At 46.9% G+C, this 288358-nt stretch overlaps 1 protein-coding gene across 1 annotated transcript; it reads left to right on the top strand.

Moving 5' to 3' along the window:
* The first annotated feature begins 57720 nt into the window (after positions 1-57720).
* On the top strand, positions 57721-281138 carry LOC119961822 (collagen alpha-1(II) chain-like). Its single transcript, XM_038789189.1, has 50 exons — positions 57721-57913; positions 105072-105271; positions 110962-111003; positions 139230-139313; positions 139432-139476; positions 144505-144558; positions 148506-148559; positions 163206-163259; positions 170140-170193; positions 171690-171743; positions 171893-171937; positions 179239-179292; positions 183673-183717; positions 183846-183899; positions 186022-186120; positions 186237-186281; positions 186692-186790; positions 189386-189439; positions 190600-190707; positions 202564-202617; positions 202737-202835; positions 202948-203001; positions 204599-204697; positions 205174-205227; positions 205329-205382; positions 207421-207474; positions 210517-210570; positions 211679-211723; positions 211811-211909; positions 212024-212131; positions 213239-213292; positions 213389-213442; positions 214902-214955; positions 219237-219290; positions 232420-232527; positions 232662-232715; positions 234611-234664; positions 239687-239848; positions 240494-240601; positions 243002-243109; positions 243571-243624; positions 243751-243858; positions 244628-244681; positions 244809-244916; positions 252197-252250; positions 256457-256564; positions 261113-261404; positions 273152-273342; positions 274057-274299; positions 280017-281138. The coding sequence occupies exons 1-50, from the start codon at positions 57838-57840 to the stop codon at positions 280161-280163; spliced, it is 4263 nt and encodes a 1420-aa protein (XP_038645117.1). The 5' UTR covers positions 57721-57837; the 3' UTR covers positions 280164-281138.
* The last annotated feature ends 7220 nt before the right edge of the window (positions 281139-288358 follow it).

The raw sequence follows: 288358 nt of genomic DNA, 5'->3' as shown, positions 1-288358 counted from the left end.
GGTAAAAATTGGTCCCCGGGAAAAAAAAGTTTGAAGAACACTGTTCTATGGAGATGTTATTCATTGTGCACTCAAAGTCTGACAAATTAGCTTTGCAAAGTTAAACCATGGCCCCGAATCCAAAAGAATGGGGAGATTATGCTTAAGCCTGAAAAGGGGGGAGGTAGGTGTGTAGCCAAGAAATCTGGGAACACAGAGATCCAAATGATGATGATGGAAGGGCATCTTTTATATAAATGCTATTGGAATTCCAGTCTAACACGGCCAAATCCACCACTTGCCTGTTGGACAGACACAGAGATTTGGTGATAATAATAATCTTTTATTGTCACAAGTATGAAGTTACTGTGAAAAGCCTCTCGTCGCCACATTACGGCGCCTGTTCAGGTAAGCCGGTACGGGAATTGGACGCGCGCTGCTGGCCTTGTTCTGCATTACAAACCAACTTTCTTAGCCCACTGAGCTAAACTAATCTGCAGCCAGGATCTCATTGGAACAGGTTCCTGTAGATACTGGGAGGCGGAGTCCGGAAGCGGTGAGATGAGAGGTCAAGAACTCTTTTGCCCAGACTGGGGGAACTGTTTTGCTTCCCGTGCTACAAGGAGTTCTGACAAATGTGGGGATGGATTCTCCGCCGGCGGGACGTTCCATTTTGCCTGCAACCCGGGGGTTTCCTGATGGCGTGGGGCTGCCCCACAATGGCAAACCCCTTTGACTAGCCGGCGTAATGAAGCATCCCGCCGGCAGGGTAAAACAGAAATGTGGCTCGGTGGGGCGGAGAATCCAGCCCGTGATCTTTCTGACACCTTAACATGGCTTCTTCTACTGAGTCAGTATCTCCCACCATGACTTGGCTGTCAGCCTCTGATAGTGTCAGACCACTTTAAGTGTAAAATTAAACTCCATTGTGTCTTTAGCTGGAGCCTTGGCCTATTTGGAAGTTAGCAAAGATGAAATGGCTCAAGAATTGATCTCGGTCTCAGCCTAACCTTCATTCGTCCCAAGCACTAGTCTCCCTGGTTCAGGTGGGTTAAAATTAAGGCTGCATTTCAAAAGGTTTTGTCGCTGTGGTAACATGCCTCTATATAATATTGTGTTTGACCTCCCACCAGCAGGTGGCGTCACATATAAGTAAGGGCATATCCAGCTATCCTCAGAATGTTGTAAGATGTACGTGAGTTCAGTCAAGCATAGAGGTGGTTCGAGGGGAGTCTAAAGAAACTGTAATAACTTCTCTGTATCTGCTAGTTACCTTACCACGTGTGCATTAATAAAAATCCTGGTTTGGACAAGGCAAAAGCAGTTCTGTGGATTCCTTGCTAGACAGCGAACACCAAACACCAAGCCCACAAGGATGCCCAGGCAGCGGAGTTCGCCACCATCGAGGGGATGCCCTGAGTCCAGGGAGTGATCAATGGGATGCATGTCCCCCCATGAACACCAGCAGATGACAGGCCGCTCTACACAAACCGATAGGGGTTCCACTCGATGAACATAAAGCTGATATGTCACCATCAGCTTTGCATCATACACATCTGCGCCCAATATCCGGGCAGTGTGTGTGACGCCTTCATCCTGGCATACTCGACGCTTCCTCACATGTTCGAGACGCTCCCCCGGCTGAGGGGTCGGCTCCTGAGTGACAGGAATTATTCACTGCAGGCATGGCTGATAACACCTACCCAGAGGCTACTGAACAACACAGAGACCCGCTGCAACAATGCCCATACAGCAAACAGGAGCATGATCGAGTGGTGCTTCAGCCTCCTGAAGATGCGGTTCAGCTGCCTGGACCGCTCTGGAGGGGCCCTCCAGTATGACACTGAGAGGGTCGCTGCATCGTGGCGGCCTGCTGCATCCTTCACAACATTGTGCTGCAGAGGAGTGATGCGCAAGAGGAGGGGGATGTGGGGGAGGGTGGGGATCGGCAAGATATGGGCCCCAGGCAAGCATAGGAGACCGCACAACGTATGCGTCAGGGCCAACGTGCTCGGGACGCTCTGATCGCCTCCAAGTTCACTGACTGAAGAATTGTGGGGAAAACCCGGTAGTGTGCAATCTGGTTTACCATGTCCGCTATGCAGGGGAGGGGTACGCATCGAGTTGCCTGTAACGGTTTATGGTCTGGCTGTAGTCTACAACCATCCGGTTCTTTTCCCCAGAACTGACGACCAACACTTGGGCTCTCCAGGGGATATTACTGGCCTCGATAATCTCCTCCCTCAAGAGCCGCTGGACCTCCGACGATAAAAATCCTGTCCTGGGCAATGTAACGCCTGCTCCTGGTGGCGACAGGTTTACAGTCGGAGCTGAGGTTCGCAAAGAGCGAGGGAGAGGCGACCTTAAGGGTCGTAAGGCTACATATGGTGAGAGGGGTCCACTGAACTTCAGGGTCAGGCTTCGGAGGTTGCACTGGAAGTCCAGTCCTAACAGGAGAGGAGCGCAGAGGTGGGGGAGGACAACGAGTTTAAAATCGGCATTTTTCGGCGCCCTGTATCGCGAGATTAGTGACACTGTACCCCTAGATCTGCACTGAATGTGATCCGGAGGGAAGGGATGTGGGGGAAATCTGGAGGGAGCAGCGCCTTACCATGTCTGGATGTATGAAGCTCTCCGTGCTCCCAGAGTCAAACAGACAGGGCGTTTCGTGCCGAGTCAGGATCTATTCAGCCCAGTGGAGGAGATAAAGAGAGACCTACAAAGATGGGACTCGCTCCTGCTCCCACTGGCGGGAAGGCTACAGGCAATCAATATGAACGTGCTGCCCAGGTTCCTCTTCACATTTAGATCGCTCCTGATCTTCATCTACAAATCCTTCATCATCAGGGTTAATAAGCTAATCATGGCCTTTGTCTGGCGGGGGCTGGGGGGGTGGGCGGATAGGGGCGAGGAACTGGGTGTGGAGCTGGGGGAAGGACCCTGGATCGAGGCACAACACAGGGTCAGCTCCATTTCTTCATGTGCAGGGAGTCTGATGCAGCTCAAAGTTGCGCACAGAACACACATAACCAGGTCACACATGAGTGGATTCTTCCTGGAAGTGGAGGACATAGGTGAGTGGTGTCAGGGGGGCTCAGCCAACCATGCCCACATTATCTGACTCAACGGTTCTGGACAACCTCCTTCGAGGCCGTGTCCAGGGTTGTGGGAGTTAAGCTGGAGCCATGCCCATATGTAGCAGCCTTCGGGGTGTCAGAGCATCCAGAGCTTTTCACAGGGACGTGGGCAGGCGCCGTGGCCTTCACCTGACAGATACTACAGCTGGGGTGGAAGTCGGTAACACCTCCCAGAGCCTCAGAGTTGCTCTCAGAACCGGCTGAAATTCCTAAAGCTTGAAAAGATTAAATTCTCAATAAGGGGGTCCAATTAGAGATTCCACGGCACGTGGAGAAAGCTTGCCAAACACTTTGGGGAGGGAAGGGAGGCCATGGAGAGGTGGGAGGGTGCAGAGCCGCTGAGAAAAAGGAGAGTATGCACTCAACATGTGTGGGTGGGGGAATGTAATGGGGTGGGGTCCCCAGGCAGGGAGGGACACAGGTCCCTCTTGCATGTAAGAAACCAGGGAAGCCATACTGCTTACCCACCCTCGAAAACGAAAGGTTCATTATGACTCTCCCCATCTCTATAAATGTAAATACAACGTTCTTTGTACGTATACCATTGTAAACAAGGAACTGCAACCTTGGGAACTAGGATCACAGACGTTGTGACACCTGTAAATAATATGCTATTTCAATTGCTGTTTTTTTCATTCTTTTCTCTACTTGCTCTGCCTTGTGTTAAGTTTGATATTGTGTTAAAACACCGATAAAAATACTTTTTAGTAAAATGAGGGGGTATCAACACCGCTCCTCCGCCAACAACCCCCCACCAGACGCCCATATCAGAGACATTCCAGTCAGAGACCCCCAATAATAGAGAACCCCCCATATCAGAGAACCTGCCAAATCAGAACTCCCCATAATAGTGACCCCCCTCCCCCCTTATAATAGAACCCCTCATCAGTCACCTCTGCCTGGAAGGTAAAGAGCAGTCCAGGCAGAAACAGTGAAAAAATTCAGTTTTTTTCTTCACTCAACTGTCCCTTAAACCTGCTGCCTCAGACAGCTGTCTAGAAAGCAACAATGTTTATAAACATCTAGCTGTGATTGACAGCTCCTGAACACATCCAAAGCAATTAAGGGCTTTCTGCTGAGAAAATAATCTCTAAGATGTTTATTAACAATGTGTTTAGGTTCAGAGCAGGCTACTTGTGATGCACCCAAGTGTGAAAGGAAATGAAATAAACAGTCCAGATATCATGCTACCTGGAAGCTGTCAATTACAGCCTACTAAAAGCTATTTTTCTTTGAAGTGAATAGAAGCCTTGCAGTTCAAAGGATATGAGAGGGTTTAAAGTTTTGTGATGTGGTTTTGGTTTTCTATGAAGTAACAGCTGCTGCTTTGTAGCTATCTGTCTGATGTAAGGGATAGATGAATGCAAAACCAGTGATTTGTTTCACTGTTTCAGCCTGGATTGCCTTTTATCTTCCAGGCAGGTGTTACTGATGAGGGGGATCTTTATTATGGGGGGGGGGGACTCTCTGTTATCATGGTATCTGTTATGAGGGTTCTCTATTATGGGGGTCTCTGATAAGAGGATCTCTGATATGGGGAGTCTCTGATGGGGGGGTGCCTTTTGAGGTTCTCTAATATGGGAAGATCTGGTGGGTGGGGGGCGGAACCAAGTGACTCCAGATCCTGAGCCTCTCTGAATGAAAAAAATAAGTTTGCGCGGTTTCCACAGGGTGAGACCTGATAAACCCGGCAAGGCCGGCTCCACAGAGATCAGGGTGCCATCTTTAAAGGGCGCACTGATCAGACTGAAAATCAACCCACCCCATCCCTCCCCACCCCCCACCACAGAGATATCACTGACATTTCCACATCCTTGCACAATCATTGGGGAATTTCCCCACTCCCCTCCTCGATCACCGACCTTTACCCGACATTTCCCCTCCCTTCACTGTCCGCTCCTGCACCCCATGTTTGCAAGATCTCCCCTCACTGCCTGCTATCCCTGCCATGCCTGTAAACTCCCGTCTCAATGGCCTTAGTGTTTTACTCCTTACCACCCATTTTAAAAAAAATTTAGAGTACCCAATTCTTTTTTCCCAATTAAGAGGCAATTTAACGTGGTCAATTCACCTAGCCTGCAAACCTTTGGGTTATGGAGGTGAAACCCATGCAAACACGGGGAGAATGTGCAAACTCCACATGGACAGTGACCCAGAGCCAAGATCAAACCTGGGACCTCGGCGCCGTGAGGCAGCAATGTTAACCACTGCACCACCATGCCCCCTTACCATATATAATGGGAATCCCAGTGGGTCTGTCCATGACACGGTCCACTGGCACTGTCCCTGGGCACAAGTTGGCACTGATAGGTTGGCACTGTTCCTTTCCCCCTGGGGGCAAAAATTCAGTGAACCGGGAATCATGTGGCATGGGGGCTGGCTAATTACATTGAAATACATTCATAAACATTAAAATGAGGTTCTCGCCCATTGTGGGTGTGAACCTCGTGACCTCACTGCAAGGGGCGTGGAAAATCAGGAAGCATGATCTCTCTGGACAGAATCATGTTTCCAGATTCTCTCTGGATTTTCCACCCATGTGGGCAATCCCATAGACCTCTAATACTGACTCAAAATCACACCAGGCAACTATGTTTCTCTGCACAGATGCTGCCAGACCTGCTGAGTAATCCAGCATTTTCTGTTTCCACTTTGGGACTTGATGGCCATAGAAAGTGCATTTGTAATGTAACCAAACAGGTTGATTATCAGGCGAGTTTCCTGGACAGCCATACTGCAGAAGGTAATGGCAAATCAATGGCATTTGCCAAACATAATCATGGACAAATCCAATGGACGTCCATGGTCGTCAACAGACTCTGAGTCAGAAACTCCTGATCCAGGACTTGATGGCCAAGGCAGGTGCATTTAAAACGTGGCAAAACAGTTTTGAGCATCAAATCATGGGGATGGTTTAGCACAGTGGGCTAAACAGCTGGTTTGTAATGCAGAACAAGGCAGCAGGATTCAATCCCCATCATGCCGGGATTGGATTCAGGATGAGCCGCCTTGTCCTGCTCATGATAGAGATCGCAGCGCTGCATGTCAGACATGCCTTCAGGCAGAGAATGGATGAAGAAGAAGACACTTGAACTCATGACCTCTAGGTATAAAGTTCAGCACGACTACACTATAAGACATGACAGTGGCATCTGTTAGTTTTTATATTGTAGGTTGTATTTTAATCATTTTATAGAAGAAATGTTGAATTGATTGGTCAAGCCAAGACAACTATTTCAATGTTGCAATCTGACAACCTCAAAATAGAAAGAGCTAAGCTTGTCTATTGAATGGGTAGAACATGTGGACAAGGCAACATTTTGTTTTTAGCTTCCTGACTGTTTTGTTTACTTAAAAGAGATACAGTAGCCTGGATTTTCATTCTCAAGGCAAGTAGGAGAAGTTGGGAAAATGCCTGGCTTGGCCCACCCAACCTGGGAGTCCCTGAAGGTGGGATCTTCAACTGGCGGGTGTGGGCTGGAGTTGGATCAGCTGACCCGGGAAGAATTGCTGAGGCAGCCCCAGGTGGGCTGCAAAGTGTCAAGATAAGCTGTTTGAAAGGCCTCTCTTGCTGTCATAGGACTTTGTCCTAGCTAAAATAAAAATAAAAAATCCCTCACCCTTCACCATCCTCACACTCCCTGTGCCTCATCAATGCCACCTTATGCCGCCATGGTCCCTCACGCCCCCATGCCCCTCTACTCACCACCATGTCTCCTCATAGCTCCTCATTCCCCTCGACCCACAATCCACATCCCCTCATACCACCTTGCCACGTCTTCCCTTCCACTCACCCCCATGTTCCCTCATTCCCTACTGCCAAGCTCCGCCTTTCCACTCATCCTCTACGGTCTCTCGTGTCCCATGTCCAAATCTCTACCCTTCCATTATCTGTTGTTTGTTTTCAGAGCAGCTGAAATTTCTAGTCCCTAAATTTAGCTATGGGGAATTATTTTTCACTGGAACATTTGGGAGTTTATCTATCTATTAATCTTTTAGTCTCATCATTTTTTTTTACTTGACATTCCCTGTCTCTCCCAAAAGGCTGCTCTTGACTTTGATGCCAGAATTTTCTGGAACAATGAAACTTCAATATTTTGCTGTTTTGTGCACTGACCCAGCTAATGTATTCCCAAATGCCCTGGTTTCCTAACTAGAGTTTACCATAGTGACCATAGTGAGTCAGAAGCAGTGTAAACAATGGCTGTTGTTTGCTACAATCAGCGACACGCATTTATTGTGACTAGAGATTTTAATTGTAAACAAATGCGGGAGCAGGACTTAGCGTGTTCAATTGAACCAATATCTGTTGCAGTATAGAAAAAAGGTTGGCATTCACAATGAATAAGAAACTGATTCTCACCAAGAAAAATTGACATCCACTGTTAAAACAACATTATAGCTTAAAAGTCTTGATAATACACATTTCAAAGCTGGCTAACAACGTGCTTCGACTCGTTAATTGAATTTTTCATTCAGAATGCACTAAGTCATTGTTGATAGAAATACTCGGGAATATATTTAAAAGGTGGAACAAATCTTTTTTTCCCAACTGCAAAAAGATGTGCGGTATCTAAGACTTTACAGTACCAGACATTGGTTCCGTTGGAAATCCCCAGTAATGTCTAATTGCAATTGGGGGCAGCTGCTGTGTCTGTTTGTATGATGGGAAAAGTTATGCCTGACAATGTGGGTAGTTTGATCAAAAGACATAACTGGAGTGTAAAGAAATCTGCAATCCAATGGTATTAAGGAGCATTAAAACCTCATGAAATTGTATCTCACTTCATTTCAAAATTTATCCCTACTGCATTTATTTGCAACTGTAATGCAAGGGATTTAATTGGAGATCTTCCTTTTCAGTGAAGTTGAGCATTTTGGGTGGCTGCACATCCATGTGTGAAATAAAAATAAACTGACAAGTGATGCTGTCCAAGTTTTGACAGCACTTCGGGTTGGGGGCAGGGTCAAGGGAAATGCCGATTCGGAGGAACCATAGATTTGAGCCAGGGAAGTGGGATGGACACTAAAAGATTTGTTTCTTGGGGTCGTTTTCCAGGATTGAAGGGTCTGGGAGCGAAGTATGGGCTGGAGCAGGAGAAAATATTTAGATACATGCAGTTTCAAGACTTTGTCAGAAAGGAGATACAGAGCTTCCCAGTAGAGCCGGTTTCCACATTGCTGGAGGAGATGCTAATGACAGGGGGACTGGAGAAGGGGGTAGTGTCGGCGGTTTACGGGACTATTTTGGAGGAGGAGAAGGCGCCGCTAGAAGGCATCAGGGCAAAGTGGGAGGAAGAGTTGGGAGAGGGCATGGAGGGGGGGTTTCTGGTGTGAGGTGCTCTGGAGGGTGCTCTCTCGTGTGCGAGGTTGGGGCTGATACGGCTGAAGGTGGTGCATAGAGTGCACCTTACAAGGGTGAGGATGCGCTGACACTTTGAGGGGTTAGAAGATGTGTGTGAACGTTGCGGGTGGGGGGGGGGGGGGGCGCCCCCGCAAACCACGTTCATTTGTTTTGGTCCTGTCCAAAACTGGAGGATTACTGGAAGGAGGTGTTCAGGATAATCTCGAAAGTGGTGCACATGAAACTGGACCCGGGCCTTCGGGAGGCTATATTCGGGATGTCGGACCATCCAGGGTTGGAAATTGGCCTGGAGAGAGATGTTGTAGCCTTCACCTCGTTGATGGCCCGAAGGTGGATCCTGTTAGGGTGGAGATCAACCTCTCCACCCTGTGCCCTGGCGTGGCGGGGGGATCTGCTGGAATTCCTGATGCTTGAAAAGGTCAAATTTGAACTGAGGGGAAGGATGGAGGGTTTCTACAATTCATGGGCGTTATTCATTGTGCACTTTCGAGAATTGGATCACATCGAACATTCGGGGGGTTGCGGGTTGGGAGGGTTGGGGGAGAGGGATTGTATGCGTTAATGGTGACTGTGGGTGATTCCTGAACCTTTTTGTCATTTGTTAATGTTAACATGCGGGCTAATGTCTGGGCTTTGGTGGGAGGATGGGATCGTTGTTATTGATATGAGGATTGACATTACATTCGTTACTGATTATTGTTTATTGTTGGCTGTAAATTTGGGAGAAAATGTGAAAAAGGAGGAGAATAAAAAATATTTTAAAATAAAAGTGATACTATTCAGTCGATCTTGGGGAGAAAAGTAAATTCATTGTCTACATTGGTACATTTTACCATTACCAGTATGTCCCTATGCCATGTCTTCCCTTCCACTCATCCCAGGTTCCCCCATAACCTAATGCCAGGCTCTGCATTGTAAAAACGTTATGAAAGTGAAACATTTCTCCTAGTATAACAGTCTATGACATGGATAGCTGTATCAGTGGGAGCTGTGTGTCACTCTTCTGGGAATCCCAGCTCCCAGCTCTAGCCATTGAGAGCCTCAGATTGCCATTCTCAGATTAGCAGCTGTCAAGAGTCAGCCTAGTCTAGACATTGGGAAACCACACAAGCCAAATTTGTTTTGATTCAGCTCAGGGAGATTGCTCAGTTTGTTTGCAACATGGTTAGGGCCTTCTCCCGCAAGCCTGCCCTGCCTCTCCTTACCTCATTTCTGCCCTCCACTGCACATACACAATCGTACTGATGACACTAAGAAACAAAACACGGGCATGTAAACTGAACTGCTGATGGATTATTTAAATCACATCACTGACCCGCCTCCAGCACCGTGAAGTGGGAGCGGTGAGAAAATAGACATTAATTAAAGAAATAAACTGCCACTGATTTTAATGAGGAAAGACCTCATTCCCACCAAGAAATATTGGCATCCGCTGATAAAACAATCGCAATGCTTAAATTCTCGCTGTTTTCTTAAGGTATGGTGTAAACATTGCAGGAACGTAGCGTGAGCTACTTACGTCATAATTTCCTGGAACCTCTGTTCTTGAATAATAATGCAGTCAAGCAGATATCTTCACTGAATCTTAGGCTAATAATTTGTCAAGAACTGTGACTTGGTACTTAGTAAGGTTTTCCTCTGGAGTCTTCCACTCGAGAGTTTTCACAGGAGGTATACAACGCATGCAGTTGATAGTCGCATTCGTTTTAAAAATGTTCAACAGATTATCCTGAAATGAGCCCATGAGCCCTTTAGAGGGAATGGAGGGCATTGTGGGAGGTTTCTGAAGTCTTTAATTGTTCTTGGTCAAAATTAGTTGGCCAAAGGAGTTAGCATCAGGCTGCATAGAGTTGGAGCTGTTGGGTGTGAACCCTCCACAATCTCCATTCACCTTTTGGGCTTGATGTACTTCATATAAGTATTTAATTGTCCTTTCAAAATTTTATAGAGGAATGTCAACCTGTGTGCCTTTCTTCAGTTCTACAGGCAGTGTCAGACGAGCAATGTGACCAACTGGGAGACGCTGGTACCTGGTGAGTAATTACTTATTGTAGTGATCTGTACATCTGTACATACATCTGCACATACACCAGGGACTACAGACAGATGTAACAGCCGTAGCATCACTAGAGGGCAGCATCAGAGACGGGTATAAAGGGTCCAGCCCAAGGCAGGATCCGCCTCTTTCAGAAGCACAGGGCTAGTGAGCGGCAGCAGACAGAGACAGCTCAGCATAGGCAGTTAACCTTAGCTTCACTGGTCATACCTCTTGACTGTATTACATCTAGTTAAGCTCTGGAAACAGAACAAACCCATTGAATAAAGTATTTGTCTTAACTGGAAGTCTACAATCTTTATTCAGACTTTGAGAATAACATACTTATAACAAAGCAAACTCTCCGGTATTGAACTTCCTCAAGGAGGGTAATGTTTTTCTGATGTTTTTAATGTATTGTGATGATTGTAGATCTGAGTAGATGCAATACAACTGAGCAAGCACTAGAGAGAGCACGGGAGAGCTATAAATACAGAGGGACAGGAAGTGAGGACACACTTCACAGAAGGGGGACTTGACAGCAGGATAGGTAGGCAGGACAGGCAGGCAGGCAGGGCAGGGCAGGGCAGGGCAGGGCAGGGCAGGGCAGGGCAGGGCAGGGCAGGCAGGGCAGGGCAGGCAGGGCGGGCAGGCAGGCAGGGCGGGCAGCATTGAGGTAGCTATAAGTTAAGCTCTGAAGACAGAACAAATTCACAATAAAGCATCTTCTCCAACTTTGAGACTACGAGCTTTATTAAGACACAAGGAACAACACATGGGTCTCAAGCGGCTACGCTGTACCTAAGGTATGGCCTGACCAGTGTTTGATACAGCATTTCCTTCACTTTGACTGAAGAGTGGAGGAAGTTCTGTTTCCCCAATCCAAACACCTTGGATGCTTTGATAGATGTTTTTTGATTTTATACATTCAGCTTTAAATCAGTTTGGATGTGGAGTCTGAGGTAACGGCATTCTTACTTCAAGGGATAGAAATCATATATTGTGTAATTGGATACTGGTAATACATGAGGGGAGTTTGTGCCATCTAAGTACATACGATTTATGGAATTCCTCAGGCTGCATAAATACTGCTTAGTCAATTAAACGGCCGCAATATTTTTCTTTAAATCCGATGACTTTTGTGACGTTATTTTACCACATTATTTGAAGAAATATTAGTGCACAAATGCCAAAGCGTTTATTCAGGTACTGTTTATTTTGCCTGTTTTTGTTAGAGGGGCTGGTGAGGATTTCATGGGGTCCCAGGAAGCATGCTGGGATATTGCAGTCATTGAAACAAGTTTAATTGGGTATGTTTTAGCACTGGGTGCCATGTGAAATGAAAATGAAATGAAATGAAAATCGCGTATTGTCATGAGTAAGCTTCAATGAAGTTACTGTGAAAAGCCCCTAGTCGCCACATTCCGGCGCCTGTCCAGGGAGGCTGGTACGGGATGTTCATTGCTTTCCCACATTTTGCATCTTGTTAGTGGTGGTCTATGCTCCCGGTGGCTGGGAATGAACAGTGCTGACCCTCTGGCTGGCAGCTGTTGCAAGCGTGGGATTTCCTACCTTAAAGGGTGGAAGCCGACCAATGAAAAATTCAGATGGGTCTTCTATGACCAGATGAGGTGGTAATTCCCGTGGTCTTTCGGATGCTGGAATGTGTGTGTCTGTGTGAACGAGAAAGAGATGAAAAGAGATGCCATTGCTTACACACCTGATGATTTGTTTTGTATTTGATAAACTTCAGAAAGCTAGGAGAGGGTAGATTTTAAACCTGCTGACCCAGCAGATCAATGCCGTTGTTTCGACTATCTGATTTTCATTCTCAAATCCACAATAAGGAATGCTTTTAGTTTTTTTTTAAAGTTAAATTTTGCCACAAAAAGCCTCTAGTTATTTTACCGGTGTTTGGTCAGCAGTTAGAAAATGTGAACACCTTTGGCAGGTTTGACATGTCCTAGCTCAATTCACGATTCTCTTAAGGTTAACATGCAGGTTCAATCAGCATTTAGGAAGGCAAATCCAATGTTAGCATTCATGTCGAGAGGGCTAGAATTCAAAAGCAGGGATGTGCTGTTGAGGCTCCACAAGGCTCTGGTCAGACCTCATTTGGAGAAGTTTTGGGCACATATCTAAGGAAGGATGTGCTGGCCTGGCAAAGGGTCCAGAGGAGGTTCACAAGAATGATCCCTGGAATGAAGGGCTTGTCGTACGAGGAACAGTTGAGGTCTGTACTCGTTGGAGTTTAGAAGGATGAGGGGGGATCTTATTGAAACTTACAGAATACTGAGTGGCCTGGATAGAGTGGATGAGGAGAGGATGTTTCCACTTGAAGGAAAAATTAGAAGCAGAGGACACAATCTCAGACTAAAGGGACGATCCTTTAAGACAGAGATGAGGAGGAATTTCTTCAGCCAGAGGGTGGTGAATCTCTGGAATTCTTTGCTGGAGAAGGCTGTGGAGGCCGAATTACTGAGTATCTTTGAGACAGATAGATAGATTGTTGATTGATAATGGGATCAGGGTTTATGGGAAGAAGGCAGGAGAATGGGGATGAGAAAAATATCAGCCACGATTGAATAGCGGACCAGACTCGATGGGCCGAGTGGCCGAATTCTGCTCCAAATTGTATGGTGTTATGGGGAGCACTAAACCAGGGGGAGAGTGATTGCTGGGGACCTTGCTAGCTTCCCACCTCCACCCTGATTAAGTCTGTGGTATGAAAGCCCATGAACGGGCTTCCTGTCCTACTGACATTTGAACCTACTTAAGGCCCTCATCGTGCTGCCAGTGGGAATATTGGGGGGGAGGGGGGAGGGGGGTGGGGGGGGGGGAGGAGTATGTCAAGCAAACCCTTGCAGAATTGCTTGTGGACTTCAGGATTGTGCGGGCTGGATGGAGTGGGGTGGGGTGGGGGTGGTCTGGTGGAACCTGATCAAGGTAACCAATGCTGGTAAGGTAGGTGGTCATTGAAAGCTTCACACTTCCTTCCCCTGTAAATCTTCCTACTCCTGTGACCCTCTTCCCACCATCAGTCACATATGCCTGGCTCCCTCCTTCATTCAAGGCCTTGGGTGGGTGTAGTACTGGCAGAAGTCAGCCGCTTCCCAGTGGCGCTGCTGAGCACAAAACAGCTGCCCACTCTCTGATTGGCTGGCAGCATTTGGTGAGTGTAACATTTGCCCCCAGGGTCCTTGTTCCCAAGAAAAGGGTCACCACTGAGCTGTGAAGTGCCTGTGTGGCACAAGATGCTGAGGTGATATGGGGGTCTTGCCGACTCTCCAGCTGGCAGCCAAGACCCCATCTTCTTCGGCGATTCCGCTTTTTATTTCTCACATCGTAATCAAAATAGTGATATTCTTTGAAAACATGAGACAGAATTTTGAAAGCATAGACAGCCACTTTGCAATAAAAGGATAATGGGTAGTGTGGTATTATCACACATGAAGGTAATGCAGGGGTTAATGAACTGTATACAAACAGCCACAAGAGAACGTTGTCCTTTGTGTATATAAGGGATGACACCTGAGCCTTGTGGGACAGAAGGTTGGAGAAGGTGGTAGCAGAAGGACTGAGGAGTTAGCTAGACAGACTGAAGATGGTGAGAGAGAGGAGATAGTAGTTTAAACTGGTAGTGTGTTTAGATGTAGATGAGAGTAGTTTATGTGTTATTTATCAACTGTATGTTTCTTAGGAATAAGTGAGGAGGGTTAAATAAAGTAGTTTTGTTTGTTGACAAAGCTTGTTGTTCTTTAATCAAAAGCATCAAAGCTATCTGGGTAAAATAAAGCAGAGAACAACACATGGTACCAGGTGTTTATCCCGAAATGCTTAGATACAGGTCGATTAGGAAAGACAGCATAAACGGAAACGAAGATTGAAGGAAGCAATCGAGCCTCTACAACTGAAGAAAATCCGAGAAGCAAGGCCAATTGCAAGATGGTATGTCTGCAGAAACTGGATCATCTCAGAATCCATGATAAACTATTCAAAAACAGGGCTGTCTTTAAGCAGCAGTTTGATTTTTTTTTCTTTCTGCCTTGAAAATTCCTCAAACCAAAGGAAACTAGCACTGCTGTTAAATTTGGTTGGACCACTGGCTGCAAAGCTGTATCACTTATTCTATTATAAGAATGAGGATGAAAAAACTCAGTTCAATGTGGTCATGAAAAAATTTGATGACTATTGTGGGGTTCCAACAAAGGAGAAGCCAAGTAAACAATGACAAAAGAAGCAAACAGTGATAATGGAGGTTCTTCTAAAGTGTCCCATGCAAGTAGGGCACGTGAAAATGAATGTTCTCAAATTATGAATCGGGAAAGCGGCCCAAAGGTTTGTGAGTCTGGACAGATTGGGGCACCATTTGTAAAGGTGGGATGTACGGTGTGGGGAGCTTCAAATAGTGTGCCTTGGCAGTGGTACCATGCCTATCACCTCACCACTCCTGTCCACCCTAGTGGGTGGTTCATCTGCAGTGTGAGAGATGTTTGGAGGCTCATTTCTCCCATGGGTCAATTGAAGCTCTTAAGTGGCCAATTAATGGCCTCTGTACATGACCACAGGGGTCTGTGGCAAGGTAGGTCTAAGTCAAATGATCTGGACACCAGGTGAAAGGTTTGGTTTGCGACCAGGTCAGGATAGGTGCCTCCTATTTGAGCACCCTATTCTCACTAGAACTCCATACATCACTAAGGACCTCCCCCAAACTTCCTGTTACCCCCCTCCCTGTCGACACTGGCCAGCCTGGCCACGGCGAAACCTCACATTTACCTTGATTCTGGGCTCCATTTACATCTCCTCTTCTGGGACTCATTGTAATTCCAGTGGTGGCTACCGCTCCCAGACAAGCTCCCTCGGAGAAGAGAGCTGCTGGCCAGCTGAATGACCAGCAGCTCGCTGAGGAGGATATTCCACTCTGATGGGGTGGAATTCCCACCTCAATCCAATTGGCTGTAACATTTATTCTGAGATTACAGCCACTTGAAAGGAAAGACAGGACCTCAGTTTAACATCTCATTCAAAGAAATGCACCTCCAACAGTGCAGCAGCCTCCCAGTACCACACTGAATTATTAGTCTAGACCACATACTCAATTGTTTAAAATAAGTCTGAGTCCCCCTCCTTCTCTCTTCGAGAAATACGACCAGACCTAGTGTGGTGGTATGATTTGCATAGCTGTCTGCCATTGGTGCAGGACACTGGCTTACCATTGGCCCTGGTCGGTCATGTGCCTCTCGACCGATTGGTTGAGACCAGTCATGTGACGGCTCTCTGATTGGTCGAGAGGCTGAGTTAACCCCGCCTCCAGAGCGAGGTATAAATACCCAGAATGCCCGGTGGTCGTCCATTTACTGTAGTCGACTGCAGGTCTTACATCTAGCTTATTAAAACCTAACTTTTGTACAGCAACTCGTCTTGCGTTCGATTGATGGTTCATCACCTAGAAGGAAAAGAACATATTAAATAATAAATGGGATGCTGAGAGTAAAGGTCACACTGTTGGCTCATATTCATCCAGTGCCTTCATTTTTTCTTTATACTTTGACAAATTTTGGGCACATCTGAAGATTTATAACATAGTCTAAATATCAAAAGAGACTTGGATCACAGCAAAGTTAGGTAGATATCTTGGCCTACCCCGTATTTTTCATGTAGTACTGTACATTTATGGGAAGATCAAATTTTGATTAGCTTTATATTTAAAAAGTTATATTTAAAACAAGTTTCAACAGGTGCTGAAAGTCTGAAATGTTTTCATTTTGATTATATAAGCTAACTAGAAAGAATGTGCAGCCTCAGGGCGGAATGTTGAGCCAGAGCAGATGGCCAGTAGGTACTGCAGATACACAGTCAGAAGGCAAATAGTCACGGAGATCAATGTTAGGAATCAGGCCACGAGGACCTCGAAGCAGAGCCACCAGATATGATCTCCTGTAAGCAGACAAAGGTCATACCCCACCAACTGTCCCACATCACTCACCTATCGACAATCTCTATTCATCAGACCGAATATACCTAACATTCATATGCTCCATTTCACCCTCATATTCTCAGCACTACTGCCCACCTTACACCCATATCTCACAGATAACACACAGGGCGGGATTCTCTCAGCCCGGGGCCGTGCCGGAGAATCCCTGCGACAAGCGGGAATCGCACCACACCGCCCTGACGCTGGCATGCGAATCCTCGCAGAGCGGAGAATCGGTGCCATTGGCACCAGCGTGGTTGGTGCGGCGCCGGTCAGGGGCCGCTCTACGCAGCTGGCCCGCCAATCCTCGGCCTGGGATGGACCGAGCGGCCGTCGTAAAAACGGCGAGTCCCGTCGGCGCCATCCGCACCTGCTCTCAGCCAGCGTAAACTTGCCGTGGAAGGGTGGGGGGGAACGGCCTGTGGGGGAGAAGGGAGGGTCGGACCATGGGGGGTGCCTCTGATGTGGCCTGGCCCACGATCGGGAACCATTGTCAGCAGGCTGGCCTGTCTGGCTGGGGGCCTCATTTGTTTTGCGCCGGCCCCTGTAGTCCTGCGCCATGTTGCGTCGAGGCCGGCGCGTTGAAGGAAGCCAGTGTGCATGCACGCGATGGCGCCGATGCCACTGCACATGTGCGCGTTGGTGCCACTGTGCATGCGCGGATCCTGCGGCCCCCATTTGATGCTGGGATCAGCAGCTGGAACGGCATAAACCACTCCAGTGCCGTGCTGGCCCCCTGTAGGGGCCAGAATTGCTGATCCTGAGGCTGTTTCTGACGGCGTCAACACTTAGCCTCAGGACCACAGAATCCCGCCCACAATGTCAGCCTTTCAAATGTGCCAGCTCCACTACCCAAACAGATTTTGCGACATTCACAGACGCACTTGGTTCTCGCTTGCAGGACAAAGCAGCACATGACCGGCAGCAACATTAGCAGACTGAAGGATGTCAGGCAAGTCTATATTAAACCCCATGGAGGTGACGGTGCTATTGGAACGGCCATTTATGAGGATGTGGCCAGTGATAGGACTGAAACTAGCGAAGATGACAATATCCTCAAATGTAATTCTCCTCACATCTCACTTCCTTCTCACCCCACACTCTATACTTTCGGGAAGGAAACATGTACAGACTGTAAAACAGTGAGCTGGGGAGAATGGATTATTTATGTTATTGTATTATTTGGATTTGTTTGGAATAAAATACATTAAAAAAAAAAGAAATGGCTCAGCAAGCTGCTCAGTTGAAGGGCAACTAGGGACGGTCAATAAGTGTTAGCCCAGCCAGCGACATCCACATCCCATGAATGAATAAAAAGAAAAACCTGCCCATCATTCCCATTCTCCTTCTACTCAACCAATTTCATAACCAGGTGAATAATTTGCCTTCAGTTAGAGAGGCTTTAATGCTGATTAGCCATCTCTTAGGAAGAACATTTAGAATGCCTTCTGTAAATTCATATAAATAACATCCACGTAAATTCCTCTTTTCAGTACTTTGGTCACCTCTTCAGAAAATTCAATTTTATTCGTAAGGCCAGGTTTACCCAAACCTTTTGAGCTGTGGAACTCTTAGTTTCCTCCCAAGAGCATCAGGAACCCCAAACATTCTCATAATGTCGATGCCCCTTTTTTGCCACAAAATAGGTGCGAATGCAGGAATCAAATGTAAACTTGTTTTTTCTAGCTATATCTATGCATATATTAATCTGGTAATAATATAAAAGTTCTCAGATTAAAAATATACAACCCTTAGTCATTTTTAATAGGAGGAATGATGCCATAAATCTGATTTTAATATCGAATACACAGATCTCTCTGTCCCTTATATACCCACAAACACACTCAGGTCTCTGTCTCATACTCACGCACATACGCAGGTCTCTGCCTCTCTCACATTCACATACACACGTCTCACCCTCACGTCCCTCTCTCACATTCATACACACTCATCCTCACACCCTCACATATGCACATACATTCACCCTTATACCTTTACACACACTCATCCTCATAACCTCACACATGCACAGTCATTCACCCTTATACCTTTACACACGCTCATCCTCACACACAACCACATGCTCATATTTTCAAACACACTCACATCCTCACATATTGACATCCTCATGCACACACCTCTGCTCGAGGCCCAAACACCACTTCCCTCACTCCTTTCCGAGGCCCAAGCACCCCCACTCCGCTCATTTCACAAGGCCTGAACTCCTCCTACCCAGCTCACTCCATCCCCAAAGCCTAAAAACTCCACTCCTTTCCCGATCTCCGGCCGCCAATGGTTTTTTCAAAACCAATGACATAAAGGAATATGGGAATAATGTGGGGGAAAGTTTGAAGTGGATGATCGTATTGAATGGCAAAGCAAGGATGAAAGGCTGAATGGCCCACTCCTACTCTTATCTTCCTAAGAATAAGGGCATTCAAGAGAGATGTTTTTGCTTAGGGAGTTCAAACCAAATTAGTTTAAAAGCATTCAGTAAATAAACTGTGTTATAAAACTCAGTTACTTCATCAAATAAAAGAACAAATCATGAGTAAGAGATAATCTAGAGGTTAGCTTGAGGACAGCCCAGAACAGGCTCTATTATTATGGAGATGGATGAGGTTTAGCGAAATACTCTGGTTTCAAGTTATCTGTATGTTTACTGATATAGTTAGTTGTAGTTTGGACCTTGAGTGGTTTGCAGCTCATGGAGGAAGATACCCAAATTTAATGACAGTTAAATAGACCTGCATTGTAAGCGGAGTAAAACATTAACTTCATCATTAACCATGTGGGTGAGACCTATCTCTGTTTGAATGTTGTGCCGAGTTTGAAACTAGTGGAAGGATCTACAATGGTCCTGACAGAGTCTTGTGGCAAATAAAGCAACACACAGATTAACTTGAAAGTATTGGAAAGTGATCAGCTCAAGGGATTGGAGCATCCATAGTCAAGAGATGGTAAATTAAAGTTGCGCCTCTGGGAATAGCTGCAGCTGAGGAGAATTCTCCAGAGGGATTATGACATACATATGGATGTTTCCTACAGACATGAATAATTTTCAGCTTTATGTGTTTTTTAAGAGAATTTTTGAGGGAAGTAAGAAGTAAACCCTAGTGCATAACATGTAGTTATAACCTAGAGCATTAACTTAATCATACTTGTTTTCTTTAATTCTTTCATATACAATAAAGTTTATTTTGTTTGAAAAATGTGAAATCTTGTGAAGTACTTCTATTGGATAAAATTAAGTGTTTGGATTTCTTTTTAATTGTTAATGGTGCCTTACTGGATCATAACACTATTATTGAGGTTCTTGGATGAAATCGACAAGAAAGATGATTCGATAAATTTCTCTGAGGCATAGCTAGAATTTGACAGATATCAAAAAACAGATGGTCACTCCACAGAAGAATATGTCATCGACTTCCCCAGATCGTGTGAGAGATTAATAAAATTCAATTTGGGTTCCCCACCCAGACCGGACTAGAATTTAAATTCATGGATATGTTATGATGTCTCATATGGCAATGTAGTGGATTAAACCACCTACCTTACCGGCGGGAGCAGGCGGCGCGGGTGGGCACCGGGGTCCTGGGGGGGGGCGCGGGGCAATCTGGCCCCGGGGGTGCCCCCACGGTGGCCTGGCCCGCGATCGGGGCCCACCGATCGGAGGGCGGGCCTGTGCCGTGGGGGGCACTCTTTTTTTTTCCGCCTTCACCATGGTCTTCACCATGGTGGAGGCAGAAGAGACCCCCTCCCCTGCGCATGCGTCGCGATGATGTCAGCAGCTGCTGACGCTCCGGCGCATGCGCGGACGTATGCCGGCCGGCGAAGTCCTTTCGGCCCCAGCTGGCGTGGCGCCAAAGGCCTTTCACGCCAGCCGGTGGAGCGGGAACCACTCCGGCGCGGGCCTAGCCCCTCAATGTGAGGGCTTGGCCCCTAAAGGTGTGGAGACGTCCGTACCTTTGGGGCGGCCCGAAGCCGGAGTGGTTCACGCCACTCCAACACACCGTGACCCCCCGCCCCACCGGGTAGGGGAGAATCCCAGCCCTGATGTCTACTGCCTTAAGAAAAATCCTAGGGAAGCAGTCATTACTTTCAGCCTTCATGGAACAAATGAATCAATCTTGGGGTTATGAAATGAACAGAACACTCAATGTTTTCTAGATTTTGAAATAGTCAGGATACTGCAGGCAGGCATCAATAGAATGGAAAAATTAAAATCAGGCAGAAAGAGGGTTGAAAACACCTTTAGTATGTTTGGTTATTACAGCAGAAGACAAAACTAAAGCAATAATAATGGTCAATACATCCCAGGAATGAGGAAGGAACAGTTACTCGGTGGCTCAGATATGATACAAGGTACCATTATGTGCTTAAGTTCCCAAAGTGAAGAGTCAGAGGGAAATTCCACCAAGGGTTCTTGAAATGGCACAGACAAAGGGAAATTTGATCATCAATTTTATAATAAATCAGAACATAATATACTGGTCACAGGAGTTCAATTCTGTAATGAATATATTAGTTGTAAACATTAACTTTGAAGTAACAGATAGTGCATGTGCTTTGGCAGTATTTGGGACAGATTGGGTAAGATCTTGATTTACTGTGTAGTTTGTATGCAAAATCAAGGAATATAAAGGGACTAAATACTTTAGATGATGGTTCTGGAGTAAAAGATTAATGGCTATGTTTAATAAATAATGATGATGTAAGCACAATGTCAGGATCAGATGTACAAGAGACTCCAAGAGGACAAGACATGGCATAGTCTGTTTCCAGAGAACAATGTACTTACCATGATGCCTTACATATAAATTGTGTAAGTACATAGTTTGAAAAATAAATAAATACTGACTATCTCCAAGTCAGTCAGAGGGTAACAAAAACCTAATTGAGCTGGAAGACAAAACAAATAAAGGGCTATAAGCCAAACCATTGACAACACATTGAGTCACCAAAGAGAGTTAAATTCCATGTAAAATAGCTGGAATAAGCCATTTTACAAGTACTGATGTCACCTGCAGTGACATCTCTATATTGTTAAGTACACCTTTCATGAAAAACGTTCAAGTGAAACTCAACATGCTTGACTAATCTAATCGAATATTTTGATGAGGGAACAGAGAAGGTTGATGATCGCGTCTCTCCTCCATGGCATCCAACATTCTTGTGAGAACCCCCTTGGTGAATTGTGGAGCTGGTCTCTTGGCTGCCATCCTCCTGGCTTGACTGCAAGCAAGTGCTGGTTAAATTAAATTAGATACTTCACACCTCAGGCATAGCTTTTTCATACAGGGAATAAAAACATTTCAAAGTGCCTAAAGATTGCAATCCAGATTGCACCCTGGGGCCAGCAGGACTCGCACTGATTTTCTCACTGAGAATGCCACTTTGCCATTTTGGGAGGGAAATTCCACTGACATTACTTTCCCTTCATCAACCTTCTCTGTTTCCTCATCAAAAAATTCAATTTGATTAGTCAAACATGGTCTGCCATGGGGAATCCATGCAGGGAACCCTGAACTCAAACCCCACCAATTGCCTGTTGACTTTTTAGAAACTGATTATCGTTTTTAGGATCTTACCCACAAGTGTACTGTAGTTCCAGAACAGTCCACGCGCCCTTGCTAAGAATAACTTTTTAATTTTGTTTTATTTCATTCACACTGTAGTGGGATTTGAACTAACATCTCTGGATTGTCAGTACAGGCCTCTCAATTATTCATCCAGCAAAGAAAAAAAAACACCATGCTGGTGTACTCAGAGAGAATAGAGTGTGCAAGCTGAGGCATTACCAAGTCAGAAGCATATGCCAATGTTGGAAAGATATTTGATAGTGCCTCGACAATGTGGGCTGGATAGAAAACATTTGTTGCTGTCAGATTTATCCTTGGAATGACACCAGCATTACCTCATATTGTTTGTTTATTTTTTCTTCTTGTTCTAAGCAGATCTTTCCAGGAAGAATCTGAGTGGCTTTTGCCTCAATAATTAGGCAACAATTCACCACTGCATAAAAAAAATAGGCTGGTGCTCATTTCAGGTGGACTAAATACTTATTTTTTTCCAGTGGGACTAAAGGGAAAAAGAGAAATAAAGACGCTACAAATTGGCAGACTATCCACAAGTGCAAAGAATAAGTGAAAGATTGCATGTGATGCAATGTGCTCCTTATGGCAACTCCTTCAATTTCATGAATCGGACAGGCTTTCACCCAGGTTGTGTGCAACAAGTGTGAATCTCTTTATGCTGAATTCAAGCTTCTTCTTCAGTTTTCTGCCTGAAATCAGGCCCGGCCAACAGCTCTGCGATCACCCCCATGGACCGAGGAGGCAGTTCCCAAATCCAACCCAGCCAGAATGGGGATCTAATCCCATGTTATAGGTACCAATTTGATCCACAGCGACTGTCCTGCCAACTGAATCAACCAACCCACCAAAACGATAACAAATGATTAAATACACTATTGATTGAACATTATTTTCTTTTTGTAGGCAATTTATACTTGAAAATATAGAGAGGACTGTTTCTTTTTTTATCTCTGTCAAAAATTGCACTCGCCACAGAATTAAAACAGCAAGCAATCCATAGTGTCTCCCAGTTTACAATGAGTTATATTATCCTCCTTTTACTGAGTGACCATATCCAAATAATTTTCTCAGTTTTCAGAGAGCTTCTTAAATCTACCATCAGCAGGAAAGCCCATTTTGCTGTTCTTCCTCATCCCCAGGGACAATTTTTTAGATATGCCAGTCAGGAGAATGCCCTTGCTCTTCTTTGAAATAGCATCATGGGATTTTGTATACCCACTTTAAAGGCGAGATGGATCTTGGTTTAATGTTGCATCCTAAAAATGGTAGTCTCAAAGATAATGGCCTAGATTCTCTGCCGACATGCCGCCGGTATCAGGGTTCCTGATGCTTGAGAGATGGAAATGCTCTTAGTGATTGCAATGCACTTACCTCTCTTTGATGTCGAGACATTTGTAAACATTGGCGTTTCAGCACTTAGTGTTACTCATTCATGAAGGGAGATGAATTAATCAAGGCTGCAGCTGTTTTGTGGAAGCTGTCAATCACAGCCCACTATAAAGCAGTAAGAAGTCTTACAACACCAGGTTAATGTCCAACAGGTTTGTTTCAAATCACTAGCTTATTTACATTCACCCCCCACCATCTAGCCTAGGCTTGAAAAATCCTGCCAACCATCCTGGTTTGAGGCAATTCAGACCTCTTTAACCTAGGATTATCCCTCTCTCTGGATTTGTAAAGACTTAATTACCTGCAAATGCTTGCATTCAAAGTATTGTCTTGCATCTTTGATTTTGTCTCTATATATGTCCCTGGAACCTATCTCTTCACTCACCTGAGGAAGGCGCAGTGCTCCGAAAGCGAGTGATTTGAAACAAACATGTTGGACTTTAACCTGGTGTTGTAAGACTTCTTACTGTGCTCACCCCAGTCCAACGCCGGCATCTCCACATCATGACTACAAGACAAGAATGAATGGGTTGCCGCAAATGGATCTGAGGGGCTTAATCACAGGTCACAGCTATTCTCCTTCCAGGAATGGACACGTGGAGCTTCCAGGTAAGTGTTACTGCTGTATTTTGTTCACTGCCCCTGTCTGGACTTCTCTCTAGACTTGAGACAGGGGCCTCTTTCCTTGGGGTGGGGGCATCTGCGGGGATGGAGGTGGGTCTGTGGGAGTGGGTCGCTGTAATCAGGGGTTCTCTGTGAGGGGTTCCTTTAGTTAAGGGGTCTCTGTGGGGGTCCCTCATATTCCTCGTCATGCATAAATGTGCACAGCAAAGGATACTGAATTGTTTCCTGATTTGTGCTCTCAGGGCGAACCTGATGCCTGAAATGAAAATCAATTTGATATCAGCCATAATATAATAGAGATAATGGAAACCTGAGCAATGGAAGTTTTGTTAGCATTTTGATTGATGGATGATGTAGCGGTATTGTCACTGGAATGGTAATCCAGAGGTCCAGGCTCATGCTTTGGGGACATAGGTTCAAATCCTACCATGGAAACAGTTGGAATTTGAATTTTCGACACATGGGATTAGAATATTTAGTTGGTTGTTTTTGACCAGTGCAGCCGTGACGGGCCAAAGGGCCTTTTCTGTGCTGTAGACCTCTATGACTCTACTTCATATTAGCTACCTAAATATGTCTACCAGCCACATGGAGCATGCTCATTTTATCTATGAAAGGCTGTGATAATATGCCATAGGAAACATCCTAGGTGTTTGCCTCTGGCAGGGTTAACTGACAATGAAGATTGTGAGCTCATACTCAGTATCTACGTGAAATATGCCAACTGGTGAGTAGAAGTTTAAAGTTGATAGGGGTATGCAATTATTATTCCCTCGGTTCATTCATTTGAGAATGACAGCTTACTGAGGTAGCACGAGATAATTTTCAATTGGCCTGCAAAAATTGCATGCATGTGTCTATTCAGCACGACCAACAAGTTTAAAGAAAACACTCCCTTAACCTATCATGTCACCCTCAGACTCGTGTTTTCTTTAATCTTTTGTGATCTTCCCTTTTGAGGCACTTTTGAACCAGGTGACAGGGTTTTACGGAACTGAAAAACTCTCATTGTGAGGCGGATGACTTCATATGTAGATTGTTGCCCTCAATTGCTCTACTGTTTTTCTAAGTGTTTGACTAATACTTGAACTTGTGCAGATGTTCTCATTCCTTCAAAGTTTAAACCAATGCTTGCGAAACTTTGTTCTATTGTTTCAGCTGCTTCAGGTCCAATCCTGTAAATTATTTCCAACTCTCAAGCCATGGCATCATTTTGTGCCTTAGTTGTAAAGCGTGGAAAGTTTGACAAAAAAATGGCAATGATTTGTTTCTGCAGAATCATGAGTTGCAAAACACCAAACCACACTAGATCATTGGGAGAAAATGTCACAAGTAGCTATTTTACAATGTATCCTGGGAGGACCAATTTAACTGGAAACATTTAACACAGGTAAGCCAAAATAAGGCAAGTTGTTTTCCTGGTATTTGTTACATAATTGTAATGTTCCCAACTGGATTCCCACACAGTGCATCTGCATAAGCTGCAGGATATTTGAATAAAACTCTGGAGAAATTGTTGAAATGTGGCAGTGATTAGAATAAATCCTTTGTAATCATTTTGGTAAATGAATTTTTTTTAAAAATAATCTTTATTGCCACAAGTAGGCTTACATTAACACTGCAATGACGTTACTGTGAAAATCCCCTAGTCACCACAATCCGGGCTCCTGTTCGGGTACACAGAGGGAGAATTCAGAATGTCCAAATTACCGAACAGCACGTCTTTCGGGACTAGTGGGAGGAAACCGGAGCACCCGGAAGAAACCCACGCAGACACGGGGAGAACTTGCAGATTCCTCACAGACAGTGACCTAAGCCAGGAATCGAACCTGGGACCCTGGCGGTGTGAAGCAACAGTGCTACCGGGCTGCCCCTTGTCACACATTGTCATACGCCTGTAAATATGCAAATACTACTTTATATATCCAAGCCTGTTAAATATCTCCTGATGTAATTAAGTGATTGGAGAACCAAAAAAAGAAGACTTGGTCCGTTGGTGTTTGTGATCTAATTATAAATGCATTCTACATGCCTACAATTGTGCTGTACACAAATCCTCACGGCTTGAAAAATCTGTACACTTATGACAGGTGTTGAATGCTGTTTGACGCAAACAATTATCATGTGTAACATCTTAGTTTGATATCCATGGACAGGGGGCATGATTCTCCCAGCCCGGCGCCGGGCCGGAGAAACCCCACGACTGCCGTAAATCGCGCCACGCTGGCCCGGCGCCGGCACGTGATTCTCCGCTATGCGGAGAATCGGCGCCACAGGCGCTGGCATAGTTGGCATAGCGCCAGCCAGGGGCCGCTCTTTGCGGCCGGCCTGGGATGGACCGAGCGGCCGTCATAAAAATACCGAGTCCCGCAGGCGCCGTCCACACCTGCTGTCAGCCGGCGGCAACTCGGCGTGGAAGGGTCGGGGGAGCGGCTTGTGGGGTGGGAGGGTGGGTTGACCCCAGGGGGGGCCTCCGATGTGGCCTGGCCCGCAATCGGGGCCCACCAATTGGCGGGCCGGCCTCTCTGGCTGGGGGCCTCCTTTTTTCCGCGCCGGCCCCTGTAGTCCTGCGCCATGTTGCGTCGGGGCGGTGCGTTGAAGGAAGCCTGTGCATGCGCATGTTGGCACCGCTCCAGTGCCATGCTGGCCCCCTGCAGGGGCTAGAATTGCAGATCCTGAGGCTAAGTTGACGCCATCGGGAAACGTGACGCCATTTCTGATGGCATCAACACTTAGCCTTAGGATCACAGAATCCCGCCCAGGATCTTTGGGCTGGTTTGTTGATCACAGGCACAAATACCCAAATTGCCGCTAAATCTCACAGAATTTGAGCTGGCGAGATCTCAGTTTGAGACCTTCCCTGGCCCCTGCCAATGATATGATTCATACCACCTGGCTGGTGCACATTGAAGGCAACTATTTGTCCAGGTGCTTGAAGCGCCTCTTGAGCCAGATAATTGCTTCTGACTGGAAAGTACTTTCTTCAACCTCCTTACATAGTTCATCATTATGTCACAGAACCGAAGTGCCCTTCCAGAACTCAACCTCACATCATCAGTCCATCAGAGCAGTCTCTGTTTTAAAAGGAGCATTCACACTTTGAAAACTGAGCAGTGATCCCAAGGATATTCCATCCTCCAATAGAGCAGGCTGCCTGTCAACATGATGATTCCATGATCAACTGACCAATTACATTCAACTGAGCCAACCTTTTTTTTAAAATTTAGAGTACCCAATCATTTTTTTTTCCAATTAAGGGGCAATTTAGTGTGTTCGATCCACCTACCTTGCACATAAAACATAGAACATAGAACAGTACAGCACAGAACAGGCCCTTCGGCCCTCGATGTTGTGCTGAGCCATGATCACCCCACTCAAACCCACGTATCCACCCCATACCCGCAACCCAACAACCTTACTTTTTAGGACACTACGGGCAATTTAGCATGGCCAATCCACCTAACCCGCACATCTTTGGACTGTGGGAAGAAACCGGAGCACCCGGAGGAAACCTACGCACACACGGGGAGGACGTGCAGACTCCGCACAGACAGTGACCCAGCCGGGAATCGAACCTGGGACCCTGGAGCTGTGAAGCATTTATGCTAACCACCATGCTAACGTGCTGCCCAAAGAACATCTTTGGGTTCTGGGGGTGAAACCCACGCAAACACCGGGAGAATGTGCAAACTCCACACGGGCAGTGACCCAGGGCCGGGATCAAATCTGTGATCTCGGCGCCGTGAGGCAACAGGGCTAACCCACTGCGCCACCGTGGTGCCCTAACTGAGCCAACCTGAAGTATATGTGAAGGTAAATTTTCTCTTCATATAATAGATGCTTATCATTATTCTTCTTCTTTCTCTTTTTATTTTGGGTACAATTTTACGGCCATGTCTCGCTCAAGGTACTTGTTTGACTGCTAAATTAACCAGAGTCAAACATCCTGTTGGGGTATATGTTTCTTTTTCCTCTCAGGGCTTGAATGGCTGTGCATGGCATCTATGAATTTAAGTGATCAGGGTTGGGATTTTTTTGGGCTGTTCCTGCCGGCAAGATCTTCCAGTTCTCCGGTGGCAGAGGGTGCAAAAAACGGGGAAATCCCTTTGACAACGATGAGACTTGAAGATCCTACCACAGGCCAAAGGTGGGCCACTCGCTGCCGCAACACATACCATGGGGGGATTGGGGAGGTGGTGGCGTAGTGGTTCTGTCACTGGACTAGTAAATCAGAGACCCAGAGTAATGCTCTGGGGACCCAGGTTCAAATCCCACCATTGCAGATGGAGAAATATGAATTCAATAATAACTCTGGAATAAAAAGTCTAGTGATGGCCATAAAACCATTGTCAAGTGTCGTAAAAACCCATGTGGTTCACTAATGTCCCATAGGGAAGGAAATCTGCCATCCTTACCCGGTCTGGCTTACATGTGATTCCAGACCCACAGCAATGTGGTTGACTCTTAACTGCCTCTCAAGGGAAATTAGGGACGGGCAATGAATGCTGGCATAGCCAGCGATGCCCATGTCACATGAACGAATAAAAAAAATTGAATTGATATAGATCTGCCATTTTGAGTTTAATATTCGGTTAATTACCAACCATCTGTGATATAAATAATGATAGGTTTTGGCATGTATTGGTTTTAGAAGCCTGTTGATCACAGAATGAAGAGAAGCTCAAGGGGAATGAGAGAGTTTGAATTAGAAAATTTGACTGGTGTGAGCGCAGCCCCTCCCCCTTCCCCTGCCTTCCTTCCTCACCCCATCCCCCCTACCCCACCAGAGCTTTTAATAATCATTGTGGTTTATATTTAGAAAACAATTATTTGCGGTAATGCATTAAAAATTCTGTTGTGCCTTTCTTTCAGATTCTTTTATGAAGTGATGACAGTATTCTCAAGTTGCTGTGGCAACATGCATTTTTACAAGCATGTTGCAGTCTAGAGCTCTGGGTAGTGATGGTAGAAACTCCAATTTTCTGACCAAGAATGCCTCCTTCTCTCACAATGTGCTGGAAGGATTTGGAGGTTGATAATCAATCTGTTTGGATACTTTATGAACACATATTTCTCAGCTATCAAGTTCTGGTGGGACTCGAATCCAGAGCTCCTGGCTCAGAGGCAGGAACGCAACCCACTGCACCACAGGACATTGGGCTGAATTCTCCACCATCGGGATGCTCCATTTTTGCTGGCACCCTGGGATTTCCCAGGAAGCGTGGGGCTGCCCCACAATGGGAAACACCATTGACAAGCCGGCGAAACGGAGAAGGCGTGCTGAACCATAAATCTGGCGTGATGGGACGGAAAAACCCGCCCCTTCTGTTCACAAGAGTAAATCAATAAATAATGATAGGTTTCGGCATGTATTGGTTTGAGAAGCCTGATGATCACAGAATGAAGAGAAGCTCAAAGGAAATGAGAGTGTTCGAATTAGAAAATTTGACTGGCGTGAGCGCAGCCCCTCCCCCTTCCCCTTCCTTCCTCCCCCATCCCCCCCACCCCACCAGAGCTTTTAATAATAATTTATTAATCTTTATTGTCGTAAGTAGGCTTACATTAATGCTGCAATGAAGTTACTGTGAAAAGCCCCGAGTCGCCACATTCAGCCGCCTGTTCGGGGACACTGAGGGTGAATTCAGAATGTCCAAATTACCGATCAGCACGTCTTTCAGGACTTGTTGGAGGAAACCAAAGTAACGGGAGGAAACCCACGCAGACACAAGGAGAACATGCAGCCTCCGCACAGACAGTGACCCAAGCTAGGAATCGAACTTGGGACCTGGTGCTATGAAGCAACAGTGCTAACCATTGAGCTACCATGCCACCCTGTAAGCTTTACATGGCATTTCTGGATGAATGCTTTTGACTTCCCTTCGTTAATGACGCTGGAAGTATTGGGCATGACTCTCTGGCCTCATTGCGCTTAAGCGAGAGAGCAACAAGGCCGGTGAATAGTGGGAGTGGCCAAAAATGAGGACCGCACTGGGTGCCAAATTGTTTGTGATGCAACCAGGTTGGTTTAGCACAGTAGGCTGAACAGATGGCTAGTAATGCAGAATAAGGCCAGCAGCACGGGTTCAATTGCCGTATTGGCCTCCCCGAACAGGCGCCGGAATGTGACAACTAGGGGCTTTTCACAGTAGCTTCATTGAAGCCTACTTGTGACAATAGCGATTATTATTATTATTATTATTACCGTATATGCTCACGTATCCTGCGATCTCGCGTATCATGCGACCCCTAAATTTTCGTCCCCAAAACATGATTTTATCATATCTTATGTATCATGCGAGTCACTTTTTTGAGATACCAGATGACACTAGGCTGGGCTTTCCGCCGTAAACAACCGAATGAGAAACAGCTGTTTTGCTGTTTCTAATCACGATAATAAACAGTTACCTAACACATAACAAGTACCGCAACACATAACAACAATCGAATACATTCTACCCTTAGCCACTATGGAGAAAAGATCTGCGAAGAAATATACTGCCAAATTGAAGCTGCAAGTTGTTGCCGAAGCGGAACAAAGCAGCAACTTTAAAGCTGCAAAGCTGTTTGGTGTCGGAGAAAGCTGTGTCCGAAACTGGAGAAAACAAAAAGAAAAATTGAAGGAAACTCCTTCCTATAAATGCGCAAATCGCGGGTCGAAATGTCATTGGCCGCAGTTAGAAGATAAAGTATCAAAGTGGCTGTCCGAAAATCGAGAAAATGGTTATATTATAACCGGATGGTGTACGCGGTTCATGAAAAGACATGACTTTGTGTTAAGAAGAAAAATAGAAATTGCACAGAAACTCCCAAAAGAATAATGTTTACAAATATATAAGACAAAAAAGAGTGGCTAAGGTAAATATTGGTCCTTTAGAGGATGAGAAGGGAGTTTTAATAATGGGAAATGAGGAAATGGCTGAGGAACTGAACAGGTTTTTTGGGTCGGTCTTCACAGTGGAAGACACAAATAACATGCCAGCGACTGATAGAAATGAGGCTATGACAGGTGAGGACCTTGAGAGGATTGTTATCACTAAGGAGGGAGTGATGGGCAAGCTAATGGGGCTAAAGGTAGACAAGTCTCCTGGCCCTGCTGGAATGCATCCCAGAGTGCTAAAAGAGATGGCTAGGGAAATTACAGATGCACTAGTGATAATTTACCGAAATTCACTAGACTCTGGGGTGGTCCCGGTGGATTGGAAATTAGCAAACGTGACACCACTGTTTAAAAAAGGAGGTAGGCAGAAAGCAGGAAATTATAGGCCAGTGAGTTTAACTTCGGTAATAGGGAAGATGCTGGAATCTATCATCAAGGAAGAAATTGCGAGGCATCTGGATAGAAATTGTCCCATTGGGCAGACGCAGCATGGGTTCGTAAAAGGCAGGTCATGCCTAACTAATTTAGTGGAATTTTTTGAGGACATTACCAGTGCAGTAGATAACGGGGAGCCGATGGATGTGGTATATCTGGATTTCCAGAAAGCCTTTGACAAGGTGCCACACAAAAGGTTGCTGCATAAGATAAAGATGCATGGCATTAAGGGTAAAGTAGTAGCATGGATAGAGGATTGGTTAATTAATAGAAAGCAAAGAGTTGGGATAAATGGGTGTTTCTCTGGTTGGCAATCAGTAGCTAGTGGTGTCCCTCAGGGATCCGTGTTGGGCCCACAATTGTTCACAATTTACATTGATGATTTGGAGTTGGGGACCAAGGGCAATGTGTCCAAGTTTGCAGATGACACTAAGATGAGTGGTAAAGCGAAAAGTGCAGAGGATACTGGAAGTCTGCAGAGGGATTTGGATAGGTTAAGTGAATGGGCTCGGGTCTGGCAGATGGAATACAATGTTGACAAATGTGAGGTTATCCATTTTGGTAGGAATAACAGCAAACGTGATTATTATTTAAACGATAAAATATTAAAGCATGCCGCTGTTCAGAGAGACTTGGGTGTGCTCGTGCATGAGTCACAGAAGGTTGGTTGACAAGTGCAACAGGTGATTAAGAAGGCAAATGGAATTTTGTCCTTCATTGCTAGAGGGATGGAGTTTAAGACTAGGGAGGTTATGTTGCAATTGTATAAGGTGTTAGTGCGGCCAAACCTGGAGTATTGTGTTCAGTTTTGGTCTCCTTACTTGAGAAAGGACGTACTAGCGCTGGAGGGTGTGCAGAGGAGATTCACTAGGTTAATCCCAGAGCTGAAGGGGTTGGATTATGAGGAGAGGTTGAGTAGACTGGGACTGTACTCGTTGGAATTTAGAAGGATGAGGGGGGATCTTATAGAAACATTTAAAATTATGAAGGGAATAGATAGGATAGATGCGGGCAAGTTGTTTCCACTGGCGGGTGACAGCAGAACTAGGGGGCATAGCCTCAAAATAAGGGGAAGTAGATTTAGGACTGAGTTTAGGAGGAACTTCTTCACCCAAAGGGTTGTGAATCTATGGAATTCCTTGCCCAGTGAAGCAGTTGAGGCTCCTTCATTACATGTTTTTAAGGTAAAGATAGATAGTTTTTTGAAGAATAAAGGGATTAAGGGTTATGGTGTTCGGGCCGGAAAGTGGAGCTGAGTCCACAAAAGATCAGCCATGATCTAATTGAATGGCGGAGCAGGCTCGAGGGGCCAGATGGCCTACTCCTGCTCCTAGTTCTTATGTTCTTATGTTCTTATTTTATTAAATGTTAATTAACCTACATATGTATTCCTGTTGTATATTTCATTATGTCCAAAAATAAATATAATAGTTTCATTAACTACTGGGTACTATTTGACTTACCGTAAATGGATACGGTCTGCTTAACAGCCTAACAGCCTAATCTTGGCCAGCACTTCACACCCGCAAATTTTGTATCTCGCGTATCATGCGACCCCCCAAATTTAGGTTACAATTTAGGTTTTCAAAAGTCGCATGATACGCGAGTATATACGGTATTATTATTCTGTAGATGAAATTGGGATCAATTTATGGAGGTATAATTGACATCAAAGGAACCTGCCTCCCATCCATTGACTCCATCTACACCTCCCGCTGCCTGGGGAAAGCGGGCAGCATAATCAAAGACCCCTCTCACCTGGCTTACTCACTCTTCCAACTTCTCCCATCAGGCAGGAAATACAAAACTCTGAGAACACGCACAAACAGACTCAAAAACAGCTTCTTCCCCGCTTTTACCAGGCTCCTAAATGACCCTCTTATGGACTGACCTCATTAACACTACACCCCTGTATGCTTCATCCGATGCCGGTGTTATGTAATTACATTGTGTACCTTGTGTTGCCCTTTTATGTATTTGCTTTTATTCCCTTTTCTTTTCATGTACTTAATTACCTGTTGAGCTGCTCGCAGAAAATTACTTTTCACTGTACCTCGGTACACGTGACAATAAACAAAATCTAATCCATCTCTTCCAGCCTTGAAGATAGCCATACCAGATGACCCATGCGGTCAAACACAATGGAAAAAGTAACAACATCTTTCTTTTCAGCAGTCAAATGTAACTTTCCAGAATCAAACAAAATGCCAAAAAGGACCCAGATTAGCCAACAACTTGAAATGTTATAATAATAATCTTTATTAGTGTCACAAGTAGGCTTACATTAAGACTGCAATGAAGTTGCTGTGAACATATCTCGTCACCACACTCCGGCGCCTGTTCGGGTACACTGAGGGACAATTCAGAATGTTTAATTCACCTAACAAGCACGGGTTTCTGGACTTGTGGGAGGAAACCGGAGCACCAGGAGGAAGCCCACACAGACATGAGGAGAAAGTGCAGATGCCGCACCGACAGTGACCCAAGCCGGGAATCAACCCGAGTCGCTGGCACTGTGAAACAACAGTGCTAACCACTGTGCTACCATGCCACCCATATTAAACTAACCACAAACATAAGTACTTATAAGCTAAGTACTTTCTCAGGCACTCATTTTGACCGTGGGTTTCTATATACACGTCTTATTGTTAACAAGGAGTTAAACATTAAAGCATTGTCTTGTCAAGTTTGTCCTTGGAGCATTCCAAATAAGAAGTTACTCTTTAATTCTGGTCATCTTATATTTATAGGATGGCTTAAGGAAGATTTGATGGGCCAGAGGTCAGGTACTATGAGTCAGCAAGGATTAGGTTGTGAAGGCTGACTGGTCTGGGAACAAATAATATGACTCAGAAGAGGCCTCCGGGACCATAGACTGTTACAGACAGGAGGGGGATTCATTTAAACAGCCCTGATTTCTCAATCTGTACATAAACAGAAAGGTGTTTTTAAGTTTTGATTTCCCCCCTGTACCTTTCAGTTTGGAGTATTCCAATCCTCTGTGATTAACACCCATAGAGAACCTGACATAAGATAAAATAAGAGGGTTGGTTTATTTTACAAAGACATAAACGGTGGGAAAGGGATTTCACAACATAAACCCTCTTTTCACTCGTACAATAAAAGTGGAATAAGGAAAAGCAACAGGTTCAAAGACTATGCTAAAAATACGAGTTATGGTTTCACATGAGGCCATAGTTCAGAACAAAAAGCCCAATGGTGATTCCTTCAGAGGGTAGCAGGCTGACTGTTACGGGGTGACCCGTCTTTCCAGGAGCAAGGACTTTGATGATGGGAGAAAGCATATAGAGATGAATTTGTTTTGAAGACACAGTTACAGAAGTATCAATGTTCCATTAGTTCACAGTGTAGGTTAGAGCCAGGCAACTCTAAACCCTGACATGGGCTCTTTCTGCTGCTACCTGTGAGATGGTAAATGATAGAGAGACAGGATACTGACCTGGAGTCTAACTTCTCTTCTGAGGTCAAACAGTGACTGCCTGTGTTCCCAGTGCTAACCACTGCGCCACTATGCTGCCCTCATCTGTGAAAAAGCTTGATCAAATATGGTTAATGCACCCATTTAGCTCCTAAAGGAGATGGAGGTTCTCTCGGTCATGTCCACTGGGTACTTATTTTATCATTCAAAAACTGCTTCAATTATATCTCCTGAAATATATCTTTGTTTTTGTCATAACATAGTAAAAAAGGTGGTCTGTTAGCTGCGGGTGCAAATGCCATCATTGCCTCTAAAACTAACATGGGGCCAAAAATGGGATTTGCGCCGGCCAGACTTCAAAAAGCGATCTTCACAACTCCCCCTCTGATGACACGATGATGTCAATCTATGGATCAGCTGTCCAGGAGGTTAAGTATAGAGGGATGACAGCAATGAGATCTCTGAATTATGCAGCCTGGACTATTAGCTCTGCCTCTCCCTGAGGGAGAAAGCAACTGTGACTTGGTGCGTTCCATTATTTGGCCAACAAGAGTCCATTAGCAAAGTCTACTCTCCAGAGTCTCAAAGTCAAGGAATGGTATTAAGCCTCAGGTTTAAGACCTTTAAGTTTGGTGGTACGGGATCAAGAAAGGTCGCATCTCTGCTAAGTCCCCAGCACCTGCCACTCAGGATTCATCTGCAAACCCCCTGTAAGGCAGCCATACCCATCCAGTTGATTTTGACTAGTCAGGAAGCGCAAGCATATTACCCTCTTGAAAGAACCTCCAGGGGTAATGAATTTAATGGAGGGACTGGCCAGACTGAAAGCTAGCGGTGAGTCTAAATGGGAAAGGGCATATACAAGGGGCAGTCCTGTCTGGAAGTGGGAGAACACCTGAGCTGTGACCATGTGATCGCTGCCGGCGAAACTCAGGGAATGACTGTTTCCACGTCAGGAAGGCCAATTTTCCAGGGGAGATAGTCATGCTGAGCAGCTGCAACACCAACAGGACTCTCTGGCCGGGATTCTCCGACCCGGCGGCAGATCGGAAAATCCCCCCCGGGGGGGGGGGGGGGGGGATGCGGGGGGGCGGGCGTGAGAATCGCGCCCCGATATCAGCTTCCCCATTCTCCGGCGCCGTTTTTTGGACGCCTGTGGGATTGCCGCCACGCCGGTCGGGGGTCGTTGACTGTGGCCCCCCACCCACCCCGGCGATTCACCGAGCCCCAACGGGCCGAGTGGCGGATGGGTTTGGCTTGGGTTACTCAGGACCCACACGGCGGGACCTGGAAGGTGAATGTGCAGGGGACATCCTGGAAGGGGGAGTGGGTTGTCCAACCTCGGCGGGGGGAAGTCCCCATGGTGGCCTGGCCCGCGATCGGGGCCTACCAATCGGCGGGCGGGCTGGTTCCGTGGGGGCCTACTTTACTCCGCGCCGGGCCCCTGTACGGCTCCACCATACTGCCCGGGGGTCGGCGCAGAGAAGGGAACCCCCGTGCATGTGCAGAAATACACTGGCCCTTCCACGCATTCACAGAAATACGCCGGCCTTCCACATATGTGCGAACCGTTCCGCAACGGCTGGAGCTGCGGGGACCACTCCGGCACTAACCTAGCCCTCTAGGAAGGGGAGAATTCCTCACTTTCAGGGGCCGTTGACACCGGAGTCGTTGGCGCCAATTTTCACGCCGGTGTGGGGACATTGCCCCATTTTTACGCCGGCGTGGGGACATAGCCTCACTCTCTCATCTCTCGCAGAATTCTGACAGAAATAGGGTTGGAGCCAATGGAGCTGGCCATCTCACGTATCTCGGCGCTGAAGGAGTACAGACTTCAGCAGCAACATGTGGTGGCTCCAAGGGGAGACCTTGTAGAACAAGACCAAAGGTCTGCAGGGCAGGGTCAAGGGCCAGAGGCTGCACCAGCCATTCTGGAAGCATGAAGGCGCCGAAGAAAATCAACGGTCTACCAGACTCGTGTGTACTTCCTGGATCTGTCCAACACTATGTGCCGATGAAGACTCTGCCTAACTAAGGAGATGGTGCAGCATCCATGCCATGTTCTTGCTGACTTGGCACCACATGGCGGTAAAGGATGCTTGCTCCCTGTGGCCATCAAGATCACGGTAGACCTGAACTTCTTTGCCACGGGGTCCTTGCATGGCTCCACTGGGGACCTTCTGGTTTCTCACAGGCATCCGCCATAAGTGCAGCCATGAGGTGAGGAATGCATTGTATGCAATGGCTGTCGATTACATCCACATTGACCTGGACCAGGCCCTGTAGGATGTGATTTAGCCCTGTACAGGATTTGGGCAGATAGCTGGTCTGCCACAGTTGCAGAGGGCAATAGACTGCACCCATGTCACCCTCGGTGCTTAGTGGCACCAGGGCGGCCCTTCATCACCTGGAAGCGGTTCCACTCCCTCAATATCCACATAGTGTGTGACCACCAAATGTGGGTCATGTTTATGTGTGCTAGTGTTCCAGGGAGCGTGCATGACAGCTTCAACCTCAGCCAGTCACAGATCCCTGGAGTCATCGAGGAACTGTCCTACAGAACTGGCTCCTTGGGAACCAGGGATATCCCCTCAGGTTGTGGTTAATACCAGTGCGGAGGCCACTGACTGCTGCAGAAGCCAGGTACGCTGAGGCTCACAGGGCAAACTGATCAGTTATTGAGTGGTGCATCGGCCTGTTAAAGATACGGTTTCACTGCCTTGACGGGTCCAGTGGGGCCCTTCAACACATCCCCCAGGTGACCTGCTGCATTGTTGTGGTCAGCTGTGCCATGCCGAACCTGGGTTTTCGTCAGGATGAAGAGTTTCCTGAAAATGACCTTGAGGAGCAATAGGTCTCCTTGGATGAGGAGAATGAAGCTGAGGGCATCGAGGAAGAGCCCACTGAGCAGTCTGAGGATGGAGAGCAGGTGGGGACCAGGGTGCACCTGTGCATGAGGGCTAGAGATGCCCTTATTGCCTCCTGCTTCATGGATGAAGACTGACTCGCTGACTTACAGCGTGACCTCTCCACCCCCCCTCCATCCCCTCCCGCCCCCCGCCACCTCAGGTTGCTGTACGCCCTCTGTAACTAGGGGGATGAAGGTGGCCAAGATGTCAATCATCAGGGTGTTTTGTCCTGGGGAGTTATTGAGTGCCTGCTGCCCGGTCAATGCAGGAGGGTGTTGATGACTCGCAGCGAGGGAAGGTCAGTGATTCTCCTCAGCTACTGCTGACTGCTGTCTGTCTGCTTAGGCTGACTCCCCAGTTCATGCCTGAGTGAGGTTCTGTGCTACATTCCTCTGTGCTTTTGTTCTAGAGGGGGATTAGGGGCGAGGGTCATGTCATGTCTGAGTCCTATCAATGCAAAGGAAACATTTACACTGAGAGGCCCTAACCATCTGGAGAGCATGGTGGCCCAGTGAAAATAGTGGTATTCCGATGGAGAGAAGCACCATGCCACTGAGAGGTGGGATACAGATCCTGAGTGGTTAAATTGGTGAGCAACAATATTATTTAATTTAGTGAGATTTCAAAAATTTACAATTGACAATGTCCCCCAGCTACTGCTGCCTAAATTCACCCGTGCCCACGCTGTGCCCCGACAATTACATAGCCTTCCGAACCCTCCCACTACGTCTCGATGTATCCATAGGATGCACATCAGAGTTGGATGGAGTCTGCTGCCCTCCACGCCCTGTTCCCTGAGGTGCCTTTGGCGGAAATTGTCTTTCTTTGCTAATAAATTGAAGAGACCACATCTGCTGCCAAGTTAAAAGCCTTTGGGAAGATCGATGAAGGCAGCATAGAGGGGCATTCATTGTTCACGCTGTTTCTCCTGAAATGGGCAAAGGGAGAACAGCACATCAATAGTGGATCTCTGCATGAAAGCCACACTGCCTCAGGGCAGACACAATCAGCGAGCTTCTAAAGTCTGTTGACAATGACGCCGGCGAAGATTTTCCCTCCTGTGCTGAACAGGGAGATTTTACAGTAGTTGTTGCAGTCACGGCGGTCACCCTTGTTCTTATAGAGGGTGTGATGTTGGCATTGCACATGTCCTGTGGTACTGCCTCCTCACTCCAGCATTACCAAATCAGTTTGTGAGATTTTGAGAGTTGTATAGCATAAAGATTAGGATCGCTGAAACGATTGGTTGTTTAAAGTTGAAAATGGACCCAAAGTCTTGTTGAATGCTTGACATTAAAATATTTAATTATGGCCTGCTTTTGGACACGGGATCACATTTTGCAATCAGATCACAGCCACTGAGGCAGTCAGCATGCAAACTCTGTGTTGCCTCCCCGTTTACTTAATTGTCACCATGGGCTGAGTATTATTATTCAATGCTGGCCAAGTGCTCAGCCGGAGGACCAGCAGTGTGAGCAATAACACAAGATGCAGCCAGGCTGCTCCTCTTAAAGGTAACCTGTCTCTCTCTAAGGGGTTTTGTGGCAATCTTCATAATCAATGTGAATTTTTGATAGTTTTAAAGAACATGTGAGTTGGGTTCTCAACCTTGCCCCTCGCCTGAGGTGTTGTGACCCTCAGGTTAAATCATCACCAGTCAGTGCTCCCCCTCAAATAAATATTTCTCCCTCAAAGGGGAAAGCAGTCATCTGGACTATGGCGACTTTACATTACTTACTTACTTTAGTAGTAAGGACAGCAGTAGTAGGAGAGGATAGCAGATAGCAATAACAGCCAAAGCAGACAAGAGACGCAAAAGCCAACAACATGGCAGCACTTCACAGCATAGAGCTCTCAGAGAATAAGTTTAGCCAGGGAATTGGATGGACTAAAACAGTACAACTGGGCTAAAGGACGGCAAGAACAGAAGCAGCAGTTTTTCAGAATAGCAATTCAAGAGTTAACAGCATGGCCGCAGATCAGATGTTACAGGGATGGTGTTTGTGAACATTATACTGATTTAACTTTTTTTTTTAAAAAGAGCAGGGCATTGACGTTTGTAAGTTCATTTTGAAGTGATGGTTTAAACTTGAAATTGGAACAGGATGCTGCTGTTTGCAGGTCTATCAATATTACAGTAAACTATTAAAAATAATGGTGTGAGCATTGACCATTTTCTCCACCCAGGCAGGGTCAGGGTGAACCTTAGGGGTAGGATTCATACAGGGGAGGTTTAGGTTGACCCACCTACAGAGGAGGAAGGTTATGGGCGAGATGTTCCACACGATCTATGGCATATTTCACAGCAGTGGAGGTGGTCAGCCATTGGCCTACAGCAAGGCCCACTGGCCTCACCATTGTTCAAGGGGCTTTCCTTTGTATGCACCCCTTGCTGCAGGGAAACCGGGGATTCACCGTCAGTGGGATCAGAAGATTCCGCAGGCAGGAACAAGCAGACAATTCTAGCTTATGTTTTCCGTTATGACACCCTGGACTAGGGCACAGTCAATTCCAACCCCCCTTGACCCAGAATCACAACACAACTGAATTAACCAATAATTCTTAGAAAAACACCTGAAGACTTTGGTAAATGGCTACTCAATAATTACAGTCACAAGGTTTGTAAATTTAAACACAATTATTTTTTATTTATAAGATAAACTACATTGAAATATGCAGCAAAACAACTACTTAACAATCACAAATTACTAATCCACTGTAGAAGTCAATATTTAACTTTAACTTGCCTGCACTTTCTACACCCATACAGACACAGACCTCTGGTCGAGGTCTCCATTTTTAGTCTGTAATAATTTTTGCGTATATCCATTCCTTCAGGTTCTCTGCAAGTTCAGAAATACAACTTCTCACAGCATTTCTGGAGAGAGAGAGAATACGGTCTTTTGGCCAATTCATTGGCCACCAGCCAATTGAACTGAGTCCCACCCCATCTCTCGGGTGCCACAAAGTCTGAGTTCTGCTGCTTGAAAACTAGCACCATATACTATGTGACAACTTTTTGAATTCCTCATTCTCTCTGCTGTTCGACTTAAAGATACATGTCCATTAAGCATCCATGGATCAAAATGACAATGGCAAAAAGGCAAAAAGGGGAAATAAGTGAATCAACAGAAAGGATGCTTACAGTTCCAAGTGACTCCCCAAAATTACTCTTCAAAAGGGAATGGCCAGGGATGTCAATACCCAGATTCTGGACCTGAGGACCTCTTAACACTTCTGAAGAGGTTGAATTACCTTATATGAATTTCCAAATCAAGAAATCTTCACATGACATCACTGCTGCTGGGTTAAGTAGAGGTAGAAGCAGCACCCTCTCAAAAACCATGTTGGGAATGATCTCCCATGTGGAGTTTCTTCCTTTTTTGCAAGGCTTCCCCCTCCACAGTATTTATTTAAAAAAATATATTTTTATTAAAGATTTTACATTTTATACACTGGCCATTCCTCTGTTGCCCAGACCCCCAACCTCCCTTCCTTCATCTTTTCAGGGTCCATTATTTAGGCTGGGCTGTGACTAATGGTGTTCTGCAGGGATCAGTGCTGGGACCTTTGCTGTTCATAGTATATATAAATGATTTGAAGGAAAATGTAACTGGTCTGATTAGTAAGTTTTCAAACGACACAAAGGTTGGTGGAATTGCGGATAGCGATGAGGACTGTCAGCAGGATTTAGATCGTTTGGAGACTTGGGCAGAGAGATGGCAGATGGAGTTTAATCCGGACAAATGTGAGGTAATACATTTTGGAAGGTCTAATGCAGGTAGGGAATATACAGTGAATTGTAGAACCCTCAAGAGTATTGACAGTCAGAGAGATCTAGGTGTACAGGTCCACAGGTCACTGAAAGGGGCAACACAGGTGGAGAAGGTAGTCAAGAAGGCATACGGCATGCTTGCCTTCATTGGCCGGGTCATTGAGTATAAGAATTGCCAAGTCATGTTGCAGTTGTATAGAACCTTAGTTAGGCCACACTTTGAGTATCATGTTCAATTCTGGTCTCCACACTACCAGAAGGATGTGGAGGCTTTAGAGAGGGTGCAGAAGAGATTTACCAGGATGTTGCCTGGTATGGAGGGCATTAGCTATGAGGAGAGGTTGAATAAACTCGGTTTGTTCTCACTGGAACGATGGAGGTTGAGGGGCGACCTGATAGAGGTCTACAAAATTATGAGGGGCATAGACAGGGTGAATAGTCAGAGAGTATCTAGGGGGCATAGGTTTAAGGTGCGAGGGGCAAGGTTTAGAGGAGATGTACGAGGCAAGTTTTTTACACAGAGGGTAGTGGGTGCCTGGAACTCGCTGCCGGAGGAGGTGGTGGAAGCAGGGACGAAAGTGACGTTTAAGGGGCATCTTGACAAATACATGAATAGGATGGGAATAGAGGGATACGGAGCCCGGAAGTGTGTAAGATTTTAGTTCAGACGGGCAGCATGGGTCGGCACAGGCTTGGAGGGCTGAAGTGCCTGTTCCTGTGCTGTACTTTTCTTTTTCTTTGTTCTTTCCTTGACCCTTTACTGTTTGTAGTGTTTATGTGTGGACAGTGACCTCCTTCTACCCTTCCCCCCCTTTCTGTTGCTTGGGTCCCTCTCTTCTTCTCCCCTCTCCATATCCTGTTGGTGGTATGCCTTGAAGGGTTCTCTTTCTTGTGGCTTTGTGTTCGAACCCCTGGGCTCGTGTCGGCCGCTTTCTGGCCTCCTCCTTGTTGTTTCCTCTGGTCTCCCCCCATCCCCACCATTTCCTCCCCTCCCATTTCTGTCTGTTCACGGTAGTCCCATTGGCTTCTCTGCGCCCCCGCACCCCCCCCCCCCCCCCCCCCACCCCCCACCCCGCCTCCCTCCTCCAGTCTATTTGTTGTTAGTGTTATGATATGCAAACATGCAACCAATGAACACTCAGAATAGGACACAACCAATGGGCAGTCAGGACACTCTGAGGTGGCATCAACACAAAGGGGCATGACATAAACACTATAAAAGGGATAGTCTCTTTCCACAGACAGATCCAGAGAGTTAGACAGGGTGGATCAGCAGCATCACACCCCAGCACGTGGCTCAGAGCAAGCTGGTACAGTTAGACTGAGTTACTACAGTTAGATTAGCAGAGAGTCAAACTCATTTGAGAACTGTGTTAATAGTTCAATAAACACGTTGAACTCACTTCAGAGTCTGAAGCATCCTTTAGTTAAGACTGCATCAAGTAGCAGCCTGTGTTATCCGAAGCAGCATAACACAACATGATACCAGGAGTGACTGTTCAATCTATTTAGTTCAACTCAGCAACATCCGTGACAACCAGCTACTGAATACAGGCACAATGGACAAGATTCAGGCTCCTCATCAGCTCAGGACCACCGGTAATCTTAGTGCCAACTGGCAATCATTCAAGCAGAAATTTTAGCTATGCGTGAAAGCATCTGACCTCAATGGCGCGACCGATGCTCAGGGGATAGCTCTTCTACTCACTATTGTGGGTGACCATGCGATAGAGATCTTCAACTCCTTTCACTTTTCCGAAGGGCAGGACAAAACTAAGTACCAAACCATCCTGGACAAATTTGACAGCCACTGCGATGTGGACACCAACAAAATCTTCAAGCGCTACATCTTCAAGCAGAGGATGCAAGGTAAAGACGAATCCTTCAACTCCTGTCTAACTAATCTCAGACTGCTAGCGCAATCCTACAACTTCGGTGACGTCACTGACTCCATGTTCGGAGACCAACTTATTTTTGGAATCCACTCTGATCCTCTGCAAGAGCAATTGTTGAAAATCAAGCACATGACCCTGCCAGTCGCAATTGAAATGTGTACTGTGCATGAGCACTCTAAAAATCGCTATTCACAGTACAAAATGGCAGAAAGTGAAAACCAAGCTTCCCATGAGGTAGAGAGTGTTCAGGCCATCTCCCAGGTGCAGCGCCTCCACATTGACGAAAGCGACCATTTTGCGCGCTCTTCCTGGGGCCCAATGCATGCGCAATGTGATCGGGAACACAAAGCGGTCGAAAACCGCACTGCGCAGGTGCAGACGTCCGAGAACCGCACCACGCATGCGCAACAACGCACTGAGCATCATGATGTGACGTGTGCGAACTGTGGCACTGCCCATTAAAAAAGAAAACTGCCCTGCTAGAGGTAAACACTGTTTAATCTGTGGGGAACCAAACCGCTATGCAGCCCTGTGCAGATCTGCACCACCAGTCAGGAGCCAGCGCTCCTAATTCCGACAGCGGCACATCAGAAATTCCTTGGCAAGTTCATCCCGTATTTGGCCACCCACACCACGGCCCTACGCAACCTGGTGATAAAATCAACCACCTTTGAGTGGAAGGCGGAGCACTGAAGCGTGGCTGGAGCTGAAAGCCAAGCTCACCGCTGCACCCGTCCTTGCATTCTTTGACCCAGACCGAGAGACCAATATATCCACAGATGCGAGTCAGGATGGCATTGGAGCGGTGTTGCTTCAAATAGACGACACGTCATCCTGGGTACCAGTAGCATATGCGTCACGGGCAATGACACCCACTGAGACCAGATATGCACAGATTGAGAAGGAGTGTTTAGGTCTTCTCACCACCATCCTCAAATTATATGATTATGTCTACGGCTTGTCAACATTTACTGCTGAGACGGATCATCGGCCTCTGGTCCACATCATCCAAACGGACCTGAACAACATGAAGCCTCGTTTGCAGAGAATTCTGCTCAAATTTCGGAGGTATGATTTCAATTTGGTGCACACACCTGGCAAGGATCTCATCATTGCCGGTGCATTGTTCTGCTCCATCAACTCACCCAGTGAACCACTGGAGATCATCCAGCACATTGAATTGCAGGTACAACTGTGTGCAAGCAGTCTCCCAGCAACAGATGAGAAGATTGTTTTCATCCGAGAAGAGACGGCCAAAGACCCCCTGTTGCAGCGAGTCATCCACAACCTCAGCAATGTCTGGCAGAAAGGGCATTGCCCTCAATTCTACAACATCAAGGACGACCTGACGCTGATCGACGGCATCCCGCTCAAGCTGGACAGGATAGTCATCCTGCTACGTCTCCAGAGCATGGTGCTACGGCAGATTCATGAGGGACACCTGGGCATAGAAAAGTGCAGATGCAGGGCCCAGCAAGCTGTCTACCGGCCCGGCATCAACCAGGACATCACGGACATGGTCCTGAACTGCGAAACCTGTCAGAGGTTCCAACCAGTGCAGAGCAAGCAGACGCTTCAACCACATGACTTAGAGACCTCTCCGTGATCCAAGGTTGGCATTGACCTACTCCACACGAATGGTCGCGACTATATCTTACTCATCGAATACTTTTCGAACTATCCTGAGGTGCTGAAGCTGCCAGTCGTCACTTCACGGACCGTCATCAAAGCGTGTAAACAGACATTCTCAGGACATGGCATCCCGAACACCGTCATGAGCAACAATGGCCCCTATGTAGTTGGGTTTGATGCCCTGAAAACTGCCACACTTGGGCATGGCTCCACCCTCACCCCCACAACCTTGGACATTGCTTTGAAGAAGGCTGCTAAGAACTGACAACTCTGGGGCATGCCCAGAACATGTGGGTGTGGTTGGTCGGGCCTCCCTGGCACAGCTCACATTTGTCCTCCAGCCGGGAAGAACCTGCTGATTCGGGTTCCTGTCAGGTGTGCTCTGTGTGCCACTTTGAGCTGCATGAGGCTTATCTTTCACAGGAGGAGGTGCAGTTGGCTCTGCTCAGTGCTTCGCTCAGGAGTCCCCACCAGATTTCCGTGCCTAGTTCCTCCTCCTATTTTTCGCTTGTTTCATAAAGTGGGGAGCGTGTCCTTCCTAAAAGTCATCTATACAGGTCCATGCAGTTCCCCTTCTCCAGACTGTCTGCGTCCAGTAACTCCTCTAAAATTTGTCGCTCGGGGCTTTTGGGTATCTTGTCGTCTCCCTGTGGAGAAAGTTTTTGACCTGCAGATGTCGGAGTTCATTCCCATTCGATAGTTCCAGTCTCTCTGTCAGCTGCTCTAAGGTTGCTAGTCTATCTCCAGTGTAAAATTCCCTAACCGTCAGTGACCCCGTCCCCCCGTCCTGTCTCCACACTTTAAAGGTGGTGTCTGTGTTGTTCCTCGTGTCTGAATAAAGCTCGTAGCCTTAAAGTTGAAGTAGATGCTTTATTATGAGTTTGTTCTCTCTTCAATGCTTAACTTAAAGTTACATCTATGCTCCTAGTCTGTCTTGCTACCAGCTCCCATTCCTGTGAAATGTGTCCTGACTTCCTGTTCGTGTGTATTTATATCTCTCCCATGCTCCCTCTAGTGCTTGCTTAGTTGTATTGCATCTACTTAATATAAAATTACCACATCTCCCCTTTTTTCTTTACATATTTTCTGCACATTGTTAAAGAAAATTGTACAAAACAGTTAGATTACTTATGATATGTGTATCTATACAAGTGATGATGATATTTGACATTTTACAAAGCCAGTTAATATTTATAAGTCCAATCTTAATAAAAACATTTATGAGTCCAAATTTGATGAATTTGTTCGTTGAGTTTTTTCTTTTTCGTTGTTGACGTGGTGATATTGATATCGCAACTCCGTAGTGAATGTTTTTTCTTGGGTTTTTTAAGTAATCAATACGTCATCCCGAGGTGTTTGAATGGTCAAACCACTGATGTTGACTGACATGGACTTTTTTCTGTGCTTGTAGTATCGATTTAGTGTGTCATCTGCCTTGAAAGCTGGTGTGCTTGCTTGTCCTGGAGCAGATGTGAATTTGTGAGATTTGTTATCATGCCATGGCATGTTTGTAGTCTTGTCATTGTTTTGCAGTGTGCTGTGGCATTGTCCTTCATGTGCAGCATTGTACCATTTTGTACAGGTCGTTGTTTCATTGTTGTTGTTTCTGTCGTTTCTGTCTTTGTTGTTTTCGTTGTCGTTCTTGTTGCTGATTTTGTCGTTTCTGTCTTTGTTGTTTTCATTGTCGTTCTTGTTATTTTTGTCGTTTATGTCTTTGTTGTTTTCGTTGTCGTTCTTGTTGCTTCTGTTTTTGTTATTTTCGTCGTTGTTCTTGTTGTGCTTGTTGTCTTTGTTATGCTTCTGTTGCTTTTGTTGTTCTTCTTGTAGTTTTTGTTGTTGTGCTTGTAGTTTTTGTTGTTGCTGGTGTTGCTCTTGTTTCTGCAATGCTTCTTGCGATTTTTGTTGTTCTTATTGCGCTTCATGTTGCTTTTGTTCTTGCTGTTGTTCTTGTTTCTGCTGTGCTTCTTGTGGTTTTTGTTTTTCTTGTTGCGCTCAATGAGTGTCCCATGTGGATAATGTGAGTCATTATCACAGTTATTGGTGCGAGTGTCCTTTGTTGTATCTGTTACATCGAACATTTTGTCTAGAAAATAGTGAGAATGATCTGATGTTGCATTGATGTTGGTGACATCAGTCATTTGTGGTGGATTTGATTCCTCTTCTTTGCTTCCTTTGTACTCCTCTTCTGGAGTCATTTGTGATGGATTTGATTCCTCTTCTTTGCTTTCTTGGTGCTCCTCTTCTGGAGTCAAAATCTTCAAGATTTCAATTGACGTAGTCTCTCTGGACTCATGAGTGGCCCTACTCTGTGCTTGTGTACAGACGAGCTGAGATCTGTCAGTCTCACTGTGACCCTGTACCTCCTGTATATCGAGTGTGATCACATTGTCACTGTTTTCGCATGCAGTGGGTAGATTTACATTGTCTTCTTCTTGATTATGGGAGCTTGGTAGACTTTCATAGTCTGCTTGTGGTTGCTCAGATACAGTGAGTTGACCTTCATGGTTTTGTACATGCATGGTGTTCACTATGGAGTGTTTGCTTGCTTCCATTTTGGAGTCTTTCAACGAGCTGTCTGTGGAGGCTTGCATCACTCTCTTTGTGGAGGCTTGCGTCGCTCTCTTTGTGGAGTCTTTCATCGCTCGCTCTGTGGAGTCCTTCATCGCTCGCTCTGTGGAGCCTGTCATCGCTCTCTCTGTGGAGTCTTTCTGTGCTCTCTGTGTGGCGTCATCTTCGTTTTGGGTATTGCCGTCATCCAATGTATCGACACTCTGCCATGGCACCATGGTTTTGGATTCATCTACCATAAGTAGAGTCGTGTTGAGCTTTGCGACCCTGTTGCTGATGCTGTGATCAGCATATCCGAATAACTCAACCAACTCAGCCATGTCTGAGTAGTATTGTTCGAAAAACAAATCATCTTTTTTTGTTTTGGATTTGGTATCAATTTCTTCATTTTTTTTGTTTTGGAATTATTACTGTTCTCTTCACTTTGGGTGGTGCAGACTGCTTGTTCCAGGGTGTTGTGGGAGTTATTTTCAACTGCTGGTGTAAGTTCAGGTGTTGTTCTGTCTTTTGAGGGAAGAAAAATTGGGTTTTACAGCTTTAAGTTTCTTGTTTTCAATTTTCGGGCATTCCCTTTTAAGTGGGCGTGGTCCTTGTCCTCTGAAATCATGATGCTCGTGACGTCATGCGTAGAAATCAATTGCACATGAGCAAATCAATCTTCCTTTACTGTGTGTTTTTTTGTCCACTGCGCATGCGCAACTTGCGCATGCGCAGAACCATCTTCGAATGGTGCGATCTTTCCTTTCAACTGGGCATGCGCGGCTTGCACATGCGCAGAACGCAAAACGGCTGATTTTTAACTGCACATGCGCGGCTTATGTTTCCTGAGCATGCGTAGACGCAGATTTTCGTCTTTTGTTCCCTGGAGACTGTAAAATGTGCTCAGACGCCATTTACAGTGGATTTCAGCGTTTTTTCTTTGTAAAAATTTCAAGTTACTTTTTTCTTTCGCTCTGGACTGGATTTCAGCGTTTATTCTTTGTGAAAAGTTCAAGTTACTTTTTCCTTTTGATCTGGACTTTTCACTCGCAATTTCTAGACTGAACCCTTTCTGTTCTGATAGTGATTGTTTCAGTTTTGTATCACTCAGTCCCTGTGCAGTTTGGTCTCTGAGCATACAGTACTGTTCAATTTCTTTTTGTATTACTTCTAATTTGGTTCTGTCTTCACCTTTCAAGTATTTAAAGCAATTATATATTTCTCTAGCTTCATGTCCTGTGATGAGCAGTGGTATTTTCATTTCTTCTGAGGCTGCTTTTAAATCATTAGCTATGATATATATATCGAATATTTGTTTAAATATTTTCCATTCGTTACTTAAATTACCGGTTGTGTTCAACTGAGGCGGGGTTCCAATCAATCTCATCGAATTAGCGAAGTCTTCCCACGTCGAATGTCCGGTAGGAGTTTTCCTTGCCATTTTGGTCTTTCTGTGTCTGCAACTTGTGTAATCTTATAGTAAGCGTTCTGACCCTACTCCTGGTACCATGTGTTGTTCCTTGTGTCTTAATAAAGCTCGTAGTCTTAAAGTTGAAGTAGATGCTTTATTGTGAGTTTGTTCTCTCTTCAGTGCTTAACTTAAAGTTACATCTATACTGCTAGTCTGTCTTGCTACCAGCTCCCGTTCCTGTGAAGTGTGTCCTGACTTCCTGTTCATGTGTAGTTATATCTCTCCCGTGCTACCTCTAGTGCTTGCTCAGTTGTATTGCATCTACACAGATAAAGAATCACCACAGTGTCGAGCACGGCCGATGGAAACCTGTGGTTGCGACAGATGTGGGCCATAGTGGATCCCTTGGTCAGGCTGGAGTGCTGCCCACAGAGGCAAGAGGCAAGGATGCCCGCTGTCACCGCTCCTGTTTTCCCTGGAAATTGAGCTGCTGGTGATCACCCTGCGAGAAAATGACCTGGAGCAAATTCCGCTACCTGGGATCCAGACAGCCCACAACTGGATATGGATCTACAAGTAGAACTTAACCAGACCGGAGGAGGATGTGAAAAAAAAACCTGTTGAGATGGGATGCACTCCCGCTTTCCCTGGTGCGGAGGGTGCTGAACATCAAGATGAACATACTGTTAGGTTCCACCCCCTGTTCAGATTCATACCGATCTTCATACCCTAGGCCTTTTTCCAGACAATAGTCAAAATGACTATAGCATTTGTGTGTGTGTGTGTATGTGTGTGGAGGGGGGAAAGAATCCAAGAATCCCCAAAACAGTACTACCTAAAAGAGAAGAAGCATGGGGGGGCCTGCCCCTTCCAAGCTTGCAGTACTACCACTGGACAGCCACGGACGAAAGAGTGAGGGGATGGGTGAAGGAACCAAACACGGAATGGATGAGGATGGAGGAGTTCTCATGTACAGTGATGACCCTCCAGGCCCTCGCCACGGCAGCATTCCCATCCCCGCCAACAAAGCACTCAACAAGCCCAGTGGAAGTAGCAAGCCTGAGAACCTCTGCTGCATTTATTGATCATGTTACAAACCCAGAGGCAATGGACCCATAGCCTCCAAACCTTTTGCATGCTTCTGTCACCTGATCCTCTGTCCTCTCTGTATGTAGATGGTGGCTCGCCACAAAACCTCCAAAAAAAACCAAACCGCAACATTTTCACTAACTTTGCCGCAATAGACGTAAGTCAAAAGCACTTCACCTGTACGTTTGGTGCTTGGGGTAGTTAGGGATCCCTCTGAACAAGCATCCAATGGCGGCTCGAATATCACAGGGGATCAGTGGCAATGCCCAGAGCAAGTTTGTAAAATGTGCATCAATTTAACTGAGACAGCAGATTAATGTCACAATCAGACATCAGGTCAAGCTGGCAGCACCCACACACACACCACGCCTGCCCTAATGCCCTGCCTAATATAGGGCACTGCTTGGGATATGATGAAGGAGTGCAGCAATAGTGTCACTTTATGTCTTTGGGCTGGTGCCAGCATAACAGAGCTTGTGGTCTTGGTGCCTATTTTCAAATGATCCTCTTTCAATTCTATCGGTTGTGGTTGTTCCATTGCAGTGCTGAAAGCAAGTCTGGACAATGAAAATTAATGTTTGTTTTGCTTTCTGGAATTTACATCACCTTGTGTTTATATCCTCAGGCAATGAATTCTGTTCTCATATTGTCAAATCTCATATTACAAACCTTCAGGATTACAAGGATACTGGTCAGTTTTTAGGAATGAAATTTTAGAATCAACCTCTTATCTAGATTGGTCCAATTCCTTCAGGTCCCATGACCATGGACTTGTATTAATAAAAGCAAATTACTACAGATGCTGGAATCTGAAACAAAAACAGAAAATACTGGACAATCTCAGCTGATCTGAGTGTCTGTGGAAAGAAAAGGGAACTGCCATTTCAAGTCTGGATGACTCTTTCTCAAAGCTTTGACAAAGGGTGAGATTCTCCGGAAAGATTTTTATTGTGGTTGCGAACAGGAACTGCCGCACACTTCCTGGCAATCAGCCTGCAAGACCAGCAAAGCTTATAATTGGCCCAGTTAATGAGGCCCCACAGCTTTCTCGCCAGAAATGTAGGCTCGTCAGCTGATTCGCCAGCACCGCCCTCACCAGCCCCCTGCTAACAAGGTTGAACAGCACTTAAACAGCTCTTACACAGCCAACCCCAGCCAGCTCGCAACAATGGTACCCAGGAGACCGGCCCCAAGATTCGGGGATGCAGATCTGGCCAGGCTCCTAGACGCAGTGGAGGACAGGAAGGATGTCCTGTTCCCTGGAGGTACAGGAGGGTTAGCCATAGGGCAGCCAGTGCCGCTTGGAACGAGGTAATGAGGTGGCGGCAACCATAAGCTCAGGGGAGTGTGACCAGGAGACCTGGCCTCCAGTGCTGGAAAAAGGTCAACGACCTATACAGGGCAACACGAGTGAGTGGACACCAAGGCATCCCCCCACCACCGGAGTCCTTTCTACCCCCACGTGAGCATCCAGCCCTCCAACTCTCCATGTGACCACCAACAATCCCTCCACCCTCTTCTCCCCTCACCCCCCTCCCACCACTGTGAACCACGCGTGTGGCTAACGATGCCCTCTCTGTGTCTCCTCAGGAACAGCTCTCCCACAGCCATTGGGAAAGGGCCCAGACTGGCGATGGGATGCCGGACATAAGAATACTCACCTCCTTTCAGGAGTGGGCCCTGGGCCCTCAGGTGGCCGAGGACAGAGCAGTCACCAACGCAGAGGCTGGCGGATGCTGCAGAGGTGAGGGACCACCCAGAGGACCTGTCCAACGTGAGTTGTTATTGCCTTACTGACTGACTCATCCCTCCCACTGACCACATGTCCATTCTCCCACAGGTTCTCCAGCCGCCAGTGCTGGCCCAGCCTTGGTGGTCCCCCCTCCAACCTCCCAGGAGAACACCTCAGAAGGAACCTCTGAGGAAAACATGATCGAGACGTCACAGCTGTCATCCCCACCCTCCACCAGCGCAGATACACATACCTCGGTGGGAAATGTTAGTGGTCAGGCTTCTGGGGCACAATCTGGTGAACACCACACAGCTGCTGATGTACATCAGGTGGAGGCAGGATCCCCCGGGCAAGACAAAAGTTGGGAGGTCTGCTGGATTCAGGCCCCAGCTGGGTCCCAGCCTGATGCTGAGCCTGTGGAACAGGGTTACCCAGAGCTGATGGAGGTGATAGAGACCGGGGACCGGTCTGGTCATTCAGAGGGAGATGTCAGCAACACTCCAGCAGATCCATGGCCAATTGGAGGAGTCTCAGAGACGACGGGCAATGTCGCCGACAATGTGTGGCTCCAGCTCAACACTGCTAGGGTGGTGACCAAGTGGCGATTCTGGTGCAAGATAGTGGCACCATTAGTGAAGGAGTCCAAAGCTTTGTGCAGTAGGTGAAGCCATGGCTGAGGATCTCGGCAGAATGTCTGCCTCACTAGGGGATGTCAACCAGTACTAGGCTGACCTTGATGAGGTATTGCGAGACATGTCCCACTCTCAGATGGCAATGGCTGAGATGCTGCGGAGCTTGTCCCAGTCGCAGGTGGGCATTGGCGAGACACTGCAGAGCAGGTCACAGTCACTGAAGAGCATGACCTAAGGCATCGACACAATGGTGCGGACAATAGGGAATTGCCAGGGCTGGCAGAGCCAATGATGCAGGGGCAGCCATCGCTTCAACAAGCTGCCCACCGCCCCCCCCCCCCCCCCCCCCCGTCCCATGGGTACTGAGCGGGAGGAGGGTACTGATTGCCAACCCAGACCCAACCAATGGAGTGGCAATAGGGGCCATCAGCTTTCTGAGTTGCACCCTCTGATGAGGCCGCTCTCGTAGCCAGCTTTCGGACAGGGTGGCATGGCTGTGCATATGCAGCCAACAGGTGAGTTCTGGCCACAGAAATGTCAGGCAATGACCATCTCTGACAAGAGAACTAACCATTGCCTACTGTCATTCAATGACAGTACCATCACTGAATCACCTACTATCAACATCCTTGGTGTTACAAACCAAAAGCTGAACTGGACTAGCCAAATAAAACTGTGGCTTCAAAGCTGGTAAGATACTGGCAATCCAGCAGCAGGTAACTCACTTCCTCATACACCAGAGCCTACAGGGCACAAAGCAAGAGTGTGATGGAATACTCTCCGCTTGACTGGATAAGTGCAACTCCAACAACATTCAAGAAGCTCAGCACCATCCAGGACAAAGCAGCCCACTTGATTGGCATTCCATCCACAAACATTCAAACCCTCCCCTACCAATGCACATTAACAGCAGTGTGTATCATCTACAAGATACATGACAGGAATTCACCAAAGCTCCTGAGACAACATCTTGCAAACCCACAACTGCTACCATCTAGAAAGACAAGGGCTGCTGATCTATAGAACGCCACCACATGGAAGTTCCCTCCAAGCCACGCACCACCTTGGTTTGGAAATACTTTTGCCGTTCCTTCCCTGTTGCTGAGTCTAAATCCTGGACCTCCCTCTCGAACAACACTGTGGGTGTATCCATGCCACAGGGGTAACTGTTCGAGAAGGCAGCTCACCACCACCTTCAGAATGGCAATAAGGGATGGGCAATAAATGTTGGTTTAGCCAGTGCCAACCATATCCTATGAAGTAGTTTTTTAAAAAGTGTCGAAGAAATTATTTTGGAAATCCTGTTCACATTGGCAGGAGGTATCTGGATAGTAAGACAATGTTTAGAGATACATATGAAAAACTTTTATTTTATCAGCCAAGGCATTGAATGTGAGCAGGGAGCTCATGATTAAGCACATGTTAGGCACATCAAGGGTACTGTGTACAGCTCTGATCACTGTGTTACAAGAAGGATATGATGGCACTTCGCATGGATACAAAGTAGATTTATGAGGTTGCTGCCAGGACCGGAGAATATTCACTGTGAGGAAAGATTAGATAGGCTGAATTGTTCTCTTCAGATCAGAACAGGCTCAGGGTAGATTTAATTAAGGTGTACGAAATTACGAGAGCTTTAGATAGATTTTTTATTCATTCCTGGGAAGTGAGCATCGGGACAAGGCAAACATTTATTGCCCATCCTCTATTGTCCTTGAGCAGCTGGTGGTGCGAGTGAATATCAGGGGCGGGATTCTCCGATCCAGGGGCGAAGTGTTGAAGCCGTCGTAAATGCCGGAGCGTTTTACAACGGCGTCAACAGGCCCCTAGGATCAGCGATCCTGCGGCGCACAGGGGGCCAGCACGGTACTGGAGTGACTCACGCAGCTCCAGCTGCCGATACGGGCATCAGGACGGCACCACGGCTCTGCGCATGCGCGCCACGGCCGGCGGGATTTCGAGCATGCGCCCCATGATGTGACCACCAATTCACTCGAGACACGATAGGAAGTAAACTGTGGCTTTAATAGACTTACAACTGAGCCTGCCTGCGACCAGAAGAACTGAGGGCAGACTCACAAGGCTGCAGCACTTTATACTTCTGGTAGTTGGAGGGGCCATGGGCGGAGCCATGGGCGGAGCCAAGGGTGGAGCCCTGTAGAAGCTCCTCATCTCCCCCTGTGGGCAGAGCCATGCAACGGCTCACAGACAGAGCCCACAAGGACACAATGCTATACAGTGTGAATTAAGCAATGTACATTCACCACATTCACCCCCTGTAAAAAAATCAACTCCAGCGGGGGTGATGGGTCTACAGGTCGAGCCTGTCCAGTGGCCAAGTCGTCCGTTGGGATCGATGCAGCACTGGGGTTGCAGCCTCTTCAGATGGCTGTGTGATGACGGGCGGTGTGGATCTGAGGGTGGACTCCGGGGGCGGTTCATTCAGAGCTTCGTTCCTGACCGGTGCAACGGGTGAAGGGGGGGCGCAGGAACCCTGTAGGCGTGGGGGCACAGGGCGTGCGGGGTCGGGAGGGGTGCAGTGTAAGGGGTGCCTCGGCGGTTGTGGATCCTGCAGGCGCCAGGTTCCGGAGGGAAACGGTGTCCTAACAGCCGTCGGGGTGTTCTATAAAGGTGTAGTGTGGGTTTGAGTGTAGCAGTAGTACCCTTTCTACTAGTGGGTGCGTTTTATGTGTCCGGACGTGCTTCCGGAGGAGAACCAGGCCCGGTGTCCTCAACTTTTCCTCAACCTCCTTCTCTTTCAATTTGACAGCCCCATGTATCTCCTTAGACACCCATGGTAGATTACCTCTGTTCTTACAATTCTTCCTTCTCACTGGAATATACTTTTGTTGAGCACTAAGAAAGATTTCTTTGAAAGTGACTCCAGTGCTCCTCAACTGTCCTACCATAAAATATTTGTTTCCAGTCTATTTTAGCGAGGTCCTACCTCATTCTATCGTAGTCCCCTTTGTTCAAGCATAGGACCCTGGCATTGGATTCTTTCATCACACTCTCCATCTGTATACTAAATTCAACCATGCTGTGATCACTCCTCCCAAGAGGATGCCTAACGATTAGGTCATTAATTATTCCTGCCTCATTACACAGGACCAGATCTAGGATAGCTTGCTCGCTCGTCGGTTCCATTACATATTGTTCCAGAAAACTATCCCGGATACATTCAACGACCTCCTCTTCAAGGCTCCCCTGACTGAGCTGATTTGACCAATCTATATGCAGATTAAAATCTCCCATGATAACTGCTGTACCCTTTTCACAGGCATTAGTTATCTTTTCATTTACTGCCCGCCCCAGTATGATGCTATTATTTGGTGGCCTATAGACTGCGCCTATCAGTGTCTTTTTCTTCTTAGAATTTATAATTTCTACCCAAATGGATTCAACCTCATTCTCCATAGAACCTATATCATCCCTCAATGCCACCCTGATGTCGTCCTTGATTATTAGTGCTACTCCACCTCCCTTACATACCTGTCTATCCTTCAAAAATGTCTGCTACCCTGGATATTTAACTCCCAGTCGTGACCATTCTGCAACCATGTCTCCGTAATGGCTATCAAGTCATATTCATTCGCGATGATTTGTGCCGTTAATTCATCAACTTTGTTACGAATGCTACGAGCATTCAGGTAAAGTGCCTTAATGCTGACTTTCTTATCATTATTAGAGAAATTGGGCATCATGAGATGTCCTAAGTTATCCTTCCTTTTTGCTTCATTCCTATTCTGCCTTGAACTTAAACCCACCTGCACACATGCTAACCTGTTGCCTGTTCTTCCATTTAACTCCCTACTCCCTGTTGCTTTCCCTTTCCCTCCCCCCCCCACTCAGAAGTTTAAAGTCCTTTTGCTCTTTTGCTCTTTATGTGTTTATAAAACAGCTTTGATGAAACAAGATTCTCTTTTTTTGCCCTATCCTACCCTGCATTTTCCTCATAAGAATTGAAGAACTGTCACCCAAAAATTTAAAATTAAGTTGGTTAAGCAGAGGCAAACTCTCCCTCAGAGTTTACCCAGGGGTGCAGGAAACATGCCTGCAGTGTCCAATCCAACCTGATAATTCCAATGCTCTGTTGTCCTCCCATCTTCCACTGTGTATAAACTTTTGTTCACCAAAAAAATCTACTGCATCTATCCTAATTTGCGCCAAACCATGTTCATTCATCCCCATTGTATTCATTAGCTTACATTGGCTCTTGAATTGATTCTCCTCTCAAGTTTCCAAATGCCTGAATGTTCTTGCCCCTGCCTATCTCAATTAACTCCTTTCTGCCCCACAATCCTCTGGGATTTCTGCATTTCTGTTGAACCCCAATTCCCTTCGCTGCACCATTGACGGCCGTGTCTTCTGCACCCAGATCCTAAGATCTGCAAATCCCCTGCCTGCAAACCTCTCCACTTCTCTGTCCCCTTGCTCCTTAAAACTTTCACCTGACCAAGATTTTGGTCACCTGTCCTAATATTATGTGGAGTTAAATTTTGATCAATAATGCTGGTATGAAGCGCCGTCAGACACTTTACCGCAAAAAAGGCGCTACATGAATGCAACTGCCTTTGATGAAAAGGAGGGCTAATAACAGAAAATTCTGGAAATGCCCAACAGGTCAGCCAGCATCTGTGGGAGAACAGCATTCACAATATTTTGCTTTGGTATGGATGCAAATCAGGAACCTATTATCGCCTGCTTGTTTTCTTCTTCTCTGACTTTGCACCGAAAAAAGAGGAGAGGAATTAAAGCCGTTAATTCTCCGAAAGACAATGGAGAGGAATTTCTGTAGCGCTTCTTCCAATTATTTAACCTAACCAGCGGAAAACGGATGCAGTTTGGTGGGAATATAGAGCCGACCCTCCATCCCGCTTTACTGCCCGATAGCCATTCCAAGTAAAAGCTTCAAATGGATGAGTTTTTATTTTCTTTGAAGATTTAACATTGTAAGTCCCGTCACAATCTGTTTTGGAGATCAGACTGCTTTTATTTTAAATGGAACTTGTTGCTGTTTCTTTCTTTGGACTTGTTTGTAGTAAACTTTCAGAAGGAAACCGACCTAGCTTGAATCATTACACATGTTTATTATACCAATATGTCCGTGGTTTATTAAACACATGTCAATCGAAGACAAAACGGAAAACGAGAGGCCCATTTAAGTATCAGATTTCAGGGAGAGGCAGGGCAAGGAGTGTTGCCAAAGTTTTCTATTTAAAGCTTTAGGAGGAGAGGAGAAATCGTTGCTTGAACCGAAACTAGTGCTGAAGGAGCAAGAGCACATTGGCTTGATGCTACCACATTGCGAATTGTCCCCCAGTTTGTTTTCATGAGGAGTCGGATGCTTAATATTTAGACATGCAAAGCATTGTCCATGTGTGTTTTTTCCTACTTCAGGTGATAACACAGGTGTCATTCACATCAGCTCAACAGGGTAAGTGTCATTCTGGATTTATTTTCTTTCAGATATACCCCAGAGGCAGAAGTTATTGTTAATCAGTATGGCAATTATGTAAAAGAACTTTATTATTTTAAAGTGTATGTCTGAAAAAAAATCTAAATTATATTTCATTCCGTTTGTTGTGCTGTTTTTATTTATATGGCTCAATTTTCTCCCTCTCAAAATATTCCTATTTTACTACCTTTTCCCAACGCTTGGGAAAGGTGTAGCGGTAATTCAGGATATGTTGCTTCCCCCGCTTTTTCAACTAAGGTCACTTCTTTCACCTCGATATTGATCTGGCTGCTGCTCATCGAAACTGCTTCCCTCCGCATCTCTGTTGACATACTTTCATTAAGGATAGTGATCACAAATAACACCCTGGAGGATCTGGGTTTGATTTAACAGTCTCTCTGTCTCTCAAGCCTTAAAATCCCAATTCTTTGAATAAGGTTAATTCATCTGCCCTAAGATCTCTTCACATGGCTCAGCGTTAAGTTGATTCTACAATGTGACTTGGGACATTTTTACTGTGTTAAATGTGCAACATAAGTGTTATTTTTGTTGTACTTTTGGCCAATTATGAACAGCTAACAGAGCAGACCAGAGACCGAGCTTGGAATGTTTTTTGATTTGTTTGTCTTTGTACGATACAATTGGGAATTCTTCATTTTTGAGACAAATTGCCGTGTCGGGTGGCTCCTGCAGTGCATTTTCTGCTGGCCAGAATGGCAGGAACATGTAATTGGAAGCTCATTAATTATGCACAGGCAAGTTCCCCATGGAATTTCCTGGAGGGCCAGCAGCTTATTCGCCTGCCCGCTGTCACCTGGCAGGTTCAAAGGTCCTGGCACCATATTTAAACACCAGTCCAGCACACACTTTCCATCCCACCTGTCTTCAACAGTCCTTGCAGGATGTCTGCAACCCAAAGGGGAAAGTCTAGCCCCTCAAGAACAAGTCAAAAGCATTTAGGTTCGCTCACAACTTTTCCTCTGCAGAAATCACTTTACTGCTTTTGATGTGGTCCAAGAAATGTTATTCATAGCTAGATGTTCATAAACGTTGCAGTGAGTTTCACAGCTGGGTACTTGAGATCCATTCAAGCATGAAGGGAAATTAAATTTAAAAATCCAGCGGGCTGGCTGTCTGTGGGCTGTCAAGCACAGCCTAGTACAAGTTCACACCACATTGATGTGAATGAAAGCCTTGCAGATCAAAGATCTGAGGTGGTTTAAAACCAGGTGATGTGGCTTTCACTTTCTCGGAATTTACAACTGCCACCTTCTCTGCCTGAGGCAGGAGGTTTAGGACACAGTAAGCTGTAATGCAGTGATTTCTCACTGTCTCTGTTGTACCGCTCTTTAGCTTCCAGATAAGGATCACTGTAATAGAGGTCTTTGGTGGGGGTATCTGTAATGGTGGCTTCTTTGGTGGGGGAGCTCTCTCATGGGAAGTCTCTGGTGGGGTTCTCTGTAATGGGCATTTCTGGCAGTGGTCTCTGTAACGGGGTCTCTTGTGGGAGTCTCTTGTGAAGTCTCTGGTGGGTGTATCTGTAATGGGGGTCTCAGGTGGAGCTCTCTTATGGGGGTCTCTGTAATAGGGGTTTTTCTTGTGCAGTTCTCTTCAATCAGGGCACCCCTGGTTGGGGTCTTGGTAATGAGGGTCTCGGGTGGGGGTCTCTCTTATGGCGGGATCCCTAGTGGGAGGCTCTCTTATGGGGGGGTTTCTGGTGGGAGTCGAGTCATCCTCGTACTGTGGGGGGCAGGGTGATCCAGCAAATCCCATTTGCCAGTGGCAGAATTACATTGTGGTGGGAGGGGGCCAGCTGCCGGATCTTGCTGCCCACTCAAAATGGTAAACTGATAGCAAGATTAATGAGGGAATCCCTCACAATCTCTGCCATGCATACATTTGCATGTTAAGGGATGGTGAATCACTTCTGGGTTCCCTCTCCCAGCATAAGTGCAAAACAGAGGCGATTCATCTCCGGCGGGAGAACATAGTCTCCCAAACGGATTGGATTTTTGTTTATTGTCACGTGTACCGAGGTACAGTGAAAAGTATTTTTCTGAGAGCAGCTCAACAGATCATTAAGTACATGAAAATAAAATGAAAGGAAAATATAATAGGGCAACAGAAGGTACACATTGTAACTACATAAACATACAGGGGTGTAGTGTTAATCAGGTCAGTCCATAAGAGGGTTGTTTAGGAGTCTGTTAACAGTGGGGAAGAGGCTGTTTTTGAGTCTGTTCATGCGTGTTCGCTGACTTTTATATCTCCTGCCTGATGGAAAAAGTTGGAAGAGTGAGTAAGCCGGGTGGGAGGGGTCTTTGGTTATTCTGCCTGCTTTCTCAAGGGAGCGGGAGGCGTCATAGGGGTCAATGGATGGGAGGTGGGTTTGTGTGGTGGAGTGGGCTGTGTTCACGACTCTCTGAAGTTTCTTATGGCCTTGGGCCGAGCAGTTGCCATACCAGACTGTGATGCAGCCAGATAGGAAGCTTTCTATGGTGCATCTGGAAAAGTTGGTATGAGTTAATGTGGACATGTCAAATTTCCTTAGTTTCCTGAGGAAGTATAGGTGCTGTTGTGCTTTCTTGGTGGTAGCATCGACGTTGGTGGGCCAGGACAGATTTTTGGAGATGGGTACCCCGAGGAATGTGTACCCCTAGAAATGGAGAATCCAGCCTGTGATTAAATCAGCACCTTTGATATCCATACCAGTGTTTGAAGAACCATTTGGTCGGTTATTGGAAGATTGTGTCAGATCATTGTCTAAAACAAAGGCAGGACATCATTCTTACGGTCATGGATACGACCACCCAGTTTCTGGAAGCCATAACTTTAAGAAGAATTACAGCAAAGGTAATGGTAGAAAAATTGATGCAGTTCTTCACATGCTATGGCGTACCCTATGGGGCAGCATGGTAGCATAGTGGTTAGCAGAGTTCCTTCACAGCTCCAGGGTCCCAGGTTCGATTCCTGGCTGAGTCACTGACTTGCGGAGTCTGCACGTTCTCCCCGTGTCTGGGAGGGTTTCCTCCAGGTGCTCTGGTTTCCTCCCACAGTCCAAAGATGTGCGGGTTAGGTGGATTGGCTATGCTCAATTGCCCTTAGTGTCCAAAAAATGTTAAGTGGGGTTACTGGGTTACGGGGATAGGGTACATACGTGGGCTTCAGTAGGGTGCTCTTTGAACGGGCTGGTGCAGACTCAATGGGCCAAATAGCCTCCTTCTGCACTGTAAATGCTACGATATCTACCCTCAGAGGTAAAATCTGACCGGGGTCTAACTTTATGTCAAAAATTTTCCAGGCACAATTCATAGTTTAGGCATCAAGCAACTAAAGTTGACCGCCTATCACCAACAAATTTAGGGAGTTTTGGAGAGATATCATCAGAGTTTGTTTCAAGATTGTTGCCACCAATATCCAAGAGATTGGGACAAGGGATTGGATTTTTTACTATTTGTCATCAGGAATTCTCCGAATGAATCTACTAGATTTAGCAAATAATATAGGCAAGACTAGGAAAGAGAACCTGTCTGGGGATTATCAGGAACTAAGAACACAATTACAGAACAGATCATCAAGGGGTATAATCTCTGGATTACTACCCGAGCCACATCAAATTGGCATAGGGATGAGAAAATTAGGGAAGTAAACAGGTGGTTAAAAGAGTGGTGTGGGAAGGAGGGGTTCCATTTCATGGGGTCCTGGCCTCAGTATTGGGACAGGATGGATGTGTACCGTTGGGACAGTCTCCACCTGAACCAATCTGAGACCAGTGTTCTAGCGGAAAGGATAAATAGGGTGGTCACAAAGACTTTAAATTAGCCAATGCGGGGAAAGGGAAGAGTACAACTACAAGAAGTATAATGGTTAATGGGAAACAAAGCAGGTCAGCATGTGAGAAGAAGATGGAGGTTAGTAGGATGAGCAGGCAGGGCCAGTCTAATGACTATGGAGAGGAATGGAAATGTAAAAAAATCAAAATGTAAGGAGACTGTTGGAGTGAAAGTTGGGGATGAGGCTGAGTGCTCTCAGAGATTAGGTGAGAGGGTGGAGAACATATTTAAAAACCTTTGTACCTAAATGCACGCAGTATTGAGAATAAGGTCAATAAGCTGACAGCACAAATAGAGACAAATGGTATGATTTGGTAGGGATTACTAAAATATGGTTTCAGGGGGACTGGGACTGGGACTGGGAGCTGAATGTGCAAGGGTACTCAGTATTCCGAAAGGACAGACAGAATGGACCAGGAGATTGGTTAAAGGTGACATTAAGGCTGTATTAAGAAATTATATTGTCACTAAGGGCCAAAATATTGAATCAATCTGGGTGGAACTGAAAAACAAGGGGAAAAAATCCTTGGTAGGAGTAATTTACAGGCTCCCGAGAAATACTTCCAAAGTGGGGCATAGTATAAACCAATAAATAATGAGGGTTTGTTACAAGGGCACAGTGGTAACCATGGGTGATTTTAGTATGCAAATTGACTGGATTAATCAAATTGGCAAGAGTAGCCTCGAGGGAGATTTCATAGAGTGCATGGGGGATTGTTTCTGAGAGCAATATGTTATGGTGCCAACCAGAGAGCAGGCTATTTTAGATTTAGTATTATGTAACAAAGAGGGTTGATAAATAGCCTTGTCACTAAGTCCTCTTGGAAGGAGTGATCACAACATGCTAGAATTTCAAATTCAGATTGAACGAGAGAAGAAACCTTACTAGAGTTTTAGCGTTGGGCAGAGGTAATTATACAGGCCTGGGGGAAGAATTGGCCGAAGTAGACTGGGCACAGATAATTGAGGGTAGGAAAGCTGAGGAACAATGGCGGATGTTCAGGGAGATATTAAATACCTCTCATATAAAGTATATTCCAGAGTGGAAGAGGAATTGTAAATGGGAGAAAAATGTTTCATGGCTAAACAAGAAAGTCAAAGCAGTCATGAAAGCAAAAACTAGGGCATGCCATACTGCAAAAGCTGGTGGTATGGATTGGGAGAACTTTAAGGTTCTGCAAAAAACTACTAAAAATTAAATCAAAAGAGTTAAGATTAACTACGAAAGGAAACATAAACAGTGATACCCAAAAGCTTCAATAAGTATATAAAGAGGAAGAGAATAACTAAAATCAATGTTGGCCCTTTAGAGGATGATACTGGTGAGGTAATAATGGGGAACACAAAGATAGCGGAGGCACTGGACCAATATTTTTCCTCTGTCTTCACAGTAGAAGATAATAAAAAAATTTCAAAAGCTATAGTTAATGCAGAGGAACATGGTGCAATAAACATCACAGGGGAGACGGTATTAAATAAACTAGTGGGATTAAGGACAGATAAGTCTCTGGGACCTGATGGCATGCATCCTGGGGTAGTAAGGGAGGTGGCATCGGAGATAGTGGATGCATTATTTATGATATTTCAGAATTCCCTGGCTTCTGGAAAAATCCCGGATGATTGGAAACATGTTCATGTAACTCCTCTGTTCAAAAAGTGAGAGAGGCAAAAAGTAGGAAACTATAGACTGGTTAGCTTGACCTCTGTAGTGGGGAAGTTGACGGAATAAATCATTTAAGGAGGAGGTGAGTGAACATTCTGAAAGACACAGCTCAATCCACCATTGTCAGCATGGTTTTGTGAAGGGTAAGTCATGCTTGACAAACATGCTTAAGCTCTTTGGGGGCATAACCAGCAAGATGGATAATGGGGAGCCTGGGATGTGATATATCTGGACTTCCACAAGGCGTTTGACAAGGTGCAGTCTAAAAGACTGATCCAGGAGGTGAGATCCCAAGGGTTTTGGGGGTAGAGTACTAGTTTGGATTGAGGTTTGCCTGACTGTCAGAAGCAGAAGGTTGTGATAAATGGGCCCTTCTCTGACTGATGAACTGTAACTAGTAGGGTGCCACAGAGGTCAGTCCTCGGAACTCAACTGTTTACAATCTATATAATTGCAAGCAGGGACAGAGGGTAACATAGCAAAATTTGTGGATGACACTAAAATAGGTGGGAAAGTAGGCAGTGAGGAGGAGATAAAACATTTAAGTTGGACATAGGCAGGGTGGTTGATTGGGCCAAAATTTGGCAGATAGAATTTAATGTAGTTTTAAAAAAAATTTAGAGCAGCCAATTATTCTTTTTTCCCAATTAAGGAGCAATTTAGCGTGTCCAATCCACCTAACCTGCACATCTTTGTGTTGTGGGTGTGAAACCCATGCAGACACAGGGAGAATGTACAAACTCCACACAGACAGTGACCCAGGGCCGGGATTTGAACCCGGGTCCTCAACGCGCAAGCAGCAATGCTAACCATTGCGCCATGTGCTGCCTCCGAGTTTAAAGTAATTAAGTATGAAGTTATCCATTTTGGCCAAAAAGATAGAAAAGCAAGTTATTATCTAAATGGAAAACAGATTCAATATATATCCGGGGAGAGGGATCCGGATGTCTTTGTTCATGAATTGCAGAAAGTCAGTATGCAGGTACAGCATGCAATTAAAAAGGTAAATGAAATGTCAGTATTTATTGCAAAAGGACTGGAGTATAAAAGTAGAGAAGTGTTGCAATTGTACAGGGTGATGGTTAGAACACATCTGGAGTATTGTGTCCAGTTTTGGTCTCCTTATTTGCGGGAGGATGTGGTGGCATTGGAGGCAGTTCAGAGGAGGTTCACCGGGATGAAAGGGTTGACACTGGAGTTTAGAAGGATGAGAGGTGATCTGATCAAGGTATATAAAATACGAAACGGGACCGCTAAAGTAAATGTAGACCAAATGTTCCCCCTTGTGGGGCAATCTAGAATGAGAGGCCACAGATATAGGTTGAGAGGCGGGAGATTTAGAACTGAGATGAGGAGGAATTACTTCTCGCAGAGGGTGGTGAATTTGTGCAACCCCATGCCCATAGTGCAGTGGAATTGGAGTCATTAAATGGTTTCAAGAAGGAGATAGACACATTTTTGATTTAAAAAAAAACAAGTTTAAGAGATTTGGGGAACAGTGGTAGGTGGATTTAAGACCAGGAAGGGACCAACCATGATCTGATTGAATGGCGGAGCAGGCTTGAAGGGCTGAATTACCTAATTCTGCTCCTAATTCCTATGTTCCTATGTCCCATGTTCCTATGTTAACTCAGTTGAACTGGTCTATGGCCATGAAGTACAATGTTCATTAAAGCTGATGAAAAAGAAGTTTCGAAAACAAAAATGTGAATCCTCAATGTTAAATTACGTGTCCACATTTCTGGAAAGACTCACAGGCTCTTGTCAGGTTTCCCAAGAGCGTTTAAAGGTTTTGGGAGCAAGAATGAAAATGTGGGCAGACAAACATGCCAGATGCAGAACATTCCAAGCTGGCTATGAAGTACTGGTGTTGTTGCCATTGCAGGGCAAACCTCTGAAAGCAAAATTCAGTGGCCCCTTTGAGGTATTTAGGAAGCTGAGTAAGGTGACTTACCGAATAGATACTCCCCACCATAAGAAGAAGGACCTATTATGCTACATCGGGTTGAAGGGCCTGCCTTCGTGCTGCCGATTCTGTGATTCTATTTAGCTTAAATGGGCTTTTGGTTGGCATGGACAAGCTTGAGCCGAAGGGTCTGTCTTCATGCCGTAGATTCTATGATTCTACGAAATATGTTGAAAAATTTAAATTGTAGGGAAGAAGATAGGAAGGAACCAATGTGTTAGGTGGTAGAAGTAGTAGAAGAGGACCGAGAAGGGCGGCATAGTAGCACAGTGGTTAGCATTGTTGCTCCACAGATCCAGAGTCCCAGGTTCAATTCCCGGTTTGGGTCACTGTCTGTGTGGAGTCTGCACGTTCTCCCTGTTTCTGCGTGGGTTTCGTCCGGGTGCTCCGGTTTCCTTCCACAAGTCCCGAAAGTTTGGTGACTGAGGGAGTGCTGAATTTGGGTGCATTTGAGTGCTATAGTGAGAGTTTGGTGACTGAGGGAGTTAGGTGAGGAGGGAGCAAGGTGCTCCTTTCATTTCATTTCCTCAAAGAGCGAGAAGGGAGCCAGGAGTTTACAGAGAGTGCAGCTGACTGGGAGCAGAGTCGGAGGGCGGAGTTCCAGTTGGTCCACAGGGCAGCTACATTCTGTAAGGTAAGAGTTGTTTGTTTTGGGGTTTTTGAATTTGGTTTTTTTTAAATTTTGTTTTTTTTTTGAATTTTACTTTTTGTGTTTTTTTGGGGGGGGGGGGGGCAGCAAGCTACCATTCTTTCATTTTGCAAAATCACCAATTTTCGAGGGTTCACTTTGGAGAGATCAACAGTATAAGGGCCTAACGAACGTTTAACCTTTCTTTTTTCCCCCTTTAAATCTCTTTCTGAATTCAGACCAGAGGGGATGGAGGCTAGGGCAGTGGCATACTCCTCCTGTAGGATATGAATGGTGAGGGATACGACCGGTATCCCTGCTGACTATGCTTGCAGGAAGTGCACTCAATTCCATCTCCTCAGAGACCGCATTAGGGAACTGGAGCTGGAGCTGGATGAACTTTGCATCATCCAGGCGGCAGAGGGGGTGATAGAGAAGAGTTACAGGGAGGTAGCCACATCCAAGGTACAGGACAAGAGTAGCTGGGTTACAGTCAGGGGAAGGAAAATGAACGGGCAGACAGTCCAGGGATCCTTCGTGGCCATTCCCCTTCAAAACAAGTATACCCACACACACTCACCCCAGCCAACAAGGTGGCACTGTTGTGCTGTAGCGTGCCCATACAACTGATTGGTCTGCTGGAGCCAGAGGGCACCTAGGGGAGTGGCCTGGGGGACACTTATACGACCCATGGCCCTAAGTTCACAGTGGGCTATTAGCGGTATGTGCAGCTGCATGGTTGCCTTCATGGCTGCGACAATGGTGTTCCGAACCCACAGCCCACCTCCTGGCCATCCCCTCGCTACTACCCCGTGGCCCTGGCAGAAGCCCCTCCAGCCAGTGGCACTACTGGCAGCAAACTATGGTGATTTTGGACATATTCCGTACCCCTCTCTCTCCCTCAGCAGGCATGACGCGTTTCACGGTTTTTAAAGCACAAGTCAGGAACTCGGGGCGCGATTCTCCACGTCCGGCGCGGGAGTGAAACCCGGAGTGTTTCACTCCAGCGTCGGAGGCTGCACCTCGCCCCCTATTCTCTCCCCCCCCCCGGGGGGCACGGCGTTGCGAGAAACTCGGCCTCCGGGCCTTGACGCTTGCGTCAAGGCGACGCGCCAAGAATGACGCGGCCGGCGGCGCCTAAGTGATGTCAGCCGCGCATGTGCTAGTTGGCCGGCTCCCACCCATGCATGCGCGGTTGCCGTCTTCCCTTCCGCTGCCCCGCAAGACGTGGCGGCTTGACCTTGCACGGCGGCAGAGGGGAAAGAGTGCGTCTCTTAGCGACGTCGGCCCGACGATTGGTGGGCACCGATCGCGGGCCAGTCCCCTCACGAGCACGCCCGTGATGCTCGATCTTATCTCCGCCCCCCATAGACCCCACACTTACCTGTCGCATGCTGTTCACGCCGGCAGCGACCAGGTGTGGTTAACGTCGGCGTGAACAGGTCGGGGGCGACAGGCCGCTCGGCCCATCCGGGTCAGAAAATCGCCGGTCGCCGTGAAAAACGGCGAGCGGCGATTCTCCGAGCGGTGTGTCGCAAAACGTGACACGCCATTTTGGGGGGGGTGGGAGAATCGTGGGGGGTGCCAGAGTGGCCCTCCCGCGATTCTCCCACCCGGCCTGGGGAGCAGAGAATCGCGCCCCCAGTCTATCGGAGGAAGAGCATTATGGAGAACCCAGAGAATGCTGGGTCAGGCCTGTATGCAAACAGTGTTTACTCTATGTGCGGTCCGGACTGCTTTGACGCTGGCAAGGTGACAGAGAATTGTACTTTGTCATCAAATCGTTGCCCGCCGCGATTTTAGCATTGAAACATATTTTCCATCCAATCACGTTTCGCCATTTCGCGTCAGCAAGTGGAGAAACCCACCCATTATTTTTATATTTAACTGTCAATAATCAACATGATTTTTATTCAGAACAAGTTGTGTATGTATATTCCTCAAGTTATTGGGCGTGATTCTCCGCAAATGCGGAGAGTCGTAAAGGCTGCCGTGAAACTGGCCGTGTTTCACGGCAGCCTCCGCGCCCCCTCCCGGGACCCGATTCTCCCCCCCCCCCGGGTGGGGCTAGCAGTGCGGCCCCGTGAAGTACGGCATTGCGGGCTTAGCGACTGTCGCTAAGCCCGCGCGCCAAGCGTCACGGCGGCTGACGCGCACGATGACGTCAGCCACGCATGCGCGGGTTGGACGGCTCCAACCCGCGCATGCGCGGATGACGTCATCACGCAGATGCGTCAAACCGCGCATGCGCGTGCCGTCATGCCCCTCAGCCGCCCCGCGGACTGATCCTGCGGGGCGGCGGAGGAACAAAGAGTGCGCGGGTATCGGACCCGCTGCCCGCGATCGGTGCCCACCGATCGCAGGCCCTTGCCACCCTTGGCACGGCCATGGTGCAGCCGTGCCAATCGGTGCCATGGTTGTCCGGGACGGCACTTTGCGGCCATTTTCACGAATGGTGAGAGCAGGTGTGTTTGCGTTCGTGAAAACGGCCGTAAAGGCCTGGGAACTCGGCCCATCGGCCTGGGGAGAATTGCAGTTCGCCGTAAAAAACGGCGAGCAGAGATTCGTGTCGTGGGGCGGCCGTGGGGCCGTGGGGAGAATAGCGGGAGGTCGGGAAAAATGTCGGGAAGGCCCTCCCGCTATTCTCCGACCCGTCGTGGGCAGCAGAGAATCGCGCCCATTATATTTTTGTTATATTCTTAATGAATGGTGCAGTTCAGTAAATTGTACTGGATTAAACTCTGGTTTCCATCACTCAGTCTGACAATAATCCATTGCAGAAGTAAGTGCCTTGTTCCTAACCTGGCTTCATATTCTGTCCAAACTGGAGTTTAAATCACTGTGTTTTCTTAAAAGTGGGAAGTCTTTATTAACAGTGAAGTGTTGGCTAGTGCAGGCTTGAGAGATGAACAGAGACTTCCAACACTGATGAAGGTTCAACCCAATTTTATTAACTAACTTCTAACTGACTAACACACGATGACTGTGGGTCTAAATGATGCTAACTTAAACTAGAGACCGAAGCCTTGTCCGAACCAGTTGATTCTCTCAGCACGTGGTGTGTCTGTGCTGGGCTGGATGAGTTCTTTTGAGAATAGTTTGGGGTCGGCCATCTCGGACGTGAGCTCCTCACTTTTCGGAATCGGGTAACGACGCCGATTTGGAACGGGACCTGTGGGTCATCGCAGGCACAGTCAGAAGCAAGGTCTGGAGTAACTTCATTGATGGCAGGCTGGATAGCCCTGATGTCTCTGTGGGGATGGGTGGACCTCCTATGACAGCAGGCAGGGAAGATCTGCACATTGTAGCGTAGTGGGCTCGTTTGCCACACTGCAGGCAGCATCTGGACTTTGCGGGACATTGCCGCTTTAAGTGGGCAGAGCCGCAGTTGCTGCACGCCGGAGCGTCGGAACGTTCGTCGCACCACCGCGCATGCGCAGGACGATCCAGCGTGGCGCGCACCTGCACAAAGAGGTCCGTGACATCAGCACGCTCTCTGCGTGTAAGTGTGGGACTCCACAAAAAGCGCGCAAAATGGCCGCCATCGTTCAGATCCAGAGCCTGAAAAGATTTAATCATTTGGACCCGTTTTTCCTCGTAAGGGGCTTGCTGCGCTGTTTCAGCGGCCTGGATGCAGGAGCAGCACGTGGAGGCATGTTCATGAAGTACACAGGTCTCAATGGCCATAGAGAGAGTGAGCTGCTTTACTTTTAGTAGCTGCTGGCACAGGGCTCGGATTGAACACTAAAAACAATCTGGTCACGGAGTCAGAGGTGGACCTGTAATTGCAGGACTGCACAAGGACGTGGACGTGGTTAATAAAGGACTGGAAAGGCTCATCCTTGCCCTGAATTCACTGCTGAAACATGTATCTGTCGAAGCTCTCGTTGACCTCGACGGCGCAGTGGCTGTTGAACTTCAGAATTACGGTTTTGAACTTCGATTTGTCCTCCCCCTCAGCGAAGGTGAGCGAGTTGACAATGTGCAGAGCGTGGTCCCCGGCCATGAAGAGGAAGAGAGCAATCTGCCATGCGTCTGAGGCAGCTTCCAGGGTCCCTGGCCTCAAGGTATAGCTGGAAGCGCTGTTTGAAAAGTTTCCAGTTCGAGCCCAGATTCCCAGCAATGCGGAGAGGCGGCGGCGGGCGAATGGAATCCATTCTGTAGGATAGAACGAGATTGGTGGAAGGCAGATCACTGAAAGGTAGGTCTCAGAAGTGCTAGCATCCCTCAACTTCTGGTACCATGAAGTGTTGGCTAGTGTAGGCTTGAGAGATGAACAGACACTTCCAACACTGATGAAGGTTCAACTCAATTTTATTAACTATATCTAACTAACTAACACACGATGACTGTGGGTCTAAATTATGCTAACTTAAACTAGAGACCTAAGCCTTGTCCGAACCAGTTGATTCTCTCAGCACGTGTTGTACGTCTGTGCTGGGCTGGATGAGTTCTTGTTACACTCAGAGGTAGCACCCAGAATGAGCGGGAACCGTGGTGCCCTCTGCCTTAAGAGTGTGTGTATTCTAACTGGTGATTGGCTGTGGTGTTTGTACATGTTGATTGGTCCCTGTGTGTGTCCATCAGTGTGTGTCTGCACCATGATATACTGGTGTATATTATGACAAACAGATAATTATATTTACACCTGATTGACAATTCCCATTGTTCAATCTAGTTGCACAATGCAGCATGGCATTTTAATACTTTACATGTTGAAACTGAATATAGTTCAAACTGATCTAAACACAATACAATAGGGGCAATCGTCTATTTTTTACTAATCAATTAAAGTACAGGTTTTTTGCAACAATGCAAACTCTGTTTAAGGAGAAAATCTCGCAGTCTAGCTGTCTGAGACTGTTGGTTACAAATGCTAGTTCTTATTGGGATCATATTTTCATGTGCTAATGTGTTCTCTTGGCATAGTACTCAGCACAAGTTCAGCCAAACGCAGCTCTTTAATTGTAATGGAAAATGTAAATAAGTTAACAATGAAAAGTTACAGAAACTGGGCTGATAATGTTCTGAAGTGAGAATTACGTTGAAAAAGTTTCCATCGTGTTTTGAGAAAGATAATAATTTTCTCAGAGATTTACACGAAGAAGGACTGTAGCACCAGTACCACTCTCATGCTAATATGCCCTTGCTGTAAAAGCTAAATAATACTTAGGTTTTCTCAGGAAATATGCAGGCAGCACATGCCGAATGTTTGAGATAAATAAACTGGTTACAATGGAGATAATTGCTATTAAAGATTTGAAAATCACAGCCCAGTGTGACTAAATAATAGCAAGGAGATATAAAAACTCTCCAACTCTCCACAGTCTCTTCATTTGTTCATTTATTTTAAGAGACAGAATCACGGTACCTGATAGCTGAAGAAGTGCCATGGCTACTAAAGCAGGTCAGAGGCTGCATAATCTACAGTCAGTTCATCTCCTGACTCCAAAAGTGTCTCTACCATCAACAAGGCACAAGTCAGGAGTGTGATGGAACACTTTCCACTTGCCTGCATTCATTAAGCCATCCAGAATAAAGCAATCCTCTTTGTTGCCCCCAAATTCACCACCTTACACAGGCACTCCTTTCACCACCTGATTACAGTACCAGCAGTGTCTACTACTGACAAGTTGATGTACCGTCAATTACCACGAGACGAGAAATAATCGAGGCTTTATTGCACAAGATGTTGTGCCTCCTGCAGCTGGAACCAGAATGGGAGCAGTGCAGGAGAGCATACACTTTTATACGTCGCCTGCTGGGATTTACTGTGGTACCTGTAATACAGTGGCAGTACCGTAATACATGTAGTCTGTTGCCAGTGGTGTTTACCACATTCACCCCTTGTTTAAAAAAAAGGCCGGCGGGGGTGAAGAACAACATTACAGATTGAGTCTGTCGGGGGCTTTGACCCTCCGCTGCAATTGCCTCAGTCTTGGTGGTGGTGTGGACGCCAATGTGGTCACCTGCGACTCTGGGAGCGTGCTGTCCTCTCCTTCGTCACCCCTTAGTGGATCCAGTGAGGGGGCGCTTACAGCTGGTGTGGGGGCTGCGGTGAGCTTCGCTGGTGGGAGAGTGGGTGGCGCAGGTGTTAACGAGGCAACCCGGGGGGGGGGGGAGGAGCAGTATCAGGTCGGGGGTTGTGGGTGGGGACCCAGCAGGTGCCAGGTCCCAGAGGGAGACTGTGTCCTGTCGCTATGTAGGCATACTGTGGGTTCACATGGGGAGGTGGACTTTCTCAACCAAGGGGTCCGATTTATGGCTCCGCACATGCTTCCGGAGGACAGGTCCAGGAACTGTCAGCCATGTTGGGAGCAAGACTCGGAGGTGGACTTCCTAGGGAAGGCAAACACACGTTCGTGAGGGGTCTCATTAGTAGCGGTGCACAAGAGCGACCGGATAGAGTGGAGCGCGTCGGGAAGGATCTCCTGCCAGCTGGAGACCGGGAGATGTCTAGACCGAAGCGCCAGCAGGACGGCCTTCCAGACCGTCCCTTTCTCCCTCTTCACCTACCTGTTTCCCCAGGGGTTGTAGCTGGTCGTCCTGCTCAAGGCGATGCCCTTGCTGAGCAGGAACTGACGCAGCTCCTCACTCATGAAGGAGGATCCCCAATCGCTGTGTATGTAGGTGGGGATACTTGGCCTTGATGACCGTGGCAGAAGTCATGTCGGGGCATGGGATGGCGAAAGGAAAACGAGAGTACTCGTTAATTACATTGAGGAAGTACGTGTTGCGGTCGATGGAGGGAAGGGGCCCTTTGAAGTCCATGCTGAGGCGCTCAAAAGGGCGAGAGGCCTTTACCAGGGGCACTCTATCTGGCCGGGAGAAGTGCGGCTTGCACTCTGCGCAGACCTGGCAGTCTCTGGTCACAGTAGGGCAGGTTGCGGGCTTTGACAAAATGGAAGAACTGGGTGACCCCCGGATGGCAGAGTTCATTGTGGAGAGATTGGAGGCGGTCCACTTGTGCGCTGGCTTCCACTGGATAGGGCATCTGGGGGCTCGTTGAGCTTCCCTGGGTGATACTAGATCTCATAGTTATAGGTGAAGAGTTCGATCCTCCACCTCAAGATCTTGTCATTTTTGATCTTTCCCCGCTGCGTATTATTAAACATGTAGGCAACCGACCGTTGATCAATGAGGGGGTGGCGAGGACGGTGTCAAGGGTGGTGGGATCCAGGGTCAAGCCAGGATGGGGACTCGCGATCTTTGGGGTTGGGGTAGAGCCGGGAGTGCAGGAGGCGAAAGAGGCCGGTGTGCTGGCCTTTGCGTCCCTAGTAGCCCGGCGAAGGATTTTGCTACAGTGGAAGGACGCGAGGCCCCCAAGCGTGGAGACCTGGATCAATGACATGGCGGGCTTCATTAAGCTTGAGAAGGTTAAATTCGCCCTGAGAGGATCGGTGCAAGGGTTCTTTAAACGGTGGCAACCTTTCCTCGACTTTCTGGCTCAACGATAGGGTACTGGGACAGTAGCAGCAGCAACCCGGGGGGGGTGGGGGGGGGAACGTTGATTATGTTAGCTTATTTTATTTAAATTTGATTTATCTAATTTTAATTTATGGTTAAGTTCTCTTGTTTGGGGGGGGGGGGGGTGGGGGAATGTGATACATGTGATGTTACGGTATGGGGGGAATTGTGGGTGTTATGGGGCTGTTAGTTGCATATTACTGCTTTTTGCTATACTTTTTGTTATATTTTCTGTAAAAAATTCCAATAAAAATTATTTTAAAAAAAAATTTAAAAAAATGAGGAGAGTGAATCTCCTGCCGGCCAGGTAATGCCACAAATGTCGCACAGCTTCCACAATGGCTTGGTACTCCTTTTTGACAGAGGAGTGCTGAATTTCGGAGGAATGGAGGGTGCGGGAAAAGAAAGCCACGGGTCTGACCGCCTGGTTGAGGGTGGCGGCCAGAGCTACGTCCGATGCATCGTTCCCCACCTGAAAGTGGAGGGTCTCGTTGACTTGGCGATGGCCGCCTTGATGTGGTTGAAGGCCCGCCGGGCCTCAGCCATCAGGGGAAAAACTGTGGACTTGATGAGTGGGCGGGCCTTGTGCCCATAAATAGGGACCCACTGGGCGTAATATGAGAAAAACCCCAGGCATCGTTACCAGTGATGCTTACCACACAAGTTTCACTGCAACAATTCATCAAGGCTTTCCCCACAGCATCTTCCAAACCCGGGAGCTCTACCACCTTGAAGGACAAGGGTATCAGGTGCCAGCCACCACATCCAAAATCACTGTGGGTATTAGACCCAGGCTATTAGAGTAGATGGCATTGAGGTGCGTAGGGAAGAAGTGTTGGCAATTCTGGACAAGGTGAAAATAGATAAGTCCCCGGGGCCGGATGGGATTTATCCTAGGATTCTCTGGGAAGCCAGGGAAGAGATTGCTGAGCCTTTGGCTTTGATTTTTAGGTCATCATTGGCTACAGGAATAGTGCCAGAGGACTGGAGGATAGCAAATGTGGTCCCTTTGTTCAAGAAGGGGAGTAGAGATAACCCCGGTAACTATAGGCCGGTGAGCCTAACGTCTGTGGTGGGTAAAGTCTTGGAGAGGATTATAAAAGATACGATTTATAATCATCTAGATAGGAATAATATGATTAGGGACAGTCAGCATGGTTTTGTGAAGGGTAGGTCATGCCTCACAAACCTTATCGAGTTCTTTGAGAAGGTGACTGAACAGGTAGACGAGGGTAGAGCAGTTGATGTGGTGTATATGGATTTCAGTAAAGCGTTTGATAAGGTTCCCCACGGTCGGCTATTGCAAAAAATACGAAGGCTGGGGATTGAGGGTGATTTAGAGATGTGGATCAGAAATTGGCTAGTTGAAAGAAGACAGAGAGTGGTAGTTGATGGGAAATGTTCAGAATGGAGTTCAGTTACGAGTGGCGTACCACAAGGATCTGTTCTGGGGCCGTTGCTGTTTGTCATTTTTATAAATGACCTAGAGGAGGGCGCAGAAGGATGGGTGAGTAAATTTGCAGACGACACTAAAGTCGGTGGAGTTGTAGACAGTGCGGAAGGATGTTGCAGGTTACAGAGGGACATAGATAAGCTGCAGAGCTGGGCTGAGAGGTGGCAAATGGAGTTTAATGTGGAGAAGTGTGAGGTGATTCACTTTGGAAAGAATAACAGAAATGTGGAATATTTGGCGAATGGTAAAATTCTTGGCAGTGTGGATGAGCAGAGGGATCTCGGTGTCCATGTACATAGATCCCTGAAAGTTGCCACCCAGGTTGATAGGGTTGTGAAGAAGGCCTATGGTGTGTTGGCTTTTATTGGTAGAGGGATTGAGTTCCGGAGCCATGAGGTCATGTTGCAGTTGTACAAAACTCTAGTATGGCCGCATTTGGAGTATTGCGTACAGTTCTGGTCGCCTCATTATAGGAAGGACGTGGAAGCTTTGGAACGGGTGCAGAGGAGATTTACCAGGATGTTGCCTGGTATGGAGGGAAAATCTTATGAGGAAAGGCTGATGGACTTGAGGTTGTTTTCGTTAGAGAGAAGAAGGTTAAGAGGTGACTTAATAGAGGCATACAAAATGATCAGAGGGTTAGATAGGGTGGACAGCGAGAGCCTTCTCCCGCGGATGGAGGTGGCGAGCACGAGGGGACATAGCCTTAAATTGAGGGGTAATAGATATAGGACAGAGGTCAGAGGTGGGTTTTTTACGCAAAGAGTGGTGAGGCCGTGGAATGCCCTACCTGCAACAGTAGTGAACTCGCCAACATTGAGGGCATTTAAAAATTTATTGGATAAGCATATGGATGATAAGGGCATAGTGTAGGTTAGATGGCCTTTAGATTTTTTTTCCATGTCGGTGCAACATCGAGGGCCGAAGGGCCTGTACTGCGCTGTATCGTTCTATGTTCTATGTATACCTACACCACATGGATTGCAATAGTTCAGGAAGAAGGTTCACCATCCTCTTCTTAACGGCAACTATCCACAATTAATAAAAGCCACTCTTGTCAGCAATGCACATTCCCCAAGAATTATAAAAATACTGGGCAGGATTCTCTGTTTGGGAGACAATAATAATAATCTTTATTGTCACAAGTAGCTTTAAATTAACACTGCAATGAAGTTACTGTAAAAATCCCCTAGTCCCAACACTCTGGCACCTGGTCGGGCACATTGAGGGAGAAGTCAGAATGTCCAATTCACCGACCAACACTTTTTTCGGGACTTGTGGGAGGAAACCGGAGCACCTGGAAGAAACCCATGTAGACACAGGGAGAACGTGCAGACTCCGCGTAGACAGTGACCCAAGCCGGGAATCGAACCTAGGTATTGCCGCCAGGATTGAACAGTGTGTGATTCGCATTTCAGTTGTGGGGGGGGGGGGGGGGGGGGGGGGCTATTCGGTAGGTGAGTCAGGACATGCTGATGGGCCAGCACTCTGCAGGAACGAATTGAGAACAATTCCCGGCCCAGTAGGCAGCGGCGTGCAGAGGTCTGGTGATGCCCGGGGCAAATCTTGATTATATGCCCCCAAAGACTCAAGTATAAGGCCTAATATACTGAGAAATATTATGAGAAAGGAAAACATTTTGAATATATAAACACAGATGAAACATGAAATAAACGCTTTAAACATAGAACAGTACAGCACAGAACAGGCCCTTCGGCCCTCAATGTTGTGCTGAGCCATGATCACCCTACTCAAACCCACGTATCCACCCTATACCCGTAACCCAACAACCCCCCCCCTTAACCTTACTTTTATTAGGACACTACGGGCAATTTAGCATGGCCAATCCACCTAACCCGCACATCTTTGGACTGTGGGAGGAAACCGGAGCACCCGGAGGAAACCCACGCACACAGGGGGAGGACGTGCAGACTCCACACAGACAGTGACCCAGCCGGGAATCGAACCTGGGACCCTGGAGCTGTGAAGCATTTATGCTAACCACCATGCTACCCTGATTTATTCGATTTTAATATTAATCAATCAAATTTATTAAGTTCTTTTCCCCAAATGATACCTCCTGTCACAAAACACCTGAACTACTTCACTTTTTACATCAGCTGTGAGAAATTCTTTTTCAATGCTTATTAAAGCCAGGTTGGTCAGTCGCTCCTGTGACATAGAAGACCTCAGATATGTTTTTATTAATTTCAGTTTTGAAAATGACCTTTCACAGCTTGCGACTGAAAATGCAATTGTAAGCAGTAATCTGTATGAAACACACAGCGTCGGAAAGACATCCCTCCCATACTGCAGTAAAGACTCCAGAGCATCTTTAGGATCAGGGGGAACTCTAGTCCCTCCAGCTCGAAGGAGCATCACAAAATCAATAATTTCGTCATATAACTGAATTGCAACCACATCATTGTCATAATAATTTGCAAAGTCTGAACATTCCTTTTTTAATTTCTCTCTTTCTTGTTCATCTCCACTGATAATTTTGTGCAATTTATATCATAGACTTGCAAATTAGTGGTATCTGTATTCAAATATTAGCATGTTAAGGAATAAATGTCTCCTATTCCGAGATTAAATGCCATAGCAGTCCTCTGATCATCCAGGCTTCACTCTTACTACATCCCACGTAAATATTTCATTAAATATCACCAAAAAACCTATAAAAAACGTAGTTGCACCCGTTCTAGAGCTATTCACTGACCTCTTTATCTTTGCCATCTCTAAGGTATAGGACGGCTGCCTGAGGTTAAATTGCGCTGTAAGTTAGTCAATTTCCCCTTAGCGCTGGAATTCTAGGGATATTGTTCTCTTCTTCAGTCATTTTGCTTTGCAACACGGTAGCATAGTGGTTAGCATCAATGCTTCACAGCTCCAGGGTCCCAGGTTTGGTTCCCAGCTGGGTCACTGTCTGTGCGGAGTCTGCACGTCCTCCTCGTGTGTGCGTGGGTTTCCTCCGGGTGCTCCGGTTTCCTCCCACAGTCCAAAGATGTGCGAGTTAGGTGGATTGGCCATACTAAATTGCCCGTAGTGTCCTAAAAAGTAAGGTTAAGGGGGAGTTGTTGGGTTACGGGTATAGGGTGGATACGTGAGTTTGAGTAGGGTGATCATTGCTCGGCACAACATCGAGGGCCGAAGGGCCTGCTCTGTGCTGTACTGTTCTAAATCTAAATCAATGGGTGAGATGTTATGTCTCAAAAGTTGCGCCTCCCTCCTCTGCAACCCCCATGGAGAAGGATATGAGCAGAACGTCATGGAAATACTGTTATGACCCTTGTGGAAACAACTACAAACAACCCAACTAAGACCAATATACAAGACTTCACTTTTATATTAGCAATCACACCAAAATCAACGTAAATTAAACATGAATTAACAGGAAAATTGCAATAATATGACCGATAAATTACACATAGCAGATACAAAGACATATCTCACACATTTCGGTCAGCTCATTCAGCACGTATCGCTTTCATTTCAGCCACAATATCCTTCAAAACGTTGAACTTCTTCAAATCAAATTCCATCTTCATTTCTCTAAAGCTTTAGCACCAAGTCTCATCAAACTACTTCACCCAATTTCCACAAATATAATTTTCACAGTCAACACATTTCCAGATCCCTTCTTCTTCACAAAACCCTGGTCATGTGGGGCCTGTTTGTGCACTATGCCAGTGCATAAAGGGTCCCCAAATCCAGATATAAAAGCTCTGTTCAAGATCCGAGCTCCAGCAGCTTGCAGTCAAGTCTCTGAGAATCTCCCCTGCACCCTGCTGACCCTGGGCTTTAAGTATAAAGGGTAAGAGGGCAAAAGTTAAGAGGCCATGATGAATTTTTATAAAATACTGGTTCTGTCCCAAATGGGTGCCCCTGGCCCAAATGTCAAATTCTGGGCACGACAGTTTAAAAGTTGACAGCTACAGAGAGGGTGCAGAGAAGAGTTTTAAAATAGATCAAATAAATAAAATAAATAAATGAATAAATAAAACTCACCCATGGTGGCAATGCCGTCCATTCTGGAAAATTCGCGCCCTTTCTGCTCCCTCTCCAGCCTCTGCAGTGCGCAGGCGCGCTCGGGCCGACCGCGGTGCGCAGGCGCGCTCGGGCCGACCGCGGTGCGCAGGCGCGCTAGGGCCTACCGCGGACCGCGGTGCGCAGGCGCGCTAGGGCCGACCGCGGTGCGCAGGCGCGCTCGGGCCGACCGCGGCGACCGCGGTGCGCAGGCGCGCTCGGGCCGACCGCGGTGCGCAGGCGCGCTCGGGCCGACCGCGGTGCTGCCCCATCCAGTCGCTGCCCGGGGCCAGCGCCCCGTCGGCCCCCCCCCTCTGCACGCCGCTGCCAGTAGGCACTATAAACGCTAGGGCCGGAGTTAGAGCTAAAGAGCCTGGCAGCTGGAGCTGTTTTTAAGCGCTCCACACACTCACTGCAGCCATAAAGATGGCTCAGAGTAGATCTTCCACTCCAGAGGTCGGGTGTCCGAGGTGGGACCCACATCTCCATATGCCAGCGAGAAGAGGAGGAAAAGCCTCTTACCCAGAGTGGACCGCAGACTCAAGCCTGCCCTCCTGAACAGCTCCTGGGAGGTGGTGGCAGAGGCAGTCAGCACTGCCACCTCACCAAGAGGATATAGCTGGTGATCCTGAGGGGTGGGGGTCCCTGGTGACGCCTCTGCCCTGAGAGCAGCTCAGAACCAGGGACGGTTCAAAAGGCCAGGGTGCAGGTGTCCTTTGGTTTGGGTGAGCTCTGGTGATCCCTTGCTTCCTCTGCAGTGGAGCAGCATTGAGGAGTGCCAACACCCAGTGGGCCACTGGTTGAGCCTAACCATACCCATCCCCTTGATGATACAGCTGGGGTCTGATGGCGTCCAGAGGGGCAGCCTGGGTAGGCTCCCAGATGACCAGAGGCTCACTGAGAATTCACAGGACTCAGTGAGCAGTCAGCAGTGTGAGCAGCCAGGAGCCTGTAGGTAGTACCAGTGGGGTGCATTTAAATCACATACTGCAGCAATGGTGGTCTGAGCCAGGCCATCTCGATCCTTAGGGGGTGATGTATCATCAATTGGACGCGAGACACGATGAAGATCCAAACTGTGGCTTTAATCAGCTAGTTGTTAGCCCGGTGGTCGACTACAGAGAAAGGCCGACCGCCGGGAACCCTGGGTACTTATACCCCACCTCGGAGGCGGGGTCTACTTGCCTCTCGACCAATTGGTGAGCAGTACATGACTAGTCCCAGCCAATCAGACAAGAGGCACATGACCAGCCAGAGCCAATGGGAAACCAATGCCCTGCACCAATGGCAGTGCTCCCACTCATATCACCACAGGGGGCACCCAGGGTTCACGGACTTGGCACCAAGACATTCCCCGCTACTGCCCCTGGTCCAGGCAGCCACCCTCCAGCAAGCCGAACATATTTTGAGGCTTTTTCAGAGTTATTTTAGCCTCCTGCTCCCCCTCAGCAGCCGCTTGTAAATATTTACACTGATTCGTGCCCATGAGACCTGCGCCTAAGAGGAGCGGAGTGGGGGGGGGGGGGGGGGGGGGGGGGAGGTGGTGGAGCATGAAGTGTCCAAGCCACAAATTATATTTAAACCTATGTCAATGATGGTTTTGCATGTACCTGCCGACACTAACTTTCATATCACCGCTGGCGAGGGATCATAGCATGGCTTTCGAATCAACGCTGGCCGCGAATTGGATTGTTTTCTATTTCACGCGATTCTCTGCCCAATCATGATTCTCACTTTTGGTGTCGTGAAGCGAAGAATTGACTATTTCAGCTACATTGCGCAGTAGGGTAGCTCTTCAAACTCAAGATTAAGTAATAAAGTGAAATCACTTCTTTTAGAATGCTGGTGCTCTAATATTGAGCAATTTGAAATGGTCAGAAGTTGATTGTACATTTGGTCTCTCAATCTTACAAGGTTCCACTAACTAAGCCATCTGTGAAATACTGACTGGAACTGCAGTATTTTCCGAGAGGAAATCGGAAGCTAAGTCAATGCTTAATGGCCAGTTATAACCTAGCACTGACCGATATTTGAGAGCTTCTAGGCTGGCAAATGGAGTGTGATACGATGTTTGTCTAATTGTGAATAAATATTGTCAGCCTACAAACAATATTCATAAACTACTTCATTCTTCTGAGGAAACTTATTCAATAAACAAATGTTTCGGTGACAATCCTTATTGAAGTTGCTATATTTATCTGTTTAAATGCATCGATTTTAGAAAAGCTTCATTTAAAAAAAAATTAAACATCAACCAAATCATCCCTGGAATGATTTTGGTTAAATACTATTACTTGTTGGAAATGTGCTGGGGGGGAATAAAAAGATAAAGAGAGATATCGGTGAGGTCTTGAAGGGATTTAAATATGAGGATGAAAATTTTAATTTCAGCTATTTGGAGACAATAAGCGAATGTAGACCAGTGAGTACAATAGCGATAGGAGACTGAGGGTTAGTATTGGATAAGATATAGGCAACAGAGTTTTGGAAGAACTGAACAACCACAGTGGGAATCATTTTGGAGCTGCTAAAAGCACTGATGAGGATTTCAAAGACAGACAGCCAAGTAGATGGACATTGATGAAGAGTCGAAAGTATGTGGTTTTGTGGTGCAGACGATATTTGGTTTGAAAGTCATAGAATCATAAAATTACAGAATAGTTACAGTGCAGAGGGAGGCCAGTTGGCCCATTGTACCTGCACCAGCTCTCCAAATGAGCAATTTGCTTTGTGCCATTCCATCCGTGTCATTTTCCTACAAGATGATGTGAGACAAAGTGTGTATATACTGATAGCCCAGGATCAAATTGGATGTCAAGTTTACATACATTTTGATTCTGCTTGACACAGTGGCTCAGGAGGGAAGATGGAACCAATGGGAAGGATAGGGAGTTTGTGGCTGGGGCTGAAGACCTCAATGCTCAGCTGGAGAATATTGCGGTTTGTTCAAGACTGGTTGTGGAGAGAATTTTAAGGGAGAGTGTGTCAATGAGGAACAGGCAGGGATAAATCCTGTGAGATCATCAGATGTAAGGTAGAGGGAGAGATGACATTGTCAAAGATGCTTGGTTGGATAAGTAAGAGCGCAACCAGATGAGTGTAACCCCAACAAGCTGGAGAGGCAGCGAAGGAGGATGATGTGGTTTTCCATAGAGGGCTGTATTGTTCGGGTGGTGGTGGGTAGTGGAGGGGGTTGTTTGTAACCGTGGTTACCATGTAATAATTTTCACTCTTGTTACAAGACAATGTGTTCTATTCTGGTTGATTTCTGTATTAGATGGTGGAAACCTTTCCTGTTTTATTAAGGATCTGTAAAGAATTTCAGAACAGGGATTAGTATGTTTTCAGTCAGCGCATTGTCATAATTGGTTTAATCCACCAGGACCTCAATTTTAAGCATTTATACATTGTGAATGTTCCCAGTGAAAACAAGAGCTGGTACCTTTTGAAGTCGCCAGCTGTTTAGACTCTGGCTTGCAGTTGAAAAGTTTAAAATGTTATTTTCAGTGATTTTAACAGCTGGAAGTAAAACGTTTTATTTATTTGATATATACAAACTTTTACAGTATTTAAAATTTCCATTTCAATCATAAGGAAGAATGGAACCATTTATCGAACATAGAACATAGATCTTCTAGTCTTTTGCTTTAGAGTCCAAAAACATTGTGGGTTGCTGTAAAAATATAAAGATTTTGCTTGTTACTAGATTGATCAATCTTATTCTTATATACATCACATGAAAGAGGTTACGCAATAAAAAAACAAATAAAATTCACCACTTCTTGCTTTAACCAGGCAGCATGTGGCTATCTGCTTCATCTCCATCGCAGCCAAAGGAGGAACCCATGTCACCTTATGCACATGTTGCCGAATCTGCATTCCATTTAATTCCGTCCTTTTTCTTTACCTGGTTTTGCATTCAAATCCACCTGAACTGACTTTATATCCACTGTTGTTTAGTATTAGCATAATGACAACCTCATTTCACACCACTCGCACTGAACCGCTCTGGCACAGAATTCCTGTTATACACAAGGCTAGATTAGGGGAATGAAAATAGTGCAACAGTCTTTATGCTGAAACTAGTCATAAACTGCAAGTCTACCTGAGCAAATAGGCATACTATCTTGTGGATCAAACCCAGCCAGTAAACAATAAACACACAAAATTTAACAATAAGGACAAGTCTGTTAAGAGCTAAACAGTTACCTAAAACCTTTAGTGGCTTGGATTTGAACCAGTGTGTTTTTGTGCTTTTTGAAATGAAGGATAATAGTGCCTGAAGAGTGGAAAATGTTTGACTTCAATCAATTGTTCAACCTCTGGTAATAAAGTGCCTTAAACAAAGGTTATGCTTTGATTATTCTGATTTTGATACAGATTTTATATTTTAAAAACACTCTTTGCGATCATTGCCATATAAAGTAAAACAACTTGCTTAACACTGTCATATCCTTTTTTGTATCTGAGTTATTCAAATTGGCAAATGTTTAGATTGGTCATACTCTTTGGAATGCAAATGCAGTTTACTGAATCTTTCTGCTGGACTCTACAGTTTACTGTTCTTAAAGTTTGTGTTTGTATTAAATACAGTCCACTTATCTTTGTCCATGTAACGAGCTGCATTTTCCAGATATTTTCATTTATTTGTTGCATCCCTCACAGAAATGAATTGTGTATTTAGTCTCAAATTTGTGGCTAGCTGGTCGCTAAGTTACGATATCTTGTATAAACTATTAAGAAAAATCATGGAATGTGGCCGTCACTGGCAAGGCCAGCTTTTATTTGCCATCATTAACTGCCTTTTAGAAGGTGGGGGTGAGTAACCTTCTTGGACCACTACAGTCCATGTCGTGAAGGTGCTCCCACAGTGCTGGAGTTCCAGGATTTTGACCTAGCGATGGATGAAGAAACAGATATATTTTAAAGTCAGGGTAGTGGCTGACTTGGAGGGGAACTTCTAGATGATGGTGTTTTTAAAAAATTAATTTTGCAGGGTAGGGGCTTCGCTGGTTAGGCCAGCATTTATTGCCCATCCCTAGTTACCCTTCAGAAGGTGCTGGTGAGTTGCCTTCTTGAACTGCTGCAGCCCTTGAGGTGCAGGTACACCCACTGTGCTATAAGGGAGGGAGTTCCAGGATTTTTCCCCAGCGTGCTGAGTGACTTGGAGGGGAACCTCCAGGTGGTGGTTCCCAGGTATTTGCTGCTCGTGTCCTTCTAGATGGTAGTGGTCATGGGTTTGGAAGATGCCGTCTAAGCAACTTTGGTGCGTTACTGCAGTGCATCTTGTAGATGGTACAGACGGCTGCCGTTGTTCATCGGTGGGGGAGGGTTTGAATGTTTGAGGAAGGAGGAGTAATCAAGTGGGCTGCTTTGTCCTGGATGGCGCCAAGCTTCTTGAATATTGTTGGAGCTGCACTCATCCAGGCAAGTGGAGAGTATTCCATTACACTCCTGACTTGTGCCTTGCAGATGGTGGACAGGCTTTGGGGGGGTTAGGAGGTGAGTTACTTGCCATAGGAGTCCGAGGCTTTGACCTGCCCTGGGAGCCACAGTTCAGTTTCTGATCAATGGTAACGCCCAGGATGTTGGTTGTGAGGTATTCAGCGTTGGTAATGCCATTGAATGTCAAGGGGCGATGGTTGGATCTTCTCTTGTAGAAGATGGTCATTGCCTGGTACTTGTGTGGCACAAATGTAACTTGCCATTTGTCAGCTCAAGCCTGGATATTGTCCAGGTATTGTTGCATTGGGACATGGACTGCTTCATTATCTGAAGAGTCGGGAATGGACTGAACATTGTGCAGTCATTCGCAAACATCCTCACTTCTGACCTTACGATGGAAGGCGATCATTGATGGAGCAGCTGAAGATGGTTGGGCCGATGGCACTATCCTGAGGAACTCCTGTAGTGATGTTCTGGAGCTGAGATAATTGACGTCCAACCACCACAACCATCTTCCTTTGTGTCAGGTATGCCTCCAACCAACAGAGAGTTTTTCCGCTGATTCCCATTAACTCCAGTTTAGCTAGGGCTTGTTGATGCCATATTCAGTCAAATGCTGCCTTGATGGCAAGGGCAGTCACTCTCACCTCATCTCTGGCATTCAGCTATTTTGTCCATGTTTGAACCAAGACTATAATCATAGAATTTACAGTGTAGAAGGAGGCCAATCAGCCCATTGAGTCTGCACCGCCCCCTGGAAAGAGTACCCCACCTAAGCCCACACCTCCACCCCACCCCCATAACCCAATAATACTACCTCACCTTTTTGGACACTGAGGGCAATTTATCATGGCCAGTCCACCTAACCTGCACATCTTTGGACTGTGGGAGGAAACCGGAGCACCCGGGAGAAACCCACGCAGACACAGGGAGAACGTGCAGACATAGCACAGCCAGTGACCCAAGCTGGGAATCGAACCTGAGACCCTGGTGCTGTGAAGCAACTGTGCTAACCACTGTGCTACAGTGCCACCTAATGAGGTCAGGAGCTGAGTAACCCTGGCAGATTCCAAACTGAGCGTCCATGAGCAGGTTATTGCCGAGCGAGTGCCGATTGATAGCACTGTTGATGTATCCTTCCATCACTTTGCTGATGAAGAGTAGACTGATCGGGCAGTAATTGGCTTCGTTGCATTTGTCCTGTTTCTTGTGTACAGGACACACCTGGCAATTGTTCACATTGCCAGGTAGATCCCTGTGTTGTAATGAAAATCGCTTATTGTCACAAGTAGGCTTCAAATGAAGTTACTGTGAAAAGCCCCTAGTCGCCACATTCCGGTGCCTGTTCGGGGAGGCTTGTACAGGAAGCTGTACTGGAATAGCTTGGCTAGGGGTGCAGCAAGTTGTGGAGCACAAGTCTTCAGTACTATTGGCAGAATAGTGTCAGGGCCCATAGCTTTTGCAACATCCAGTGCCTTGGATATCAAGTCTTGATATCATGTGGAGTGAATTGCATTGGCTGAAGTCTGACATCTGTGACGCTGAGGACCTCCGAAGAAGACCGAGACAGATCAGCCACTCGGCATTTCTGGCTGAAGATTGTTGCAAATGTCTCAGCCTTGTCTTTTGCACTAATGTGCTGGGCTCCTCCATCATTGAGGATGAGGATATTTGTGGAGCCTCCTCCTTGAGTGAGTTGTTTAGTTGTTGACCACCATTCGTGGCTGGATGTGGGCAGGACCACAGATCACCTGCCACAAACCTTCACCTCCAATTCATGCACTTCCTGCCCTGTCCTCCTCGACAGTAGAAGTAGTGGGTTTGGGAATTGCTGTTGAGGCAGCCATGGTGAGTTGTTACAGTGCATCTTGTGGATTAGTACACAACGCAAACACAATCGGCGGGATTCACCGTTTCTGAGACTAAGTGGTGATGCCGATGCAGAATTCATGGATTTTCACAACCGCAAAACTGACGCCGAACCTGGATCAGTTCAGCAACTGTGGAGGGGCTCGCACCGGCTACACATGGAACACAATTGATTCCAATGAAAAATGATGCAGGATTTGTTAATCCGTAATTAACACTTGGGAGGCTGACAAGCTGCAGCCGCATATACATATTACAATCCCCAGACACACTCATCCCAGCCAACAAGATGGCACTGGTTCTGCTGGAACTGCATACAACTGATGCATCAGCTGGAGCCAAAGGGCACCGAGGGGGTTGGTCTGCGAAGACACCTATATGACCCGAGGCCCTAAATTGACAGTGGGCAGTTAGCGGCATGCACAGCTGAATGGCTGCCTTGCCGGCTGCGGAAATGGTGTTCCCTGCCTGTCCATCCAGACCCCACAGCCCACCTCCTGCCAACCCCCCGCTACCCTCCTCCCCAGACCTGGCCCGGCCAGCGGCACAATTGTCAGAAAACTATGGCGATGTTGGACACTTTCCGTATCCCCTTTTTCTCCCTCAGCAGCCATGACATCGGTTTCACGATTTTTAAAAGCACAAGTGAACGGTACCAATGGGAACTCAGCCCATTGAGCATCGCAAAGGCCCCAGAGAATACCGGGTCGGGCCCGCTAATGACAGGCAAACGGTGTTTACTGTACGTGTGTTCCGGACCGCATTGACGCCTCTGTCGAGGTGACGGAGAATTGCAATTTGGCATCAAATCAGTGTCCACCGCGATTTTGGCGTCGGAACCTATTCTCTGCCCAATTGCACATCACGATATCGGCGTCAGCCAATGGAGAATCCCGACCAGTATGTCGGTGTTGGAGGGAGTTAATGATTAAGGCTGGTATGCTAATTAAATTGGTGCTTCGGCCTGAATGGTTGAACTTCATGAGTGTTGCTAGAGCTGCACCCATGTAAGCAGCTGCTTCTGAACTGAACCTTGTAAATGGTGGAAAGATTGAGGTTAAATCCATTTTGCAGTGATGCAGTGAAAGCGGTATAATGGCATCCTGGAATTCTTGGAATCTAGGTTTAAGAAAATAGCAAAAGAGTTTGACTGTCAGGGTCTTGTTATGTCATTCAGATCTCAAAGGACACTAAGTGTTCCGTTACAATTCTCTGACCAGCCTTAAACCTTTTGAAATCCCCAAAACAATACATGTAGGAACTGATTGAAATACTCACCCTGGTTATGGGTCTGCAGCAGAATTATCCAATCTTGGCAATTTTCACCAGGGCCAAGTGTTCTCAGAGCCTGTAGCAGCTGGAGGTTTTGGTTTGCATTTATAAAATCAATTTTAATGTAAATTTAATTAATTAAACTGGATTGCATGTAAATCTCCCAGTTGAAGATGGATTGATTTTCTTCTCTTGTTCCACTTTCAGTTTTCCTGTATGTAATGATGAACTTTCACAGACTTCATTAGAAATACAGAAGGTATTTATTAATAAGAAGAACTGTACAGCAGTAAGCAGCCACATGGCTGCCTGTAGTCCCCTCCATGTCTCCTGCCTAAGAGAGAACTCCAGACCCTTGGGGTGATTCCACACTCTGCATCCCAATCAGTTATCCAAGCCTGGTGACACTTACTCTGCTGTATTGCCCTTAAAGGGACAATCACCACAAATCATCACATCCCTCCCCCTTTAACCCCTTTATAAAATCTTCAATAACTAAGGTGTGCTGCCCTAAATTCTAAATAAACATTAAACACATGATTTGGACAATTATAAATTGAGTCTTTGAGGGGTTTTCTGTTCCTTGTGGAGCAGTGTAATTCTGTCATCTGAGATGCTTCCACAGGATTGACTTTAACAGAAACTACAATAACGGCATAGGCAGTTCATTACTATTTGTTTCCACGGAGACATCAGTTATGTCTATAACAGGTCGATCAGGAACTTTGGTGCTTACGGTTTCGAAAACATTTTGTGATGGCAACACTGACTGCTTGAGTGCCTCTCTACTCATCAAGTGATCCCCATGTTTGAGAACGATCTTTCCCTTCATATCTACTGGGTATGTCAGGAGTCTGGTCTCAGACAATAATTCCAGGGATCCAACTTGCTCCACATTCAAAGTTTCATATCATGAGACCATGTCATATATGTATTTAAAATAATTTTTTATTGTTGCAGTGGTGACGGCTCATTGATATGATCTTGAGGCTTTTATGTTTAACTATGTACAGTTCCAAATATAGGGCAAAATTCTCCGACCCCATGCAGGGTCGGAGAATCGGCCGGCGGCGGCGTTATTCCCGCTCCCGCCAGGTTTTGAATTTTCCGAACGGCCATAAACCGGCGTTGTGCAAATCCCGCCGGCAGCCTCGGAGAACAGCTGGCGCCGGCGGGATGTCATTTAATTTTTACTGTCAAGAAATCTCCGGCCCGGATGGGCCGAAGTCCCGCCGACGTGGCCACGGGTCACGTCGGCGAAAATCACAGTAGGTTTATAACGGCATCAACCATTGATGATGGTTGACGCTGTTCAGTAACCTACATCGAGTGCGGCGGGGGGGGGGGGGGGGGGGTGGGGGGGTGGGGGGGGAGAGTACCGGCGTTTGTGGGGGGGAGGAGGAGAGTACCGGCATTTGTGTGGTGTGTGGGGGGTGGGGGGGAGAGGAGAGTACCAGCGTTTGTGTGGGGGGAGGGGTGGGTGTGGGGGTGGGGGGGGTGGGGGGTAGGGGGCAGCGGTGTGCAGAGGGGGGGGCGACGGTGCGTTGGCCCCGGGCATCCATTGGATGGGGGAATCAGCAGATCTTCCTCAAGGCGCCCCTTCCTCCCAGCTGCCTTGTCTTTGTTTGAGAGAGAGAGAGAGTGACAGAGAGAGGGAGTCCCGTCCGTTCTCTGGCTGAGAGCAGCCAGTACTCTCCTCCCCACCCCCACCACACAAACGCCGGTACTCTCCTCCTCCTCCCCCCCCCCACCACACAAACGGCGGTACTCTCCTCCTCCCTCCCACCCCCCCCCCACAAACGCCGGTACTCTCCTCCTCCCCCCCCCCACACACAAACGCCGGTACTCTCCTCTCTCCCCCCCACCACACAAACGCCGGTACTCCCCCCCCCCAAACGCCGGGCACCGTTGATGATGTCTCCCGACGCGCCACTTCCGCAGCGCGTGAAAATGACGCGTAGCGCGTCAGTCCGCTGCTGGCCCTTTCGGAAACGGAGATTAACGGCTTAAAAGAAGACCCCGACGACGGAGTCATCCGCACCACTTTTGCCCGCCGGTAATGGGCGTCGCGCAGGTCTTCGGAGAATTTCGCCCATAGTCTCTCATGGAGCTCTTCAATGCAAGCTTGCTGCTTACTGAGTTCTGTCCTTGACTATTTTCTGGCCATGTGACTACATACATCACCCTGTGGGCTATGATGCTCTCCAGCCCCAAACTGACTCTTGCTCTGCTAAGCAGCTTACACTATAATGCATGCAAGCACATATCATCACATTACAAAAATGTCTGATGTCTTGACAGTTCTTTTACAATCTTGGTCTGTCACATGTGATGGAATGATCATGATACAAAAACAAAATAGTGGGCAATCTCAGCAGGTCTGACAGCATCTATGGAGAGAGAAGAGAGCTAACATTTTGAGTCTGGATGACTCTGTCAAAGCTGGAGAAAACTGGAAATAGGGTCAAATTTATGCTGTAGTGGGAAGGGCATGGAGTGGTGGGGCTGGATAGGGGGCCAGTGATAGGTGAAGATTGACAAAGATGTTGTGGACAGAGAGACAAAGGGAATGTAAATGGGAGTTATTAATGATGTGGAGATGCTGATGTTGGACAGGGGTGAGCACAGTAAGACATTTTACAACACCAGGTTAAAATCCAACAGGTTTGTTTCGAATCACTAGCTTTCGGAGCACTGCTCCTTCCTCAGGTGAAGGAAGGAGCAGTGCTTCCTCACCTGAGGAAGGAGCAGTGCTCCAAAAGCTAGTGATTCAAAACAAAGCTTTTGGACTTTAACCTGGTGTTGTAAGACTTCTTACGGGAGTTATTAAGGCTAAGAAGGGTGCTGATAGTGGCACATGAAGAGATTAGAATGTGTGAATGGCAGAACAAAGGTAAGAAGCGTCTCAAAGGGCAACTAGGAACAAGGAACAGATGCCCTAAGTGGGGTGGGGAGAGGGGGGACAATGGTGAGGGAAAAACAGAAATGAAAATAAATTGATTGAAATGAAAATGGGGTGAAGGTGGAGGAGGGAGTTCACAGCCTGAAGTTGTTGAATTCAATGTTAAGTGCGGAATGCTGTTACAAACCTATTCAGAAGATGCTGTTCTTCCAGTTTGTGCTGGGCTTCACTGGAACATTGCAGCCGGCCAAGGACGGCCATGTGGACAGGAGAGGAGGATGGTGAGTTGAAATGGCAAGCAACAGGAAGGTTTCAATCCTGATTGCGGACGGACCAAATGTGTTCTGCAAAGCGGTCACCCAGTTTGCGTTTAGTCTATCCAAATGCAAGAAACCAGATTGAAGGAGGTGCATGAAAAGCACTGCCTCACTTGAAAAGAGTGTTTAGGCATTTTGATGGTGAGCTATGTAGAGGTACAAGGGCAGGTGTTACACCTTCTGTGATTGCATGGGATGGCATCATGGGACGAAGGTGAGGTGTTGGGGGTGTTGGGGGTGTTGGGGGAGTAGACTCGGGTATCCCGATGGGAACAGTCCCTGTGAAATGCTGACGCGGAATGAGGGGGAGATGAGTTCGGTGGTGGCATCATGCTGGAGTTGGCAGAACTGGTGGAGGATGATTCTTTGAATGCGGAGGCTGGTGGGATGAGGACAAGGAGGATCCTATCCTGATTCTGGGATGGAAGAGAAAGAGTGAGAGCAGAGGTGCGTGAGATGAGTCAGACATGTACTTGGATCATGTGATAAAGTTTCTTTATCTGGTCTATAATTCCCTGTTTTCTCTCTACCTACATTTTTAAGCAGTGGGATTACATTATCTATCCCCCAATCTGTAGGGACTGTTCCAAATCTTGGAAGATGACCACCAATGCAAATATTATTTCTAGGGCCACTTCCTTAAGTACTCTGGGATGTAGATTATCAGGTCCTGGGGATTTATCAGCCAAGGACCCCACCAGTTTCCCCAACACCATTTGTCGACCAATGCTGATTTCCTTCAGCTCCTCCCTTTCACTAAACACTGTGTTCTCCAACATTTCTGCTTGGTTATTTCTGTCCTCTTTTGTGAAGATAGAACCAAATAATGTATTTAGTTGGTCAGCCATTTATAAATTCTTTTGTTTCTGACTGTATGGGACCTACATTTGTCTTCACCAATCTTTTTTCACATCACTATAGAAGTTTTTAACGGTTGGTTTATGCTCTCCGCAAGCTTACTCTCGTCTATTATCCCCTTCTAAATTGATCTATTTTTCCTCCATTACTGAATTCTAAACTGCTCCGAAACCTTGGCTCAGCTGTTTTTTCTAGCCAATTTGTATGTTTCTTCCTTGGATCTAATACGATCTCCAATTTTCCCTTGTAAGCCATGATTTGCCCACCTTTCATATTTTATTTCTGTGCCAGATAGGAATGAATGATTGTTGCAGTTCACCCATGCAGTCGTTGAATGTTTCCCAATCTATCATAGCCAATTTGCGCCTCATACCATTGTAGTTTCCTTATTGTAGATTCAGGAGCCTCGTCTCAGAATCAACTTGATGAAAAATTCTATCATATTATGGCCACTCATCCCCAAGGGGTCTCGCACAAACTAGATTGCCAATAATTTATTTCTCATTACACGATACCATCTTGGATGGTCTGCCCTCTAGTTGGCCCCTCAAAGTATTGGTCCAGAAAACTATCCTGTATACTCCAGGAATTCCTCCTCTACAGTATTGTTGCTAATTTGATTTGTCCATTCTATATGCAGATTAAAGTCGCTCATAATTACAGATGTTCCTTTATCGCATTCATCTCTAATTTCCTGTTTAAGGCCATTCCGAACATCACGGCTAGAGTTCGGAAGTCTGTATACAACCCTCAGTAGCGCTTTTTTCCCCTTGGTCTGTCTCAGCTCTACCCATACAGATTCCACATTGTCAGAGCTCATAACCTTCCTCACTATTGTGCTAGTTTTCGCTTTAACCAGCAATGCGACCCCATGGCCTTTTCCTTTTTGTCTGTCGTTCCTAGATACTGAATACCCTGGACGTTCAGTTCACATCCCTGGACACGCTGCAGCAACGTCTCCGTAATCCTGACTATATCGTACCCGTTTACATCTATTAACACGATTAATTTATCCATATTGTTGCAAATACGCCGCACATTAAGGCAAAAAGCCTTAAGGCTTGGCTTTTTAACATTCCTTGTTTTGTTCCCATTACTTTTGTACAGTTTTAAAAATAAAGACTGGGATTTTATGCTCCCATTTTCGTTGTGCGAGCCAGCGGGGGCAGAAAATTCAATGGGAGTCCTGTTAGTGGGATTTCCTGTTCCGATTGTCTGCTCCTCCCCGCCAATGACATGATGGGGTTTCCATAAAAAGTCAGGACCCCTTTTACCATACATTTTACTTTTATTAGTGGTCTTCCCCACTCTATTATTTCCCTATGTTAGGATTCCCACCCTTCACCAGATGTGACCGCATGTCGACGGGGTTTACAACAGCTTTTGACAAATGAGGGACTGGTGAATAGAACCGACTAGGGTGCAGATTTAAGCACAGTTCTCTGGTGGGAGAGGGTTATGCCAGGGCAGTACCATGGGCAGCACGTCCCTTGCTCTGTTCCTCTAGAGAAAGGGGGTTTCTGATGACGTTACATTCCTTTAAAAAGGGTACCACGATCTCCTGAATTCTGAGGTTGCTTTCAGGATGCATAGGTATATACAACCCCACCGGGGGGTGGGGGGGGGAGGAGGGTCATACCCGGGCAGCCCCCTGGCACTGCCCATTGGCACTATCCCAATGTGAGAATGGACCTCCGATGGGGTGGTGAATATGGGGGGAGAGCTCCCAATGTACTTTGGGGGAGGGGGGTGACTGTTTCCTGGGTGGGGACTTAATCTTGTTTTTCTATTTCGTTTCGCTAGTTTTTTCTGACTACTTGGGAAAAGTGATGTACTGCCTTCAAGGGTGGTAGGAACAGATTCAATCCTAACATGCAAAAGAGAAATGTATTTTCTTGAAAAGGGAAAATCTGTATGACGACGGGAAAAGAGCAGGGGAGTGGGACTAATTGGATTGATCTTTAAAATTGGTGGCACAGGCAACATGGGCTCACTGGTTTCCTTCTGTGCTGTATGATTTCATGATTTTATATTGATAATGAACAAAAAGGAACAAAATTATAGACGATGCAAATCTGATAGAAAACAGAAAATGCTGTGAAGGTTCAGAAAGCCAGTCAGCATCAGTGGACAGTGCAGAGGAATTAATGCTTTGATTGTAAATCTTCGGCAGTTTAATGAGGAATCTTCAGCCAACTTGTTGACGGCCGTTTTTCTTCTTAGACGCTGACTGACCTCCCAAGTGTGGATATCATCAGTATTCCTCTCCCCATTTTCCTTCTTATGGTATATGCTTAGTGTACAATATTAAAACGTTCAATAACATGCATGGATATTTTAAAAACAATTGAGTTAATTGTTGGAATCAAATTCAGCCTCCAATTTTCTCCTCTTTTCCTTTCAGCAAGGCTTTGACATCCGCTGGTGAATTATTCCATTTTCATCAGGGAACTATTTGAGTGAAGGAGCAATATAACTTATCCTGGTCCTGTCTCACTCATGCACAGACAAAATCGCTTTCCAGTTGATGTTACCAAGCAGTGATTGGATGTGGAAATACTATAAGACCATAAGACATAGAAGCAGAATTAAGCCACTTGGCCCATCAAGTCTGCTCTGCCATTCAATCATGGTTGATATTTGTTATCATCACCATTCTCCTGCCTTCTCCCCATAACCCCTGATCCCCTTATTAATGAAGAACCTATCTATCTCTATCTTAAAGACACTCAGTGATTTGGCCTCCACAGCCTTCTGTGGCAAAGAGTTCCAAAGATTCACCACTCTCTGGCCGAAGAAATTCCTCATCATCTGTTTTAAAGGATAGTCCCTTTAGTTTGAGATTGATTCCTCTACAAGTGGAAACATCCTCTCCACGTTCACTCTATCCTGTAAGTTTCAATAAGATCCCCCCTCAGCCTCCTAAACTCCAATGAGTACAGATCCAGAGTCCTTGATCGTTCCTCATACGGCAAGCTGTTCATTCCAGGGATCATTCTTATGAACCTCCTCTGGACCCTTTCCAAGGACAGCACATCTTTCCTTGGATACGGGGCCCAAAACTGCTCACAATACTCCAAATGGTGTCTGAACCGAACATTAAACAGCCTCAGAAGTATATCGCTGGTCTTGTATTCTAGCCCTCTTGACATTAATGATAACATTGTATTTGCCTTCCTAACTGCCAACTGAACCTGCACGTTAACCTTAAGAGAATCGTGAACAACTTTATGCTTCTGATTTCCTCAGCATTTTCCCATTTAGAAAATAGTCTATGCCTAAATTCCTCCTTCCAAAGTGCATAACCTCACACCTTTCCACATTATATTCCATCTGGCACTTCTTTGCCCACTCTCCTAGCCTGTCCAAATCCTTCTGCAGCCCCCTGGCTTCCTCAATACCACCTGTCCCTCGACAGATCTTTGTATCATCTGCAAACTTAGCAACAGTGCCTTCAGTTCCATCTTCCAGATCATTAATGTATATTGTGAAAAGTTGTGGTCCCAGCCCAGACCATTGAGGCACGCCACTAGTCACTGGCTGCCGTCGTGAAAAAGACGCCTTTATCTACACTGTCTGCCTACTGTCAGTCAGCCAATCCTCTATCCATGCCAGGATCTTACCCTTAACACCATGGGCTCTTAGCTTATTTAACACTCTCCTATGTGGCTCCTTGTCAAAGGTCTTCTGGAAATCTAAATAAATCACGTCCACTGGTTCACCTTTGTCTAACTTCCTTGTTACCTCCTCAAAGAACTCTAACAGATTTGTCAGACATGACCTCCTTTTGACAAGGCCGTGCTGACTCAGTCGTATTTTATCATGCACTTCCAAGTACTGATTTATTTTTCTTCTCCTTACTACTGGCCAGCACGTTAGCACAATGGTTAGCACCGTTGCTTCACAGTGCCTCGTATCCGGATTCGATTCCTGGCTTGCATCACTGTTTGTGTGGAGTCTGCATGGGTGTGACCTGGTGTGACCGAGGTGGGAGGGGAAGAAGCCCCTTCTTGTCAGCGGGGCTGGATTGATTTGCATTGTGGAGGGAAGGGGTGCCCACCACCGGCCCTCCATGTTGATCTGCCCGCTTAAAATGGTGGCCCGATATCAGGATTTCGACGGAATCCAGTGAGCTCTCCTCAAAGCATAAATCAGCATGGTAAAAGAGGAAGACTCACACCTGGGCACTGCTCCTAGCGCCAACAGAGACCCGCGGTGATTACCGTGACAGGAGCAGCTAGACTCTGGAACAGAGAATCCAGACCCACATCTTTCCTGTAATGTGGTGAACAGAACTGGATGAGTACTTAAGTTGTAGTCTAATTGGATACAGTTCTAGCAGAACCTCCCTGTTCTTCTGTTATGGGTGTGGGGTTATGAACACAAGTTTGTTTTGATAAGAGACTAGGGGCGCGATTCTTTGCTCACCGATCATCGGGCCGGCGTCTCCAAGAGACGCACTCTTTCCCCTCCGCCGCCCCGCAAGATCAAGCCGCCACGTCTTGCGGGGCAGCGGAGGGGAAGACGGCAACCGCACATGCGTGGGTTGGAGCCGGCCAACCTGCACATGCGCGCCTGACATCACTTAGGCACCGCCGTCGCGCCATTCTCGGCGCGCCGCTTTGACGCAAGCGTCAAGGCCCGGTGGCCGAGCTTCTCGAAACGCCGCTCCTAGCCCCCCGGGGGAAAGGGGGAGAATCGCGCCCTAAGTGCTTATGTTCTGTCCAAAAAATGATTCCTCCCTGTTAATACCTGCATGGAACTCATCCAGCTGTGGATGATTGTTCCCTGGTGCCGATTGGGTTATGAGTTAACCAGCACTGGTATAACAGGTCAGCTGCTATAGCAGCTGGCAGCAAGGAGTGAGGACCCTGAGATGTGTAAGTGGGTCCTGTGTAAATACTGCTGTTATGCTGAATAAACATCTTTCTTATGGACTCCTCAGACTCCCCCTTTTCTGTTTACTTCATTGGCGACAAGGATGAATTAGAGTTGTTGGCTGCCTTCCCCGAAATTTCTTTTAAGAGTGTGGATTAAATCATGGACTTGTTGTTGCTGTGAGACCCTTTTTCAGAATCTGTACTGAAATGGCAGGTGAGCACCAGGTAAAGAATGATGCCAGCTTGTGGAGCACGTGTGCTGTGAGAGGTCCAGGGTCTGATGTATCCGGCAGTACCAGAACCGATGACTTCAGATCTTCTGGTGACCGTTGCGCAACGTTTTTGTCTGTTTCCGTTTGCGGCCCGTTCGCAATGCTGACTTGCTGTGGCTGAATGGTTTATTGGGGAGTCCTTTTGGAGTTGGCCGGAACCCTTTGTATTGGATTTGTTTATTGTCACGTGTACTGAGGTACAGTGAAAGGTATTTTTCTGCGAGCGGCTCAAACAGATAATTTAGTACATGAAAACAAAATAAAATAAAACACATAATAGAGCAACACAAGGTACACAATGTAAATAAATAAACACTGGCTACCATTGGACTGCAAGGGTTTGTGATTGCAGTGTTGATTTTGAAAGACTGTTCCATGATGATTGGGACTACAAGATGGGCTGCAGCAGTATTTTATATGGGTACTGACGTTGTCGCATGGCTGCAAGTTTTGTGCCTCCAGACACTGTTGGGCTGTGTGGACCCTGTGTTTTTTTATGTGATATGCCTGACTGAATCGGTACTGTATAAATTCTGGGCTGACTGCTCCCTAAGCGTTTGTTGGGCATGGTCAATTCTTCTTCTTTTGTGTACATTGACGCTATGGTGAACATTATTGGGGTATAATTAGTGTAGTGTTGGGCGTTGTCTCATGATCGCCCCCCCCCCCAACCCGGTTTCCTTGTGGCTGACAGTTACGCAGTGCCAGTAAGGCCTTGGGTCGATAGGTCAGGTGCTGTGGTGTGCACCGTCCCAAGGCTTGCTGTTAGCGGCTTCACCCTTTGTGTGGTTGGTGGTGGGCCGGACTTAATTTTTGGCATGGTGTATGCCAGTCCATCCTGTTGCCCCAATTTTCTGGCAACGGAAAATGACAGTGTTCGGCCGTCCGATGACGCATGCAGCCCAGGAAGTGGGTAGCTGTTGGTAGCCTCAGTGGCTAGGGCACTCGACCGTTGTGACTGGTATTGGTGCCGGCATGTGACGCAGGATAGCAGTCCGGCCGCTCTCCGGGTGGGGTGGGGTCGGGTCATTGGTGTGTGGGACTCGGGTCAGCACCAGGGGCACGGTGTTGCCTACTCATCCTGGCCATTCTGAGGAGGTCGTTCAGTGTTTAGCAGTACTGCTGGCCAGTCTGGATGGCGCTTCTCACGGCGCTGGTGGCCTCTGCCACCTGCACTCAGGCACGGTGAATGGATGCGGCAGCCTCCTTCCTGGGCCATGGTACTGATGCACTATCAATTACGACGAGACGAGAGTAGAATGTAATCGAGGCTTTATTACGCAGAGATGTGTGACCTCCTACAGCAGCTGACAAAATGGCTGCAGCTCAGTGAGCACACAAATCTATACTCCGCCTACTGGGCGGAGCCAGCAGGCAGGGATCTACCCCGTTCCTGTAGTACAGGAGCCCTTTGAAGTCCATGCTGAGGCATTCAAAGGGACGGGAGGCCTTCACCAGATGCACTCGGTCCAGCCAGTAGGCGTGAGGCTTGCATTCCGCGCAGACCTGGCAGTCTCTGGTGACAGCCCTGACCTCTGCAATGGAGTAGGGCAAGTTCCAGGCCTTTATGAAGTGAAAGAACTGGGTGACCTCTGGGTGGCAGAGACCATCGTGTAGGGTCCAGAGTCGGTCCACTTGTGTGCTAGCACATGTACCTCGGGACAGGGCATTAGGGGGCTTGTTGGGCTTCCCAGGGCGATATAAAATCTCGTAATTGTAGGCGGAGAGCTCGATCCTCCACCTTAAGATTTTATCATTTTTGATCTTGCCCCGCTGTGTATTATTAAACATGAAGGCAACCGACCGTTGGTCAGTGAGGAGAGTGAATCTCCTGCCGGCCAGGTAATGCCTCCAGTGCCGCACAGCTTCAATGATGGCTGGGCCTCCTTTTCAACAGATGAGTGCCGAATTTCGGAGGCATGGAGGGTGCGGGAAAGGAATGCCACGGGTATGCCTGCCTGGTTGAGGCTGGCAGCCAGAGCGATGTCCAATGCATCGCTCTCGACCTGAAAGGGGAGGGACTCGTCGACCGTGTGCATCGTGGCCTTGGCGATGTCTGCCTTTATACGGTTGAAGGCTAGCGGGCCTCAGCCATCATGGGGAAAACTGTGGAGTGGATGTGTGGGCGGGCCTTGTCCGCATAGTTGGGGACCCACTGGGCATAATAGGAGAAAAACCCCAGGCATCGTTTCAGGGCCTTGGGGCAGTGGGGAAGGGGGGGTTCCATGAGGGGGCGCATGCGGTCGGGGTCGGGCCCTAGAACTCCATTTTCCACAACATAGCCAAGGATGGCTAAGCGGTTGGTGCGGAACATGCACTTTTCCTTATTGTACGTAAGGTTAAGGAGTTTGGCGGTGTGGAGAAATTTGAGAAGGTTGGCGTCGTGGTCCTGCTAGTCGTGGTTGCAGATGGTGACGTTATCCAGGTACGGGAAGGTGGCCCAACGCAGTGTATTTGTGGTCCGCCTTGCGGATCGGGAGCTCGTGATAGGCAGATTTCAAGTCCACTGTGGAAAAGACCCGGTACTGTGCAATTTGATTGACCATATCAGATATGCGTGGGAGGGGGTACACGTCGAGCTGCGTGTACCGATTGATGGTCTGACTGTAGTCAGTGACCATCCTGTTTCTCCCCAGTGTTTACCGCTACCACGGGCTCTCCAGGGGCTGTTGCTGGCCTCAATGATGCCTTCCCGCAGCAGCCACTGGACCTCCGACCTGATGAAAGTCCTGTCCTGGGCACTGTACCGTCTGCTCCTCGTGGCGACGGGCTTGCAATCCGGGGTGAGGTTTGCAAACAGGGAAGGCTGGTCGACCTTAAGGGTCATGTGGCCGCATACGGTGAGGGGTGCTAGGGGTCCGCCGAATTTTAGAGTTAGACTTTGGAGGTTCCACTGGAAGTCCAGGCCGAGTGACAGAGCAGCACAGAGGTTGGGGAGGACGTAGAGCCGGAAGTTTCTGAACTCTACGCCCTGGACGGTGAGGGTGGCAATGCAGTACCCCCGGATTTCCACGGAATGGAATCCAAAGGCCAGGGAGATTCTCTGGGTAACTAGGTGTACCGCGAGGGAGCAGCGCCTTACCGTAGAGGGGTGGATGAAGCTTTCCATGCTCCCCGAGTCAAGAATGCAGGATGTCTTGTGCCCATCGACTTTCACCGTCGTTGTCGCGGTTGCGAGGTTGTGCGGCTGGGACTGGTCGAGCGTGATGGAGGTGAGCTGCGGCTGGTGTTGGTAGGTCCTGGGCTGGTCGGCGGCGGTGGCAGGCGATGAACGGCCAGATGAAGTCCCCGATGAGCAGGGGTCCTGAGGAGCGTCCAAAATAGCACTGAAGATGGCGGCGCCCATGGGGCGCACATGGCGGGCGGAGTTAAAGATGCCGGCGCACACGAGCCGCACGTGTTCTGCTGGGAGGAGGATGGTGGCGCCCACGGGCCGCACGTGGTCTGCGGGGACAAAAATGGCAGCGCCCATGGGTCGCACGTGGGGGGTGCAGGAACACTGGGCCTATATACAGCAGCAATAGACGGGCCTGGCGCACAGCAGCAAAATGTCCCTTCTTTCCGCAGGTCTTGCAGATTGCACTCCTCGCCGGGCAGCGCTGCCGGGGGTGCTTTGTCTGCCCGCAGGAATAGCATTTCGGCCCCCCGGGGTTGGCTGGCTGCCGCGCGGCGCAGGCTTGGGGTTGGCGGGGGTGGCCGCTGGTGGGGCACACGATGTCCATGAGGGCGCCGTGCAGTCGGGGGCGTATGCCGTGCGGTCGGGGGCGTATGACTGTACGTTACGGTAGGCTACTGTTAGCGAGTTCGCGGGTTGTCTGGTCGCCACGAGGTTGAGCATACCCCCTTCTAATAGGCGCTGGTGGATGTACACTGACTCCATGCCCGTAATGAAAGCATCCCTGATTAAGAGTTCTGTATGTTCAATGGCCGAAACTGCCTTGCAATCGCAGTTCCTGGCCAGGGTGTGCAGGGCATGCCAAAAATCGTCTAATGGCTCACCGGGGAGTTGCTGCCTCTTGGACAGGAGGGGCGAAATTCTCCGCTCCCACGAAAAATCGGGAAGGCCGTCGTGAACTCAGCCGAGTTTCACGATGGCCTTGGAGGCCGCTCCTCTCACCTTATTCACCCCCACCCGGGGGGCTAGGAGCGGCGCTCCGTAACTCTCGGCTGCCGGGCGGCGCGCCGAGAGTGACGCGACGGCGCCGCCTATATGACGTCAGCCGCACATGCGCAGGTTGGCCGGCTCCAACCCGCGCATGCGCGGCTGACGTCACGATGGCTGACGGCTCAAACCCGCGCATGTGAGGTTGCCGTCTTCCCCTCCGCTGCCCCGCAAGACGTGGCAGCTTGATCTTGCGTGGCGGCGGAGGGGAAAGAGTGCGTCCCTTTGAGATGCCGGCCTGATGATCGGTGGGCACCGATCGCGGGCCAGTCCCCTCCCGAGCACAGCCGTGGTGCTCACTCCCCTCTCCGCCCCCCACAAGCTTCAATCCAGCTTTTGGTGCCATGTTCACGACGGCAGTGACCAGGTGTGGTTGCCGCCGTCGTGAACTGGTCGCGAATGGCAGGCCGCTCGGCCCATCCAGACCGGAGAATCGCCGGTCGCCGTGAAAAATGGCGAGCGCCGATTCTTCCGAGCGGGGGGTGGGAGAATCGCGGGGGGTGCCAGGGGGGCATGCCGTGAGTCGCCCGGCCCTCCCGCGATTCTCCCACCCGGCGTGGGGAGCGGAGAATTTCGCCCCAGGTGCCTGGCATAGAGTTTGTTGATCGGCCGGTTATAGTGTCCTTTCAGAAGCTCCATAGCTTCAGGGTAAGTGGGCACAACCCGGATAAGTAATCAGGCCTATCTTGTCTGTTTTTAGATTAAACAGACAGTTAATACCAGAATCATGGGTGTGAGATTCTTCCACATTGTATACTTGCGTAAATATTGTATATATCATGGTTGATCAATTACTCGCCGATCTTGACTTAGCTCTGTGCTGCTTTATCAAATGTCCTCTTTTGTGACAATAAAAATACACAGCCTCCTTAAACTGACTTGATTCAGGAGTGTGGCTACTTCCACATCGGTAACCTTCTACTTTAAGCTTTACTGGCTGATTGCCTATTCTGTACCTTTTTGTTTTGTTGGTTGAAATTGTTTCCATTTCATGGCTGCTTCAGCGGTTTTGGCCCCACAGCTGGCCATAGGTTTCCATCGTAACTGGTAAAGTTCTTGTGTATCTTTTTCAGTGATGTCCATAGCCAGTGCTATCTCCATTGCTCGTTCAAAAGTTAGATCGACTTCTGCAAGAAACCTGTGTTGACAAGCATCATTGTTCACAGCACAGACTAACCAATCCCATAACATGTCATTTTGGGTAGCTCCAAAATCACGATACTCTGAGAATTACTTCAGTTCAATGATGTAAGTTGCGATTGACTGACCTGGGGCTCTCACCCACAAATTGAATTTGAATTTCTGGAATATGACCAATGGTGTGGTTGCAATTGAGCCTTCATGAAACACATGAGCTCACTGAAGGACTTGGAGCCAGGCACACCTGTTGCTGTAATACTGTGAGAAAGGTTATAGGTCTGAGTCCCACAAACACTTCAGAGAATTGCTTTGCATTTCGCCTCCTGGCCTATTCCTTTTGCTTGGAAATAATACTCGATATATTATGTCCAGTCCCTCATGGAGGATTCAAATGGGTCATCCTGGCCCACATGCAGTGCTATGAAGGCGCTTGCATCTTTTACTTTTAGTTCATTTGGTTTTTACCCAAAATAGTTGGAAACAAGCTGAGCTGCCTTCGCCTTACCCGGCCTCATTTAAGCCTGGATGTCAACAGGTTGGAACCAGCCTCCTGTTGCTCTCATTCAAGCCAGGATGCTGGCAGCTAGGAAATCAGCTCCTAGATTTATGGCTTCTGAGTCACTTTCTGGTGACGACAACACCGCCTCTGATGGATATCAGGTGAGGCAGGAACATCCCAGGGATCAGAAAGTCAGAGGTCTGCTGGATCCCAGGACTCAGCTGCGCCCAAGCCAGGTATTGTGCCTCTGGACATGTTCATCCTTCAGCTGCTGGAGGTGCAAAGTCAGAGCCAGGAATACCAGGAAGGAGTGTCATTGACACTCTTGTGACTGCAAGGCTGAATGGAGGAGTCCCAAATCCTTCTGACGCAGGAGATGGTGCCAGCACTGCATGGCACCCAGGCCAACACTGCAAGGGTGGCATCTACAGTAGAAAGCCTCGGCAAGAGGTCAGATTCATAATGGGAGAATTTCAAAGCATGGCTCTGTTGCTGAGGACCATGGCTGAGGGCTTCAACTGTATGGTTCAGACAATGGTGGAAGTCGGATTGACAGCGCCAGGTGACGGTGGGGTTTCTGGAACTCACTTCAGCGGCCCGTTCATCCCATAGAGTAACCCAGAGGTCCACAAGAACCTCGGGGAAGGATGATCCACTGGAATGCATCCCGGGGCCTTCCACCCAGGAGATCCTGGGAGTGACCAGCCAATTTAACACTTCCCTTCCCGTGACTGGCACTTCTCAGGCAAAGTGGGTAGAAATAAGTGACATGACAGCATCCAGGAATAGGCCAGGATCCTCCAGGTCCAAGTCCTCCAGAGGGTGCCTGCCAAGGCCATCTCAAGCGACAGGATGTGAAGACAGCAGAATGTAGAAGGCATCCTGGGAACACATCTAGATGTAATGGGAGGGTACAGAAGTCAAAGGGATTTTAGGGGTGCAGTGTGGGCATGGATGAAGTTAGGCAATAATAATTGGGGGGGCATTCTCACTTGTAAAACCTGCACATGTTACTGAATGAAATATTATTGTTCTTCGCTACCTTAACTTCTCACATTCTCTTACCCTCCTCCCAATGGCATAGCACTTCTCCCCATCGAGACACAGCTGTTCTTACTGGGCCTCCATGCCTGCCAGGTGGTTGGGCCCTCTCAGTATGAATGTTCAATTTGTACTGACAAGACTCAGGCAGGATTCAGTGAACCCTAGACCTTCACTCCTACTCCCCCTTTAGAGCAAATGGACAAAAGAATGTTGGGTCAAACCTCACTCAGACAAATCGTAGTGTCAATGTGCCGGCAGCAGACAGACAGGAGTCAGACATAAGCAGTAGCTGAGGAGCATTACAGACCATTCCTCACTGTGAGTCAACAGCACCCTACTGCATTGACTGGGCAGCAAATACTCAGGGACTCCATAGCCCCAGTACCCTGATGAATGAGATCTCTGCAACCGTCATCCATTGATCATAGATGGTTCACAACATCCTGGGGCAAGGGGGTGCGGCTGTCAGACAACAAGCTGATACTACCCCATAAAGCAGGAAGGTGTCCCTAGAATTCCTGTGCATGCACACCCTCACCTGCCCTTCATCACAGAATCATAGAATTTACAGTGCAGAAGGAGGCCATTCGGCCCATCGAGTCTGCACCGTACCTTGGAAAGAACACCCTGCTTAAGCACACGCCTCCACCCTATCCCCTGAACTCAGTAACTCCACCTAACCTTTTGGACACTAAAGGGCAATTTAGCATCCTCCGATCCTCAGCAGCCTCTTCCTCGACTCCTTCTTGAATGTCCTCCTTCTCCGAGGACACATGCCACTCCTCAGGAAGGTCATCACCCTCCTGCAGAGCAAGGTTGTCAGGGCACATCAGATCTCCACAATGCTGTTGGAGTGTGTGTTTCTCCAATGCTGTGATAAGTGGAATGGCCAGCTCCACTGGTTCCATAGCGATATCTACATGTTCCTTGTAATGGATAAAAGGGAACGAGACAGTCAGGTTGGTGACGCAGTCAGATACCATCATTATCTCCCCAGGCCCATTGTCCTACCGGACCTGGGAGTAAGCCAGTCCCAGACCTTATCTGGCGGCGATCGTTCACTCACAGATCAGGTGCCTTCCCATCGCCATTGCTTGACTGGCCATTGCATGATTGAGGGTCATCTTTATTCAGAAAAACTGTTAATATCTATCAGAATTATATACATACATTACAGACACAGCTTGTATCTTGGCATCTTTCAGATAGATATTGAATTATCTTGTCATAAATGATGCAATTATAAGAGATTGATTCAATGAATCTTAGATATTTTGACTCGCACAGATTTACCTGTATAATAATTGTAAATGTTCAGACTTTCTTCTTCTTCAGGTGATAATCATGTATCTCCAGCCATTAATTCTGAATGTTATATGACTCCAACAGTCTAATCTTCCTGTGGTGTTCTGAGTTTAATCTTCCCATATTTCCTTTCTAGGTACCATATGCATTCACGATGGGAATGATTATGAAGATCAAGAAACCTGGAAACCTAGCGACTGCGAAATCTGCGTTTGTGATAATGGAATCACCCTCTGTAATGATATAGAATGTGACACCCTAGACTGCCCTGATGCTGAGATACCCCCTGGGGAATGCTGTCCTATATGTCCAACCATTCCTCCAACACCCAGCGCTGTAAGAATACATTGTTTTAATTGCCATTTCATTTTGATGCCAATAATAAAAGATGAATGTAATTTACTGTGGGTTGGAATGAGTGCTGTTTCATAGTATTATAGCTAATAATGTAGGCCAAAGACTTTGACGGACAGGACAAGTTCCTTAGGTACCAAGTGACCTACTGAGTTTCCAATTGGGCAGGCAGGAAGTGCATGCTAATAAAAAACTGCCCATATTGATAAAGGCCATACAACTGTAGCCATTTAGGTACAGTATATACTTTAGGTATGTCATAGTCATAAAACATACAGTGCAGAAGGAGGCCATTCGGCCCATCGAGTCTGCACCCACCCACTTAAGCCCTCACCCACCCTATCCCCGTAACACAATAGCCCGTGCTAACCCTTTTTTAGTCACTAAGGGCAATTTATCATGGCCAATCCACCTAACCTGCATGTCTTTGGACTGTGGGAGGAAACCGGAGTACCTGGAGGAAACCACGCAGGCATGGGGAGAACGTGCAGATTCCGCACAGACAGTGACCTGATGTGTTGGGTACTCTGGCTCTGTGGAGACTGCGTTTACCTTAGCAGTAACATAGACAGGCTACCAACACTTGAAATAGTACAACTCTATTTTATTTAACTAAGAGCTGTTAAACATACTTGCACTGTGGGTCGACACTATGTTAGATTGCCTGAAGACCTATGCCTAACCTGACCAGTCTATACTGCTAGCACATGGTAGATGTTTGTGCTACTGACTGCGGGCTCCGTCTGTCTCAGAGGCTGCATCCCAAATGAGCGGGAAAACTAGTGCCCTCTGGCATTATAGCGACCGTGCGCTAACTGGTGATTGGCTGCTGTGTTGTGTGTGTTGATTGGTCTTGCAGTGTGTCAGTCAGTGTGTGTCCTTGCACCATCAGATACTGATGTGTATATTATGACATGACCTAGCGGGGAATCAAACCTGGGACCCTGGCGCTGTGAAGCCACAGTGCTATCCACTTGTGCTACCGTGCTACCCCTATGTATAGAACATACCTAAAATACTTTGCATTTGCAAATGAAGTGTCCAATGCCTGTTCTCTGCTGCAATAGTCCTTTGCCGGCAGCTGTCCAATCTTCATTCTTGGTTCATCAGGAATAATCATACAATCCCTACAGTGCAGAAGAACTCCATTTGGCCCATCAAATCTGCACTGACCCTCTGAAAGAGCACCTTACCTAGGCCCACACCCATGCCCTATCTCCATAACTCCAGATAACCTTTTGGACACTAAGGACAATTTATTATGGCCAATCCACCTAACCTGCACATCTTTGGACTATCCGAGGAAAGCGGAGTACCCGGAAGAAGCCCAAGTAGCCATGGGGAGAACGTGCAAACTCCACACAGAAAGTTACCCAAGGTCAGAATTGAACTCTGGTCCCTAGCACTGTGAGGCAACAGTGCTAATCACTGTGCCACCGCTACATGTTTCTCTTGGCAACTCACTTGGCAAAGGTGCAGCACGGTAGCATTGTGGATGGCACAATGGCTTCACAGCTCCAGGGTCCCAGGTTCGATTCCGGCTTGGGTCACTGTCTGTGCGGAGTCTGCACATCCTCCCCGTGTGTGCGTGGGTTTCCTCCGGGTGCTCTGGTTTCCTCCCACAGTCCAAAGATGTGCAGGTTAGGTGGATTGGCCATGATAAATTGCCCTTAGTGTCCAAAATTGCCCTTAGTGTTGGGTGGGGTTACTGGGTTATGGGGATAGGGTGGAGGTGTTGACCTTGGGTAGGGTGCTCTTTCCAAGAGCCGGTGCAGACTCGATGGGCCGAATGGCCTCTTTCTGCACTGTAGCTTCTATGAATCACTGGGTCGATGCAAGTCAGGGCATGGGTCCAATTGTGGGATGCTTACATTCTCACTGTTCCAATGGATGAATACCTACGTCAATCCCCACAACACCCGGCACCCACCCTCACGCACTCGATATGAATGTCTTCCAGGCAATGATCTTTTGGCAAACACACATTGGTAAAAGGTAATCCTCGCTGAATTTAATTTAATTTTTTGGCTTTTACACCACAGAAAGCTGGGTTGGAAAACTGACGTGATCAGCATAGAGCTTTAATATTGATTTAAATACTTCTAGTAGTTTAAGAAAGTCCATTATTGTTTGCGGTAACTGAAATATGGGCAGCACTGTAGCACAGTGGGGAGCACTGTTGCTTCACAGCGCCAGGGTCCCAGGTTCGGTTCCCAGCTTGGGTCACTGTCTGTGCGGAGTCTGCACGTTCTCCCTCTGTCTGCGTGGGTTTCCTCCCACAAGTCCCGAAAGACGTGCTGTTTGGTGAATTGGACAGTCTGAATTCTCCCTCTGTGTACTCGAACAGGCGCTGTACTGTGGCGACCAGAGGCTTTACACAGTAACTTAATTGCAGTGATAATGTAAGCCTACTTGTGACAATAAAGATTATGAAAAAAAATTAGTTTTGGAGGATGGATTTTCACAGGGTTTCCCTCACGTGTCTACCATAACTTGAATGAAGAGCTGCAGGGATCACAGAAAAATGGCAGAAGAAGGCTTTGTGGTTTATGTCATTTTTCCAAGCTTCCTATGGCTCTTTCCCCAAAGATACGCTGGATGAGTGCAGGGATTAACCATAACAATGTCTCTCCCCTTCTTAATTTGTAAGACTGTGAGGAAATTATACCTCACTGCAGGAGTGATTTCACGAAAATAGAGATATGGTGTATTAAAACAAACTTTATTTCTAACACAGTACTAAAATATCTTTAACATCATGCAAGAAAATAACTTGCAATTGCTCCTTAAACAATGCTAATCAATGCAGTGACACAATAACCTTAACTGCTACCTTTATTTCCACTCAAACAACAAAACCATCTCAGATCCCTATCCACTTTTAAATACAATTAGCACTCAGGTATACTTTCTGTACAGAGATGCCTTTTGAGACTGTTTGAAAAAGTAGACCTGAACCCTGTCAGAACAACACAGAATTTCTGACTGTATTTCTTCAGAACCTTCTCAGCTTATCTTCCTGCCACAAACCAAAACCCTGAACCTCAACAGCTAACTGTTTCAACCTTTTGCTCCTCGCATTAGCTACATCATCTTGCTCAGCTGAACATAATGGGCGTGTTTCAGCGACCTGCGCCGGGCGCAATGGGTGTATCGCTTGAGAGCCCCTAATCTGCGCGAGATCCAGATCTAAATATTTAAATAAGCCTGATGGCTCATTTAAATACACAGTTGCTGGATTTACCCAGGAGTCAACGGGTGCGCCTGGGATATCTTGCCAGAATCCCATTCAATACTGGCCCACGTAAATGTGGACCAGTTGTAACGGCACCTGTGGGATCTCTTAGGTCATTAGGCCAGGGCAGAGTGGTACCTGGCACTCTCCCTGGCACTTGGCAGAGTGCCCAAGTGGCAATGTCAGAGTGCCAGGGGCACTGCCAGGGTACAAGGGTGCCCGAGTGCCAGATTGACATTGCCAGGGTTCAGGCCAGGGTGAGCCTTGCACTTGTGGAGGGGGGGGCTCTTCAGGGCCTCTCCAAGGTTGGGGGCTGGGTGCAGATGGCCAGAAAGCGGGGAGGGGTGGAGGCGCCTGAAAGTGCGGGGGAAAGATCAGGTCAAAATAGCACCCCGACCTGGGAGCAGTTGTTCCTGTTGCCAAGATCAGCTCATCAACTGGAAATCACTTCTAGGTGTGGCCTCAGCAGAGAGAAAATTCCTGATGCCAAAAAAACAGCAAAGTGGCGTTGAATAGCTGGGTCTTTCTCTGCGCTGCAGCTGCTTGACAAACACCCCGCTAATTCCACCTGACAGCGGACGTAGTTTGAAGTCCGCTAAATTGTGCCCAATGTCTCTAATTAACTACTCCGCAGGGGACACTCTTAACGTCAACAAAAATCCATTTGCCCTAGCTGTTATGATGTGTTAATTGCACCTCTGGCTCCAAAGAAAATAGTAATCTTGCAAACCAGGATTTTTAAAAACACTACTACATTAGTCACATACTAACTCAGGCATTTAGCCCTAACTGCAGCAAGTACATATAATACAATATATCTAAAATTCCTACATTAATCACAATTAACTTTCAACCACTAGTCTGCTAATATTCCCCTTAACCATCAAAATATCAATGTAAGTGTGAGTTTCCTAAGGGCCATAATTAAGGCAAGGGCAGGGGGACCAGTCTAGACATTGTCTTCCCTACATAAGATGCATCAAGGTATGTAGGAAGGTGAGAGGACAGCCAACCGGGAGTATTTACAGGCCCTTAGCCTGCAAACCTGTACAATTATGCTCTACATTGACACAGCCTGAGTTTCTAAATGTTCTGCTGCCAATTCATACGCAATGGATTCTAGTATTTTCCCATTTGCACATGTTAGACATACTGGCTGACAGTTTCCTTTCTTGGTGTTACATTTTCTGCTTGGGTCCTTTCCAGAACCTATTATTGGAAGATTATCTCTGCATCCATTTCCTTTAAGCCCGAGGATTCAGGCCAACAGGTCCAAGGGACTTCGCAACTTTTCGTCCAGTATTGTTTTACCAGTGACTGATGGTTTTAAGCCCCTCTCTCCTTTTTGTCTCCTGCTTTTCTTGGGATGACCTTTATGTCCTCTCCAGTAAAAATGGGTTTAAAATGTATATTCAAACTGTCTGTCACTTCCTTGTTTCCAGTCTCCATTTTATAAACCTTGAGAAGATTTTTTTAGTTATCTTTTGTTGGTTTCTAAAATGTTCAACATCGTATAGCCCACCACTAATTTTGCAGCATTACACATTTTTTTCAATTTAATTGCATCCTTAACTTCCTTGGTTAGCCATGTATGCTGCATCATTCCATGTAGTCTTTCTTTCTCAATGGAATACATTTTTGTTGAGGTTTGAAATATATTTCCTTAAATGTCTGCCACTGCTCCTGTTCTATCTTCAGATTTAACCTATTTTTCCCTATCACTTTAGCCAACTCTGTCTTCATGCCCGTTTACTTGCCTTTATTTAAAGTTGAGACATAAGTTTCAGATCCTCAAACTGAATGTGAAATTCTACCATGCGATGATCACTCTTACCAAGAGAATGCTGCACAATGGAGTCTTTTATTAATTTTGTCTCATTACACATTACTGGGTGTAAAATAGTCGATTAGCTTATTGGTTCCAGAATGTTATGCTCGAAGAAACTGTCCCAAACGCACTTTATGGAATCATCCTCTAGGGTACTCTTGCCTATTTTAGTTGTCCAATCTATATGAAGATTAAAATCTTCCAAGATTGGGGCCTCACGGTAGCATGGTGGTTAGCATCAATGCTTCACAGCTCCAGGGTCCCAGGTTCGATTCCCGGCTGGGTCACTGTCTGTGTGGAGTCTGCACGTCCTCCCCGTGTGTGCGTGGGTTTCCTCCGGGTGCTCCGGTTTCCTCCCACAGTCCAAAGATGTGCGGGTTAGGTGGATTGGCCATGCTAAATTGCCCGTAGTGTAAGGTTAATGGGGGGATTGTTGGGTTACGGGTATACGGGTTACGTGGGTTTAGGTAGGGTGATCATTGCTCGGCACAACATCGAGGGCCGAAGGGCCTGTTCTGTGCTGTACTGTTCTATGTTCTATGTTGTGGTACCTTTCTTGCAATTCCCCATTATTTTTTGATGGTAAAATATGCATTTATCTCTTTACAGAATCGTGATACAACCCAAAGACCTATATGGAATCCAGTAACTGTAAGCCTTTTGATACAAAATAACTAAAAAGCTTTTGATTTACTTCATATTTAAATTTTGAATACTTAAGTTATTTTTTAAAAAATTCATTAATGGGATGTGCGCTTCGCTAGTTTGGCCAGCATTTATTGCCCATCCCTCGTTGCCCTTCAGAAGGTGGTGGTGAGTTGCCTTCTTGAACTCTGCATTATTTGAGGTGCAGGTACACCCACTGTGTTGTTAGGGAAGGAGTTCCAGGATGTTGCCCCAGCGACAGTGAAGAAATGGCGGTATGTTTCCAAGTCAGGCTGGTGAGTGACTTGGAGGCGAACCTCCGGGTGGTGGGGTTCCCAGGTATCTGCTGTTCCTGTCCTTCTAGGTGTTGGAAGGTGTTGTCTAAGGAACTTTGCAGTGCATCTTGTAGATGTTGCACAAGGCTGCCATTGTTCGTCATTGGTGGAGGGTTTGAATGCTCATGGAAGGAGGAGCAATCAAGTGGGCTGCTTTGTATAGAGTATTGGATTGCATTCCTGACTTGCGCCTTGTAGATGTTGGACAGACTTTGGGGAGTCAGGAGGTGAGTTACTTGCTGTAGGATTCCCAGCTTTTGACCTGCCCTCATAGCCACAGTATTAGTCCAGTTCAATTTCTGATCAATGGTAACCGCCAGGATGTTGATTGTGGGGGATTCAGCGATGGTAATGCCATTGAATGTCACGGAGTGGTGGTTAGATCCCCTCTGGTAGGAAATGGCCATTGCCTGGCACCTGTGTGGCGTAAATGTAACTTGCCACTTTTTAACCCCAGCCTGGATATTCTCCAAGTCTTGCTGCATTTGGACACGGACTGCTTCGTTATCTGAGGAGTGGCAAATAGTGCTGAACATTGTGTAGTCATCCCCACTTCTGATTTTATGATGGAAGGGAGGTCATTGCTGAAGCAGCTGAAGATGGTTGGGCCTGGGACACTACCCTGCGGAACTCCTGCAGTGATGTCCTGGAGCTGAGATGATTGACCTCCAACCACCACAACCATCTTCCTTTGTGCTAGGTCTGACTTCAACCAGTGGAGAGTTTTTCCCTGATTCACACTGACTCCAGTTTAGCTCGGGCTCTTTGATGCCATACTTGGTCAATTGCTGCCTTTATGTCACCTCACCTCTGGCATTCAGATCTGTTGTCCATGTTTGAACGAAGAAAAGTAAATTAATAATGTAATCCTAATTGTGTAACAACATGTTTAGAAGTTTATTATCATGTTTGTAACTTCAAGCTAATATATTCCCTGAACAAATTCACTAATGTTTGTGTCATTCCTGTAGCTTTGAACTACCAAACAATGTTATCACAGTGGCAATTTAGCAAGCGAGATTGCTGATATCAGTATCAAACAATCATATTCTTTCCAAAATAGCTGGTAAAAGTCTTCAAGTGCTAATTGGCTAATATTGGTATTTTTTATTACAGGTGTTAGAAATTTAGCTAATATACTTTTCTAACAATGTACCTTATAAAACCTATCAATTTCAACACAATGTTTAATAAATTAACCAATACAAATGTTGTCAAATCATCTCTTTATAATAATAGTGATCTTCATTAGTGTCACAATTAGGCTTATATTAACATTGCAATGAAGTTACTGTGAAAGGCCCCGAGTCACTACACTATGGCATCTGTTCGGGTACACTGAGGGAGAATTCAGAATGTCCAAATCACCGAATAAGCACATCTTTTGGTACTTGTGGGAGGAAACACACGCAGACAAGGGGAGAATGTGCAGTCTCTGCACAGGCAGTGACCCAAGCCAGGAACTGAACCCTGGTCCCTGGCGCTGTGAAGCAACAGTGCTACCGTGCCACCCATAATTGTGGGTTCTAACCTTTGCACAAAAAGGGTTTCCATATTTCCTTGAAGGATTCACTTGTTATGATATTGGAAAGAAAACACTTCCATGAAATCAATACTATGGGCAGCACGGTGACACAGTGAGTTTGCAATGGGGCCTCACAGCGCTGAGGACCCAGCCTCAATCCTGGCTCTGGGTCACTGTCCGTGTGGAGTTTGCACATTCTCCCCGTGCTTGCGTGAGTTTAGCCCCCACAACTCAAAAGATGTGCAGGCTAGGTGGATTGGCCATGCTAAATTGCCCCTTAATTGGAAAAAAAATGAATTGGTTACTCTAAATTTATTTTCAGAAATCAATACTACGAGCCCATCCATCCAGGGATTGGAAAAAAAGGCTTTGACAAAGGGTCATCTGGACTCGAAATGTTAGCTCTTTTCTCTCCCTACTGCCAGACCTGATATGATTTTCCAACATTTTTCCAACATTGGATTTAGGAATTGAGTCAGACTATTTAATTCATTTTATGCAATCCTGTGGCAATTTGCAAAGGAGAAATGGGCATCTGAGCATTACAGTAGAATTTCAGTTTGTAATCTTTGACAAAAGATGTTTTCTTTTGGGATCCAACTGGTCACCCTGAAAACAATGGTACCCCTGGCCCACCTGACCCACCAGGACCACCGGGAACACCCAGCATTCAAGTAAATGAACCATCTCAATGCATCTTCAACTACAACTCATTAATCAGATGGTCAAAAATATTCATTATAAAATTAATCTTTTCAGGTAGGTATTACAATCCTGGACCAGATCCCACCAGTTGCTAGGATACTGGACAAAGACTTGAACATTTTATTTAATTTTGTAAGACTGTGAAGAAAGGATACTTTGTTCCAAGAGTGATTCTCACAAGCAGGGATATGGCATATTGAAACAAACTTTACCACTGCCACAGTATTAATAACTTTTACATAATAAATACAAAAAGCTTCCAATGCTGAACAATACAATGTCACAATAACCCTTAACTGCTATCTTTATCTCCACTCAAACAACACCCATCTCAGGGTAAAATTCACGTTTAAATACAGTGAGTAGACTCAGGAATACTTGCTGCAAAGGGATGCATTGGAAATCAATTTGAGAAAGAGTGATCCTCCAGGAACCAGCCACAGATTCTTAACTGAGTCAAACTCGTAGTTAAACTGCCAGCCTTTCCAGAAACTGCTGTTCTATCCTGGGGCGAAATTCTCCGACCCCCAAGAAATGTCGGATGGATCTTGTGGGGTGGCGGAGGAATGCAGGTCCTCCTTCAGAGAGGCCAGCCTGCCGATCGGTGGGCACCGATCGCGGGCCAGACCCCTTTTGAGGCCACCCCAGGTGCAGGATCCCCCCCCCCCCCCAGCCTTCCCGTGCTGTTCCCGCCGGCAGCGACCAGGTGTGGATGGCGCCGATGGGAACCTGTCGTGTTGGGCAGGCCGGTTTGGGCCGGAGAATCGCCACTCGCCATTACAAACGGTGAGCGGCGATTCTCCCAGCGGCCAGCCGTCCATCTCACTGCGCCGGTTTGGGAGGGTGGGAGAATCGCATGCGGGTGCCGGGGCAGTGTGGCGGAACTTGCTCAGCGCCCCAGCAATTCTCCCACCCGGCGTGGGGGAGGGAGAATTCTGCCCACTGCCTTTAGACCAGCTGCTTCTGTTCTGTCCCCAGTCAAATCTCTACTGAACTCAAACTCCAGAAACTGCTTCAGCCTCTGGTTCCTTCCATTAACTACATCATCTTACTGTGCACCTCTATCTCCAGAAAGCCTAGTTGAAAGAGGCCGGGTTCCCGCCGGTGTGGTTCACTCATGGTTCCACCCGGTAGGCACTTGGAGTGGCGGTTCCAGAACCAGTCCGTGGCAGCCCTTGTGGGGGGCAGGGGGATCCGTCACTGGGTGGGGGGGGGGGGGGGGGGGGGGGGCAGGATGGCTAGGCTCGCGATCGGGGACCACCAATCGGTGGGCGAGCGCGATCTGGGGGAGAGGTCCATATTGTCAGGGCCGGCTTGATGTGTGGATCCGCCTTGTGTGGGACCGCCGCGTGCATGCGCGGACCCGCGGCTGAAAGTGCAGGGCCTCTTATCGGCAGCCGGAGCTGCGAGGACTACTCCTGGGCCCTGGAAACACCCTTCAAAACAGAGAATCACTGTGGACTTTCTCCAGGAAAGTCAAGAGTGATTTGCGCCCATTTTCTCACAGGCGTGGGGACATAGCCTCAGTTTCAGAGAATTCTGCCCCTTATATTTGAAATTCCTACATTCCTCATATAGGTATAACCAGGTTAGGAGGTGTGAACTGATGTTTTCCGTTAGGATCCATCTGGTAACCCTGGAAACAATGGTATCCCTAGCCCACCTGATCCATCTGGAACACCCAGCATTGAAGTAAGTTAGCTGACTCCTCTCTTTGTCCTTCTCCTGGGTTAGGTATAACACTGTTCATTTTTTTTAAAGATCTGGGGCGGGATTCTCCGTTTGAATAAAGAACAAAGAAGAACAAAGAAAATTACAGCACAGGAACAGGCCCTTCAGCCCTCCCAGCCTGCGCCGATCCAGATCCTTTATCTAAACCTGTCTCCTATTTTCCAAGGACTACTAAGACTAAGTGCTGATGCCGGGACAGAATGGACGAGTGATCCACAGTTCCGATGGGGATATGACTGCCAAAGCCATTCAGGACATGCTAATAGGCCAGCTCTCGCGCCACGTGGAACAAGGGCAATTCCAACGCATGTCGGCATGTGATTCGCTGAAGCTGGGAATGTCACATGAGCGCCTGACAAGCTGCATATAAGCACTCCACTCCCCACACACTGTCATTCCAGCCAAGAAGGTGGTATGCTGGACACCAGCCCAGACGTTTGCGGACGCAGAGCTCAAGGTATTGCTGGATGCTGTGGAGAAGAGGCGGGTCACACTGAATGGCCTCCTTCTGCACTGTCGGGATTCTATGATCCTCACCTCTGTGAAAGGGTTTCCAACTTTCTCAACAGCACCTAATTTTTAAGTCTTGGCTCTCCGGAACTCACTCTTTCAGCTTCAGTTTGGACAGTTTGTGATTGCTGGGCCTCAATCAGCCTATCACTTGCATCAGCCCCCCATCAGAATCTCTGAAAAAAGGTTTCAGATAGTCGTTCTGTAAAGTCATCCACTTATGGTGCCAATTTAGCCTCTGATGATTGGCCTTTTTTGGCCATCGACTCGATTATTACATACAGGGAAATAGCCAGGTCCCTCTTCCTGTAACTGCTCTGACTCCTTGACCTCCCATGGTCTCTGCGGCTATTGGGAAAGCCACTGATTCCATCCCTACTAAGTCATTTTCAAAGAGAAAGTCAACCCTGTCCAAAGGTAAATGATGGACAATTTCCATGGTTCCCAGCCCAGGCATTAGGGTCAGGATTCTCTCAGTCCAGCCCGGGCCGGAGAATCGCCGGGATGGGCGCGAATTGCGTGATGCCGGTCCGCCGATTCCCAGGATGGGCCGAGTGGCCACGCAAAAATCCGAGACCCACTGGCACCGTCCACGTCTGCTCTTATGCGGTGGGACCTCGGCGTGTATGCATCCGGGGCCAGCCTGGTGGGGGAAGGGGGGGTCCAACCCGGGGGGGGGGGGGCCTCCGCTGTGGCCTGGCCCACAATTGGGGCCTACCGATCGGCTGGCCGGCCTCTCGGGATGGGGCCTCTTTTGTTCCATGCCGGCCCCTGTAGCCCTACGCCATGTTGCATGTTGCATCAGGGCCAGCGCGGAGAAGGGAGCCACTGCACATGCGCGTGTTGGCGCCGGTCCCACTGTGCATGCGCAGACCTGTGGCACCTATCTGACGCCGGGATAAACAGCTGGTGTGGTGTGGGTCACTCCAGTGCTGTGCTGGCCCTCTGTAGGGGTCAGAATCACTGCTTCTGAGGGCACGTTGACGTCGTTGAGAAACGCGACGGCGTTTACGACAGCGTCAACACTTAGCCACAGGATCAGAGAATCCCACCCTAGGTTCCCTCCAGGTCCACCCGATACAAAGGTCTGGATATGTACTTCCCCCCTCACTCTTCACTAAAACCTTGGCATTCAATGAACGCACTGGTGAAGAGGTCTTTGTCTTTCCGACCAAAAGAGATTGGGTTATCCCTGTATCCCAAATTCTGACTATACTTATACCTGCCGCACTTGAGGTGTACAATCTCACTTCTCCTTTAGACAAGAAATCCCTGCAACTCTCAGGGATCTTGTTCACCTCACCACCACCCACAGTGTTGTTTTTGCCATGACTTATTGCCAGAGTCAGAGCCATACCTTTGTCTCCTGAGCCCTTGGTCAGGACTCCTCTTGGTGTATCTCACCAAATCCTGCAGGCTTGCCCCATACTTACTAGCAATCAGCAAAAAGGTGTCCTATCTTGTTGTGATGAGATAACATAGGCTTCTGGGCACCTCTCCTATTCTCAGCAACATCTCTTCTTATCCATGGAGGGACGCACTTTGCATTGCAGCTTCCCCTTCTCACCCCTGGTTGTTTGCCTTCCTTTCATCCTCTTACCTTCTATCATTCTGGGGCTTGTGGAAGTGATAGAAAAGGGGTTTCCCTAGAGTTAATATCTTGTGGACAAGATCATAATCATCAAGATTATAGTCAAGTAAAACCCTGTGGATACAGGGTGATATGGTGAATGTGGTAATGTAAAGAAAATTGTGAGGGGTAGAGCTAGAATAGACAGAATTCACCTGTTTCTCTTGGTAGAGAGTTCAAAAAGCAGGAGTCATAGATTCAAGCTATGTGGCAGGAGGATTAGATGGGACATGAGGGAAGACATTCTATTGCAGATGGTGGTGGATATCTAAAATGCGCTGCCCGAGCAGTTGGTGGAGGCAAAGACCCTAAACTATATTCAAAAGTATCTGGGTCTACTCTTTAAGTGCTGTAAACTACAGGGCTATGGGGCCTATGCAGGAAGGTGGGATTAGAAAGGGTACCTGGGTGTTTTGGGATCAGCATGGTCAAGACGGGCCGAATGGCTCCCTTCTGTGCTGTATCATTTCTATGATTCTATCAGCCACCGCCTGCTCTGTCTCGCTTTTAAAACCTTCTGGTACTCCATGTAGAGATGTGCGGCGTATGTTTTTCAATTCTTCAAGGAGAATTACTTCTCTGAGCCTTTCAAAGATGCTCTCTAATTTAAGTGCTCCCATCCAGCAGTCGAAGCAAGTTGTAAGTTTGCTCGGTATGTTTTCTCAGGATTCGGAATTTCTGTCTACAAGCTTCAGGCACAAACTCACCAGCACTCAGGATAACCTTTCACCATCTCTGACATTTCTTGAGTAAATTTAAATATCTCTGTACTTGGCCCTGCTTTGGGGGCACGTCTCTCCCTATCAGTACTTTCCCTGTGTCTGGAGACACTACCCCTACTTTACAGATGTTTTAGTTAAAATGTTCTTTCTTCCCTCTGTTCCTGCCTCTCTTTTTTTTCAAATCCCTTTCTTCCTGTCCTCTCTCCTGGAATTTGAGCTCTAGCCTCTTCGGTTCCAACTGTATTTCTGTTAAAGTGTGTCTGTTTCTGGTTCTACACTTACCTCTACTTATTCCAATTCAATTTCAAGATTGTTGGCCACGAGTTTTTGAATTTCTTGTTTCCTGGCTTTCGGTCAAAATTCTAACATCCATTGTCTAGCCATACTTTTCATTTTGTCACGGACAATATGCTTTTAAATTGTTCCAAGTTATTTCACTTTGTTCTAAAAACACACTTCAAAAGTGGATATTTTTGGTTAGTATGGAACCCATCTCGTGCACAGAAAAACTGCATCAGCATTTTAAATGATGTCTGAATTAGGGCCCGAATCGGCGAGGCGGTGGTGTAGTGGTATTGTCATTGGATGAGTAAACCAGAGACCCAGAATAATGCTCTGGGGACCCGGTTCAAATCCTGCCACTGCAGATGGTGAAATTCGAATTCAGTAAAAAACAATCTGGAATCAAAAGTCTATCGATGACGTTGAAACCATTGTTGAATGTCGTAAAATCCCATCAGGTTCATGAATGTCCTTTCAGGAAAGAAATCTGTTATCCTCACCTGGTCTGGCCTATATGTGACTCCAGATCCACGTCAGTGTGGCTGAATCTTAACTTCCTCCTCAAGGGCAATTCGAGATCGGCAATAGATGTTGGCACAGCCTGCTACGCCCACATCCCATGAACAAATAAAAAGAAATTTACACTCCCCTGGCAAGTTTTGAGGTGGGTGTGGAGTGTGAAATTGCCTGGTCGATCCTGTCCATCCCAAACCAGATGTGATTTTACAGTGGGCAGGGCCTCGGATGGGAAACGCACCCTTGCCTCTCTTAAGGCCCTTCAGTGGCCACTTAAAGCCTACTTAAGGGAATTTCCCCACCCATCCTCAATTTTCAGGCTGGCAGGCACCTAATGACTGAAGGTGGGAAATAGAGAAAGTTCTTGTCCTCAATCGCAGGAAGGAAGGAAGCTGGAGTGGGGGGCGGGGGGCTGCCTCTAACACAAGGCCCCTTCTGACTGGGGGCACTGCCCTCTCACGGACCCGAGACCTCTCACCCTCCTTCCCCTCTCAGGCTACCCCCCAACACTGTTTTTCCCGTCTGCCACCATACTTAATGCACAGAGGGAAAATCATACTCTTTCCGCAGGCATCAGGGATGTTCCATGAAATGCGTGTAAAAACGTTGAAAGAGTGCACCCAGGTTGTGCAATCCTGCCGTGGAGGCATTGGTCCAGATGATGGGCAGTGGTAGTGAGATTAGAACATAGAATGCCTGAAGTGCAGAATGAGGCCATTCAGCCCATCATGTCTGAACCAAACCCTCCAAAAGAGCATTCTACGGACGCCCATTGATCATGGCCAATCCACCTATCCTGCATATCTTTGGACTGTGGGAGAAAACCAGAGGAAACCCACACAGACACAGGAGGAACATGCAAACTCCACATAGACAATCACCCAAAGCCGGAATTAAACCTGGGTCCCTGGTGCCGTGTGACAGCAGTGGTAACCACCATGCTACCATGCAACCCCTGCAATTCTCTTTGCCCCATAGGCAGACATCCCTCCTGGCTACAACTCAACCTGTGGGGAGAATAAATATCCAGAGCCGAGCTCCTAGGACTTGATTATAATACCAAAATAAGTTCAATGACTTTATCCAAGTTCTCTAGGTTAAAACACTGCACCCTGACTTTCTACGCAACCTTACAATGCCTTCAGTTTGATTATTCACACTGCTCCCCTCCCCGATTCCTTTTGCATACCTACAATAACTGAACCACAACACTATGGGCTGAATTCTCCATCGGGATTCTCCATTTTGCCGGCAACCTGGGGGGTTTCCCGAGCGGGAGGGGCTGCCCCACAATGGGAAACCCCATTAACCAGCCGGCAAAACGAGCATCCCACCGGTGTGCTGAACCAGAAATCTGGAGCGGCGGGATGGAGAATCCATCCCTTCATCTTTCATTCTCCTCATATTCACATGCTCTCCACCCCCTACTCTGACCACTATTTCAACCCTCAACTTCCCAAACCTGCTGCCTGATCTATAAACAATTCAGACTCATTCTCTATATACCTTGTAAAGATGTCAGTGACACACACACTTCATTTTTGTTAAATTAGGTCATACAAACTATTAGATATTAGACTTTGACGACTGGAGGCTGAGTCCATTGCGGCATCTTCTCCCATCAAAGAAAATATGCTTTTTTTGCCACGGTGACTAGCAATTCTGTGTCGTGTTAGTAACCCTGGGGTAACACGGACTGCAACTGGATGCAGTTGGACTGGAAAACAGACACCAAACTTAGACGTTGGTTCAATAAGATTTATTGAACTTCTGTAACAAGGCACACAGCTTGCTGTGGGTTCACACTCTACTACTCCAAGTATACTAACTCTAACCAACTAGACCAAGCTAGCCCTGAGCCACGTGTAGAAGGTGCTAACTAATATATACACCCTGACTGTCACTACAATTGTCAGCAGTAGAAAGAGGCAGAGTGCTGATGCCTCGTGAGTTTTATAGTGGGAAGCCCCCCTCTAGTATTCTGTCTTGTGATTGGTTGTGTTCTGTCCTGTGTGTTGATTGGCTAACCTGGATTTCTATCACTGCTTGTCTTTACCTCATGATGTGTATGAGTGCATATTATGACATTCTGAAGGAGACATTGCACAGAGTTTCTTCACACTATTGCTCTCTTTTTCCTTCATGTGCTATATCAACCACTTAGTCACCTGCTCTCACTTTATATGCAAAGCTAACACATGGCTCACTCTTATATTTTTCTAGCAGGGAAAATGTGGAATCCCCTCTGCCCCATCAGAAGATGAAGGAGGCCTACCCAAGACATACACCATCATTCAATCTGACCTTAACAAACACCAGCTCAGAGACTGCATCATGTATACTTTAAAAGATAGCTCGATAAGGATACTTAACATGATGAATCATGGGGCATAATTGACAAAAGCTGGGGCTGGCAAAATGGATGCTATTGTTACCACGTCATTGAATGGTGAGGATGCAGACATAATTCTCGCAGAGAGGACTCGGATGAATACCTGAAGGATCAGGCTGATGGGCAGATACCAGGAAGTACCAGTGAGTTTGTAGTGGCTCATAGCATGGAAGAGTCCAGCTCTAACTTGTGTTCGGCTTTAGCAGAGCATGGAGACCAGCTGTTTGTCATAGAATAAGCGGCCAGCTCCATCAACACGACTTTGTGGTGAATATCATAGGGCCTATGTCACTGCTATGGCAGCTTTTGTGGCTGCCAAGAAATGTCAGACATCTGTGGTCTTGGTTCTTGCAGCCAATGTTACTAAAGTATGAACAACTCTTCAAGTAATCCATACATATCTCAACTTTTCACGCTGTGCCTTGTCTTGTGGATGCCTTGGCCTGTCTTCCTGCTCTGATGTAAGTGGTCCTCCTGTGGCTGCTAACCTTCAGTGGGGGAGACTTCAGGTGGCCTTGAAGAGTGCCCTTGAGCACCCTATGAGGACCCTGTTTTGGTCCGCACCATCTTAAGTGTGGGGGACAGTATTCTGGGCCAGCTGGATGATAAGAAATATCAGGGGCACTGGCAAAGTGAGAGTGGTGAGAGGGTGAATGCTGGCATCCTGTGAGAGGACAGCAGGTTTATATTCCAGAGAGCTCTGTCTGGCAGGCAGCAGTTCTTGAGAATCTGAAAGTATAAATACACATGGTGAGGATTGGGGTAAGGGGAACATGGTGGTGAAAACAAAGAGATATGGTTACATAATCTGCAGCTTGTATTTTTTTATTCTTTGTTCTTGAGATGTGGGTGTTGCTGGCTGGACCAGCATTTGTTGACCACCTTTGAACTGAGTCGCTTGTTCGACCATTCCGGTGGGGGGCAAATAAGAGTCAACCACATGCTTTGGGTCTGGAGTGACATTAGGCCAGAGCGGGTAAGAATGGAAGATTTCCTTCCCTGAACAACATTAGTGAACCAGACTTTTAATTCCAGATTGATTTCATACTGTATCATGAGATGAGGGAGAAGTAGGTTTTGAGGAAGGTGCATAAGGCAAGGACATACCACCAACTGCTCTCTTGGATGGTCTCAGGGATGTTGGTCACACTGTATCCGCCAAGAAGGCCCACATGTCTTGCAAGTGAGAGAAATATCAGGCTGGATTCCCCGGTCTCCCTGCCATGTGTTTCTTGGCGGCGTGCCATTCGCTGGCAGTGGGCTTCTATCTTCCTGCCGCCAGTCAATGGGAATTCCCATTGAAGCCACTCTACACCTCCAGGAAACCCGCAGACAGGGTGCGGAGCCTGTACTGATCTCTACATCTGTACATACATCTGCACATACACCAGGGACTGCAGACAGATGTAACAGCCACAGCATCACTAGAGGGCAGCATCAGAGACAGGTATAAAGGGTCCAGCCCAAGGGAGGATCCACCTCTTTCAGAAGCAGAGGGCTAGTGAGCAGCAGCAGACAGAGACAGCTCAGCATAGGCAGTTTACCTTAGCTTCACTGGTCATACCTCTTGACTATATTATATCTAGTTAAGCTCTGGAAACAGATTAAACCCATTGAATAAAGTATTTGTGTTAACTGGAAGTCTACAATCTTTGTTCAGACTGAGAGAATAACATATGATACCAGGAGTGATTTCAGAAAGCTAGCTAGACACCAGCAAGAGAAGAAAAGCTTAAACCAGATATTCGACTGTGGAAGACTTTGCAGCAAATGGATCCTCGACGACTAACTGATTTGATGGAACTTGTTGGAACTCCATGGCAGCTGGAACCAACTGGCAATTTAAGTTATAACTGGAAAATATTTGAACAGCTATTCCAAATATTTATCACAGCTAATGATTTAAGCACTGCCTCTGATGCAACGACAATAGCCCTACTACTCTCAACAGGAGGGCATGAAGCTAGAGAAATCTATAATTTAATTACTTGGAAGGTGAGGACAACACCAAAGTAGAGGTTACACTCAAAGAATTTGCTAAACGCTGTAACAGTCAGCCCGGTGAGATGCTGGAAAGATTTAACTCTTGTCAGAGAAACGGAGGGCCCATCTCTGATTTTATTGAAGTCTCAAGTTAATACCACAAGGCTGTGATTATGCTGATTTCAGAGCCACTGTGATAATGCATCAATTAATTTCTGGATTATCTGATAAAAATTTGAGGGAAGAACTTTCACAAAATAAGTATCTAACTCTAGAAATCGCTGTACAAAAATGCCCTCCTTATGAACAAAAACAAAATCAGTATTTTGAGTCTCTACAAACACAGAATCATCATTTAGAAAACAAAATTGGTAAAAATGGCATGAACACTCACAATGAAGCGGAGGCAGGGTTGAATCAGAGGAAGACGGAGGATCTGAGCGGCAGCCATCTTGAGAAAGGAGCCGCACATGCTCAGTTGCAAAAAGAGGGCACAGTGCAGGAAACTCAGTGTGCGCATGGGCAATCGAGTCTTACGCATGATGTCACGAGCGTCATGACGTCAGAGGACCAGGACCACAACCACTTAAAAGGGAAATGCACGAAAATGAACAAAAATAAATTTAAAGCTTCAAAACCCAATTTTCTTGCCTCAAAAGACAGAACAATGCCCAAACTTACACCAGCAGTTGAAAATAACTTTCACAACATCCTGGAATGAGCAGTTAACACCACCCTAGAAGATGATATGGTCCTTGTAGACGACAACTCAGACAAAGATTTCATCTTGGGAGATGGCTACCCCAGTACCAAATCCGAACCGCAACTAGAGGTGTTGTACCGTGAGGACCCCGACGATGAGTTCTTCGGAATGGGGAATCTTCAGCCCAGCAGATAGGACATCCCGACTCGTGAGTTCAGGATTATGCTGCGATCTGACGCCAGAGAGTGGTCTACGCACCACGAAGGGTCCCAGCCTCCACACAAGAAGATGATTTGTTCATTGTACATGAAGAGAACGAACACAACTCCGAAACAAAAAGCGATGATTTGTCCAATGAACAATACACACAATACTGCTCATACATGGCTGAGTTATTCGGAGATCCAGATAACAGCATCAGCAACACAGTTGAAAAGCTCAATACGACTCTTTTCCTGGTAGATGAATCCAATACCATGGTGCCATGGCAGATCGTCGGTACATTAGATGACAGCAATACCCAAGACAACGACAATGTCACACAGAGAGCACAGAACAACTCCGTTGAGAGAGCACAGATTGACTTTACAGCGAGAACACTGCACAGCTCCACAAAGAGAGTGATGACAGACTCCACAGAGAGAGCGATGACAGACTCCACAGAGAGAGCGATGAAGGACTCCACAGAGAGGCGATGAAGGACTCCACAAAGAGAGCAACGCAAGCCTCCACAAAGAGAGTGAGCAAGCCTCCACAGCCAGCTCAGTGACAGACTCAAAAATGGAAGCAAGCAAATACTTCAGAGTGAACGCCATACATGTACAAGACTATGAAGATCTATCAAGCTTATTTGAGCCACCAGAAGAAGACACTGAATGTCTACCCACTGTATGTAAGGCAAGTGACGAAGAAATCACAATTCCCATACAGGATGTGCAGGATAACAGCGAGACTGACATATCTCAGCTCGTCTGCACAGAAGCACTCAATAATCAGAGGATGGCCACCCATGAGTCCAGAGAGACCATGTCAATTGAAATCCTGAAGATTTTGACTCCAGATGAGGAGCACCAAGAGTCCAGAGAGACCACGTCAATAGAAATCTTGAAGATTTTGACTCCAGAAGAGGAGCACTACGACCCACAACAAAATGAAATTGTGAAGATTTTGACTCCAGAAAAGGAGCACAAAGAGATCACAGATGATTCAAATGAACCTGAAATGACTCCAAAAGAGGAGCACCAAGAAATCAATGATAATTCAAGTGAACCTGAAATGACTCTAGAAGAGGAGTACCAAGTAAGCAAAGAAGAGGAATCGAATCCACCATAAATGACTGATGTCACCAACATCAATGCGACATCAGATCATTCTCACAATTCTCAAGAAGATACGCTCAATGTAGCAGATACCACAAAGGACACTGATACCAATAACTGTGACAATGACTCAAATCATCCACATGGCACACTCATTGAGCACAAGAAGAACAACAAAAGCCGCAAGAAGCACAGCAGAAACAAGAACAACAACAGCAACAACAAAAACAACAAGCAGGACAAGAAAAAGAACAAGAATACAAGCGAAAACAACAAAAACAGAATCAACAAGCCCGACAAAAGGAACAACAAGAACGACAACAACAAGAACGCCAACGAAAACAACCAAAACAGAAACAACAAAAACAACAACAACGACAACAAAAACAACAAAGACAGAAATGACAGAAACAACAACAATGAAACAACGACCTGTACAGCATGGTACAACTCTGCACGTGAAGGACAATGCCACAGCACACTGCAAAACAATGACAAGACTACAAACACGCCATGGCATGATTAAGATTCTCACAAATTCACATCTGCTCCAGAACAAACAAGCAAAACAGCTTTCACGAATGATGACATACAGAAGCAATACCACAAACACAGGAAAAAGTCGAGGTCAGACAACGGTGCGACACAGAATTGCTACCCCCAATCACATGGAACAGGGGAAAAAGGTGTCCACATCATTAAACGACTCATCAGCAAAGCAGCCGAGTCACGTTCCGACATCAACCTAGCTCTGTTATTGTACCGAGCAACCCCATTGAGCTCAGGACTGTCACCAGCGCAAATGCTCTTCAGCAGAGACATCCAGACAACCCTACCAGCAAAGCAATTCCGAGACCCCGGCAACGCACCGGTTCTCGATGACATGCGGGCACTATGCTCCAAACAAAAACTATACTACGATCAACATGCGATCCCACTCAAGCCACTGACAGTAGGTGACACCATCAGAATCAAGGACCCAGAAGGCAGATGGTCTGAGTCAGCTACGGTGATCAGGCAGGAGGCACTGCGGTCCTACATTGTTAAATCGTCTGCGGGAGTACTTTTGCGCCGTAACAGCCGGGATCTATTAGAGATTCGACCTACAATGCCAGTATTTCCCACACTGGACTTGACCAAGTCCATTTGTCCACAGGACGCTCCTCTCCACACAATGCCAGACAGTACTCTTGATGACATCAAACCATCATCCCTACTACCACCGTTAAGACGCTCCAGCAGAAGCCGTAAGGCACCGGACCGGCTAGATTTGTAACGACACTTCAACACACGCACAAGACGAATATGGACATTTATCACGATGGACTCACAACACAGTTAATTGTTTCTGTATTACTTTTATCATTTTCACAGTGTGCAGATTTGCATATTCTCACCACTTGTTATGCAGTTTTCTTGAGGCCAGTCCAGAAAACATGTTTAATAAAAGGGGGGATGTAGTGATCTGTACATCTGTACATACATCTGCACATACACCAGGGACTACAGACAGATGTAACAGCCGCAGCATCACTAGAGGGCAGCATCAGAGGCGGGTATAAAGGGTCCAGCCCAAGGGAGGATCCACCTCTTTCAGAAGCAGAGGGCTAGTGAGCAGCAGCAGACAGAGACAGCTCAGCATAAGCAGTTTACCTTAGCTTCACTGGTATACCTCTTGACTGTATTATATCTAGTTAAGGTCTGGAAACAGAAATAACCCATTGAATAAAGTATTTGTGTTAACTGGAAGTCTAAAATCTTTATTCAGACTTAGAGAATAACATAGAGCCTGCAGGAAAACAGAATCCCAACGACCGGAGAATTCCGGCCATCGTAGTGAGCATCTGATAATTTGATTGGACGAAGTACCTATCAGCTGAATAGCTAGACGTAGGTGGAAGCTGTAAGGTGTCAGTGGGAAGTTTCCAGTCGTGGTAAGTATGTGAGGGTGAAGTGGAGCATTTCAAAGTCAGACATGAGTCCTGATTGCAGATGAGTGAGCCATTGGAGTGTGGTGTCCTGAGCACCAGTATATGTGAGGTCAGTGATGCAGCTGGTAGAATGTAGATGTTTGAAGATGTATCCACTGATCTTGACCACTTAGAACATAGAACATAGAACATTACAGCTCAGTACAGGCCCTTCGGCCCACGATGTTGCACCGTCCTGTGAAACCCTTCTAAAGTCCCTCTACACTATTCCCTTATCGTCCATGTGCCTATCCAATGACCATTTGAATGCGTTTAGTGTTGGCAAGTCCACTACTGTTGCAGGCAGGGCATTCCACGCCCTTACTACTCTCTGAGTAAAGAACCTACCTCTGACATCTGTCTTATATCTATCTCCTCTCAATTTAAAGCTATGTCCCCTCGTGCTAGACATCACCATCCGAGGAAAAAGGCCCTCGATGTCCACCCTATCTAATCCTCTGATCATCTTGTATGCCTTAATTAAGTCCCCTCTTAACCTTCTTCTCTCTAACGAAAACAGCCTCAAGTCCTTCAACCTTTCCTCATATGATCTTCCCTCCATACCAGGCAACATTTGTGTAAATCTCCTCTGTAACCTTTCCAATGCTTCCACATCCTTCCTATAACGTGGCGACCAGAACTGCACACAATACTCCAAATGCGGCCGCACCAGAGTTTTGTACAACTGCAACATGACCTCATGGCTCCGAAACTCAATTCCTCTACCAATAAAAGCTAACACACCGTACGCCTTCTTAACAACCCTCTCAACCTTCTATCCAGGTCCTCGAGGCCAGATTCCTGGCATTGATTTCTTGGACTATCTGTTCACACTGCCTTGACAGTGTCCATTTGGAAGGGTAGCAATGTGTGTTCATGATGTTTATCCCTTCGATCAGACATAGTGTACCACAATCCCTAATCTGCCCAATGAGGTTAATTGACCTCACAGTTCATACAATAAAATAAATCAGGCTCATCGCAGTAGACAGCCAACTGCATATATATATTTTATTTCCACTGGTGAATCATATGTGAAATGAAAAGAGTTAATGTAAATCACAATGCTCCATTGGTTTCAGGCTAGATTATTATGTGTATAAGAATGTGAAAGAGAAAAATATTCAGTTGGTTCATTCCATAGATCTTCTACTGTCAGTTCTTGGATTCTGACCAACTTATCTCCTGAGGACATTTTTTGAATTTTTTCTCTCAATATTTCAAAGATATACCTTGCACAGCTCATAAATTTTGCCTGACGTTGCACTTATTACCTTTATTATGAATTTATTACCTTACTTGGTATCACATATCCACTGTGGCTTCGGAACCATCATTCTTCAAAGCCCATTAATCACCTTTATCTGTCCTTCTAAGACAAATTAATTTTTTTAAGGTAGGTATCTTGACCTTTTTCAAATGTAGAAATAAACACATTAACTGTTTTTGCTTCGCTAATATAACTACTGCACCGTGCAAAAATGCTTCCAGGTCAAACATGAAATATTGCAAATATATCTTTGAATCCATAGGATCTGTGCAATTATATTCTACACATTCACATAATGGGTGACGTGGGGTTGTGCCGGTTCCTCCAAAAGGGAGGGGGTAGCATAATCGCAGAATTCTGCAGGTTTACTGAAGGCGTAAAGGATTCTGTTGTGGACTATCCAGGGGTGCTCTTGGCCATACTGAAGTGTTAACGCTGGACGATGACCGACAGTTCAGGGTTGTGATGATCTGCCACTAGGGCTTCTAGATATGAGAATGACCTCTAATCTGGACTGGCAGAGTATGCCAGGCTCTTAATCACACTAAAAGTGGGCATCCCACAGGCCATCAAGTGGATCATGGTCTGGTGCTCATCCTCAACAATGGTCTTGGCTATATTGGGACTAATCTTCTATATCTACATCGAATGCATCTAGCTTCCCAAAATGCGGCAGTGTAACGGTGGGCAAACCATTCTCCAGAGTCTGTGCAGAGTTGGCCAAGTACAGCGAAAATTGCTTCATCTGCAGCTCCACTTAAACTTCTTCACCAACATTGAGTTCACAGAAGCAGCTACATGGGGAAGCGCTGGGAAGGAAAGGTTTACTTACAGAGATATGAAAAGAGTATGTACATAGGTCCAGGATGGGCCGACCGTACCGGTTCACACTCGAGCTGGGTTTAAATACTCTGATTTCCTTTCCCGCTGATAAAAGAGCTCTGCCCCTCAGTGGGGAAGCTTGTACTCCACGAGACATGGGGAGTACCTAATCGAACCATCCTCGTGGGTCCCATGTGGGGTACTTATCAAATGAAATGGTTACAAAATATCTTACTGTGAAAATAGTAACAACAAAGGAGAGAATTGAACCAACATATTTTATTAGCTAAATTTATAATATCTGAAGCCAGAATGAGGAAGACTTGGAATGAAGGAATCATTTGTGTTGGCACCTTTGACAGGGGAAGCCAAAACATTCCGGGCGGAATTTTCCTTTTTCCCCAAAGTGTTGTCTCAGGCGAAGAAAGTGGTGTGCAGCTCACCAACTACACTGCCGGCTTTTCTCAACATATTTCCAACACTTTGTGAAAAAATGCGAAAGTCAGTTCTGCGGCGTCACATTGGCGGGCCAGACTCTGAAAGAGACCCGTCAGCAATGTCAGCCTTCCAGAGGTCAGTTGCCATTTTTAAAGGGCATCCAGACATAACAGAACTAAAAATGAAAACAAAGATTCTCCCCATGTGCACAGGGAACCCTCCTTCTGCGCAAATGGGGAAACCCCCTCCCCCCCGCCGACGTACATGGGACAAACCTGACCCCACAGACACAATGAATCAGCTCCCCCTCCCCCCCATGGACCTCCCCAAAGGAAGCCACCCCAACACTGCCACCGGAATTGCCCTTGGCACTGCCCTTTGGCACTGCTCCCTAGTCCCAGAGGGCAGTGCAGGGGAAAATGCTCAGTGGCAGTGCCAATGGGCAGTGCCCAGGCACTGCCAGAGTACTCAGAGTACTTCCCGTGCATGTCCCTCTCCCCCCAGGTTCCCGTCGCCTGGTTCAGCTCGTTCCTGACCTGTTGTGAACCTTGTTGACGTGACATTATGTCGGCAAGGGGGGAAAATCCCAAAGAAGAGGGACCATATAGCGGGAAAGCTTACTAATAACACTAAAATGTATTTCAATGGCAGGATACCCAGGATGTCATTGGTGAGGGAGGAGGGACAATTAATACGTGAGGTCTCAATGGGGAAAATCTAATTTTTCCGCTCTTCCAGGTTTGTGCCCCCTTCGCCATTTGCATCCACACCAAATGGGGACGCAAAATCACTGCCTCCACAACCAATGGATTACTTTTAAAGCACTGCTGTGTGGCCAAATTAATAAATGACTAATTAATAAATAAATGGTTTTTTCAAGTGTGTTGATTGAAGAGCTAATGTTGATCAGGATACCTGCTCTTCAATGAGTCACATTTGGCCTTTTTCACACTTGCCTAAACAGGCAAACATTATGGGCGCGATTCTCCGCACCCGCGGAAAATCGCGAAGTCGGCAACGGCCCGACACGGCCCATTTCCCGAGTTATTCACGTCCGGGAAATGGGCTAGGAACGGGGCCGCGTCAATCACGTGCGCGATGACGGCGGACCGCGGCGACGCTACGAACACGCCCACGTGACGCCGCCCGATGCCGTAAAAAGGCGCGGGCGAGCACAGAAACTGTAGGCCAGGATGTCGGAGCTTGGGAGAGCAGCCCTGCAATTCATTGAGGCTGACGTGGAGACGCTGCTCGAATCAATCGAGCAGAGGAGGGGCATCATCTGCCCACATAGAGGGCATCGCCACCCTGCCAGCACGGTGCGCCAGGCCTGGCGTGAGGTGGCTGCTGCCGTCAGTGCTGTGGGGCAGACCCCTCGCTCTGCAGACCAATGTCGGAAGAGGATGCACGACCTCACCAGGGCTGCCAGGGTAAGTGTCAAGAGGGTGCCCCCGGGTGACAACCATCCCTCCCCCCTTTACTTAATCACTAACCCCGCCCCCCCTCCGGCACGGGGGGTGGAGGGGGATTGGGGCAGAGTGAGTTGAGGGTGGTTCACAAAGTAGTCACAGACCCAGCGCTCTGGCCCCCGTGGAGAGATGCAATGGTCTTATTACAACTTGACCCCCAAACTGTGCCAGTATCTGAACGGCCTGCTGATACCTGCCGTATTGGAATGATCTACCTATGCCCCCTCCCCCAACAGGACATGACCGCTCACAACACCTGTGAGCGGAACAAGACTGGAGGGGGTTCGCCCATCCTGCACCCCCTCACCAAATTTGAGCAGAGGGCACTGGACCTTGTTGGGGGATCTGCCACCCGGGAGCTGCAACAAGTGAGACAACCCTGCATGACAAACACCCCCCCTCCCCCACCTTCATAGAATTTACAGTGCAGAAGGAGGCCATTCGGCCCATCGAGTCTGCACCGACTCTTGGAAAGAGCACCCTACCCAAGGTCAACACCTCCACCCTATCCCATAACCCAGTAACCCCACCCAACACTAAGGGAAATTTTGGACACTAAGGGCAATTTATCATGGCCAATCCACCTAACCTGCACATCTTTGGACTGTGGGAGGAAACCGGAGCACCCGGAGGAAACCCACGCACACACGGGGAGGATGTGCAGACTCCACACAGACAGTGACCCAAGCCGGAATCGAACCTGGGACCCTGGAGCTGTGAAGCCATTGTGCTGTCCACAATGCTACCGTGCTGCCCCTCTGTCCCTTCACACACCCTGCCCACTTGGACACCTCCCCCATCCTCTGTCCCTTCACACACCCTGCCCATTTGGACACCTCCCACATCCTCTGTCCCTTCACACACTCTGCCCACTTGGACACCTCCCCCATCCTCTGTCCCTTCACACACCCTGCCCACTTGGACACCTCCCCCATCCTCTGTCCCTTCACACAACCTGCCCACTTGACCACCTCCCCCATCCTCTGTCCCTTCACACACCCTGCCCACTTGGACACCTCCCCCATCCTCTGTCCCTTCACACACTCTGCCCACTTGGACACCTCCCCCATCCTCTGTCCCTTCACACACCCTGCCCACTGGAACACCTCCCCCATCCTCTGTCCCTTCACACACTCTGCCCACTTGGACACCTCCCCCATCCTCTGTCCCTTCACACCCTGCCCACTGGGACCGTCCAGCGCCCGGCCGAGCGAATCTAAATAACCCGTTTCATTCTCTTCCCTAGGACGTGATGCCGAACGACCAGGGCCATCTGCCTCCAGGCGGACACAGGCATCTGCCCCCACCTCACCCAGGGCCGCACAACAGAGGGTGCCCGATCAGCGGGGAGTTCCATCCTCCCCAACTGAATCTGTGGAGCAGGATGCCCAGAGGGCGGCGACAGAGCAAGATAGAGAAATGGCCCGTGAACGCCCTGCGGCCTCTCAGCGGGCCGATGACATAGAGGAGGCGTCAACCCAAGACGACCTCGAGCTTACGGCACAGCTATCTCCCACATCATCCACCATCCCAGAGACACTCACCCCGGTTGGCCTATTTAGTGATGAGGCTCCTGGGTCACAGTCTGGGTCGCACATCACAGCTGAGCAGGTACATCAGGTGGAGGTCGGAGCAGCCGAGGGCCCGGACTGGCGGAGGCCAGGCCAGGCCCAGCATGCAGCTGGCTCCCAGACGTTTTCCGAGTTCCTGGACTTTCTCAACCCACCCGCACAGCCGATGCATCAAAAAACCCAGGGACACAATGACGGGATGAGGGCTGTCTTCCAGACTCTGCAGACGCTGTTAGAAGAGTCGAACCGCGTCCACGAGCAGGGAGTGGTGCCGCTCATGGCAGCAACCCAGGCCGACACCGCACGGGTGGCATCCACGGTGGAGGCAATGGGTCAGGTTATGCAAGGCGTTGGGCTTAATGTGCATGCGTCATCCTCGGCCCTGGACAGGGTTGCCCTCTCACAGGCAGCAATGCGCCAGAGCCAACACGACATTGCCGGCGCGCTGCGGGCCTTGGCCGAGTCTCAGCAGGTCATGGCCCAGTCGCAACACGCCATGGCACAGTCACAGCAGTCGATGGCACAGTCCCAGAAGTCGACGGCACAGTCCCAGCAATCAGTCGCGGAGAGCATCAACTGCCTGACACATGTGCTGGATGGTGTCGTGCACTCACAGGTTGAGATCGCACAGTCCCTGGCGGGAATGTCTAACTCCCTGGACTCCGTCTCTGCAAACCTTCGGATCCTGGTGGATACCGTTGCAGGCCTCCAGGGCTGGCAGCGCCAGGTGTCGGTGGCGCGACGGGGCACCTCCCCACTCGCACCTCTGTCCCAAAGTGAGGCCCTGGGGCCACCGGGCTCCCCGAGGGAGGAGGAGGTTTCGGGGCCCGTCCCATTAACTCCATCACGGGACGTCCCGGAATTCTCGGCCTCCCCCCGTCCCATCCCTGGTGCATCGGGTGGGCAGCAGGCAGAGCAGGGTGGCACAATGTCACCCGAGACGCCCGCAGAGCAGCCTGGCCCATCAAGGCCGGGTCGCCCCAGGAAACGCTTGCCGAAGGAGAAACAAGTCGAAGGGAGCGATTCGCAGCAGTCCTCCTCCACTCCTGCTGTATCATCTGGGGAATCACTTAGACGTAGTGGTAGGGCCCGTAAGGCAACAAAGAGAGACACTGAGTAAGTTGGCACGGGTGAAGGGCACAGTTTAGTTGTAGGGGCTAGGGCACCTGTAAATTTTTGTTCACATTAAACGCACAGTTCCACCTTACTTGTAATACCGTGTGATTGTTCCACAGCCACAGGAATCGTGATGGTGACTGAGTGTCGCTGGGGTTGACGAGCGGTGAAACTTCGGTGCCGGGTGTGCAGTCCCTGCCCCCCCACCCCCTCCCACAGCTAGCCCACGCGGGCACGTGATGGAGTGTCCGTGACGATCTCAGCGGCCACCAAGGTGGATGGTTCAGCTATTGCCATGGGTCAGACTCTCTCTAACGATTCTGAGCTCACAGCTCTTCGCAGAGCGGGCTGTCATCATTCCACATGGCACTGATCACACCCGCTGACACAGCCATCAATGTTGTGCCATACCGTCTGGACCCAGCGGTAAGGGTGATGTCGAAGTGGAGCAGTGTACACTGAGAGGGGGTGGGGGGGGCTTTCTTGGTGGGAGTTGTGTGTTGACCCTCTGCACGACTAGCGATGCAAGTGGTGGTTTGGTGTTCAGCGGGGACGTCGCATACGATGCGTGAACCATGCTGCTACCAAGGCGTCGCGTGCCCGCCGTCCTTGCCTGGTCCGTCGTGCCGCCTCCTGGACATCACCAGCACCTGAGTCGTGTCTGCGTGCTGCGCCCGCCACTCTGCCAGCCTCCTCCTCCTCGTCCTCCTCCCTCTCCCTCTCCTCCTCCTCCTCCTCCTCTGTGCTGGCACCACTGCCACTGGCTTCTCCCTCCGCCTCCTGCAGCAGGTCATCTCCCCTCTGCATCGCGATGTTGTGCAGCGCACAGCAGACCACAACAATATGAGCGACCCTGTCGGGCTGGTACTGCAGGGCCCCTCCGGTGCAGTTCAGGCACCTGAATCTCATCTTCAGGAGGCCAAGGCAGCGCTCCACCACACCCCTGGTTGCTGCATGGGCCTCGTTGTATCGGGTTTCCGCATTGGTCTGAGGGCGGCGTTATCAGCCAAGACCTCAGCGGATAACCCCTGTCGCCTAGCAACCAGCCCCTCAGCCGGGGGGGGACGTCCCTCAAACATCGCAGGGATGTACGACTGCGCCAGTATGTAGGAGTCATGCACGCTCCCTGGGAACCTTGCACAGACGTTCATGAACGTCATGTGGGGGTCGCATACCACCTGGATATTCATGGAGTATGTCCCCCTCCTGTTTGTGAATACCTCCCTGTCCCCTGCAAGCGGGCGCATGGGGACGTGGACACAATCGATTGCCCCCTGCACCATCGGTATCCCGGCCACGCTGGCAAATCCACGAGCTCGTGAGTCTTGAGTTGTTCGGTCCTCGGGAAAGGTGATGTAGCGATCGGCGATGGCATAGAGGGTGTCGGTCACATTCCGGATACACCTGTGGACCGATGACTGGGAGATCCCGGAGAGGTCCCCGCTCAGAGACTGGAAGGAGCCGGTCGCATAGAAGTTAAGAGTGACCGTCACCATGATGGTAACTGGGATCGCGTGTCCTCCCCCTGTTCCACGTGGGGCGAGATGCGCCACGAGGTGACAGATATGTATCACCATCCGCCTACTCAGCCGGAGTCTCCTCCTGCAGGTGATGTCCGTCATTGTTAGGAAAGAGATCCGGGCACGGTACACACTCGGCCTTGGTCGTCGCCTCTGGCGCCGTGGCTGCACCATCACTCTCTCCTCCTCCCCCTCCTCTTCCTCCTCCCCATGCTGCTCAACGACTGGCAACTCCTCGGCCCTTCCCTCTGCTGCTGCAGCTGGCCCTGCATCCACTGCAGGTTGTGGCTGTGGATGCTGCTGCATCTCAAAATGCAGTGCAGCGGCCCCAACCACTGCGCAGAACATAGCCGTTCTGTTAGCAGACATTGTGCTAACCTACAGAAGGGTGGTGGGGGGCAGAGAAACGGGACATGTTAGACGGAGGTTAGTCGACACCTCGGCAGCCGCCTGCCACGGGATACCTGTGTGTCCCGGTGGCCTGGTCGCGCTGCTGACACGCGGGCAGCCTAACCCCTGGTCACTTTCTGCATCCAACGGGCAGTTAGCTACGTCCTCTTCACCGGTACGTCAGTGGCCTGTGGCCGTAAGCCAAACTCAATGATTTTCTTGGTTTCCTGGAGGTCTCCAATTTTGATTTTAATAGCAGTAATAGCAGTCCTACAGAGAATCATGGCTTCATCATTGCCCTTCACCTTCTCCCATGTCTTTTCAAGTAGATTTAAAGCCATTTAAATCTAAATCATTCATCTGTCGAACCACGTGTCCTCGTGACCGGCACGCCATGGCATGGTGGCAGACATTTTGTAACCGGGGTTGGACGGGTCACTCGCTCACTCTTTCCCTACCCCCCCCACTCCCACTACCCCCCTCCGTCTCCCCCACTCCCCCCTCCGTCTCCCCCATTCCCCCACTCACCCCTCCGTCTCCCCCACTCCCCCCCCAGTCTCCCGCACTCCCCCCTCCGTCTCCCCCACTCCCCCCTCAGTCTCCCCCACTCCCCCTCAGTCTCCCCCACTCCCCCCTCCGTCTCCCCCACTCCCCCCTCTCAGTCTCCCTCACTCCCTCCCTCAGTCTCCCCCACTCCCCCTCAGTCTCCCCACTCCCCCCCCCAGTCTCCCGCACTCCCCCCTCCGTCTCCCCCACTCCCCCCTCAGTCTCCCCCCACTCCCCCTCAGTCTCCCCCACTCCCCCCTCCGTCTCCCCCACTCCCCCCTCCATCTCCCCCACTCCCCCTCCATCTCCCCCACTCCCCCCTCAGTCTCCCCACTCCCCCCTCCGTCTCCCCCACTCCCCCCTCCGTCTCCCCCACTCCCCATTCCGTCTCCCCCACTCCCCCCTCCGTCCCCCCCACTCCCCCCTCCGTCTCCCCCACTCCCCCCTCAGTCTCCCCCACTCCCCCCTCCGTCTCCCCCACTCCCCCCTCCGTCTCCCCCACTCCCCCCTCCGTCTCCCCCACTCCCCCCTCCGTCCCCCCCACTCCCCCCTCAGTCTCCCCCACTCCCCCCTCAGTCTCCCCCACTCCCCCCCTCCGTCTCCCCCACTCCCCCCCTCCGTCTCCCCCACTCCCCCCCTCCATCTCCACCACTCCCCCCCGCTCTGGACCCCCTCCCGTTCTCGGGGATGCCTTCCCCATTGTGGCCAGACTCCAGCAGTGCGCTGAGCGGTGCGCTCACCTCCTCGAAGCTCTCGTCAGCCAGTACGACTGGTTGACGAACTTGAAAAGCAGGTGTGTTGGACGGCGTGAAAACATTGCGTGATGACAACGGGACTTCGGCCCATTCGGGCCGGAGAATAGCGGGGGGCCAATAAGTAGCGATTCTGGTTGTGTCGGGGGGCTTTCGAGGCCTTTGCCGGGAATGCCGACGTGTAGTTTGTGCGGGGTTCGGAGAATAGCGGGAGGACGTCGGACCTGCGTCGCTGTGAAAATATGCGCAGCCCGCTATTCTCCGAAGCAGCTTGAGTGCGGAGAATCGCGCCCTATGTCTCATGACATTCCCCATATAGTACAGTAACATGCCAACCTAAATCATGTGCACACATCTATTACGAGTTTCAAACCTGCAAACCTTTGTTAGAGTCGCAAGAATGCATCTAACTGAACCAAGCTGGTGTAGTTCAATTCATTTTTCTTTCACTGATATGCATTAATTTCTTACAGCTCAACATACAGCCCTCACAGGTTTTAAATTTAGGGTCCAACATTCCACGATGTTTGTAAAATGTTTCTGAATATTTTCCCATTTTGAAGTTGTTCAACCTGCATAAAATTTACTTAGTGTGGTGTCATCAAACAGCTCTGTAAAATTAGAATAAATGCTTTGTTTTTACCTTGGAGAAATGCCTTCCCTTTTACTCTATCTCTATCTATTGGATTTTTCTAAGATCGTTCACCTCAAAGAAATCAATTGATAATGGAAATAAAGCAGCTTTGAGAGCTGCTTTATTTCTTATGGTCTCTGCATTCTTCAGATTCAGAACATCTTTTTCCAACGATAGCACGGTAGCATGATGGTTAGCATAAATGCTTCACAGCTCCAAGGTCCCAGGTTCGATTCCCGGCTGGGTTACTGTCTGTGCGGAGTCTGCACGTCCTCCCCGTGTGTGTGTGGGTTTCCTCCGGGTGATCCGGTTTCCTCCCACAGTCCAAAGATGTGTGGGTTAGGTGGATTGGCCATGCTAAATTGCCCGTAGTGTCCTAATAAAGTAAGGTTAGGGGGGGGGGGTTTATTGGGTTACGGGTATAGGGTGGATACGTGGGTTTGAGTAGGGTAATCATGGCTCGGCACAACATCGAGTGCTGTACTGTTCTATGTTCTATGATAATCAGATTTGAGATTTGTATTGATGTTTGAATTGCGGATTAATTTAATAATGGGTGGGATTCTCCGGTTTCCTGGGTGCGTGCTTCTCAGCAGCACACCGTTCACTGGCAGCGGGATTCTAACCTTCCGCCGCTTGTCAATGGGATTTCCCATTGAAATCATCCCACACCGCCATGAAACCCGCTGGCAGGGGTGTGATGCCCGTGGGAAAAGAGGATCCCAACAACTGCGTATTCTGGCCAGTGTTTTTAATATATATAGCTTGAATGAGATGATAACTGGTTTTGCATTATGCTGCTTTCAAACCTGTGGATCTTTTTACCTCAACTAAGTTTCAATGTAACTACAAAAGAAAGGGTAGCACTGTGGCGCAGTGGTTAGCACTGCAGCCTACGGCACTGAGGAGCCGGGTTCACATCCCGGCCCTGGGTCACTGTCCGTGTGGAGTTTGCACATTGTCCCCTTGTCTGCGTGGGTTTCATCCTCACAACCCAAAGATGTGCAGGCTAGGTGGATTAGCCATGCTAAATTGCCCCTTAATTGGAAAAAAATAATTGGTACTCTAAATTTATATTTAAAAAACTACAAAAGAATCGGAGAGCTCTAGTTCCAGAGAACTTTTACTTCCTTTTAGCTGCAATGATAAACGTATATCAAAATGTCAACATGATCAGAGTTCTGGTCATTCTTTTCTGTTGCTAAGCAATAAGAGCTTGTGAAATTAATGTCCATGATGTTACTCCCCCAGTAGCTAAACTATTAGACAAAACAATCCTGTTAATGAGTGATATCAAATCTTATTTAATTTATTTCCTTTTGCTGAGATAATGTTTGAAGTTTGGGATCTAAAAAACATTCAATTTTATTCTTCTTTCTAGAACTCTGTTGATTTTGGTGTTGAAGTGGACTGGAGTGGCAAGGATAGACATTATGGACCTCGTCCTCAACCAGACGTTATTCAGGTATCATGATTTGTTTTGGTGTTTACATCATATGAACTATGCATGAATAAAAACAAACTACAAAAATGAATTTGCTTTAATTTTGAAATAACTCCGATTTATAACTATTATGTTCCAGGGTCCTCCAGGACCTAGAGGTCCACCTGGCTTAATTGGACGACCTGTAAGTATCTATTTGCTAATTGTTTTTATTTTCATGTTTGCATGTTATCTCAACGAGGGAGTTATGATAACTTAAAAATGTCTTTGTGGATAAAATGAATAGTTTTAAAATAATTGCAAGTTATTGCCCAGCTATATCTAGAATGGCTATTGTTCCACATGCAACAATCAGGCTGGCCATGTCAATGGTTGTCAAATGATGCATGCTGCAAAATAGAGGCAAAATTCACTTTGATTTATTCAAAAATGTACATTTACTGTGTTTCAGTAAACCATTAGCAGTGAAAACAATAACCAACACTTAATTTCTCAATCTGTGACAGTGCAGGAAACTGAAGCTCTTACACAGGTTTAAAATCAGTGCTTTAATTTGGAATTAAATTCATAAATATTTGATTAGAGTGAAACAATCATCCTTTTTCAGAATGCAGGCATCTTCCCCTTCTAAAAAGTAGCATTAGTAAGTGCTTTCCACAATTGTAAAATTCAATTTTTAACATTCAGGAGATTAACTACGCCATACTATATCATCATAAATGTTAAATTAAGAACATATAGATATATGATTTACAATCCAGACTTTGGCAACAAATGTGACTGTTCAGAAGCAAGCTGGTGCTGTCTCTGTACACAGTATTGATAACTACCACGTGTTGCTGCGTGTTTCACTGTGTGGAAGTATGAATACATTATGTGTGATTTATCAAACATTAAAGCCTATTGTTTCAATGTGTGATTCAAAATCGCAAATAAGACACACGGGCCTGAATTTTACTGTTGATTGGTTTTAGGTGGAAAGTGAGTGTGAAATAAGATGAATGGACATCCCGTTGGGTTTTTACCTGCCCCGATCTCGCAGAAATTTTACACTGGGGAGTGCAAGATGGGCCGTCCGCCCTTGCCCCAATTGAGGCCCTTAAGTGGCCAATTATTGACCAATTAAGGACCGTTACCAGCCCAGCCTTAGTTGGTGAGAGTAGTTCCCGGAATGAGGGAAGCCCAAAAATAATTGAGCTCGGATAAGAATGATTTGGTGGGGGGAGGGGGGGGGGGCTGAGGGCTTGCCTCTATCAGAAGCTCCCTTTTACCTTCAGGCAGTCCCCTTAAGATCTGCAACTCTGGACCTTCTTCGCATCCCTCACTCCCCCTGACCACCTCCCGCAACCGGCCTCTCCCCTGACACCCCAATTCCCCATTATTCACTCCCCAAAGCCTCCTCGCCCTCGGGCCCACAAAAAGTTGCTTTTCTTGGAATCCCGGGATGTAGGCGCGTACCTGATTGCAGTGGTGATATGGTAGTTCTTGGTGGGCCTGCTTCTCACAGACTCCATCTTGTGGACTTTATCTCAAATTCCAATCAGCGAAGCTTCTCCCGCATCAAGTTCCAAAGGTTTTGTGATCTCTGTTGCAGGTTTAAGGTTAATGCACCATCTGTTAACAATTTATTCTTAATGGCTTCATTCTGAGGCCACAAACTAATTGATCACAAAGTATGTCATCCAAAGTCTGGCCTAATTCGCAGTACTTTTTTCGCTTTCACTGTGATGCCGCAAATTGTGAAATGTTTTCCCCTTCCTCCTGTGCACGATGGTGAAAGCAGAATCTTTCAGCTGTTAATAGTGGATGGGGAGAGAAGTGTTCTTGCAAGATAGTCATTAACTCATCAGATGACCTGTCTCCAGGTTTAGCTGGGTGTACTAAATTCTGCGGTAACATCAATGTTTTCCTCCCAAGTGAGCTGAGAAAGGTCACAGTATGCAGGTCAGCTGGTGTCTGATTATCTTGAAGGAACGACTGGAACCTTTCCTCACAAAATCTTCATGTCTCCTCTTCCTTGTCAAATGCATCCATGGCACCTTTTCTTCCCGCCATTTTTGGATTGCAGCTCCCTGATCTGTACTACTCAGCCTTCAGGCTGTCTTCCCGACCGTCTATTTTCTCGCTGTTTAAAGCAGACAACTTGCTATTTCTGTGCCCCACTATCAATTCCTGGGCAGTAACTTTCAGAGTTGGCAGCCCTGTAGTGTCCAGGTATTTAATTGGGAGTTGTTTTTACTTGTCACAATGATGATTTTGCTTTGGAAGTTAATGGTATTTCCCCTGACCTAAATCGCTATGGTGAATGTGCCTGGATCTCCGTCGATGATTCTTCTTTTGGCTCACAAAATCATTCTCCAAATTTGCTTTTCTCCCATTTTTTTTACAGCCCAGATCTCATGGCCAATTTCTCTTTTGTTATGTTCTTTGTTGTAGCTGCAAAGAGAAAGAATCTGAGGTGGTGCATGTCGAGTACCTATAACATAGTGAAAGATATTTATTTACAAGATACTCTCGAACAGGTTACATTGGTGAACTCCACAAAAGCCTGCAAAGTGCCCTGATGATGTCATTGCATAATATTTGACATTGCACCAACCAATGGTGTTACCCTTATACATAACAGCAGGCACAGAAGGAAATTGAGTATATGCTCAAGAATTACATTCTTGAATTGATTCTAGTGATTGGAGCTCCCCTATTGTCATGGTGCCTGAACCAAATGGAACCCAGAGACTGTGCTTAGACTACATGTAGGTGAATGCTGTAGCCAAGAGGGATTTGTTTCCTCTTCAATGTTTGGAAGACTGCATCAAAAGCGTTGGATGGAAGATATTTATCACCAAAATAGTCTTGCTAAAGGGCTGGTGGCAAGTTCCTTTGACTGAGATGACACTGTAGATCTCCCCTTTATGACACCCAAAGAGTTTATCAATGTAAAGTTATGCTGTTCAGGATGAAGAATGCCCTGCAATAATCCGAGGATTGAGTCACTGTGCCGTATACCTTGATGACTTAGTGGTGTTCAGCCAGAGTTGGGAAGAGGATCTACGCCACCTGAAGGAATTTTTGGCAACTTAGATTAAGCCAATCTCATGGTGAACCTAACGAAAAGTCAATTTTCTGGGGCCTATATTTGATATCTGGATCACATAGGGGACGTAGTCAAATTACACTACAAGCTCCAAAAATACAGGCTATTTGTAACTTCCTGGAACCCAACACCAGAAAAGAGATTTTAAGATTTCTGGGCATGAGTGGATTCTACTGGAAGTTCATGCCAAACTTTAGCAGTGTGGTAGCACCACTTATAGAGCTGTTAAAGAAGAACAGGCACGTTAACTGGACAGAGGATTGTCAAATGACATTCAACCACTTTAAAAACCATGTTGAGAACAAACCCAGAATTCGCAGCACCCAGTTACAACAAGCAGTTTAAATTGGTGGTGGATGCGAGCAACATTGGTGTACAAGTCATGTTATTGCAAGAGGCGAACTTGTCTTGAGGAGCCAATGTAAGGAAATTTAACCGGCATAGGCAGAAGTGTTCTACCATTGAGAAAGAGACGTTAAGCCTGGTACTGGCATTGCGACATTTTGAGATTTATGTTGACAACAACCTAGCAGAAACAATTATATATACGGACCACAATCCTTTGAAATATTTGGAGAAAGGTCATGATTGGAACACCCAGTTATTCCAATGGAGTTGGCTATTGCAACCATTTAATTTTTTTTAATGTTCATGTGGGCGAAGAGAATTTGTCATTGTGGATTTTATATCCCAAGTATAAAAGAGACATTTTGAACAGTGAGTGTAAATTCTCTGGAGTATATTCTTTGTTGATGCATGCTCTTGATTTTTGTAATATTTAATAAGATAGAATTAATTAAATAAGGGTTGACAAATGAAGCATCTTTTAAATTAAGACATTTCATTTTATAAAAAGAGGGACGTTTCATGGATTTGCCCAATAACTAAAGTAACATGAAGTTAACAAGACATAATCAGATGCGATCCGTCAAGCAGCAGGTGGAAATCTGCCTAGTGACAGCATTAGCCAGTATTCAAAAGACCGGATGAGAGGCACCTTTCCCTGTAACAAGATTAGTAAGCATCTGGATAGAATCAGGTGTATCGCATATTAGGGGAGTATACACACTCTAATGTGTAGGAAGTAGAAGTATACACATGCTAATGTCGCGAGTTAAGGAATTTGATGGAGACAGAGATCCAAATACACAGAAAGCAGAATTAAAGAGGAGAAAATGTATAATTGCCAACACCTTCAGAAACAGGCAGGCCAGTTTTACATCTAACAACCCAGAGGTCAGCTTTATACCTAACAGCCCAGAGGCAAGTTTTAATTCTAACAGCCAAGGCAGTGCAGAAACCCTCATAAAGGCAGTTGAAATATCTTCACTGCACCAGGATAAGATGTTTCCTAGACTTGATTATCGCTCCTGTATTGTGTGGGAACTATAAGCTGGTTTTGACTCATAGATCTATTTGATTTGGATGTTGTTTGGGGAAAGGGGAAGTCTTAAGGAGTTTAGGCATTGTAGATATAATTTGGAATCGGGGATATGTTCTATATAAACTGTGTGTGTTTAGTGGTTTGTGTGCTTAATTGTCTTGGTATATTGTAGTCCTGTTCATGTGTATTTGTCATTTCTTTAATTTAATAAATATTCTTTAATAATTATTACATGATCACTGAGTTGCTTATTCTCACTAGCGTTTTACTTGACTCCTCACCCCATTCTGAAAACAAAACTATGCATCCCCATGAGCCAATGTTCCAAGTCGGGATACCCAAGAGACTTTATATTGCAGCAACAAATTTACTAGTTATTGTAATGCGTGTGGTCATTATACATTATCAGTTATGTAACAAATTTTCAAATGACTGTTAAATGTTTTGCAACAGTCTTTTTTAATTTAAAGTAGGCTCCAGTTATACATTTTCTGCTTGAAAATGCGCACAGTGATTTTTAGATGACAACATGATGTTGTTTGATCAAAATGTTGATGTTTTTGTCTATAAAAATCATTAAAGTATATCCCAAGTCAGCATTGCTTAAGTGCATGGATCTAATTATTCAAGAAAATCGTTTTAAGCCTTTAGCTGCATTGTAATCATACTTATATTCAGAAAAAATATGACTCTTTCATGTTTTTGTAATACATATCAATTTTGATTGCTCCTAGGGTCTTCAGGGTTATCCTGGTTCAGCTGGTGAGACTGGACAACCTGGCTCTACAGTGAGTATCTTAACAAAGATCTACATCTAATGTATTTGGTACTTTCAACCTGAAACTGGATATTGTATTTCTTTACGAAAACAACCACTCTGTTTGCCATGGTTATATCATCAAGATTGCAAATTTCTCATCTTCGTTTTGAATTCAGCTTGTTTCTATAGAGGTGAGGGGTGCATTCAATGGGAAATGCTGTTCCAATGGCGAGACTAGAAGGTCCTGCTGCCGGCCACTGGTGAAGCACCTCTTTTCGGAGGGTTGCTTGGAAAATCCAGCCCTTTGTATCTGAATATCTCCAGCATTCTTAACAAAGCTGATGAATTGTCAGCTGAATTAGAAATAAATATGAATGTTCCAATAGCTTTTGCAGAGAAGTGCATGCAACCTTACAAAAGCTGGGACCTGAATACTGAATGATAATTGCCATTTTGGAAAGTTTGTAAGTGAGGAAAAGGTGGTGAGTTTTCTCTGTTAGTTAAGGATGACATTAGTGCAACAGGGATACCTTAGTTCGAAGAATCAAGACATAGAATCGGTTTAGAGAGAGATAAGAAATAGTAAAGTTAAGAAGTCACTTGTGCGAGAAATTCATAGGTCCTTGAACAAGGATAGGATTTGGAAGAAAGGAATGGCAATAATTCGGGTGATTTTCATCTACGTGTTGATTGGCTGAATCAGCTTGGCAAAGATAGCTTGGAAGATGTGTTCATGGAGCGTTTTCAGGACATTTATTTAGAGCAGCATGTTCAGCAGCCAACCAGAAAACAGGTCATCTAAACCTTGTAATGTGCAGTGAGACAAGGCTTTTTATCATAGAATTTACAGTGCAGAAGGAAGCCATTCGGCCCATCAAGTCTGCATCGGCTCTTGAAAAGAGCGCCCTACCCAAGGTCAACACCTCCACCCTATCCCCATTGCCCAGTAACCCCACCCAACACTAAGGGCAATTTATCATGGCCAATCCACCTAACCTGCAGATCTTTGGACTGTGGGAGGAAACCGGAGCACCCGGAGGAAACCCAGGCACACACGGGGAGGATGTGCAGACTCCGTACAGACCCAAGCCGGAATCGAACCTGGGACCCTGGAGCTGTGAAGCAATTGTGCTATCCACAATGCGACCGTGCTGATTAATGACATCATAGGAAAAGAGCTGTGAGGCATTAGTGATCATAATATTGAGAGTTGCCAGCTTTGTGGTGGGCTGCTATGCCCTCCACAACCTGGTATAGTAATGGGGCGAAATGCTGGAGGTGGAGAAGGAGGGACATGTGGCCTCATTTGATGAGGAGGATGAGGACGCGCCAGACAAGGAGGGGCTGGAGGACAAGCCTAGGGAGCCCGCGGGAGAAGCTGGAGGATGGAGGACAGGCAGAGGCGAGGATCCAGCATGCCACAGGTCAGGGAGGCCCTCAACCGTACCAGCTTGTCATAGAACGTGGCTTTCTTTGTCATCTCACCCCATCCTGCCTTCCCAACCACCACTCCCTCAACCTTCCACCCTCCCTCCCTCCCCTCCCTCTCCCAACCCACCCCTATCACCTCACCCAGTGTTAGCACTGTCAGTGGGGCAATATGGAGCGTGATGATAACATGCTGGATGGTGAGCTCTGATGCTCCTCAATCTTTGCCACAGTCTGACTCCTGTCTATCTGCTGACAGGGCACTCACAGCTTGCACGTGGTATGCCAAAGGGTGGAGCCAGATCTAGGATCACTGTGTCCAGGGGGCTGGGGCAAGGGTAGGGCAGAGGACACTGGGGGGCTGGTGGGTGTTTTAATGGAGTACAATCGTGACCCTAACTGTCCCTAGCTACCATTGCTGCCCCATCTCCACCCCAGTAGCTTCTCAGTGATCCTCAAACTGCTTAGCCCTCTTGTGTTCTGCCACCACATCCAGGTGTGTCCCCAGGATGCAGATCAGAGGAGGAGACAGCTTTTTTACTTACTGCACACTGTGGCCTTTGATGCCTCTGGCTGGCATCCTCGGAGGGGGGTTCTTGGGCTAGAGGGCCCCGATCGTCTTGCCAGTGGCATACGCCTCATTATGCACCCAGTTCTGCCGTTTGACCCCGACAGAAGCCATTTTCAGGAATGGGGAACACTGGAGAGCTGGCGACTGCTGTCGTCTCCCTGTAGGTCAACCTCCGGCATTTCCTCCTCCCGATGGGACTTTGGAACAGAACTTGGGACAGAGAGGTGGCTGGAGTGAGCTCCAGTGGCCCCTGCATCATTTGGCTCTGCCAGTCCTGATGGCTCCCCACTGTCCACACCATGGTGTTGATGCCCTCAGCCATGCCCCTCTGGGGCAGCAGGTGGTGCAGTGGTTAGCACTGGGACTACAGCGCTGAGGACCCGGGTTCGAATCCCAGCCCATGGTCACTGTCCGTGTGGAGTTTGCACATTCTCCCCGTGTCTGCATGGGTTTCACCCCCACAACCCAAAGATGTGCAGGTTAGCTGGATTGCCTCTTAATTGGAAAAAAAATGATTGGATACTCCAAAATGTATGAAAACAAAGCAATGTCTCTCTGTGACACGGAAACGTTCTGCAGTGCCTCAGCAATGTCCACCTGTGACTGCAACATGATCCTGGGTGACTTCAACATGCTCCACAGCCCACTGGCAAGGTCCATCTGCATCAGGGACGCATCCCCCTGTGACTGGGGCATGCTGTTGAGGTGCTCAGCCATTGTTGTCACCAACTGAACAACACCTTGGACACCACCACTCATGCTGCTGATGTCGTGCTCCAGACTTTCCACTGGGGTAGCCAGTGTCCTCAATTCCACACACTGCCGGTACCATCTCCTGCGCTAATAGCCTTTGGGACTCTTCCACTCACTGGAGTGTCGCTGACATCGCCCTCTGAATGTCAGATGGCTGCATCCTAGCGTCTGCATCAGCTCCGTGCAAACCTGATCTAGAGGTTCAACATCTGACTGGGACCCAGCTTGGTCCTGGGCTCTAGGAGACCTGACTGCTGTCTCGCCTGGACGTTCCTACCGCCACCTAATGTGCATCAGCAATTATGTAGTGCTCACCAGATAATGCCCCAGAAGCCAGTTCACTAATGTCATCCACCGAGATGTGTGGCTCTATGCTGGTGGGTGGGGCTGACAACTGTTATGCTTCAATGGTGGCATCCTCAAAACCCTTCTTTGCGGTGTTCTCTTAGATGGCGGGGGGGGGGGGGGGGCACTCCAGATCGGCTGGCACCATCGGATGGAGATCCTGAGGGAGAAGGGACATGTGGTCAATGGGAGGGAAAAATCATTACATCTGGCATGAATAAGTAACATGTAACAGGTCATCTGGATAGGGGGTCAGTGAATCCTTACATCTGTGGCGTAGGCCAAACTTGTTGTCGGTGACCGCTTGTAGGGAGTGAGAAGTTTGATGTCCGGCACCCCACCATCTGTTTGGGCGCTTTCCTGCCAATTGTGTGCCAATTTCTCCTGCAAGGGCAAAGAGTTGTCATTGTGAGCTGTACACCTCAGGAAACGCGCAGGGTGGTTGGGGGGAGGGGGGGGGGAGAGGTGGTAACACTCCCCACGCTGATGGCCGCTGCCTCCTAAGTGGCACTGGCTGACCTGTGGCTGACCCTTCACCTTCCTCTAGGAAACAGATTGCCGTGTCACCACTCCAAAGTATCCAGCAGTCTGGCCAGGTCAGCACCTCTGAATCATGGTGCAGATTCCCTTGGTTGCATGGCTGCTTACTGTCTGGGATTTGCTTCGGTGGAGCGATTTATGAGCTGCTCCCCTTTGTTAACAGGGAGCTGCCAGGCGCGGTGCATGCGATTCAGCTTGCAGGCCAGCCATTTCTTGTCCATTTTCATATACTTTGTGGCATGCTCAACCTCTGATTGCATAGATTTATATGATAGTCTTAAATATGAAGCATCCTGATTTACCCTGAGAAAAAAGTTGAACACATTTTTTCATTCCAGGGTTCAGCAGGACCTCCAGGCAGATCGGGTCCAACTGGATCACCTGGATATGTTGTAAGTAGCTTGTCTGTTATTATTCATCAGACTCATTAACTCTTTTTGGCAATTTGTGTTTCTGATGGATGACTCACATCCAAGTTCATAGAAGCATGGCTTACTCAAATGAGACCCAGGGAAATGAACTCATTCATTTTAGTTGACTTTGTGTTCACATTTTGGTCAGCATTTGGAAAAAATTGTAGAGGAAGATACGTACAATCATTTGGAAAACACCTGGTGATGTTTGGCAATTATGTTTAAACTTATACAATGGAAGATCATATTTAGCTCATTTCTAATCCTAGATAATCAATTTGGTTAACATATACTGAAGGAAGCCACAGTTGTGTTACCAGAAAAAGTAAGCACAAATTAAAATGATCATAGCCTTTGCTTTCACGGAAAAACTGACAAAATTGTGGAATTTTGTTCCTAAAATAGTTACTAAAAACATCCTGAAATCCCGTCTAATAAAATTAAACTTGACTTGATCAATGCGGTAAACAGTAGCCGTAAGATTCATTGAACACTTATTAAAAATTACAATATCAAATTCTGAACAAAAGCATGATTAATGCAATTGATCCCTGCTTATGTTGCTACTTATATATTGGTAAGTATATATAACTGTATGGCATCACAGTGGATTGAATTAATATAAATAAAGGCTGCAGTTATATAACAAAACAATACATATCAATAAGAGCTCAGTCACCTATATCCAGATTATATCCAGATTGGGCACAGAACAACCCAATGCAACACAGAAGTAGGCGGCTGTTTGGGAACAGTCGCCTACTTATGTGTTGTAAATAATTTTGCCAGGTGTACAGAGTTGCTGCTGTTGAGCTGGTGCACAATACCCTACCAGTTATTCGGTTTTATTTGTTATTGTATTTATTTTATTATTAATTATTTATTTGGTATATTTGGGTGTGCCCTTCTCTTCTATATATATATGTATATATATATATGTTTCTTATCCTGTGTACATAACAGTAAATATACTTTGTTCAAAAACCCAATAAAAAACATTTATAAAAAAAAAGAACAGCCCAATGCTTCTTCACTTCTAAAATGGTTTGTAACATCTACTTTCTTTGACAAAGTTCTCCCAAAAATTCTAATCTTCAATGATGACATTTGCATGTTATTTCTCTCACGCTTCCTTCTTCTTGTTCTGCTTTCCTGCTTACCGTTCTTTTCATATTTTCATCTAAGGTTTGCCACACTTTCTGCTCCACACTCAGTCTGTTTACTGTCCTTGACTTGCTGGTTTTACACCCAAATGTTCAGATCTCTGGCAATAAAGAAGCCACAGCAAGTTATAGCTGAGTAAGAAGCAGATGCTACATGGTCGCAAGAATAAGGAAGAGTTCACCAAATACCAGTTAAAGCACATGACCACGAGGTTGGTAGAGTCCTGGATGCAAAGAAGATACTGAGCATGTGGTTGCAATGTTCTAGTAAACTTGACAACCATAAGCTATGATTGAAGTTAGATACAGAAGCAAGTGCCACTGTTTTACCACTGTGGATACTCAAATACGTGTACCTGTTGAAGTGGGAGTCTATATTTGTCATTTGAGTATCTTTAAGAAATAGGTATTTATAAATGGGTGTGTATATAAATATCTGTAGTGAGAGTATGTTTAAGAAATGGGTGTTTATTACTGCAGTGATGTCAGAGAGTGGGTGGAGCTGGGCTGTCTGTCAGCTTTTTACTTTCGCTTTAGGCTTTTTGCTGCAGGGTGGGTTTGGTTTCATTTTAGTTTTGGAGAAGCTGCAATCACAGCTGGATGTGTGTGTGAATCTCTGCAAGCTTATGAATGTCCATTTGCTGATTTCAACGTGGTAACTGTTCTCAGTAGTGAAGTTAAACCTGAGGTGCTTCTGTTAACGGTTTTGTTTTTGAAGTCTTATGGATGTTAAAAGGAAAGCTTAAAGGGTTATTTAGTGTTGTAGTCTTTGGGGGCTGTATTTGAATTAATGGTTGCTAAGATGTTCACTATGTTTTTAAAAAATTTACTTGAGTTCATAGAATAAACATTGTTTTGCTTTAAAAAATACTTTTCCATTTCTGCTATACCACACCTGTGGAGTGGGCCGTGTGCTCCCCATACCACAATCTAGTAAAAGTTGCGGGTCAGGTGAACTCCATAATACACTTTGGGGTTCTCTAAACCCTGGCCCATAACAATATTAGAGCCAATAAAAGTGAGACTCACCACAGGTCATTATGGCAGAGCATCATCACTGGTAGGTCAGATACAGTATACGGTACAAGAGGTTCCCACAGACCTCTGAAATTCAGAATGAGTTGTGAGGATCTATGATGCATATTAGGAGTATCAGGCAAGTCAACACAAATAACTGACTATCCCTATGATGCTCCGTCACATCCATGGTTGAGAATAATTTCTAACATGTTTACTGTCAGGGTGATGACTTGTTCCTGACTACTTCTCCAAATTTCCTATCATTTGCCAGCTGAGAGGGGCATCAAATTCATCGGTGACAAATAAAGTGAGCCCAATTTTCAGTCTTCTTGGTTTTCCAGAGGAGAAGTGTCAAACAGTCCCCAGTATAGTGGTAAATACTTCCAAGGCATCTGTGCAATATGGGCGGAAAACAACATTACATTAACTCCATAGTATCCAAGGTCAACTAGGCTGGCAGATAGGATAGTGTGCATGGTAAAATCAATGATTTTAAAGTGAAAGGATATCAGTCAAGACATTCAAATAGCAATGCTGCAACATGAGGTTTACCTTAGAACATAGAACAGTACAGCACAGAACAGGCCCTTCGGCCCTCAATGTTGTGCCGAGCCATGATCACCCTACTCAAACCCACGTATCCACCCTATACCCGTAACCCAACAACCCCCCCCCCCCTTAACCTTACTTTTATTAGGACACTACGGGCAATTTAGCATGGCCAATCCACCTAACCCGCACATCTTTGGACTGTGGGAGGAAACCGGAGCACCCGGAGGAAACCCACGCACACAGGGGGAGGACGTGCAGACTCCACACAGACAGTGACCCAGCCGGGAATCGAACCTGGGACCCTGGAGCTGTGAAGCATTTATGCTAACCACCATGCTACCCTGCTGCCCCAAATGTGACCTTGTCACATAGGATGTCATTTGTCACTCTGATAAGAGTTGTTTCAGTACTGGGATTACCATTTTTGGCAAAGATTACATTCAGAAAGCTGGTCAGGCCAACTCTTCAGACTTGCCATATGATCAGATTGTTGTCAGTTCAAAGAAAAGATTGGAAAGACAAGAGAAAGTGATAACCACACATGAGAAAACATGCAGCTGTAGAGTTGTGTCCTCTGAACGTAGGTCAGATTGATTCACACACAAGTTAGGTTCTTTTTGAAGGTGTCAAAGGTTTCTGTTAAGCCATGATCATGTGAGGTAAAGGCGATCTTGTCACACAGTGGGTAGCATCCCTGTCTGTGAGCCAGAAGTTCTGGGTTCAAGTCCCAGGTGAGGACTTTATAGCCAAAGAAGAGTTATAACCATTCAAACAGGTCGAGCATCAACTTGTAAATACTTCCAACATATACCAATAGCAGGTAGTAAGTGCAGGAAATATTCCTTGTACTGCAAAGAAATTGGATCATCCACCATCACTATCTATTCAACATGCATGTAAAAGTGCCTGTTGCCACAGCAAGTTGGCTTCCTTGGTGTGCTGGTTGGCTCAGTCGGTTGGTGCAGCCAGTGTGGATCAATTGGTGCCAACAGCACATAGTTTGATCCCCATTCTGGCTGAGGTGGATTCGAGATTGCCTCCTTACCTTACCTGTGATGCAGGTTATGGTGCTGTGAAGCAGATCTGCGTCTGGGCAAATAACCCAAGCAGAAGAGAATATGATGTTGGTTAAGTCACTGTACATTTCAGAGACACTTAAACAATTGTGAGAGCTAATCCATGTGTAAGTACTGTTTACAATAATCATATTGCATTATGTACATAGCTTGTGATATGTGCAATTTCTTCTATTAAAGGAAAGGGGGATGTTGTGACATTCCTTTGTAGCTCATGTGGTTTAACATACAGAATGACACATTGCTGATTATGTCATTAATTTAGTATCCATCATTACAGGAAGTGATGCAGTTTAGCATGTGATTATAGTAGTTGGAGTAGTGTCGATCAGCAGGTAACATGTGTATGAAGAGCTCGTCTGGAATGTTGTTATTCTTCAATGACGAGCCTTTTGTTTAGATAACTAATCATTGTCACAGTTGTGGATACATTTGTGTTAAGACAAAGTTAAGGGCACTCTATCTAAATGCACTCAGCGTTCACAACAAAGTTTGAAGGTGCAAATAAGGGTATGATTTAATTGACATTATGGAGACATGGTTGCAGGGTGATCAAGACCAGAAACTTGCTATCTAATGATGTTTGTCATTTAGAAAGGAGAGGCAAAAATGTGGTGGGGTAAGCATTGTTAATAAGGTACAAGATTAATATATGAGTGAGACAGGATCTCAGATCGAAGGAGCAGATTGCTGAATTTCCACCTTCACCAAGGTGGAGACAATGAGGAGGCTAGAAAACCATTGACTTCAGTCCTGGAAGATCCTGCCAGCAGAGGTGACTGGAAGATCCCAACTGTACAATCAGTTTGGTTTGAGTTAAGAAACCCCATGGGCAGCAAAAATTGGTAGGAGTTGTTTATATGTCATCAAGTTGTAGTGGCAAGGTTGGGCACTCCATTAATCAGGAAATTAGAGCTGTATGTAACATAGGTAATACAGTACTAATGGGCAACTTCAATTTTCATATAGACTGGATAAAACTATTTTGCACTAATGCTGTGGGGGATGGGTTTGTGGAGTATGTACAAGATAGGTTTCTAGAGCAGTACTTTGAACAATGAACTAGAGATCAGGCTACTTTAGATTTAGTATAACGTAATGAGAAAGTGATAATTAATAATCTTGTTGCAAACGAGTCTTTAGGAAATAGTGATCATAACATGTTGGTATTTTACAATAAGTCTCAAAGTGATATCGTTCATTCTGAAACCAGGGTCTTAAATCTGAACAAAGGAAACTATGAAGTTATGAGTGTCAAGTTGGCTATGGTGGTTTGGGAAAATGCACTGAAACATTTGACATTAGACAAGCAATGACTTGTATTTAAAAGGGTATTACATGGTCTACAACAAATCTGCATTCCTCTCAGGCACAAAACCCCATCAGCAAAGATGAATCAACTCTGACAAACAAAAATAAGTTAAAGATTGTATTAGATAAAGAGAGGTGGCTGTAGGCAATTTAGAATCCAGCAAAGGAGGACCAAGAAACTGATAAAGAAAGGTAAAAGGGAATATAAGGGACAAGTCAGTGAGAAAAATAAAGGCAGACTGTGAGAGATTCTTAAGGTTTGTGAAAAGGAAAAGGTTAGCAAGTATAAATGGGAGTCCATTGCAGGTGGAGACAAGAAAGGGAAAAGATCAGCAAAGATAAATGTGAGTCTATTGCAGTGGAGACAGAAACATTTATCATGGAGAATAGGGAAATCATGGAGAAACTGAACAATTACTTTGTCTGGTTTCACAAAGGAAGATACAGAAAATCTCCAGAAATACTAGGGAACCAAGGGCCTTATAAAAATGAGGAATGGAAAACAATTCGTATTGATAAGGAAGTAGTACCCAAAAAAGTAAATGGATTGAAGATTGGTAAATTCCCTAAATGTTATAAGCTATTTCCCAGAGTTTGAAGGAGATGGATATGGAGATGATGAATGCATTGGCGGTTAGCCTTCAAAATTTTATAAATTCTTGAAAGGTTCCTGTGTAATGGGAAGTATCAAATGTAACTCGACTATTTAAGAAGGTAGGAAATGGACAATTACAGACTTTTAAGTTTCACATCAGTATTAGGGAAAAGGTTAGAATCGCTTTGAGGTTGCCTGGCCCCTTTAAGGGTCCTTCGCGGGCCATGTGACCCACCCGGAGCCTATGAGGATGGAGCATGCACACTTGAGCCTATTGGGTGCCAGGGTGTGGACATGGGTAGCAGGGTATAATCAGAGTAAGCCTGGGAGGCGAGGGGACGAGTCCTTAAGAATCTCTCCCAGTCTGCCTTTAGTTTTCTCACTGGCTTGTATTCATATTCTCTTTTACCTTTCTTCATCAGTTTCTTGGTTCTCCTTTGCTGGATTCTAAATTGCCCACAGTCACCTCTCTTTATCTAATACAATCTTTAACTTATTTTGTTTGTCAAAGTTGATTCAGGTGCTGTGTTGATCTGCAACATGAAGTTCTTCCTTTGTTAATAACTCTGCCTCATCGTATTACCTCATACTACAACATTGGCGGCTAGAATAAATCATTCCAGTGGAAAGGAAAGTTGTTGACTTATGGAAGGGGGAGGGGGAATGGCCTCACAGTATCCTGCAAAAAGATAAAGAACTGACTGCAGTTGAATAGCTATGCCATTATTCAGGGAAATCGATCCATTCAACTCAGAGGTTGAAAGTTGGGGCAACATACGGAAAGGGTTTGATACTTTTTTGCTGCCAACGGAATCATGGCAGAAGACAAGCAAAGAGTTCTATTACTCACAGTTTGCAGCCCACAAACATACAACCACATGAGAAGCCTAACAACTCCATAGGCGCCTGACTCTAAGTCCTTTGATCAATTAGTGCAGCTAGTGAGACTACTACATTCCACAACGATCCATTATTATGAAGCTCAATAAATTTCATTCAGCCACTAGGGGTCCTGGAGAAACAGTGCCTGCTTTTGCAGCCAGGTTTCAGCAGATTGTCAGAACATTGTGGATTTGATCCATCTCTTAGTGATATGTTATGTGACAGGTTGGTCTGCGGTATCAATAACTTGAATATTCAGAAGTATCTGGCAGAAACCAAAATATCCTTGGACAACGCGGTGAGTTGGCTCAAGTGACTGAAAGTGCTGAACAATATGCTTTTGAATCACAAGGCGTATAAAGCTAGGTATATCAGTTAAGGCGGGAAATGGTGGCAACTCAAACTACCTGAATAGGGTGCAGCGGAGCCCGAGAAAAGAAATAGTGATCAGCAGTTACAAGGTTTAAAGGCTTGTTGGGGAGACCATCCCCAAGACAGATGCAAATATAAGGAATTTATTTGTTTCAGAAGTAATAGAAAAGGCCGTTTACAAGCCAGATGCAGAGTCAGACAGACTACACCTAGTCCCCTAAACAAATGTCAGCGACTCTAGCAAACAACGTGATGAAGACCTGGAAGAGAAGTCCAAAGTCTATAAAGTTCAACATGGCAAGTTTAAGCAAAGCACCCCCATTGAAATTGACTTTATTGTTGGCGGCTGTCCATTATATATGGAGATTGACACAGATGAGGTGACCATGGTGGTAGAAGGGAAAACATTTAAGAATCTACAGAGAGGGCTGCAACCCTGGAATCTCAGCAGTACATCGGCCACCTTAACCACCTATTCTGGGGAGGCACTAAAGATATTGAGAACAACGTTAACACTAGTATCTTACCAACAGCAGTCCGCTTAGCTTCCCTTAATCACAGTAAAAGGACAAAGATCAAGCCTCATGGGGTGAGATTGGCTGAAGAAAATCAGACTAAATTGGTTAGAGATATTCAGCATCACTGACAGAGATTTCCAGGAACTTCTGTGTAAATATGACAATATTTTTCTGAGAGAGTTGGGGTGCATCGAAGGGGTGAAGGCCAAAATCTACATAGAACCAGAGGCAACACAAAAATTCTTCAGAGCCCAACTGGTGTCTTATGCTCTGCACCAAAAATTTGAAGTGGAGTTTAAACATCTCGAAGACCTGGGGATGATTACTCCAGTACAATTCGCAGAGCGGACAGCACAAATAGTCCTAACCTTAAAGCCAGACTGCAGGGTGAGGATTTACAGCAATTACAAGATGATTGTGAACAGGCCTACTAAAGTAAATGGATATCCTATTTTTAGGATAGAGGACCTATACGTAAAACTAGCAGGAGGCCTCAATTACACTAAGTTGGATCTAAGGCATACATAACCGCAGCTTGAGTTGGAGGTAGAATCAAGGAAATTCATCAACATAAACACACCCAAAGGCTTATTCCAATATACGAGATTGCCCTTCGGTATTTCACCTGCCTATGTTATATTTCAGCACACGATGGAGAGTCTGTTACAGGGGATCCCAAAACTTGTTGTGACTCTGGATGGTGTCCTAGTCATGGGACTGCACCAGAGGAGCACAGTGCCAATTTGGAAGAAATACAGGGCTGCGAAGTGAGGAACTATGTAGATCACTTGAAAAAATGGGAAACTGCTGCCCCTGCAATTAGGCATGTGGACTCAGTGGGAATTACCCGCGTACCAGCCATCGAGCCGGTGGTGATAGAATCCAGGTCTTCCTGAGGGGAATCACGTGGGTCAGCAGAAGGAGCTAAGGTAATTGCTGGTACTGCCTCTTCTTTAGGATCTGTCAGTTTGCCTGCCACTGATAGGCAGTCAGATGTTTCAGGTTTGAGAACCCGGTTGCTGTGTTGAGGCACTCAGCAAGAGTCCAAAAGTACCCTGATAGATTTTCCTTATGGATTTTGCCTATGACGCCCTTATTGTTAATTCTGTTTGACTGTACATAGTTACATATAAAAGTTTCCCCGTGTTTTGGGAGGAGTTATAAGGGAACTTAAGTAGGGAGGTTTGTGGTAGCATGGTGCCTTTAAGGGGTGATCCTTTGTGGGCCATGTGACCTGCCTGGAGTCTATGGTAATGGAACGCATGAATATGAGCCTGTCAAGTGCCAGAGCACAGGCCTGGATAGTGGGGTATCATCGGAGTAGGCCTGGGAGTTGAGGGAACTAGTCCTGTATTGGAGTCACATTGATCTGTAATATAAAGTTCTTCGCTTGTTTCGATTTAAAACTGCCTTGTCGTATTACCTTACCCGACAACACTACAACACTATTATAAAGGGTGAGACAATTGGACACTTGGATAATAATGATATGACTGGACAAGTCCACATGGATTTATGAAAGGGAAATCATGTTTAACAAACCTGTTGGAGATTTTTAGCACAAGTAAAAGAGAATCAGTGGATGCAGTGGCCGTGGTTCTCCCAAAGGGAGACAAACAGCCGATGTCGGAGTGAAACCCGGAATGTTTCACTCCGGCGTCGGAGGCCGCTCCTCGCCCCCAATTCTCCCCCCCCCCCCACTCCCCGGGGGGCTAGGAGTGGCGGCGCGTCAATCTCGCGCGCCGGGCCTTGACGCTTGCATCAAAGCAGCGTGCCGGGAATGACGCGGCCGGCGGCGCCTAAGTGACGTCAGCCGCACATGCGCACATTGCCATCTTCCCCTCCGCTGCCCCGCAAGACATGGTGGCTTGATCTTGCGGGGCGGCGGAGGGAAAAGAGTACATCTTTTAGAGACGCCGGCCCGACGATCAGTGGGCACCGATCGCGGGCCAGACATCTCATTAGCACGCCCGTGGTGCTCGATCCTCCCTCCGCCCCCACAGGTCCCACAAATACCGGTCGCGCGCTGTTCACGCCGGCAGCGACCAGGTGTGGTTGGCGCCGGCGTGAACCGGTCGGGTGCGGCAGGCCGCTCGGCCCATCCGGGCCGGAGAATCGGCGGTTGCCGTGAGAAACGGCGAGCGGCGATTCTCCAAGCGGTCTGTCGAAAAACGCAACACACCATTTTGGGTGGGGTGGGGGAATCGCGGGGGGTGCCAGGGTGGCGTGTCGTGATTCGCCCGGCCCTCTCGCGATTCTCCCCCCTGGCGTGAGGTGCGGAGGATCGCGCCCAGTGTATTTGAATTTTCAGCAGGCTTTTGATAAGGTCCCGCACAAGTGGTTAGTGAACAAAATTAGAGTACATGGAATAAGGGTTCATATACTGGTATGAATTTAGAATTGAATAACAGACAAAAACAGAGAGTAGGAATAAACAGGTTATTCTCAGGTTGACAGGCTGTTACTAGTTGGGTACTGCAAGGATCAGTGCTTGGGCCACAGCTGTTCACAATCTATATCAATGATTTGGACAGGGATTAAGTCGTGTTTAGGGAAAGCAGTTTGGAACAGGGACAAGAAAAAATGACTTCAGTCTTCCCAGTACTTAACTGGGGAAATATCTGTTCATCCATGACTGGATTTTGGATTAGCAATTAGATAACTTGGCAACAGTGGGGGAGGTAGAGCTGAGTGTGCACAACATACAAGTGAAAACTAATGCTGTACTTGAAATGATGTTGCTGAAGGCAGCATGAAGATTGGAAATAGGAGGGACAGTCAGGGATAAATCCTTTTTCAAAATATATTTAGAGTACCCAACTATTTTTTTTAAATTAAGGGGCAATTTAGCGTGGCTAATCCACCTAACGTGCACATCTTTGGGTTGTGGGGGTGAAATACACCAGACACGGGGAGAATGTGAAAACTCCCGGGGCAGGGTTTGAATCCGGGTCCACAGTGCCATAGGCAGCAATGCTAACCACTGTGCCACCGTGCCACCCAGGGATAAATCCTTGGTGATATCTGATGTAATGGTGTGAGAATGGGGAGTGAAGCATTATAAGCTGTACTCTAACTATAATTAAATATTTAAGAATGGAACCAGGTGAGTGTATTCAATGCGCCATCACCCGGTCCTACAACCTACGCCCTGCCAACCCCTACGCCCTGCCAACCCCACCACACTTCAATAGCTGGATGACAGTGTAGGGACAGAGGATCATTGGAGGAAAATGGTGAGAGCAACCGTGTTAAATGCTGTCACAGTTGCATAGGATGTCTGAAGCAATTCAAGCATGGAGTCTGATAAAGATAGGAACAGATTTGTATGGGGGAGGGCGAGGGTGTTAATTAGTGGGCTGCACAACACATTCAACTACTTCAGAGAGGAAAGGAGAGATTTGTAATCTGACAGTATTTTGCAAGGATGGTCAGGTTGATTTTATTTTTGAGGGGCCAATTGATGAGCACAGAAATAAATCAGAGAGGCATCTAATCTGAGGAGAGCACCAATAGTGACACAAAAGCAAAATAAAAATAAAGAATTCTGGCAATACTCAATAGATCTGGCATATGATTCAGGTCACGTAGATTCACAGATACTTTACAGTGCAGAAGAAGGCTATTTGGCCCATTGAGTCTACGCTGGTTCTCTGAAAGAGCATTCAACATAATCCCACTCCCTGTGTTATTCCCTTAACCTTGTACATTCTCTTTTCAGACAGCATTCCGATTCCCTTTTGAATACCTCGATCAAACCTACCTCCACCATCATCTCAGGATGTGTGTTCCAGATTTCAACCAAACTCGGGTTCAAAAAATGTTGCATTGCATCACTTTTCATCACGTCAATGTTTCACATCCTTCCTCAAGTATGGTACCCAGAACTGGACGCTATATTCCAGATGAGGTCTAACTGGAAAGTTGCCACCGGCTGGAAAGTTCAACAACGTTTCTTCAGATTGCCACCATTCTTTCGCCTGAATATGGTCCATCTTCAATTCTTCCCTTGCTTGACCTTTCTGTCTCTATTTCTGGAGAGTGGCCTTTGACCAATACTCACTATAAGCTGCTGACTTTCAGAACTCCTTTGACTGGACTTGCTCAGAATTCCTTTCCTCTAAGGACTCTTTCAGTTTCTCTGTTTTCATAACATCTATTTTAAAGTTGCAACCTTCCATACTTACTCAACCAAGGACTACCCCCCCCCAACACCCCACACCACCCTGTCTCCCCACATCAAGCTTGTTGGGGTCTTTGACCGCGTCCATTCCATTTCATGCACTTCTGACCTCATCTCTTCCCCTTCTTCCCAAAACCATAAGGGCCCGCTGGTCCCCAACTTCCATCTCACCAATCTCCACATTCAATAGATCATCCTCTGCCAGTTCCAGCATGATATTCACCATCAAAGACATCTTCCCCTCTCCTTTCAGAATCCTAAAAGAACCACCCCCTCTGTGCTAGACTGGTCCATTCTCCTCAGTCACGCCCAACAACCCCGTCCTCCCCATAAAACCTTTCCATGCATGTGTAGCAGATACAAAGCTGTTCTTTAAACTCCATTCTTCTCACCATCCTAGGCCCCAAACTCTCCTCCCAGTGATTTACTTGCACTTCTTTCAATTTAGTGTGGATGTATTCTCTGTTCACAATGTAGGGTGGATTTTCTGGCTCTTCATACTCGCAGGATCTTCCGACCCATCGATGGCCCCAACCCGGGTTTTGCGGTGGTGAGGGAAGCATTCACCCTGTTGACAACGACGGGACCAGAAGGCCCTGCCACTAGCCACTGGTGGGTCACCTCCCACCACTGTGAGCACACCATGGTGAGGTAGGAAAATCCTGCTCCGAGTCGTCACTATACCAGGGAGACCAAATGCAGATAACCTGACTGCTTTGTGGACAAATGTCTCTGAGCTTCTAGTTTCCTGTCATTTTTAATTCTCCACCTGGCTACAATTGAAACCTTTCTGGCATGGCCTTGTGCAGCATTCAATGAAGATCAGAGCAAGTTTGAGGAACAGAAAGTATCTCACCTTTCAACTAGGTACTTTACAAGCTTTTGGACTCAACAACTGAGTTCAATACTTTTCAATCTTAACTTTTGACCCACTCTGCACTCTTTTTGCTGATTTTCTTTTTACTCTCTTGTTTCTCACACACTTCTTTCTCCCTTTCTTTGTTTTCACATGGCAGCTGTCCATCAATCTGCAATTTGCACCTCTTCTAAACACATCTTTTGGTTCTCATTACCACTTGCTTTGGCCTCATACCTTGAGCCCTTTTGTCATTGCACCTCAACTGCAACCCTAATACAGGCTTCCCTTTGATTCTGTTTCCTAGCCTTCCTTTTTTATTGTGTTGACTAACTCCAACCTGTAAAATGTTTATTATGACTACAATGCTTATTACAAAAAGGGGGAGAGGAAGAAACCTTTTCAATTTAAGATTTCCCAATGACAGATTTTGAACCATCTGTGACAGACTGATTGGCCCAGGCAATTTATTTCTATTTGCACTTCCAGGATATTTCTCACTTTGTCATTATGTTCTGCTTGCATTGTGTGGTGGTTTACAGTAGGCTGCTCTTAGTGCTGATTGATGGCGGATGAATTCTGACACAGAACATTAAATTTGAATAATCTTGGCAGTTTGAGACGTCCATAAGAATTAATGCAATGTTGGTGTAACATTTATTTCATAGAATTATAGAATCCCAATAGTGCAGAAGGAGACTATTCGGCTCATTGAGTCTGCACCGACCCTCCGAAAAAGGTACTTCACCCAAGTTCATTCCCCCGCCCTATCCCATTAACCCCTTAAATTACCTCCACATCTTTTTGGACACGAAGGGGCCATTTATTATGGCCAATCCACCTAACCTGCACATCTTTGGACTGTGGGTGGAAACCGGAGCATCCGGAGGAAACCCACACAGACACGGGGAGAAAGTGCAACCTCCACACAGAGAGTGACCCAAGGCCAGAATTGAACCCAGCTCCCTGGCGCTGTGAGGCAGCAGTGTTAACCACTGTGCCACTCGTGTGTCTCTTGAACCTTTAATAAGCATAAAGCAACCCAAGAGATTAAGGTTTTGGAAAACCCTGCTTTATTGAGTAGTCAGCACATCCATTTGATGTTAATGAATCTTCCTCAGGATTTCAAGCATTGGTTTAAGTAATTACCTTGGCTCGTTGGAAACTTCAGATTTATTGCTCTTTTTATTGGATAATCTTCACAAGTTATTTCTGGTCATTTATTTTTCTTAATTGTTGGTGGGTGCAGTTATTCTCATTGTATAATGGCTTAATTCCTGCCCTACCCAAATCATTATTTTCCTACAATTTTCACATTTCTTCTAAGTAGCTTGCTTCTAATTTGAATCATTGAGAGTGAAATTAGTCTTCATCAATAGTGTAAAATGACCTCATAGCAAATTAACAGCCTGCATTCCTTTCTAATTATTGGAAATTAAATTTAATCATAGTGTAAACCAGAATAATGATTTGCTCCAAACCCATTTCACCAGACTGACAAAGAAAAATCCCATCTTGTTGCCCAAACAATTTATTAATTTGTGGTTATTTTTTGGTCTCTAAAGTCCCTCTAAAGGGACCCTCTAAAGTTTAGGGGCAGTGCGGTAGCATGGTGGTTAGCATAAATGCTTCACAGCTCCAGGGTCCCAGGTTCGATTCCCGGCTGGGTCACTGTCTGTGTGGAGTCTGCACGTCCTCCCCGTGAGTGCGTGGGTTTCCTCCGGGTGCTCTGGTTTCCTCCCACAGTCCAAAGATGTGCGGGTTAGGTGGATTGGCCATGCTAAATTGCCCGTAGTGTCCTAAAAGTAATGTTAAGGGGAGGGGTTGTTGGGTTACGGGTATAGCGTGGGTTTGAGTAGGGTGATCATGGCTCGGCACAACATCGAGGGCCGAAGGGCCTGTTCTGTGCTGTACTGTTCTATGTTCTATGTCCCAAACTTGTCTACAAGATCTTATCAGCATACAACTCAAAACCTAGCAATTCCCAATAGTAATATAGGAATTGGAGAAGCTTTTTAAAATGTTACCTAATAATTCCGCCATTACGTTTTGATTATCTGCGTTTGGAACTTCTGATTGTACAATGTTTAACTTTAGGGTGCACCTGGAAAACAAGGAAGAGTCGGTGAACGTGGAGCATCAGGTCCTCCGGTAAGTGACGATATGTAGAAAATTAATGTCCAGAGCTGCCGGTGAGCATTCAATTTCACATTGTTACATGATTGAAATAAATAGAGCAATGAACTAAATACATTGGAGCGATTAGTAGATTGACTGAATTGTTTTTTTTTGTCAGGTAGGTGTCAGGCCATATTAGAAACTTATCATGACATTTAAAAGGATCTCGAAGCTACGTTCACCGTTATTATTGACAAGACACAGTGCGTCTATAGAACGTTGCTTTCATCTGCCAGTTATAGAATGTTTAAATCTGTCCATAGTTTGCTATTGTCTGTAATATGTTTAGTATTGAGGGAGCACTGCCTATTAGCTTCATTAGGTTTGTAATTCGCTCTAGGTTACTGCAATTCTAAGATTCTACATTACTCATTGAACCCTTACAGCATCAATTAAAGTTTCTACACACCAATCTATTTCCATGACACATCCAGAGAGCACTCTGGACAAGGACTAGTCTCCAACTTTGATCAATAAATGAGAGATGTACTAGACCATGCGGTTATAGAGTTTGATAATGTATAATTGTGCTGATAGTGGTCAACAATGCCTCATGGATGTCCAGTTTTCAGCTGCTAGGCATGTCCATGGTCTGTCTTACTTCGTATAGTACACTCAACAAAGGAGGATGCTTGATTTTAAGATGAGACTTTGTCATCTCAGGACAATGTAGTGGTCACTTTCAATAATTCTGCTAATGTTATTATAAACGGAAATGTCCAAGGCACCCACGTTAGCTAAGGCCCTGTAGATTACTTCTTCATGTCGGTTTGCATGACACAGGCACCACCTGGTAATTATGCTTTTTAAGGATTCCACCAACTTGACCAGTAAATGTTAGAGTGAGTCACTCTTGGTAGTCCACTAAAGGAAAATGTCCTTACTTCCCTCAGTGTTTTTAACGCTCAATTTGGAAGAGCAGTAATTTATCAATTGAGAGGGTGTAGGAGACATTAATTATGTTATTTTAGTCTTGCGAATGTTAAATCATGAGAAGACATGAGATAACTTGAAGATTTCAATGACCACAATTGTTGTGTCTGCACCTTGGTAGGACTATCCTGATAATGGGGTAGGACTATCCTGATAATGGGGTAGGACTATCCTGATAATGGGGTAGGAATATCCTGATAATGGGGTAGGACTATCCTGATAATGGGGTAGGACTATCCTGATAATGGGGCAGGACTATCCTGATAATGGGGTAGGACTATCCTGATAATGGGATAGGAGTATCCTGATAATGGGGTAGGAGTATCCTGATAATGGGGTAGGACTATCCTGATAATGGGGTAGGACAATCCTGATAATGGGGTAGGACTATCCTGATATTGTTGTAGGACTATCCTGATAATGGAATAGGACTATCCTGATAATGGGATAGGAGTATCCTGATAATGGGGTAGGACTATCCTGATAATGGGGTAGGACTATCCTGATAATGGGATAGGAGTATCCTGATAATGGGGTAGGACTATCCTGATAATGGGGTAGGACTATCCTGATATTGTTGTAGGACTATCCTGATAATGGGATAGGACTATCCTGATAATGGGTAGGACTATCCTGATATTGTTGTAGGACTATCCTGATAATGGGATAGGACTATCCTGATAATGGGATAGGACTATCCTGATAATGGGGTAGGACTATCCTGATAATGGTGTCGGACTATCCTGATAATGGGATAGGACTATCCTGATAATGGGGTAGGACTATCCTGATAATGGGGTAGGACTATCCTGATAATGGGGTAGGACTATCCTGATAATGGGGTAGGACTATCCTGCTAATGGGATAGGACTATCCTGATAATGGGGTAGGACTATCCTGATAATGGGGTAGGACTATCCTGATAATGGGGTAGGACTATCCTGATAATGGGGTAGGACTATCCTGATAATGGGGTAGGACTATCCTGATAATGGGATAGGACTATCCTGATAATGGGATAGGACTATCCTGATAATGGGGTAGGACTATCCTGATAATGGTGTCGGACTATCCTGATAATGGGATAGGACTATCCTGATAATGGGGTAGGACTATCCTGATAATGGTGTCGGACTATCCTGATAATGGGATAGGACTATCCTGATAATGGGGTAGGACTATCCTGATAATGGGGTAGGACTATCCTGATAATGGGGTAGGACTATCCTGATAATGGGGTAGGACTATCCTGCTAATGGGATAGGACTATCCTGATAATGGGGTAGGACTATCCTGATAATGGGGTAGGACTATCCTGATAATGGGGTAGGACTATCCTGATAATGGGGTAGGACTATCCTGATAATGGGGTAGGACTATCCTGATAATGGGATAGGACTATCCTGATAATGGGATAGGACTATCCTGATAATGGGGTAGGACTATCCTGATAATGGTGTCGGACTATCCTGATAATGGGATAGGACTATCCTGATAATGGGGTAGGACTATCCTGATAATGGGGTAGGACTATCCTGATAATGGGGTAGGACTATCCTGATAATGGTGTAGGACTATCCTGATAATGGGGTAGGACTATCCTGATAATGGGATAGGACTATCCTGATAATGGGGTAGGACTATCCTGATAATGGGGTAGGACTATCCTGATAATGGGATAGGACTATCCTGATAATGGGGTAGGACTATCCTGATAATGGGGTAGGACTATCCTGATAATGGTGTAGCGCTACTGAAAGATAACTACACCCAGAAGACCAACAAACTACGCCAGGCACTTCCTGTCCAGGCGGCATCAACTCCCCGGTGAGTCTGTGGAAGATTTATGGCGTGCCCTGCACGCCCTGGCGAGGGACTGCGATTGCCAGGCCCGTTCGGCCGTTGAACATTCCGAACTCCTCATTAGGGACGCTTTCATTACGGGCATAGGGTCGGCGTACATCTGCCAGCGCCTCTTAGAAGGGGCTACCCTCTACCTCACGGCGACCCAGAAACTCGCAATCTCACTAACAGTTGCCTCCCGTAATGTACAAAAGTATGCCCCCGACTGCACGGCGCCCCCTTCCTGGACATCATGGACCCCACCAGCAAACACCCCATCGTGGAGCCCACCAGCGACCGCCCCCAGCCAACCCCAAGCCTGCGCTGTGCGGCAGCCAGACAACCCCGGGGGACTCAATTGCTACTTCTGCGGACAGACAAAGCACCCCCGGCAGCGCTGCCCGACGCGGAGCGCATTCTGCAAGGCCTACGGGAAGAAAGGGCTGCTGTGTGCCAGGCCCGCTCGATCGCCGCTGTAACCAGGCCCATTGTTCCTGCACCCCCTACTTGCGTCGCCATTTCCGCTTCCGCAGCCCACGTGCGGCCCGTGGGCGCTGCCATCTTCTTCGCCTCAGACTACGTGCAGCCCGTGCGCGCAGGCACCTTGCTTGCTTCAGGACACGTGCAGCCCGTGGGAGCCGCTATCTTCCCCACCGTCAGGCCTCGTGTGGCCCGTGGGCGCTGCCATCTTTAACGCCGCCTGCCACGTGTGCCCTGTGGGCCCCAGGACACCTGCTCGTCGGGCACCTCATCGGGCCGCTCATCGCCTGGAACCGCCGTCAACCAGCCACAGCTACAGCTCGCCTCCATCACGATCGACCAGCCCCGGCCGCACAACATCACCACCGCGTCGATGACGGTAAAGGTCAATGAGCACGAGACATCATGCCTTTCTGACTCCGGGAGCACAAAGAGCTTCATCCACCCCGATACTCCGTGGAGATCCGGGGGTACTGCACCGCTACCCTCACCATCCAGGGCGTAGAGTTCAGCGACTTCCTGCTCTATGTCCTCCCCAACCTCTGCGCTGCCTTGCTACTCGGCCTGGACTTCCAGTGCAACCTCCAAAGTCTAACCCTGAAATTTGGGGGACCCCTGCCACCCCTTACTGTATGCGGTCTCGCGACCCTTAAGGTCGATCCGCCTTCTCTGTTTGCAAACCTCACCCTGGATTGCAAGCCCATTGCCACCAGGAGCAGACGGTACAGCGCCCAGGCCAGGACCTTCATCAGGTCTGAGGTCCAGCGGCTGCTGCGGGAAGGCATCATCGAGGCCAACAACAACCCCTGGAGAGCAAGTGGCAGTGGTAAAGACTGGGAAGAAAAACAGGATGGTCGTTGACACAGTCAGACCATCATTCGGTACACGCAGCTCGACGTGTACCCCCTTCCCCGCATATCTGATATGGTCAATCAGATTGCACAGTACCGAGTTTTCTCGACAGTGGACCTGAAATCTACCTACCAGCAGCTCCCCATTTACAAGGCAGACCACCCGTACACCGCGTTTTAAGCAGACGGCCACCTTTACCACTTCCTTAGGGTTCCCGTCGGCGTCACTAATGGGGTCTTGGTCTTCCAACGGGAGATGGACCGAATGGTTGACCGGTACAGACTGCGGGCCACCTTCCCTTACCAGGATAATGTCACCACCTGCAGTCACGACCAGCAGGACCACGACACTAACCTTTCCAAATTCCTCCACACCGCCAAACTCCTCAACCTAACCTACAACAAGGAGAAGTGCGTGTTCAGCACCAACCACTTAGCCATCCTCAGCTATGTGGTGCAAAAAGGAGTTCTAGGGCCCGACCCCGATCGCATGTGCCCCCTCATGGAATTCCCCCTCCCCCACTGCCCCAAGGTCCTGAAACAATGCCTGTGGTTCTTTTCATACTATGCCCAGTGGGTCCCTAACTATGCGGCCAAGGCCCGCCCACTCATTCACTTCACCAGGCCTTCACCGCATCAAGGCTGACATCGCCAAGGCCGTGATGCACGCGGTCGATGAGACGCTCACCTTCCAAGTCGAGAGCGATACATCAGACGTCGCTCTGGCCGCCACCCTCAACCAGGCAGGCAGGCCTGTGGCATTCTTTTCCCGCACCCTCCATGCCTCCGAAATTCGGCACTCCTCCGTTGAGAAGGAGGCCCAACCCATCGTAGAAGCTGTGCGACATTGGAGGCATTACCTGGCCGGCAAGAGATTCACTCTCCTCACTGACCAACGGTCGGTTGCCTTCATGTTCAATAACACACAGGGGGCAAGATCAAAAATGATAAAATCTTGAGGTGGAGGATCAAGCTCTCCACCTACAATTACGAGATTTTGTATTGCCCTGGTAAGCTCAACGAGCCCCCCGATGTGCTGTCCCGAGGGACATGTGCCAGGGCACAAGTGGACCGACTCCGAACCCTACACGACGCTCTCTGTCTCCCAGAGGTCACTTTCACTTCAGGTCTTTCACTTCACTTCATAAGGGCAGCACGTAGCATTGTGGATAGCACAATTGCTTCACAGCTCCAGGGTCCTAGGTTCGATTCCGGCTTGGGTCACTGTCTGTGCGGAGTCTGTACATCCTCCCCGTGTGTGCGTGGGTTTCCTCTGGGTGCTCCGGTTTCCTCCCACAGTCCAAAGATGTGCAGGCTAGGTGGATTGGCCCTGATAAATTGCCCTCAGTGTCAAAAATTGCCCTTAGTGTTGGGTGGGGTTACTGGGTTATGGGGATAGGGTGGAGGTGTTGACCTTGGGTAGGGTGCTCTTTCCAAGAGACGGTGCAGACTCGATGAGCCAAATGGCCTCCTTCTGCACTGTAAATTCTAAAGGCCCGCAATCTGCCCTACTCCATTGAGGAGGTCAGTGCTTTCACTAGAGACTGCCAGGTCTGCGCGGAGTGCAAACCGCACTTTTACCGGCCAGACCGCGCGCATCTAGTGAAGGCCTCCCACCCCTTTGAATGCCTCAGCGTGGATTTCAAAGGGCCCCTCCCCTCCACCGACCGAAACACGTACTTCCTTAACGTGGTCGACGAATACTCCAGATTCCCCTTCACCGTCCCATGCCCCGGTATGAACTCTGCCACCATTATCAAAGCACTCAACACCATTTTTGCCCTGTTCAGTTTCCCCGCCTACATCCACAGCAACCAGGGATCCTCATTTAGGGGCAATGAGCTGCGTCAGTACCTGCTCAGCAAGGGCATCACCTCGAGCAGGACGACCAGCTGCAACCCCCGGGGAAACGGGCAGGTGGAGTGGGAGAATGGAACGGTCTGGAAGGCCGTCCAGCTGGTCCTACGGTCCAAGAATCTCCTGGTCTCCCGCTGGCAGGAGGTCCTCCCCGACGCCCTCCACTCCATCCGATCGCTACTTTGCACCGCAACTAATGCAACCCCCCCATGAACGTCTCCTTGCCTTCCCCAGGAAGTCCACCTCCGGGGTTTCGCTCCCAACGTACGAGAGGTAATACGGTAAGGCTCCTGTACTACAGGTACGCGGGTAGATCCCTGCGTGCTGGCTCCACCCAGTAGGCGGAGTATAAATGTGTGTGCTCACCGAGCTGCAGCCATTTCGCCAGCTGCTGCAGGAGGCTACACATCTCTGCTTAATAAAGCCTCGATTACTCTCTACTCTCATGTCGTAATTGATAGTGCATCATGTATGTTCTAATACTTGGTTCTAAATAATGTCTCAATCTACATCCAATGTTTTGTTATCAGCTAGATGATGGAGGTCTATATTTTAACTTGGCAAAACAATCTACAACTTCTTGTTCAAGAATGTCCAATGTACATATCAATCTTAATTCAGCAGCCGATATCTGTGTAATTCTAGTGCTCCTGTGAGAGGCTTTCTGAAGGTGTGGCCACCAGGATAATCATTCTCCTGTCCAGTGAGAGGTGCTTATTTACCACAAAACCAACCTCCATTCACAGGATCCAGAAAAAGTTGTGCCAGGAGCACAGAGTTCACCTTTCTCATATTATTGTATGTCTGCTGGCTGTGCCATCATCCACAGTATGCTCTTAATGGAAAAGTGCCTTTTGCTCAAAGACTTAACACCATTTACTTTCTCAAAGGGTCCTCGTGGCCAATCTGGTATACCTGGAATGCCTGGAAGTAAAGGTCACAGAGTAAGTATCTGCTTTTGTCTACTTCAGTGTTTCTCAAATTATTTTCCAATGTGACCCCATTTTAACACCTGCAAATTAATCTGAACTCAGAATGCAGAGCAAGCAAAACAACAATAAAGCAACATAGTAACATTCAATATATAGTCATGAAACTTATATTAGAGATCAGCATATTATGCATCAAATACATTTTTTTTAAATGTTTTTAAAAGCGCTTGGTAAACATTTTGTTGTTTTCTGAACTCATGTAAGTTAAAGCCAAGTGCTCCATATTCCCTGGTTACAAAATATTCAGTGAATCCCCCTCCCTCCCACTCCCACAGAGCGATTGTAATCAGCCCCTCTCCCCCACAATACGCTCTTCTTCCCAACATCCCTGCACCCCCCCCCCCCCCCCCCCCCCCCCCCCCCACCCCGCCCACATACACACACACACATATCAGTCCCTCTTTCTTTCTTTTTAAATTAGAGTACCAATTCAGGGACAATTCAGTGTGGCCAATCTACCTACCCTGCACATCTTTGGGTTGTGGGGGTGAAACCCACGTAGACACGGAGAGAATGTGCAAACTCCACACGGACAGTGACCCAGGGCCGGGATCGAACCTGGGACCTCTGTGCCGTGAGGCAGCAGAGCTAACCACCATGCACCACCATGCTACCCCATCAGTCCCTCTTTCAACACCCTTCACCCCCAACACACATCAGCTGCTCTTCCCACCCCATCATTTCCTCACTCACTCAGCTGCCTGTCTACCCCCTTACCCCCTCACTCAGCAGCCCTTCTCCCTGAAACCTGCTCACTCATTCAACATCCTCTTCCCCACTCCTCTCCCCCCACTCCCTTACTCACTCTTCTCCCTCCACTCTTCAACTCAGCTATTCACTCAACAGCCCCTCTCCTCCCTGCTTTTGTTCTAATTGCCATTACCTATGAAGCAGAGTTGCTATCTTAGAGTAATGAGCTTGTACAAAACGCTGACGAGTAGAAACACAGCAGTTTAAACCTTCCTGGCTCAGCCGCATGACCTCCAGATTTTCTCACACTCTGGACACAGTCCAGACCAAGTTGGTGCACAAATATCCTGGAAATATTCAAACTAATTGCTTGAAGTGTTTCCTTAAGTTAAAGAGTACTTTGGGCTCAATGCCTACCCCATACTGTTTGGCAGAATTGATGCTGCCACCCGAGGTCTGTCCACTAAAACCTCGAGATTGGGTTGTTGCCATTTATTACTTAGGGTTGGTGGGAGAGGGTGGGGGGGGGGGGGGGGGGGGGGGAGGCTGCAGGGGTTTGGAGGAACAGTTGTGACCTCTAACCTCTTTCAGGGATCATGACCAATAGCGTGAGTCTACTTTACCTTTTAATTTGATTATTATCATTGTACAGTGCAAACATTATGCGATTATTTACAATATTTTAAAATATACACTAATAATCAAAAGAGATGAATTTGCGACAGATTATTCTGCCTTATTATCTTTGTCTTTGACAGGGTTTCAATGGCCTTGATGGGTCGAATGGTGAATCTGGTCCTCCAGGAATAAAGGTAATTGTTAACTGTTTGTTTATTCAGTCATTATTTTTTTCAATCAACAACTGTAGTCTCATGTTTTTTTAAATTAATGTAATTATACATCAACTGAACTGGATATCACTGCTCGTATTCTTAATGTTCTTTGTCTGATTCTAAAACAGGGTGAAGCTGGCTCTCCTGGGGGCAATGGCTTGCCTGGCCCAATGGTAAACAATTTTACAAAATAACTAACTTATAATGAGCAGAGAGGGTATGACTTTTGACACAGGTTTTGTCCTTCATAACTGTTTCCATCTTGGCAGGTTTGCCATGCCGCATCACAGTTAGTCAGTCGCCTTGGTCATATGCAGGGGTAGCTTGGAGAGGGCATGTTCAGTGGCTCTGTCCAAGGTGGAAAAATAAAGTTGTGTTGTGACCCCTCAGAACCTTTTCTTCTTTTTGTTACAACTAGCGAATACGGCGTATACCCATAGAATGCCCATGATTAAAATTGGAGCACTGCCAAATTATACATGAAAATGAAAAATGAAAATCGCTTTTATTGTCACGAGTAGGCTTCAATGAAGTTACTGTGAAAAGCCCCTAGTCGCCACATTCCGGCGCCTGTCCAGGGAGGCTGGTACGGGAATCGAACCGTGCTGCTGGCCTGCTTGGTCTGCTTTAAAAGCCAGCGATTTAGCCCAGTGAGCTAAACCATCCCCTATTGGACCATTTACATGTAGGAGATGCAGTCCTGCTTAAACAATTACTGAACAAGTTGTCAAATTAGGCTATATCAAACATGTGTATATTTACATAGTCAGGAAGCAAAAACTATGTTAAAGACCAAGCAACAAAATGTTGGACAATTTTCTCCAGACCCCAGACACAGGCACAGGGGCACAGTTATCTGTGCAGAATTGCAGAAGGAGAGAGGGGCAATCAGCTGAGGCTCTCACCATGGGTTCCTTGACACCTCCATAACATAGAACATAGAACATAGAACATTACAGCGCAGTACGGGCCCTTCGGCCCTCGATGTTGCGCCGACCTGTGAAACCATCTGAAGCCTATCTGACCTACACTATTCCATTTTCATCCATATGTCTATCCAGTGACCACTTAAATGCCCTTAAAGTTGGCGAGTCTACTACTGTTGCAGGCAGGGCCTTCCACACCCCTACTACTCTCTGAGTAAAGAAACTGCTCTGACATCTGTCCTAAATCTATCACCCCTCAATTTAAAGCTATGTCCCCTCGTGTTGGTCATCACCATCCGAGGAAAAAGACTCTCACTGTCCACCCTATCTAACCCTCTGACTATCTTATATGTCTCTATTAAGTCACCTCTCAGCCTTCTCCTCTCTAACGAAAACAACCTCAATTCCCTGAGCCTTTCCTCGTAAGACCTTCCCTCCATACCAGGCAACATCCTAGTAAACCTCCTCTGAACCCTTTCTAAAGCTTCCACATCCTTCCTATAATGTGGTGACCAGAACTGCACGCAGTACTCCAGGTGCGGCCGCACCAGAGTTATGTACAGCTGCAACATGACCTTGTGGCTCCGAAACTCAATCCCCCTGCTGATAAAGGCTAGCACACCATATGCCTTCTTAACAGCCCTATCAACCTGGGTGGCAACTTTCAGGGATTTATGTACCTGGATGCCGAGATCTCTCTGTTCATCTACACTACCAAGAATCTTGCCATTAGCCCAGTACTCTGCATTCCTGTTACCCCTTCCAAAGTGAACCACCTCACACTTTTCCGCATTAAACTCCATCTGCCACCTCTCAGCCCAGCTCTGCAGCTTATCTATGTCCCTCTGTATCCTATAACATCCTTCAGCACTATCCACAACTCCACCGACCTTCGTGTCATCTGCAAATTTACTAACCCATCCTTCTACACCCTCTTCCAGGTCATTTATAAAAATGACAAACAGCAGTGGCCCCAAAACAGATCCTTGCGGTACACCACTAGTAACTGAACTCCAGGATGAACATTTGCCATCAACCACCACCCTCTGTCTTCTTAAGCGGCAAATATGACTGCTGTTGCCTTCCCAACCTGGCACAGCAGCTGGACAAGGCACAGGAGTAGGTGGAGGTACATGCGGCCTTGTATGAGCCAGAGCAGGAGGGGATGGAGGATGAGCCCGGGGAGGACCTGTGGGAGGACAGGCGGTGATGGCGGCAGCGAGGGTCCAGCATGCCCAGCGGACCAGGCCGGCCCTCATCCTCGCACGCTTCTCATGGGACAGGGCCTCGTTTGTCATTGCACTCCTCACCCCACCCTGGGCCTGCCTAAACCACACCCTCGTATCACCTCCACGCATCCTAAACCACCCCCCCTATCACCAGCCACCCCATTCCCGCACCCCCATCTGTCCCACCCATCTTCCGTCATCCCCCAACCCTCCCTCACTCCCCCACCACCCCGCCCCATCCTGTTCCATCCTCCCAGGGTATGTGCAACATCAATCCAGGGTGATGGGCCACGGTTGGCATGGTGAGCGGACCAATATGCAAGGCAGGAGAGTGATGATAACTCATAGTAAGGTGAGCTCTGGTGTTCCTCAGCCTGTGCCAAAGTCTAAGTCCTGCCTGTCCACTGCTAGCATGCTTACATCCATCTTCTGTGCTGGGTCTGCATCGGGGCTCCTCCACATGGTACAATACACACGGGGAGCAGGAGCTTTGGGGGAGGTGATGGGGATCAACGGGAAGTGGGGCTGGGGTCGATCCACTGTAAAAATAACGTGTACCATGTGTAACAAGTTTTTATTGTGAATATTCAACACCCTCATTGTCCTTGACAACCGATGCTGTCCTCCCAACCCCCCTCCCCCCACCACCACCACCGTGCCCATTCAGTGATCTGCAACGTTCTTAGACTTAAGTGCCCTGCAGCTATGTCTAGATGCATCCCGGATGTACATCAAAGTGGAGGCAGCCTGCTGCCTTCCATGCCTCAAGGACATGGATGCCCTCTGTCGGACGTCCTCAGGGTGGCCTGGTGACGGAGGCCCTGGCCAAATTGCCGGCTCAACAGGCATCCCCGTGTCACCCTGTTCTGCCCGCTGACCTTGAGACGTGCCGTTGGCAGCTGGCGGCGATTTGACTGAGGTGGAGACTGCCGTTGTCTCCCTGGTGGAAGCTACCAGGCTGGCCTCCAATGCTCCCTCCTTCTGGGAGGAACCCGTTGGACCTGGGGATCATCATGTGAGTGAGGGACAGTTCGAATGGGCTTCAGTGGCTGCTGTGTCATCTGGCCCAGGAGACTTTTGAGCCTCCCCGACGTCTGCGCCATGGTTTCAACACCCTCAGCAATGCTCCTCGGTGTCTGGGACATGCTCTGCAGTGCCCAGACAATGTTAACCACATCACCCAGCGACTGGGACATGCTGTTGAGGCCACTGACTGAACCACGCCTTGGACACCATCACTCATGATGCTGACATTGTGCTGCAGGCCTTCTACTGCAGTTGCCACCCTAGTAGCGTTAAGCTCGGTGCAACTCATTGCCGGCACCATGTCCGGAGCCTTTAGCCTTTGAACCATAGAAGCATAAAATTCATACCATGCAGAAGAAGGCCATTGTCCCACTGAGTCTGCACTGACCCTCTGAAATAATGCCGTACACAGACCCACTCCCCTGCCCTATCCCCGAAATCCCACCGAGGGGCAATTTAACACAGCCAATCCACCTAACCTGCACATCTTTGGTCTGTGGGAGGAAACCGGAGCACCCGGAGGAAACCCATGCCAACAAGGAAAGAATATACAAACTCCACACAGACAGTCATCCGAGGTCAGTATCAAATCTGGGTCTCTGGCGCTGTGGCGCAGCAGTGCTACCCACTGTGCCAATATGCTGCCCAAAGGGACTCCTCCAATTGGCTATGCACATGCCGCAGTGTCGCTGATATCTCCTCACGGCCTGAACATAGCATCTGCATCAGCCCCGGAATAACCTGGTCCAGAGGCTCGGCATCGGGCTGCAACTTAGCTGGGACCTGGGGTCCAGCAGACCTCTGACTGCAGACCCCTTGGATGTTCCTGCCTACACCGATGTGCATCTGTAACTGTGTGGTGCTCACCAATTGTGCCCAGAAGCCTGTCTAATGTCGCCTACTGAAGTGCACATCTCTGCACTGGTGTAAGCTGCAGGTGATAGCTTTTTTTTCTTGGGTGGTAGCGGGGTGGTCGATGAGGGGTAGGTGGGGGGAAGTGGGGGTGGACACTGGATAGCCTGGCCCCATCAGATAGAGATCCTGCGGGAGTAAGGACATGTGGTTAGTGAGAGAGAGGGGTCATTCTGAGGGACATCCACAACTCACCAGAGACAGGTCATCTGGGTTTGGAGGGGTGGGGGGGCAGAAGGTCCTGACCTCTTTCGCATCTCAGGCCAATCTTGCTGTTGGTGACTGCTCTATCCTCAGTCACCCGATTATTTCCAGGGAACGTTCCTCGTCCGGGGGGGGGGGGGGGGGGGGGGGGGGGGTGAGGACCCTGAAGTCTGGCACCCCGCTGCTCGTCTGGGCCCTCTCCCACTTATTATGGGCCAACTTCCCCTGTGGGGACAGAGACAGGGCATCATGAGCCATGGGCTTGGTGCACCAGGGTGAGTCAGGGCAGGTGGCATGTTTGGGTACCTCTGCCAGGCATCGAAAAGTACGCAGCTGGGAGTCAGGATGCACTGGGGCACAGATGCAGTGTTGCGCGCAATTGGGAATTGGGGGGGGGGGGTGGCGGGGTGGAAGGGTGGTTTGTGATGACAGTCACAGACTTGTCGGGGAGGGTTGGTGTCGGTGCCAACGGGCCGGTGTCAGCTTACTTGTGCGCCCGTTGAAGGTTGTTAGTTTTCTTCCGCAACCGTACGACGGTCCTCCTGGTCAGGCTGCCCGCACTGATGGCCAATGCTACTGCTTCCCAAGCATCATTGGTGGCCCTGTGGCTGACCAGCCGTCTCCTTCAGGGTAACAGGACGTGCTGTCTCGTGGCCACGGCATCTAGCATCCTGGTCAGTTCGACATCCCCGAAGCGTGGTGCTGTTCTCCGCGGTGGCATGACTGCACGCAGTCCGGAATGTGTCCAGAGGTTGCCTTTACGTACGGCTCCCCCTTGTAAGCAGCGGCCGCTGAGTGAGGGCACTGGCGAATCGACAGGTGGGACCAGCTATTTCCGCCTAGGAGCTCGCGGGTGATAATTTCCTGCACCAAGTGTCGTTCGATACCGGTCAGGAACTCGCGGGAAACCTTTCTCGCCACAGAACGTGGAACCTGTCCTGTTCAATCAATGCTCTACGTGTTTCTTGGTGGCACACTGTTAGCTGGTAGCGGGATTCCCACCACTTGTCAATGGGATTTCCCATTGTAGCTGCGGAACCCGCTGGAGTGGCAAAAAGTGAATCAAAATGACCGGAGAATTCCGGCTGCTGTCTTCCACACGATGGGCTGAATTCTCTCGCCTGCTAGTGGCGGGTACCCAGTGACAGTGACGGTTCACCATCGGCATCTTTTGTGCTGCCGACGTCAATGGGGATTTATATTCTTCACTTGTGGTGACAGCGGCGAGCCGGTGGCTGCATTGACTTTGGCAGGACAGGAAGTTCCTGCCAGTGGGCAGGGCCTAGACAATTCCGACCAACATCTATTTTGCATGGGTATATGGTGACAACAGTGCCCTTCAAAAGCTTATCTTGGGTAATGGAATGATTACTTAATTAATTCAAGTTTTGTATGGAGCATTATGATGAGCACAGCATGACACATATGTGATTGTGCACAGTTTCCTTTTCCAGTGCCCGAATGGATGACAATATGTCAAGCAATTTAGACAAGCAACCAGGCCGAAGGCTTAATCATCTAATAACGCCAATGTTGATAATTGCTGAATTGTAGAATTGGTCTTATTTCCCTAAATTGGTTAAAGCTGTCTGTTTAATATCTAAACTGAGTTCAGGTGAAATTTCTTCACTTAGAGTGGTGAGCTTGTTCAATTCTCCACCATAGAAAACAGTTGAAGCCAAAATAGTGTTTTCAAGAAGGAGTTGGATATCGCCCTTGGGGCTAAAGGGGTCTGAGGAAATGGGGGGGGGGGGGATGTTGGATGGTCACAATGAAAGGTCGAGCAGGCTTGAAGGGCCAAATAGCCTCCTTCAGTCCTATTTTCTACATTTCTGTTTCAAAGCTTTGCATTAACAGCCACATTGAAACCATCAAGACAATTCCCTCATCTGGTGGTCCCCCAGGAGAAGTGCTTGAAAGAAACCCAAGTTGAAAAGTGCAGATGCTTGGATTTTTCACCCATTAATTTTCAACGTCAATAAAAAAAATGACATGCACAAAATTTCCCAATCAGCCACTCTGTGCGAGAATGGTTCCTCAGTAAGGTGCCCATTCAGGAAGTCAGCCTGTAAAACTACCATGGGAAACATATAAAATAATGAAAGACACTTTTTTTCACAGGGCTGCTTTATCAAGTCCTTCCTCCATTCCATCTACAAGGATTACTAGCTGACTGCATTTGTAACAATGGGCACGATCCAACGGCCATGCTGCGCTCGAAAAGCAGGTCACCGCAGCGCAACTTGTCCGATGAAAGCCAGGAGACCCCGTTCCCGGGATCTATCCGGCTCATCACGCCTCGCGAGATCCAACGCGATCCCGTGTGATGTGAATCCCACCCACAATGAGCGGAATCACTTTTTGGCAAATCTGCATATTAGCCTCGCTCTACTGTGCAGGTACCCGAGGTATCTGAAGCTTTGGGATTCAATCCTTTGCCTGAGCGACCTTGAGCAAGCGCCGTTCGGCACTGGTCCCCACGAATGCATACCCTGGATCGGCACTCGTGGGGTCTCCCAGGGGATTGGAGGCCCCCAGCTGCATGTCTTTTGGGTAGGGGTGTGCCCTGGCACAGCTTGTACCACCTGGTTACCTGGCAGTGATAGCCTGGCAACTTGGCATTGCCACCTGGGCACCAGTCTGGCACTGCCAAGGTACCCATGTGGCATTGCTGGATGGCATGGGAACTTCCAGGGTGATAAGGTGCCAAGCTGGCATTTTCTGCATGCACGCGATCGGGCTGGGGATACCTGGTGTAGGTGTTGGGAGTTGCGGGGGGGGTGGGGGGTGGTGGTCCTCCCATAGTACATTTGAGCTGGGGATGAGGTTCGGGATAGCTTCAATGGCATCCCGATCTCTCGCTACAATGGGGAGTTCTGGTGAGCGGAGCACCCCATTGTACAAACTGGGCTCTGTGCAGCCTTGGCTGCGCGTTCCCTGTTCATGTCCCTTATTCAAGTCGCGTTGAATAGCCACGTGTTTCTCGGCACTGCGAGCGCCAGAAACATGCGGCTAAACACGTTCTCTAGGGGACTTTGTTCCCTTTTGGGAGAATCGCACCCTATCTGCTTTGGGTTTTGTAGATACAAATATTTGTTTTTAAAACAGTGAGTAATGTTGAAATGGATTCTCAATTTATGCAGTGAAATGACTGTTTCTGTTCATTATGCACACTAGGGTCCTCGAGGTTTGTCGGGTGCGAGAGGGCACAATGGTTCCCCCGGAACAGTGGTAAGTGTCATCATTAACACTGTCACATTCCAATTGAGGAGCGTACATTTACTAAGTTACACCAACAGTTTGCTGCAGACACTTTGGTCAAAATTTTCCCCAAATTTGTCAGAGTGTCAGCCTCTGACTGAACACAGCCGAGTTAGCAAACCATATTTTCTGGCGCTTAGTGAAAAGAAAATCTGGGGCCATGGTTTATGATGCCACTCTCGTTGGTTGGGACCCGATAGAGCTGGCAAGGCCGACTCCACAGAGATTGGATCGCCATCTTTAATGGGCACCTCAGTAAACACCCCCCTCCCTCCACGGGCATGAAAGACCACACAATTATCGGGGGCACACTCCCCCTTCTCCTACCCCCTCTAACCACCACACAAGTATCGCAAGCACTCTCCCCCTTCACAGTCATCTGCCCCCCCACCTCACGGGTATCAGGGCTCTCCACTCTCTCTCCCACCACAGATAAGGGGAATTTGCCCAAAGAGGAGGGTTACACCCCCTGCCAAAGCCCCATTGCTATTGCCTCCTGGCACTTCCAGGGTGCAAGGGGCTATGCCCAGCCTTGTCCCTCAACCCCTGGGGCTTCGAGGCACCTACGCATCCTCGGTGCAATATCACAACTTATTATCACTTTTGAAAACCAGCAGTGATTTTCACAGGCATGATGTCATGCTGCCTGGTAGGGAGGAAACGCTGTGGGCAGAAACTACGGCGTAAATCTCTTCAATTATATTAAAACGTACTATATTAAAAATCTTGGAAACTGGATGCAGGATTCTCCGGTCCCGCAGCGGGTCGGAGAATCACTGGGGGGGTACGGAGGGTGCGAAAATCTCAATGCATCTAAGACGTTGGGCCGCCGAATCTCCGCCGACCGAAGAATCGCTGCAAATAGTGCCGGTGCGGTCGTTGCCGCCCCGTTGGGGGCCATGCCGCCCCCGCCACGATTCTCCATGCTCGACAGGGCAAGTGCCTGCCATGTTCGGTCAAGTCGTTTGCGTGTGGTCCTAACTGGCGGGATCTTGGCGTTCTGGCTGTGGGGAGAGGGGGGATCCGACTCTGGGGGGGGCCTCCAGGGTGTCCAGGCCCGCGATTGTTATCTACCAATCAGCGGGCGGGCTAATTTCGGGGGGGGGTTGCCTATGTTCCTCTGCACGGGCCCCTGTAGGGCTCCACCATGTTGCGTGGGGGCCGGTGTGGAGACGGCAACCCACGCGCGTGCGCGGAACCGCGCCAACCGTGGCACGCATGCGCAGACCCGCGCCAGCTGAGGTGGGGCCCGTATCGGCAGCTGGTGCTCTGTGAAGCGCTCAAGTGCCATGCTGGCCCCCTGTGAGTTGGGGTATCGCTGCTCCTAGTGGCCAGATGACGCCGTCGTAAAATGCTCCGGCGTTTACGACAACGTCAACACTTAGCCCCATTATCAGAGAATCCCACCCAAGGTTCTTTCTAAAAGAAATAATTTAAAGTACCTAATTACCTAAATACCTTAGTACCTTTAGAGTGCAGCACGGTAGCATAGTGGTTATCACAGTTGCTTCTCAGTTCCAGGGTCCCAGGTTCGATTCCCGGCTTGGGTCACTGTCGGTGCGTAGTCTGCACATTTTTCCCGTGTTTGCGTGGGTTTCCTCTGGGTGCTCCGGTTTCCTCCCACAGTCCAAAGATGTGCAGGTTAGGTAAACTGACTATGCTAAATTGCCCTTAAGTGTCCAAAAAAGGTTAGATGGGGTTACGGGGATAGGATGGAGGTATTGGTTTAGGTAGGGTGCTCTTTCCAAGGGCCGGTGCAGACTTGATGGGCCAAATGTTCTCCTTCTGCACTGTAAATTCTATGAGTTATTTTTCTTTCCAATTAAGAGGCAATTTAGACCAATCCACCAACCCTGCACATCTTTGGGTTGTGGGGGTGAGACCCATGCAGACATGGGGAGACTGTGCAAACTCCACACAGACATTGACTTGGGGCCGAAATCGAACCCAGGTCCTCGGACTGTGAGGCAGCAGTGCTAACCACTGATCTACTGTGCCCCCTAGAAATCAGGTTCATGCCCTTTCTGGGTCTGAATTTGAGCACATCACCGGAAGGGAGCGGGAAAGATCTCAAACCGAGATCACGCCGGTGCAAACCACTTTTTAAGTCACTCTCGTGTTTTAGCGGCTATAATGTGATTTGCGCCCGCTGTGAAAGGGGCCACTAGATCGAGTCCTGTGGGTGGAATTTTTCCATATTTTATCAGACTGTCAGACTCTGACCAAAATCTCTTCGGAAACATAGTTTTCAAACCAGATTTTCTGACCCAGCATTCTACCCACCCCAGCCCACCACAAAACTATTGGGGCTGTTCCCCCCCAACTCCAACGCCAGAATAATTGGGGACTCTTCGCCCATCCCCCAAGGACAACAACTGCCGAGGCAGTATCGGTGGCAGCCCCCCCCCCCCCCCCCCCCGCCCCCATCTCAATGCACGCTGCCCCTCCCTGTGACTGCAAGTGCCGCTCCTCTGTCACTGCCAAGTGCCCCTATTCAAAGGCTTCAGTATTCTCCCACTCCTCTACCACACATAATGGAACCATCTTCCCCAATTGGGCTCCACAACGGACCCACCCCTGACACTGACCGCTGACACTGGTTGACAATGCCAGGTGCCAGGTTGGCACTGCAAGGGGACGTGTCATCGTGTTCCAGGGGGCAGTTCCAGGGTGCAGTCCATGCATGTCCCTCTTTTCCTCCGCCTGCCTCACCCCCAACTAAGGGCTGTACTTACCTTTGCACAACTGTCGGAGATCCCGCGACTGATTCACGTCTTTATATAGCTTATGTGACTGAGGTGTAAATATTGAGTGTGGGTGGATGATGTGATGGGGGCTCTTTAATAATATTAACATTTATTTAAACATATCACAACGGATTTCTCGTCTTTTGTGGGTGGGAACATTGTTAGATCATCAGCGAAGAGCGTGAAAAATCAGGAAATTAGAGGCGCGATTCTCCCAGCCCTGTGGCAGGCCGGAGAATCTCCGCAACCAAGCCATGCAGCCCCAACGCCAGCTCCGAGGCGAGAATTGGCGTCATTTCCGCCGGCGCGTTTGGCATTGCGGCGGTCATGGGCCGCTGATTCTCCTGGCCAGATGGGGCGAGTGGCCGCTCGGAAATGTCAGAGTCCCACCGCGCCATTCACCCTGGTCACTGCCGGCGGGAACTCTGCGCGAAGGGTCGGGGGGGGGGGGGGGGGGGGGCTGTGGGGTGGGGGGTGGGGGGTCCTCCGATGGGGTCTGGCCCGCGATCGGGGCTCACTGATCGGCAGGCTGGCCTCTACCCCTCGGGCCTACTTTGTTCTGCTTCCGGCCCCAGAACCCCCGCACCATGTTGCATCGGGGCCGGAGCGATTCGCGAGTCTACGCGCATGCGTCGGTTGGTGCTTCGCCACTACGCATGTGCGGGTTGTCGCCGCCCCCAGTCCGTGCCAGGATGTAAAGCTGGAGTGGCGTGAACGCTCCAGCGCCGTGCTGGCCTCCTGTGGGGGTCAGAATCAGTTGTCCCCACGCCCGTTTCACACCATCGTGAAACGTGACGGCTTTCACGACGGCGCGAACACTTAGTTTCGATTTCGGAGAATCGCGCCTGTGATCTCGGCAGCGAGAATCACATATCCCGATTCTCACGATATTTTCCGCCTGCGTTGCTGTTCCCGCTGACGGCTGTGTAGGCACAAAATACCCTCTGTGACAACAGAGTGCGTTAAACATGAAAGGAATCCCATTCCCCATTATTATGGTGAAGCACTAAGTAATAATTATTGCAAAGGTAAAGAGTTGGAATTGATTCAGGGTCTGGAAACTGGTGATGTGAGATTTGTGTTAATATTTTGTGTTAAAGGGCAGCACGGTAGCATTGTGGATAGCACAAATGCTTCACAGGTCCAGGGTCCCAGGTTTGATTCCGGCTTGGGTCACTGTCTGTGCGGAGTCTGCACATCCTCCTCGTGTGTGTGTGGGTTTCCTCCGGGTGCTCCGGTTTCCTCCCACAGTCCAAAGATGTGCAGGGTAGGTGGATTGGCCATGATAAATTGCCCATAGTGTCCAAAATTGCCCTTAGTGTTGGGTGGGGTTACTGGGTTATGGGGATAGGGTGGAGGTGTTGACCTTGGGTAAGGTGCTCTTTCCAAGAGCCGGTGCAAACTCAATGGGCCGAATGGCCTCCTTCTGCACTGTAAATTCTATGATTTAACATTTTGAGAAACCTCAATTTTCACTTTGATAATATGTTGGATTTGTATTTCTACCTGATTATTTCCTTTAAAAGCATTTAGATTTGCATTTATCCTCATGGTTTTCCAAACAAGACAGTCTCTGATAGTGATGCCATTTTTCTTTACATAGGGTAGCCGTGGTAATGATGGTCGATCTGGCAAAGATGGTACAGCTGTAAGTGAAATGCTGCTTTTTATAAAAAAACACGCATTTAATAAATTCCACATTTTCTAAAGTGAAAAACTCTTTACCTTGTTCAGACACACAGATATAAAATTGTCCTTTTTTATTCCTCCATTTAGGGTCTTCCAGGACGGCCTGGTGCACCTGGTTTTCCAGGTCGTCCAGGAACTAAGGTATGTTGACAATTAAACATTTTCCAGGTCTGTAAAAGTAATGCCTTCACATAGAACCGAGTGAAGACTTGGAATGCATTCAGGTTTTCAGCTGATTTAGATTATTCATGTTGCACCGAGAATTTGTCCATGTAGAGGCACCAAATGATTTTTCTCAATGGAGAAGAGAAAACTGAATAAATATTCCAATTTAATAAGGCTGAACAATGTGAAGTGTGAACTATATTTATCTGGTGCAATAGAACAAGGATAGTTGAGTATACGCTGTAAAGCAGGAACTTGTATTTGTCGCACACTTCTCAACAGTGACCAAATACTTTTGAGGCAGAGTCACTATATTAATGAAGGGAAATTAGCACCTAACCTATTGTGCAGCTCCCACAATCAGTAATGAGATAAACGCCTAAGTAACATAATCTCTCTTAGTGATGTTGGTTGAAGGATAAATATTGCCCATTAACAGGGAGAAAGCTCCCCTGCTCCACTTTGACGAGTGCCAGTCAATCTCGGGGAGAGGGACAGATGGCCAGACATTTTGATCCAGGAGGAAGTCACACCCCATACTTTAGGGAGTGGTGAATGTTCTGGTCAATGGTCACAGACAGGAGGCTATGACTGCAAGTAAGGCATGTAAGAGGACCCCAGGCACTGAGCCAACAGATTTTAACAGGACAAAAGTAAGCAGTAAGCATTACTTCACTGTGAGGATAGTCAGTTATGTGAAGTAGTGGGCTGTGATTGCAAGTAGATAATAACTGGACAAGGTCTTAAGAATAATATATAATTGGTTATAATTGTTAGTACGTCAGGAAGGTGGACTAGATGGACCCACAATCCCCCAGTTTAATAGAGAATATCTCAATTCAAGCAAGCAGGACGGGATAGAACCCCTAACCGATGGAGTTAATGATTGAGACCCACTAGCAGCTATTTAAATAACCAAGCTGGATGGATTAAAGACCAGCACCCAGATCTTCTGCTCCTTAGACAGTCCCTCGGAGTCAAGGATTTCTTGCTTCCACGCTAGAAAATGAGTTCTCAGGTGACTGAGGGGTCCAATTCATGACCTACGGTCTCGGTCACAGTTGGACCGGACGGTGGTTGGAGGAGCGGGTGGGTGGGGCACCCGGATTTCCACACGCTCGGTTCACTGTCGACGCTTGGCTTGTTTGCTCTCAGCGATGAAACCCAATATGATCCAATAGGGGAACTCAAGACCCTACCTGGACAAGAGAAAAATAAGAGCTTAGTAAGTTTACCTGTTTTTTCCGAGGGAGAATTTGGGGGCATTTTAATAGAGCTGAATCCTATCTCGGGACGTCTGGGGATTCTCTTTAGACCTTAGCTGGCCTGAGTTTTGATGAGTATTCATGAGGGTGGAATGGGCAAAATTTCTTGGGGAAGCCTGGGAATTCTCAAGCAATGGTGTGGTGGTGCATGTGGTGTGTTAGAAGATCCAACTTCCTCCACTTCCCGGAGAAATTGAAAAAAGCGCTAAGAGTGAAGCAGAGTCGTGGTGGAAGTGATTTCGGCTCAAAATGGCAGGCCCTTTAATATTTTGCTGGCTCACTGCAGGCCGATCACACGACAATTGATGACATCAGGAATGTCACCATGTAGTCTCACTCTTACTAATATAGTTGCTCAAAGTAAGGTGCAAAAGGGGCTTCTGCTACATACTTGGCCCCCGGTGAAATTCTTGGAAATGGCAGAAACCCAAATCACCTGCTTTCTTTGCAGTTGTGTTGGTCTTTTGTCAGAGTTACAGCAGAGGACCAGGGAAACCAAACCTAGAGGGATTCTGGCTGCAGACTAATAGGAAGAACGATAAAACTCAATAATAAAAGCGGATGCTGGAATCTGAAAATTCTGGAAAATCTCAGCAGGTCTGGCAGCGTCTGAAGGGAGAGAAAAGAGCTAACGTTTCGAGTCCGATGACTCTTTGTCAAAGCGGATAAAACAATAAAACTCAGCTATTTGTAATTCAATGCCAATGTTTAAAACAAAAAAAAAATCTGTATCTTCTCACTTTGCATTTTTGATTACGTAAGTTTAATGTACCCAACAGGTCTCACTGTCCTCAAAGTGTCATTTTTTTTCTTTTTAATAATGTATCTTGCAGGGTGAATCTGGTGAGCGAGGTTCTCGTGGTTCTGATGGTACTCCAGGCACAAGAGGTGAACCAGGTTTCCAGGGCTCTGCTGGGATCTCAGGCCTGCCTGTGTGTAAATAATTATCCTCTGAAACCCTTCACACCTGCCTTTCAGAGAACAATTGATAAGTGATAGAAAAATCCGGAAATGGTATCTGATGCCCTGCTAATGATTTATATTTCAGGGAAAATCTGGAAAAGATGGGTCACCTGGTGCTCGAGGTTTACAGGTCAGTCAGAACAAAATCACATATTTGTTTATGGTGAGAATGTCCTTCAAATACAGTAAAATAAGGTGTTAATTAAAGAGTGGGGGATCAAATGAATATTGTCTTAACTCATAAAATTTGCCTGCCGCTGCCACCTAAATATAAGTAAACATATGTCAGGCCATTTAGTAACTTGATATAAGTTATTTGGTCCATGATGGAATGGAGAGGTTAATAAATATGTCACAAGAAAAAAAAAAGAAAATATTTCCAAGGACCTGGTGAAAGCATGCAGTGGAACTATTACAGGTTCAGTTTTCAATCCTTTGTTCATCTTTTAGTCAACGTCCAGTGTGATGAATAAAATGTATAATGAACATAGAGCCCTGACTACAAACTGTATTCACACCACTTCTTTAAACATATTTCAGGGTCTTTCTGGTATACCTGGCAGCCCTGGCGGACCAGGTCCAATTGGTGTTCCAGGCCCAACAGGTACTAATGGTGTTCCAGGATCCAAAGGTCTATCAGTAAGTACTTGCGGTCCTATATTGAACAAGTGAAATCCCATGTTATTCAAATAAAAGGTGCTCTGTTCATATTGTTAAATATAAGATAATATAAAATAAAGTAGCATGGTTTTTTAAAAATTCTACCATGGAATGTGGGCGTCGCGTTTGTATTCGTTGCCCATCCCCAATTGCCTTTAAGAAGGTGGTGGTGGGGCAGCACAGTGGCGCAGTGGCTTAGCCCTGTTGCCTCACGGCGCCGAGGACCCAGGTTCGATCCCAGCTCTGGGTCACTGTCCGTGTGGAGTTTGCACATTCTCCCTATGTCTGCATGGATCTCATTCCCACAACCCAAAGACGTGCAAGTTAGGTGTATTGGCCATGCTAAATTGGAAAACATTTTTCGGTGACACAGTGGTTAGCACTGCTGCCTCACAGCACCAGGGACCCGGATTCAATTCCGGCCTTGGGTGACTGTCTGTCTGGAGTTTGCATATTCTCTCCGTGTCTGCGTGGGCTTCCTCCAGATGCTCCGGTTTCTTCCCACAGTCCAAAAATTGTGTAGGTTTGGTGGATTGTCCATGACAAGTTGCCCCAATGGTATCCATAGGTCAAGGGGTTTATGGGAATAAGGTTTGGGAGTGGTTCTGGGCAGGGTAGCCTTTCAGAAGTTTGATGCAGACGTGATGGGCAGAATGGCCTCTTTATGCACTGTAGGGATTCTATGGTTCACAGAGCTATGGATGCTCAAACACTGAACAGACTCAAGACAAAGAACAATAGATTTTTAAATAATTATGAAATAAGGAATATTGCAAAGGCAGAGGTGAGATAGAAGATCAGTCATAATCATATCAAATGACAGAGCATGGACAAAGGACTGAATTTCCCAGCCCTACTCCACTTATATTTTAATGTTCAGCTCTGTGCTTTGGATAGGCTGGAATATCCTAACATGTTAATTAGATGCTGGCAAACAAGACTACAAGATATTGTGGAATAATTAAGATGTAATGGTATGCATCTATGTATAATATTCATGTAACACAGTGAAAAGGTTAGACAAAGTTCAGCTTTCGGATGCAGGGATTATGATCATAGAATCATAGAGTTTACAGTGCAGAAAGAGTCTGCATCAAGTCTGCATCGAGTCTGCACCGGCCCTTGGAAAGAGCACCCTACTTAAGCCCACGCCTCCACCCTATCCCTGTAACCCAGTAACCCCACCTAACCTTTTTGGATACTAAGGGCGATTTATGATAGCCAATCTCCCTAACCTGTACATCTTTGAACCGTGGGAGGAAACTGGAGCATCAGGAGGAAACTCACACAGACATGGGGAGAACGTGCAGACTCCGCACAAAAAGTGACCCAAGCCAGAATCCCCAAGGTGATGTGTGATCACCTTGTGCCAAACCGATGTGGAGGTCACAATTGAACCCAACGCTGTCTATTCATGTTCATGATTGCCGCATTCAGGCCAGCTAAATGGGTGCAAACTCAGGGGTTGGCCCAACTGTGTACAATACTAGCCTGAACTAAAGTTAGTCTGTGCGTCTCAACCTATCCTCAAGGGCAGGTCCACTCTGGCTGCAGCAGGTACTGGGACTCTTTGTGAAACTGCTTTGCACAAGGTAAAAATAATACAAATAGAGCAGAAGACCTATGAGAGAGCTCCCAGGCTCTTCCTTGCGGTGCTGAAGGCCTTAGTCCAGGAGTTGCAGAAGAGGTTGTGCTTTTGCAGGGGGTCAGGAGGCCCTCCAGACACAAGCTGTGAAAGGAATCGAAAGAGATATCTATGTAAGATCAATGTAAGGAGAGTCTTGAGAACCTGGCTGCCAAGTTGTATGAGTGGTAAAGACCAGTGAATTTGTTTTCAAATGGCATCTCCTATCCATCACATTACCAACCTCGCACACTGTTTAATATACCACACCTACTGATGGGGACAGGGGAAAGGGGCCGTTGGTGTATGGGGAGTACCGTGGGATGGAGGAATGGGGGGGAGGTCGATCTAGGTCTGTATAATAGTTACCTACATATTAGAAGAGCTTTTAATTCCTCTAACCTTTTCTGCATAAATATTGGTGTAACACAGTCGGAATCATATGACGTTTGCATGTGAAAACGCATATTCAGATGGTTCCTAGAGAAGGGCAATTGTCCACAGGAGTTTGTGCTTCTGGATAATTCCCATGTAAAACCTTCCTTTGGAAATTCTGAGAGGGATTCCCCTCTGCATCTTTAGGCTGACCCCAAATGCGAGGCTGGGAAGCTTGGATGTTACGGTTTATTAATTTGTTGAATTTACAAAAGCCTTCATTTCAATCTGGCTGTGTCTGTAGCTATGTTGCGCTATGGTAAACCATCAGGGTTTAGATTTACAGTTCAGTTCAGCGTGCTTTAAATAAATCATCATTTTGCACGTTCCTCATCTTATACTCTCATTGCAGCATTGACCTTTAGACATCGCTCGTGTGGGTGACCTTTAAAAATGATCTTTTACTTCAAAATACCAAAGAACGCCATTGTTCATCATACTATTTTCAAACAACAAAAATTGATTTTCCATCATTGCCAATACCTTTTCTAATTGGAAACACTTCACTTTCTTAGGGTGAATCTGGAAAACCTGGAGCAACAGGTGAACCTGGTCCTAAGGGTGAATCCGTAAGTCTTTTTACTTGTCCCTTTCAGTCTGAAAAAGGAAAATAAATTGAATGACCAAACTCTCGAATTGGGATTGTTTTTACTGAGATATTTGAATATTAGGCCCGAATTTAACAGTGAATGTGTGGGTTTGCATCTGACCCCGAATCACGCAAGAAGGTGCTGGGCGTGCATCCCGATGTCATCACGCTCATACACAATATTATGTCCAGCAGACACGTGCAGGAGTCAGAAGCCTGTCCACCAACAATTAAGCTCATTAAGGTACTCAAGTGTCAGTGGCTTTACATCGCCCACCACTTTAATGGTTGGTGATGGGTCAATCGGTCAAGCGGCTCCATCCGGGGCAGGAATAAATGTCCAGATTAAATAAAATTGACAAAATGTTTGGGGGATGAGGTGCTCTGTGATCTGCTGTCGGGTGCTTGAATTTACAATATTCACACGGTCTGCAGCCTTTTATTGAGGTCAGTTCATTTTTACAGTTCTGCAGCTCTTTGAGGCTACTCCACAGCAGCTGGCAGCCTTCTGGGAGTGCCAGCCCGCACCTTCACTTCTCTCAGCACCTGCCCTCTTTCATCAACAACACCCCTCCCACCCCGCTCCAAACCTGGCAATGCTGTGTCTTCCTCATTGCATGTTTCATGCTGGCTGCCCAATTGACTATCCAGTGTGAAAACGTGGTTAGGGACCAATCACGGCCGGAGCACCTGCTTCTGGTCCCGCTGAAAGCACAGCCTCAAGGTTCAAGGTTCAGGCCATGGTTTTAGTGAACCTTTCTGTTTGTGCTAATCTTAACAGAATATTGGCAAATGAAAGTAAAGATTGAAACAAATTTTGCCTTTGTAAGCATACCTTTTTATAATCTTTTGCAGTAACAACAGAAAATATTTATATTGAAGAAACCAATAAGCTGATTCAAAGCTCGCAATCATTTTTTCCTTTTATTGCAGAATTAAGGAAAGCAAGGGCTGTATGCCATCGTGCATATTATAACACAACTGCCAGGGTGCAGTGAATTGCAAAGAAGCATGATCCAATATCTGTTCTTCCATTAGCTGAAAATGCATCTTATTTGAATTTATGAATCTAAAAAAGAATATACTAAATTGCCAAGATCTATTTCACACTTTAAGCATGTATCTTTATTTTCTTACTAGGGAACACCTGGAAGCTCAGGTCTTCCTGGCCCCGCTGGTGAAGAAGGTAAAAGAGGTTTACCCGGTGAAGCAGGATCAAATGGTGAAAAGGGTGTTCCTGGCGAGAGAGTAAGATGAAACCTATATCATACAGAGAGAAAATAAAGCAGCACAAATCTTTGAAAATACATCAGAGTTGATAAATAAGTATAGACTACTACTTAACATTACTGAAATTGGAGTTTTCTTTGTGAATATCCATATTCAGAAAATATACACAGCTTTTTGGGGAAAGAATATGGATTTCCACTAATCTGTGTGAGGCAACTCCTTCCTTATTTCATTCATGGATAGCCTAAGGCCGATTTTATTGTGCCCTCCTACTCTGGATACCCCACCAGAAGAAATAATTTACCTGCATCTACCCCCATCAATTCCTTATGTCTTTCTAAAAATCTCAATCAGTTAATCTCTCAACCTTCTAATCTTAATGGAATATAGGTCACATTCTTGTAATCTGTCCTCATAATATAGCTCAATAAGCCCTGGCAACAACCTGGTGAATCTGCCCTGACCCACTGTTAGGGATTTCCTAAGAACACCAAGACATCCATAGGTACTACCACACGTTGCCCCCTCTGTCAGTAGCCTCGACAAAGCATTAAACAATTTATCATAGAAAACCTCCCATCCATCAGTCCATGGTGACTTGCTTTTTTTAATCACAGTTTATATTTTTCCCAAGTTCTCAGTCACTCAATGCGGGATCCTAGAACTCCCCACAATTGATGATGTATTAACAATTTCTATTAATATACTTATTTTAAAATTGATATTAGCTTTGATATCCTTTCCAATTTCTTTAAAATTCTTTTGTGCACGTCTCATTACCTTTTCATATCCCTTTGTTATTGTTTTTTATAGCTTTCGCAGTCCACTGAATTTTCACTTTTAAGTTGTTACTACCTTACCTTAATTGTTTTTTTTAAATATTTTTATTCTCCTCCTTTTTCACATCTTCTCCCGAATTTACACCCACCAACAACAAACAATAATCAACAACAAATATGTCAAACCCCATAACAATAACAACGATCCCATCCTCCCACCAACCCCCAAACATCAGCCCGCCTGTTAACATAAACAAATGACAAAAAAGGAATCAGGGATTACCCATAGCCATCTTTAATATACACAGCCCCCCTCCCCCCCAACCCACCCACCCATCCCTCCCCCAACTAATGTTCGATGTTATCCAGTTCTTGAAAGTGCATAATAAATAGTGCCCATGACTTGTAGAACCCCTCCGAGCTTCCCCTCAGTTCGAACTTAACCTTCTCAAGGGTCATGTATTCCAACAGGTTCCCCCGCCACGCCAGAACACAGGGCCAGTAGGATCCGCCTTTGGGCGATCAACGAGGTGAAGGCTATAATATCTGCCTCTCCACCCGTTTCCAACCCTGGCTGGTCCAACACCCTGAATGTGGCCTCCCGGGGACCCGGGTCTAGTTTCACATGCACCACCTTGGAAATTACCCTAAACACCTCCTTCCAGTACTCCCCTAGTTTTGGACAGGACCAAATCATATGAACGTGATTAGAATTGGCTCATCCTCGCCCTCGTGCGGTGTGCTCTATGAGGTGGAGGCATTCACTCTCCGGAGCATCTCAAACCAGACCCCCTCCTCTATAACATCTCCCAACCCTTCCTCCCACTTTGCTTTGATCCCCTCCAGTGGTGCCTTATCCTTTTCCAACATAGCTCCGTATACCGCTGACACTGTCTCCTTCTCCCATCCACTTGCCGCCAGCACCTCCTCCAACAACGTGGAAGCCGGTTCCTCTGGGAAGCTCTGTATCTCCTTCCCGGCAAAGTCCCAAACCTGCATATACCTAAACACTTCTCCCTGCTCCAGCCCATACTTCGCTTCCAGCTCCCTCAATCCTGCAAATCAACCCCGAAGAAACACATCTTTTAGCGTTTTAACCCCCTTCTCTTCCCATTTCCGAAATCTTCCATCCCACCTCCCTGGCTCAAATCTGTGGTTCTCCCGAATCAACATTTCCCTTGACCCTGCCTCCAACCCGAAGTATTGGCGAAACTGCCTCCAGATTTTCAATGAAGCTATTATTACCGGACTCCCTGAGTATTTCCCCGGAGCTATCGGGAGCGACGCTGTTGCTAGTGCTTTCAGTCCTGACCCCCTGCACAAACTCTCCTCCATTCTGACCCACTGGGAATCAACCCCTCTGACCCAGCTCCGCACCTTCTCCACATTCGCCGCCCAGTAGTAGTACATCAGGTTCGGGAGACCCAAACCTCCTGCCTGCCTTCCCCTCTGTAGCAGCACCTTCCTCACTCTGGCCACCTTCCCTCCCCATATGAACGAGGTAATCCTTCCCTCAATCTCCCTAAAAAAAGACTTTGGCAGGAAAATTGGTAGGCATTGAAAAATAAACAGAAATCGCGGCAACACATTCATTTTAACCGCCTGTACCCGACCCGCCAGTGACAGAGAAAGACCATCCCACCTTGCCAGATCAGCTTTCACTCTCCCCACTAAACTAGTGATGTTGTACCTGTACCTGTTGTTCCCCACTCCCGGGCAACCTGCACCCCCAGATTCCTAAAGTGAGTCCCAGCCCTACGGAATGGCAGCTCCCCCACCCCTGTCCCCACCCCCGGCCGAGTCACCACAAAATACTCACTCTTGTCCAGGTTGAGCTTGTATCCCGAGAAAGACACAAATACCAGCAGTAACTCCTATATTCCAACTATCGACGCACTCGGTTCCGACACATACAGCAGCAAGTCGTTGGCATATAAAGACACCCTGTGCTCTATCCCCCCCCCCCCCCCCCTCCCTCACCATTCCTTTCCATGCTCCCGAACTTCTTAATGCGATGGCCAATGGCTCAATCGCAAGTGCAAACAGCAGGGGGGACATATGACATCCCTGTCTCATCCCACGGTGGAGAGAAAAGTATTTCAAACCGATATTGTTCGTACGGACACTCACCTTCAACTCCTTATATAATAGCTTTCACAAATTCACAAATCTTGGTACAATCCCAAACCGCTCCAGCACTGCCATCAGGTACTGTAGAAGTCACAGGTACCCCCATTCTACCCGATCAAACGCCTTCTCGGCATCCAATGCAACAACCACCTCTGTTTCATTCCCTTCCGCCGGTGCCATAACGATGTTCAAAACCCTCCTAATATTCGAAAACAGCTGCCTCCCTTTCACAAACCCCATCTGATCCACACCTATCACCTTCGGGAGGCAGTCCTCCAGCCTACCCACCAGTACCTTCACCAATACTTTTGCATCCACATTCAGAAGTGATATGGGCCTATATGACCCACACTCCGTCGGATCCTTATCTTTTTTAAGCAACAGTGAAATCAATGCCTGCCCCAAGGTTTGTGGCAGCACCCCCTTCCCTATTGCCTCTTCAAACATCCCCACCATCAGGGGTGCCAACTTATCCTTAAAATTTTTATAATATTCCACCGGAAACCCATCCGACCCTGCCACCTTCCCCGACTGCATCCGCCCAATCGCATCCTTTATCTCCTGCTCCAGTATTGCTCCTTCTAATGTAGCCCTGTCCCCCTCCCCTAGCCTCGGGTACTCCAACCCATCTAGAAATTCCAGCATCTCACAGTCTCCCCCAGGTGGCTCTGACCTGTACAACCTCTCGTAAAACTCCTCAAAAACCTTGTTAATCAGCTCCGGGGCCACCACCAACGTCCCAGCCCTATCCCTTACCTGAAGAATTTCCTTTGCCGCTGCCTCCCTCCGGAGCTGACCCGCTAACATACTTCATTATCTGCCTTATCTCCATGTTCATAAACTGCACCCCTTGCTCGTCTCAGTTGGCGCACCGCCTTCCTGGTGGATAGTCGGTCGAAGCTTGCCTGGAGTTCCTTCCTCCTTTCCAGCTTTGCTGGGTCCCCATCCTCTGCATAACTCCTATCTACCTCCAACATCTCATCTATTACCCTCTGCCGCTCCAACCTGTCCTCTTTGTCCACCCTGGCCTTGAACAAAATTACCTCACCCCTCACCACCGCCTTTAGAGCCTCCCAGACGATTGCCTTCGACACCTCATCCGTACAGTTGAAACTTACATATTCCTTAATTACCTTTTCAATTTTCTCACAGAATACTCGGTTCCCCAAAAGCCGCACATCCAGTTTCCACCCCGGCCTCTGCGCTACCCCCTTCTCCAGCACCATATCCACCCAATGTGGAGTGTGATCTGACACTGCAATTGCAGGGTATTCCGACCCCTTGACTCCAGCCAGCAAAGCCTTTCCCACCACAAAAAAGTTGATCCGCGAGTATACCTTATGGACTGCTGAGAAAAACGAGTACTCCCGTTCCCTTGGGTGCAGGAACCTCCAACGGTCCACCCCTCCCATTTCCACCATTAGCCCAGCCAACCCCTTCGCTTCCCCTGATGGGACCAGCGAGCGCGGCCGTGATCTGTCCAACCTTGGCTCCTGCACCAAGTTCCAGTCCCCCCCACAATCAGCTCGTGTGTGTCCAAGTCGGGAATGGCCCCAAACACCTTCTTTGCGAATCCCACATCATCCCAATTGGGACCGTATACACTTACCAGCGCCACTAATCTTCCCTCCAGCGCCCCTGCCACAATCACATATCTACCCCCCTGATGTGCCATCACCTTCTCCATCTGGAAGCGTACCCTTTTGCTGACCAACACTGCTACCCCTCGAGTCCTTCCATCAAATCCAGAGTGAAACACTTGGCTAACCCAGCCCTTTTTAAGTCTCACCTAATCCTTCACCCTCAAGTCAGTCTCCTGCAGCATTGCCACATCGGTTTTCAAACTTTTAAGATGCGCAAGCACCCTTGACCTCTTGACCGGACGTCCTAGCTCTCTCACGTTCCATGTGACTATCCTTACTGGGGGTCTCTCACCCCCCCCACCTTTCTTATCCACCATCATCATACCCCCGGGCCCTGCCCCATAAGCCTGACACGCCCCTGTCCATTGTTAACATTGAACCGCTTCCCCCCCTCCCGAGAACCCCCCTACATTTCCCCCTGAAACAACATCTCCCAACATCCATCCCTTCCCCCCACCTCTCGCTCACCTCATAGGCCCATTGAAGCCTGCTACCCAAGCTCCAACATCCACAGCCCTCCTCTCACCTCACCTCCATTCACTAGCTGACTTTAGCTAGCTAGTGCGGGTGGCTCCCCCCCTCCCTCCCCCCCCCCACCCCCCGCCAAGACATATAATCCCCTTCCACCCAGTCCCAGAGAAAGAAACAAAACAAACCCAACAATCCAATCCCTACAATTCACTAACATAGCATTTAACCGGCGCAACCCAGAACGCCAATCAACCCGCCATTAACTTAAACTCTGTAACAATGCAAAGAGAAGTAAATTACAATACAAATCCATAAAAAGAAAGTTATAAAGTTTATACATTTTCCAGCTGTTCAAACACAGTCCACAGTCTCTCTTCCAGTTCCACTCTTCACGTCTGTCCCAAGCCTTTGGCCCTCACGAACTCCTCAGCCGCATCCGCTGTCTCAAAATAAAAGTCTGCCGTTATACGTTACCCTCAACTTCGCTGGGTATACCATACCAAATCGCACCCCCTCCTTGTACAACGTCGCCTACACTCGCTCAAATGCCGCTCGTCTTTTTGCCAACTCCACCGTCAAGTCCTGGTAGATCCGAACCGCAGTACCATCCCACAGGACCTCCCACTTCTGCTTCGCCCAGCTTAATACCGTCTCCTTCATGCAAAACTTATGGAAGCAGATAATTACTGTCCTTGGCGGCTCGTTCACTTTGGGCTTCGGCCTTCATGACCGATGAGCTCGGTCTAGCTCATACTGGGAGCAGTTCTCACCCTCCCCCATCAGCTCCGCCAACTTCTTAGCAAAGTATTGTGTTGGCCTTGGGCCCTCTGTCCCTTCGGGCAAGACCACAATTCTCAAATTGTGCCACCTTGAGCGGTTTTCCAAGTCTTCAAGCATTGCTCGGAGTCCTCTGCTAACGTCCACAACCCTCTGCAGCTCGTCCCCCATCGAGGTGACCTGGTCACTGTGTCGTGACAAGGCCTCCTCCACTTCCTTCATCTATTCGCCCTGCTCTCTCACCTCAGCCAATGCCTTTGCCACCGCCACCTCCACCGGGGCGATTGCCTCCTCCACCAATGACTTCAATACGACCGCCGTCTCCTTCCTCAAGGCCTCCATGTGTCTCACAAACTGTTTTTCCAGCACCACCGCCATCGCCTCGGTCATCTTCTCCACCGTAAGTAGTGCGGCCCCGCTTTGCAGTTCGGCTTCCGCCAGCCTGTCAACACTTTTATTCGTCTACTCCTTCAGCGGCGAACCCGCGTTTCCTCCTTTCTGCGACGCTGCTTTTCGCATCCTTTAGCAGCTTATTGTTTTTTACTTTCTTTCTCTTCTGCTCTCCCCCCCTCCACCCTCCTGTCCTTCATCAATCTCAATTATTCTTTTTTCTTTTGAAAAAAAAGGGGGGGGGAGAAAAAAAACCTTCACCAAACTTCCTTAAATCGTCTTTCTTTCTCCTCTGCATTCATCCAGAGCTCCCCTGGGAACAGGCTTCAGCCTTCTTTCTTCCTCCTAGGTGGGAGCCATTCGATGTGGGACACCCCACCTACATCGTGCCCTGGTCTCAGGCCTGCTGCCTCAGCCTCCTCGTAGCTCCGCCCCTGCTGCTCTGGCCTCGATGCCACGCTGGACCCAATGCCACAGCCCCCGCCACCCGACAACCGCGCAAAATTCTTTGTTGGTTTTTAAACCGGCCCTGCTGGCTGCTCACGATAGGCCCAGAGGCCAACGATAGTCGGGGGGCTAAGTGTTGACTATGGGATTTCCCCGCAATCGCCGCGACTCGCGGCCACCGGTGGGAGCTCCTCTTGCTGCCGCCACCCTGCGCGCCCACGCCACCGAATGTCCCTTACCTTAATTAGAACATAGAACATAGAACATTACAGCGCAGTACAGGCCCTTCGGCCCACGATGTTGCACCGTCCTGTGAAACCCTTCTAAAGTCCCTCTACACTATTCCCTTATCGTCCATATGCCTATCCAATGACCATTTCAATGCGTTTAGTGTTGGCGAGTCCACTACTGTTGCAGGCAGGGCATTCCACGCCCTTACTACTCTCTGAGTAAAGAACCTACCTCTGACATCTGTCTTATATCTATCTCCCCTCAATTTAAAGCTATGTCCCCTCGTGCTGGACATCACCATCCGAGGAAAAAGGCTCTCGATGTCCACCCTATCTAATCCTCTGATCATCTTGTATGCCTCAATTAAGTCCCCTCTTAACCTTCTTCTCTCTACCAAAAACAGCCTCAAGTCCTTTAGCCTTTCCTCATATGATCTTCCCTCCATACCAGGCAAAATTCTTGTAAATCTCCTCTGTACCCTTTCCAATGCTTCCACATCCTTCCTATAATGTGGCGACCAGAACTGCACACAATACTACAAATGCGGCCGCACCAGAGTTTTGTACAACTGCAACATGACCTCATGGCTCCGAAACTCAATTCCACTACCAATAAAAGCTAACACACCGTACGCCTTCTTAACAACCCTCTCAACCTGGGTGGCAACTTTCAGGGATCTATGGACATGGACACCGAGATCTCTCTGCTCGTCAACACTACCAAGAATCTTACCATTAGCCCAGTACTCTGCCTTCCTGTTATTCCTTCCAAAATGAATCACCTCACACTTTTCTGCATTAAACTCCATTTGCCACATGTCAGCCCAACTCTGCAGCTTATCTATGTCCCTCTGTAACTTGTAACATCCTTCTGCACTGTCCACAACTCCACTGACTTTAGTGTCATCTGCAAATTTACTCACCCATCCTTCTACGCCCTCCTCCAGGTAATTTATAAAAATGACAAACAGCAACGGCCCCAAAACAGATCCTTGTGGCACACCACTAGTAACTGGACACCAGTCAGAGCATTTCCCATCAACCACCACTCTTTGTCTTCTATCAGCTCGCCAATTTCTGATCCAAACTGCTAAATCACCCTGAATCCCATGCCTCTGTATTTTCTGCAATAGCCTACCGTGGGGAACCTTATCAAATGCTTTACTGAAATCCATATACACCACATCAACTGCTTTACCCTCGTCCACCTGTTTGGTCACCTTCTCGAAGAACTCAATGAGGTTTGTGAGGCACGACCTACCCTTCACAAAACCATGTTGACTATCTCTAATCAAATTATTCCTTTCCAGGTGATTATACATCCTATCTCTTATAAACCTTTCCAAGACTTTTACCACAACAGAAGTAAGGCTCACTGGTCTATAGTTACCGGGGTTATCTCTACTCCCCTTCTTGTACAAGGGGACAACATTTGCTATCCTCCAGTCCTCTGGCACTATTCCTGTAGACAAAGATGACTTAAAGATCAAAGCCAAAGGCTCAGCAATCTCCTCCCTAGCTTCCCAGAGAATCCTAGGATAAATCCCATCTGGCCCAGGGGACTTATCTATTTTCACACTTTACAGAATCGCTAACACCTCCTCCTTATGAACCTCAAGCCCTTCTAGTCTAGTAGCCTGTATCTCAGTATTCTCCTCGACAACTTTGTCTTTTTCCTGTGTAAGTACTGACGCAAAATATTCATTTAGCACCTCTCCTATCTCCTCGGACTCTACGCACAACTTCCCACTACTGTCCTTGACTGGCCCTACTCTTACCTTAGTCATTCTTTTATTCCTGACATACCTATAGAAAGCTTTAGGGTTATCCTTGATCCTACCTGCCAAAGACTTCTCATGTCCTCGCTTGGCTCTTCTTAGCTCTCTCTTTAGAGCCTTCCTAGCTAACTTGTAACTCTCAAGCGACCCAACTGAACCATCACGTCTCATCTTCACATAAGCCTCCTTCTTCCTCTTGACAAGTGATTCAACTGCTTTAATAACCCATGGTTCCCTCACTCGACCACTTCCTCCCTGACTAACAGGTACATACTTATCAAGGACATGCAGTAGCTGTTCCTTGAACATGCTCCACATTTCCATTGTGTCCATCCTCTGCAGTTTTCCTCTCCAGGCGATGCATCCTAAGTCTTGCCTCATCGCATCATAATTGCCTTTCCCCCAGCAATAACACTTGCCCTGCGGTATATACCTATCCCTTTCCATCGCTAAAGTAAACGTAATCGAATTGTGGTCACTATCACCAAAATGCTCACCTATCTCCACATCTAACACCTGTCCTGGTTCATTACCCAGTACCAAATCCAATACGGCTTTGCCTCTTGTTGGCCTATCTACATACTGCATCAGGAAACCCTCCTGCACACATTGGACAAAAATGGATCCATCTAAAGTACTCGAACTATAGTGTTTCCAGTCAATATTTGGAAAGTTAAAGTCCCCCATAACAACTACCCTGTTATTTTCGCTCCTATCCAGAATCATCTTTGCAATCCTTTCCTCTACATCTCTGGAACTTTTCGGAGGCCTATAGAAAAGCCCTAACAGGGTGACCTCTCCTTTCCTGTTTCTTAACTCAGCCCATTCTATCTCAGTATTCGAGTCCTCATCAAATGTCCTCTCAGCCACCGTAATACTGTCCTTGACTAACAATGCCACCCCTCCCCCTCTCTTACCACCTTCCCTGAACTTATTGAAATATCTAAACCCTGGCACCTGCAACAACCATTCCTCGCCCTGCTCTATCCATGTCTCCAAAATGGCCACAACATCGAAGTCCCAGGTACTAACCCATGCCGCAAGCTCACCCACCTTATTCCGGATGCTCCTGGCATTGAAGTAGACACACTTTAGACCACCTTCCTTCCTGCCGGTACACTCCTGCAACTTTGAAACCTTACTCATGACCTCACTACTCTCAGCTTCTTGTATACTGGAACTACAATTCAGGTTCCCAATCCCCTGCTGAACTAGTTTAAACCCTCCCGAAGAGCATTAGCAAACCTCCCCCCGAGGATATTAGTACCCCTCTGGTCCAGGTGTATACCATCCCGTTTGTAGAGGTCCCACCTACCCCAGAATGAGCCCCAATTGTCCAGGAATCTGAAACCCTCCCTCCTGTACCATCCCTGCAGCCACGTGTTCAACTGCTCTCGCTCCCTATTCCTCGTCTCGCTAGCACGTGGCACGGGTAACAACCCAGAGATAATAACTCTATTTGTTCTAGCTCTACGTTTCCACCCTAGTTCCCTGAATTCCTGCCTTACGTCCCTATCCCTTTTCCTACCTATGTCGTTGGTACCTATGTGGACCACGACTTGGGGCTGCTCCCCCTCCCCCTTAAGGAGCCCGAAAACACGATCTGAGACATTGCTGACCCTGGCACCTGGGAGGCAACACACCAACCGCGAGTCTCTCTCGTTCCCACAGAATCTCCTATCTCTCCCCCTAACTATGGAGTCTCCAATGACTAATTTTCTACTCCTTTCCCCCCTTCCCTTCTGAGCAACAGGGACAGACTCTGTGCCAGAGACCTGTACCCCATGGCTGACCCCGGCAAGTCGTCCCCCCCAACAGTATCCAAAGCGGTATACCTGTTAATAAGGGGAACGACCACAAGGGATCCCTGTACTGACTGCTTACCCCAGCCCCTCTCACCGTCACCCATCTATCTTTATTCTTTGGCGTAACTACCTCCCTGAAGCTTCTATCTATGACCCCCTCTGCCTCCCGAATGATCCGAAGTTCATCCAGCTCCAGCTCCAGTTCCCTAACACGGTTTTTGAGGAGCTGGAGTTGGGTGCACTTCCCACAGATGAAATCAGCAGGGACACTGACGGCATCCCTCACCTCAAACATTCTGCAGGAGGAGCATTGTACTGCCTTCCCTGACATCACCTCTAGATTTAAAAAAAACAATAAAAAGAAAGGAAGAGCTTACCTGATATTCCCTCAAACCCTGCTCCCGCTGAAAGGTAAGCAAATTTAAAGGCACTCACTCACCTTCACGACAGGCCCCTGCTCCCGCTTCCCAACGGCCGTGGTTTTTTTTGGTTAGAGGAGGAGATGGGGGGGAAACACTGAGGAATTGTTAACTATTCTTTTTTTAAATAAATTTAAAGTACCCAATTCACTTTTTCCAATTAAGGGGCAAATTAGCATGGCCAATCCACCTACCCTGCACATCTTTGGGTTGTGGGGGCGAAACCCACGCAAACACGGGGAGAATGTGCAAACTCCACACAGACAGTGACCCAGAGCTGGGATCGAACCTGGGACCTCTGCACCATGAGTCAACAGGGCTAACCCACTGCGCCACCATGTGTCGTAATATCCACACATGTGTATCATGAGATGCAGACAGGCAGTGATTGACACACAGGATAACCAATGAACACACATGACACAGAACAACCAATCACCAGGCAGGACACCACCACTATAAAGCCCACAGGGCATTAAGGCTCGGTCTCTCTCACAGGACACGGCTAGGGAGATAGTCGCAGTGCACAGGCCAATGAACATCATCACCATGTGATAGAAAGCTAGTCTGGTCAAGCCAGTAGGAGGTTATCAGTTAGGTTAATAGAGTGTCAACCCACAGCAGATTATGTACAGCAATCAACAGGTTCAATAAAACAGTGTTGGACCATCTCCTGTGTCGGAAGCTTGTTTCTCGTTTTACTGCATCCAGTTGCAGTCGATGTTCGACCAACACAGATAACACAGCACCGTGCTGCCCCAAATGTTAACTATCCTTACTTAACTACACAAGTGTAGCCTTTGTATTTTAGGAGTACAGTGTATTGTACCGTATATGTTGCGGTGTCACAAAACTTAATGGAAGTACATTAAGTAGTTACAATTAATTATCTGCTGTTATGGATCATTAAAGGTCAATGGCATTCATGGTTAAGTTATTTTAAAACTCAAAAGTTGTGAATATTTCAATAACACTGGCAACCTAAATTTCTATTCCTCTTTCTAGGGAGCTCCGGGAGTAAGAGGAGTCCCTGGTCTAAGTGGACCACTAGGTGAAAAGGTCAGGAGATCTCATTATATTTAAATTCAGTTTCAATAAATATTGACATTTCTTTTCCACATTTTCACTTTGATAACAGTTTCCAAATTCCTCATTCTATACTAACTTTATGTTAATAGGGTCCGGCAGGAGAAAATGGTCCACCGGGTCCCGTAGGGTCCAGAGGGGCTAACGGTGAATCAGGTCGTCCTGGAGATGCCGGTATCCCTGGCCACAGAGTAAGAAGCAGAATTTCTTTAAAGAAATAATGGGGAAAAAATTGTTGGAAATTTTATTGTGCTGGCAAATGTTTTTACTGGTTTAATTTCCAGATGTCTTTCTTTACTTTAGGGACTTACAGGAAACCCTGGGAGCCCTGGTCCGATTGGTAAACATGGACCACAGGTAATTTTCAAAAAAGGCATTGATAGATAATTCAAATTTATATCTGAGTAGGGTCCACAAGCGAAGAGCTTAGAATCCTCTTGTTGGGGTCATTGTTAAAATAAATATTGAAATCATCCAGCAGAATGCCACCCGGTCTCTCAGAATGCAGTCATTATAATGTGTTCAACCACCATTAACTAATAGAGAATGACACGTTCATAAATCAGTGATTGCTACAAGTAAAGTGGAAGGTAAAATTTGTGCAGGAAGTCTCCATATATCCCGTTAACATCTCAGAGAGTGCCTATTTTATTTCATGTAATTATGCACAGCCCTGCACTTGTCACCATCATTCAGCTGATTCCGAATGACAGAAATTGAAATCAATGAAATAGTGACAGACTTGCCAGCTGAATCTGCTTTGTTCCCTTCCATTCAGCTATCCCTGAGAAATAACTTCCTCCTCTCCAAATTGAGGCTGGTTGACATATTGGAAAAATGCAATTAACAAACTAGTCAAATGAAGAGGAAATGAAGGATAAATGGTAGTTTCAGGAACAAGAATAAATGAATTAATAAATAGCTCAAACACAGATGTAAAATGGATGGCAAGTCACCTATCATTTAATTTATGTGGGTTTTCATCAGGGAGCTCAGCAAATAGCTGTCATTCAGATAGCTGTAAATTCAGAACAGAAATGCGGAGACATTTCTTCAGCCAGAGAGTGGTGGGCCTGTGGAATTCATTGCCGCGGAGTGCAGTGGAGGCCGGGACGCTAAATGGCTTCAAGGCAGAGATAGATAAATTCTTGATGTCGCGAGGAATTAAGGGCTACGGGGAGAATGCTGGTAGGTGGAGTTGAAATGCCCATCAGCCATGATTGAATGGCGGAGTGGACTCGATGGGCCGAATGGCCTTACTTCCACTCCTATGTCTTATGGTCTTATGGTCTTATGGTGGATTAAAGTAAGCATAGTCATTGGTGTGTTACGCTGAGCAATGTCACAGCAGATTACAGTAACACTGTCATGGTGGAGTTAAGCTAAGGGTAAGTGTTGGAATGAAGTAGTGGCTAATATTGGAAGACATTGCAGGCAGCACATCACACCAGGCAGGAGCATACATTTTTAAGAGAATACTCTAGTGCTGCTCTGCACTCCTGTCTAATGAGGCTTCAAACTGATAGCAGAGTATGGCAAAATTATCACCCCTATTCTGCAATAGAAGCATAATAATGTACAGCTAAATTAATTCATCTATGTATGGCCTCTAAATGTTGCAACAGGAAGATCTAACTAGTGCAAATGTGTCAGAATTCTGAGATTGCAATGAACATTATTTGCTAACTAACTGTAAAGATTCTAAACATAAATAGCAACTTGTTTTCTGGCTTTGTGTTGTTTACTATCTACCTGAATGTGAAAATGCTGATTATCTCTATTTTGTTTTGCACAATGATGATTTCTTGCAATTATTAGACATGTTAAGTATCTTTTGTCTCTGCCTTGTTTGTTTCCATCGACTGATTTCCGCCCAGTTACATATGATTGTGTGAGTATGGCATTTCAAGGATGAATTCTATTCCTTATCAAATCATCCAATTTTTATTGCCAGGGTCTTTCTGGAGATCGGGGTCCTCCAGGTCCAGGTGGTTCACCTGGACAGAGAGGTTCACCAGGTGTGATGGGTTTCCCTGGTCCAAGGGGCAGTGATGTAAGTGCAAGTCATCCATTAAATGTGCATGTTTCTATGAATGTTGACTTCCATGCTTTGCTACATTCATGATGTCTTGATGTGCAAGTGACAACATAACCATCAAGTCGTCATAACGATATGGCTGAAACCAATTGGTGTGTGAATGGTTTTAGTTGATGGAACTCTATCACATTGCAAAGATGGAATCTTTTCCTGTTTGCAAAAAGCTGGACAAGTGGACATTGTTGTTTCATGCAAGAGCAGTAGAGTGCAAATTAGATAGCTCTCTCAAACAACCAGCATAGGAATGCTGGGCCGAATGTTCTCCCGTGTTGTAAGAATCTATGATCGTCTTGCTTGAAGTAAAATTTAGGAAGCAGAGCAGAAACACATGTATAGAGGCCTCATATAAAATGGAAGTTATTATCAATGATTGAAGCATTACTTATATGCGATTTCTCTTTTGCTCCATCTGCACACCATTCCCCAACAAGGGACAACCTGGCAAAGATGGTGCGAAAGGATTTGCAGGTGGTCCTGGTCTACAGGTCTGTACATACTGTAAATATTTAGTTTAATTCTATTGGAAGAGTCTCTTTACCAAATGTTAATGATACAATGCTTAATAATACTGAAACTATGTCGGCAGGGTTTACCTGGAAAACCTGGGGTGATTGGACCTCCGGGTGTGCCTGGCAAAACTGTAAGTATGGTTTTGAATTTATGCCTTTTGAAACAAAAATGTTTTCTCTGTATCGTAAGCAGGTTTATTTAAGCTTTTCCGTAAATATTTATTTCCATTAAACAAGGGTTATCTTTTGAATCCACTGTAATAAATATCCTCTTGATGGCACGGGGGCACAGTGATTAGCACTGCTGCCCCACAGGGCCATGGGACCAGGGTTTAATTCCAACATTGGGTGACTGTGTGGAGTATTCACATTCTCCCGTGTGTGTGTGGGTTTCCTCCCGGTGCTCCGGTTTCCTCCCATAGTCCAAAAATTGTGCAGGTTAGGTGGACTAGCCATGCTAAATTGTCCCTTTGTGTCTGAAAAGGGTAAGTGGGGTTACAGACATAGGGCTGGGTGATGCGCTCCTTCAGAGGGTCTGTGCAGACTTGATGGGCCAAATGGCTTCCTTGTGCACAGTAGGGATTCTAGGATTCTATAAATACAGGAAAAAACACATTTATTGCCCTTCTCTATTTTAGCTGAAATAGGTGATAGGTGGCCTATCTCCTCAGATGATTACTTTCACCATTGATTGGTTTGCCAGACCACCTCAGAATGCAGAAAGAGTCACCCATATACCATAGGGATGGTCTTGTAGCACAGTGGGTAGCATCCCTGTCTCTGAACCAGAAGCTCCAGATTCGAGTGTCACCCCAGGACTTGGTGGCTAAGGAAGGTGCATTAATAATGCTGTCAAACAGGTTGACTGTCAACCTGCAAAATTCTTCCAACATACTAACTGGCAGGAAGTAAGAGTGGAACAGATCCTGGTCAGCTATGTTTGATGAGGAGCGCTTGGTGACAGACTAGCGATCTGTTCTGGGCATTACTAGCTATGGAAACAGATGAAAGTCTGCCTTAGTGCACCACCAGCTGCGGGAAGAGATGAAGAAGATATATATGGGTGTGAGTCAGAGAAGGTAAGGGTCTTAATGGACCAACTGGCTTTTACAACAATCCAGCTGCCTTCAAAGTCGCTGCTCATATATGCTATGGTAGGATTTGAGCTGCCACATTCTGGGTTATTTGTCCATACCATTATCCCTACACCGTGGAATCAGTGTTCTTTGTCCAGAAATTGGAACATTCCCAAGTTGGGGTGTGGACTAAAGCTGGTTGCTGGATGTATCTCAGGGGCCATTGATCTCCTAGCCTTCACTTGCTTATTATCAGCTCTCTGCGGGTGCCAACTACAGCCTTCGGTGCAGCTTTCCAGTTGTGGATCTGGGATTAGGTGGGATGGAATATCCCAGGGCTGCAGGTTAACAGCAACATGTTGAGGACCTGGGGTGAGGCCAGAAGACTGGGAAGGAAATCAGGACCCGAGGATGTGACGGATAGCAATTACTCATCGTTTTAATGAGGAACCAGGATAGGCGGCTGAGCTCCTCCTGGCCCCATATTATGATAAGTACTTTAAAAAAAACTTGCATTATATCTCGGTGGCCTCCAGTGTTCCCTTAAGGACATCAGGAAGTATTCAAGGTAATGCTGAATGCAATGTGGCAGGCAAATCCATTTCTGGTTTGATTCTAAACCAGATATTAGACCAGTTATTAACAAAGTGCTTCTTTCAGTCAGCCACCAGAGGAATTTGGGTGCATGTAGTGAGCCCCATGTACAGGATATTTTTGCACCTATATCCTGCCAGGTGTTGTTTCCCAAGGACTGTTTTCCATGGATCCAAGAAATTATTAATTGTATAAAATCTTTGCAAGTGTGTTTCTGATTGTCCACTGTGTCAGCCAGTCTCACAGCAGCTGATCAGATACCACCTGATGAAAATCCCCCCGCCCCCATTGTGTTGATTTTCATTTGATGCTCTGAAGTTATGGAGAATTCCACTGAGTCCATATTGAAAAATTATTCTCATTTATTAAAAACATGTTGTTAATAACTGAGGAGGAGATAAATTATTGAATAGTGTAGGGTTATCGGTTTGATTTTAACTAATGTATTCACATACTTCTTCTCCTAAGTGCACAGGCTGAGTGATGTGTCTTTTCTCAGGGCGCAGTTGGTGAAAGAGGAGAGTCAGGTCTGCAAGGATTTCCTGGTGTTCAGGTACAATTATTTTGGTGCATTAATCACCTTCAATAGTTATTTCAATTATTTTGTGGGTACAGCAACTGTTTCAATCCTTCAATGTGTTGACAAGCTTCTTGCAAGAATGTTCTGCTTGCAGGAATGGTTCCAGGCATGAGAAGCTTCAGATATGAGGATAGATCAGAGAAGTTGGGACTGCTCTCCTTGGAGAGAAGAAGGTTGAAAGGAGATTTGATAGCGATGTACAAAATTATGAAAGGGGTTGGACAGAACAGATAGTGAGAAATTAATCCTGCTTGTAAAAGGATCAAGAACAAGGGGGAACAGATTTAAGTTGATTTGCAAAAGAAGCAAGGGCGATGTGAGAAAAAAATGTTTTCACCCATTGAATATTTGAGTCTGGAATGCACTGTCTGGAAGTGTGGTAGAGGCACGTTCAATTAAGGCATTCAAGAGGGAATTAGATTATTACTTGAATAGAACCAATATGCAGGAGTACGGGAAAAAGGCAGGGGAATGGCACTAAACAATGATACCCATTTGGAAAGCTGGTGCAGACACAATGGGCCAAATGGCTTCATTTTGCACCGTAAAAGTTCTGTTGGCCTGTGACAGGGACACACTATGATTGGTGTGTGAGACCTAGATTTAGGTTCACTATGTGTTTCATGCAGGGAGAGTCCATTAAGTGCACTGTTAGGCTGAAGAGGAGGCAGAGGATGGGGAATAATTAGATCTGAACTAGGGGAAGGATTACGATATTGAAGGCCAATGGAGTAAGGCAGATTAGGGTGGGAGAAGGGGTAAGGGTTTATCGGCATGTTGGGAAAGGCAGAAGAGGGCTAGGCACAGAAATGGGAAGGTAGACCACAGTTATAGGTTGGGGTGCAAGGGTGTGGTGATTGTCCCTTTAAGAGCAACACAGCAGAGTCAGGGTCACGCAACCTTTGTGACTGATTGCGACTCGCAGAATCACCCCAATGGGTTCTCTGAGGCAGAGATGTTTTGTGAGCTAGCTACAGCCTTGAGTCTGCTGCTTTCTTATTAATAACACCTTTTGTGTTTCTAATGATGTCTATGAAAGTGCATCTTTACATCTGGCAATGAGGATAAATTATCCTGACACTGCCTCTGACCCAACACTTGTGAGTATTTGTTTTAAGTTGGAAAACACCAGCATTCACCTTGAATTCCTCTTGTTAGACGAATAGACTAATTTGACTCCACTACAGAGGAATGGGCATAGTGGCCGGGACTCTCCGAAATCCAGGCCCAGTGTTGACAGCGGCGTCCAAACCGGCGTGAGCGACTCGGCGTCAATGGGCCTCCAGGCCCAGGCATTCAACTCTTCCTCGGGGACTAGTATGGAATCAGAGTGATGTCCACTGCTCCAGCGCTCGAAAGCCGGAGCGCCATGGCCGGCGTGAGTCCGCGCATGCGCGTGGGTTGCAGTCCGCGCCACCCCCCTGGCAATAGGGCGGAGCCCTACAGGGGCCCTGCGCGGAGGAACATAGCCCCCCACTCCCCCCGGAATTAGCCCGCCCGCCGATTGGTAGGCCCCAATTGCGCGCCTGGCCACTGTGGCGACCCCCCCCCCCCCCCCCCCCCCCCCCGGTAGTCGGATTCCCCATGCCTCACCCACCAGGACGGCCTCCACAGCCAGAACTCCTAAATGCCACTCGGTAGGACCATACATAACCGACGTGGCGGGATTTGGCGGAACATGGTGGGCACTCGGCCCGTCTAGGCGCGGAGAATCGCTGGGGTGCCTCTTTCAATGGCCTCCGGCTGGCACGTCCCGGTTGCCGGAGAATCGGCGGCCCGGCGTCGGAGCGGTGTGGCACGATTCTCCGACTCGGCGCGGGATCAAAGAATCCCGGCAATATGTTGTGCACCTTGGGTATTATTTCTAAGCAAACAAAATAGAAAAGGAGACGAAACACAAAGCACTTCTCCTGAGTGTTTGCAGAACTCAGATCTATAAGCTTATTTGCAGTTTCCATTGTGCAGCCAAGCACATGTTGTGCTGCGAGTGTTTAAGAGCAGGACCTGCATGTTCCAAAATGGCAAGTCTGGTGTCAAATCAGCATTAGAGCTGACTGACATTGGGCTATATTCACTATGCCTGCTAGTTACTTCTAGTTACGCACTTACCCTTCCTAACATGGTCATCGTCACAAGTCGCACTGGACGGTGGCAAAATTGGAACTGTAATCACCGTTATCACCTCTGGGCTCCCCTGGTGATGAAACCAACGGTGCCACTTCAACAAATTTTGGCTTTATTGCCAGGATTGGACTTGTGCAATGATAAGGTAGGAAGCTAATAGAATACATTTTGAAATGCAATGCTATCCTGTCACATGACTCAAAAAAACAAGTCTAATCAGGTTTACAAGTTCAGTGGTAGCACATTCACCTGTGCACAAGAAGATTGAAGGATCAAACTCCGCTCCAGAAATTCTGAGCATAAACTCCAGGTTCCATTTCGCTGTAATATTGAGGTAGTGCTGCAAGAACCTTCATTCAGGTCATCCATTAAACTGAGACCCAGTTGCCCTAAGGATGAATGGAAAAGATCCTATGGCATTATCTGAAGGGGAGAAGAGTGTGCTCTGCCCAATATTTATCCCTCAACTAACTTTGCTCAATTGGATGATCCGGTCATTTTTCATTGCTGTTTGTACACCTTGGCTGGGTGCAAGCTGGTCGCATAATTCCCTTTATTACAGCAGTGATTACACGTCTGAACATAGGAGCATAGGAATAAGTGTGGATCATCATCCCTTGAGTCTGTTGTGCCATGCAATTAGCTCAGGGCTAACATCCACTTTACCTGCCAACTTGGTTCGTAACGCTTAGTATATTTGCTGTGCCAAAACTTATCAATCAGTTTTGAAATTTAGAAACTTAAGAATTTTATTGGCTGCAAAATGCTTTAGGTTGCCTAATTAAGTCAGGAAAAAATGACTAAATTGGGATGTATAAGCAAGTCCTACTTTATAATCAATTTTCCTGAATGTGTCGATTTAATTATCATCCTTCATTTGTCATACATTAGGGTCTGGGTGGTAATACAGGTCCTCCTGGTGAAAATGGCAAACCCGGTGAGCCGGTAAGATGTTTAATTTTATTAACACAAACATCAATCTTTACACATTTATCCAGTCTAGTTCACAGCAATGTGGTATAGAGAAGTGCAATAACCTATTTAGTCAGGATAAAATCACCAGGATCAGTGCAAAATGTGTCATCAGACAGTCAGAACAATAGCCCTTTCAAGAGCTCCTGATTCACAAATTTAAATGAGATGAACCAACAAGTAATAAAAGTACTAATAGGATTATGTTGCCTTCAATTCCTAAGCTAAACTGTCCTGTTATGGTCTGTAATTTGGACCCTCACTCATTACCTTACTGCACACTGTGGAGAAGGGTTGCCACTTTAATATTACTTTTCATTAATGTTCATGGCTCAGACTAAGTACATATCTAGCAACTGAGCATCAATGGGCTTTTTGGGCCATTTGCAGCAACAGAACTCTACTAATATAATCTCTAAACTCATGGCCTAACTCACTTCATAGTCCTCTGTCATAAAGTATCATAATGTCTCCATGGTGCCATAGTGAACAATGAGGCAATTTTTCTGTCACTACCACAACTTAGCCGTTTGCAGGAAGCCTCAACTCTTTAACATTGCTGCTCGTCACACCTTCTGATGAAGTTCGGCAGGAGGTGAAACTTGACCCTCTGAATCCATATCTTGAGATGACATCCAGGTTTAGAACAAAATGTGTCAAAGTCTTGACAATATGGGTGCTCATTGTTCAGGAGAATTTAATGATAGAACTTGGATATTAGACAAGTTGTCATGTGTGGAATAATCTACTAGTTTGATCAGGAGTTAAACTTCCTTGGGGGCTTCTTTGATTTGTCACCGAAAGGTTGATGGAAATCCCGTTTACACACACAAACCAAATAATCATTAATTTCCACCTACATCTTGCGGCATAGAAGGGAACCAATAATGAAATGCAAGACTTGCAGGATATGCCACACCAACAGTGATCCAAGGTAAATCTCTGTGGAACCAATGAAATAGGAGTTAGGGATAATTTAGACAAAAGAACAGTCAGTCAACTGCTCTGCCCTAACACTTTATGTTCAGTGATTGCCCCTTTTAATAGCAGCAAGTCATTTTGACAATTTCTTTTCTGCTAGGGACCCCATGGTGAAATTGGTTCCCCAGGTGCAACTGGTCCAAAAGTAAGTTCAACATTAGCTTGGCTTCAAAAATGAATGCAAGTTTTTTAAAGATTTGGTGTTATTTAATATTTCATCTTTGAAATCTAGGGAGAGGCTGGTCCGGCAGGTGAGGTCGGACACATGGGTTCTTCAGGGCCTACAGGCCCACGCGGCCTTCCAGGTGACAGTGGATTAGAAGGAGCTAAAGTATGTAACATTCCAGTTTTCTTTAATTAAATAAATTATATATATATATATATATATAAACACAAGAAAAGCCATTACTTAAGTTTTGTTGTTGCTTCCTCTTTGAATGTACAGGGGTCTCCTGGGCCTCCAGGTCTTCCTGGCTCAATGGGCTCTTCAGGAATGCAAGGTATGCCAGGTGAAAAAGGTAGTCCAGGTGGCAAAGGTCCTAAAGGTGAAAGAGTTAGTATGGCTTTTCTTTCTATTTTTCCTTTTCATTTCTATTGAATATAATGGGGGTGATTCTCCACCACGTTGCGCCTGGCGCAAATCCTGCTATCTGGGGAATAGTGGGAGAGCCCCAAAATGGGATTTGTGCCAGGCGCTGAACATTACGCGATGCTCCTGGCCCACTGAAGCTGACGGAATCGAGTTCATGCCCTCGCTGGACATGAACCAGATTAGCATATTTAAATCACAATTTAAATATGCTGGGACAGTTTGAAGTCGGATTCTCATGGCTCCCAGTATTCTCCCTCCCCACCCCAGTCGGTGCAGCATGAAGCCGACAGGAATCGTTACTGGTCTCCACCATTGGAAACCAAACATGATGACTGCGCTGGGGGTTCACTTGAGGACATCAGAGCCCTGGGTGGTTGGGGACATAGCAAGACGGTGCCATGGCACTGCCCCCTGCCACCCTGGAAGTGCCGCTCAGTGTTGACACTGTCAGGGTGGCAGGGGGAAGTGCATGAAACGGGAGGGATCTAAAAGGGATGGAGCCTGAAAGGAGGCATTAAAGGGATGCGGCATGAAGGGGGGCATAAGGGGAGCATTGTGCAATCCCATAGCGGGGTGTTGCTCACCTATGGGATGGTGATGTGGGGGGGAGCGCTGATAATGCCGAGAAGGAGTCTGACATGAGACCGACTGGGAAGACCCCAATGCCCCGATGCCATCAATCCTTGGTGTTGGAGGGTTGGGGGAAGGGTGGTTGATGCTGATGAGGATGGTGGGCGGGGCCATTGAAACCCCGTGTTGGCGAGTCTTTGGGGGCGAGCCTTTATTGACACTTTATGATCCGTGTGCCCTTTAAAAAAGGCTCCTTGATCTATGTGAAGCCGGGCTTGCTGGTGTGTTTCTGCCCTGCCCATCTCAGTGCCAGTGCAAAATTCACCTCCCTTCCAAAAACATTTGGGTGGATTGTGATACGGATCACATCCAGCCACCTGGTAAAAATCACACCTAATTTCCCACCAGATACCTCACTTATAAATTGTTTCTACAATATGAAATATTTTCAGTAGTTATTCAGCTTTGCATCTAATCAGTCTGCATTTTCTGTGACAGGGGGAGGTTGGTCCCAGTGGCCCTGATGGTACACCAGGCAAAGATGGTGCCGCAGTAAGCACACAATATTTTTGCTATATTTGTTAACCATTTTGTTTCATTATATACAATCTGTGCTTAAAATATTTACTATTTTCTGGTCTCACGCAGGGACAGCAAGGAACTATGGGTCTACCAGGTCAACCAGGAGGTCTAGGAGGACGGGTAATTTTACATTTTCATGAACTTTAGATGTTTATCATCTAAGAAAGATTGGTTGTCATTTAGCGTCAATAAATAACAGAAAGCTTCAACAGAATGGGTCAGATTTTGCTGAAAGAAGTAACAGCACATGAACACATTATTACTAAACAATCGGTTGGCAACCTATGGCAAGGATGAGAAGCCCTGTAACTTTCAAGTAATAGTCCATCATTAGCGTGCAGAAATGATACCCTGCATTTAACCGCCTCACAATTTTCATGAAGTTGCTGTATTTGCTCCTTAATTCATCACAGACAGTTAAGTCAAGTAATTCATAGCATAAGTTCCTTTTGACCTTGATATTTGTTAATTACTGACAATCAGGGCAGCATGGTGGTGCAGTGGTCTCACGGCGCTGAGGACCCGGGGTCAATCCCGGCCCCAGGTCATTGTCCGTGTGGAGTTTGCACATTCTCCCCGTGTCTGCTGGGTCTCTGCCCCACAATCCAAAGATATGCAGGGTAGGTGGATTGGCCATGCTAAATTGCCCCTTAAGTGGAAAAAGTTTTTTTAAAATTACAATCAACCCATCTTGTCCAGAAAGAAATCAACCAGAAGTGTCGAGTTTCATTTCCTTAGATTGTGAATTGTTGTGGGAGATTTTGAAAATGTCAAATTTGTCTCTTGTTTATATTTCTTTATTCTCTTACTGCATCCAAATTGGCATTGAATTCACCCACTTTAGCATGCACTCTTCCTCAGTCCTTCCTTTTTATTCCTTAATACTTAAATTCACGGTTATTAGTGATGGACAACAAATGCTGGCCTCGCCAGCGAAGCCTCCATCCTGTGAAAGAATGTTTTATTTAACTCATTGGTTAAGAAGATATGTTTCTCCTATTTCTCATTAAGGTCTCAGATACCTTTTTGCAGCCACTATCCCATTATCTGCTTGTGCTTCCATCAAACCTGTTTGCAAAATTGTTTCTTTAAGTTCAGTAAGCACGAACAAGCCAAATTAACTGGATTTGCTGCCAAATGCTGGACTCCAGCAAAACCTGGCCTAATATGTCTGAAATGTTCCTGTCAAGTAAAATTAATAGATGAATTTAGCAGCATGTGAAATTTAATTTCAACGTCTGTAAAGTCCATGCAAGTGGATTGGCCACCCACTGTAGATCCCAGTGTATATATGACGTCAATGAATCGGACAATTGGACAAGGTGAATAACCATCAGTTGATCCACTATTGTCTGTTCTGCATTGCCATATCAAATTGCATTTTTATAAATGGGTTTATTTGATATTTCTATTGGTCCTCACTAGAGAAAGCTGTCCATTCATCTGACAGTTTACAAATTAAGGCTTGAATCACACCCTATTCACACCCATAATGCTGATTTCCATTTTGATGCTCTGTTATCAGCGTGAAAGATCAATTGGTAAAACTTTTTATTATTCATTCATTTTCTGATCTTAGGGCGAGTCTGGTCCTGCTGGTCCGCCTGGCCCTGTTGGTTCTCGCGGCCTTCCTGTAAGTAAACAATACCTGAGATTGAATGGAATGAGCGTTTCTGCAGTTAGAAACAGAGAAATGTAATTTATTACTGTAGAAATATTTCAAGATAATTGAGTTCCAGAACCTTTCTTAAGTTGCTCGGAAGACTGTTTGCTTGTTCATCCATCGTGGCAGAAGATGACCTTGTTTCAGGTGACTCGTCAGTCCAGTTTGAGCGTGTGAAGATTTGTTGTATGTTGAACACAGAAGTATTGTTGGTATAGGCGAGCTTGCGGCCCTGGAATTCTAGAACTCGCATTTCCAGTTGGCAATTGCGACTCTGGTCTGCTCATAGGAGGTGATGCCTTTACTGATGAGGATGCACCATATAGTGTGATTCAGTATAAGGTTCTTTCATGTCTCTGGGGAAATGTTAAACCTCATCCATGTGACGTTCAGGGAGTTCCTGAAACCCCTTTTCCATGCTTATTGGTAGCAGTGATGATGACTCCTTTCATCACTTTGCTGATGATGGTGGAGAGTAGGCTGATAGGGCGGTAAGTGGCTAGGTTGGTCTTGAGCTGTTTTTGTGTACAGGATACATCTGGGCAATTTTCTGCATTGCCGGGTAGATGCCAGTGTTGTAACTTTACTGGAACAGCTTGGCTAGGGGTGCGGCAAGTTCTGGAGCACAAGTCTTCAGTACTGTTGCCAGAAATGCATTTAAATCAGTCAGGGTACACTATAAATGTGCAATCTCCACTGTCCGATTCTCCTCTCGGGGCTCCAGGCAGCAGGTGAAAATTGATCTCACGATCAGCCCTTTGTGTAAATCAAGGAGTTTAATTTCGATCAGGTGAATTGCAGCCAGATTTCTCATTTGTTAGTCACGACCAAGCCGGGCAATAGTTTCCACATTGGCTAAATGAAGCTCTCTGAGTCGTCAGCTGAATTTTGTCAGGAGACAGTCTTCAGTGATATGAGTCATTGATTGGGGTGCATCACAGCTCCAGTCCAGGTATCCTGCAAGGTGCCCACTTGTGCAAATTTGTTGCACAAAGGCCTTGACCAGTGTAGAAACGGTTGAGGAGTAACCAATGTTGGCGTGGCAGGGTGAAGCCAGGTGGTCAGGCTGTGGGATCTGTGATGAAGAAGTGGTTTTTAATGGTGGCCTGTTGTTTCCATTTCTGCTGCCACAGGGCCTCTGCTGTTATTCATTGACATGGTGGCCTAATGGGAAGTGAACAGCAGGTGGACTGGTAAAGTCCCTGTGTAGTGGCAGGCTTGGGTTGATGTAAACCTTGTCCAGGAGCATTCTTGTTGCAATCTTTCTCCTTATGCAAAGGGGCAGAATGTTGCTCAGGACTGAGTGACAGGAGAGTTAAGCTTATTAGAGGGTACCCAAGATAATACATAGTATTGTGTTGAGCTCGGTATCTACAAGATTGTTGAAGGATGAATTGCATCATACTGGTGCATGGCAATTTGTAGTTGAGCAGACAATGGCAAAAACTGAGGTCCTTAAGGTTTGAAAATCTGCACTCCATGAAGAGCTGGCAAGTCTACTGAGGAAATAAGAACAGCAGATTCTGATAAACTCTGCTGATCTGGCAGCATCTGGGGAGAGACCGACATATGAGCCATATGATCCTTCTACAGAAAACCTTTTACGGTACTGATATAGTCAATGATATAAAGGAAAAAGAATTGTGGGCCAGGACCTAAGTAAGACTGGAACAACAAATTTTCTTTGCACCCCACAAAACACAGGTGTATCTGGGGACCATGCAGGTACCACACTGTTTATTTGCAGGAAGTGAGAGAAGTTAAAGGAGAAACTTTTGAATGAGAGAGAGAATGAGTTCAGCCAGACGGAGGAGAGTGTTGGTGGAGAGGGATTGTTCAGGTCTCTCCATAAGGAAGAAGCAGAAAGACCTCAGACCCTCCTAGTGGGGGATGGCCTAGATAGAGTGGACATGGAGAGGATGTTTCCACTTGTAGGAAAAGCTAGAACCAGAGGACACAATCTCAGACTAAAGGGACGATCCTTCAAAACAGAGATGAGGAGGAATCTCTTCAGCCAGAGGGTGGTGAATCTGTGGAACTTTTTGCCGCAGAAGACTGTGGAGGCCAAATCACTGAGTGTTTTTAAGACAGAGATAGATAGGTTCTTGATTAATAAGGGGATCAGGGGTTATGGGGAGAAGGCAGGAGAATGGGGATGAGAAAAATATCAGCCATGATTGAATGGTGGGCAGACTCGATGGGCCAAGTGGCCTAATTCTGCTCTTATGGACGTGTAGAGATATTAGATGTCTATAGTGAAGAGGATGCCATCAGGGCCAGAGAACTGGAAATGAAATTCTTGATATGATATATGGAATTAGATGAATCATAAATGTAGGTGGAAGAGACTGGACAAGGAGTGAGATGATGGAGTCAAGATAGGAAGAAAGGAGTTCTGTGGGGCAGGAACAGGCTGATAGGATGGGTCTACCAGGGCAGTCCTGTTTGTGGATTTTGGGAAGAAGGTAGAAGCGGGCTGTGCGGGGTTAGGGACCCATGAGGTTTGGAAGCTGTGGAGGGAAGATCTCCAGAGGCGATGAGGTCTGTGACAGTCCTGGAATCAACGGTTTGATCTTCGATGGTGGGTCATGGCCTAAGGAGAGATAGGAGCAAGTGTCTGAGAGTTGGCACTCAGCCTCTGTGAGGTAAAGGTCAGAATCCCAGTCAACAACAGCACCACAGGTTTCATAACAAAGACAGATTTGAACTTGAGAGAACGGAATGCAGCAAGAGACAGTTTGGAGTGAATGAGAGGGGCAGAGAAATTGAAGCGGCTGGAGTTGCACCGCCAGTTCTCAATGAAAAAATTAAAGAGCAGGTAGGAAGCTAGAGGGAAGGGTAGTAGAGAAGAAAACAGGAGGTGGGTGAAAAGGAACATTGAATGGGGAGCGGACCTCTGTCCAAAGAGCACAGAGACTAAGGCAATAGAAGAAAAGTTCAGCATCGTGCCGAGCCTGAAATAAACTTATGTGAGGGCTTAAAGAGATGACGCTGAGTCCTTTGCTAAGTAAAGAACGTTCTGTATCAGGGAGAGTGAATACATGATGAGGGCTAAAATTGAAAGAAGGGATGGGGTCAGAGGGCCAGGAGGTGTGGAGGGGCCCGGATGGGCGTTGGTATCCATAAATTGTTGGAGGCCGATTACCTTAAGTTTACTGAGGAGGGAGGAGGTTGTTTCATGTTTTGTATATTGCTGCAGTTTAGCTCAGATATTTTGTATGTTTTTCACTGTCAGCAACAATAGAGTGCTGTTCCTGTGTAGCTGAAGCTTGGGTCACCCTTATTTCCTCTCCAAAGTCTTTGAAGTGGACTGGGAACTTTCCTACAAACAATTCTGCGCCCAGCGAAGCCTAGCACAAAAAATGGGGGCCGGATAATCATGGGCAGGCCAAGCCTACAGCTGTTCAGTGGGACAGGGTATTCAGAACTGAGTAATGTTGACATGGGAGTTCTGATCTTCTTCACTGGCCAATAATTCCTGGTTAATTTTCAGCATCCTGCTGGGGCAAGCTTGCCCTGTGACCTCCCGGGTTCTCAGCATCAGAGTGAATTTGACAACATGCACCCAGTAAGCATCCCCAATGAGAAATAAAGCAAGAGGGTGGGAATTCCTAAATTATATGATGTGGTCAGGCCTATCTTTATTTCAAGTTAAACGTGTGCCCCTTTAAGAGGTTTTTGTGGTGCAGCGGGTAGCATCCCTGCCTCTAAACCAGAAGCTTGTGGTTCGCAGCCCATTCCAGAACATGATGGCCAAGGAAAGTGTCTTCATTATACAGCCAAACATATAGAGCGTCAACTTGTAAATCCTTCCAACATACGCCAATGGTGGGTAGTAAGAGTGGGAGAGATCCCTGGTCAGCTATATGATGGAAAGGAACTGGAACCTCTATGATCACAATACATAGCTCCAAGCTATAACATGCATGTAAAAGTAAATGTTGGCACAACAACTCAGATTATTTGGAGGCCTATTGCCAACAGCAAGGGATTCGATTTGATCCCCATTCTAGTTGAGGTGGAAGCAGGATCTGCCTACATTCCCTACATGTGGTGGAGATTGTGGTGCTGTGGGTCAGACCTAACTTTGGACAGAGAACTTCAAAACATGTTGGTGGCAGATTTGGGATTTATAAAGTGCAAAGTTGCAGCTGTGTCACTGATTATTGATTTTGATTGTGATATATCTGGACTATGACTAAAGAAAATTTAATTTTCAATTATTTGAATGACATACATTATTTCTTCCAGGGTGAACGAGGTGAAACTGGTCCTAAAGGCCCAAGTGGATTTCCTGGGCCTCCAGTGAGTAGACACTTAATAAAGATTCTATAGAATATTTTAAATATCATTGGCATTTACCGCGTGAAATAGCTTTTAGATTAGCTCAGGAAAATTAAATTAATGACAAATTAACTTCAGTGTAGATGAAATGCCATTGTAGATTTTGTTCGGAAGAATAAGGAGGACACGTATCCCTTGGAAAATGAGTGTCCGTGAAATAAAGGATATGGAGATACAGGGTGGAACTTACTCCCCCATCCCTCGCAGTAAGTTTTTTTGCAGGGGCTTCCAGTGCCATCGGTGTCAAGGAGTTTTTCCATTGTTCATAGATCTAAGATAGGAGCAGGAGGAGGCCTTTTGGCCCTTCAAGCCTGCTCTGCCATTTATCACTCTCATAGTTTGCCTTGTGTTGACCTTGTGTCGCCATTTTATGTATTTTCTTTTTATTTTATTTTATTTTCATGTACTAAATGATCTGTTTGAGCTGCTCACAGATAAATACTTTTCACTGTACCTCGGTACACGTAACAATAAACAAATCCAATCCAATCCAATGGCTGATCATCCAACTCAATAGCCTAATCCTGCTTTCTCCCCAAAGCCTTTGATCCCATTCTCCCCAAGTGCTATATCCAGCCGCCTCTTGAATATATTCAATGTTTTAGCATCAACTACTTCCTGTGGTAATGAATTCCACAGGCTCACCACTCTTTGAGTGAAGAAATACCTCCTCACCTCTGTCCGAAATGGTTTACCCTGAATCCTCAGACTGTGACCTCTGGTTCTGGACACACCCACCATCGGGAACATCTTCCCTGCATCCACCCTGTCTAGTCCTGTTAAAATCCCTCACACCCCATTCTTCTGAACTCCAGTGAGAACAATCCTAACTTGTCAATCTCTCCTCATGTGACAGTCCCGTCATCCCTGGAATCAGTCTGATAAACCTTCACTGCACTCGCTCAAGAGTAAGAACATCGGGCTGGATTCTCTGCATCCCGATGCCGAAATCGCGCCGGTGCCAGGGCGGAGAATCCAGTTTGACACCAAAATCAGTCCCGGTGCTGATTCGGCGATTCTCCAGGCACCGAGAAACGGCGTCAATTACCGGGGGCCATTACCAGAGGCCAGCTCTGCCATCCTCCGTCCCTGACCAGCTGAAGTCCCGACGGCTTGGAACTAACCTGGTATTGCCAGTCAGGATACTCGCGTGGCGGCTGCGGACTCAGTCCATGGCCGCCCTGATCGGGGGCGGGCCAGTCGGAGGCAAGAGGGACCTTTATAGGTGGCCGGGGAATGATTGTGCAGGGTTTGAAGGCTGGGCATGCGGCTGATCAGGGGTCTCTTTTTCGGGTCCAGCTCCGTGGTCCGAGTCTGCCGCAGAGCATGGCGTGGCCACTGGAGGCTGCCGCCGTGCCATGCGCGGCCTCTGACCCGGAAGTGCGGGGGCCCGTATCTGCAGAAAAAGCTGCAAGATTTACTGCGGGTCCCTACTGCCCCCCTGCATGGCTATGAATTCATGTCCCATGTTTCCATGATTTTCAGGAGTAAAACTCCACGGTTTTGACACAATATTCTAGGTGTGGCCTCACCAAGGCCCTGTATAATTGCAGCAACACATCCCTGCTTCTGTACTCTAAACCTCTCACAATGAAGGCCAACATACCATTAGCCTTCTTTACCGCCTGCTACACCTGCATACTTACCTTCAGTGAATGATGTACAAGGACACCCAGGTCCCGCTGCACGCTCCCCTCTCCCATTTTACAACCTTTCAGGGAGTAATCTGCCTTCCTATTTTTGCTTCCAAAGTGAATAACCTCACACTTATCCAAATTATACTGCATCTGCCATTGATTTGCCCACTCGCCCAACCTTTCCAGATGATGCTGTAGGATTCCTGCATCCTCGTCACAGTTCACCCTCCCATTCAACTTGGTATCATCTGCAAACTTTGAGATGTTACATTTTGTTCCCTCATCCAAATCATTAATATATATTGTAAATAGCTGAGGTCCCAGCACTGATCCCTGTGGCACCCCACTAGTTACTGCCTGCCAATTTGAAAAGGACCCATTAGTATCAACTGTTTGTTTCTGCTGTGCCAACCAGTTTTCTAACCACCTCAACACACTTCCCCCAATCCAATGCACTATAATTTTACACAATAATCTCATGCGGGACTTTGTCAAATGCCTTCTGAACGTTCAAATACACTACATCAACTGGCTCCCCCTTGTCAACTGTACTGGTTACATCTTCAAAGAATTCCAACAGATTTGTCAGCATGATTTCCACTTCATAAATCCATATGCAGTACGCTGCACTGAGTATCTACCGCCTCAGGAAATTGCCTGAGGTCTGCCCTGCGATGCTCCCGTTGCCGACCGACCGAATTCCCAGCGATGTAGTTCTAACATGGGCCCACCATCCGTGGTGGTTCTAACATGGTCCCACCATCCGTGATCCTCGTGTCACGCCTGCGGACTCAGTCCGGGATCGCCACAGTCAGAGGAGGGCCGGTCGGCAGGCAGGGGGGGCTTCATTCAGGACTGGGGGCTATGTGTGCGGGCGGTCTGGGATGGGCGAGCGGCCGGTGCGAAGCACTATTTCGGCGGTCCAGGTCTGTGGGCTGAGTCCGCCATGGAGCACGGCGGTGCCGCTGGAGGCCGCCGCCTTACGCGTGCGTGGCCTCTGACCCTGAAGTGCGAGGGGCCGTATCAGCAATAGAGCTGCGAGCTCTACAACAGCTGCCTGCTAGCCCCCAGCAAAACGGGGAATCTGGACCTTTGACACCTGTTTTCCTGGCATAAAAGACCACAGTTTTCCTGACAATGTGGGGACTTAGTCCCAAAAGCAGAGAAACCAGCCCCATATCTTCATAGTTTCCTTTATTAAGATTCAGTACCCTAGTCTCCGAATCAACTACTTCACTCTCCATCTTGACAAAAAAATTCCATCATGTTATGGTTGCTCATCCCCAAGGGGTCTCACACAGCCAGATTGGCAATAATTCCCTTCTCATTACACAGTACCCAGTCTAAGATAGCCTGCTCTCTAGTTGGTTCCTCCATATATTCCTTCATATATTGGTCAAGAAAACCATCCCATACACACTCCAGGAATTCCTCCTTTACTGCATTGTAGCTAATTTGATTTGCCCAATCTATGTGAAGATTGAAATCACCCATGATCACCAATATTCCCTTATTAAATGCATCACTAATTTCTTGTTTAATGCAATTTCCAACATCACCAGTACAGTTGGAGGGTCTATATATGACACCCACTAATGTTTTTTGCCCCTTGGTATTTCTCAATTCTACCCAGACAGACTCCACATTGTCAGAGCTAATATCCTTTCTCACTCTTGTGTTAATTTCCTCTTTAACCAGCAGTGCCACGCCACCACCTTTTCTTTTATGCCTGTCCTTCCTAAATACTGAATACTCTGGGACATTCAGTTTCCATCCCTGGTCACCCTACAGCCATGTCTCCGTAATCCCAATTATATTGTATCCATTTATATCTATCTGTGTGATTAGTTTATCCACTTTATTGCAAATGCTCCGTGCATTGAGGCACAGAGCCTTTAAGTTTATCTTTTTCACATGTTTGTCTTGCTCCCAATATTTTTCTTTTTTGCCCTGTTTGAATTTTGTCCTTGGTTTCTCCACCTATCACTTTTCTTATTCAATTTTCTACCTTTTATTTTTGTGCTTGCTCCCTCTTTTTCTGACTCCTTGTGTAGGTTCCCATCCCCCTGGTATATCCCTCCGCTAATGGGAAACCTGTGGCGGGCGTCGCAGTCAGTGGGAAGGGCTGGAAAAATTCAGCCACAGATACACAACACACCAAAATAAGTGATACTCGTAAAGAAAGCTATTAAAAAGCAAACAAAACACATTTCCCGATAGATAAAACCGAAGAACAGGGAAGTTATGTGAAACTTATACAGAACCTAGATTAGATGCCAATTGGAGTCCTGAGAACTGATCCAGGTTTTTATGAAAAGGATTGGGGCATAGTGTATTGGCTAGCACTGCTGCCTGCGGCACTGAGGACCCTGGTTCGATCCCGGCCCCAGGTCACTGTTCACGTGGAGTTTGCACATTCTCCCCATGTTTGCATGGGTTTCACCCCCACAACCCAAAGATGTGCAGGTTAGGTGGATTGGCCACACTAAATTTCCCCTTAATTGGAAAAAATAATTGGATACTCGAAATTTATTTTTAAAATGTTATGAAAAGGATATCCAGGCAGTGGAGGAAGTGCCAAAAAGAATGATGCCAGAAATGAGATGTTACAAATATCTCAAAAGATTGAGGCTCTTCACTTCAGAAGAAAGAATACAGAGGGGGTCCTCACATAGGACTTTAGGATTATGGAAGGGTTTGATAGGATAGGCATAAAAACTCTGTTTTTACTTGCGGATGGTTTCAGATAGAAACTAATAAATCCAATAGTAAATTCAGGGAAAAATTCTTTATCTGGGGAAAGCAACAAAAAAAACCTTGATTTTACAACACCACAGCGAAAGGTTTCCAGGCAGGGGAGATAAATAAAATGTCGTGGGCGCTATACCCATTGCCTGCCTGCCACCCACCCCCCACACCCGGTGGTGGCTAAAGGAGGAGACTGTTTGCAAATCTGGCAGGTAAGCCATAGGGTCAATGGACAGGAAAGGGGGAGGTACTAGCTTTACTGATCGCCTGTTTTGATAGGAAGCACCCTTAAAGTGGAAGGCATCTTAATATTTCTTCTCCTCCTGCCTTGTTTACCCTTGTCCCCAACGCCTCACTGTTCCCTCCCTCCCTTCCCCAGCCACTCACTGGGGTTGCCAGCCTGGCCCTGGCAATACACATCCCCCCCATTTACCTTTTATCTGGCTCCAGCAATAAATGTTGCAAAGGGCTGAATGCAGTTCCAGCAGTGGCTATTGCTCCTGGTGGTGAAGCTGCAACCAGAAAGTTGCTAGACATGTGATTGGCCTGTAACTCTTGGAGGTTGGACTTCCTCCCCAAATGGAGGAGAATATAATTAACGTTGCAATGGAAGATAAATTGCTGCAGGGCCACAGGACTGGGTGCGAGCAGGAGATATATCCCCTTCCACGTCCGTCCACAGTACCCACTTAATGGGCATAAAATTCAGCCCTTGCAGCCGGAGTTCTCCGGCCATTGGCTGGTGGGGAGGGATTCTCTGGTCCCACTGGCAGCTCACCCCCACCCGTGGGTTTCCCAGTGACGTGGGGTGGTTCCAGTGGGAATTTCCATGGACATTGGTGGGAACAAAGAATCCGGCCACCAGTGAACTACAAGCCGCCTCTCATTGCCAAGAAATACATGACTGGAAGGCTGGAGAATTCACCCCATGCATTTATATGGCCGGCAATGGGATGACCCAAAGCACTTTACAACCAACCAATTACTTTTGAAGTGTAGTTACAGTTGTAATGTATGGAAAAGAGCAGCCAGTAGTTCGGTATCTCTCATCTTTATTCATAACTATGGTTTTCTATTTAAAGGGCAAACCTAGTGAAGCTGAACTGACTATTCTGCCTACCTTTGATGCCCTTGCCATAATGGCACTCACAAAACTGCACATAGTCATCCAAATGTGGTCTGAACAATGTTTTCTTTAAATTCATCATGACTCATTTGTGCTTTAGTCTGAATTGTATGTTCCTATTTATGAATTCATTTTTGACAGAAGCAAGGCTAATCATCAGATGCACAATGGTATATTATTTATTAGCCATTAGCGAATTAAACAATTCTGGAATTCAAAATAATGAATTACGTTTCAGTTCTTAGTTGTTCCCTGGAGTCCATTAAATGACGTTACATGACATAACTTAGCTTGAAGCAAAATTGAACACTGATTTACTGTTGTGTGGTGGAAATAATAAATGAACAAAAGCAATTACCAACAGCGGTTGAATTCATTGGCCTTAAGTGTAAAACTGCAGAAGAAAATCAAAACAAAAGTAAATAGGAGAAGAATATTTCATTCCATGCACATAAGTATGAAAGCTCTTTCAAACTATTGAAGACCAACATAATGTGAAAATAACAATTATGGCTTGACAGATTAACTATCCCTTCATGATCTCCCCTTATCTGATTAATTATCAAACTGAATATAGCTTGTTAGACAGGATCTTCAATTTCTTTCACACAAATCACCAAACTGGTAATGATAAAGAAAGCACCTTAAGCAGTGCAACGCTCCTCAGTACTGCACTGGAATGCTAACCCCAATTTTTCACAAATATCGGAGTGGGATTTGAATCTATAACCTTTGAGTTAGAGGTAAGAGTGTTGCCAACTGAGCCAAAGGTATACGTATTGAAGAGGGTGCATTTAATAATAATAGAAATCAGAGAATCCCTGCAATGCAGAAGGAGGACAATTAGCACATCAATATCTGTACCAACACTGCACCTAAGTCCACACTCCGCTTAATCCCCATAACCCAACCTGCACATTCTTGGACACCAAGGGGTCATTTAGCACGGCCAATCCATGTAACGATGCACATCTTTGGACTGTGGGAGGAAACTAGAGAAAACCCGCACAGACACGGGAAAAACATACAAACTGCACACAGACAGTCATCCAAGGTTGGAATGAAACCTGGATCCCTGCCACTGTGAGATAGCAGTGCTAACCACTGTGCCATACGTTTATGGAGTAGGTGTAATTGCGCTTGAAGGGTGTAAAATGTCTGTTTAACTGTCATGATCTTAAGCCCTTTTAAAACCCTTGCTCTTTAAAATGTAAAATAAATGACTGCAGTTGTCTGTTTGTTTAAAAAAATCTCTACTACAATGCTTTGATTGACTGGCCAGCTGGTGTAGCAACAGATTGAGCAGTTCCTATAGAGTTCTTTGTTGACATATCTCTAAGGAATATCCATAATGGAAGCTTTGGTGATCTTCAAAAGTTTGACTTATTTCAACAGGGGATTCTGAGTGTACAGTTGATTGATGGCTTAAAGAGGTTGTTAAAGGATTAGGGTGTATTCATAATGAAAGCTTTGCTGATTTTCCAAAATTTTAGTTATTTCAGCAGGTGATTGATGGCTTAAGGAAGTTATTAAAGGATTAGAGGTATTAGGGAAGTATAGTGTGATCTTATAAGAGATTAACTGCAAAGGTTTAAAAGCATTGATACTTTCATGAATGGGTATTGTTTTTCACTATTCAGTCTGTATAGTTTGAGCGATGGGCATGATTCTCCCAAATTATTTCTAAGTTCATTTGTGGTGATTTTTTTCAGGGAGTTTCCCGTTGGCTCTGTCAGCGAGTTCCCCACTGCTATTAAATGACACCTAGTCACTTTTTTGGGACCTGGGAAGTTTCTCACAGGTTTAGCTTGCAACGCCTCGTGAGCTTCAATGCAATCTCGCGAGTCGTTGCAAGGGGAATCCTGCCCATAATGGGCGGGATCAGTTTTTGGGAAATCTCCATATCAGAGTGAGGCAGTAAGCCTTACTCTAATGTGCAGATTCCTGAGGTACCTGAGGCTTTGGGATTCAATCCCTTCACCTCCGGGACCTTGGGCGAGCTCCATTTGGTATTGGTCCCCACAAACGAGAACCAGATGGAACAGCATTCCTGGGGGTCTCCAAGGGGATCAGAGATCCCCAGCTGCATGCCCTTTGGGCAGGTGGTTGCCTGGCACTGCTAGTGCCACGGATACCCAGTGCCACTTGGGTGCCAGCCTGGCACTGCCAAGGTGTCCAGGTGGCACTGCCAGGGTACCAGGTTGGCACTGCCAAGATGTCAAGCTGGCATTGATTGCGCATGCGATTAGGTCCGGGTTGATCGCTGGGGGGGGAGGCTTTGGGGAGGAGGGGGCTGGGGGATGTTGAATAACCATGTGTTTCTTGGCACTGCGAATGCCGGGAATAACGCAGCTAGACGCACTTTCTAGGGGACTTTGTGTTCCCATTTGGGCAGATTGCGCCCTAAGTGTGGGCTAAACTGTTTTTTCAGCATTGGGGAGCTGAACTCAGAAATCAGGCCGCCATTTTGAAAGGGTGCCCCGATCTCGAAGTGAGCTTACACCCCTTACATATATGGGCATTACTCCACCCCCCCCTAAGTGAGGACACCCCACTCTGGGGCCCCTGGGGGTCCCCCCTCTTCAGGCCCCTCCCCTTCCAGAAGCCCCACCCATCACATCCCCAAAGTCCCAGAGGCCCCTGCTTACCTCCTCTGCACACCCACCCTTCAAACACGCCTCCACCCTCCTTTCATGGGCATGGCCCCCTTTGAACCCTGATACTTGGCAGTGGCACCCTGGCACCTGTGCACCCTTGCGTTGGCACTGTGGCACCCAATTAGTGATCCTGCCAGTCTGGCAGTGCCATCCAGACATCTTGGCAGTGCCAAGATGCCAGCTGGACAGTGTCAAGGTGCCCACATTCTAGGAGGAGGGCCAGGGGGCTACCCTACACTGACCCGGACTGCCCAGGGGCCTCCAATGGTCAGGGAAACCTCTGGGTGCCATTCCACGTGGTCCACATTAGTGTGGACCAATGCTGAATGGCACCCAGTTGTGGCGTGTGACGTTTGGGCATGCCCCTTTTCGGTGTGTTTCTGACTCAGACGCCTCGGAGGACTTTTGGATGTGATTTGTGAAGACTGCCGGGAAGCCCATGAGAGGCCTTTCCTGACATCCGCCGACCACACCTGGCTCATGAGAGCGCAACACGGCTGGTGGATTGCATTTTAAATACATTTTTAGAAGTTTATTTTATTCCATCTCCAAAGTGCTTCTGAGGTCAGCCGATGGTGGATCAGTGATTGGATGAGTGGCTATGGAGCACGGTAGCACACGTGGATAGCACTGTTGCTTCACAGCACCAGGATCCCAGGTTTGATTCCCCGCTGGGTCACTGTCTGTGCAGAGTCTGCACATTCTCCCCGTGTCTGCGTGGGTTTCCTCCGTGTGCTCCGGTTTCCTCCCACAGTCCAAAGACGTGCAGGTTAGGTGGATTGACCATGCTAAATTGCCCTTAGTGACCAACAAGGTTAGGAAGGGTTATTGAGTTATTCGGTTACAGGGATAGGGTGGAAGTGGGGGCTTAAGTGGGTCGGTGCAGACTCGATGGGCCGAATGGCCTCCTTCTGCACTGTATGTTCTATGTTCTATGGAGTGGGAATGGAGGGCATATGGGGCAATGGGGAGCAGGGCCATGAGTTGACCTTGAATTGGCATGGATGATATGAGGGGCCCTGGAGGAGGCTTGTGGAGTGAGGGCAAGAGGGCTAAACTTTTCCAAAACAATTTAAATGAAGTCCGGAGAAACCAGGCAAGCCTTTTACCTAGCCCTCCTCAGCCCTCACCATACCTCAGGGCTGCTTATTCTCTACTTCTTCCGGGGTTGGTGGGCTGACTCCGTGTCCACACTTACCCACACTCCGTCCCACACCCACACAAGGGCAGCATGGTAGCACAAGTGGCTAGCACTGTGGCCTCACAGCACCAGGGTCCCAGGTTTGATTTCCCCGCTGTGTCACTGTCTGTGTGGAGTCTGCACGTTATCCCCGTGTCTGCGTGGGTTTCCTGATAGCCGCTGACTATCCACTCTGTCTATGCCCCTCATAATTTTGTAGACCTCTATCAGGTCGCCCACCCACCTGGAGTGAAAATTCCACTATTCACCCTATTTTTACAAAAGCGGGTCCAGCAAGTTTGGAAATATCCCAAGTCAAACTCCCTGCCTCGGTAATCAAAATCTGGCCTTAGGTTCCTGACCCTGACCGTCCTCTCGTGAAAAGAAACAATCACTGCTTAACCCACCCTCTATTCTACAAATCAACTTTAAATCTAGGCCCTCTGGTTCTTCTCTGCTGAGGGGAATAGGGCCATCTATTCTATCTAGGCTTCTTATAATTGTTTGCAGCTCGATTAAATCTCCCGTCATACTCCTCTGTTGCAATATCCCCACATATGGAATCTTAACTCTTGCTTAAAATTCTCTGATTCTGGCATCATCCTTATAAATGTCCACTGTACCCTCTCTGGTGCAATCACATCCTTTCTGCCAAATAATGGCTCGAACTGTACACAGCTATCTAGTTGAGATTTTCTTTGTGTTATTTTTAAACGTGTAAAACAGGTGCAACAAGGACTAGCTTTGACCGCTTGATGTGTGGAATTTCACTGAAATTAAATCTCGATTAGAGCTTGGCTATGTTGCAGGAGGAACACAATGAACTGAAATCAGTCTGAATATTTAGAATATTGAACAGAATCATCACATGGTATCAGTCACACTGGCAGACCTAACTGATTCAGTGCAACAAATCTGTTCAAATATCTTGTATTAGTGCATTATCATAGTCTGAATACAGTCATATAGACTCAGGCACAATATTTAGAACATCAGTTGCAATGGGCACGCTCTGATTAAATAAATTAACAGAAGCCATGAAAGTTCAGAACACAAAGTAGACTCTTCTGGGCGGCACGGTAGCACAGTGGTTAGCACTGTTGCTTCACAGCTCCAGGGACCCAGGTTCGACTCCCGGCTTGGGTCACTGTCTGTGCGGAGTCTGCACGTTCTCCTGTGTCTGTGTGGGTTTCCTCTGGGTGCTCTAGTTTCCTCATACAAGTCCCGAAAGACGTGCTTGATAGGTGAATTGGACATTCTGAATTCTCCCTCAGTCTTCACGAACAGACGCCGGAGTGTGGCGACTGGGGGATTTTCACAGTAACTTCATTGTAGTGTTAATGTAAGCCTACGTGTGACACTAAGAAAGATTACAGTTTGCATCTTACCCTCCCACAATGGGTTTCTGGTTGAAAACTCCATATTTAACATTCCCTTTAATGCTATATAATTTGATGAAACTGACAGAGATTTGAGCTTGGAAGTTCCCACTGGCGCAATTGCTTTCATTGGGGGTTTTTTACAACCGAAGGCTGGGATATTGTGAATCTATCTAACCTTTACTTTGTGCCAATGTCTTGACTTGGTTGTCTGCCAGTAGTATGCATTCTTGCACAGATTAAAGCCCTTTAAATTTCTATCAGCAGTGATTCACGAACAAGTTATCCCTGACCTAACCCACTGTACAAGTGGGAGGTCTCGGAGATTGAATCATTTGTTCAGATCGTGAATATCTGAAGGAGACCCCATGTGAGTGTAGTTAGTGGCACAGTGTACTCCACTTAAATGATGCATGCTTCAAGCTGGGCAGCCAACTATAACTAGCAAATTACTTAAACCATTTTCACTTACAGAGATATCAATTGCAAAGGCAACAATTATAGGATAGTAATCTTGCTGACTATTTTGGGAAAAGCAACAATTACTTATTTTTGTTTTTTTCTAAAGCAAATGCTGGAAGTCTGAAACAAAAAGCAGAAATCATAGTATTCCTACAGTGCAAAAGAAGGTCATTGGGTCCATCGAGTCCACACCGACCCTCGGAATGAGCACCCTATCTAGGCCCAATCCCCCGCCCTATCCTCGTAATTGCACCTAACCTTTGGACACTAAGGGGCAATTTAGTGTGGCCAATCCATTTAATCTGCACATCTTTGGACTGTGGGAGGAAATCAGAGCACCAAGAAGAAACCTATGCAAACACGGGGAGAAGGTGCAAACTCCGCACAGTCAATTGAGGTCAGAATTGAACCTGTGTCCCTAAGCGCTATGAGGAAGCAGTTCTAACCATTCTGTTTTTCCTGCAAGTCACAAGTACTAATCCTTTTGGGACCCCATTCATCACCACCTGCCACTCTAAAAAGATCCACTTATTTCTACTCTCTGTCTGTTAACCAATTCTCAACGCATGCCAATATATTACGCCCAATCCCATGTGCTTTAATTTTGCACACTAACCTCCTATGTGGTTTGATAAAAAGTTCTCTGAAAATCCTAATACAAAATATCCACTGGTCTATCCTTATCTATTCTACTAATTACATCCTCAAAGAACTCCAGTAGGTTTATCGAACATTATTTGCCTTGCATAAATCCATGTTGCATTTGTCTAGTCCTCTTATTACATCCTTTATAATAGACTCTAGAATTTTCCCACTATTGCTGTTGGATAACTGGTCTGTAATTCCCTGTTTTCTTCCTCCCTATTTTTTTAAATAGCAGGGTTACGTCTACCACCCTCCAATCTGCCAGAACAATTCCAAAATCTACAGAATTTTGGAAGATGACAACGAACACACCCACTATTTCCATGGCCAACTCCTTTAATACCCTGGGGTGTAGATGATCTGACCCTGCGTGGCACGGTAGCACAATGGATAGCACTGTTGCTTCACAGCGCCAAGGTCCCAGGTTTGATTCCTGACTTGGGTCACTGTCCGTGCGGGGTCTGCACAGTCTCCCTGTGTCTGCGTGGGGTTCCTCCTGGTGCTCCGATTTCCTCCCACAAGTTCCGAAAGACGTGCTTGTTAAGTGAATTGGATATTCTGAATGCTCCCTCAGTGTACCCGAACAGGAGCTGGAGTGTGGCGACCAGGGTCTTTTCACAGTGACTTCATTGCAGTGTTAATATAAGCCTATATGTGACAATAATAAATATTATTATTTATTTCCCATTTTTCAGTTCTGTTGATTTCTGCAGCACAATTTCTTCACAATAGTAATTTCCTTCAATTCCTGCTTCTTAATCATATTCACTATTTATTCTGGATATGCTTATTATCTTACTGATGTATTTGCAGCAATCTTGTGGTCTGAATGGAATTGTAACAATTTTAGGGGACATTAGTACATAGCACCTACACTTTTTACATCTATTGAATGGATACTAAAATCCTATAAATTGGGCTGTCTTGTTTCCCATCCATTCGTGCTGCAAACACCCACAATACTATTTTGGGTCACAGTTCCTCTTAGCATTCCCACCTGCGTTGTTTGAATGCCAATTTAGCATATGTGTGTACGAATGCTGAACTTACATGAAGATTTAAATGCCATTTTGAACAGCTTACTGTTAAGATCCAATTACATCAGGCCACAGACTGACCCTCTTTACTCAGGTGAAGCTTGTGCTTTGTGCCGAAGAAACTGGTGCAAATTCAGTTTCTCATCTTCAGAATTTTAAAGTAGGTAATATTGTTAGTTTTAAGTCTGTGCATGACTAACCTATAATTTAATTAACCAGGGTCTTGATGGGCACACTGGTCCTAAAGGCTCAGATGGCAGCCGTGGTTCAACGGGCAATTCTGGCCTGCCAGGTCCTCCAGGTCCAAGTGGTTCACCTGGTCAACTGGTAAGCAAATATTCCTGACTGAATAATCGATTCCAAAGTATTTATAATCCCATCATTATGTATGACCTTGAGTGCTTTGATTTTGAAGAAAATGGACTCTGTGACATCAATTCAATGTTTTTGAATTATTATAGGGCCTTCCTGGAACTAAAGGTGTGAAAGGTGATCGTGGATCACCAGGTCCTGCTGTGAGTATTGCTAATATTACTGAACATTTACTCATATGCGTTATTCATATTTATGATCATATTTATGATCAAGCTACTTTAGTTCATTTCATGCACAGGTATTGCACTTTCTTGACAAAATAATGATCAATCATCCATTTAGAGAATGTGGAATTTTCTCCAAATTGCACCGAGTACTGGATCAGGTGAGAAAATGTGTGAAACCCACTGGTTTTGCACATGTCTTTTCTCACCTGATTTCACAGCAATCTATGCAATTTCAAATTCTGGCAAGGATCACATAGCTAACGCATGGCCTAAACACGGCAGCAACGCAAGGATATGAGATCGGGGCACTCTTTTAAAAAAAGGGCCCCAATTTCAAAGTAACATTTAAGAACTCTCCGCCCAACAGAGATAGGGACCCCCTTGGCAGATCAGGGAACACCCCCAACCCCCACAGGCAGAAGAGCAACCACCCCCCACAATGCACAGATCGGTGTAACACCCCAGGTGTGGAGGATTCCGCACCTTCCGGGCGGCCCGACGCCGGAGTGGTTCACGCCACTCCTCAGAGCCGGTACGGCCAGCCCCGCCGCATAGAGGAGAATCCAACCCCAGGTCACCAGTGGATTGGGGGAGCATGTCAAACTAAGGTCATGCTGGCACACATTCCATTATGGCCCTCTCATGAGATTATACAGCCATAACTGGATTTGCATCCGTGGCGAATGGGCCCGCTAAATCCCGTTCGTCGTTACTTAATCCCTAAGAGTACAGTGTCTGTTTCATAACTTCACTCCTCAGCATTGTTTACACAAAATATTTTTATCTGAAGTCCAACTGAGGATTTTATTGAACTTCCTTTAAAATCTCATTGTTTTGAATAATGTGCCCCTCAAAAACAAACGCTAGAAAGAACTAGGCTGGATCGTTCATAAGATTTGTGTTCTCCCCCAAAGAGCAGTTGACACTGGATCAAATTAAAAGATGAAAATTGAAACTGATGAATTTTGTTGTACAACTGTTTTAAGATATTCAGACCTAAGATGGATAAATGGAATCAAGAAACAAATCTACCATAACCTAATTGAATGTGTGGGACTAAATGGCCTACTCCTTGTGCCAGGATTCTCCCCCAACCGGCGGGCAGGCTGTACCGGCGCCAAAGAGTGGCATGAACCACTCTGGCGTCGGGCTGCCTGGAAGTTGCGGATTTCTCCGCACTTCCAGGGGCTAGGCCGGCGCTGGAGTGGTTGCCACTGCCCCAACTGGCGCCAAAGGGCCTCTGCCGGCCGGCTCGAGTTGGCGCATGCGCGGGAGCACCAGTGTGTTCTGGCGCATGCACAGAAGCGCTGGTATGATCCCTGCGCATGCGCAGGGGGTTTCTTCTCTGCGCCGGCCATGGCGGAGCTTTACAGACCGGAGCGGAGGTAAAGAGTGCCCCCCCGGCACAGGCCCAACCGCAGACCAGTGGGCCCCGATCGCAGGCCAGAGTGAAGCACTCCAGTGCCGTGCTGGCCCCCTGTGCAGCGCAAGATCGCTGCTCCTATGGGCCAGATGACGGCGTCGTAAAACACTCTGGCCTTTACGACGGCGGCAACACTTAGCCCCAGGATCGGAGAATACCGCCCCTTTTTCTTAGTTTATGTACAGTTCAAAGGCAGCAGAATTTGGTATCAAATCGAGCAATTATACTCTCTAATGCAATGTATGACATTATAGTCCTGGGATCGTCAAAATTCATATGAACATAATCTCAATCTGCTAATGGTTCTGTATCATTGTCTAATGTAATCTAAAATGTCATTTTTTAAATTTTCCCCATAAGTTTCACAACATGTTTGCAATAAGTAAACTGTACCTTAGGTGATCAGATTTGAGAAATGTCTAATTGAGATTAATTTCTTTTTCAGGGTATTTCTGGTTTTCCTGGTGCTCCTGGTCCAATTGGTGCAATTGGATCAGCAGTAAGTAGTGTTTCTGGTCACATCTATATCACTGTTAAGAAGTTCTCTTGTTACATTGATCTCGTTTTTATCTTTAGACATTTAATATTTCTCTTATCGTAAATATAAACATTTTTACCTTTGAAGATATGCTATTAAGTACTATTATTTGGTCTAAAACTCTGAACATATTTCAAAATAGGTTTTAAAATATTAAAACTTTAAGATGGCATGGTGGCATAGTGGTTAGCACTCATGCCTCATGAAGCTGAGGACCCGGGTTCACTCCCGGTCTCCAGGTCTCTGTCAAGAACAATACAGCACAGGAACAGGCCCTTCGGCCTTCCAAGCCTGACACCATTTGAAAGTTCCACGTCGGGGAACTGAACCCCAGTCTCCCACGTGACAAGCGGGTATATTAACCACAATACTAATGAGGAACTATGTCCATGTGGAGTTTGCACATTCTCCCCATGTCTGCGTGGGTCTCACCCCCACACCCCAAAAAGATGTGCAGGGTAGGTGGATTGGCCATGCTAAATTGCCCCTTAATTGGAAAAGAAAGAATTGGATAATCTAAATTTATTAAAACGTTAATGCACAATACCACATGAGGAATTGAATAACATCATTTCTTTTAAAATGAAAAAAGTGAAAGTTCCCTGTGACCTTCAAGTAACTTTTATCCCCAACATGTCAGGCATTATATGCTTTGATTATTATTGCTTGTATCATTGGTCAATGAGTGGACAATCTCTGTTTAATAAACAATTGCCTCCGAAAGAAGTTCCTTGGTTTAGTTTATAAATGTTGCTGATTACACAGTCTGAGCATAAATAATTATGAAGTGACAAGAAAATCTTTAACTATTCATTATCAGATTAAATGGGCAACATATTCCAAGCAGATTTCTGAATTATTAATTTATGGAATAATAATGTATCAAACCCCTTTGAATGATGCAATGTGCAAATCTAGTCTTTCAGTCCTGCGACCTTTATTTCAGTATTGGCTATTCACTTTAGAAAAGAGCTGGTAAGTCATGTCACATAACAAGTTGGACTGAGGCAAACTCTACACTTACAATCATTCAAATACAGCAATGAGATAATAAAATATCAAAGATAAACCTGCGCCATGCCCAAAGTAGAATACTGAAAATGGAACTGGATTACAGAATTTAATAATATCATGAAGATTTCAGTCACCATTCCTGGTTGATTTATTGGGTTGATATCAGTCCTTCCTAAATATTGAATATTATACACTACGCAGATTTACATAAAATCCTGCCTAGGCACACTCAAATCATAGAAATACAGACTATTATACTGCTGTTTCAGTTGAATACCATGATCTTTTCTTCTCTCCCTTTCTTTACTGGAAACATTTATGTGACTTTCCATTTCTCTGTGCCAAGGGACTTTGCCCCTAATCTATACCACAACACATCACTCCTCTTGTTGTTATTCTGTTCTGCCACCTTCCAAGGCTTGAACTATTTTCAATGAGCCTATGACCTTACTCAGCATTCTTCAATTGATTCATCATTGGCACCTCACTGTCTTATGAGTCTTCCCCATCTTTTATGTTCCCTGATTTGGGGACTCTGTGGACTAACTTCACTTAACTTCTTCCTATTCCAATCACTCCACCATCCCTGGGTGTTACCAATAGATCAAGAATTAACATCCTGCTTTGTATTTCTCTCCAGAAAGTAGGTTTATTGACAAGAAAATTTCTTACCTTATTCATAAAGATTGTATCCTGTGTTTGCCTGAAACTTCACTAGTAGTGTTACTTTGCTCCTCGCTGAATCTCTCCATATCAGCATACTTTCCATTGCCTTTTATGGGGCGGGATTCTCCGACCCCACGCAGGGTCGGAGAATTGGCGGGAAGCGGCGTGATTTCCGCTCCCGCAGGTCTCCTAATTCTCCCGCCGGTAAAAAACCGGCGTTGTGCAAATCCCGCCGGCAGCCTGTGAAAACAGCTGGCGCCGGCGGGATTTCATTTTTTTAAAACTCACCTTTAAATCTCCGGCCCGGATGGGCCGAAGTCCCGCCGCTGGGAGGCCTTCTCCCGCCGCCGAGGTGTACACCACCTCAGAAACGGCGGACTCAGCGGCGCGAGCGGGCCCCCGGGGTCCTGGGGGGGGCGGGGGGCGATCGGACCCAGGGGGGTGCCCCCACGGAAGCCTGGCCCGCGATCGGGGCCCCCCGCTCACTCCGCGGGGCAGTGCCGTGGGGGCACTCTTTCTCCTTCCGCGCCGCCACGGCCTCCGCCATGGCGGACGCGGAGGAGAACCCCGCATCGCGCATGCGCCGGCAGTAAGGTCAGCGGCCAGCTGCCGCTGACGTCACTGCCGGCGCATGCGCCGACCGCCGAAAGCCTTTCGGCCAGCCCCGCTACCGACTGCGCCGGGTGTTTGCGCCAGTCTACCGGTGCAAACTGCTCCGGCGCGGGGCTGGCCCCCAAAGGTGGGGAGAATTCCCCACCTTTGGAGGAGGCGCGACCCCTGAGTGGTTGGCGCCACTCCCCTACGCCGGCACCCTCCGTCACGCCGGGTAGGGGAGAATCCCGCCCACGGCCTTTATCACTATGTGGGTATGATACCATGGGCTGGATTCTCCGACCCCCCCCCCGAGAAATCTGCACCTTTTGGGTGACCCGACGCCGGAGTGGTTTACGCCACTCCATCCTGCCGGGACATCCGCCCCGCCGGGTAGGGGTGAATCCCAGCCCATGGGCGAAATTCTCCGACCCCACGCAGGGTCGGAGAATTGGCGGGAAGCGGCGTTATTTCCGCTCCTGCAGGTTTTTGAATTCTCCCGCCGGTCATAAACCGGCGTTGTGCAAATCCCGCCGGCAGCCTGTGAAAACAGCTGGCGCCGGCGGGATTTCATTTTTTTTAAACTTACCTCAAATCTCCGGCCCGGATGGGCCGAAGTCCCGCCACTGGGAGGCCTTCTCCCGCCGCCGAGGTTTAAACCACCTCTGGAACGGCGGGCTCAGCGGCGCGAGCAGGCCCCCGGGGTCCTGGGGGGGCGGGGGGCGATCGGACCCGGGGGGGTGCCCCCACGGAGGCCTGGCCCGCGATCGGGGCCCCCCGCTCACTCCGCGGGGCAGTGCCGTGGGGGCACTCTTTCTCCTTCCGCGCCGCCACGGCCTCCGCCATGGCGGACGCGGAGGAGAACCCCGCATCGCGCATGCGCCGGCAGTGACGTCAGCGGCCAGCTGCCGCTGACGTCACTGCCGGCGCATGCGCCGACCGCCGAAAGCCTTTCGGCCAGCCCCGCTTCTGACTGCGCCGGGTGTTTGCGCCAGTCTTCTGGTGCAAACTGCTCCGGCGCGGGGCTGGCCCCCAAAGGTGGGGAGAATTCCCCACCTTTGGGGAGGCGCGACCCCTGAGTGGTTCGGGCCACTCCCCTACGCCGGCACCCTCCGTCACGCCAGGTAGGGGAGAATCCAGCCCCATATTCCTGTTGTAGGGCTGGATTCTCGGCCCCCCCGCCGGGTCGGAAAATCGCCTGGGGCCAGCATGAATCCCGCCCCCGCCGGCTGCTGAATTCTCCAGCACCGGATACTCAGCAGGAGCGGGAATCGGACCGCGCCTGTCGGCGCCCCCCCCCCTCCCCCGGCGATTCTCCGGCCCGCGATGGGCCGAAGTCCCGCTGTTGTCATGCCGGTCCCGAAGGCAGGAATCAAACCACCTACCTTACCGGCGGGACCTGGCGGCCTCGGCAGGCTCCGGGGTCCTGGGGGGGGGGGCGTGGGGCGATCTGGCTCCGGGGGGGTGCCCCCACGGTGGCCTGGCCCACATTCGGGGCCCACCAATCGGCGGGCGGGCCTGTGCCGTGGGGGCACTCTTTTCCTTCCGTGTTGTCCATACCCTTTACGATGGCGGACGCGGAAGTGACCCCCTCCCCTGCGCATGTGCGGGGATGACGTCAGCAGCCGCTGACGCTCCGGCGCATGCGCGGAACTCCGCTGGCCGGCGAAGTCCCTTCGGCCCCGGCTGGCGTAGCGCCAAAGATCTTTCCCGCCGGCCGGCAGGGCGCCAACCACTCCGGCGCGGGCCTAGCCCATCAAGGTTAGGGCTTGGCCCCTAAAGGTGTGGAAAAATCCACACCTTTGGGGCGGCCCGACGCCGGAGTGGTTCACGCCACTCCATCCCGCCTCGCTGGGTAGGGGAGAATCCCGGCCCTAGTTTCTATAGCTTTGAGTGCCTTCGCCTTTAAACCCTTGGCTATCTGCCAAAATCCCAAGCCCTGAGACATTCTACTTTCTTCCCTTTTGCCATACTCTACACTGAGTAACTTCTCAGTCTTAATAATTGTGCCTTCCATCTCTTCCCTCTGAATTCACCATCCAATCGAAGCTAGGCCAAAATTTCTCCCACTGCAATTCTCACACTCTCCTACTTGTGAGAATAAATGAGATTCTTTCATCATTTGCACTACATTGCGCATTACTAATAACAATCTCAGAGCACTATTTCTGTTCCATTACATAAGCGGGGAGCGAGCATATTATGCGATAGGTGCCATCCGGCTTTATGAATCTTTTCTGATATCTGACAGAGATGGTCACAAAAAATACATGCCTTATTCTCTGCACTACATGTAAAAACGTTATTTGTGATACTTAATGGATAATGTGAAAAGGCAGCATAAATATATGTCCAGGGTCCCGCCATTCATTTGCATTCTCCCCTGTGAGCTGGGATTGGGCATTGCCCAGATGAATTTTTAATCACCCAATGCAAGCAACCTTCATGACAATCATAGTTGTAATATACACCGATGCATCTTTTCTTAGAAAATACTTGTTTGTTGTAATTAGCGATTCTTTGAACAATGGTCCCAAATTTCAAAGGCTTCCTCCACGATCCTGTTGTAACCTCAGTGAGAAATTAGCAGAACAGCATTTATTTTTTCCCCCCCAGAGGTTTCTGCAATCTCTCACTGGAGGACGACTGAGAAATTCTAGACAATGTAAATTGCGTCCTTTTAGACTTTCTAATCACCATTTTTCTTAACAGGGTAGTGCTGGTCCTCCTGGCTCTCCAGGTTCCCTTGGTAAAGACGGCCCCCCTGGTCCAGCTGGTAAAACTGGTTCACGTGGTGAAATTGGACTTGCTGGTCCCAAAGGCGAACCAGGTAACCCCGGCGATAAGGGTTCACCTGGTGAATCTGGTCCTCAGGTAAGTTACACAGAGCAACGTCATTTTGGAAAATTTAAGTTACGTGACTCAAATTCTATGCATAGTGAAATGAATTTGCTGTGACATTGTCATATATCCCTCAGCAGTGTACTCTTGTAGTTTTCTGATGAAAATGCTTCATGCTACACAACACCTTAGTTTTGCTAATATCAGAAAAATAAGCAGATTGACTTTGACAAACAGTGGGACTGACATCAGATGGAGCATCTAATTTTCTTATGATTGACGTTAATTAGATATTTATTAATAATGATTTGATGATTCCAATTCTCTTCCCGCATCTAGTGGGACTTTTGTCTGTTCCATCGCTAGCTTTTCATGGAGCAGATCACTAGTCTGTCGCCAAGGGCTTATAGTTTGAGGGGCACCACTCCACATCAAAGGTGGCTGACCAGGAGTCTCTCCTTTTAACGGCAGCTATTGTTTGGAAGGATTTTCCAGGTTGATATTCAACCTGTTTGACTGGGTTATGATCGCATCTTCCTTGGCCATCAAGTCCTGGGATGGGATTCAAACCCAGAGGTTCTGGCTCAGAGGCAGCTCTGCTACCCACTGCAACATAAGATCTCCTTCCGTTAGAGATGAAAAGCTTAATTATATTCTAAACACCATTGTCTTTAATAGGGTCTTTCTGGCATACCAGGCCCTCAAGGTTTGGTAGGAACACGTGGCGTGGTAGGCTTACCTGGTGCGCTTGGGCGACCTGGCCCTTCAGGTACAAGAGGTCCATCAGTAAGTATTCATTATGTTCCAGCATTTTCTTTTTTCATGTTTCATGTCTTGAATTCACATTTCCCAGATATTAATGATGGTTTCTGGATTCTGAAAGGGAGCTATTGCTCCAATATTAACAAAATAGGAAGCAAATTACTGCGCTATTTCTCCTGGAAACAAGACAAAGGGCGCGATTCAGTGGAAAAACGTTGAAGTCCGCTTTCGGGCACATTTGGCGGGTGTGTTTATTGGCGGCTGGAGCAGCGAGAATAACCCCATTATTAAATGGCACTTTTGCCGTTTCTTTTGGCCCTGTAGACGACATGCTGAGGCATCTGTCCTGCACTGGTGAGCTGCACTCATCAGCAGGACCAGTTCCTCACAGATCGGAACGCCATTTTGGAATACTAGCCCAATCTCTAGTTCCCCCTCACCCTTTTCAGAACCCTTCCCAGCTTTCAGGATAATGCCTCTTCACCGCCCCCCCTCCGACCTTCCTGAGGCCCCTGGACATCCCCCCTCACTTCCCATCTAAAGGGCAATATTTCCCGCTGTATTTTTAAAAACTTTCGAACAAAACAACAGGTATGTCCTACAATGTTACACTTGTGGGAAGGGTTCTGAATGAACCCGTTCTGCCAGCAACCTCTGCTCCTGACAGACCGAGCTGTTGTTTTAAAAGGGTGCCCCGATCTTAAAAAATAAAATAAAAAGAAGAAACACCCCACACAGATGGGACCTCCCCACCTGCCTATCCCACAGACACAAGACCCTCACGCCACTTCCCACATGCCCGCCCCACAGGGACATCCCCCACGGTGGACATGGAAGCCCCACCTTCTCCCCAGGGACACAGGATCCCTTCCCTGCAGTAATCTTAACCCCCATCCTGAACCTCCCAAACCCCCCCCACCCCCACACTCTCCCCCGGCACTGCCACCCATATTGCCTCCTGTCACTGAGTTCTAGGGCACAGTGCCTGGGTACTGGCAGTGTATGGCCTGGGTATGATCCTCTTCCACCGAGGGTTGTAATTGGCTGTACGCCGTCGTCAGTTCCCCATTTTTCAAAACCTGGTATAATTCCCATCAAGCTTACATCACACCACCGTTCCCTAGTTCCCTACATGAGGGGACGGTACAGTGGGCAGCCCCGCTAAGTAAATGTTAACGTATTATGATGGAGTTCCCGTCATAACAAGATGTGAGCTCAGTTACGCCACTGGCGGGAGGCGGGGACAATCGAGTCGGGCAATCCCGCTGCCAGGAAAGCCGCTTGAGACTCCCACGATTCTCCGGCCACCGCTATTCCTGACCGCCAAAAGCGGGGGCAGGAAATCCCCCCCCCCCCCCCCCCCCCCCCCCCCCCCCCCCCATAGATCAGGGTGGGATTCTCCGTTGCCCGACGCCGAAATCGGGAACGGCGATTGGGCGGAGAATAGCTCCCGAAGTCAAAAGCACGGCAGGTAGCAGTTTGACGCCGGATGGTGATGCCACGCCCCCTCCAAATAGGCATCATTGAAAAGCGCACGTGGCACAGTTACAACCACGTTCGCATCTCATTATCGGGCCCACCCGCGATGCTCTGTGTCCATTGGAACGAGTTCCTGACAGCTTGGTCCATGTGCGGTCTCAACAGTCGTGCACCTGGCGTGGTGGCTGCGGAGAGTGAAAGAGGGCATACAGACAGTGTCCAGCACCACTTTGACAAAGGATCATCTGGACCCGAAACATTAGCTCTTTTCTCTCCATACGGATACTGCCAGACCTGCTGAGATTTTTCAGCATTTTCTCTTTGGTTTCAGATTTCAGCATCCACAGTAATTTACTTTTATCCAGTGTCCAGCACCGCCATACTTAACCGACAGTTGTTCTGCTGGCCTGGAGTCTTCTGGCAGGGCTGGGGGGTGTAGTGGGGGTGGCCAGGAGGTGGGCTGTGAGGCTGGGGTGGACGGTTACAGGCTTTTCAGGCGCGATCAGTGCAAGTGCAGAGGGTGTATAGTGTACACGCAGCTGCAGCTTGTCAGCCTTGCCCGTGTCCATCACAGACCCAGCGCCTCCCCCACCATTTTTCCCATGTTCTGTGGGCGTTCCATGCGGCGCTGGTGCTAGCCCCTCACCGGTAGCGGAATCAGTACGGGTGTGGAGCCAGTTTTTCCGACGTGGAACTCCACGGATCCTCCATTGGCGTCAGCACTTAGATGCAGGAATGGAGAATCCAGCCCATGATGTTCGTCTTGTCAAATAGCTGCCTTCTGAGCTGCAATTTGTGATGGGTCTGTTATCCTAAGTTTTATCTGACAGTCACCCATTTTGGAGATGGCTAAGGACTTGCAATTCTGATTTCCAAGGTTCTTCAAGAAGGTGCAATAAATTGTAAGGATGTTTGCTCAAATTAATGCAATTATGTCTCATTCAGGGTGAGGATGGCAAACCGGGCCCCGCTGGTGGCCCAGGTGGACGAGGTCCTTCTGGTCAAGCTGGACCACCTGGCGTAACTGGACCAGCTGGTCAACCAGGCAGAGATGTAAGTAGTTTTATTCATGATTTACTTTACTCTTAAATGGAATAACTGATATCATACATTATTCTACATTCTCAATTCAGTTAGTGTTTTATCATTTTCAGCACAGAATCTGTTGTTTCTAAATAGTGATTTTATGTTCACAAACAAATTATTGACTGGGAGTCTGCTGTTTAGTCTCTTTGGGCGGGAATTTCCCTGCCCCCTGCGGCATTGTCTGGCGATGGGATCTTCTGGTTCTGCTTTTGTTAATGGGGTCTCCCGCTGTATGGACCCCCGGCCAACAGGAAACTCGCGGCGGGGTTTCACCGTCAGTGGGCCCAGAAGATCCGGCTCGTGGAAACAGCCGGAAAATTGCGGCCATTATTCGTTAAGACATTCTACATCCTCTGTATTGATGACAGTGTTACCTCATAAGAATATTATGCTTCAATATGGTGAAGGTGTTTCCTGTTACCTTTTAGGGTAATCCAGGCTCTGATGGTCCTCCTGGCCGAAGTGGAGGCCCTGGTTCTAAGGTAAGAACAAAGAAAATTAAAATGGTATGCAATTTCAAATGTAATGAATAATTAACAAAGAATGTGAAATTAAGTGTTACATGGCTTTTCTTATCAATGGTGACTGCCAATGATTTGTTTCGGCAGGGTAATCGTGGTGAACCTGGCCCAGTGGGCCACCAGGGTTCCTCTGGACTTCCTGGACCTCCAGGTCAGCCTGGTTCACCTGGAAAACAAGGTGACAGAGGTTCATCAGTAAGTTTGAAAATTAGTATCTGTTGCAGCTATTCTCCACAATGTAGCTATTCATTATTGGAAAACGTATTTGGTTCTACCAGACCCTGTCAAAGCCATTGAAGGTATTTTGATTTATTTGAGAATAGCATAGCTTTATCTGAGCATAGACTTAGAGTGAAATTTACCAGCTCCCTCCCTATGTAGTGGTGTGTTTTATGATGGCGTAGGGGCCTTATCATTGGACGCCAGTGGGATTGTCAAGTCCCGCTAACCTCTATGGCGTTTTACATGGCTCACTCATGACTCCGCGGGGAACCCGGCATGTGGATTCACCTTCTGCAGGGCCGGAAGGTCTCATCAGTAGGAATGGCCAGGAAGTCCCACTCTTAGACTTAATTCCTCTGGTCTTGTGCGAGACAATGGACAGCAAGTCGCCGCCACTAGCCTCGGTCCATCTCAATTCCTTTTCCAGTCTCGGTGGTGTCTAGTTCTTGAAGGTCCTCTTTAAATGTACTACGGAGGACCCAGCATTGTTTTGCTTGGTTAATACTTTTTGAGATAAGAAAACAGCCATCGAAATAACTAAACTGTAAAATGTGTTCATCTGTTTCATAACAGGCAACTATTTATGACTTACATGGAGAAGTCCAATTTATCCAGTTTCTTAAATTGAATGAGACAAAATATCCTTCTTTAACTTGTACCTTTATTTACAATAATTTTGTATCAGACATATTGAACATGACTGTTTTTAACTTTTTTCCTTCCTGCTCTTAATACTTTTTAGGGACCGTCAGGTTCACAGGGACCACCAGGCCCACCTGGGGCTGCGGGACGTATGGTAAGTTGACAATGGTCTGAGCCAGGAAATCATATCCAAATGGTTTAAGTTGTTACCAATGTGTCATATATGGAAATTAATGTTATGTATTACTATTACAATCTTCATGATAGAATGTATTTTTCAGGGCCCACAAGGCCCACGTGGCAATAAAGGTGAAGATGGACAGCCTGGTAGAAATGGTATCAAGGGTCATCGTGGATTCCCTGGTGTACAAGGTCTGCCAGGATCTCCTGTAAGTATTTTGTGTTAATCCTACATGTCATTGAAATACAAGGGACAGCACCGTGCTTTCAAACTCTCCAAATGTGGACTTATTTGAAAACTTATGTCCAGCGGCATATCCACCGAGTGCACGTCTGTTATCAGAAGTCTAAAATCTCAGACATATTCAAATCTTGTAGCCTTGGTGGGGTGATGTTTTATGGTTCCTGGGGTGGCCTTACCTCTGAGGAGAAAAAAAACTGCAAGGATAAATAGATTTCAAACTTCTTTTGAAATATTGAAGAGCTCAGAGTCACAATGGCTCGAAGTTGTTTGTTGTATGCAAACTTAATATTACGCTTGCGCTGGCTGTGTTTATTTCATAACTGAAACACTTTGCCAAACATGTGGCATGATGTTGCTGGAAAGTTTTCAGTCAGAGGATCTGGAAAACGTATGGTTGTGAGTCTGGAAGAGATGGTGACAGTGTGATTTTAAAGGCTGTCTGTTGGGAAGACCTAATTGAACATGGGAACTTGCTGAAGGAAATTGAATGTGAATCCACAATTTAAGTTACAATAATCTTATTGCTGTTGAGTTTTTGTCAGCCACTGTTGCCTCAAATTTGGAAGCATTCCTTTTGGCTTAACTCACGGATCTCCTGGGAAGGAAGAGCATAATGAGAGTGCCTTCTCTGAATGATCTTATACTCGTATTGAATGCTGGTTTTGTGCAAAACACCGACAATTTGATGGCCACACATATATATCTCCTGTGCATTGAACATGGGTAAGAAGAATTCTGCGCTACAGTCCTGTCCACAGTTGAGCGAGTTTATGATGCAGAATAGCAGAAAATTTACAGGGCGATGGTGGCCTGCCAGTGATACTGGATTAGTAATCCAGAGGTCTAGGCTAATGGTCCAAGGACATGGTTCAAATTCTACCATGACAGGTGGTGGAATTTGAATTCAGTTAATGGGTACGATCGAACGGCCATGCTGCGCCTGAAAGGCAGCTTGCTGCGGCACGATGTGACCAATAGAAGCCGGGAGACCCCGCTCCCAGGATCTACCCAGCTCGCAACGCCTCACGAGATCTAATGCAATCTCGAAAGACATTGCGATGTAAATCCCAGCCATTGTGGGTGGGATCACATTTTGGAAATCTGCATACTGCATGTTAGAGCGAAACAACTAGTTGCACTCTAATATTCTGCTTCCTGAAGCACCCGAAGAGTTGGGATCGAACCTCTTCGCCTTGGAGACCTCGGGTGAGCGCAGTTCAGTAATGGTCTCCACAATTGGGGACCAGACAGAATGGCATCTGTGGGGATCTCCTGGGGGATCGGAGGCCACGTGGGCACTCTGGCACTGCCACATGTGTACCAGCCTGGCACTGCCAAGGTGTTTAGGTGGCACTGTCAGGCTTCCAGGTTGGTACTGCCAAATTACATTTTTCACATAGTGGTGATCGGGCCAGGGGTTCCCTGTGTGTGTGTTGAGGGGCATGTGGAGAGTCCAGGGTCCCCCTCATGGTGAGGTGGGGTTTGGGGGTGGTGGTGGGGGGGGGGGGGGGGGGGGGGGGGGTCACATCGGGGGCTCCATAGATCGATATTTTTGAATGGTATCCTGGTCTATCGCTACACTGAGAAGCTCCTCTGCACAAAATGGGTCTATGTGCGGCTTCGGCTGCACATTCGCCGCTGAGGCCCCCTATCTAACCAAAGTCACATTAGATAGCCTTGTATTTCTCAGTGCTGTGAGCGCCAGGAAACATACGGCTAAACGTGCTTGCTGTGGGACTATGTCCCATTTAGTTAAATCACGCCCAATAAATCTGGAAAATAAGTCTAGGGCGCGATTCTCCCAAAACGGGAGAAATCGTAAAGCTGCCGTAAAACCTGGGCGGGTTTTACGGCAGCGCGCCCCTTCCCGACCGGAGACCGATTCTGGTCCCCGGTCGGGGCTAGCAGCCCGACGCCGTAGGCTCCGGCAAGACGGGCTTAACGAAAATCGTTAAGCCCGCTTGCTGGAGTTAGCGCCGGCTGACGCGTCATATGACGTCAGCCGCGCATGCGCAGTTTGGAAGACTCCAACCCGCGCATGCGCGGGTGACGTCATCGCGTTTTTGCGCGAAACCCGCGCATGCGCGGGCCGGGTTGCCCCTCAGCCGCCCCGCGAATGGATACTGCGGGGCGGCGGAAGGACAAGTAGTGCGCGGGCATCGGGCCCGCTGCCCGCGATCGGTGCCCACCGATCGCGGGCCCATTGCACCCTTGGCACGGCCGTGGTACGGCCGTGCCAATCGGTGCCATGGTTATTAATAGCGAGTTAGTCACGCCGTTTTTACGAACGGCAAGACCAGGTGTGTTTGCCGTTTGTAAAAACGGCGTAAAGGGCTGGGACTTCGGCCCATCTAACAGCTGAGAATCGCTGCCGGCCGTAAAAAAACGGCGGCAGCGATTCGGGTCGGGACTTCGGCGGGGGGGGGAGGGGGGGGGAGAATAGCGGGAGGGCGGCAAAAATGTCGGGAAGGCCCTCCCGCTATTCTCCCACCCGTCGTGGGGGGCGGAGAATTTCGCCCCTAGTGTCTGTGATGGTGATGATAGCTATCGTCAATTGTGTAAAAACCCATTAGGTCCTTTAGGGAATGAAATCTGCTGTCCTTGCCTGTTCTGGCCTGCATGTGACTCCAGGCTCAGTGCATTGCGGTTGTCTCGTGACTGCCCTCTGAAATTCCCCAGCAAACCATTCAGTCCAAGGGCAATTAGAAATATGCAACAAATGATGATCTTGTCAAAGGTGGCCACATTCCATGAAATAAATTTTTTCTAAATTTCAGTGTGTTTCACTATGCAATTCCCCTCATGGCTATCCTTGCTGGGACTGCTGCTGGCAACTCCTTCCCCTCCATAATGGAGGGGTGGGGCAAGGACGAATACAGGTGCCAAGCAGATTTGCTTCTTTTTACCAATGTTTCCCTGTGGGGAGGCACTGAGAAATCGAATAAAAAGCCTAGAGTTCCCCAAAACACTTGTAGCCCCTCCATGCCTTCCCTTTTCCTGCCAAACTGAGGCTCGATTTAACTTGGAGGATAAGGGCAAGGAAAAGGAGAGAAAGCATTAACAGGAGTCAAACACATGTGGGGAGGCATTGTGTGACGGATTGGTGAATTCGGCCAGCTGGCTGCCTTCCTGGCAGTGGAGGCCAAAGCCATTTTGTGGCGTTGGACACTTTAATTCAACTGATAAGCTGCAGATGCCAAATATATATTCTGATGCAGCGCCATAGATTTTGAATATCTAATATTAGAATCAATATGGCTGCGGAGGATGCCATTTGGCCCATCACAGTTGAACTGACTCTTTGAAAGAGCTATTCAATTAGTCCCACTCACCTGCCCTGTCCCCCAGATTTCTGAAAATGTCCTCTTTTAAATATTTACCACCAGCTGCCTCCACTGGAGTGGGATTTTCGAAGACAAGGGGCTGGATCGCCGCCCCGCCATATTTCTGTTTTCCCCGCCAGCGGGATGCTCTGTTACGCCTGCTGGTGAATGGGGTTTCACATTGTGGGGCAGGCCCATGCCGTCGGGAAACACCCGGGCTTCCGGCAGAATATAGCATCCCCACCCATGGAGAATCCAGCCCCAGGAATCTGGAGAATACAGATTAGAACAGGTAAGTGGAGGTCAGAGTTTGGTGGATTCTTATGGATAACCAGTATATCCCTTTGAAGAGATAAGGTACTCCTTTGGATAGGGTGCCGGGACAGCTTTTGGAGAGGTAAGGCACCTTTTGGGATGGTTAAAATTAAACATGATGGGCAGCACGGTGGCACAGTGGTTAGCATTGCTGCCTACGACGCTGAGGACCCGGGTTCGAATCCTGGCCCTGGGTCACTGTCCATGTGGAGTTTGCACATTCTCCCCGTGTCTGCGTGGGTTTCACCCCCACAACCCAAAGATGTGCAGGATAGGTAGATTGTCCACTCTAAATTGCCCCTTAATTGGAAAAAATAATTGGGTATTCTGAATTTTTTTTTTTAATTGAACATGATGTGTACTTTTTACATACAAATTCATTGGAACTGTCAAGCTGTAAAATAGGTGCCAAGGAAATGTTAAGGAGCTGTCCAGCTGCCAAGTCTGTCAAAGCAATACAGGAAGTGTCAGGCAAGGAAAGAGTAGGAGCATAGCGTTGAGATACAGGATCAGCGATGATCGTGTTGAATGCTGGAGCAGGCTCGTGGAGCCAACCCATCTACTCCTACTTCTACTTTCTTTGTTTCTATATTTTAAAAGTCTTGTCAAAACTATCCACAAAGCGTCAAAACTTATCAAAGCTAACTGGAAAGTGTGAAAACTGTCAAAGAACTGCCCAGGGATGCTATGTGAATTGACCTGGGGGAGTAAGGGCAAAGGATGGTTAGGGACATATGTTAGCATGAGTTGGTACAAGGTTGGCATGGTGGTGGGTAGTAGATAACTAAGTTGGGTTGGGGTGTGAAGGCCAATGGAGGTTTGTACAGCGTGACTAAATTGGCATAGAAATATGGGGCTATGAGTGGGTGGGGGGGATGGATTGGCACGGATGTGGCTTACGGAGTGTCTGGTGGGTTGAAGGTGGTGAGGATTGGAGGGATGTTTTTGTTTTATTGTTTTTTATTGATTTCAACAGATGCCGGGGTTCAGAAACAGACCTTGTGCCCAGCCCACCTCCACACCTGATAACCTGTGCATTTGTTTCGGGGTCACAAATCTCAACTCCTGTAACCCCTTCCCTTTCCCTAACCAAAAATACCACCTGCCGGTGGCCATTTTTAAAGGTCAGGTTCGCTGGAACCAGGAAAGCTCCTGCCCCGGGAAACCCGACCTGGGGATGGAAATCAGGGCATAAAGAGCCTGTTGGCGGGTTTCTCCATGTCGCTGGCTGGTCAATGGGGTTTCCCATTGTGGGGCAGACCCATGCCGTCAGGAAACTGCTGGGCTGTCGGTAAATGGGGAATCCCGACGGCGGAGAATTCCGCCCCTTATGTTTTTTTAAACCTTCTCAATCTGCCCTATCATGTTCAAAGGTTTGACTCTCTAGAATTGTACAATTTAATTTATTCATCTTATTATGCATCTTACCGAAGTATATTAGGGGCCTCACGGTAGCATAGTGGTTAGCATCAATGCTTCACAGCTCCAGGGTCCCAGGTTCGATTCCCGGCTGGGTCACTGTCTGTGTGGAGTCTGCACGTCCTCCCCGTGTGTGCGTGGGTTTCCTCCGGGTGCTCCGGTTTCCTCCCACAGTCCAAAGATGTGCGGGTTAGGTGGATTGGCCATGCTAAATTGCCCGTAGTGTAAGGTTAATGGGGGGATTGTTGGGTTACGGGTATACGGGTTATGTGGGTTTAAGTGGGGTGATCATTGTTCGGCACAACATCGAGGGCCGAAGGGCCTGTTCTGTGCTGTACTGTTCTATGTTCTATGTTCTATGTTCTATATTGTTTCACACTTCTTCATGTAAAATTTAACCTGTCTCTGTCTTTGTGGAGTCTGTTATATCCTCCTCTGGTTTATGTTGTATTCACACTTTTAAATTCTGCGCTGTATATCAAACTCCAAGTCAGTAGCATGCATCAAACACAGACACCTGGGGAGCACAATTGGACACCTCCCTCCAAATACCCACTACTGTCTGTCTCTCAGCCTATTAGGTATCCATGCAGCCACTGTCCCTTTGATCCATAGGCTGCATTATTACTATTATAAGATATTGTATCAAAAAACTTTTGAAAGTCCATCTACAAAACATCAACTGCATTATCCCTATCAGCATCCAAATACTTACTCAAGTTAGTGAAGCACAATTTGTTTGAACAAATCTGCGCATATTAGTCCATACTTATTAGTCCACACTTTTCCAAATGCCAACTAATTTTGGCCTTGATTGCTGTCTGTATGGAATTCGGAACATGGTGCTTGTTGTTAGGCACTATGTATCATTTAATGTTCAGTGTTTAGTGGGCAACACTAATTTGACAACGGTGGTGCAACTGGAAGTCCAATGCTCCAGCTACCTCCATCCCTTAATCTTGTTGAACATGTGTACAGCAGCAGGGAGGAGCTTCCAGGCACTACATAAAAGTTCATCAGTTACTCCGTTGGTTGGCCTGCTTTGGTTGTTGCCACTTGATTTGTTGCTACCTATAATTGTTTCAAGTCGCCAAAATCTACAGAAAATGGTGTGTCAGATGCTCAATGAATATTTGTTGACTTCAAGGCTTCTGAAAAAACCATTGCTGCTAGACATAGATGCACAAGTAGCCATTTCTTGGAATAATGTATGACGGGGAGAATAAGTAGAGGTCACACTGTGGGACAAACTGCCAGAAGAGGAAGGAAGAAGAGAGGATGAAGGGCTCACCAGCAGTAGGCCATTTCTTCTAGGATTTTCAGGAAATAATTGTGCTGCTTGAACGTCATCAAAGAACAATTTGTGAGTCTTTTCCACTTCAATAAAAGCGTCCTCACTGATGTATGCTACTGCTGTAGCCACAATTGCAAACTCAGAATAGGGTGAGGACCCTGTTGCAACTGCTGTGATGGTGACTAGGGCAAATTATTTTAATGCATCTGGCTCCTTCCAGGCTTGAGCAAGCGATATTTGCAACACCTTGCAGTTTGCTGTCCACCGTTACGTGATGGAGATCATTGACTTTCTCTATTCATTGAGAACTAAAAATATTGTATTCTCTCTTGCCAGCGTGAAGCAGGGAAAGTGAACGTAGGAATCATAGAATTTACAGTGCAGAAGGAGGCCATTCGGCCCAGCGAGTCTGCAGCGGCTCTTGGAAAGAACACCCCACCCAAGCCCACACCTCCACCCTATCCCCATAACCCAGTAACCCCACCTGACCTTTTTGGATACTGAAGGCAATTTAGCATGGCCAATCCACCTAACATGCACATGTTGAGCTCTAGATATGCTGACTTACCCTTGGTGCAGGATCATATTAAATTACAAGTGCAGCACTTTGTGAGTGTGCTACATGACAACTTTGTCCGTCACAGCAACCAAGGGAGTTTGCACTCCCTCAACATGCATCTGGTGTGTGACCATAGGCAGAATCACGCAGTTCAATGTCTCATATCAAAGTAGCCGACATGATGCTTTCATTTTGCCACAATTTACTGTGCCAGCTGCATTTGAGTCAACACAGCCAGACTAAGGATTTATTGGGAACCAATTTCTCAAAAGATTTATTTGTTTGATTTTTTCCTTTGCTTTATTGTGAGAAGTAAATCTTTTCTTGTTTCCTAGGGTATATCTGGGGAAACAGGTCAAGCCGGAAATCCTGGAGCTCGAGGCGCAAGAGTGAGTAAAGTGGAAATAGTTGCAAAACTCTTTGTAAAACTCGAAAACATGAACATCGGATTTTCTGTTCTTAATGCAGACTGTTGCAGCGGGCAGAAAGAACAGCATGCTGGCGGCTTTCTCTGCCGTTAGCAGATCTGAACAAAAACATATCCAAAGGCCGTGTACGACAACATTGAGCGCAATTTTCCCAGCCCTGCGCAGACCGGAGAATCGCCACAACCATGCCTTGCCGCCCCGATGTTGGCGTGCGATTCTCCGAGGGGCGGAGAATCGGCGCCCTTTGCGCTGGCCCATTTGGCGCGGTGCCGGTCACGGGCTGCTGTATGAGGCCGGGCCGCCAATTCTCCAGCCTAGATGGGCCGAGCGGCCATGCAAAAAAAAACAGAATCCCACCGGCGCCGTCCACACCTGATCGCTGCCGGCGGGAACTCTGCGCGAAGGGTCGGGGGGGGGGGGGGGGGGGTGGGCCTGTGGGGGGGTGGGGAGAGGGGGGAGGCTCCATCGGGGCTCCGATTGGCGGGCCGGCCTCATTCCACCCCCCCCCCTCCCCACCCGGCCTACTTTGTTGCGTATTCGGCCCCAAAACACCCGTGCCATGTTGCGTCGGGGCCGGCGCGTTCCGTAAAGCCACCGCCCATGCGCGGGTTCGCGCGTTGCCACTGCGCATGCGCGGCTTGCCGCCGCCCCGAGTGCACGCCAGGAAGTGAGGCTGAACCGCTCCAGCGCCGTGCTGGCCCGAATCGCTAGTGCCCACGCACGTTTCGCACCGTTGTGAAACGCGACGGCGTTCACGATGGCGCGGACACTCTGTCCCGCGATCAGAGAATCACGCCCTGTATGCCCAATCAGAACCAAACCAGCAACTTTGTTTTTTTAAAGATCGGGTTGCTGTTTTTAAAGGCCACTCCAATACAAAAAAGTAAAAACAAAACATCCAATCTCCACGCACACCCTCTGCCAGCATAACCCCACCTGTCAATGTAACACCCCCACACACACACCACCCACGTAACATTCCCTGAAGTAACACTAGCCCCCCACGCAATGCCAACCCCTCATGCAACAACTCCTCCATGCAACACCCCCCGCAACACCAGCCGCCCCTCCACGCAACAAACCCCACACAACATCCCCTCTCACATGCAGCAGTCCCCCCCCAGCAGTTCCCCCAACACGGTCCCCTGACATTGGACACTGCCCATGGCACTTCCATGTGAATGACTAATATAATGGGGGATTATCAGGCGTAGTGGCCTGAAAATTAGATTTAAATTTATTCCTTTTTTACATTTTTTTATTATTAAGGAGCAATTTAATGTGGCCAATCCACCCAGCCTGCAAATCTTTGGGTTGTGCGGGTGAGATCCACGCAGACACGGGGAGAATGTACAAATGCCACACGGACAGTGACCTAGGGCCGAGATCGAACCCGTGTCCTTGGCGCCATAAGGCAGCAGTGCTAATCACTGCGCCACCGTGTTGCCGGATTTAATTTTATTCTGATGGAGTTCATAACGTTTAACATTGGGAATCTTGATACATCACTGGAGGGGAATTGGGACAGTCGCAACGGGACCTCCTGCTGATGTAGAAAACGTTTTGGGCCTCTCGACCTTGTGTTCCTGTCGACCTTCATGCCAGATGCGAACATGAGCACAAAACCCTAACCCATATTTCTAAACGATCATTAAAATATGCCTTGAATATCGTATGAAAAGAGGCATGGACCGATTATTTCATTCATATGAATAATATCAGATAAATTATACATAGATTGCCAAAAGTCAATTGTATGTAACGAGTGGGAGTTTACCAACCCTGAGTCAATGGCAGGTGAGTGAGCCAGTAAAATGCCTCAAAACAGCAGGGTCAGGAGTCTCTCAGTTGCTCACCGGCAGAATGCGGGTGGCCAATTTGAATATTTAAAGGCCGAATCTCATTTCCAGTCCACTCTCATTTTGCCAGTGTTAGAGCAGTTTTCTAACCCATGAGAATCTGCCAGCTCCATGGAGGTGACCACCCAGAGCCTGCTTGGAGAGGAGAACACATCAGGGCGAGAGGTCTCTTGAAAAAGCGACCTGTTTTTAAAAAAATGCAATTTTTTTGTCACCCCTGCAAAATCAACATGCCATCACATTTCCTTTGCTACGGTAGGAGTGGACACCTCTCTTCAATGATATCCCAAAGCTACAGAGCTGCCAACCTTCTGAGTGTCCATCAATGTGGAATACCCACCCACGTTCCTTCGTTAGCCATCTCTCTGACAGTCAGCTCTTGATTGCCCCATCCTGCACACATTATGGTGGAATTCAGGCATCCTATCCAAGTGTGCTGACCACTGAAGCTCCCTATAGTCATGACCACCCCGTTTTTGGGAAGATACCCTCTGATGAATTATGACGAATAGTGAATAATGATTACAAGGCAATAACCTTACCTAAAAACGTAGGAGTGCAAAAAGCAGTGTTATGCTTACCAGATTTGGGGTCTTCATGTCATGGGTCAAGAACAACAGCTAGATGGCTTTCAGTTCCTTATGTTGAAAAGCAAAATGTTACCTGTTTGGAGTTGAGTGGAGGTTGCGGGCTGCTTTTTCTCAGATCGTCAAACAGAAAGGAGCTGGATGCAACAATTAAGTCTCGCTCTCAGCAAAGGAAAAGCAGCCACTGTATCTTCTGACTGAAAGTTACCCAGGACCTACTTCTGTAAAATTAAGCTAAATGAAACCATACTCATGAGATATTAATCTATTTGAAAGTAATTCAAAGAAGTGTACTTATATTTTTCATGACCTTTTAATTCCTCCATTCACTCATGTGTCATAAAGACTTTTTCGTTGCATTTGTACTTTAATACACAATGCTTCTATTTATGACATCTGAAAATCAATTGACCATTTTTATGGCTTTATCTGCGTGAACACACATTGTCAGGGACTAATTTCCTAAGTCTTTCTCCTCATCCACACTCTCCAAGGTCTTTCTATTGGTTACATTCACTGATACCTACTTTTCCGCCTAAAATATACACAGAGATAAGGGGCCCTGCACTAACCCTGGAATGCACCACTTTTCCATAATAATAGAATCCCCACAGCGCAAGGTGAAGCCATTCGGCCCATCGAGCCTGCATCGTCGAAGACGACCCAACCCAGGCCTCTGCCCTATTTCTGCAACCCCACCCTAAGGGGCAATTTAACATAACCAATCCACCTAACCTGCACATCTTTGGATTGTGGGAGGAAACCAGAGCATCTGGAGCAAATCCACGCAGACACGGGGCGAAAGTGCAAACTCCACACAGTTATCAAAGGCCAGAATCAAACCTGGATCCCAGGCGCTGTGAAGCAGCAGTGCTAACCACTGTGCCACCGTGCCACCTCATCAATGCAGTGAAGTCCCTGTCCACAGGAAATATCAATTGGACTTCTCTTAGTATCAGTACCTGCTGCAATCCCTCCTGCCACACGAAAATTAGATGTGCAATTAACATTGAAAAATGCCATTCTCTCCTTAACATCTATGGCCAACATCGCAAAAAATGTTTGATTTAAAAGAGCAATTGTTCCTTGCCAACGGTCAACAATCAGGTGAGAGGATAATAAAGAGCTGCTTTGTCAGGAAATTTCAACTATAGAAAATATGCTGTTTACTCTTTGCTGCTTGCCAATTTATGCACCTTTATCCTGTTAAAAGATCCAGTAATTCTCCTGATGTTGGTGCTTTCACCTGGATACATTCCCCAACAGAGTTTATGCTGCCTTTGGCAGTTCCCCTTTATGGTTTGGCTCTCCTGAGAGACAGAAATTGCGCCACCTTGCATGCATTTTTCCCCTGTAAAATGGGCAGAAAGCATCCCAAACTGTCCCTGGGATGGTCTCTGCCATTCCGTGCAAGCACCCGTTCCATGACGCAAGTTGCAGGGCCCATATTTTCAGTACCCTGGGAGGACACCTAAGACAAGCAATTAAGCCTTTTGAATATATTATTGCGAGGTGAAGGATCCCTTTTCAAAATCAGTCAGCCAGAAGCGAGGCCGGTGTCAGACCCATCTCAGTCAAGGTTGTTGATTGACCACTGCAGTGGCCAACGATAGGTAAGAGAAAAATAAATATTTGTTTTAAGTTGAGTTGGGGTTTTACAATTTGTAGACAATGTTGTTTTGTCTATTAACTTCTCTAATAGCATTTTAAATTTTTTAAAGGGTCCACCAGGTTCAACTGGCCCCCCGGGCAAAGATGGTAATAATGGTTATCCTGGCTCCATTGGTCCCCCTGGGCCACGGGGTTCAAGAGGAGAAGCTGGCCCCAGTGTAAGTAAATAACAGAAATTTGGCCGAATATTCACCTCATGGGTTAGATTATAATATACGGCCCCCACAACTAGGGATAAAGCTAATTCGATTAGCTCGGGGTGTTTCCTACTAATTAGGGGCACAGGACAGGGTGTCCATTGTCCCCAGTTCTGTTCACATTAGCAATAGAGCCTGGCGATTGCTGCCTGAGCTATTCAGAGGGAATAGGGAACATAGCTATGCTATATGCGGATGATTTATTATTTATAGCTCACCCATTGCAATCTCTGGATAAGATTATGAATATATTGAAAACATTGGGATCCTTCTCACGCTATAAATTGAATATAACAAAAAGTGAAACATTTCAAATAAATAGCCTGGGGAGAGAAACAGATTTATAATAATAATAATAATAATATTTATCAGTGTCACAAGTAGGCTTAGATCGACACTGCAATGAAGTTACTGTAAAAGTCCCCTAGTCACCAACTCTGGTGCCTGTTCGGGTAAGCTGAGTGAGAATTCAGAATGTCCAATTCACCTCACAAGCACATCTTATGAATGTAAATACTTGTGTATTTGGGTGGCTCATGACTGGGCAACAATATATAAATGTAATCTTGAGAGTCCTGGTAGAGGGGATAAAAAAAGAATTAAATAGGTGGAATACCTTCCACTTTCATTAGCTGGGGGGGGGGGGGGGGGGGGGGGGGGTACAAATGATAAAAATGAACATCCATCCAAAATGTTTATTTGTGTTTCACTCCCTTCCGGATATTTCTACCCAAGATATTTTTCTATAAAATGGATAAATAATTTGGATTTTATATGGGCTAATAAAATTCCACAAACTCGACTGATATATTTACAAAGGAATCGGCAGGTGGGAGGGTTAGCACTGCCCAATCTTTGTATTATTATTGGGCGGCTAATATAGAAAAGATTTGGCAATGGCAGAAAGAAGAAGAAGCGGAATGGGTACAATGGCGAAAGCATCGTGTAAGGGGACCAACTTTAAGGCTTTAGCTGCTGCCCCAATCCCATTTGTCCTGGGGAAGCTTACAGAAAGTCCAGTGGTAGCATTGTCTTTAAAATTCTGGAGCCAATTGAGATGACATTTTGGTTTGGGAAACATGTCAGTGCTCGCCCCTATTTATGGAATCCACTGATTCACAGTGACAAGATTAGATGCAACATTTAAAAAGTGGCATAACGAGGGATTGAGACAAGGAAAAGACATAGGGCTGGATTTACGATCACCCCATCATTTGATTTTCAGCGGCGGAGGCGGCCTGCCAGTGGGATCTCCCGGTCCTGCCGTTGCCACTGGGGTTTCCTATTGTCAGCACCCCTCATTGCCGGGAAAACCATGGGCCGGCATGAACAGCCGGTAAATCCCCCCCTTATCCTTAGAAGGTAGATTTGCGAAGTTTGAAGAATTGAGGGGAAAGCACAAAATGCAGAGGGAGATGTTTAAATATTTTCAATTACAAAATCTGGTGAAAAAGGAGTTGTCCTCTTTCCCTCGATTACCAGAAAACAACCCCCTTGATAAATTGCTCTCACAAGATGATGTGGAAGATGGGAAAATTATTAATATTTATAGATGGCTGATGGACTCAAAGAAAACACTGATTGAAGAAATTAAACAAAGAGTTGGATATGGAATTGGAATGGGGACCATGGAGTGAAATTATGCACAGGGTTAATACTTTATCTTCGTGTGCTAGAGTAAGCTTAATACAATTCAAGATCGTACAGATGACACAAGAAATAATGAGAAGATTCTTCATAGAAGTAGAAGATAAATGTGAGAGGTATAAAGGAGGACCAGCTAACAACGTCCACATGTTCTGGTCATGTCCATGGTTAGTGAGGTTTTGGAACTCCATGTTTAAAACATTATCAAAAATTATGGAGGTGGGAACCGCCAAGTGCCTTCGTATGGCTGGGTGACTTGATGGAGTTTTTACACTTCAGGAAGGCTAGGTTTCCAATGAGAGGGTCAATGGAAGAGTTTGACTCAGATGGCGGCCATTTATATAACACTTTAAAGAGGTGGCCACTTTAGCTGTTGGGGGATGGGACAGGGTAGATGGGGGGATTTAGTAATTAAGTTTTAATGTTGCAAGGGAGAACAGGTGGGGGTGGGAACTCTTACTGTTTAATTGTTATTCTTTGTTTTTGTAGATTTTGTATTAAAATTGTTTAATAAAAATATTTACCCCAAAAAAGTTTCACGGAGCCTTTCAGCTTTTAAATTCTATCGATTTTAACAATCAGCCCAGTTGGTTTTTTCTGGTCATATCAACCTATGAAGCTACCTTCCGTAATTTTTATATTTACAGCCCATATCAATTCCTCTACCCCATTTAAAGACTTCAGGGAATTTTAAACTTAAAAAGGCTGTGTGTGCGATAAGTACACACTTATCTGGACAGCATCAAGTTTCCCATTCTGTCCAATCTCCAGTAGGACAGAAACCTCATCCTGGTGAGCCAGCAAACCTGACATTTGCTGGCTGTCATTTTGGCGACACTGGATGCCCTTCTCAGTCTTGTATAATCCCAGAACCGCCATGAAATCCCAGTGGGCTCAGGGACAATTGGACTTGAGCGGCTCACTAATAACCCAAATTGAAATCCTGACTTAGTGGGATAGCTTTCCCACCACTGGGAGTCAGATATGTGACCTCCTACTTGATTCTTTGGGCCTGTCTCTTCGTTTTTCTGTTTTGAAGGGTGCCTGCTTTCCATCCATTCTGCCACTTGTCTCCCGTCTCCTCATGTTCTAACCATGAGTCCACTGTGTAGTTCCTCATCAAAGGCTTTTTTGGAAAACCAAATATTTTGGCCGGAATTCTCTGGCTGTTGGGATGTCCTTTTCCGCTGGCAACGCATCCCCCCGGCGGGAAGAGAGAATCCTGCCGCCAACGAATGGCACATCACCAAGAAACACACGGCTGGGGTTTTGGAGAATCCCGCCCATTATGTCTACACCATGACCCTTACTTCCCTTTAATACATCCTTACAGAATTCTAAAAGTTTGGTCTAATGTGACCTTCCGTTTCGAAGTCAATGCTGATTGCATTTAATCATCTGTCTCTAAATTTTTCTATATTAAAACGTTGAATAAGGATTCCATTATCTTTCTTACTGCTGATATTAAGAATAGATTAACAGCGAACATAAGAACAAACCCAATGGTTTTATATAATCACAAACATTAAAATAATGGTCAAAGGAAGGGTGGAGCTGATTAGAGACCATGAGTTGCATAATAGGCTGCATCATTAAAGACATTTTGCATCAGTCTTCACTAGACATGAGGATGCTGACAATGTACCGGTATAGAAGAAGGCATTAGCAATATTGGATAAGACAATGATAAAGGGGAAAAAGGTTGGCAGTCTTCAAAATAGAAAAGTTATTTGATGTAGATGGAATGCATCCTAAGTTAGTGAAGGAAATCAGGGTGGAAATTACAGAAACTGTGGCCACCGTCTTCTGAAGCACTTTTAAGATGGGAGTGCGAGCAGACTGGAGGATTGCCAATCTTACATCCCTTTTTTAAAAAAGAGCAGAGGGATAACCCTGACAATTGGACACCAGTTAATCGAACAACAGTGCTGGGCAAGCTTTTAAAAACACTAATCTGGTACAAACTTAACTGACATTTGGAAAATTGTGTCTTAATAATTGAAAGGTAGCATGAATATGTTAAAGGCAAATCATGTTTGAGTTCTTTTTTGAACTGTTTGATAAAGTAACGGAGAATTATACTATTGCATATACACCAAGACTTTCAGAAGGCATTTCAAAAATGCCACACAATAGACTTGTTGACAAAATTAAAGTCGATGAGGTTAAAGGGAAAGTGGCAGTGTAGATGCAATATTTTCTAAGGGATTAATGGCAGAGAGTAGTGGTGAATGGTTGTTTTTCAGACTGGAGGAAAGTATACAGTGTGCTTAGGTTTAGGACCACTATTTTTGATATTTATTAATGACTTAGATTTGGGTGTAAAGCATGTGTTTACAGTTTGAGGCTGACAGAAAACTGCAGAACAAAGTAAACAGTGACAAATATAGTAACAGCCTCCACAAGGAACAGGCAGATGTTACAATGGGCAGATACATGGCAGAAATGAAGTGAACTCTGAACATCTTGGCAGAAAAGATGTGGCATAAGACAGAGCTTACAATTTTAAAGGGGATACAGGAAGTGAGAGATCTGGGAGTGTATGCACAAATTCATGGAGGTGGTTGTTAAAACGTATATGTGATTTGCTAATAGTGGCACAGATACAAAGGCAAAGTTATGCTAACCCTTATAAAACAGCCTCAGCTGGATTATGTTCAATTAGGGACTTCAGTTTTGTAGAAAGGGCAGGGAAGTGAAATTAATCGAATACTAGCCATCCCAGGCCAAATGGCCTCTTTCAGCACTTCCTCTTGCCATGATTTTAAACTGAATTCCTGTGAGTTTATAAATTGAAATGACTATCAATTATACTCTTATAAGGGAAGACTAAATATGACTACTGTGCTTTGAACTCCATAGGGTCCTCCTGGTATTCATGGTCCTGCTGGTCATCCTGGCCCCCCTGGTCCTCCTGGTGTCTGTTGTGGAACATCATCACGTGACGATGGAGATATGGGTGTAGTGATTCAGGAAAGTTACTATTACGGCGATCAGCCTGGTAAAGCTGAAAATGCACAAGGGGAAGAAATAATAGCTACCCTGAAATCTCTTAACGGCCGAATGGACACAATCCTGAGCCCAGATGGATCGCAAAAGAGTCCTGCCCGTAGCTGCCGTGATCTGAAATTTTGCCATCCAGAATTCAAGAGTGGTAAGGAAGCCAGTTGAGAAGAAAATTACTGGAGTGATTGAACAGCCATGTTGCGCCTGAAAGGCAGCACACCATGGCCAATAGACATTGGGAGAACACGCTCCCGTGATCCATCCAGCTCTCAACACCTCGTGGGAACGAGCTCAATCTTGCGAGACGTTGTGATGTGAAGCCTGTCCATTGTGGGCGGGATTCCTTTTTGGTAAATCTGCATATTAACTCGAGACAGCTAGTCTCACTTTGATATGCAGTTTTCCCAGGTACTGGAGGCATTGGGATCTATATCCTTTGCCTAGGAGAACTTTGGTGAGTGCCATTCAGTCCTGGTCTCCACAAACGGCAACCACACGGAACGGCGCTCATAGAATCATATAATTTACAGTGCAGAAGAAGGCCATTCAGTCAATCTAGTCTGCAGTGGCTCTTGGAAAGAGCACCCTACTTAAGCCCCACGCCTCCACATTATCCCCTTTATCCCCGTAACCCAGTAACCCCACCTAACATTTTTTTGGACACTAAGGGCAATTTAGAATCGCCAATCCACCTAACCAGCACATCTTTGGACTCTGGGAGGAAACCGGAGCACCCGGAGGAAACCCACGCACATACGGGGAGAAATTGCAAACTCCACACAGACAGTGACCCAAGCCAGTGGGGTCTCCCAGGGGATCAAAGGCCCCCAGGTGGGGCCAGTGGGGCAATGGATAATGCATCTGACTCGGGTGGCATGGTAGCTCATTAGTTAGCACTGTTGCTTCTCAGCTCCAGGGTCCCAGGTTTGATTCCCGGCATGAGTCACTGTCTGTGTGGTGTCTGCACGTTCTCCCCGTGCCTGCAAGGATTTCCTCCAGGTGCTCCGGTTTCCCCCTACAGTCCAAAGATGAGGGGCGGAACTCTCCGCTCCGCTCCGGTCACGACGGCCTCGGAGGCTGCTCCTCGCCCCCTATTCTCCCCTCCCGGCGGGGCTAGGAGCGGCGCTCCGTAAATCTCGGCCGCGGCGGAGTCGCGCCGAGAATGACGCGGCTGGCGCGCCTAATGACATCAGCTGCGCATGCGCAGGTTGGCCGGCTCCAACCCGCGCATGCGCGGCTGACATCATGACGCTGACTGCATGAACCCGCGCATGCGCGGTGGCCGTCTTTCCCCTCAGCCGCCCCGCAAGACATGGCGGCTTGATCTTGCGGGGCGGCGGAGGGGAAATAGTGCATCCGATTGAGACGCCGGCCCGACGATCGGTGGGCACCGATCGCGGGTCTGTCCTCTCCCGAGCACAGTCGTGGTGCTCTTTCCTTTCTAGGCCACCTACAAGCCCCAAACAGGCTTCTCATTCCCGTTTCACGACGGCAGCGACCAGGTGTGTTTGCCGCCATCATGAAATGCCCGCGAACGGCAACTCGGCCCATCCGAGTCGGAGAATCGCCGTTCGCCGTGAAAATCGGCGAGCGGCGAATCTTCCGAGCGCGGGGGGGGGGGAGGGGGATCATGGGGGGCACGAGGGGGGCGTGAATTTTGTCGGGGGGGCCCTCCCGCGATTCTCCCACGCCGCGTGGGGAGCGGAGAATCGCGCTTGTGCAGTTTAGGTGGATTGGCCATGGTAAATTGCCCTTAGTGTCCAAAAATGTCAGGTGGGGTTACTGGGTGACGGGGATTGGGTGGAGATGTGGGGCTTAAGTGGGGTGCTCTTTCTAAGGGCTGGCGCAGACTCGATAGCAGAAGGAGGCCATTCGGGCCATGTGCTGGTCCTCTGGACAGGGTTGCACTCCGGCACTTCTGTTGCCACCTGAACTCTGGCACTGCCAGTCTGGCACTGCTAATTTGTCCAGGTGGCACTGCCAGGAGTCCCCAGCGTGGGTGTTCAGGGGGGTGTACGATGGTGCAGGGGGGGCGTGGGGACCCCCTCATAGCAAGTTGGGGCTGGGGGTAGGTCAGGAGTTGTATCGGGGGCTTCAGATCTCAGAACGCCATTTTAAAAATATCATCCCAATCCCTCGCTACACTGAGGACTTGCAGCGAGCGGAGCTCCTCAGTGCAGAAAACGGGACTATGTGTGGCCTCAGCCACGCTTTCCCCACTGAGGCCCCCTTTCTTACCGGGGCGCGTTAAATAGCAGCGTGTTCCACGGCGCTGAGACCGCCTGGAAACACACAGCTAAACATGTTCGCTATGGGACTTTGTTCCCATTTGGTTAAATTACGCCCTATATTTCTGTTGGATTAAGTTCATTGTAATTTATGAGTACATGTTTGGAGACTGTATAACATTTTTTATGAACATACAAAATTTCAGGCAGGTCAACACCAGCTGAATGTCCAAACCTGTCCACACACATGATGGCTGGGGCATTATCATTAGATACTATCTTCCCTCCTCCTTCGTGCAACCATGTTATCTCACAGGAGAGGCAACAAATAAAATCGAGAGAGGATATCCGGGCCAATAGAGGGGAAACACCTTTAGAAAATTCCTCTCTAATGCCCTCAAGCAATCAATGCCAGCCCAAGAGGTCACATGTACCACGTATTTGTTTTCTACTAATCCAATGTTTAGCATTCAAGTTAATGTATCCCTTTGCCCCAAGTAAAGATAGTTCCCTATTTTTGATATCATTGATAATTTCATTGTAAAAAATGGCACAATTTCAAGACACCTTCCCTTCTTTTTAAAAAGGTTAGTTTTGTTAGGAGTTGTTATCATACAAATGATAATATGTTTGTATCATATTCTGCTACTATTTTAATGGAAGTGTTAAAAGAGGAATTAATGTGTTACTGTCTCTGTTAATAGAACATAGAACAGTACAGCACAGAACAGGCCCTTCGGTCCTCAATGTTGTGCCGAGCCATGATCACCCTACTCAAACCCACGTATGCACCCTATACCCGTAACCCAACAACCCCCCCTTAACCTTACTTTTATTAGGACACTACGGGCAATTTAGCATGGCCAGTCCACCTATCCCGCACATCTTTGGACTGTGGGAGGAAACCGGAGCACCCGGAGGAAACCCACGCACACAGGGGGAGGACGTGCAGACTCCACACAGACAGTGACCCAGCCGGGAATCGAACCTGGGACCCTGGAGCTGTGAAGCATTTATGCTAACCACCATGCTACCCTGGTGCCCCAGGGTAGCATGGGTAGCAGAGAATAGAATATATGCGAATACATTGAATTTTCTCCTCAAATCTCAAATTTAACTGTCTCTAGAGGCCTTTCAAAATGAGACTGTTCAACAACTTTACCATAACATTTTATTAAATGGGCAGAATGTTTTCTACTTTTGCTTTTCACAACAGTCAAGTGATAAACTCCTCATCCAGCCTACACATTTGGCAGCGAAATAACTATATCAATTCTTATTAAATAAACAGGGGAAATAGGCATTTCGTAAGGCAAGCTTCCTTGTCAACTATTTTACTTCATCAGACATGATTTGCGTGCATCATTCTGCAAAATGACTCGGCAAACTTTTCATTTTCATTTAATTTCTGAGTAAAACATAGAAAACGTGGGTTTCACAGAAAAATTAGTTCCTTTTGATGCTTTTAGAGAATTGGTTAAGAAGATTAAAATTGCAGACACGTACCAGAATGTCAAGGTAATTATTCCATTTCACAAATTGAAACAACCCAGCTTTCTGATTTTCCATCATTAAAATTAATGAGCAGAAAAAAATATGGGTTGTCTGTACCATTTCTCAATCTGCTCAGTGGGGAAGCAGAAAACAAACCATACAGGACCATGATTTTTGGAAACTGCTCGAAGCTGCTGCATAATTCTAAACAGCTATACCATGGGAAATGTTCTTACTGTCACTCCATGGAAATATGGTGACTAACTGAGATAAGAAAAGCAAAATCTATGGGTGGCACAGTTAAGACCCACATATTACCAGCCATGGAAACATTGGCTGGAATTCTCCAGCCGTTGACATTCTGCGAGCAGTGGCATGCCATCTGCAGGGTTCATGGTGGCATAGGGTGTCTTCAATGGGGAATCCATTGGAAAGCGGCGGGAATTTAGAATCCTGGCGTCAGAGAATGGCGCGCCGTCGAGAAACACATTGCTGGGAAACCAGAGAACCCCGCCCATTAATTTTATTGTAATCTACAATTGGACAACCAAAATAATAGCAAAACAAAGCGTTCGTAAATATGTTATTTGAGATATTGCAGTTGAATTGTTGGCTATCATTAGATATAGGAAAATCAGAAATCTAGGCTTGCCAGAAATCTAAGCTTGCTGTGCCCTGCAAATTGATACAGATTTTTTGAATTACTCGGTCGTATTTTCTAGTTTAAATAACTGCTGGGCTAATCCTGTGACGCCAGAATTGTAGATTTGATTCTGTAACTTGTACACTTTGCACTTAGCTCCCCTGTTGGAAAAACAGAATTGCAGAATTAGGCCAGTCATGTGCCACAAGGATGGCATTATGCTGTGGAATAGTTTGCATGCATTATTGGATTTTGTATACATACACCACTTGAAACAGTTGGGGAAAAATAACAAGTGAAAATGCTTTGTTACTCTTTGAAAGCAATGATGGAAAAATACTGTTCAATCAAAGAATCGGACGCGATTCTCCACAACGGCTGACGCCGGAGTGAAACCCGGAGTGTTTCACTCCGGCGTCGGAGGCCGCACCTCGCCCCCTATTCTTCCCCCCCCACCCCGGGGGGCTAGGAGCGGCGTTGCAAGAAACTCGGCCGCCAGGCCTTGACGCTTGTGTCAAAGCGGCGCGCCAAGAATGACGCGGCCGGCGGCGCCTAAGTGACGTCAGCCGCGCATGCGCAGGTTGGACGGCTCCAACCCGCGCATGTGTGGTTGCCGTCTTCCCCTCCACTGCCCCGCAAGACGTGGCGGCTTGATCTTGCGGGGTGGCGGAGGGGAAAGAGTGCGTCTCTTTGAGACACCGGCCCGACGATCGGTGGGCACCGATCGCGGGCCAGTCCCCTCACGAGCACGGCCGTGGTGCTCGATCCTCTCTCCGCCCCCCACAGGCCCCACACTTACCTGTCATGCGATGTTCACGCCGGCAGCGACCAGGTGTGGTTGCCGCCGGCGTGAACCAGTTGGGGTCATCAGGCCACTTGGGTCTTCCAGGCCGGCGAATCGCTGGTTGCCGGGAAAAAGGGCGAGTGGCGATTCTCCGAGCGGCGTGTCGCTTTTTGGGGGGTGGGAGAATCGCGGGGGGTGCCAGAGCGGACCTCCTGCGATTCTCCCACCCAGCGTGGGGAGCGGAGAATCGCGCCCTTATTTTTTTCAACATTGCTACTTGATGTGGCAAATGCATCTTTGTTCCCTTCCCATACCAATAGTCTTGAAGTTTTCCATTACTGGTTTAATGTAAGTAGGTAATTTTTGACGAGTAATCAAATATGATTCAGGGAGTTAAGTACCTAGATGTAGGAGTTTTACCAGACATTGAGGAGGTCTGTAAAAGACTTTAAGAAAACATACGCAGGCTAGAGAAATTATCAGACACCATGGGCGGGATTCTCTGTTAGTTGAGACCAAAACCGGGGCGTGCGATCGGGCAGAGAATAGCTCCCGACGCCGAAATTGCGGTAGGTGCCGGTTTGACGGCGAATCGCAATGCTCCGCCTCCTCGAAAACGGCATCAATGCGATGCACGCCGCACATTGTTGCAACATCATTCTCATATCATTAGTGGGGCCACCCGTGATGCTCCACCTCCGATGGGCCGAGTTCCTGATGGCGCAGTCCACGTGTGCTCTCGCAAATTGGGAACCTGGCGTGGTGGCTGCTGAGAGAGAGAGAGGGCATACAGACAGTGTCCAGCACCGCCATACTTCGCCGACAGCCGTGCCGCTGGCCAGGGGGCTTCTGCCAGGGCTGGGGAATAGTCGTGGATGGCCAGGAGGTGGGCTGTGGGGTGAGCTGGACAGGTATGCAACACCATTATCGCAGCCGGCAAGGCAGCCATGTGGCTGCGCATGCCACTGACAACCCGCTTTAAACCTGTTGCCCTGGAATCTTTAGGTGACCCCCCTCCCAGGGCACCCCCCTGGGTGCCCTCTGGCCACAGCTGGCTCATCAGCTGTATGAGTGCTCCAGCACAACCTGTCCCATCCTTTTGGCCCCGATCAGTGTGTGTGTGGGCAGTGTATTGTTTATGTGCGGCTGCAGCTTGTCAACCCTGTGAGTGTCGATCTGGAACCCAGTGAGTCCCGCACCATTTTACATGGGAACCCATGGTGTTCCACGAGGTACCCGTGCTAGCCCCTCACCGGTGGCAAAATTGGTGCGGGTTTGGTGCCCATTTTTCTGACGTGAAAGTCCACATATTCTCTGTTGGCATCAACACTTCGATACAGAAACGGAGAATCCAGCCGCCTGTAATGCAGCAAAGCCTGAAACATACAAAGGAAATAGAAACAGGAGGAAGCCATTCGGCCCTTCGAGTTTGCTCTGCAATTCATTATGATCATGGCTGATCATCAAGATCAATCCTCTGATCCTGCCTTCCCCCAATATCCCTTGATTCCATTAACCCCAAGAGCTATATCTAATTCCTTCTTGAAAATACACTTGTTTTGGCTTCAATTACTTGCTGTGGTAGTGAATTCCACAGATTCATCACTCTCTGGGTGAAGAGAATTCTCCTCACCTCAGTCCTAAAAGGTTTACCTCTTATCCTCAAACGATGTCCCCACGTTCTGGACTCCCCCACCTTCGGGAACATTGGCAGGGATTCTCCGACCCCCCCCCCCCCCCCCCCCCCCCCCCCCCCCCCCCCACCGGGGTCAGAGAATCGCCGGGGGGGGGCGGCGTGAATCCCGCCCCCGCCGGCCGCCGGAGATTTGGCAGGGGCGGGAATCGCGCCGCGGTGGTCGGCGGGCTCCCCCCGGCGATTCTCCGGCCCGCGATGGGCCGAAGTCCCGCCCATTCTATGCAGGTCCCGCCGGCGTAAATTGGAGTTGGTCCCTTACTGACGGGACCTGGCGGCGCGGGCGGGCTCTGGGGTCCTCGTCGGTGCGCGGGGCGATCTGGCCCCAGGGGGTGCCCCCACGCTGGCCTGGCCCGCGATCGGGGCCCACCAATCCGTGGGCAGGCCTGTGCTGTGGGGGCACTCTATTCCTACGTGTCGGCCGTGTTAGCCTCCGCGATGGCCGACGTGAAGGTGAACCCCCCCCCCTGTGCATGCGCGGGGATGACGTCAGCAGCCGCTGATGCTCCCGCGCATGCGTGGACCCGTGCCAGCCGGGCGGAGTCCCTTCAGCACCGGCTAGTGCGGCGCCAAAGGCCTTCCACGTTGGCCGGCGGGCCGCAAACCACTTTGGCGCCGGCCTAGCACCTTTGGGGTGGCCCGACGCCGGAGTGCTTCCCGCCACTCCACTGCGCCATTTGTGCCCGCCCCGCCAATTCCAGAAGAATCCCGCCCATTCTTTCTGAATCTAACCTGTCTAATCCTGTTAGAATTTTATAAGTTTCTATGAGATCCCCTCTCACTCTTCTAAACTCTAATTAATATATTCCTAACCGATATAGTCTCGCCTCATATGACAGTTCCACAATCCCAGGAATCAGCCTGGTAAACCTTCGCTGCGCTCCCTTCGCATCAAGAACATCCTTCCTGAGATACGGACACCAAAACTGCACAAATTTCTCCAGGTGTGACCTCACCGATGACCTATGCAATTGCTGTAAAACATCCCTATTCCTTTACATTATGAAGGCCAACAAAGCATTTGCCTTCATTACAGCCTGGTGTCCTCTCACTGAGTATCGACCTCTCTCATTTTGCACCCATCCAAATAATAATCTGTCTTCCTATTTTTGCCACCGAAGCGGATAACCTCACATTTCTCCACCTTGTACAACAACAACCTTGCATGTGCCCACTCACTCAGCCTGTCCAAATCCTACTGAAGCATCTCTGCATCCTCCTCATAGCTGCAAATTTAGAGATAATGCATGAAGTTCCCTTGTCCAAATCATTAATATGTAATCGGAACAGTCGGGGTCCTAACACAGATCCCTGCGGTACTCCACTGGTAAATGCCTGCCAGAAAATGACCCATTTATTCCAACTTTTTGCTTTCTGTCTGCTAACCAGGTTTCTATTCATCTCGAGACACGAAACACAATCCCATGCGCTTGAACTTTACATAGTAATCTGCAATGTGAAATCTTGTCGAAATCTTATGAAAATCTAAAGAAACCACATCCACCAGTTCTCCCTGGTCAACTCTATTAGTTACACCTTCAGTGAATTATGAGTAGATTTGTCAAGCATGATTTCCCTTTCATAAATCCATGCTGACTTTGTTTGATTCTACCACTGCTTTCCAAGTGCTGTGCTATGAGATTGTACAGTGGCATCGTGGTATTGTCACTGGACTAGTAATCTTGAATCCCAAAGTACTTTGGGGTCTCAGATTCAAATCCCACCACTGCAGATGGTGAAATTTGAATTCAATAAAAATCTAGAATTAAAAGATGACCATGAAACCATTGTCAATTCACCAATGTCCTTTAGGGAAGGAAATCTGGCGTCCTTACCTGGTCTGGCCTACATGTGACTCCAGACCCACAACAATGTGGTTGACTATTAATTGCCCCTCAAGGGCAATTAGGGATGGGCAATAAACCTGCGACGGCCACGTAAAAAAACAAATTCTACTCTGACTAGCAAATGGCACTGGTTTCTATCCTGAGATGACTACCTTTAAGTTACGACTTCTCAACTTTCTTCCTAACTCCCAATATTCTGCTTTTAGGACCTCATCCCTTTTTGTTACCTATGTCGTTGTGTACCATGACCACTGGCTCCAGAATGTAACCGTTCTGAGACACCCTTGACCCTAGCACCAAGGAGACAACTTACCATCCAGGTGTCTCGTTTACAGTCACTGAAACGCCTATCTGTTCCCCTTTCAATCGAATCACCTTTAACTATTGCATTCCCGCATTTCTCCTCTCTGCAGCAGAACAAACCATGGTGCAATAAATGTGCAACAAAGTAATGCACTTTGGGGTGGAAAACAAATAATAAGAATGCACACAATGGCAAGTTGCTCACGGAAGTGGACATGCAGAGAGACAGAGGGCATTAAATTGGATAGCCCTGAAATCAGATGTAGGGAGCTTGATAGATAATTGCCTCATGTCCATTCAAACCGATGGAGGCAGTGTTAAATATGCTACTGAGTGGTTGCATGCCTCAGCAGGGGACACAAGTTGTTGTGATGATACCACCAATTAAAGGTATCCTGCATTACTCAAATCCAAACTGCACCTCTTGAAGGCAAGGTCCAGAGGCCTACAGGTAATGTTGCAATTTCCCTCTGTCATTGGTTAGTTTGAAAATCAATGGTTTGGGCCATCATTTCACACTTGGAAGCATCCTTCAAGCAGAACTTTGGATGTTCTACTTCCCTGACACCAGCTACCTCATCATAGAGAGTATCTTTGGAAATACATCCATCCTCCATCCTGTGAACTTGCCCGAGCCATGGGAAGTTGCCCTGCTTGATAAGTTCGATAGTACTTGGGAGGTTTGCCTTTGAGAAGACTGCTGCCTTTGTGACTTTTGCCTTCAATGAGATGCCGAGAATGCTCCACTAGACATCAAAGATGGAAATTGTTGAGCTTTCTTTCTTGCATTCTGTAAGTCATATGTCTATGTTTCAAAGCCATAAAACAATATGCAGGTCAACGCAGGTTTCATAAACCCGCATAAGGAGTCAGCTTGATGTTTCATAAGTCTGCCTAAGATGGTCGTTTCTTTCCCAACATGTGTATGAGTTCTGCATTAAAATCAGATTGTCTATCACTTAGACCCAAGGTATCAGAATTTGTGTTCATGAGCATGATTGAGGGTGGAGATATGACACCCTGTCCCATAACAATAGTTTTCTTCATGCTTCATGTCAGATGATCTGGTTACAGACATGGGAGAGACATTTTAGCTGAGTTTTGATGTAAGTGACCAGTGCAGCTTCATCAGAGTAGAGCAGTTCTCAAATCAAGGTGTGCTGTGTTTTTGTCTTTGTGGTCAGTCTGGACAGATTGTAGAGCTCATGCCTGAGCTTGCATGCAGGTAAACTCCTTCCGCATCTGCAGGGAAGGGACAGGAACATGGAGAAGAAAATAATAAACAAAACGGGGGCTAGGACACAGCCCTTTTTCACTCCATTCTTCACCCTGAAACTATTGGAGCAGGAGCTGTCAAACTGTGTAGTATAAGGTCATGGAAGGAGCGATGAAATGAAGGAGCTTTGTTGGACAGCCAATTTTCTCCAAACCTTTGTAGAGTCCTGCACTTCTGATGCTCTTGAATGCTTTCTTGAGGTCTACAAAAGCAAGATAGAGAGGTAATGTCTGTTCCCTACACTTCTTTGGAGGCAGCATATGGAGAAGATCAATGTCCACATTATATCTGTCAGCGCGGAAATCAAAGTGTGCTCCCAGGTACACTCAGTCTGTGAGTAGATGGAATCCTCTAAGCATCATCCTAATAATATTAAGGTGTGAAATATCCCGGTGGCAATCTCTGCCACCGTTATGTGTAACTCAACGATTGTTGTGTTACACATGACTTGTGGAAGAGAGCCTTCCCTCCAACAAAAGAGCAGGCCATGAAGGTGGGCAGTCAATGAAGTCCATCTGGAGACCAGGAGATCAAAAAGCAGAAAGCCATGGATTCTGGAAATACCAAATGGCAGAAAATGCTAGAAATGCTCAGCAAGTCAGGCAGCACCTGTGGCAAGAGAGATGTAGAGTTAACATTTCAATTGGTGAACCTTTATCAGAATGGAGAAAAGCTAGAGATGTAATAGATTTTGAGCAAGGGATAGGTGGGCAAGGACAAAAGGAAGGTCTGAGATAGAATGGAAGGTAGGGGAGAGTGATTGACAGAAGAATGAGGCTTAACAGGGCCAAATGGAATGGTAATGGGGCAAAAGAAGAAACAAAGAAACAAAATAGGGGGACAGTGATCTGAAGTTGTTGAATTCAGTGTTGAGTCCGGGAGGCTGTAATGTCTCTAACTGAAAGATGAGTTGCTGTTCCTCTAGTTTATGTTGAGCTTCACTGGAACAGAGCAGTAGGTCGAGGACAGAGATGTCAGTGTGCGAGAAAGGTAGAGTATTAAAATGACAGGCCATCAGGAAGCTTGGGGTCATGTTTGCGGACTGAACAGAGATGTTCTGCAAGGGGGGCTCACCTAGTCTATGTTTGGTTACCCCAATGTAGACGACCACATTGTAAGCAGTGGATGCAATATACCAAATTGAAAGAAGTACACTTAAATTGCTGCTTCACTTGGAAGGAGTGTTGTGGGCCTCACGGTGAGGAAAGAGAAGAGCAAAGGGTAAGTGTACACTCCTATGTTTTCATGGAGAGGTTCATAGAAAGAGGACTGGATATTGGGGATGAGTGACGAGTAGATCAGGATATCAGGGAGGGAGTGTTCCCCCTGGAATGCCGAAACACATTTTCCCCTCCCCTTTCAGCATTTTTGATCCAGGCTTCCATAAAAATGTAGGCTTGTTGTAAATTATGCTGGCCACACAAATACCTGGGTCTCCTGCTGAGCGAGTAGCCAGTCAACAGCACATTTTGCACTAGGCCAAAACCAGATTTATTATGGCGAGCAGGCTGTGTAAAGACACCATGGAGGAGAGTGACAATTTTCTTTCCTCCATTACAATCAAAGTATTATAAACCTGCCCTGGAAAGTCACTGTAAAGAATTTTGCTTTGATGTCACTATTATAGGACAATACTGGATTGATCCTAATCAAGGCTGCAAGTTGGATGCCATCAAAGTACATTGCAACATGGAGACTGGAGAGACCTGTGTGTCCTCCAATCCCAGCATCATTCCACGGAAGAACTGGTGGACAAGCAAAAACATTGGCAGAAAGAAGCATGTGTGGTTTGGCGAGTCCATGGATGGTGGTTTTTATGTAAGTGAAAGCTATAAAGTTATGAAACATGGCACAATACAATACAAAAAGCAATTAATAATAGAAGAAAAACGATTAAAATGAATTAAAATATGTTTAACTGTCCACCACAGGACAGCTTTTCCAATGTTAACTGAATTTGAATTCACTAATCTTGATTTCAGAATCTGATGCTCAAGCCACGTGATTTCAGAAGCAAAGGTTTAAAATACATAATCATCACTTTTACATTAGTACTGATCAAAGTGCCAAGGCTTTGGACTGTCGGATACTTTTCCTTTGAGTGTTCTTCTTTTAAAACATTTCAAATCAGAATTAATGCTTAATCCCTGTATCCTACGGAGAGGTCACCATGGAATTGAGTGGGAACTAGTGAAATTGGTCTTTTCCAGGACCACAAAATAGACTCACGCTGATTCAGCGGACTATTTAAAAAATATCCACAAAGAAAATCAGGCACTAGCTCGCTGCAGATTAATACCATTTCTAGAGTATCTAGAAATGTCATTGTTCTATAAAACCTTTTGCAATTTGAGCGGTTCAAGATAAACGTTTATTGCCAACTTCTTAATGGCACTCGGAACGAGCAATAATACACGTCTTGCCAGTGATGTGCAAATCATGAGAATGAATAAATGATTTTAAAAACTCTTGAAAATAATTAAATAAATACATTAAAAATTTCTATTTCCTAAAACATTTCTATTTCTTCAGTTTAGCTATGGTGATGACGGGATAGCGGAAGATACTGTTGAAATTCAAGTAGGATTCCTGCGACTGCTTTACACTCGAGCATCTCAGAATGTCACCTACCACTGTAAGAACAGTATTGCCTACCTGGATGCTGAGGCCGGAAATGTGAAGAAAGCCTTGAGGCTGATGAGTTGGGTTGATGCAGAGCTCAAAGCTGAAGGAAACAGCAAATTTATATACAATGTCCTTGAAGATGGTTGTACTGTAAGTAGCAAAAAAAATTAAGATCATAAGAAATAGCAGTATGAGCAGGCCTTTAGGTCCATCGAACCTGCTTTACCATTCATTAAGATCATAGCTGCCACGATTGTCGCCTTAACTCTAGTTGTGTACCTTTCACCAACACGCCCCACCCCCAGCCTCGCCAAAACTCTTGACTGCCTTGAAATCAGCTATCTGTCTAACTCGGTTCTGAATATATTCCCAGCCTCCACTGCTTTCTATAGAAGAGAATTCCAAAGATTACCAAATTTCTGAGAGAAGAAATTCCTCCTCATCTTTGTCTTGAATGAGATGACCCCTTATATTAAATTGTGCCTCCTTTTTCTAGATTTCCCCCATCAGGGGAAACATCCTCTCAGTGTCCACCTTGTTAAGCCCACTTCTAACCTTACTTGTTCAATAAAATTATATTACAATCTTCTGGACTCCAATAAGAAAAGAAAGATACAGAGAGAGTCTCTGCCTTTTTTCTTGCCCAATATTAGTTCCACAGTTTTAACCTTCAATGGACCAATACTCTTTTCTTTTTTATATGCTTGTAGAAAATTTTCTTGTCCATCTTTATATTTCTTGCTAGTTTTCTCACATCCTCCAATTTATCCCTCTTAATTTTTTTAAGTCATCCTGGTTTCTAAAATATTCTGGCTTACCAACATTTTTGCAGCATTGTACACCTTTTCTCTCAGTTTAATACCATCCTTAACTTCCTCAGTTAGCCACAGATGATGCATCATTCTCATACTTTGGTCAACGGATTATACCTTTGTGAGAGTTATAAAATAGTTCCTTAAATGGCTTCTACTGTTTCTCTACCTTTAACATAATGTCCCATTCCACTTGTGCCAATTTTCTCTTCATATCCTTATTGCCTTTATTTAAGTTTAATATTCTAGTTTCACACCCACATTTCTCACCCTCAAACTGAATATGAAGTTTTATGATGCTGTGATCAGTCTTACCAAGAGGATCCTTTACTATGAGGTCACTAATTAATCATGTCTCATTACCGTTTTCAGTTGAAGAGAGGTGGAATGGCTTCTTTGTTTCCCTACCCATTATTTGACTGGAAAAAGTTGTTTTTTTACAAAGGATAAGCATTCTAATTCAGGGAATTTTTAATTGTTTACCTGCTGTGACTATAAAAGACACAGGCAGGTTCCTTTTGAGTTTTGAAAAAGATATGAGAATAGTATTTATTGAACTTAACCCAGTCTAGGAAAATGACAAACTATTCCAACTTTCATGCACATACATTTGAAGTTCAGCCACAAATAGATTGCAGAGAGGAAGGACAAGTTAAATGAAGTTAAATATGCCTCCTGAAGGTTGATGGCATTGCTTTTTTGAGGTTGAACTCGGTTGTCCTTCTAGATTCAGCATGAGGGATTCTAAAGATGTTGACAGAAGATTTACCTTTTCTTTTGGAGACAGAAAAGTTGAATTCTTTAAAATGGCATCTGCCTGCAGCACATGGATAGGCAAAATCAACAGAGTTCAAAACTTGCAACTTGTATGGAGAGAGACAGAGGCAAACCCACTCAGGATCTTGCTTCTTCAGCATCTCATTTGCTTGTGCTAGCCTGCAGAGAGAATGGATAGTTAAACACACAAAGCGTTAGGTGGCTTGTTAATGAGCCTCTCTCTGCACCTATCCTGTGGCCCAAGTGGATTTCTGTTGCCTAGTTTATGTAGCATAGAGGTTCGCACAATTGCTTCACAGCTCCAGGGTCCCAGGTTCGATTCCCGACTTGGGTCACTGTGCGGAGTTTGCATGTTCTCCCCGTGTGCGCGGGGTTTCCTCCGGGTGCTCTGGTTTCCTCCCACAGTCAAAAGATGTGTAGGTTAGGTGGATTGACCATGCTAAATTGCCCTTAGTGTTGGGTGGGGTTACTGGGTTATGGGGATAGGGTGGAAGTGTGGGCTTGGCAGGGTGCTCTTTCCAAGAGCCGGTGCAGACTCGATGGGCCGAATGGCCTCCTTCTGCACTGTAAATTCTATGAAATCTATGTCATTAGATTATGTATGGGCACATGCCTTTCATTGCCAGAGTCCCATTGTCCAAGTGGTTATGTCTAGTAATTTGCCACCACCATGTTGAGTATCCAATTGATTGTCCAGATATTTGCTTATGAGTTAGGAGATAGCCCCCATTCACATTCCTTTAATGCAATTGTTCTTGATGGGGCTTTGCAGAATCATTGCCTACCTTTATAAACAGAGCTACCCACCTCCTTTACTTTCCTTTCTGTATTTCCAAAATGTAAAATAATTTTGAATTATCATATCGTATCTAGGATCACCTTACAACTATGGCTGGAATTGTACATTCCTTCCCAGGGTGTTGAGGGAGGGAGAACGTAAAATATCAGTGACAGGATTCACTCCAGGATCCTTCACTCCAGGATCCTGCCAGCCCTGACCCGGTTGCACCTATGCCCCTGTTATGGGCCTTAATGGCCACATAAGGGCCTTTTCCTACCCAGCTACAATTTCTAGGCTGGCTGACACCCACTGATTGAGGGTGAGAAACATTGGTGTGGGGGTGCTGCAATCGGAGGGGGTGGGCACTCTAATCAGAAGGACCTTTTACACTGGGGGCACCCTCCCTTCCGAGACTGGAGAGCTCCGACTCACTCTTCCTCTCCCCAGCCTAACCCCCGACAACAAAATCGCCCACCTAGTGACCTATCAGGAAATTAACCCCTCCCCCCCCTCCCCACCGGTTTCCCTCCTTCCCTCCCCAAGATCACTGATGTTTTCCAGAACTGCAGTCCTGAACTTAGTCTCAAGCACAGCGCTGCAGTACATCTTCCAGATATCAGCTATGGCCCGGAGTTGAATGGCTCTGTCCACTATCGTGATGTGGTCAATTAGCTCATCTACAGTCTCTGCTCTAGTCCACACAACCTCTAACCTGTTGGACAAGTACAAGGGCTAAGGCTCCTCCAATGCTACCTTCTGGATCCCCATTCCCGCCTCACCTGCAGTTATGCCTGGATGAGTTGGAGAGTTCTCAGCCAATCTTATTGGCACCACAGCTCCCCAAGGCGGGACTTCCATCCTAGTGTGGATGGAAATCCCACCTGCTGCTAATTAACACTCAACTGAGTGTAAAGTGGCAATGCGCTTGTCGGAGTCAGTGGGGATGCGTTACCCGATGACTCATGGAACATAGAACATGCAGTGCAGAAGGAGGCCATTCGGCCCATCAATTCTGCACCGATCCGCTGGATAACTGATGCCGTGCGCTCACCATCCTGAAAATTCAGGTTCATTTATCAATAATGAATATCATAAACTCATTTATTTCTGTTTGTGCTAGCAAATCATTTTTTTGTCATGATTGCTGCATGCATTCAGATAATTCTATTTTAATTCTTTTGTTGCAGTTTTCCCAATCTGATTTTATTTGCTGGTGTTTCTGTGTTCTGTTCCTTCCAATCACTCTGTGGTTATTGTTACCCAGGTCACTATCCTGCCTTGCCCTCTCTCTTCAACTTTCCAAATCTCCCCTCGCATATATCACCACCATCCCCATCTCCCCACCATTGCCACTGACATTTCTTTTTTATCAACCCCAGAATGTGATTCATCAGGACTCTCTGTTCCCAGCATGATTCAGCTGAAGGCTGTCTGAATTGTACAGCTTCTTCTATCCCGAGTACGGGTGCCAGTGTCCCATGATTCAAAACCTTCCTTCCACATCAATCTCTGAGCCACACATTAAGATCTCTGACCTTATTTTCCATACGTCATTTTGTTCGTGACTAAGGTAGAAATCCTGAGATTATTATTTTTGTGGGTTTACTTTGTAACTTAGTCCTCAGCTACGCACACTCCCTCAGCAGAAACTCATTCCTAGCCCTACCTATGTCATTTTAGCACCCTTGGAACTCGACAACTGATCCTTCCCTACCCATCCAAGTTCCCCTCCAGCTCGGAGGAAATGTCCTTAACCCTGACACCAGGCAGGATCTATACCTATCCCCCTAACTATACTGTCCTCTTCTACAACTACATTCTGAATACTCCCTGGAGTTGAATGGCTCCCTAACCATGGTGATGTGGTCAGTTAGCTCATCCTCTCTACAGTCCCTGCTCTTTTCCACACAAGCTGCAAGAACCTCAAACTTGTTGGACAAGTGGGGAAAGGGTGGAGGCTTAGGTAGGGTGTTCTTTCCAAGGGCTGTGCAGACTCAATAGGCCGAATGGCCTCCTTCTACACTGTAAATTCTATAGGTGCAAGGGTTGAGGCTCCTCCATTGCTAACTTCTGGATCCCCATTCCTGCTTCACCTGAAGTTACGCCCTCCTGTCTCTGACCACAGATGAATCTGAAGTACCTAGCCTAAGATATGTGATTGCCTCCTAGAATGAAATGTCCTGGAAACTTTCCCCTTCCCTGATTCGTCAAGGCATCAGAAACTCAGCAACTCTGAGCCAAAGTTCCTTCAGCTGCAGTTATTTGCTGCAGAAGTAGTTGCTGTGGATCACACAGGTATCTGCCGGTACCCATATGCTATGTATGCAACACATCACCTGCCCTTGCCACCTTTATGTTGTTTTATTTAACTAAGTTCAGAAATTGAGCATAGAACAACAGTAGAGGAGCAGGCCATTCGGACCATCGAGTCTGCACCGACCCACTTAAGCCTCATTTCCACCCTATCCCCGGAACCCAGTAACCCCTCCTAACCTTTTTGGTCACTAAAGGCAATTTATCGTGGCCCATCCACCTAACCTGCACGTCTTTGGACTGTGGGAGGAAACCAGAGCACCTGGGGGAAACCCATGCAGACACGGGGAGAACGTGCAGACTCCGCACAGACAGTGACCCAGTGGGGAATCGAACCTTGGACCCTGGCGCTGTGAAGCCACAGTGCTATTCACTTGTGCTGCCCATATTGCTCAACAATTTTCATACCAATGTTATGGAATTTAACTAGTGATACTATAAATATAACACAGTACTTGGATCTCCCTAGCCTCATTTTAAACTATTGTCCCAAGTTAGAGACAAAAAAAAAAACCTTAAAACTAAACAATCATCTACCTGCTCACTTAATTTATGCCTCCATGCTTCTGCTCTCTAATCGCACTTTCTCCAGCTACCTTTCTTGGACCACTTTGCAAAAAACCTGAGCAGTACTTCCTCCCTCACTGCACGGAATTCCCTCACTTTTTAAAAATAAATTTAGAGTACCCAATTATTTTTTTTCCATTTAAGGGGCAATTTAGCATGGCCCATCCACCTAATCTTTGGGTTGTGGGGGTGAAACCCTCGCAGACATGGGGAGAATGTGCAATGAATTCCCTCACTTCCCAAATACACAAATGCGGTTGATCTCACTGCACTCAAAGCTGGTTTAGCTCACTGGGCTAAATCGCTGGCTTTTAAAGCAGACCAAGCAGGCGTACCAGCCTCCCCAGACAGGCGCCGGAATGTGGCGACTAGGGGCTTTTCACAGTAACTTCATTTGAAGCCTACTCGTGACAATAAGCGATTTTCATTTTCATTCATTTCATTTTGCAACTTACGCACTCAAAATTGCCATCACAGCTATTATTTTCTAACTATAGGTTTTGAACCCATTTTAATTTAGAAATTTGATATTCAGTTCTAATGAATATGTTCCATGTCGACTGCATTTTGTTAATACAATGAAAGTAAAACCGAATGTTATCCCTATTTGCTTTTAGAAGCACACAGGAAACTGGGGCAAGACAATATTTGAATATAGAACACGGAAGACTCTTCGGCTGCCCATTGTGGACATTGCACCAATGGATATTGGTGCTGAGGACCAGGAATTTGGTGTTGACATTGGACCTGTCTGCTTCTTGTAAAGTCCAAGAATATTTGAACACCCTCCGATCTAGTATTTAAACAAAATGGTCATGGGCTAATTCATCTCTACACTGCACTTATCCACATGCTTCTATTTTGGATCTCCCAGGAGGAAATAATGTCCAAATCACATTTCATCATTTTGATAGAAATTGTAGAAAATATCAAGATGGAAGATGTATAACAAGAGGACTTTGCCACATAAGCGTACAGATAACTGCTTCTCCATAGTGCCTAACACTGGGGTGAAATCAAGAAATATAATTTTATAAAGTGCTGAACATTCCCAACATCAAATTTGACCTATTTCTCTCACTAAGATGAAAATCAATATATGTCCAGTTTCATCTACCTCATCATGGGCAGAAGCTGGGAGAGGTTTAATACTGCCAAGAAAATATTGCACTCGCCATTGAAATTTTCGAACTCTATTTGAAAACACAGCCTTCCAGAAGCAGTCAATATGAGGATCATTCAAGGACAGGTCCTTTGGAATGAACATGTATCAAATTATTATTGATGCTGGTGACAAAAGTGAAATAAGTGTAGCAAATACCCTGCATTCACTGTATGTTCAACCGATTATTCATTGGTGCTTGTATTCTTGAATCTAGTTTTGTATTTAACTTGGTGCTATTTTAAGAAGGCAATCTTCTACAACTTAGCAGAAATACTTTGTGGTTTGTATCTATTGCAGCAATGGTATTCACTGGCCTTTCAAAGATGCGTTTCTTCTTTATACATATAAATTTGCTTGGTCAATGCTAAATTATCACCACTTTATCAGCTTGATGCTTTCTGCTCGCCACTCATATTTCTAAATTGAGCACATGGATCAAGGATACCAAAGGGTTCATGAACCTTTAGTTATATAACAGTCAGTTTGTCGCTCTCCAAGATCAGGTTATTTTCTGTAACGAAATTTGAATGCTTATTTGTCATAAAACAAACAAATAAAATGTACTGAAAAATTACTTGTTTTGATTTTATCATTTTAAACTGGGTCGCACTAGGTTGGTGTGAGAACAATATGCTGTCAGCAGGGCCATGCTGGATCTCCAGGTAAGGAATTAAGTTGTCTAACAGAACATAAAAATATTTGTACTGAGCAGTGAAAAGTAGGTTCAATGTAAATGTCACCATGGTTCCAGAGAACCAAAGTCTGCTCTCCTTTAGAGAGCTGACTGCTGGTGATTTAACCTGAGGGTGATGACACCTGAAGTGTGAGGCAAGGTTAGTGCCCTTCATGAATAACCTCAGTCGGTACAGGAGTATGAACCAAGCTGTTGGCATCGCTCCGCAGCACGAACAAGCCATCCAGACAACAGAGCTAAGCAACCCCCTTTTCAGGACAGAGTATTACTCAGGAAGGGAGGATTCCGACAACTGTCTCAGGTTGCACTGTCTTCTATCAGCAACTTCTTCTGTCAGCACTGTCTTCTATCAGCATGCTTAAGATAACAAAGAGTCCCAAAGTGCTTCACAGGAGTTCAAGCTATCAACAGGATTGATAATGAGTCAAATGGTTCTGGAGAAGGATCATATGGACCTGCAGTGTTAACTCTGTTTCTCTCTCCATAGATGTTGCCAGACCTGCAGTTTTTCTGTTTTTATTTCCAATTCCAGCATCTGCAGTATTTTGCTTTTATCTGTGACTAAAACCTACTCAAATTGGTAGGTTTTAACGGTGGTGTTATAACCCATACGGGTCTTACAAAGTGGGAATGATTAACTATCCCAGGGACTTGCAGAATACGAGCTGCCCACGATAATGGGGCAAGTGACCTCTAATAATGTCTGACTATGTATAAATAGAGTCGACCAATAAGGACCTAGTAGTTGTAAAATAAAGTAAGTTTTTGTTTCTATAAAACTTGGTGTGGACTCTTTATGGCCTTCCGAAAGGTATGGTTAAAGTAGGAAAAACACAGAGATATTTAAGCTGGGAATTCCAGAATTTAGGACCTCAGCAGCTGAAGGCACGGCCAGCAGCGGTGGGACAAGCAAAGTCAGGAGCCTACTTTGGGCCAGAATGAGAGGATCACAGAGATCTTGGAAGGTTGGAGGACAGGAGGAAATTACCATGAAAGGGAGAAGTGAGACCATGGAGGAATTGGAATTGATATTTTCTGGACTGAGAGGCGTTCCAGGTTAACAAGTACATCTATCTTGCTGTATTGTCAGATTTATGCATGGCGAGGAATATAAGGGATTCCCGAGGTTGATAGCGAGGTCCCGCGGCTGGCCACCCCCACATTGCAAAGTAGCCCCCCACCCCCAGATTGTTACAAGTGCCGGCGTGACCTGACCCGTCCAACTCTTAGAGACTCCTAAATAGGGGAACACTCAGAGAGCTCCAAGTAGAATAAGAGAGTTAAGTGCTGTCAATACTCATAGATGTATGTGTGGAAGCTGTCAATCACAGTCCACTAAGGGAAGTAAATGAATGGCCTTCTGCTCAAGGATCTAAGGGGTTTAAACACAAGTCACTCTTTCCAGGAATTGGCATGTAGTGCTTCTTCTATCTGAGCCAGCAGGTGTATGCCCAGGTGTATGTTACAACAGTAGTTTGTTTACACTTGCCACTGTATGGACTACTCTCTAGCTTCCAGTTCTACTGGTGAGTACAGCATACTAAAACATCAAACTGGATTTCTTACATATGAATGGACAACTGGAACATCAATATAATGTTCCCAGGGAATAATACTGACAGTTAAATATTAAATTAATATTAATTATAAAAATGCAGAACGACAAGTTTATTTTCCCCTGAATTAACATAAATTATTCGCTGACCATTGCAAAGTGACATTCTGCTTTAGACATCAAAAAATTACAAATTGGACTGCTCACATCAAACACCATATTAATGCTTCTAAATGTTATATTGTGTTTATGTATAACCAATAATTAAATAACTGTGTGTCGGAAATTTAACCAAATTGTACCACAAGTCCTGTACTTAGTGAGTTGTAAGTTAATGCATGAGTAAGAACTTGAAATCATTATTTCCCATTATTGTTGCCAAATAAAGCCTGCAGTCAGTCCTGACATCGAGTGTAAGAACAATGTTGGTTTGAACAGATCTTCTCTGAAAAACCGATCGGTAACAGCCAGCTTCATTACGCCCATTTCCAAAGAAACCCTTTAATGATCTTCTGATACTTCCCTTTTTGATTGAAAAGTGAGAAAATAATCTTGAGCAATTACCACACAAGTGTCAGCCCTGCCAACAACAAAAATGCTGTTTTTTATTGTGTTACCACAATTCATTCTGGCAGCAAACCAATTTCTTCATGCATTCAGAGTTCAAGTCAAGTAATTGCAGTTTTGGATTTGACTATTTTGATTAAATTTTCAAAACCAAACATGCACATTATTAAATCGTTACAAAGCACAAACAATCTTGGATAATACCAGCACTGATGATAAGCAATTTTTTTATCTTGCATAGTTGAATTTGTTGAATTGGGCAGGTGCTTTGGAAGGAAAATGGGTGATGGAGGTGACAAGGAGTGGACACATGTGTTTTGCAGAGTGAATGGTCCTTTTGAAACACTGAGAGGCAAGGGCAATGTTCGATGATAGCATCATACTGGAAATGGTGGACATGTGGGAGGCTAATCCTTTAATGCGAAGATTGGTGGGGTGGATGGTTTTGAGAGGGAGGGATACAGATGAAAGCAGAAGTGTGGTAAACTAAATGGAAAAAAGAAAACATAACGGAACCTCTGTCTGAAGATGAGTATCAACAAATGCAACAGAGCCAGAGAAACCTCCAGAAAGTAGGTGCAAAGGTATCTTGTGAGGATAGCTATTTAAATCAGTGAGCTTATAAAGGATATTGGTCAGTCGCCTATGGCAAGAAAAGGCAACATGTAAGTTGATGGAGATGGAGCATGTGAAAGTGAGGGAAGTGTAGGAATTGGAAGCAAATTTGATAAACATTCCTAGTTCAGGTCAAAAGCGACGGACGCTTTTGAATTGGAGATAGGCCGGGGGTTGCGGCATGGTTGGGAGACTTGTACGAGTTTCTCAGGTTGGAGAAAATCAAATTTGCCCTAAGGGGTCGAGGAAAGCATAGAGGTATGGTGGAGGCCATTCATGGCTACATTTGAGGAGCTGTTTTTCGCTGGTGGAGGAGGGGGGGGGGGGTGTAGGTGGGGAGTAAAGGGGATAAAAATGTACCGACTGTTTATTCTGTTGGATGTGAAGTAGGGTTATTATGTTTGGAATAAAATATATTTTTAAAAATGTACTTATGCCTTTCAAGGCTGAATGCTTCCCACACCACGGTGGGTGACACAGTAGCACAGTGGGTAGCACTGTTGCTTCACAGCTCCAGGGTCCCAGGTTCAGTTCCTGGCTTGGGTCACTGTCTGTGCGGAGTCTGCACGTTCTCCCCGTGTCTGGTGGAGTTCCTCCGGGTGCTCCGGTTTCTTACCACAGTCCAAAGATGTGCAGGTTAAATGGATTGGCCATGCAAAATTGTCCTTGGTGTCCAAAACGGTTAGAGGGGGGTTACTGGGTTATGGGGATAGGGTGGAGGTGTGGGCTTAGTAAGGTGCTCTTTCCAAGGGCCAGTGCAGACTCGATGGACCAAATGGCCTCCTTCTGCACTGTAAATTCTATAATTCCAGATCAATTCAACAATTATAGATAAGAACCACTGTCCATTTTTGGGCAACAATTAGAATCATAGAACCATTGAAACGTTACTGCACAGAAAGAGACCATTTAGACCATTAGCACCAGCCAAAAAAAGAATTTTAATCCCACTTTCCAGGACCTGGTCCAAAACCTTGCAGTTTACAGCCCTTCAGATACCTTTCACCAAGTACCAAGTTTTGTTGTTGTTTCTGCTATTTACATTTACACCTCCTCTAGACCCATCTGTTGTTAGGTTTCATCATGCCACATTACCGCCTCCTGCCTTGCACCATCATTTGTCTTGTCTGTTCTGCCTTCCAGAAAATCACAGACATTTCCTTTTATTCATTTTCCCCTCCTCCCAGTCCCTTGGTATTTGCTTCAAATTTTTCCAATACTGGTGATAGAAAATTAACCCTTCAGTCCAAACTAAAATTGAACAATTGTATGGGGAAACAAGTTTCCAATCATGTTGAACCATACCACAATTCAAAACAAATTGGATGCACTATCATTGCTATGCAGGTAAATGTGGCACCTACTTTTGAAATAGTTAAGTTCTATAATAAGCAATAAAATGTTAATTAACAATGGAATAATATTTGGTTGTGGTTGAGAGAAAAATTCCAGCAAGCTAGTTCTCTTGGTTTTACACCCAATGTTGCCTTGGGCTGGTAATTATTGACTTGAATAGGCAGGCAGGGCCTTTGTTTTACATTTAATCTGAAGAATGGGCCTCTGACAGAGCAGCATTACTCAATGCCTCTCCTGTATTGGAACCTGAGCACAGCTTTTTGACTCAGAATCAATGGCACCACGACAGAATGAAGCTTCCATTGTGCACTCAAAAAATATTTGTCTGCAACACAACAAGAAAGTATGCACTTTAAGCAACAATGTTCTTAATCTATTCGTAGCCAGTATAATACATAGATACATACATAGAAGATAGGAGCAGGAGGAGGCATTTTGGCCCTTCAAGCCTGCTCCGCCATTCATCACGATCATGGCTGACCATCCAACACAATAGCCTAGTCCTGCTTTCTCCCCAAAGCCTTTGATCCCATTCTCCCCAACTGCTATATCCAGCCGCCTCTTGAATATATTCAAAGTTTTAGCATCAACTACTTCCTGTGATAATGAATTCCACAGGCTCACCACTCTGTGTGAAGAAATGTCTCCTTATCTCTGTCCGAAATGGTTTACCCTGAATCCTCAGGTTGTGACCCCTGGTCCTGGACACACCCATCGTTGGTAATATCTTCCCTGCATCTACCCTGTCTAGTCTTGTTAGAATTTTATAAGTCTCTATGAGATCCCCCTCATTCTTCTGAACTCCAGCGAGAACAATCCCAACCTAGTCAATCTCTCCTCATATGACAGTCCCGCCATCCCTGGAATCCGTCTGGTAAACCTTCGCTGCACTCCCTCGAGAACAAGAAAATCCTTCCTCAGAGAAGGAGACCAAAACTGCACACAATACTCCAAGTGTGGCCTCACCAAGGCCCTGTACAATTGCAGCAACACATCCCTGCTTCTATGCTCGAAACCTCTCGCAATGAAGGCCAACATAACATTAGCCTTCTTTACTGCCTGCTGCACCTGCATGCTTAGTGCACCTGCGAATGGTGCACAAGGACACCCAGGTCCCACTGCACACTCCCCTCTCCCAATTTACAACCATTCAGGTAATAATCTGCCTTCCTGATTTTGCCTCCAAAATGAATAAACTCTCACTTATCCAAATTATACTGCATCTGCCATTGGTTTGCCCACTCGCCTAAACTGTCCAGATCCTGCTGGAGGATCCCTGCGTCCTCATCACAATTCACCCTTCCATCTAATTTGGTATCATCTGCAAACTTTGAGATGTTACATTTTGTTCCCTCATCCAAATCATTAATATATATTGTGACTAGCTGAGGTCCCAGCACCGATCCCTGTGGTACCCTACTGGTTACTGACTGCCAGTTTGAAAAGGACCCATTAATCCCTACTCTTTGTTTCCTCTCTGCCAACCAGTGTTCTAGCCACATCAATACATTTTCCCCAATCCCATGCGCTTTAATTTTGCACAATAATCTCTTATGCGGGACTTTGTCAAACGCCGTCTGAAAGTCCAAATATACCACATCGACTGGCTCCCCCTTGTCGACTGTACTGGTTACCTCTTCAATGAATTGTCAAGCATGATTTTCCCTTCATAAATCCATGCTGACTCTGACTAATCCTGCCACTGATTCCTAAATGTTCCGCTGTAAAGTCCTTGATAATGGATTCAAGCATTTTCTGATGTTAGGCTTACTGGTCTATAATTCCCTGCTACCCTCCAATCTGCAGGGACAGTTCCAGAGTCTACAGAATCCCGGAAGATGACCACCAATGCATCCATCATTTCCAGAGCCACCTCCTTAGCACTCCAGGATACAGATTCTCAGGCCTTGGGGATTTATCTGCCTTCAATCCCATCAGTTTTCCCAGCACCATTTCTCTATTAATGTTGATCTCCCTCAGTTCTTCCCTCTCACTAAACCTTTCATTCTCCAATATTTCTGGGATCTGATTTGTGTCCTCATTTGTGAAGACAGAACCAAAGTATGTATTCAATTGCTCAGCCATTTCTTTGTCCCTTATTATGCATTCCCCTGTTTCTGTCTGTCGTGGGCCCACATTTCACTTTATCAATCTCTTTCTCTTCACATATCTGTAGAAATTCTTAGTGTCATTCTTTATGTTCACTGCAAGCTTCCTTTTGTACTGTAATTTCCCCTTCTTAATAAATCCATTCGTCCTTCTTTGCTGAATTCTAAACTGCTCCCAATCCTCAGACCTATTATTTTTCTTGGCCAATCTGTCTGCTTCGTCCTTGTATCAGATACTATTTCTAATTTCCTTTGTAAGCCATGGATTGGCCCTCTTACCCCCTTTGCTTTTGTGCCAGACAGGAATGAACAGTTGCTGTAGTTCCTCCATGCATTCCTTGAATGTTTGCCATTGTCTATCCACTGTCATCCCTTTAAGTAACTCTCCCCAATCCATGCTTCATATCCTCATAGTTCCCTTTATTAAGATTCAGCACACTAGTCTCCAAATCAACTACTTCCCACTCCATCTTGATAAAAGATTCTATCACGTTATGGTCGCGCATGCAAAAGGAGTCTCATAGAGCCAGATTGGCAATAATTCCCTTCTCATTACGGAGTACCCAGTCTAAGATGGCCTGCTCTCTAGTTGGTTCCTCCACATATTGGTCAAGAAAACCATCCCCTATACACTCCAGGAATTGCTCCTCTACAGTATTGTGGTGAATTTGATTTGCCCAATCTATGTGAAGATTAAAATCACCCATGATCACCGATATTGTCTTATTCCATGCATCTCTAATTTCTTGTTTTTTGCCATTCTCAACCTCATCAGTGCAGTTTGAGGGTCTATATATGACACTTACTAATGTGTCTTGTCCCTTGGTATTTCTCAACTCTACCCATTCAGATTCAACATTGTCAGAGCTAATATCCTTTCTCACTCTTGTGTTAATTTC

Source organism: Scyliorhinus canicula, chromosome 2, assembly GCF_902713615.1.
Source record: "Scyliorhinus canicula chromosome 2, sScyCan1.1, whole genome shotgun sequence".
In the NCBI taxonomy this organism is placed as follows: Eukaryota; Metazoa; Chordata; class Chondrichthyes; order Carcharhiniformes; family Scyliorhinidae; genus Scyliorhinus; species Scyliorhinus canicula.
This window is presented reverse-complemented; position numbering and strand designations above follow the sequence as displayed.

Excerpts from the sequence above, each read along its gene's own strand:
- LOC119961822 (XM_038789189.1), top strand. The coding sequence starts at position 57,838 with ATGCAAAGCATTGTCCATGTGTGTTTTTTCCTACTTCAGGTGATAACA. Across the intron at positions 243,859-244,627 it reads AAGGTGACAGAGGTTCATCA|GGACCGTCAGGTTCACAGGG; the intron begins GTAAGTTTGAAA and ends AATACTTTTTAG. Across the intron at positions 256,565-261,112 it reads GAGGAGAAGCTGGCCCCAGT|GGTCCTCCTGGTATTCATGG; the intron begins GTAAGTAAATAA and ends TGAACTCCATAG.